This window comes from Alligator mississippiensis, chromosome 1 (genome assembly GCF_030867095.1).
Source record: "Alligator mississippiensis isolate rAllMis1 chromosome 1, rAllMis1, whole genome shotgun sequence".
NCBI lineage: Eukaryota > Metazoa > Chordata > Crocodylia > Alligatoridae > Alligator > Alligator mississippiensis.
Window position 1 is genome coordinate 181,042,184 of NC_081824.1, and position 204,174 is coordinate 181,246,357.

General features: G+C 45.5%; 1 protein-coding gene across 2 annotated transcripts; it reads right to left on the reverse strand.

The window, feature by feature from the left end:
* Nucleotides 1-517: 517 nt before the first annotated feature.
* On the reverse strand, nt 518-143,206 carry CNIH3 (cornichon family AMPA receptor auxiliary protein 3). 2 transcript variants are annotated; one of them, XM_019483127.2, is made up of 7 exons: nt 143,048-143,113; nt 122,261-122,408; nt 89,239-89,307; nt 86,256-86,303; nt 27,033-27,145; nt 10,297-10,440; nt 518-7,235 (listed from the first exon to the last, which is right to left on the reverse strand). In XM_019483127.2, exons 2-7 carry the CDS (start codon nt 122,309-122,311, stop codon nt 7,208-7,210), a joined length of 453 nt encoding a protein of 150 aa, XP_019338672.1. In that variant the 5' UTR covers nt 122,312-122,408; nt 143,048-143,113; the 3' UTR covers nt 518-7,207. The 2 variants fall into 2 exon arrangements, with proteins under 2 accessions (XP_019338672.1, XP_014453508.1); XM_014598022.3 differs by lacking the exon at nt 122,261-122,408 and having other exon boundaries at nt 143,048-143,206.
* Between the last annotated feature and the right edge of the window lie 60,968 nt (nt 143,207-204,174).

Sequence of the window (204,174 nt, forward strand, 5' to 3'; positions counted from 1 at the left end):
TGCCTTGCTACATGCCTACTCAGGGGACTAAAAGGGCATAAGGGGCCCTTTGTGGTATACATGCATCACCACTCCTGTACAAGGGGAGAAAAATTGCTGCCAAGCTGTTTTTCTCCTCCCCACACACATGGGCAAAGAATGGGTGAGCAGAGATAGGGAGTAGCTGAAGTCTTGGTTTTGCCCATCTTATGCACCAGCAAGTGCCGAGAGAGTAGTAAGCAGCACCAGCAAAAGGGCTAGCACAGGTTTCTTCCTCCTTAGTGCAAGGGGGAAGCAGGGACTGGATTCTGACTCTGGATCATAATCTGTTTCCTGCCCTGCTCCTGGGGCAATGCAATTCAGTACTTCTTGTGCTCAGTGACTTCTCTAGCTAGCAGTTTGATCAAGACTAGACAGCAAGCCTGTTGCAAAGTTAAAGGCAAATCCCATCCCATATCTCTCATCTTCTTGACCCTCACTCCAACTATATTGCTCCTGTACAAGTAAACCTGAAAAATGTAGACATTGAAAATGATCATTTAGGTCTTGGAAGTATTTTTATTTTTTGTGCTTGGACCTTTGTAGCACATACCTCTGACCTCTGGTTACACTGGTTCAGATGCTAGGCCACTCTGTCACAATACAAAGGAATCCAGATTAGGTTTCTGGATTGTTTACAGCAATTAGATACTTTCTATTATACAACAAAGTAACTTTACTTTTAAAAAAACAAGCACACTGTTTTACCTTCTGTATTGTTTGACAAAACTGCAGGGAAACAACCCTACCCTACAAGAAAACTGCAAAAAGCTGGTATAGATGTTTGAAAATATGGATACAGTATTCCAACACACCTGCCACTGTGTCAGCATCTCCATTTAGTGGATGCAGCTGCTCTACAGTGATGTGGTGCTTGCTTTTTGGAGAGATCCTGAAAGAGGCTGAATATCTTTTCCGAGTCATTTGCCATCCCTCAGATCCCTTTTATTTTATATGCCATCACCTAGCACAGACCTTCTGCTTAGGGCTGCAAGCAGGGTGGGGTTTGGCTTATGTAGCTTGCTCTATGGTCCATAAGACTTCCCCTTTCACTCATGAATTCACTGACTGGTTACTTACACAAGCATTTGTTCTGCTTGGCACCTCCTGAGCAGCTCAAATTAAATTCAGTGAAGGGCAAGATCTGGTTTCATAGTCAAACAGTTTTATCTTTGACTTCACTAAAGGTGTTGCTTGGATATTAATGGCCCAATCCTGCACCCTAGATTAAGTCAGCAGTGCTACTCCTGTAAGGAAGGATTATGAAAACTGAGAGATCTGACCTACTTACGAACTGTAGGATTTAGCTCAATATTAACATTTATGTCAATGTTTTTCTTTGTAGGCACTGTTAAGGGTAAGGCATCATCTGGAATGCGGTCTACAATTCTGGTCATCCCTGTTCAAGGGAAATAGATTCAAACTGGAAGAAGCGAAGGAAAGGGCTTCTAGGATGATTGAGGGAATATGGTGTCTGTTTTCTTACAAAAGGAGGTTTTAAAAGTTTGGCCTATTGAACCCAGCAAAATGGAGACTGGGAGAGGAAACAACTCTCTGTGAATACATCTGGAGCAAACACCAAAGAGAAAAAGGTGTTTTCTAACCTAAAAGACAATGTTGACACAAGAGTAGCTGTTGATGGTTTAATGTCTAACAGGGAGGAGGTATCAAGTATGATTCCCCAAGAGGTCTGTCCTGGGTCCAGTTACTGTTTAATATTTTCAGCAATGATTTAGGCAATGGAACTGATCTGCAGAATTAGCAAATGTGCAGATGACAGCAAGCTGAATAGAATTGCACACACCCTTGAGCAGGGGTTTTCAATGTTTTTTAACAAGTGTACCTCTTCTACCTCAAGGTTTCACCTCATGTACCCCTTTATATTTTTCTCTCATTTTTAAGGGGTGGGGGGGCAGATTGAGGCCCCCATGGTGAGGGTGGGAGTGGGGCTGGGGCAGGTGCTGTACAGCCGGAGTGGAGTGTGGGATGGAGCGCAAGAGCAGTTCATCTCAGTGGGGCAGGGGGTGCAATTACTGCTGCTGCTGCTACTGCCACTGCATGTACTCCAGTGGAGGCCTGGGGGGGCAGGTGCCCCACAGATCTGTGTGTGGGGCAGAAGCAGCTGCTGTTGCAGGCTGGACTCTGCACCCTGCTGCCACTGCACCAAGAGCTGCGTGATGCAATGTGCCTGCTACCACCAGGCGGGCAGGGGAAAGACACATAGATGCACACAAAGACATAGACACAAACACACACACACACACACACACACACACACACACACACACACAGATACCACCCCCCACAGCAGGTGTGTGTGGGGGGAAGGGGTGGGGTGGGGCCAGATCGAGAATGGCAGGGTAGGTGGGGGGTAGTGTGTCTCTGTGCCTGCTCCTAGGAGCAGGGCTGGGTGGGAGGTGGGAGGCGAGGGCAGTGGTGCCCCTCTGCAGGCTGCACACGCGCTGCCCAGATGGCTGGACAGGGGGGACGCGGACGTAGTGGGCAAAGCCAGTGACTGCTCTGCACCACTGCACCCTGTGCCGCTTTCTCAAAACTGATTGCACATGCAGCTCTGCAGGCTGGTGATGGGCCTCGTGCCCAGTCAATCATGCACCGCCCGCAAAACTGCACGTGTGACTGGCTGTGAGAAGGCGATGCAGGGCAGTGACAGTGGCGGTGGTGGTGTGTGAGCCTCCCTCCACCTCCTGCCAGCCAGGCAGCATGTGTGTGGCCTGCAGAGGGGCACCGCTGCCCTTGCCCCCTTGGCTCTGCTCCTGGGAGCGGGCACAGAGTGCAAGCTGAGGTGGGAGGCAGGGAGGCGCTGCGGTGTGCTGCATGGGGCCAGCAGCATCCAGTATGCCCCACCCTTCCCCTGGGTGAGAAGCAAAGTATGGGAATGTGCAGGGGAGATGCTGCCGCTGCGCCCCAGGGTGCATTCTGTCCCCATCCATCCACCCGCACATACCCCCTACAGCCTTCCTAAGTACCCCTAGGGGTACGTGTATTCCCAGCTGACAACCCCTGCCCTTGAGGGTAGGTTTAGGATTCAAAATGACCCTGATAAACTGGAACAATCATCTGAAATTAATCAAATGAAATTCAATAAGGATGAGTGCAAAGTCCTGCACTTAGGATGGAACAATCACATGCATAAATACAGACAGGTGAACACCTGGCTAGCCTGCAGTATTACAGGAAAGGACCTGGAGGTTATAGTGGACCATAAGGGGCATTTTTATACATGCAAGTGCTGCAGGACTGGGCGCTTTGAAAAGTGCCTGGTGCTGTGACACTTGCAGTCATATAAGTGGTGAAATGTGTGTCAGCGCTAAGAAAATGGTGGCAGTGTGCTTTTAAACTAAAACACATCGGAGGTGCTTTAGTTCAAAAGTGCACCGCCTCCATTTTCTGTGTGTTCACACATATTTCACCACTTATACAACTGCATGTGGTTCAGTGCAGTTTGCTTTAGTTCACGTGAGGAACAGACTCAACTAATCAAGTCTGCTCCGAAGCGGCAGATATCTGCCACGTTGTGGGACAGAAAAGTATGTGTATAAGTGCCCAAGATATCCAGGAGCCAACAATATTTTACTGTTGCAGAAAAGGCCATTTGAATACTAGGAGTGCCATATGTAAGTCATGGGAAGTGATTCTTCCACTCTATGCAGCACTGAAGTACCATGTCATGTAGTGAGCTGTTATTCCTTTAGCCAGGCCCAAGAGCCACCCTTCTCCCTTTCCTACCTCAAACTAAACAAAATACCAATGAAATCCACCACCCTGGGTAAGGGCTTTACCACAATGCTTCAGTGTTGCCTTTCTTTTCAGCTTCCTTTCTCTCCAGCATCAGCTCTCAGGGAGCTTTTAACTTCCTTCCTGGGCAACCAATCACCCCTGTCAGTTGCCCTAGTGCTCCTAGGTAGGTAGGCTATTACCCTTTAATCCACTGAAGCTGAGCTTCAGCCCCTGAGCCATGTACCTTGTTACAGTCCCATTTTGGGCACCACACTTCAAAGAAGTTCATGTCTTAGAAAGACATGAACAAATTAGGAGGTCCAGGAGAGAGCAACAAAACTGACTGGAGACCTAGGAAACATGACTTGCAAGAGAAGGTGGAAAGAACAGGGATTACCATATTTTCTTGCATACCACGTACCCCCAAATAAAGCACACACATTGTTGAAAAAAAAATTCCAAGAGTCGCAACTGATTCTATGATAGAGACAGCACAAGCTTGCCAGTATGGCAGGACTTCAACGAAGTTAGGCCCTAGAGCCTTGCAAAGGCAGTAGCAAGATTGTTACTTCTTTACTGTAAATAGCTTTTATATATATTCCTGTAAATAATTAAGTATTGTTTCCACATCACAAGCCTCATCAAGATATTACAGATTGCATGCAGCAACTCATTTGCCCTGAGCCAGCTCAGTTGCTGCTTTAAGCACAAGCTACAGTGCTCTGGAAACAGTGGCTAAAAAAGTGGCAGCCATTAGAACACAGCACCTCCCACCTTCTAGTCCAATTAAATAAATCAGTTTCCTCACTTAAGTCATGCACCCCAATCTTGGAGGGCTGATTCTGTGGGGAGAGGTGTGTGTGGTATGTAAGTAAATATAGCATAACTCTGGAGAAAAGAATTCTGAAGAGGGATTTGATAACGATCTTCAAATGACCTGAAGAGTGGTTATAAAGAGGACTGTGACAAGTTATTTTTTGTGACTATAGGGTGCAGGTAAAAAAATAATGATCTTAAATGTCATCACATGAAATTTATATTGGGTATGAGGAAGAACCTTGCTAATTAAGAGGGTAGTTAAACAGTGGAATAGATTACCTAGAAAAACTGTAGAATCCTCATCCCTGGAAGTTTTTAAGAGCATGATAGATAAATATTTGACTAGAATGGTTTAAACAGGGACGATTCCACTATGCGCAAGAGTTTGGATTAGATTGCCTCCCAAGATCCCTTCCAGTACTATTTTTCTACGATTTCTAAGAATAAATCGCTATAAATTGGCCATGAGTAAATTCATGCCAAAAATCAGAAGGTTGCTAATCATCAGGAGAGTGTGAATCTAGAACAGCCTTCCATTAGGAGTGGCGTGGTCAAACAAACCAGTTTTAAGAGGGAACTTGATAAGTTTATGAACAGAATTATAAAATGTTCACAATAGCAGGGGGCTGAACTTAGTGATCCAAGAGGTCCCTTTCAGTACTAACTCCCTGTAGTGAATTGGAGCTACATTGACAAGGGAGACTCGGATGCCAAATGCCTTTTTAGATGCCTCACTCCAGCCTTCAGGCATTACTGAATTCATAAAACCCTTGCTCAGCTGCTGCCTAACACTGTAGGTCCCAAAATATATACTGCTGACTATTAATACTGTGACACCACTGAGCAATTAGGTGCCTAGCTCATAATTAAACCTTGACACGATTTACAAATTAGGCATCCCCCTTCCTACTTTACATGGGGCGCTCAATCCAGTAGGAATAGCTCTACTCAACTCTAGTCAAAATAAAAGAGTGCCAGGAGGTGGTAGTAACAGTATCCTGTTTATATGCTGTAGCCCAGGGTTTGGAGCACTTATCAGGGGTGTAGGAGACCTGGGTTCAACTCCCTCTTCTGTGTGGGAATCCCGGTGGAAAAGGATGCCTAATTCTCTTTGAGCAGTGGGACTTTAGCCCCTGCCCCCTCCCTGGGCCTGTCTTGCTGGCTAGCTTATCAGCACCTGCTCAGTTTGCTGGCCTCTGTGAATCTCACTTTACAGCATATACTTCTCTCCATGCATTGTGTAGGGGAGCTTAATCACATAACCTGGGTTTATGAATTACACTGGACAGAAGGGCTCCTAAAAACACAGAATCTAGGCTTGCTATCTATTTCTTTGGAAATAGATATTACCATTAGAATAGCATTATTTTTCACTGCAAAGATGAAAAGTTAAAAATAAAAACAAACATAAACACACACAACTATGTAAAGTACTCTGCAGAAGTCCACCCCCAAATTGACAGCTTTGGAATGAAACAGGTTAATTTAATATATATATATATATAGCTGGATTGTGCAAGTCTACATGTATGGACATATGAAACATGCACAGTTCATCTATATCAACCTATGTAATTGTAAGATAAAGTCAAAACCTTTGCAATTAAATTCTATGAGGACAGACACCCACCTGGTATGTAAGACAAGAAACACAAGCTGTTAATTTCAGATGAAATTGGACAACCAAAGGAAGCAGCATGACAAAAATCACAGACTAAAATCATTTAGTCCTTCAGAGGTACAACATTTTGTATACACCATTTTGGTGTCCAAAATGTTCATATTACACCATTCCCTAATATATGGGTTTTTCACCAGTTTTATCCCCAGTAGGAGGAATACCATGCTACTAAAATCTTGACGTAATTGGGTCAAGCCATATGTATTCAGAGATGTAATTCAGTCATACATAAATTGGTGTGTAACAGATAGAATATTAAAAATATACTACTGGATATTCAATTACAGGAATGGCATATCATTCAAAAATACTGCATTACAGTGGCAAATTCTTGTTTTTTTCTTTAGCCATGTCTGGAAAAAAACATTAAAGTCACTTAACTAGCAAGATACAATGTCCCTTTTTCCTTAGTCACATGACCATCCGTGGACTATTGTCATGAATTCCAACTAGTGTTCATAATGTGTATTAAACACATCTTTTAGCAGCATCCTTAGCCACCATTTCTGTGGAATGTGCCCTCCGGCCCCCCATTCTCTCAGAACAGAATGGTTATTGAGCAAGAAAGTCCTTGTGAAACAGCAGAGCTTGGAGTCTGCAGTAAACCAAATTTACTGTGCAGTATCCCCCCATCAGATGAAGACAGTTTTTTACTTCATCCCCTTAAATTTCATCATTGTTTTGCATGGGTTTTTGAAACCACAGACCATAAAATACCAAGAAAGACAAGATAAACACAGTTTGCTCAGCTCACTCTCCAAAATATTCCAGTTCTTCAGCTGGTCATTGTTCTTGCTGTGTATGTCTTTCACATACAGTACTACTGATTGGGTTAAAAGCCTTCTTTTCCTGCTGGTTTTTTTTTTTTTTTTTTACCAAGCATCATTGAAAGTTGACTTGTCTTTGCTCTGTGTCCTTTGTTGTTCTCAGTCTTTAATGATGGTCTTTGAGTTAAGAGCTCACCAAAGCATAGATCATGCTGAATGTAAAAGAGAAAGAGACAATATGAAAGTATCTTTTTTAAGCCTGCAGAGCACTTTAATTTTTATAACCCTTTACCCTCCATTTCTCAAGTCTGACTCTAATGGCCTAAGCCTTCTTTTGTTATTGTGGCTCTCAGTCCTTCCATTCTCTATAGCAATTGAATTATGATGCATTCAAGATGATTATCAGAAAGCACTTGAGATTTAACAAATTCATTAGCCATTTACCATCATGCCACAAGCTGTGTATGAGTTTAATAAAATGTGTTCTGCTGTCATTGTTTGAAAAGAACAGGAACAAAATTATTCTACATTTGCTTGGCTGATCTTTAAAACTACTCTCTGAGGCAAAGACAAGAGTTTCTACTAAAACTATGTAAATTTTCTTTCCATAGGAATAAACATTTTTATGCAATGATAAAGAGATAAGTTGGAAATAATCCATACATACTAAGTTTAACTCTTTATAATTATGAAATCATATTATATTGCCAGGGTCCTGTTTTATGGTTTGCCTATTTCTGATAGCGCAAAAGGGTTGGTATGCAGAATTCTGCAGTTCTTACTAGATCACTTAGGGCAGACTGTGGCTTTGAGTTTCTAGGATGAGAGGAGTAGAGGGAATGATGGAATTGACCATCAAGATGGCCTCAGGAGGGCTTTTGAACTCTTGTATCTAAGTGACTCTGTCAGGGTCTGCTGGCCAAAGAGATGGGGATAGAAAAAATATTGTCCCCCCTTCACTGGCCTTTGACTCATCTTGCTTTTCTCAGGATAGTTAGCACTGCCAGAAGCACTAGTTTAATATTATCCCTGCTCTTCACACTGCCTGACCCACAGAGGTAGGTGCCTGTCTGACTCCTATTGACTTCTATGGGAATGAGGTACGTATGGTATGCCTTACCATACGTAAGGTAGTTTGGAACCAGTAGCATAACTGAGGGGGAAGAGGAAGGGGCTTGAGGCAGCAGTCCTTGGCACTGCTTTTATCAGGGGACACAAAAAGAGGTGCCACCATAATCAGCACCATGATGGCCAATGCTGCCCGGTGCATCATAGTTGCCCTGGGTATAGACTAGTGCCCTGCTATGCTTCTGTTTGGCACCAAAATACTCCTGTGGGTCTGAGCTATTGTACCTTCCTATACTTTCATACTCTCCCCATACTTCCCACACTTCCTATACCTAGTCAGCCACAATTTTACTCGTAATAATCATACCCAAATTGAATCTCCACAGACATTACATTATCATCATTGCCAGCTGAGGGGACCTTCATTCCTCCACTGCAGTGTACAAGCCACACTTTACAAAGCACTACACCATACCACAGTGTTTGGATAAGAAATATTCAATACAATTGCAATTATGGGAAGACATCTGGGGGAATGCTAACATGAAACAACACTTTTGTTTAAAGTTAAAAGCCTGAGTTTGAGTTAGTGAACTGCTTTATAATGTAATGATATGGTCCATACCAGCAAAAATGCAAAGATGCAAGAGTCTTTTTAATTAGATGTGATCCCTGCCTAGTCCTTGCAGCAATTTACTTAGTGCACATGACAATAAAGAAAGTATTGGATAAAGTGAGTGCATCTGTCAACTTGGAGTCTTTCCACTGACCTAGAGCAGGCTTTGGACCAGACCTGTATGTCTGGCACTAGAAACACTGTGCCAGGTGTGTCTGGCACTGGTTAAGCTCTGAAATAGATTCCTTAGAATCACTAGTGTAACTAGGAATTGGGGGGGGGGGGGGCATGAGCCCCAAGCATTTATTAAGGGGGAGCACTGGAACAGAGGCAGGAGACTGCCAGAATAACTATGATGCTACTCAGGCAGTCACAGACAAGAAGCAGTGGGTGAAGACAGAAAAGCACCAAATTAGGGGTTTTATTTCTTTGCTCAGAATAGCATTTTGCAGCACCTATGGGAGAGGCAGGGCAAGTGGCTTAACACCTTGGCTCAGGGATACCTTCTCCTGTAGTTGCTAGGATGCTAGCGCTGCCCTAGCTCTATCCTTTATGTCCTTCTCTCTCTCTGCACAGCTGAAGCCTGCAGCTGCCAGAATGTGAGAGTCCTCTCACCTTCACCTTCTGGGTCCTGGACATCACCTGGGGTCCACAGCTGCCCAAGGCACAAACCCTAGTGGGTATGCCTCTGGCCCCATCCCAGCTCTGCCCAGTACACTAAAAGAGCTTGCTATACCTCTGCCTAGAAGGATTGTGGAGTCTCCCACATTGAATATTTTTAAGAGCAGGTGAAACCAGTGAATGGGTGAAATGGTTAAGGCAGGAATGATCCAGCTGTGAGTGAGGGGGTTGGATAGGTAATCTCCTATGTTCCTTTCAAACTCTTTTTTCTATATTTCTGTATCATGGTGGAAGGGTAGTCCATGTACTGAAATGTACTGCCAAGTGTACCTTGGTGCTGCAGACCATAGCCTGAAGGCAACTTTGCCAACTGTTCTAGGGCAATGAAAGCAACTGGGCCCATTTCCAGTGTTGTTTTGAGTGTCACATATGAATCAATTTACACATCACAGGGCAGAATTTGATCCTCAATTGGACATTACTAGCAGTGGAACTATTTTTTGTTTCCTATAGCATAGTTGTCATTTTATATCATCTGAAGAAAAGTATCCAAATGACTAGAAAAAGTTAGTTTCTTGGTGGAGATAAGTCTTTAATTGGAGGCTAAATAAAACTGAATTGGAAATCTTGGGGCTGCATTGAGATACTGATTCATAAAAGCACTTTAAGTACATGCTTAGCATTCAAGTCAGACAATTTCCCTGGAACTTAAGCAGATACATTAGGACTGGTTTCTTCCTATGCAAAATTATATTCCAGGAAGACAACAACATTATTATAAACCCTTAATCAGATTTTCCTTAGCTGTTCTGATTTTGAATAGACATGTTTTCCTGAAGCAGAGCTTAAAAGTGGTTACTTGAGATGAAGGGTACAGGTCTGCCAGTTCTGTTTGATCCTTAGGGCATGTTTTAACTTTTTACATGAAAAATAACTCTCTCCTTCCTCATGGGAATGATCAAACTTACCAGTAAAGATAGTAGAAGAATGAAAGGAGATAGAAAGCTAGTTTACACCAGGCCTCTTTCTGACAATAACTCAAGGTGTCTGCATTCATGACTGCAGGGGGATCGTATGCTAGCTCTGAACTGTCCGCCGGGCAATGGAAATACCTGAAAGAGCAGGAGAAGACATCTGAAGTGACATTATAACATTCTAGATAAACGTATACAGGTTACAAGCCCTCAGACCTTTGATCACCAGCTGGAATCAAGAAGAAATCTTTTGTCGTGACATAACAGTATACACATGAAGGTTCTCAATATCTCTTTGAAGCACCAGGGGGGTATCGTTCATATCAGGATACCAATCTTAGATAGCAGTGGCATAACTAGGGCAGTGTGACCAGGGCAGCTACCCTGGGAAACCGCTGTGCAATTGTGCTGACAGTGGGGCAGCAGGCAGAAGTCACCGCATCCTCCATGTGTGCCAGGGGCCCAGCCATGTTGTTATCCCCCTGTTATAAAGACGGGTTCCAGCATGGCGCAGTGGCAGGCCCAGCAATTGAGGAGGTAGGGCAACAATAGTGGCAATGGCCAGAAAGCAACCAGGCCTACATTAGTCCTCACTCACCCTCCTGCCACCTATTGCTATATCCACCATAGCCCTAGGGCCCCGTATTCTGCAGCAGGCCACTTGCCCTTGGCCATGCCCCCAACTCCACCCTGGCCATGCCCCCAACTTCTGTTTGCCCATTGGTACCCCAGCAAGCCATGCAGCATGGCTCCACAGGTCAGAGGTGGCCCATGTGCCTGATGTTTGACACCCCTGTTCTAATACATGTAACGCCTGTATATTGTGAGTGAAAATGTTACATAGTGGTATGATCACGGAGTCAAGATTTCGGAATTTTAACTGCAATTATGTCATTGACTGACTGTATGACAACAGGTAATTGAATCAATTAATAGGTTCATTTATCCATCAGTACAGAGGAAATAATACTGCCATAGTCCAAATGGAGGCTATACAGCTTAATTAATTGTCAGTTAAATACAGAGGTATCAAAATTATTGTCAAAACATTTTTTTTAAATGGAAAAGGCTGTTCTGAAAAAAGAAAATTGGCAATGTTTGGTGAAGATATTTTGTGTTCCAGAGAATCTTTAAAAAACCTGAAGACAATCTTGACAAAAATAAGTTTTTATCTGAATTATTTCATAGGAAAAAAATCTGATCAGTCTTAGTTAAATGATTTATGATCTTTAGGTGAAGTATTATTACCATATTTACTTGATTCCAAGACAAGATTTTTTTCCCCATTTAACATGCGGGTGGGGGGAGCCCCTTGTCTTGGAACTGAGTATGAGGAGATGGCGGGGACGGGTAGCTGCAGTGGCTCTGGCCTTAACCCAGTGTTGGGGCTGGAGCCACAGCTGCTGTATGCCCTCCCTCCCCCAGCCACCTCTCTCCTGCACAGAGGTGAAATTCTGGATGAAGCAACTTCACTGGAAACATGGTTTCACCCCAAACCTTCCTATGCGTTTTGTCTAGTAATGCAATTACAGGTGGATGACCAGGGCACCAGCCCCAGGCACCCACTTTGAGAAGACTAAAAAACCAGCAGCTGCTGCCAATGCCTGTTCAGCTGCTGCAATTACTACAACCAGCCCAACCCAGCCTCTGCTGCTGCTGCTACCCAGGTCAAAGACCCTGGCAGTTATGCCTCAGATTTTGTCATGATATCTAGAGGTGTCGCCCTGGAGGCTCCAGGTTCTCTCCTCAACATTCTGGCTGGCTGGCTGTCCTCTGGTGCAGACTAGATCCTGCTCCCCAGACTCCTCTGCTGGACAAAATCTCAACCTAAAATAGCATGTCTTGCAGCTGAGTTGGGAGGAGCACCTGCTCGGACTTTCCAGGAGTTTCCCCGCAGAAATTATGCTAAGAAATAAAGTCTGTCATCCCTATAAAGTCAGTATGCCTATAATTACCAATTCCTCTGGAACACTCTCTCCACGAACAATCTGTAATGTATGGAACACCATGTAATATACAGTGGGCGCGTCTATATGTGCATTTGATCTGGCCTAAAATTCCACTGGTGTAACCTACTGTGGAGTAAGCGCTTTTGGGTAAGTGTCTACACATGCAGCGATTAGGGTGCAGATTTGCTGTTCTTTGTACTAAGTTTCCTGCAGCTCTGTAATGGGCACTTGCTGCCACCAGGGGCAGCTCTAGGCTCCAGCTACAGCTGCTAGCACCCGGCAGCTATCTTTAAAAGCCAGCCCTGCTCTACTCTATGGCCAGCCACTTTCCTCCCCAGGATCAGCATACCCAGCACAGAGGCAGCACACGTCAGCTCTCTCCTTGCCCACTCTGCCTCCCCCTGCTATGGTTGCTCCAGCCCCTGCCCCTAATAGCAATGACCAGCACCCTGAGCTCCTGCTGGCTGCCATGCTAGCCCTGCTGGCCCACTGCACCAACTGCTGCTTGGCGCACAGCCATTTGGGCCTACCCAGTTCACTGCAGCACAGCATCCCAGGGTTGCCACCACACAGCTCTTGCCAGCAGGGATGCTGACAAGAGGCTTAGGGATGCCACCACTGGGGCCACTGTCACCCTCCTAGGCCTCCAACCCTGCTACCTCTGGGGCCACCAGGCCAGCCAGGTCAATGAGCAGTGTAGGCACCTGGGATGATGAGCAATGGCTGGAGACTATCCTCATGATCTGGCCCACCTTCTGCAATCTCGTGGAGCAGCTCTGGCCACACCTGGAGTGGCAGGACACCAGCATGAGGCCGCCCCTCTGCATGGACACCCAGATGGCCCTCTCTCTGCTCAAACTGGCCATGCCTGCCAGCCTGTGGTACGTCGGACACCTTTTTGGCATAGGCAAGACCACCATCAAGGAGGCCATCCTGGAGGTGTGCAGCACCCTCCACAATGTGCTAGGGCAGTGGTTCCCAATCTGTGGTATGGGTATCACCAGTAGTACACAGACCACTTGTCAGTGGTACACATTAACAGATTTATTATAATTACTTTATATGTCAAAAATTTGCTTGTGATTCTTAAGGTTGTATCATTTTAAATTGGTGGTGCACAATCTGTCGGAGTTTGGGAACCACTGTGCCAGCGGATACCATGCTCCGTGTGCATGACCTCCTGACAGTGGTAGTGGGACCCACATCCCCGTTATCTGCCCTCCCCATGGGGACTGACCCTACTACAGCCACAGGAGCTTACACTCGGTGGTGCTCCAGGCTGTCATGGACCACCATGGGGCTTTCACACATGTGAGCACTGGTTGGGTGGGCAGTGCCCACAATGCACACGTGTTCTGGAACTCCACCCTGCCAGCCCTGTTTCAGATCAGACACTTTGCACAGGGGGTGTCAGACCTGCAGCTGGGTGCTGTGGCCATCCCGCCCCTCCTCACTGGGGACCCCACCTACCTGCTCCTGCCCTGGCTCATGTGGCACTACACCAGCCACCTGGACCCCTGCAAGGCTCACTTCAACCATTGCCTGGGCCAGGCCTGCACCCTGGGGGAGTGAGCCTTCAGACACCTCAAAGGATGATGGTGCACCCTCACCCCCATCTCGAGTTTGACAACCTCCCCAGGGTCATCATTGCAGCCTGTGTGCTGCATAACATCTGCAAGATCTGGGAGGAGCTCTTCCAAGAGGCCTGGCTAGAGAAGGCATGGTGCACAGAGGGACTACCACCTGAGGCAGCAGTGGTGGGCCCGCCCGGCAAGGCCTCAGGAGAGCTGCACATTCACCAGAAGGAGTGACAGTGAACAACACTTTCCTGGTGCAGGCAGCTCCTGCTCTGGCAGGTGCAATACAGGCCCAACAGGGCCAGAGTGTGGTCTTGGCACCACTGCAGGCAGCTCCGGTTCCATGCCTGCATGGAACTGGGATGAGAGGTGAGGCCGGGCCTAGGTGGGCACACTGGATGGTGCCAGACCTGGGGCAGGAGTCAGGCCTGGGACCCCTGGTGGCTGAAGGCAGCAAAGGACCTCCTTCCAGGCCTAGGTTGGAACCTGCTGCAGGGCAGTGGGAAGCTGTCAGGGGGCAGGTAGGGCTGGGGTCAGGGGCTGGGCAGCAAGTGGCATGAACATGACTGCCAGGGCTAGAACAGTGTCCAGCACCTTATGGTCATCATCCATGGCCTGCATTGCCTGGCCCAGAATGGCATTCTACTCCTGCAGCACCTGGAGCTGCTTGCACGCCAGGGCCAGGAGCTCAGCCCAGAACTCCCAGTCTGCCCAGTCCTGCACGTCCTCATGCCAGTCCCTCGCCTCCTCGTGGGTGACACCCTCTGCCTGCCAGGCCCATGGGTCCTCCAGCTGGTCCCATAATGTCACCACCAGCTGCTCCAAGTGGAGAGTCCTGTCCTGAGTTTTCCTTCGGTGAAGCTGGTGCATCCGCAGGGCCCCAGCTGTGGGCAGCGGCAACCCTGAGGCTGCATCCTGACTGCCAGGGGCAGCCTCTCCTCATCATGCAACTGCAGGGAGGACATCACCGCTGGCTTCAACATGTTCCTTGGTGAGAGGCCTGTGGCCACCTAGCTGCGGGAACATGGGGTGCTCAATAAAGTTCTGTGCTGTCTTATATCTCCCTGTGCTCTGTGGGGAGGAACCTGGGGCCAGGGAAGTGTGGGTGGGCTGGGCAGAGAAAGGGGGCAAGGGTGGGAGAAGGGCCCTCCCTCCAGCTCAGTCCTGACCACATGGCCTTGGCTGGCTGCTCCACTTGGACCTGGCTGCCTGCAACAGTATTTGGCTCCAGGCAGTGTCCTTGGATGGAGGGGCATGGTGTGCAGGTGCCTGGCCAGGGCCCCACCCTGGGAAGAAGCAGGCACTGGTGGCAGCCAGCGAAGTCGTGGCCAGCTGCACCTCATAGCTGGGCCTGGGGCTGCGGACCTGCAAGGTAGCTACTGACCAGGGCTCCCTGAGTTGCTGGTGGAAACTGTAGCTGGGGAACTCAGCAGGATGGGATGCTGGGCACCCAAGGGGCCCTCCTCTAGTGATATGTCACTGGAGGTACCAGGCTGGGGCAGGGCTGGGAGAGCACAGTGGGCACAGGGGCTTGGACATGCTGCCCATGCTGCTAAAAATAACACCTGAAGCCTGGGTCCTGGGGTGCAAGAATGGTGTCCAGTTGCCACATCAAAGGCATGGACTTATAGGCATGGCTGGACCAATGATTGTGGTTGGTCATGGAGACCCACTGTGTCCACAAGGCCTTGATCTTTATGCAGCACTGCTGTGCTGATCGGTCGTGGCCACGCACCCACATCCAACCTGACAGCGCCCCATATATGTGAGTGCTGGAGCACCCACCCCACTCAAACTAGTGCTGCACTTCTGCCCTGCCCCACAGAGCCATAAGGTCACCAGTTTCTTCCTTGGTCCAGTTGGGGCCCCGGGTGGAGGGCACAGGCATGCGCAAGGACATATGGGCCTGGGTGAGGAGGATGAGGCCATTATGGGTCCCATGCTGGCTTTCTGGGCCCCTGTGCACCTGTCCTGGTGCTGCCAGGCCTGGGCAGCTGACTGAAGTACCCAACACAGGGCCACAGCACAGGACTAGCAGCCGCACAGCAGAGGCAATGCCCCACAGAACCTGCAAGCATAGGGCAAGCTGCTGGGGGTGTCCTGCAGGCAGGGGGCACTGGCCCTCTGGGCCAGAAACTGCCTGCAGGTAGCCCTGGGGGCTGACAGGCATGGCCAGAGGCTGCAGCAACCTGTGTCACCCTGCTGGCCTGCACAGCACTGTCCTGGCAGCTGCGTGGCAGTGCAGTGCCAGGTAGCAATGCTGGGGTGCTGACAGGAAGGCACAGCTAGACTGTGGCCTGCCCAAGGGGACACAGGGGCCTGGAGTGCTTTCAGGCTCCCTGTCTGTGTGCCCCAGGTCTCAAAATATTTGCAGGCTTTAAAAGCCTGTAGACAGGGGCTGACATAGAGGCAGCCTAGCCTTGGGGCAGGAGAGGCTCCTAGTCTGCAGCCCTGAGGCCAGCCCCCTAATGGCTGGGCAGACCCAGGAGCAAACTTGCTCCTGGGTTGCATCTACACATGCATTACTGCACAGTAACTAATCCCACTTAAATTTGCTACTTGCATTTGCAAGTAGCAAATTTAAGAGGGATTAGGGCTTGTTACTGCGCAGTAAACTACACTGATGTGCAGTAACGTGTCTCATGTGGATGCACTCTGTGTAACCTGAATGTAATGCACTGTAATGTAAATGTGTGAGCAGGCCTGCTGACTGGATTTGGATAACAACTCCCAGGAGTCCATGGGGGAACAATCATGCAGAGCTGTGCTGAATGCATGTAGACTTCAACCCCCAGAGACACTGGGGGCAGGGAGACAGAGAGAGAGCCACCTTGGTCTCTCTCCAAAGTCTCTGCTCTGTGACATTTTGATAAGGATGGGTCCAGCAGAGAGACACATCCTTACCCTATCTCTTTTAGTAACCTGAGCTGGATACATTCCTGAGGGAGGGGGGAAACCTGCTCTTTCTGCCTATGTGACTGGCATCACATATCTGGGTGAGGGGCTTCCTTCCTGGTGGGCTAGAGTCTGCCCGGCAACTAGTGATGTATTTCAAACTGGTTGGCTCACAGCCAACAGGTTCTGGCCTCCATTGGACCAGGTAAATGAGGTCACAAGGGCTATAGAAGTTAAGGGCTGCCCAGGAGGAGGGGGCAGCAGCCATGAGGGATACTCAGGAACAAAGAAGAGCTGTACCATCTGAAAGTTGCTCTATCTCCCAAAACTCATGATCAAGGAACTGCTTGCCTCCAGAAGGAATCTCCAACAGCCTCTGGATGACACTTGTGAGTAAGCTAACTGAGATCCAACTAGATATATAGCTTGCAGTAACTCAGATGCGAGATCAAAGGCTACCCCAGACACAGTAGTTTGTTCTATAGGATTTCTCTGATATTGCTCTACTCTGTACCCTATTCTAACCCTACCCTCTGTAACCAATAAAGTTCTCCTTTGTGACTGGTGTAGGAGACTTATTGAGGGGTAGGTTTAATTATGCCTAGGAGGCCCCTTGGGTCTGCGGACTAAGGGAGACTATCCTTTTTGGCCCTTGACTTGGGGAAGTGCCCCAAGTTCTTGTATTGGGTCGAGTACCCATAGGACTATTAGACCTGTGTTTCCCCAAGGACACAAGACCCAGACAGTCCCTTCTCGGGGTGGTGGTAGTACACATTACCCCCAGACTCTGTGGTGGGGCTCGAAAGGGGGATCTACCAGGGTTTAGGCGCCCCTGGAGGGACACGTGGAGTCTGGAAGGTGGACAGGCATAGTGAGGTGGGAGGCTTAACGCAGGAGCTCCCCCTACCGGCCCGCCACATGTGGTGGTAGTGGTGGGATCCGAATACCCTGCTGTATTAGAGGCATAATTTGGGAAAAGGAATAGAGTCACTGAAAACCCTTGAGCAAACAATTATCAATACAGTATCGGGTCGACTGGACAGTGTAAATAGCTAGGATGGCTGATAAGTATGACCACATGACGGTGGCCGACTTGAAAGAGCTGGCAAAAGAGAGGCCTTCATGTGAAGAAAGGGCTAAAGAAGGAAGAGCTGATTAAGCTCCTGTGTGACAATGACTCAGCCACAGAGCCACCTTCATGCACGCCAACTCCTGAGTCCTCCCCAAAATCACATCCTCGCACGCCAGCCACAGGCAGAGGAAAATGTGCGGCCAGAGATCTCAGAGGAGTGGCAGAGCTGGGACTACAGATTGTAGCAGCAAGATTTAGACATGGAAGCATGTGCAGATGGCAACTGAGCACTCTCAGGATCAAAAGCTGGTTTGGAGCACCTTCAGAGGTATGGGAGAGTTTAGGGTCTCTTGAGTATATGTGCCACAATGGAGTGCTCACTACCTGTTACTTGTTCTTGCATGAATTCACCATAGTGTTACTTAGGGTTACTATATTTCCAATTTAAAAAAAGAGGACACTTGTGAGGGGGAAGGGGAAAAGAGGGTGAGGGGGGCAGGAGAAGGGGTATATGTCTGTGCCCTACCCCTGCCCCTCACTCCCAAGCCACAGTCTCTCTAGCCGTGCTGCTAACTCTCACTCCTGACCCACTGTACCCTGCCCCCCCCTGACTATGCTGGTGCCCCTCACTTCTTACCTGCAGCCCCCTCCCCTCCCAGCCCTGCTGCCCACACAGCACATGCACACACAAACACTCCCTCTCTCTATCTCTTTTACCTGTCTGTAGCTGCCAGGGGCTACACACAGAGTACATGATGCCCCAGCCTCCAATCATCTTTCCTTGCTGCCCCCAGCCCCAAGCAGCTCCTTGCTTGGGCAAGCTGGAAATGCAGGGAAAAAAGCAGAGGCAGAACAAAATCCTGGACATTTGCTTGCATTTAAAAAACCCATCCGGATAGAGGGCAGAGGACCAAAAAAGAGGCCTGTCCGGAAAAACTAGGACATATGGTAACCCTAGTGTTACTGCTTATTACCTGATATGTAATTCCTAAGTGTATGCACCTTAACATTAATTCAACACAAAAAGCAGTGGCAGGGGGGCATGCAGTGAAGAGGCAGGTGGTTGGTTGGGACATGCAGCCCCCTTGCCCCCTATCCCTCCCACTCGCCCCCACTAGTCTGCCCCCCATGGCACCTGTGCCCCCTGCTGCCTGCTCCCCACAGCTTCTGCCACCTACAGTCTCTGCCCCCACCTCCCCCGCTGCAGCCTCTGCCCCCTATGGCTTCTACCTCCCTACAGCTTCTGTCCCCCCAGGCCCTGTTTCCCCACCCCATGCTGCTTGCTATCAGACACAGCTCCATCTCCATTCCCCCTAGGCACAGAGCAAAACGAAGCTCCAGCCTCTGCCTAGCCATGAACCAGAGCCCTGGAGTGGTGGGGATGGGGGAGAGGGTTGGCAGGCTGATGCTGGGGTTCTGACTCTGGCCCCAACCCAGGAGCTACAGCAGCCATGTGACCCTCCCTTCCACCTTATACTCAAATCCAAGATGAGGAGCTTTTTGCCCCTGTACTGAATGGAGGGGAAAACCTTGTCTTGGATTCAAGTAAATGCAATATTAAGTATGAATATAGAAATTATGCAAAATTAAAACAGGACAATCTTGCCCTGTTACTCTAATTAGAAGCAATTTTTGAGTCAGCCTCTGTATCCAGCACTTACCAGTTCCCTCCACTAGTTCTTCCAGATTACTAGCCCTTACAGCTGGGGATAGGAATTTCCCCGCATGGGGATTTCCTAGACATTCTTTTTCCTCAAAAGCCATTCTTAAATACTTTAGCATTATCTCCCTGTCTTTATTTCTCTATTCAATTATCCAGGAGCATATTCATTATGCAGATGTTTACTTTCCATGGATAAGCATCTGTCTGAAAACTTAGATTTCTTCCTACTCAAAATTATATTCCAGGAAGACAGCACAATTATTATAAACCCTTAATCAGATTTCCCTTAGCTGTCTGTATTCAAGAGGGTGAGATGACCCCTCTCAGTATAAGATTTCCTTTTGGAAAGCACTTTAGTCTTTGTCTGAGGAAACTGAGGCATACCCCTCTGACATCTATTAAAGCCATTGTTTGATGTGAATACTTATTTCAGAGACTGGCTTCTTCCCTGCAAGCCAGGGTGTCTCTGAGGTGCAAATAGCTCCTGTTTGGTGAGGAATATTTCATAGACATTTGGTTTCATAGGTGTTAGGGCTGGAAGGGACCTTGTAAGATCATCAGGCCCAGCCAATTTCTGACACTTGGTTTATCAATTAACTCACTGCCTGTCTTAAGTCAAAATATTCAAATACAAAAATGCATTCATTAAAACATGGTTCATATAAACAAAAATGTTAATACTGGACACAGCTTAACATTAGCCGTAAATGGAGAAGCAACACAACAGGAATAAATCCAATTCAGGGAAATATCTGTGTGTGGTAAATAATGCCCCCTAAAAATATTGGCTGCATATAGGGGTACCCATGACACATTTTTAAAGCACTTCTTGTAATTGGTCCCATCCTAATTAGATTTGTAGTCACATGCATACACAGTCATCTCCACAAAAACAAAAAAGATCAACCGTACTTTCCTCCAGGTGTGACCGTAAACATTCAGCATGTTAGAGTAACATTTTGTCTTGTGCACTAAACATAATTTTGTGCTTGTCAGGCACCTGTTATTGTCACACTCTGGGTATTACCCTCTGCCTAAATGGTGTTGAAAATACTAATGGCTTTTGCTTTTTTAGAATCACCAGAAAGAAAACACATTCACAGCTCCACTTCATTAAGCTTTTGAGAATTACACTGTCACTCTAAACTCTGGATAATACCGTGTTCTGTTTCACTCTTCATTGCTACTGAGCTTTTGCAGAAAATATGGAAATAACTAATACTCTTGTTCCTATCTAAGGCTTTCCTAATTACCTCCCTCATTACAATACTATTCTTCACAATATTATAAGGCATTGATTCTCTACAGTTATATGTAACCTCTGGTGACAAGAAGATCCTGACAGACAAAAGTCACATCTATCTTTTTAAAATGTTACGTGGATATAGTGCTATTGGAAGTGCCAGACTGACAGCTATGGAAACCAAAGACCACTGCCCATCTTCATAACAGATAGGGGCAGTGGCATAACTAGGGAGTGGTGACCAATTATGGTGCCAACTTTGGTGGGTGGGGGAACATGGGGAAAGAATGGCTGGCTCCAGCAGTCATACCATCACACCAGGAGCGCAGCAGCAACCAAGAGTTGCTGTTGCTCCTTTGCCCTGGATACCCAGCTGTTTTGCTACTCCACTGAATAAGGGGTTGATTTTTCTCTAGGGAGAGATGTAAGCCAAGCTCTCAGGGAGAAAGTTTCAGTTCTCTGAGCCTGCACTGTGCAACTCCAGGATCAATCAGAACTGCTGAAGAGAAACTCTAATTAATATGACTGATTCTTGAGGTCCCTCTGTGACCTTAAGTAGTGAGGCAATGGGATTAGAGGAGATGCACTGCAAAGCATCCCATTCCTACCATGTTGGGATAGAGGAGACAGCTCTGCCTCCCCTACCAGCTTTACACTAAAGAGAACTCCCTTCCAAAAGGTAAATTTTCCCCTGGACAGGTACAGTCAGAATCTGGACCTCCTGTGCTGGCAAAAAAGCATAAAGTGGCTACAGGTGATCAGAGAATCTTGCCATTCACACAGATAAAAGAAATATGAACTTCCTTCATATTGAACCCTATCAATATGTAACAAATCCAACCAAAGGGCTATTTTCCTGGGCAGGGATGGTGGTTGCATGCCCAGCACCACTAAGCTCTTTGGGACAGGTACTGTCCAAAAATTCAAAATGAAAGAAGTGCCTAGCACCACGCTTGGTTTCATTTTCAGATTCTAGCCTGTCTCTTTTCCTAGTTCTCTTTGTGCTGTAGCATTTGTGCTCCAACATTTAATAGAAATGTTTCACTAACTTAGAAAGTAGACTTCTATTGAAAATACCAAATATATTCCTTTTCCCCCTAAAATTTAATGAAAATATATCTTTTAATGCTGGATGTTATTTAAAAAAATTAAACTACAAACTGAGAGGTGTCAGAACCCAGTAGCTGTATGCCTATGGCACAGTGGAAAATTCCATTGGTTTGATACATGTGCCATAGTGGAACATCCCGCTGTCAATCATTCTGCTGTCAATCATTCTGAATGTTATGGAACAGTGGAAAATTCCGCTGGTGGCAGTCTAGGTCACGGTGGAAAATTCCGCTACGTCAGAACCCAATAACTATATGCCACAGTAATGGAAAATTACAGCTTAGAAAAAGTTCCCGCCAACTTTATGCAAACACGCACACCACCATTGGTCAGTTCTAAATTATTCATATTTGGTGACTCGCAATTGGCTTGTTAGTCATATAAAAGTTAAAGCAGTTTCCGCCCAAGTTGGAGAACTCCGCATATTTCTCCACATTGGAGACCTCTGCACATCTCGGAGTAAACCTGGCGGACTGATCACCCACCAGTGATTCCCCATCACCGACCTATTGATGTATCCCCTGCTCTGCATGCTCGTTAAGCCGTTCACGGACATCTCATTTCGTTCTCAGAAAGCTTTCGTCTTGTTCGGTTTGCAACTGTAATCTAAGTCAGTTCTTCTTCCTGCGCTGTGTACACCGACGGCGTAAGTAAATAATCTCTTTGTTCAACCAATACACTTCAGTGCCTAATTCCGCTCCATCGGTCAAAAGTACCCGCCTGCCATTTCGGGGCTACTGGCCATAGCCTTGGCCTGCCACTCGACCGCCACATGGCGTCATGAACAGGATCAGGGGAAGACGCGATGGAGTCGGAACTAGTTAAGAACTGCCCATGGTGCAGTGGGGAGCGCCTGACATCCGACTCGGATGAGCTATGGGCGCACATTGCCTATCATCAGGCAGGCGGGAGGAGTTCAAATGTGATCACCGGTTACTTCTCCCTCAGAGAAGAAGAGGGAGTCGGAAAGGAGTGGGCCGCCCAACTGGGCCCAAGCTCTTTCGGGTGTGTTATGAGCAGAAAAGGGGTTGTGTACCGACCGCGGGACGAATTAGAAACGCTGTCCCTGGCCCGAGTAAAAGCGGTGGGCACAACGAATCTGCACCCCGCACAAGAGTTTGCATGCTGCATTCGACACGTACGAGAGGGTGGGGAAGGGATACCCCCCCACAAGTTCAACTGTCCGGCCCTGACACCCCAGTCGCGCAGCCAAGAACTGCTCGCCCAGCTTTGTAAAAGCTTAGAAGCGGAGGGCCACACCACAACTGAGTGGATAGGCTCCGAGTGGGACAAAGGGAAGATGATTAACGTGCCGTTCCGCGCAGTGTCACTCCTGCTGTGTGAAAATGCTAACTTAGAGACCCAGTTAGCTACAGTCAGCAAAGCTGCTATGGAAATGGCGGCGCACCAAAACCCTCCGCTGCCACCAGAAAATGGCGCCGAGAAAAAAATGAGCCACCCGGAGGACCCGGGTGTTTCGGACGGCTAAAGCCGACTCGAGGTGATTCAATAATTACTCGTTTGTTGGGGCAGGCTGGTGAATAGAGAGGCCGAGAAAGCTTTATGGTTGTAAAACTTTACTTACGTCGCTTGCTGTTGCGACGAAAACGGTCCGGTCATCTGAACAACCACATTAGTTGTTCCAGCTGGCAGGGCTCAGGCCAGCACGTCTGTCTACAAATCGGGCCAGCAGGGAAAGGGATACGTCTGGGATTGCGCTCGGCGACAGGGAGACGAATTGATAGGTGATCAGGCTATCAATTAGCTCAGCCACGAGTCAGATCTCTTCAGAAGCACTCTGCAGCGTGCTCAAAGTTCTCCGACTTGGGAGGAAGTCGTGCTAATTTTTAAACGGCCAGCAAGCCAATTACTAGCCGCCACGTGTGCATAATTTAGAACTGGCCAATAGCGGCACACAAATTTACATCCGAATGGCGGGAACTCTCTTGCACTGGGGGTTTTCTGCAGCAACAGAAAGCCTTTACCTTTGCAAGAGGCTCTCATGTGGTGGGAAAATTCCACCGTGCCGAGGCACCAAAACCACTGGGTTGTGACAACAGGAAAGAAGGGCGGAGCCACAGAAGAACAGGTGGGACTTCACCCAGCAAGCCCGTCCCCTGAGGTGACGTCACTCCCAACAGCCCCACCTCCGTACCACGGGGAGGGGGCAACGAGCGGGAGATTGTATCCGACCCTCACACCAGATACAGTAACTATTTCAGCAGCCGCTCACCCTGTAGCAATAACCAAGCAAGTAACCAACCCGCAGGGTGCAGCAACCACCACCACCTATCGCACTCGCAACAGGGCTGAGCTACAAGAATTATGTAAAGAATCAAAAGTAAAACCCACCAAGACATTAGTCATTTGACTGGGTCGTCTCGTAGTGGAGTATGGATCCGAACTATTGGATTTGGAGGCCAGCTTCCTAACTCGTCAGGCCTCGTGGAGTGGAGGACATGCTACTGACTTAGAACTGGTAGTGAATAACAACAACTGGAACATTCCACTCCCGTCCCTAGTTGCGGGACAGATCAAGAATAAATCTCACGCGTGGCACGACGACAGGTCGGGAAAAGCCACAGCAGAACTCCTACTAGCCATAATAGGGGTATCCTATTGTTCTTGGAACCCGGAGTTACATCAGTTGGGGTTGATGCAAGCCCAGCAAAAAGGCAACTGGCCTCACCGGTTCCTAAGAAACCCTGGGACAGTCCCAGCCACCCTTGATGCCATCGAAGCATGCGTGGAGGTTTACGGAGGAGAAAACGCCATCACCCTCCGTCTCCTCCTCAACCCACTAGCTACTCAACCAGCTGGGAATATCTTAAGTCAACTTCCACGACTGCAAACCCTTATGAAGTCAGTAGCTGCAAACCCAGCCGGCCTATCAAGCCACCTTGCTGCATACCCGGTCGAGTACCACAGGCCAAGACATCCCCAATTCGACCCACGGAAGGAATCGAGACTGCCACCCCAGAGGACGCCGGAGGAAAGAGCTATGTTCGGTTTCCTCCTAAACCACTCAACGCTTACCAAGCAACAGCTACGCGTCCTAAGAGATGCAGGACGATGACAACTGACACATAAACTAGGCTTCCAATATAATAAGAAACCTCGACCGGTCCTGCCAACCTGTCTGGGCCCCGGAGGCACCCACGCCTAGCGACGCACTCCGGATAACACCGCAACCTGCCCCAACGAGCACCTTTTACTACCCCATTCTCAGAGCAGCATTAATGAGTTCTGCTTGCCACGGCGCAAGCCTCAAGGTTGTTAAGCCCAAACGGGCCTGGCAAACCTCTTATTTCTCGGGCAACTGCACACAGTTGTCTATTCCCGCTCCCTTGGGAATGTTATGGGCTTGTTCAGATGGACACCTATATACAGCACTCCCAGCCACACTTTCTGGAATACAATGTTTCCTAACTACTGTATCGCTTTGTCCTCCCTTATATGCCAACACCTCCAGACCCCCTAGCCCAATGTTACTTCATTGCCATACACGATGCACTCCGGTGTGGAGCGAGTTAACAGACAAAGAAAAATTCAACCAAAAATTTGTGTGGGCGCTTGAAGGTTATTTTGCACGGGGAATAGGGATAGGCAAGGCGAGAGTCGCTATTGCCAAGTTAGCTGAACAAGTTGAGCTTCTAGCCAATAGTACCGAAACATCCCTATGGTTATTAAACCAGCAATTACAGGCTACATCACACATGATCATACACTGTTGTATGTATGGATTGTTGTATTTTATAGTTTGTTGAAAGGTGATTCACTAAGCTATCTGCTTATGTATACACTCACTTACCATCTGAGTTCTGTGGTAACGACGAGTTCCTGGATGAAAATTATCTATAACTTGAGCTCTTAATCTATTGTGTCATGACTAAGGAGGCACAAAAATCGCCTTGCCTTAGACGCAATGCTCCTACAGCAGGGAGGTCCATGTCAGAATCTTAATTTATCCCGTGATCTCTGTTGTATTAGTATCCCTGGTGTTTCAATACCCTTAAGTGATCAATCGAGGTAATCCGGAAAATCGCCACCGACACAAACAAAATCTCAGGTTTTAGAGAGGGATGGCTATCGAACCTCTTTAATTGGTTTGGATGGGACACATTGTCATGGCTCTTAACCCTTCTAACCCCCATTATTACCTTGATAATGCCTTTTGTTTGCATTGGTATTTGCATATGTGTTGGTTGTTGTTTTATGCAATACCTTAAGAACAGACTTGTTTTGTTATCAGTTTTTGTATATATACTCGTTTACCTTATGAGTCTCCCGAACGAGACGACGACAACGTGACCGGCTTATACGTAGAATAGTTCCAACTGTGCCATCGGCAAGGGGGCATGTCAGAACCCAGTAGTTGTATGCCTATAGCACAGTGGAAAATTCCATTGGTTTGATACATGTGCCATAGTGGAACATCCCGCTGTCAATCATTCTGAATGTTATGGCACAGTGGAAAATTCCGCTGGTGGCAGTCTAGGTCACGGTGGAAAATTCCGCTATGTCAGAACCCAATAACTATATGCCACAGTAATGGAAAATTACAGCTTAGAAAAAGTTCCTGCCAACTTTATGCAAACACGCACACCACCATTGGCCAGTTCTAAATTATTCATATTTGGTGACTCGCAATTGGCTTGTTAGTCATATAAAAGTTAAAGCAGTTTCCGCCCAAGTTGGAGAACTCCGCATATTTCTCCACGTTGGAGACCTCTGCACATCTCGGAGTAAACCTGGCGGACTGATCACCCACCAGTGACTCCCCATTACCAACCTACCGACGTATCCCCTGCTCTGCATGCTCGTTAAGCCGTTCACGGACATCTCATTTCGTTCTCAGAAAGCTTTCATCTTGTTCGGTTTGCAACTGTAATCTAAGTCAGTTCTTCTTCCTGCGCTGTGTACACCGACGGCGTAAGTAAATAATCTCTTTGTTCAGCCAATACGCTTCAGTGCCTAATTCCGCTCCATCGGTCAAAAGTACCCGCCTGCCGTTTTGGGGCTACTGGCCATAGCCTCGGCCTGCCACTCGACCGCCACAAGAGGAAAAGTCGTGTCTCATCAACTCATGTAAATAATCTCCTGAGTGAAAGAAAGCTGCTCTTCCTTCTACTGCTGTGTTTTCATTGTCTGATGCCTATGTATGCATGTTGACTCAGCAAATGAAGATGACCATGGACCAAAACTTAAAAGACAGACTTACCTCCAAAAGTGATAGAAAACCAGTGGGACATTCAGCCCCAAGGTGAGCCATTCCTGTGCGCACAAAAACATTATACAGAAAAGGCTGTGGATGGAATATTCAGGTAGCACCAGCTGCAGAAACAGAAAGAACAACTTGTCAGAAAAAACATTTCAGTAATTTTAATTGTTTAAAACAGTTTTTCAGTAAGCAAACTGTATCTGCAAGTCTGCTGTGTGTATAAGACTCCCTTGGGTCCAACTTGGTTGACAGAGAAAACAGTCAAGAGTAACGAGTACAGGGTGGAGTGCCAGGCTCTCCTGAGTTTTAATCCTGGCTCTATTCCAGTGACTTACTGAGATGCCATGGGAATGTGATGGGAACATCATTTATCCTATTAGTGCACTAGTTTCTTCTGTCTAAAATGGAATTATAATACTTACCTACCTCACAGGGCATTTTGAGAGAAGTTATTCAAGTCCCAAGTATGGTTACAGAGATGTTTAAAAAGGGAAAATAGAGATCTAGTATCATATGTGGAAGAGCATCTTTGAAAAGCCAGAAGGTTGTTTTCCACAATTTTAAGTTGTTACATATGCCCCAAAAAGAAGGGAGCTTCAGGCAATTTGAGCCAAAATTTGATCGAAAGGGATCCTTGAAAACCCTCCTCTTTGGCAAGGAACATCTCCCAGTACATCATGGACCTAAAAAGTGGGTAATTCTTAAGAAAAGAAAAGGAGAAGGTGGAAAAAGGAAAGGAAATGATGTGACATCATTGAGAGTACTTTTATTTACCAAAGCCCCTGTGTTTTTACAGTATTTGCACTTGCCTTGCGTACATGAGCACTCTCATCATCAGCGATGGTACTGCATTAATGACAACAGCAACAGAAGATTTTAGTGAAAACAGGCTAGTGTAGACAACACTTACCTTTGCTGACTTCTCCATTTCTCATCTGTAATCTAACTAGTATTTGTTTCTGGTGGTCTTTCTGGAATTCTATATTTGTAATCCCCACTTGAGCCATGACAGCTCATTTGTCAACATCAGTCATTTCTTAAAATCTAGACAAATCTACAGGCAAGTGAGCTTTGCCCTCTGTTGTGTGTCTGAGCCCCCTCAGCTAAGGTCAGGCTCCACCACAAGAAGCACTTGGAGTTCTTCTAGTATAAATTCACTAGTGCCTGTCAAACACCCAATCTTCAAATTGCTTTTTCTGAATATAATAGAGAACTTGTTACATTTCCCACTAAATAGCTATATTGCAGGATTATCATGAATCCCATTTTTAATTCCTTTATAAATCTTTCTATCTTATACAGAACTTATTTATTTGTAACTTTTATTTGCCATTGTTACTTCTTTCCCAGTAATTAACACATTTAGAGGCATCTTATTCTGAACCTGTATTTTCAGTTTTAGCTCCTTCAAAGCAATGTATCTTATGTGGATGACACATCATGGCACAATTATATGGTTTGGATTCCAGACTCAGGTTATTTATCACTGCTTGGGGGGAAGGGGGTTCTTTTTCTGAATGTGATTTATAGTATAGCTGCAACCTTTCCAGCCAGAATGATTCATCACTGTCACAAATTGCAGATAAAAAGTTCTTAATCCATCTAGCTAAGCACCCCAGAATTTAAAGTGTGTTACATTAGCAATCCAGTACAATAAACCTGATCTCTATAGCCTTTTGTGGTGGTTATATATGAATGGAATCCTGGTAAAATATATGCAACTGAGGTCAGTTGACCTCACTGACATCACTGGGGACATATAGGCATAAATGGAAGCTAAGTGGCTTTTTACTTAGCAGGAGATTGTGATTGCCAGGGCTGGTAACAGTGCAAGCTTTTACCACGACTCAGAGAATGTGAAGAATGTGGGAGTTACCTGTATTACTTTTATGAACATTTTGTGTACCTCTACATATTCAGTTGCTGTTATACTGTTTGCTACTTGAGTTGAAAGAGCTCACTCCTACTCTAAAGAAAAATAGGTAATGGATTTAGATAAGCAAAGAAGTCAGCGAAGGAAATAACAATTGCTAGGCAACACATGGACCACTGAGTCCTAGAGTTTGCTGTCTCTGGGATACCCAAGATTTCAGACAGAAAACATGTAGAGGCTATCTGCTGTTTAGCCCCTCTCTCTAAATATTCATATTTCTATAGTCTTCAAAACAAATAATTGCTTTGAAAAACCTGGTCAGAGTCACTGAATTGTGTACTGGTCACAGCTTCTAAAGGGAAACTATGCAAGCAGCCAAACACAGTCAGGCCCATGAACTCATAAGATTGGTATATAGTGTGGAGACGCAAGCTAAAAGTGCCATGAACTGTAGGATTCCACCTGGAGAGAAGTAGAGGCATGAGGTCAATGATTTGAAAGTATTTTCACAGACAGACTTCAGAAAGAAAACTAAAGTACCACTAGTCACAAACCATAGCTACCACAGCCCTAGTCCTCCTAGGACTTGAGTCAAGGTGCACTGAAGTCAGCAGACATTGAAACTTTCAAATGACTTTAGTGATCATTGGATTAGACTCCTGCAAGAAGAAAGTTGGTTCAACTTTTAGTCCCATCCAGTGTTTGCCATTTCTGCCAAGACCTTCATGGTGGTGATAGTTTCTGTGATCTGGACATCTAATTTGTTACATACATACTACACAAAGCTGGCAAATGACAAGCACTTTACGATACTGCTGATCTACTGCTAATCCGAGGGCATGTCTACATGAGACATTTAATGCCTAGTGTGCTGGGCAAAAGCCATGCTAATACGCTACTGTGCAGTAGTATTAGGCTACTGCGCAGTAAGCAACACTAAAAACACGTGTGCTGGTGCTACTGCACAAAGTTACTGCACATTTGCTTATACTTCATTAAGCAAGTACTAAATTAAATGTGCAGAAACTACTGTGCATTAATGAATGTGTAGATGCACCCTGAATTAGTGACCTGGAAAAAGAAGGTTCCATACCCCCTTATCAACTTCCAGTCCTTAAGTATATGGTATTTAAGTTTCTTTTTCAAATCATAGCAGTGGTTACATAAATCAGAATCTACACTGCAAAACTAGGGGACAAGAGAACAGAGTTAGGAACAGCAGTCCTGGAACCTTCTAACAGCCAAATCCTGCTCTCCATCACATTATGCAAGCCCACTTGTCCAACATGTTTCACTAAATACAGAATATGTTCCAAATGATGACCTCTGGTTAATAAGGTGGCAGCACTGATATCTTCTGAGATAAGTTCAAACATAAGGAGTTGAGGAGAAAATTGTCACAGTAAAAGCAATTGGTAGGAACAGCTAGTGCTGGGTCAGCCTGTGGTATACTGTGTGGTAACCAGGAGATGTAGCGGTCCATGAATCCTGCCTGCTTATATTTATCCAGAGAAAGAATCTGAAAGAATGTCTGAAAAAAATGTTACAACTTATAGAACTAGTGCCAAAGGTGAAGAACAGTTTCTACAGAAGAGAGGGGAGGAAAATGTATTACCATATTACTTCAAATTTAAGAGAGACAATTTAAAACCAAATATTTCTTCTAAAAATGGCCTGCATCTAAAATTCAAGTAAAACAAGTAAAAGAGGCAAAGCAACTCAACATTCAGGTAGCAAAAGAAAAAAAGAGAATAAATAATAAGTGAAATATAATAATATTAAATAAAATATTAGACTAATTTAATAATGATAACATATATTTGATGCTTGAATTACAAACACCAACAAAGTTTGTGAATGCCAGAAGGTATATAAACAGGGGTGACCGCTGGGTCTCAAATCAACCATGACATACAGTCAGCCATTTTAAAACAAATAGGAATCACAGGTCCTTGACAATAATGTAGAGCTTCTTTTAAACTAAAAGTTGTGGAATTTGCAGAAACAAATGAAGATAAAGTAGATGGAAGGAAGGATCATATTAGTGAAACTCGTGTCAGGAAATAGTAACTATTTGCTTTCAAAATGCAAAAAAAACAAATGAAGGATTCAGCAAACCCAAATATGAATGATTCCCAGAAATCCAGAAAAGTGCCAGTGATTTTCTAATTAAACAACATAGTGCAGGGTGACACCTTAGAGACTGATTGACTAAGAGGCATGAGCTTTTGTACTGACTGACAAAGTAGGCTGCTGCCCAGAAAAGCTCATGCCTCTCTGAACTAGTTAGTCTCTAAGGTGCCACTCTAGCCTGCCTTCCTCATGACTTGACCAGTGGGGGTCAACCTTTTTGGCAGGTATGTCACAAATTAACCCTGCCTTCACCTGGGATGCCACTCCAATCCCCTTCCACTGCCCGATCTGCTGGTTTGCTTTCTGCTCCCTGTTCTGTGCTCCCAGTCCAATCTGCTGCTCTGCTTTCTGCTGCTGTGCTGCTTCTCCCCTCCCCAACCTGCTATGTGCCACACACACAGACTGCCTCTGTCACTAGTGGCATGTGTGCCACAGGTCGACCACCCCTGCTTTAGACTAACATGGTTAACTACTTTCTAGCTAAATGATAACATTCTGGCCTTCCTGTCCGTTAAGAAGTGATTTGTGCCAAAACCTGTGAAGTGGCACCTGTAGCTGGCATGCCACATTCACAGTGTAAAGCAAGTTTGGGTCGGATGGAGAATCTCATGAAGCAGCAAAGCTTTTTGTTATGCTGGTGAATCTTTGGGTGTCAGAAGCTTCTTGAAGAATGTGGAAAAAAACTTTTACAGGTTCAGCATTTCCTGATGTTCTGCCTTACCAAACAGCACCAGCTTAGACAAATCGGAAATACTGAGCAGACCCCACATTTTTTGACATTCTGAACAACTTGTTGGGACCCAGACGTTTTCAGGCCTGGGTCTGACCTCTGTGCTTAGCTTAAGCTGCATGCTTAGCTTGAATTGTAGTTGAGACTTGCACTGGGATAAAAGGAGCAGATGGAAAAATACTGTTCCTGACTTAAAATTAGTTGGGAAGTTGGCTAACTAAATTGAATAAACATAGCCTGCGCAAAAGAGGAACTGTCAGAGCAAAACCTACCCCCACCTAAGAATGAAAAGATTATTTCAGAATGGAAAATTCCAGTTAAAGGTAACCATGTTTGGCAAACAGAAGCAACATTATTAATATGCATTAGGAAAAAGGCTTAAACTAATTTTATGTATTAAGAAATGCCAGCTATATGATATATAAAGAAAGGCGAGAGAACTCTTTGGAACCTACTCCTGAAAGATCGGGTCACTGATCCAAGATTCAGAACTCGGACAAAGGAGTCAGAAACTCCGGACAAGACCTCATGGACTGGCCATCCAATGATGTCGTGTTCGTTAAATCTTGGGGTGGTGAGCATGTTGTATTGCTTTTGAGTAACTACAGTAATAGAATTCTAACTGCTAAGGGCTTCATAAATTTGTTATTGGTTTAGGAGTAAACAGACACATCTACATGTTGATTAATACAGAGTAGTTACTGAGCACTTAGTTTAGTACTTGCTTAATGAAGTACTAACTACAGTTACTGCTCAGTAGTGCCAGTGCACTTTTTTGTGACACTTACTGCACAGCAGCCTAATACTACTGCACAGTAGTGTATTAGCACAGGTTTTGCCCAGCACACTACTGCACAGTGTTATTAGGCTACTGTGCATTAAGGCTAGGGACAAGTTTCACATAAACCAATTTCAGTGATCTGAAACTGGTTTAAACCTGTAACAAAGCAGAAGCTCAGTGAACATAAACGGCTGAAACAGGTTTAAGATAAACCTAGTTGAATATAGTATCAGACTTAACTGATTTGGATCAAACCGGTTTGTGAAACTTCTGTCTCAGACCTAAGCATCTCATGTAGACAAACCCACTGTGTCCCAGTCTTGGAATTAATACCTGATACAAGGCCCAAAATAATGTTACTGGACGTAATAAACTCCATAGTTCTAAAAAACAGAAAAACCAGTGTAAATGATCATGGCTGGAAATGAAAAGCAGGTAAGTGTAATGCTCTCTGTGACACTTAACAGCTGTGAACAGCCTTTCTACGCTGTTTGTTTTTTAAAAGTAAAAGTCCACCAAAGGATTTTTTCTTCAAGTGCAGGAGAATAAATGGATTACAAATGAGTTTACAGTGGATTGGCTGCAGAAAGCATGGGTTGGAAAGCCTGGTGGCCTGTTAAAACTTTATTCAGTGCTTGTGATCTCATAGATTTCTTAGATTTCATAGACATTAGGGCTGGAAGGGACCTCGAAGATCATTGACTCCAGCCCTCTGCCCCACGGGCAGGAAGTCAGCTGAGGTCAAAGGATCCCAGCAAAATAAGCATCCAAACACTTCTTGAATGAGTCCAGAGTAGGTGCCTGCACCACTTCTGGAGGGAGTCTATTCCAGGTGAAATTTTTCCTTATGTTCACCCTAAAACGGTCTTGGAGGAGTTTATGACCATTGGTCCTCATCTTTCCTTGGGGTGCTCTGGTGAACAGATGTTCTCCCAGATCCTGATGTACACCCCTGTAACAGGGGGGCCTCTTCGGGGTCCATCTACTTCGGTGACCCCGCCCACCTGTTATGGGCCAACCGCCCACCTTCTTTCCTGCCATGCCTTGTTGGTAATCAGTTATTTGATGTAATTAAGCGGGAGGCTGCCCATTTCCTGCTCTGATGCCGGGGGCACTATCTGTGGCTCCATTCCTCCCCTACACTGCAGCCCAAGCCTCACAGATGGTATTTGTAAATTCTTCTTTATGTTGGGTTCTAGGCCACTGTGGGCCTACCCCTTTTTCTTCTCTCTAGCTAGGCCTGTTAGCCAAAAAAAAGGCCACTAATCAGGGTTTGACTTCCAGGCTCTAGCTCTCAAAAAAAACCCCTCACTCAGGCTCCTGCCCCTCTGTGACACTGGGGTCTACTCACCCCTGAATACTGTGCCCTCTCTGGCGCTGGGGTCAGCTCACCCCCAAATTCTGCGCCCGCTCTTGCGCTGGGGTCGATGCACCCAAAATGTTGTGCCCTCTCCGGTGCTGGGGTCGGTACACCCCAAATGCTGCACCCTCTCTGGCACCGGGGTCGGTGCACCCCAAAATGCTGTGCCCTCTCTGGCACTGGGGTCAGCTCACCCCCAAATGCTGCGCCCTCTCTGGCGCCGGGGTTGGTGCACCCCAAAATGCTGTGCCCTCTCTGGCACTGGGGTCAGCTCACCCCCAAATGCTGCGTCCTCTCTGGCACTGGGGTCAGCTCACCCCCAAATGCTGCGTCCTCTCTGGCACCGGGGTCGGTGCACCCCCAAATGCTGCGCCCTCTCGGGCACTGGGGTCCCCACACTGTAGTGGGCCCCCAATGAGGCCTCCTCCTTCCCCAAATAGCTGCACCCAAACCACCAGTTCATAGATTCATAGATTCATAGATGTTAGGGTCGGAAGGGACCTCAATAGATCATCAAGTCCGACCCCCTGCATAAGCAGGAAAGAGTGTTGGGTCTAAATGACCCCAGCTAGATACTCGTCTAACCTCCTCTTGAAGACCCCCAGGGTAGGGGAGAGCACCACCTCCCTTGGGAGCCCGTTCCAGACCTTGGCCACAGTTGTTAAACATTAAACAAGGGAGGCAACATGCCTGCTTACTTTAGATGATTGTGAGGCTGGCTCCAAGCATGGTGTAGTCTTCCAACAGAGACTGCAGCCGCAGCACCGTAGTCATTGGGAGTCCGCCTCCCTGCTGCCCCTCTGGCCTTCTCCACTCACCATTTGTAGGGTCCTGGCCTTCCTCTTCCTGTCACCTGACCAGCTGCCAGGGCTTGAGCCTTAATCCTTACTTGACCGGCCGGCTCTGACTGGAAGGTTCTGGACTTAAAGGGGCCACCCTGTCTCTTAGTAACAGGGTTAGGGTTCCCTGTTACAACCCCTTATATACTTATAAGCAGACACCAGGTCCCCCCTGAGCCTGTGTTTTTCCAGGCTGAAGAGTCCCATGGCTCTCAGCCTCTCATCATAAGGCCTGTTCTTTTGCCCTCTGATCATGCATGTGGCTCTCCTCTGTACTCTCTCAAGCTTCTCAACATCTTTCTTGAATTGCAGAGCCCAGAAATGGATGCAGTACTCCAGCTGCAGCCTCACCAAGGCTGAGTACAGTGGTAGGATGACATCCTGAGATTTACTTGAGAAGCATTTATGGATACAAGCCAGAGTATTGTTTGCTTTGCCAGCTGCAACATCACTTTGGTGGCTCATGTTCATCTTGTGGTCAGTCATGCCCTGGCTGGACAGTACAGGAGATTCCCCAAGTCCTCCCTTGTCCTGGAAGGTGACCTTGGTCTACCCTCCGGCTCCAGGGAGTGAAGGGCCTGGCAGTAGGAGTCTATCTCCTGCTCGCCATCCAGCGAAGATAGCATGCAGTCTGGACTGTGGCCTGGAGCTCCTTGATCTGATGCCCCAGAGACTACAAAGTGGAGCAAGCCCCGCAAGGGGAGGTGGCCATGCTCTCAGTCCCAGAAGCCTGGAAACGTGCCAGGCAGCCCCCACAGCCGAGAGCCAGAGGCTCCGTCTGCATGGAGCCTGGAACCATGGGCTCCATCTGGGTGGAGGCCTCTGAGGTGCCAGAGAGGGAGGCCTCAGTCTCCAAGGGGACCCTCAGGGTGTGGCGTGTGCACATCCACATCATACCACTGGGAGGCCAGCTGCTGATGGGACTAGCTTCCCTAGGGCACAATGGCAGGGCCTCAGGCCCTCTCACTCACCCTCCTGACCAAACTCCTGCACAAACTCGCACACCAGGCAGACAAGCACACCTGTTTGCATGTCCTATTCGCAAGGCTCTGGTCACGTGGCTCCCTGGGGGGCTGGGCCAATTAGGAGCCAGGGCGGGGCGAGACTCTCCTTGGCTCCTCTCAGCTGCCCCCCACAGCTGAGCTGGGCTAGTCTCCTCCCACCATGGGCCTGCTAACCTCTGGCTGTGCTGGGGGTCAGCAGAGGCGCTCCGCAGCTGTTGGGGATCACTGGGAGGCTTTGGGTGTGCAGGGGTGTGACAGGCTTGTACCCGTGTGTCTCGCACCACTCCCTGAGCCTGACTGATGGATGCTTATAATGGACACACAACTGATGCCGGTAAAAGAAAAAAAATGTGTGACCACAAAACAAACCTGGTTATCATTCCAGGTGGGAAGATATTGCAACTTCACTCAGTTCATCCAGATCCACTAGACACCCATAACAAGATAAACTAAAATATCCTTATCAGAAATGGCTTGTGAATAGCAAGAAATGGCTCATAGTAACTGGGATATACACCACACTTCTTCCTCTCCTGTATGAAGAGGTGATTAAAGTATGAATGTGTATAAAGACAAAGACAGTAGTGTGCTTCGTCAACAAATTTTGCTTTTCTAAGCAGTCTGATGGACTAAAGATGACTTTGGCTGGGCACTGTCAAATGATAAAGAGAACTCCTGAGTCTCAGAGGATGACTAGGAGAGATTTATAATGTTACATCTGTAGTGATGCATTGCAAGAAGTTGAGTATCAGGGGTCTTTTTTATAAACATAGTAGCTTTTATATGTACCACAGAGGTTGTATTTTTGTAAAAGTGTCTTTGTTTAATGTTTTGTTTTTTATATAAAGTGAGAGTTAGAAGATTTGAATAAGTCTTGAATTTGAGAGCATTGAGTCAGAAGGAATATTATATAGCCTGCTATTATCTAAGTAGTTGAACAGAAGAATTTATTTGTGTTTTGATCTACTGGATAATTATCTCTCTCATAAAAGATGCTAATCACTTACCATATTTACCTGAATACAAGATAACCCTGAATATAAGGCCACCCCCACTAATTAGATTCTATATATGGAAAATGTATACATTTGTTATACTTTTCCAGGTGTAGAATCTAAATATCAGAGTGTTGCCTTGAATTCATCCCCCTCCCACTGCCACAGCAGGGAAAATAGCGTCTGTGGGGTCAGGTGGCTCTCTCACCCTCTGCCCCGCCAACGTCTTCCTCCTGCAGACTTCCTGCCCCACCTTACTATCAGAACCTGCTCAGGCTCTGTTTCCTCCCCAAGCACAATATAGAAGTGAGCTGAATGTGACAATAAAGAGGGAAAAGGAGGAAGGCAGAAACTGCAGAGAGGAACAGGAGACTGTTGCAGTTCTTACTCTGGCCCTAACCCTGACTGCTGCAATTCAGCACAGGTACGCCATAAACACATTTCCAAGCACCATTTCTTTGTACCTACTTAGACATAGTACAAACTGTGCATGGTATTAGTTCAGAGCCAAAGAACTCATGACTCATCATATAGTTCATTGGGCTGGGCCCCAGCAGAATCAACAGCATTTGATTCTGTTAACATTCTGTTGTTAGGGTGAGCATTATGTTGTTAGCATTTGATTCTGGGTTAAGGTCAGAAGGCAGAGTAACCAAGGTCATGTCATGGTGGGTGTTTGTTATAGACCACCAGCCTAGGAGAATGAGGTAAATGAGGCTTTCTTCAAACAACTAACAAAAGTTTCCTGATCACAGGGCCTGCTTCTCATGGGGGACTTCAATCACCCTGACATCCTCTAGGAGGGCAATACAGCAGTACACAGGCAATCCAAAAAGTTTTTGGAGAGTGTTGGGGACAACTTCCTGGTGCAAGTGTTAGAGAGGTCAACTAGGGGCTGTGCTCTTCTTGACCTGCTGTTCACAAAGAGGGAGGAATGGGTAGGTAATGTAGTATAGTGGATGGCAACTTGGGCAGCAGTGACCACAAGATGATTGAATTCAACATCCTGAGGAAAAGAAGGAAGGAGAGCAGCAGAGTAAGGACCCTGAACTTCAGAAAAGCAGACTTTGACTAACTCAGGGAACTGATGGGCAGGATCCCCTGGGAGGCCACCCTGTGGGAGAAAGGAATGCAGGAGAGCTGGCTGTACTTTAAAGAAACCTTACTGAGGATACAGGAACCAACCATCCCAATGTTCAGGAAGAGGATGCAGAAAAAGCTGAAGTACTCAATGTCTTTTTCACTTCAGTCTTCACAGGCAAGTTCAGCTCCCAAACTACTGAACCTGACAGCACAGTTTGGGGAGGAGGTAAGCAGCGTCGACAGCAGTAACAATGGCTGCAGCGGCGGAGATTAAGAGAGTGGCAAGAGAGGGATAACAGGAGGAGGAATGCAGGAGAGAAAACACATGCAGCAGGTGAAGGCACTTACTTCTCAGTGAGAGACAGAGAAGGGCAAGGGACAATGGAGTGCTGGCCCACTGGGCGTAGCACAGTAAGACGACACAGAAAATGAAACAAGGAACTTCCGTAGTGATCAAAGGCTATGGTAGCAGTCAGCAACAAGATGAAAACAAAACCAGAAATGATCAGATATGACTTTTTGGAAAAGACACTGTTTGGGATTTGTTGGTGCAGGTGAAGCACCTAAACACCCTAATTGCATAGCAAAACCAGAAGGAGTAGGCTTTCACGTTTTGGAGCAGAGACGGGTATGAGAACTTTTGGAAGAAATACACAGAGGAAAATGGAGGAGAAGAATTAAGAGGGATCAAATTCATAGATTCATAGATTCATAGATTGTAGAGTCAGAAGGGACCACAATGGATCATCGTGTCCAACCCCCTGGCCCAGGCAGGAAAGAGGACTGAGGTCAGATGACCCCAGCCAGGTGACTATCTAGCCTCCTCTTGAAGATCTCCAAGCTAGATGATAGCACCACCTCTCTTGGAAGCCCATTCCAGATCCTGGCCACCCTTACTGTGAAAAATTTCTTCCTAATATCTAACCTAAATCCACTCTCAACTAGTTTACACCCGTTATTCCTAGTCACTCCCTGAGGCACCTTAGTAAACAGTGCTTCCCTATTCCTCGTTGACCTCCCCTAATAAATTTATAGGCGGCCACAAGATCTCCCCTCAGCTGTCTCTTGTGAAGGCTGAAGAGATTCAGCTCTCAACCTCCCCCCGTAGGGTCTATCACGAAGGCCACTAATCATGCAAGTGGCCTTCCTCTGGACCCTCTCAAGATTCCCCGCGTCCCTCTTGAAGTGCGGCACCCAGAATTCATAGCAGACAGACTATCAAGAGAAAGGGTGATTATAGTTAGAATGTATTTGGATTTAATATATGAGGACAACATAAGAAGGTGGATAGAAAGGTCTGCCAAAGGGTAATGTGGGTGGACAAAATACAAGACAAATATGGTATTTGGATGGGGGCATGAAGGTTATGTGTAGTGTTAAAAGTGGACACAAGGAGCCTGGGTGCAGTGACACACTTCCCATCTGTGATCTAGGTGGAAGCACACTGGGGGTTCATAAATTATTTCGGACAAACAAAAAATGCAACACAAATGACTTTGTGTTTATCTCAAAAGAAATAGAGATATGGAAAAAAGAAACCATAAGTGTGGCATTTAGTGATCACTGGATGCTAAAGGCAAAACTGAGTCTTGGTAAGAGCCCTGTAAAAGGAAGGGAGGTGTGGAAATTAATGTGCAACTTACAAGATGAGGAGATATGTCAAATGTACATGAGACAGTATGAGGCATGGAGAATACTAAAGAAATATTTTAAGAGTACCAGAGAATGATGGATGATGGTGAAGAAGAGGATGGGAGATTTCTTCAGGAAGGAAGGCCGAAGAACTGTGGGGAAAAGAACGAAAGAGCTGGGAGAGCTGCAAAGCAAGACGCAGGAGCTAATAAAGGAGCCTGCATGAGGAAGACAGGTATGAGAAGAACTAGAAGAAACAAGGCAAGAGATAGAAAGCTGGTTTAAAAGAAACACAAGAGAGAAAATGTTTTTAGCACAAACACCCGGCATGGGAGAAAACAAAGAGTGGTCCTGATACTTCTTGGCCAGAGTGAAGGCAGCAAAAGGAGAGCTAAAAACAGAGTGAGAAGAAGGTAGTACCTGGGTGGAAAAGCAGGATGTGGTGTTGGAGGCAATGAGAAGATTTCATTCAGAGCTCTATCAGAAGAAGAAATAAACAGGGAAAAGATGAAGGATTTGCTGGAAGAGACTGAGGAGAAAGTGGAAGATGAAAAAGCAAAGAAGATGGAAGAAAAATAAGGTTAAAGGAAGTAGAGGAGTGCTTAAAAACCTTTAAAAGAAGGAAATCATCAGGAACAAATGGACCACCAATAGAATTTTACAAGAAATTTTGGATATGGTTAGGGAGGGACATAATGGAAGTTTTTAAGGAAATAGTGGAAACAGGAGAGGCTGGGAAAGATTTTACCAGAGGCATTGTGATCTTACTCTTCAAGAAAGAGGAAAAGGAGCTCCTGAAAAACTGGAGACCAATTACACTCCTTAATATGGACTATAAATTAATGGCCAAGATGCTGGCTTTGAGGATGAGGAAAAACCTCCAGAAGATAATATATGAAGACCAAGTATGCGCAGTACTAGGTAGAAGGATCTCCAAAGCAATCAGAGTGATCAGATATACTGCGTCCCATATCCAAGAGAGGAAAACAGACACAGTGATAGCAAACCTAGATTTAGAAAAAAAACATATGACAGAGTGGATCTGTATGTTGTATAACGTTATTGTATAGAGAAGTAGAGTCAAGCTGAAATTAATAGGCACCTAAGCAGAGCCGTTAAAATCCTTACAGGGATGAGACAAGGATGCCCCATATTGACACCACTATTTGTGTGGGGCATGGAACCATTAGCACAAAGAATAAGAAAAGACAAGGTCATAAGTTCAAAAGGAGACTCTTCACACACCTTGCTAGGGTTATTTGATCCCAGCAGTCTTTCCTGCCCAGAGCAGGGGGCTGGACCCAATGATCTCACAAGGCCCCTTCCAGCCCTAAACTTCTGTGAATCTGTGTAAAGGTACCAGGAAGAGGAGAGGTAAAATGTGTATTATGCATGGATGATATAAATGTAGTTGTTAGAGACAGACTTTTAATGGAAAGGATGCTAAAACATACATCAGAATATGGAGAAGTGACGGGGGCTAAACTAAATAGACTGAAAAGCCCTATAATGGGAGTAGAGAACTGGCGGGACTTGGATAAGCTGGGCCTTCAAATAAGAGAGAGAGAAATCAGAGCGCTAGGGATCCCAATGGACACTGAGAGGAAAGTTAATACAGCATGGGAAAAGGTGATGGCAAGAATACAGCTAATACTTGGTTATGGTCCAGAAGGATGCTGTCCTTTCCTGGAAAAGTGGCAGTGGTTAAGGCTGTGCTACTCCCAAATATTCTATATACAGGAATTGTATTCCCATCAATGTGGCAGCACGTAGCAAAACTGCAGAGGGTAGACTCATCCCCACCTCCTTGTAATTTCTTAATATATGGAGTTGTATGTTTTTGGATATGTAGTTGTTTTTGTGATATGAAGTTTTGGTAAAACAAGGATGCTCAGTATATGAAGCTTTATCTGTGCAGAGTGATAAATAAAATTTGTAAATAAAAAAAGGTTCCCATCAGTGTTTGCCCAATATGGACCATGTGTTTTATGAATATGGTCAGCATGGGCTGCATTTAATCAACTTCATAGTTGGTTTCCATGACTGAGAACCTGCTGCTTCTAAGGGCAGTTTAATGATAGCCAATATATTTAATGGGAGTGGTTTGCGGTTATGCAAATGTAAAACAAGGGGCTTTCCCCCCTTGATGAGGTTTTTCCCCTCCCCCCAACCTACTTGGGGGGGAACCTCATCTTATATTTGAGTAAATTTGGTAATAAGGCCCCATCGTTCATATTGTGTGCCCTTACAACAAATACAATGTACAATTTCATTTAGGTGGCATTTGATAAATAAAAAACTGTTAACTTCTTCATAAATATGAAAGTTGTCCTTATACTAGGTAGCACACACTGATACACACAAAGCCCCTCGCTTTACTTCTCAGCTTTCTAAGAAAAAATTTGGGCTTTTCAGCATGTCCTGAAGGTTAGCAGATATGGGCTCTGGTAAACTAAGGCAAGGAAATCAAGGGAGATTCAATAACCCAACCACCAGCTCCCTCATATTTATAGCAATTTGAACTCACGATTGATGCAGTGATGCATGAAGGGAGAATGAATCTCTTAGGCAGCTCAATCCCAAACTATTATTCAGTTTTTCATTTCCTCTACATAAGGTGTTTCTTTTTGGTTGGCAAAACACTCTTGGGGTTTTGTATGTCATTACTTTATTCATTTGTAACAGAATGAGGACAAAATAGAGATTTCTTTCTTTTGTGAGTTCACTCTTATAGCACATTTGAATGGGGAATAAATATTTTCACTTGGGCCACCCTTGAAATATGCCATGTTGTTTGAACAGGCACACAAGATAGATGACAGAAGTTGCAACTGCAAAAGTGTGATACAAGCAACATTAATATTACAAAACCTCCCTGGTTACTAATACATTCTACATCTTTGGGAAAGCAGCTGTGACAACCAACTCAAATTGTTCACTCAGTCATCGCTAAATCACTCAACTGTTAAGAGTCTGAAGTTTCTTAAAAGTCCTCAGCTCAGCACTAATGTGTCTGACTGCCACACAGATATGAGAAATCTCATGGTTTCTCCACTGCTTAAGATGGACCCACTGCATCCATGCCAAAAAATCTTTCTCCTCCCTCCACCCACAATATTATTACCTCTTGTAATAAGCAATATAACTCCAGGGATGGCTGTGGTACCCCCTGGTGATCACCCTGCTCCTATATGTCCTTGGTCCCTTAAGCTTTCTCCCTTTCTTTTTACCTGCCATGCCTTGATATAAATAGGTACGTAGAACAGGGAAGCTACCCTTGGGATCCCTGAGTGAGATCTCATCCACTCTTGAGCTTAGGTTGCATTACTCAGAACCCGTAAGGACTTATTATGTGGCTCCAACCATCCCTTACACCATATGCATGTCTCACAGATGTTGCTATTTGCTATCGAGCTGTCTCTCTGCCCACACCTGGGCACTTTGCCCATCTTGGCTACTCCCAGATGTGACCCTTTCTGCTCACACCCAGGTATTTCACCCATCTTGGCTACTCCCAGATGCAGCCATGGGTCCCTGACCCTGATCTCACCTTTCCTGAGGCACTGGGCCACTGACTCTGATTCCACCTTTCTCTGAGCTATGGGTCCCTGACCCTGTCTGTCTCTGACTGTGGCTTCTCATTGACATTTGGCTCCTCCTGGGCCCAGGCCCTGCTCCTAGGCCAGTTAAGATCTCTGGGCTCCCTGGCTCTGGCAGTCTGCAGCTGTGGTCCCTCCTCAAACTTTGGCCCCTCCTGGGCCCTAGTCCCATTCCTAGACCAGTTGAGACTTCTGGGCTCCCTGGCCCTGTTCACCCCTCCTAGGCTATGAGTCACTGATGCTGCCTCTTGCCCCATGCGGGCTATGGGTCCTTGACCCTCCTTGCTCTCATGACCACTTAGCTGTGGTCCTGCTCTTCAGTCTTGGCCCCTACCTTCTGGGCCCTGGCCCCATTCCCAGGCCAGCGAGACTACCTTACCTCCCCTTGTCTCAATCCATAAACCACTGGCTTGCTTACCCCAATGTAAGTGTTTGCCAGAAGCCTAGCTGCAGCCCTGCTACTCAGGAGTTCTTCACATCTTGGCTGCCAGGATAAGACTACCAGCCCAACTCATGCTCTGGCTTGATATCCTGTAAGCCCAGCCCCCTGTTGGATCCATGACTCCTGATTGCCTCCTGCAATCATCTACAGTCTGCCTTCTCTTAAAGTATTGGGCGCACCAAGCCTCCTGCTATACTTGTTTTTATACCTCACATCTTAAAAACCCTAAATATGAAGCACTGTTCCTATATTAAAGGATGACTGAATTTCCTTCCAAGCCCATCATGCCATTTTTATTTAGCTGTTAAATGAGATGAACTCTCCAGCTGTCTTTAGAAATGAAGACTACTCCCTCCTCAACACTCCTGTAACAATCCGGGGAACTGGAAGCTGGGTCTCTTACATGTAATAAAAGTATTCTGGTGACTACCCTAGTGGAAACAAGTTGTTTACATTAAAACCACATCAGCGTACTTCCATCCACAAGCAAACAGTAACAAAAATGGCAAGGGATAGGTATATGTAAAATCACTCGAGCAACCCCCATCACACCTAATGTAAGGGTGCAGTTCTGTCAGTAGCTTGTGGCATTAACCTTGCTTACAAAACATTTGTTTCTACCCCAACAACTACAAAGTACAAAGCACCCCTCGTAATTTCAATTTGAGTTAAACTTCTCCCTATCTTCCACATTTTAAGAGCAGTCAGAGAATAGATAATAGCCAGATCTCTCCCATCTAGATTCTTTGAATGTCCAGGGTGTCTGCAGCTCATCTTAATGAGGTCTACGGTGATCATCTTGCCATTTTTTCCATATTACCACTTACTAAAGCTGACTACTGAAATTTGTCTTCATTCATGCTAGCAGGAAGGCAGGAGTGGGAGAGGAATCTTTACTTTGCAAGAGAACAGAGTTAATTTAATTACACATTAGAGTCCATTTTAATGGATCACACCCAGAGCTAGCCTGGATTTATTGAGAAATATGAGCTGGTGAATTAAAGCCTTTGTAAGGATAACAACAACTGATTACTCTATTTAACAGCTCTTAAATTGTACTAATTTCAAATTACAGACCACAAACTGAACAAATTTAGTGGAGGAAAGTCAACAGGATTATAGAGAAAACTTGTAGCAGTTTGCAAGTGTGTGCATTGACCTGGAATGGGTATGCATCTGGAGCCTATACACAACAATCAGAATGCATGTGCTGTATGCTCTCTCTGTTACATATTGTATAGAGTAAACATATTACATATTATATCTTAGCATTTGCAACACTTTCAAACCTATTGTTCATGTGCAAGTTCCACCCCACCCACCAGTGTGGCGTACCAGGCCACTCAAAATGGTGAAAACAGCACAGTTTCCATACCATTTTCTTTGAGAAACTAATCCATAGCAGAGATGTGACAAGCAGTTTCTGAGTCCATTCTACCCTCTGGTAGCTGTAAACTGTCTCCCAGAAACTCAGCCACAAAGTTAATCCTGCTGAGTCACAAGTCTATATCCCAAAGTGATTTAGGTTATTCAGAACTGCTTTGCTTCCAATGCTAGAAATAATTTACTGTATTTATATTTATATATGCAGACATCAATAGTCATCAACTAAAATGTGGCATGAAAAATGGATTACTGGCTCCCAAAAGAATAGCCATCTGTCTGGTGAACTCCATTATGTAGCGAGGCATATATATTTAGATCTATATCTAGATATGTGCCACACACATCCAGTAGAGGACAAACCAGCACACCAGTGCAGCATTGTTATAGACTATAAGCCGGGTACATGTATAAATAAAGTACTGAACATGCATTTTCTCACACTTGGCTGTCGCTAGTAATGAGTGTGAGAAGCACAGATCTATTTCAGTGAACCACCTGCACTGTCATACAAAGGACACTGACCTCATCCAGTGTAAGGAGAATTTCACAGCACTAATGCACAATAGCAGGTCACTCCAGCAGCTTTAGTAGTACATATGCCATTCTATGGCACAAACAGAAAGCAATGAAATGAATATGAAGAATGTAATGTTCTCACAAACTATTTTTCGCCTATATATAGCAAAGTACCAGATCTAATGTCTAGGTTCACTCTCCAGCTTGGCTACTGGGCAACTGATTATACTTATACAAGTCATTTAACTACTCCCTGGCTCAGTATTCCTACCTGTAAAATGGGAATAATAATATTTAAATGTCATTGACTTTAATGGAATGGTTAGTAAGCACTTCAGGGCATAGCCTGTCTTTAGTCTTGTTAATGCAGTGTACCTGTAGACATGCAGGGAGGCAGCTCCAATGTACTGTAATTATAGCGCGTCAGAGCAAACTCGATTAACTGAGTCTGCTCCTGCATCTTGTGCATCAGTGTCTCCTCACTTCAAAATAGCAGCAGGGGCACTTGAACTAAATCTCATTGAATGAGCTTTAGGTCTCACATTTCAGCGTTTCCGTGCTTCAAAATGGCGGTGGGGGCAACCCCACTGCCATTTTGAAGCAAGAGGACACTAATACATGAGACACTGTGGTGCTTTAATTAAAGCAGCTCTCGGAGTCGCTTTAATTAAACTGTCCCCAGAGCATGTATAAAAGTGCCCACAGTGACTAGCACAATGAGGTGTTAGTCTGGAGTCTTTAGGCACTATTACTATCAAACTACTGTATTTTTCTCACATATAACATGCCCCTGAATATAATATGCACCTTGTTTTTGAAAGACAGAATAAAGAAAAAAGACTTTTTCCAGAGTTATAGCTCCAGAGAGTAGGGGCAGAGCTTAATTTTTAGATGACTTACCCTCCCTTTCCTGCTTAATTAAAACCCTAGCTGCTGGTGAAGACTGCTCTCCATGGGTGGACCTATGTTTTCAAAAAGAACTAAAAAGCTGTGAAACAAACTGACAGCCAAATTGCCCTGAGAAAGGTTAGCCTGATTAGTGGAACATAAAGAGTATTTTAAAAGGAGAGAGAGTAGTTAACACCCCTGAAGCAAAGCTGTTAAATCAACTGACTCCTTCAGCTGTCTGAATAAGTAATACCAAAGCTCAGGGGTGACACGTAAGGGGTGCACGTGGGTGCATATGCACCCCCTGAGCATGGCAGTACACCCCCTACAAAAAGGCACTTGCGGGTGGTTGCTGCTCACCACCAACACCACCGGTGGCATCTGCAGGTGGTCCATGATTGCTGCTGGCCACCACCGCCACTGCTGGCAGCACCTGAGGGTGGTCACCAACCCCTTGTCAGCGCTTCCCCCCCCCCCCCCCCCCGCTGGCAGTGCCGGCAGTGTCTGCAGGAGTGCCACACTTACCGCTACTGCGCTCCCGCCCACCAGCGCAGCTGTGCCCCCCCCAGCCGCCGAGGGCATGCGCCGTTCATGCTTAAGCTGCTGCAGTATGGAGCAGGAATCAAAGCACAGTGCTTCTATGGGTGAAGTTAGAGGTTACACTAAGACCATACTAAATCTGTGGAATGTTATATGGAGGTTAAATTAAATAAATGTGAGCAGCTGCATAGTAAGAGTTAATACCAGTTCTTGCCTGCACAGCTCTAATTTGCCACTAGAGGGCTAGTGAACAGGGGCATGACTAGGAGCTAGAGCACCTGAGTTCTATCCCTGCTCTGGGTGGGAGTAGAGTGGGCACTGGGAGTGGTGCATCCTGGGATGCTGGAGAACTGCAAATTATGTGTGTTATCTCCATGAAGTTTCCCTATCACAAGTTAGGTAGCTTAGCCCAGAGTTAACCCGTGCTTGAAGTGGCATAACTTTGAGCTGCTCACAGGGCACTTAGTATGAGTTAATGAGCTTTAACATACTGATGCCCATGTTTTAAGAGACCTTAGTCAGCTCTAAATGTAATGTGTAACTTCTAGCAAAAAACATGAGTAGAAAATCAGCTTTTCCACTTAATACAGATACCCTAACTTTGTGGGGATGATTTGGGGAAAAGGATGTGTGTGGTATGCAAAAAATACAGTGGTAACTAATATACAGCACAAGTGATAGGGCCAAATCAGGGCCTTATGGGCTTATTTTCTCCTTTTGCAAAGTCTTCTGGGTGGTCCTGTGAGGTTGCACAGTCCATTAGAAAAGAAGGAGGTACAAATGCCCTTTACTTGAAGAGAACCCAAACCATGGATGGAACTAAGAGAAGAGACTATAGGAGCTGCATTAAATGCTTATTACAGCCATCTTGTGAACCCCTGACAAGATTTAGATTTGCACTGATCTAGCAGATACTCCAAAGACAGGATTCTGTTTTACTTTGTGCACCCAAATGGTAGTTTTCCAGACACTTAAGAGGACATTTTGGGTGTGCACACAGGTTAGGATTCTATTACCCCTACATGGGAACAGAGGAAGAGCCTCCTGTGCATTAGCCCCAACAGCTGAGTGCTTAGAAAACTTGCCCAGGAAGCAGGAGACCCTTGTTCTAGGTCACCCTTGGTCATACAAAGAATAAAACTGTGTTATTCTGACTTCCTAGTACAGTGCTCCTACCACAGACTTGCCATTATCCACTCCCCTCTCCAGCCTTCCTTTTGAAGCTGAGCAATTGCACTTTGTACTTCGTAGTTGTTGGATAAAATGGATGGAGAGCAGCTGTGCCACCATTTGGTGAGGAAGATTCTGCTTCACTGCAAGTCAAGGATCAGGCTAAAACACAGAGCAGCCACCCTTCAGGAACAGTAGCCCTCTCACTGAGCCACACACCATCTATCTCAGTAGGTCCCAAACTTTTTAGAGTTCAGGCACCCCTCAGAAAATGCCAGGTTTTAGCTTTCACTCATTTTATGAGTATGGAAAAATAATAGAACAATTCTTCTGTTGCGAAGAACTCCGGAAAAAACACAGCAAGTCAGAAAGTTTTTCACACCCTGGATTCCTATTTGAAAAATCTGTGGTTATCTTGTGAATTGTGTGGAGGTGTTTGCACACCTGACTGAGCTAATATTTTTGTAGCACCCTTAAAAGAACCTCATAGTCCCTGTAGGACCCTGCAGCACCCTTGTCAAGAAGCACTACTTTAGCTTGCTCTATTACCCCTGACGCCCTGCATTTTAGTCCCCCAGGGGACCAACTTCAAGGAAAACAGAGAAATAACAGGGTAATGTCTGCCCTGGGGCCTGCTAGTTAGAGACCATTACTGGAAAACACAAGCTCAAGCCCTGCTCTGGGACAAGGGGGTGTAGAACCAGGGTCTCCTGCTTCCTGTAGCAGGATTGACTCAGTTACTGGAATTAAAACATGAGTCGGATGCTTTCCTCCTCCATCTAACACAAGCTAGCTGTGGGTTTTTCTCCAGCTATATTTCTTGATTTACATGTCCACAATAGGTGAGCATGCACAGTCATGTACCTGCCTGGGCAGTGTCGTAGCCTAGTCTACATGTGCATGCTCGTGTGTCCATACTGCAGGAGTAACAGAATTTCAACTTGTGCCTAAATTCCAAAATTACCATCAGCATGGCTGAAGAACTTCCATGTAAATGCACAAAGAATAACAGAATTCCACCCCAAGACAGTGTAGGTGACATCAGCACAGCTTTGTTTTCGAGTGAATTAATTCCAACAAACTTGCCTCACTATGGAGATGGACAGACAAGAGAGACAAAGGGAAAAAGCTGTGACTCAACATCACCAGGATCTACTCCTTCCTCCCAGAACTATTCATCACATCTGCAGTCAAACATGCAGATACCAGATTGGCCTTCTCAGTCATCTACAGATTCACTGATGACTTCTCTATTTACTAGAAGACTGTCATCTTCATGTCAAAGGCAAAGACTAGACTGGCATCCCTAGAAAAAGAATTATCTAATTATCCACAGTGTTGCTACAAACCTAGGTTACAGCTTGCTTGGACTACCTCACCCATCTACCTCAATCATAATCAAGCAGGACTGCCACTGGGGAAAAAGAGTGGCTCAGGCCCCAAACCCATTCAGTTTCTGGACACTCTCCTGAGACTGGCAGTGAGAAAGACAAGTAGAACCACAGCTGTTCTTTAAGAATTGGGATCCATTGTCTCATTTTACAGACATGCAGTAGTGATGGAGAGGCCTCAGGGATCATTAAATGAGATTTAGACAACTGCACGTTTCTGAAAGGACCCTCAGGCCTCATCCCTGGGATCTCTCTTAGAGATTGCAATTTTGTGGACACTGAATAAAATGTGCTCATTGAAGAATCATTTCCATATCTGAAATATAATGCATGTCAATCCAAGGAAGTAGAAACCCATAGGGAGGCCTTAAAGAGGAGTTAGAACAGCTTTCCTTCCTTCTGTCAGTTAAGAAGGGGAGTTTACTTGCTCTAATTTAGACTGCTGGGATTAGTTGCCTCATTGTATAGAATCTCTGCATTGAAAGATTAAGGGTAAGATCCTAATTCTATTTAAAGCAGTGCCTCTCAACCGCCTTAGATTTGAGGCACCTCTTGTTAGACTTAAGGTACCCTTGGAAAATACAAGCTCTTTATTTTCACTCATTTTTTACTTTGGACAAATCATAGAGCAATTCTTCAGTTGCAAAGAACCCAGAAAGACCACAACAGGTTTCTGACACTAAGGAATCCAATTTGAAATTCCTTAGTTTATCTTATGTATCATGTGTAGTTGTCTGCACATCTAATAGAGCTTATATTACTTTCAGATCTTTTTAAGGGTGCCATGCATCCCAAGATGCCATGGCCCCCTGGTTGAAAATTGCTGCTCTAAACCATATGTGTGAGCTGCCCCTTATTTGTGGCTGGTGGTAACTACACAGCCTTAAGCATCATGATCCATTCTATCTTTGTAACACTTGTGCAGGCAGGAGCAGGATGCTGCTAACTGTTATATTTTGTTAAGTGTCCAGACACTCATAGTTAATTGTGTCTAAAAATAAAAATTATGTTATAAACCTCTAGAAAATGCAAAACTCAGCAACTTGCAATATTTCCAGAAACAGGTTGATTTTTACTGGGAAGGTGCAGATATAAACCACTCTCAATGACAAATGATTTGCCTGCAAACAACGACTGGTCCTTCTATTCTCCATGCCAGGTCCTTCTGTTCTTCTGCACTTTTGAACTCTGTGGCCACATCTACACATGCACTTTACTGCTAAATAGGCTAGTTACCTGCAAGTAAATCATCATCATCTACACATGCAATAGTATGGGCTGCAGCAAACTAATTTACACCGTTGGGAACAGTACTATCTTAGGCTGGGGTAACTTACTGTGATTAAACACGTGTGTAGATGCTGACCATGGGTGTAAATTTGCTCCCATCAGCCCAACCAACAGGGGGCCAGACTCCTGCCTGCTGTCTAGTCACACAGCTTCACACTTTCAGCACCCTTGTGCCGCAGCCAGTCTCTCTGATGCCCAACACTGCCATCCAGAGCCTGGGGCTGAGCGGCCCTGGAGTAAACTGCTCTGCCCTGGTTCAAATTGCTACAGTCCTGAGCGCACATGTAGATGCTGTGCCCAGGAGTAGTTTACTCCAGCTCAAACTGCTGTGGAGTTTATTGCTTCAAATAAATTGCATGTGTAGACACACCCTGTCATATAAGACAGTCACTTGCCTAGATAAGCAGGAGTACATTCAATGTATTGATTTAAATATCTGGCAATAATTGCAATACTTTCCCCTGAGCTTACAATAGGTAACACTGGATAATGTATTACTATCATGGTTCAGTTTTTTATTTGTTTCTATAGGGAGGGAGATAATTTTACTGTAGTATTATTTAAAAACTTCAGAGATGCTTTCAAAGCCACCTTTCTGCAAAGTGTGTGACACTTCTGCTTTAAATAAATCTTGTCACTGGCTTTAGTTTCTTTCTGGCTTACCAGGAACAAATGCTATAATATACAAATATTTATTTGCCCTCTCTTTATGAAGTGTTTTCCTGCATTCTTCAGAAGGATTACAGTGAAACCTGCTTGCAGTAACTCAGGTACAGGGAACTTCTATGTACAGAACTATAGCATGACATTCCTGGTTTCAGTGCCTTGCAATATATATAAACTCCTTACAGAGATAAATTTTCATTTAAGGGACCACATATTAACCATTAGTGCAAAGCCTGCGTGAATGAGCTTCAAATGGGGATGTCCACAGGGAAGGGGAAATCTCCCCAACCCATGGAGTTCTCATGCAACTGTTCCTCCATGTCTTCTGTAGCACCACCTAAGCTTTAGTAGTAGCCATGGCCTACTAGGTTCCCCCTTCTTATCATACACTCATCCCTTTGCCTCTCTTTCCCTGCAACTGTCTGAATTTCTCTCTACATGCCAGAAAAAAAAACCCTACAGGAAGGCATGGAGGTCCTACAAGACATATTTTGTGCATAAGTGGACTTGGGCACCTAGGTGCATTCCACCCCGAGTCTTTGAAAAACTGTCAGTACAAAAGATAAGTGGGCCTTCTTTCCCCTCGCTGCTTTTTTGTGACTTCATTTTAAGGCTAAGATCACAGCATGTTACAAAAATAGATGCATTAATGGATTTTCAAGGACTTGAGAGGGTGGAGTAGGATCACAGGTAGGTACCTAATAAGTGGAATAGGATCAAGTGTCAACATATAATAGACTTGCATGGGTGTGCCTTTCAGCTAGGGGCAAAACATCATGAGGAAATCCTCACTTTATTTAAGTGAATGGAAGTTTTGACTTAAATGAAGCATGGACACATATAACACACAGATCGGCTTAAATACAGTTTAAACCTAGTGCAGACAGATATACGTGCCTGTTATATTGGTTTAAAGCTTCCTGATACAGTTGACAAGCATACTTGGAAAATTTAAGTACTCTTCTGAACCAGTTAAACTGGGGTACCAAGCATTCTGTGATATGTGTCTGGTCTGTCCTGCAGGTATCCCATCCCAAGTTCCCACTCCACTATTCCAGCTGACTGCTCTACTACATAGCCAAAACTCAACTGCCCCTTTCTTCCCCTCCATTGTTGGCATTTTTTATCAATGAGCTTGTTTGCAATGATTTTTTAATAAAAGCTAGCTATCTAACAACCAGCTGTGCCCTCACTCTTTACTCGACTGTAGCCTCTCGTCATACCTCCCCAGTCTCTAGGACACTTCCCCACCATACCCCAGGTCAAGTAAGCATACTCCAGACTTCAGTCAATTGTAGAATACTGAAGTTTACTCAAGTCATGTTTAGGAGAGAAGGAAAAGCAGAGAAGTGAAAACATCCTCAGCTACTCCCCTAGCACCTGCTAATAACGGGTGCAATCATTCTACCCACCACAATCTCCCACTGCAAGGTGTACTGGACTGGGTACTCACTCCAGTCCCTGGTTTCAGAGCCACAGCACCACATTCAGTCTTGGGATCCTGAAAGAATATTAACTGAAGATAAAAGGCTTGTGGAAAAGGTGAAGACACTGGAAAGAAGGGTGCGTGTGTGTGTGCATGCCTTGATCATCTTTGTCAGTGTGTAAAGAATATTTGGTTTAGAAGTTTATGTCCCAAATACATGCCTGTATTTGTTTCAATAATCATTACGCCTTTGAAGAGAACATACTTAAGCTTTTGGGTGACCTGGGGGATCAGCAAAAGTCCTAAGCTCCATGATAAATGGACTGAGCTGTCCCATATCCAAAACAGGGGACTTGATCCATACAAGTATGCCAAAGAGACTGACTAAACAACAGTGTCCGGATGTTGCTCAGATCTAATAAATGTATAAGCACTTGCATTCAGATAGCTGGATCCAGTATAAGAGCTTGGAGCCAAGATCCTAATTACCTGTTGGATGTTTAAGTGGACTCAAGTGCCTGACTCCAATTCTGTTCCACCCTGTTTAAGTCCCTGAAATCCATGAATGCATCTACTTTTGTATAACATCTCCATCTTACTTTTAACACTGAGTCACAAAAACAGAGAGGAGGAGGAAAACCCACCCATCCACCTTTTGTGCAGTATGGAATGGACTGGAATAGGATCACACTTTGATATATAAGACTTTTATGCACCTAATAGGTGGAACAGAATCTGGCCCCTGGTGTTCAACCCTCAGAGAGAGCTCAGGCAGGGCTATATCTCTAACTATTTTAAGAGATTAACATGAGATGTTCCTGGACAACAGATTCTGTCTGCTGTGAGTTTGTTGTACCTGCCTCTGAAGCATGTGGTACTAGCGATTATAGTGGCCTATAGCAGGAAGCTTGGTGCTCCTGCTATTTTAAGAGAAGGCAGATTGCATGAGAAGCCACCGCTAGGTCTCAACCAGCCTAGAAGCAAGGCCAGGGCCCATGGATAGGGCCCAAAGGCTGAGGAGGGCTATAGCCAGAGACTGATGGGGACAGTGAGCCTGGGAATACAGCGAGAGACCGGGACGGTCAAAGGCACCAGGACTGGGAGCTCCAGCAGTGGCAGAGACTGTTCCTGGTGCGTAGGTTCACAGAGAAGAGAGGCCTGAGCCCAGGAGGGGGCAGGTAATGCAGGCCTGGCAGAGACAGAAGCCTGAGTCCATGAGGGGGCTGAGAATGCAGGCCTGAGCTTGAGGTTATAACGCCCCATGGTGATGAGTAATGGTAACACCTGTGAGGTTGGCCTGGCTAAAAGGGGCGATGAGGAAGCCACATAATGAGCCCTTATGGTGATGAGCCATGACACCTGAGTTGTCATTGTGAGATCTTGCTTGGGGAGCCCTGAGATAGGAGGATTTTGGGGGCATGACAGCCACCCTTGAGGTGGGACTCTGTTACAGGGCCAAACTGACAAAGAATCTGAACAAATATTGCAGTCCCTACGCCCCTGTACGTTTCAGTTCCCCAGTCTGTAAATGGGGAAAACACAGTACTTTCCTACCTCACAATGATGCTATTGCAGAGACACCTCATAATGATGCTATTGCAATATTTTGTAGACCCACTGTTTTTTCCAACTCCCACTTCTCTGTTGTATTCTTTTTTTTTTTTCTACAGTGGTTGGAAGTAAGAAAGAAGCCTCTTCCACATCAAATAGGACACTGGATAGGATGCATCTCATCTCTGATTTATAATGCAGACAACTCCTTTTATATTTAACCCTTTTATATTTTTTTAAAATTCTTGCTTATGTCTCTTATATCTTCCTTGATTCCAACATGGATCAGAGCAAAGTAAACAGCACAAAGGTCATGAATAGTTGACAACAGAGATCACAATTTCAGCTTATTTTGACTTGATATTTACATGAAGATTTAGCATTTTTCTGCACCAAACAATGCAGATGCCTGCTTTGATAAATTTTGGAACTTATCTAGCCATTGGGGACTGGAGACCCTAAAGCCTGCCTCCAGTAGTCAGTTCCAGCTTTAGGCACTTTTAAAGCTAAAAGTGCCTAAAAGACTGAATTAAGTGAAGAGCAGAGTTGCAACTTGAAATAGAAAAGAAAATGCATAAATATGCTCGCATCAAACTCAGAATAGAATGGGTCAAATCAAGACAGGATCCATGTACACACAATTCCACTGACTTCAGCAGAATTGCACCAGAGGACAGCAGTTCTAAAGTTGGCCCATGTGTACTATAAATGTCCCTGAACCAAATCTTCCCACCCTTTCCAAACTCTCATAAAGTTAATTCTGAAATATTGCAACTGGCCCCTCTCTCAGTATAAAGTTGAAACACAAACTTATATCTGAAAACAATCCTTTCATGATCCATGAATTATAGGGAGGTTTGGACCTGGATCTGATCATAGCTTGGATCAATCTCAGATATGAATGTGGAGTAAAACACTATTTCTGACTCCATTCCAAAAGACCTGGCTAGCTAAAGTGTATTGCAGAGAGAACACTATGATGGCCATACAGCTCATGGAAATGCACCTGCAGAGCTCAAAATGCTTTCAAAATACCTCATTTACTTTTCCTATTCCTCTCTATTTCCCACAGGGGGATAACACTCCTTCCAAACTAAGAAACCTTTTTGCCTGAACTGACAGACCTGCTGTTTACATAAACAGCAAATTGGTTCCATTTTTCCTCTGACTAACAAGAGATATTCTACAGAAATAGTCTAAAAATAAATTATGCATAAACCATGATTTCCATGAACTAGCTGGAAATGTTATACTAATGTATTTTTAGCTTACTTTAAATTTTATTTTCAATGGTGTAAGACTAACAATTATAAATATTTTAAGCATCTTGTCCGAAATATACTTAAGGCCAGGAGAAAGTCAGATCAGTTTTACCATGTTGGAAAAGTTTGAGGTGGGAAAGGACACCCTGAATAATTAAAAATATACATTTTCACAGCACTGAAACACATGCACACACACACACAATTATCATCATCTCCTTACAAAGCTCCCATGGCACTTTGCAATGAGAATATAACTAAAAGCAGCAAGCATTTAAAAATTATTTAAGTTGTGTTAGTGTTCATAAAAGTAGTCACACTGACAGTGCTGAAAACAAAGCTCCATGATTGCCAAAACAGGCACAGCATAGACTGCTTTGTAAGATCCTTCACATACCTCTGTCATACTTGTGCACATCTTATCAACACATGTAGGACAAGAGGGTATTTCAGTTACCATGTTCATCCTTAGTTTCTGCTGAAACAGTCAGCAGCAAAGTAAACTGGAATCACCATGGTTTTATGGACTCCTGCTTCCTAGAATGTGACCTTAGACCTGTCTCCTCATAGGGCGCTTGTACACGTCATGGTGGGGTCATATACACATGACAGAAAGCGACAAGAAATTATCATTGTTTAACATAATGGCGTGACTGTGTACATGTGCATGATCTTCTTTCGTGTTAAAATTTATTTGAGCGTGGCAACTTAAACCACCTCGGATGTATTTTAGTTAATTTGGGGCAAATTGTCCCATTGTGGATAAAAAAATTGTGCCCGTATTCATGTCTGGCGGCTGGAGAAGGTGGTGGGGATAGTGTACAGGGCAGGCTTGCAGAAGCTTGGGCTTCCAGCCCCCTGTGCACCATCACTGCCACCTTCTCCAGCCATAAGCACACCCAGCCACCCTCCTGCCGCCTTCCCGCACTGCCCCAGGGACAAGCCAGCCCATTCCCAGGCAGTCCCAGGTGGCAGGAAGGCGGTGAGGATAGCGTACGGGGCACTGGGAGCCTGTCAAGCCGAAGCTTCTCCGAGCACACCCAGGGTTTCAGTGCCTTGTGCAATGTTGGATAGGGCCTGCAAGCTGGGGCAGCACCCATGCAGCTAGCACCCTGCCCAGGTGACTCCAGGGGGCACCACTGCTGTGGAGAAAAGTACTGGGGCCCCCCACAAGCCCAAGGGGCTGCATGACCCGGCAGCATCTTGCGCAGGCAGGCTCTGCCAGGTAAAAAAAACAACAGAGATCCTGATCCTTTTTTTCCTCATGGAGCCTGCCTGAATCTCCTGCAGCTGGGGGACTAGCTGCCGGCAGCCCCTGAGCTGTGGCGAGCCCAAACCTTCCCTCCATGGGGGCACTGCCCACTGGGGCTGCCCAGGCTGGATGCTAGCAGGCAGGTGCTACCCAGGGGGAACTGACACTGCAGAGAGAAGGCCCTGGGCCCCCCACAGCTCAGAGGCCACTGCAGCTTGCCCCCCAGTCACATGAGAGGCAGGCAGGCTCTGTGAGGCGGGAAAAAAAAAGGATCGGGCCCTTTGTTGCTTTTTTTTCTCCCCAGGCGGAGCCTGCCTATGGTGGTGGGAGGAGGGGAGGTGGCCCTCATTGTTCCATCACAGCGACAGAAGCCCCTAAATTGAAACAGTGGGTTGTAATTAAAAACACTCAAATTAAAAATTCACAATTTCAATTTAGGGAAACTAAACCCCCTGTCACAAGAGAGAATGGGAAGGCAGAAGTGTAATAAGAAAAAAAAAACACTTACCCACAGCAGGAGCTGTAACGAGGCAGGAGCAGGAGGAGAAACCCGCACGGCTCATCAGCCACGTCTTTATTCAATTGAGACCGGCTGGTGACGTCAGCAGTAATCGCCGGCCGGCGAAAATAAAAATGGTGAACAGCGGCGAGAGAAGAGGGGGAAACGAATCAGAGGAGCATGCTGGTGGGCAACGCATGCCGGAAATCCCCCAGGAGGCACGGAGCCTCAGGCAAGGAGCCAGCGGAGGCTCCTAAGGAGGAGTGTGTTGGCAGCAGTGGGGAACGTGCCGGTAACAATATAAACGAATTATAAATAGTCTCTGCAGGCTGCAGAGACAGCAACAGTGAAAGAGAGAGTGACGAGCCGACGAAGAGCCACGACTTAACAGGTGGGAGCCGAGGGGGCAACGGGGAGGAGGAGGAAGGAACCCCATGGGGAGAGCGTCAAAAGGAGGAATGGGAAGGGTGACGGAAGAACAGGGCGCTCGCCCTGAACCCGGAAGGTAAACAGCCATATTGGGCAAGACCACGGGACACCTGGATGGGACCACTCCAGGAAGGGGAGAAGTGGGGTAGCGCCAGGCTGGCAGAGGGAGCCGCAAAGGATAAAGGATTCACCGAAGAGGAGGCTACAGGTGTGCGACCCACGCAGGGGTCATACCCGAGGTAGACTCCAAGGGAGTGGGTCCCTGGAATCTGCAGGCAAAGGGGCTACGTAGATTCTTGGCCTGACGACATGCGAGTTAGCTTAGAGTTTCACTGGTGATTTTTGGTTTATGTTTCCCCGAGTGAAGGGGTTGAGAAGGAGAGAGGACGGGATTAGCCTAACCAAGTGCCCAAGGGGAAGAAAAAAAGGACCCCAGGGCCCAACGGTGTGATTTTATCTTTTTATGTTTTCCCAGGTGAAGGGACTGAGAGAGAAAGGGAATGGGCCCAGGTAACCGGGTGCTGGGAGCTGAGACTTTAGGACTCTGCATTATGATTTAATCCATGAAGCCGGGATAAGTGATAACCCTGCACAGGTTCTTCGGTAGGGTGCAAAAGAGTCTGGGACAGGAAACAACTGCAAAGCCCTCGGTAGCAACGCAGAAGAGGGACTTGGACGATTCAACCGGCTAGGTGGTATAAAGACGGGGTGTAGGGGTGGCGGAGCCCTGTAAGTGACAGTCGGACAGCCTGTACATCGCTGAGAAACCCCCAAGGAGGTGGCCCCCATTAGGAACATTCAAAGTCATGGCAGGTGAGATAAGGGCAAACCACCTCAGGAGTGAACAACTACTCTGTCAGCAACGGGAGTCTATGAGGCGAACACCACTCACCGCACGAAGCAAAGTGGCATGTGACCGGGTGTTCGAGTCCCAACGGTCACACCCTCTTCACATGTACAAGCACCCGCATTGTCTATATGAGGTTTTTGTACAGCACACACTGTCAAAGTGTCTCAGCACTAAAACACCATTTACTAAATTCACACTCAACAGCCAACAGTCACACTGTAATAATTTTTAGTCACTACTGAACTGAACTGGATCTAAAAGGCTGTCCTAGAAACAAAAGGGTCCACAATCTGTTACCAAATCCACAATCCATCTTGTTCCCAAAAAGCAGGAAACAAATATTTTCAGTTACAATTTAAAACCCAAAACATATGTAACTTTCTGAAACTTAATGGAACTGATTTCCATAATTATAACGCACAGAAAGCTCTTGTTCCAAATTCTTCCAGATTATAGGTCTTCCAGGTCAGACCAATAAACGAGTAGACTGACTAATCAAAGAACAGCTAAAAATTTTAAAAGAATGCAAACTGGAAAGTCATTCTGGATCATCATTAAAACATTTATGACCAAAAACACATTAGAATCAACACCAAATTCACTGGTGCCTAATGATGAGATTTTCAAGCAAGAGCAGTATGATCTAATTACCTACTACCACCAGCAGCTCCAGTTGCAGTGTCCTGCAGAGACAGCCACTTTATAGCATATATAGGCAGTCCAGGAACTCATCAGGCAGCATCTGAGACTCCGAAAGGTCAACAGCAGCAGCAGCCCCTTGATACAAGAATAACTAACAGTCTTCCAGTAAACAGGGAAGTCATCAGTGAGTCTGCAGATGACTGAGGAGGCCAATCTGAGATTTACATGTTCAACTGCAGATGTGATAAATAGTTCCAGGAGGAAGGATTAGATCCTAGTGATGTTGGGTCAAAGCTCTTTCCCTCTGTCTCACTCGTCTAGCCATCTCCATTGTGAAGCAAGTTTACTCACAATTATCAAGGCTTTTGTCGCAGAGCACGGAGGTGCCCTGGTCCTAAAGATGGGAAACTGCTAGGGAAAGAGTCCTAGCAGTGAGTAAAGAGCACAGCTGTTGGTTACCAGGGGCAACTGGAGCTAGCTAGCAATCACACTTGCCAGCGGTCAGCTGATTGAAAGGGGCTGGGTCTGGCTCTCTCATAAACCATAGGGACTGAGGCCAGGGCAGTTCCCTGCCAGCAGCCAAAGAGGAAGGAGCTCTTGCTCATGGAAGAGAGGAGAAGCCTGAATGCAGGAGCAGCGTCAGATACTGCGGCGAGATGAAGTATCCCCGGTAGGCTTGAACGTGGTTATAGCCGGGCGGCGTTCGTTTATGTTATAGCCAAGGGGCTTGCGTTTGTGTTGCTATGTGTCACCAGTGGTTTGGGTGAGGCTACTAGGGGTTGGAGAAGGCCTCATAGGGGACCCACAGCAGTGTGGGAACCCCAGCACCAGCAAGAGCGCAGCATTCGGGATGCACCGACCGCAGCCCCAGAGAGGGGCAGTTGAGAAGCCCCAGAAAGGGGGCATTGCTGAGATGCCCCAGTGCAGGCATGGTGAGCCCCGGAGAGGGGGCAGCGTTTTTGAGGAGCCCCGGAGAGAGGGCAGCATTACTGAGAAGGCCCCGGAGAGAGGGCAGCATTACTGAGAAGCCCCAGAGAAGGGGGCAGCACTTTGAGAAGTGCCAGAGAGAGGGCGCGGAGAGAGACAGGGCCGCGGAGAGCCTGAGCGCCAGAGAGAGGGTGTAGACCTGGACTGAACAACGTCTATTCCAGCTGCGAGGCTTGGGGCATGGTAAAGAGGTGGTTGGAGCCACACATAGCCCATAAAGCTAGGGTGCCCCTGAAGCACCCATTGCAGAGCGGGACCCACAAGGGGTCCGGGAGTGCACGGGGCAGATATTACAGCAACCCATGTCCAAGAGGACATAAGGCAGCCTCCCATACATTTAATCTCCATCAAAGATGTGGCGGGTGAGAAGTGAGGGTGCCCTTTGGGCCAACTTGGCATGGGAAGGGGGCCTTGAGGAGATCACAGCCCTCCTGCAGGACCCCCCGCCGTGACAGCTTTGTTGTGCATCACAGCACCACTAGGGACAATTCAATGCTTGAGTCTCCCAGATGTTGATGTTAATACTGCATTTCTTCAGATTGCCCTTCAAGGTGTCCTTGAATCTCTTCTGCCCACCTCTAGGGCAGTGACCATCAGTGAGTTGGGAATATAGGATCTGTTTTGGGAAACAGTTTTCAGGTATCATTGTAAAATGTCCTTTCCAAAGGAACTTGTGTCATATAAACATGGCTCCAATGCTGGTGGTGTTTGCTTGAGCCAGAACACTAGCATTTATTCTTCTTTCCTTCCAATTGATATGGAGGCTTTTCCAAAGACATCACTAATGGTAACATTCCAAAGATTTCAGTTGTTTCCGATACATTGTCCAAGTTTCACACCCATAAACAGAATAGGGATGACAACAGCCTACTAGACAAGAAGTTTGGTTGGTGTCCTGATATCGTCATCACTGAAGACCCATTTTCAGAGATGTCCAAAGACAGCACTGGCAGATTTTATCTGGTGTTGAATACTGTCATCTATGTTGACTTTTTTAGGAAACGTGGCTACCGAGGTAAGGGAAGTGCTCAACTTTGTCCAAGGATTGCCCTCTAATTGTAATATGTGGAGGAGTAGCCAATTGGTTTAGGGTGAGTTGGTAAAGTATCTTGGTTTTTGTGATGTTGACCAAGCATTTCATATGCTTCACAGAAGCTATCAAGGGTGAGCTGGAACTCTTTACTGGGGTGGGCACACACAATACAATCATCAGTATACTGAAGATCAATAATGCATATCTGGGTTATCTTGGATTTGGAATGTAAACGGCTGATGTTAAAGAGATTTTCTTCCATGTGACACTGGATAACAACTCCAGATGGAAGTTTATCAACAATAAGATGTGGAATAGTTACAATACAGATGAAAGAGAGTGTCAGTACAATTTATACATCCTTGCTTGACTCTGTTTCTAATAGTGTAAGTATCCATTTCTGAGCCACTGCTTAGGAAATTTCCTGAATTTCCTGTCATGTCATTGTGAAGAAGTCTGATAATGGTCATAATTTTTGGCGGGCATCCAAATCTCATCATGATCTTCTATGGAGCCTCTCTGTTGTTTGAATCAAAGACCAGGTCAGCGAAGGCCATGTAAAGATCTCAGCATTGCTCATGGCACTTCTCCTACAGCAGTCTAGCAACAAAAATCAGCTCTACTGTACCTCTGAATGGTTTGAAGCCACATTGTGACTTAGGTAGAATCTTCGCAGCAAGGAAGATGAGTCTATTGAGGAGAATGCAGGTGAGGATCTTCCCATTTTATAAACAGGAGTAAAATGCCATGATAATTGCTGCAATCTGATCTATTTCCTTTCCTGAATATGATAACAATTCTGGCATCTCTCAAGTCACTGGGAATTCATTCATGTTTTCAGATTTTCATAATAAAGATGAGTGGGTTTTTTTCCACCTTACTTATAAATTTCACATAGTATTACATCAGGACCACATGCTTTCTTGTTCTTCATCTGCTTACTGGCTTTCAAGGCCTCTTGATAAGTTGGTGGATCTACAAAGTAGTCCTTACTGAGGTATTGTGGAATGGCTTCAGTGGTATCTTCAACATCAGAATCTCAGTTTAGGAGGTCTAAGAAGTGCTTCTTTCACCATGTGTTTAAAGAGTGTTATTTCATCCTTGGACCTGAGAGGGATTTCTCCTTGTGTGCTTGGCTCATAGATAGCTTTGGTTGCACTGAAGAAACTACACATGTTGTGACTGTCAGCAAACTTCTGAATCTCTTTTTCTTTGTCCTCCCACCATTTGTTCTTTTACTCTCAAATTTTCCTCTGCATTTCAGCTTTAATGTGGTGATAACGGTCTTGATTCTGTTTGGAGCTAATGTCATTCTGCCAAATTTTGAAGGCTCTCCCTTTTTGTCAGTGAGAACTTGAACTTCCCTAACATTTTCATTTAACCTGTCTTGATGTTTCTTTGTGGAGAAGCTTAGAGAGTCTCTACATGCCTCGTGGACAGGATGACCATACATTCTGGATTGGCCAGGACAGACCCAGATTTCAGAGGCTATCTCAGCATCCTGGCCTTTGGAGAAAATTGAAGCTAAAGTCCCAGGTTGGCAGGAAACTACCCACACCTACCCGCACATGCTCAACTCCTAACTGACTCTAATGTGCAAGTGACTCCACCTGTACCCACCCTACCTGGATGTATGCCATCTTCACAGGGGCTCACAAGTGCATGCCATGCATGGTGCCACTCCACTCTGCCCCCAGACCCACACGCAGATGTAACTAGACTGTGTGATAAGTACTGCCCAGCAGCACCCTGGAGGGGCTGCAGCAGGGCCCTGAGGATCTTGGTGCACTCAGCCCAGCCCTAGCAACAGTCAGACAGGCAATCCTCTAGCTGTCTACAGTCAGACAGGCAGGTGGGGGTGGTGCTGACCACTGCTGGCTCACCTGGGCTTTTCCAAGGCAGGGGGACCACCAGCCCCACACCTCTGGAGGCACAGGGCAGTGGCACTGGCTCCCTGTGGCCATGGGTTTGAGTCTCCTTGCAGGCTTTCAGGGCTATGCTAAAGGCAACTGGGAAACAGGCTGTAGGATGGAGCTAGAGGGAAGAAGAAAGGTGGAGAGATAGGAATATGGCATGATGTGCAAGATAGGCAGAGATGTTGGGGTGGCAGGAGGCTCACACCTGTGTGTAGCAATGCCTAAGCTCAGGCCAGATGCTCCTTCTACTGAGGGGTCCGGCAGAGCTAGCAGGGAACTGCAGCTTCAGTTGGCTCTGTCCTGCCTAAGAGACCTGACAGAGTTGGGGGGAGGCAGTGTCCTGGATTTTCCATGATCCCATATGATCACCCTATTCACAGGTGCCTTTCTTGAGACTCTCCCAACAATCAATGGTGTTAAGATCAGCAGGGAGGTTGGAGATTTTCTCACTGAGGCAGTTGACTATGATTGCTTTTAGCAGGTTTAATATCTTTCAAGCACTTGATATTAAACCTCTTCTTTGATAACTTTGATTTTTCATTTATGTTATTTGGAGGCAACTTTAATGGTCCCAATGAACACGTGATGGTGGAGCCATCTAGCACTTGTCTGCACTATTCATAGCTTTGGCGATATAAGCATTTGGACAGTCCCAGACATGCACTGAAAGGTAGCCAATCAGGTGCCCATGTTTTGAGTAGGGGTGCACAATATCCATTTGTTGCTTTGGCAGAATAAGGAGTTCATATTGATGAGATCATGTTCCAAATGCTTGCTCAGAAAAATAATTTCTTTGAATTGACTTTCCCCACCCCTTCCTTTCTAAGTGTTTCTTTCCATTGCTCAGAATCCCTGCCCACTCTAGCACTGAAATCACCAAAAAAATTATATTATTTACTTTGGGGACAGATAACAGGACTTCACTGAGTTTATAATATAATTCTTGTTTTGTTTCATCACCTGCATCAAGGGTTGAGGTACATGTACTGATGACTGTTGCATGTTGTTTGTTGGTCAATGGAAGATGAGTGTCTCATGACCCTTTATTGATGACACCTGGACATTCCTGTATCTTAGTAACAGTCTTGGTCTTGACAGCAAAACCAACACCATCTATGAAATGTACGAAACCATGGAGGTGTGTATCTTATTCAGCTTTTCCTTCCAAAAGAATGAAACCACCCCAAGCTCACTGAATTGCTCCTCTCACTAAGTATGGCAATGTCAATATCAAATAGTGCAAGTTCTTTAGCCACAAGTGTTCTCCTTTGCTCCAGTGGATCACTGTAAGTGTTGTCCACCAGGGTGCAGATATTCCAAGGTGCAAACTCAATAAATAATTTGGACTACAGATAGAGTGAAGCCACTGCCTACCATTTTCCAGTCAAGTGAAATGAAAGGGCACCTTTTCTAGGCCCCTCCCCATATGGGGTGACCAGAATAGATCCTAAATAGGCCTATTTAGTCATGACTACAGCTGCTGAATTGTACACCCATTGTAGTTCCAAGTACAAAATGACCATCATAAAGTCATAGCCCCCATATAGGTCCGTGACTGGGGCTTCTGGTGATCACTAGCATCTATCCCATTGCCACTCAACCATCACTGTAGGACTTGCTATTGAAATGAAGATGTTTGCATGTGTTTTCTTTTAACATGGGGATGCTCTTACGCATCACAGCAACCACATGATGCTTCACAGGAAGGAAATCTTAATCCAGTAGCAAGGAAAATATAGATGACCAGAGATTTCTGTTTCGCTGCAGCCCACATTTACCTTTGCACCCATTGTGAAGTATTCTTCTTCATCCACCTGTTCTTCCACTGAAGATTTCATTTTTAATTTTTGGATTGTTGTTATTATTCTGGAAAATGTTAGTGTTATCCTGCTTTACAGTCTTTTCATCCACACCCTGACTGAAACAGAATGGTTCCTATAGTATATTTCCCCAGTATTTTTTCTAGGCTGCTAACTGTACAGAAGCGTTTTGATTACAGTAATAAAATGATCAGGTGAACATCTTGAGGAATTAAAACAAACTAAAAAAGAACCTTTAAATAAAATTTAATTAAGACATCAGGTGTTTGGGGAGGTGGGTAGTAATCAAAGACGTTAAGAAAGTCTCTTTTTAGTAGGACAAAAAAGCTATATTTAAGACCTCTAAGGAATCAAGATGGCTGAAAAGATTTTAAAGAACTGCAGTTTAAATGGTTTAGTTGGGCAGTCATTATAGGGCCCAACATTTAATGAAATTAGAGATGGACCTAAAATTAGATCAAACAGACCGGGTCTACATGAGACACTGACTGCACAGTCACTTGTTACTACCGCACAGTAGTTTCATATGGCAGAAAGCGTGACACAACACTACTGCGCAGTAGTAACAAGTAACTGCACAGTCAGCATCACCTAAAAGCTGTTTGGCGATGCTACTGCACAGTAACTCTGGGTACAAAGCAATTATTTAGTACTTGTACTAAATGACTGCACAGCAACGACTACAACTGGCGTCTCATGTAGACACGGTTACTTCGTGCCTCAAACTCCTTCATGTGGAGGAGTAGTGGCAAATATTTATAATATAGGAGCGTAGTTCTTCTAAGTCATGCACTGCAATATTTTGCTAAGACACTTCATTCACTGAACTTTCCTCCCATACCCCCCACCAAGTTTCATTCCAAATTTCCAAATTGCATATAGACAATGCATTGCAAAAAAATTGGCTCACATTCAAGAAGCTTTGGATAAAATTGGTCTAAGTGTCAGGTTAGTAACAAAACACAAGTCCAGGCGTGGTTTTGGTTTCAGAGCCAATATTTTTCTTGGGTCAGTACAGTAAAGAGGTGGGTCTGAGCTATCAAGCTCAGAGAAGTAGCCAAACTTCTCTGAAGTATTTACAACTAGTAATTCAGTTTCTCCCATTATGGGGAAAAAAAGGGTTGATCATGCAGTTCAGAGTTTGATCTGGACTTTCCCTAATGCTGGGGATAATCAAAACCATTTTTTCTTTATTTAGACCCATCTTTTGTTAGAACCATTATAATTTTGCAGCAAAGTTATAGTTTAAATAGCAAGTGCAAAATCTAGCACTGAGATGATAAAAGTAAATTACATGTTCAGTGTTGACTCCACGTACAGCTCTGTCTGCTAGGGCATGAGTTTCTATTCTATGCATTGTTTCATAGGGAAACAAACTATTAAAATGTGAATTGAGTGACTGCCCAAATAGCTGCAGTGCAGTTTATACAAGCATTGGTTGTTCCTCATAATTCATATACATTGCTTCTTGATGAGATTCCATACTACCAATCACACAGCAGGAGGGGTCTCCTGCAGGTTATTCTGCTGCCCAGATGGTGAGTCAGACTCAGCGGTGTCATGTTATTGATGAGATATGAAAGAAAAAATGCATTTGGTATGCCAAGAAATACAGCATGCATTGAGAAGCCATTAACAACAATGCAGTCTTAGGATTCTAATGAGAGTGGACAAAGTGTGCACACTCCATCTTTGTTACAACTGCTGTCAATGGAAGAGATTCATATGGTGTCCACATTGTAGTCTTTGTCACAGGAACAATTCATCAACACTCAGAATGCAGTTTATATTGTGCACTGTGAAATACTGCAGCATGTTCTCCTACTTCTACAGCTTCTAATTACTTGATTCTGACTGGCCAACAATTCCATATTTCTCTGTGATGACAGAAGTGTCCCTAAGATGCAGAGGAAATGCTGACTAATGGTTAGAGCAAGAGACAGTGAGTGCAGTGGGTCACAAATTTGGCAGATGTTTGCAATAGCGAAGACAATGCAAAATCTATTCTGTAAAGCATATTTCCCCTTACATTGTAAGAATGCTGTAATGTTTTACTTTCCCTTTTCAGTCTGTCTAATTAGAAACTGGCTCATTTTTATTCACTACTGAAAATGATTTATAGTGCTACTGAAGGCAGAATTATAGTTTCTATTCCCAGCTTTGCAACCGACTCCCTGACCCTGTTTAAGCTTAACTTTAGCTCTGCCTATATTTCCTTTTGTTGAACCCATCATTCCTAAGGGGTGCAATTCCACAATTTTGGTGGATACAATATAGACAGAGACAAGACCCAGAACAGTAGTAAAAATGCCTGAGATTACCTGCCCTGTCTACAATACCACATTTACTTGAATACAAGATAAGGGTTCCCCCCCCCCCCCCCCTTCCAATCAGCACGGTGAAAAAAGCCCCTCATCTTACATTTGCATGCAAGGAAACCTCACTAAATACACTGAATATCATTAAACTGCTGCCAAAAGCAGCATGTGCTCAATAATGAAAACCGACTATGAAGTTGATTAAATACAGCCAACACTGAGCCCGACTATAAAAGATATGGCCCACAGAGGCCAATTATGCTGATAGGACCATTTTTTTTTTTGTGGTCCTTAAAAAAATCCAAAAAAACCAAGCAGGTGGTCTCGTCAAAGGAAACAAGCCTGGGTATACAGCAACCCCAGGCCAGCACCAGTAGGGCCAGAACCAGACCTGACACCATCCCCTCAGTGCAAAAAATACTTGTTCTTAGCCAAAAAGCCAAGACTTTTTCCAAATATATACAGCTATCACATGCATATAAAAATATATATCTATAGATATATCACACATGCACACACACACCTCTATACCTCTACAAACCTGTCTCATGGCCAATATGGTTCACTTGACAGTCCAAAACACACCTTTATAATTAAACCATTCTCATACCCATTACAATAACCGCACTGTGCAGCCATGATCCATGCTCCCACATACCTGAAATGCTGATGGGAGCATGTGCATACATTAGTGCGTGCCAGTATGTTCCTTACAAAAAATTAAGGAGGCGTACCCTCCACAGGGAACTGACACCAAGCCTGGAAGTGCTGCAATCAATACCAAGCAAGTACAGGGACGGCCATAGCCAGCCCTAAACCCCTCCCCTTAGTACAAAAATGCTTGATCATAGCCAAAAGGCCAAGATGCTGATGGGAACCTATTACAAAGGTAAGTTATAGCAGCCTGTCACAGGGCACTAAAGTGCCTGCTCCTCTTAGAGCAGAGATTGCCCAGGGAGGGAACACAAAGAGCCAAGTAAGAGCCCAGGTGCAGGTTGCCATGACAGCTGGCTAATGAGGGAATTGACTGCACCTGGTTAGCTGGCCAGAAGAGGCAGGGCCCTGGGCCCATATAAACCCTAGGGCTGGGACCAGGCAGTTCAGTTCCCTGCCAGCAACCGAAGGGGAAGGAGCCTTCGGAAAGGAAGGGCTCAGAGACGCTATAGCCATCAGATATGCCACCCTTAGGGCTAATGGGGCACCAGGAACCCATAAGGTACCCTCACCTACAGGCACCCAGTATTAGAGAAGAGGTTTTACTCTTTTAAAGGGGCAGAGCATGCCCCAAACTTTGTGTTACGTTATAGCCCCGGGGCTCAGGTTTGATTGCTGTTTGTTTGCTGTCTGATAACACTAGTGGTTTGGGTGAGGCTATCTGGGGAAGGAGGAGGCCTCATTGGGGGCCCACTACAGTGTGCAGTGTGGGGACCTTGGTATCAGTGAGGGTGCAGCATTTGGGGTACACAGACCCTAGTGCAGAGAGCCCAATGAGGAAAAGGGGCCGAATTATAACGAGGCCTAGGAAAGACAACGCCAGTACCATCTGCAAGGCTTGGGGCATGATAAAGGGGTGGTTGGAGCCACACATATAGCCCATAAGGCTGAGAGACTCAGGAACCATCCACCATAGCGTGGGATGCCAAAGGGTCTATGAACCACAGGGTTCCGTGAGATCTAGCCAGACCACGTCTAAACCCAAAGATCAAGGGCACCCTCCCTATAACAATTATTCCAACAAGACATGGCGGGCAAGATAGAGGGTGCCTGTAGGGCAAGACTGGCATGGTTAAGGAGCCTACGGGTAACGCAGCCACCCCTAGGGACCCCACCCTGCTACACAGCCCTTCTGAACAAAATATATGGTAGCATCCAACATTCTCAGTGCCTCTCAGCTCTGACTCTTTTTTCACATCACGATAAGTCACCACACTGAATACATTTCAACTTCCTCTTCACACCCAAAGCTCAGTAGTGTCTTTCTTTCCCATTTCTAACGGGTCCTGTTTTTAAACCAGCCTTAAATGTCTGGCAAACATCATGAGCTTTTGGCTTTTGAACTAATATCATTGTGACAGGGGGCCATCTTGAAGCCAGTCATGACTTTGGCCTGCCTAGCTGTCTAGAGCAGTCCACCCTGCCTTGCCTGTCATGCCTTTGATATTTCCAAAAAATAGGTGTTTATATGCAGGAGGCGGCTTATCTGGTTGCCCTGATGCCACAGGTGAAATACACGGCTCTGAACCTCCCTTTATACTGTGTCCCATGCCTCACAGATGGTATCCAAAATCACTTCCAACTGCCCTGGCCCCTTAGCTGAGCTGCACTTGGCCTCTGGCCCACATTTGGCCTCAGGTGTCCTCAGACATGCCTTGGCCTCTCTGCCCACCTCACTGGGACCACTACTCTGTCCCCTCACTGCACTCTGGGGTCTTACGCCTCAGTGGGCCTTGGCCCCTGTCTCAGGTCTCACTCTATAGGCCTGGGCCCTGTGCCTTTCTGTTGGGGTGTGCTCCCCTAGCCTTTCCCCTCCATGGGGTACCCACAAGGCAGCGAGGGCTGAGGCTATACAGTGCCCCATCCTTGCCTTTCACTGGGAAAGAACAGGTGTGGCATTTCCTAGAGACTGCCCCACCACCAGCAGCCCCACTGCACCATCCAACTCCAGCAGGTGCAGTTTCAGGTCTTACCCAGGACTAGGAACCTCTTCCATCTCCATAGTTTATCACCTGACCTCCAGGTGTTCTGGGAGCTGCACTCCTCAGCCTGGGTGATGCTGCTCCACTGGCTCCTTATATGTAACTGCTGGCTCAGTTCCTAGAGCCTGGGCTTGTACCCTGGCTGCCCAGCCCTCATCCAACCCCTTGATGTCATGTGACTGCCTAATTGAGCCTAACCATACCTGCTGGCTGCTCCACAGCCTGCTCAAGCACCTTAGATTGATTCATAGATTGTAAGGGGCTGGAAGGGACCTCGCAAGATCATTGGGTCCAGCCCCCAGTTGAAAGACAACTGGGGCCAGGTGACCCCAACAAGGTCACTAGCCAGTCCCCTCTTGAAGATTTCCAGGGTAGGTGATTGTACCACCCCTGGAGGGAGTTTATTCCACAGTCTGGGCACCCTAACTGTGAAGAAGTTTTTCCTAGTATTAAGCCTGAAATGGTCTTCCAGGAGTTTGTGGCCAGTACTCCTGGTTTTCCCCAAAGGTACCCTGATGAACAGTTGTTCACCAAGCCCTTGATGTATTCCCCTGATGTAGCAGTAAGCTGCTACCAAGTCCCCTCTCAGCCTTCTTTTTTTTAGGCTGATGAGGCCCAAGTCCCTCAGCCTTTCCCCATACGGCTTGCCTTGCAAGTCTCTGATCATATGGATGACTCTTCTCTGGACTCTCTCAAGCTTTTCCACATCCTTGTTGAAGTGCAGAATGCAGTACTCCTGCTGCAGTCTCATCAATGCTAAGTGGAAGAATCACTTCCTTTGATTTGCTTGAGATGCATCGGTTGATGCATGCCAGGGTATTGTTTGCCTTGCTGTGTACAGCATCACAATGACGGCTCATGTTCATACTATCATCTATTATTATTACCCTTAAGTCCCTTTCAGTCATGGTGCTAGTCAGTTTAGCAACTTCAAGCCTGTAAATATGTTGGGGGTTGTTTGTCCCCAGACAAAGCACTTTACACTTGTCAATGTTGAACTTCATCTGGTTCCAACCCACTGAACTTGCCAGCTTGTCTAGGTCCACCTGTATCTGCAGCTTATCTTCAACCATGACCACGCTCCCCCATAACTTGATGTTGTCCGCGAACTTGGCTAATGAGCTCTTCCCACATCCAAATCATTGATAAAGATGTTGAAAAGCACTGGACCAAGCACGGACCCCTGAGGGATACCACTGGCCACTTCTCATGTAGTGGTGGCCACTTCTTGTGTAGTGGAATCTGTAAGTAGATTCAAGTGATACTTAAAACTGTGTTTATGGAATACCTGTGTTAAAGCTCACAGCAGTTTCAAAAGAGGTAAACTACATCAATTCCAGATGAACCAAGGCTATGGGTACATATAATAATTTCCCTATATGCAAGTTATTATAGGTATGTTTATTTCAAAGTCAGTGTTTTCAAATTTGTCCCACATTTCCATGTGCTCAGGAAGAGCAGGGTCTGATAGGAAGGGTCTGATGGGGGAGAGGAGGGTAGAAGAGGCAGCAGGGGAAAGGGGGGGCAGAGGGCAAAGGGTTACCTGACCCCCCCACCCCAATTTATCTTACCTGCTGTATCAGTGGGAGGTTGACAAATTAAAAACAAACTTATACATTTTCCATATACAGAATCTAATTATTGGGGGGTCATTTTCTGTTCAGGGTTGTTTTGTATTTGAGTAGATATGGTATATTTTCCACCAGTGCTGCTACTGAAGCATCTCCACTGATTGTAATCATGATGAGAACTGTAGAATATACAAAATGTTGGCTATCATTGGTGTCGCAGGGCACCTCAGTGCCTGCTCCTAGGGAGTAGAAACTGCCAGGGAGAGAGAGCCCTGGCAGAACATAACGAGCACAGCTGCGGTTGCCAGGGCAGCTAATGTGAGTCAGCTGGCCAGAAGGGGGCAGGGTCTGGCCCTCATAAAGCCCAGGGCTGAGGCCAGGCTGGCAGTTGCCTGCTAGCAGCTGGAGAGGCAGGAGCTCCCTCAGCCAGGATATAGGGAGAACCCAGATCACAAGTATAGCTCGCGAGAGCTCCAGAGGCTGGAGCAATGGGGTTGAATTATAGCCAGAAGGCTTATGTTGTTATGGCCCAGTGCCTTATGTTTTGGTTAGAGCCAGGAGGCTTGTGGTTGCTTTAATGTTGCAGTTTGTTTAACACCGGTGGCAAGGGTGAGGCTATAAGGGGTTGGAGGAGGCCTCATAGGGACCCCCAGAGGAGTGGGGGCCTCAGCACCTGAGGAGGGCGCAGCGTATTCACAAGGGCCCACAGGGTGTGGGGCCTTAGTGCCCGGGAAGGTGCAGTGTTCGCAGGGGCAACCCCAGTGACGTGGGGACCCCAGCGCCAGTAAAGGCACAACTTGCGGGGTGTATAGACCCCAGCCCCAGAGAGGGGGTCATATTTTTAGGAAGCCCAGTAAGGGTACAGCAAGCCCTGGAGAGGGGCAGCTTTGAGAAGCCCCAGCACAGGCACGACAAGCCCCAGAGAGGGGGCCATATTATTAGGAAGCCCAGTAGGGGCACAGCAAGCCCCAGAAGGGGGCACTACTAGGAAGCCCTAGCGTGGGCACGGCGAGCCCCAGAAAGGGGGAGCACACTTTAGAGGAGCCCAGCGTGGGCACCAGGAGTCCCAGAGAAGGGGGGGGACTATTGAGAAGCCCAAGGTGGGCACGGTGAGCCCTGAAGAAGGGGAGCGCCTTACTGAGAAGCCCGAGACGGGCGTAACGAGCCCAGTCATAGGCTAGTATGGCAGTAGACCTCAAACAGGGGTAGGGTACTGCGGTGCACCCCGACGGAAGGGGTTAGTGGTACAACACCCCAGGAGAAAGGCAAGGTGCTGCGGTTGTCCCTGAGGAGAGGGGATAGCAGTGCGGTGAGCCTGGGTCAGAGAGGGTAGCCGTGCGGTGGGCCTAAGGGACCGGAGGCTTGGCCGGAAGTCCCGTAGCAGGCCCAGTTGGTTTGAGAGAAGGCCCAGGGAATTTAGACCTGGGGAGAGAGTGACGAGGGCGTGGTGCTGCGGTTGTCCCTGAGGAGAGGGGATAGCAGTGCGGTGAGCCCGAGGAGAGAGCCCAAAGTGGGCTAGATCATAGAGGAGGCCTGGGGGAGCGGGCGTGTATTTTGACGAACCAACGTCCGGTACATCTGCGAGGCTTGGGGCGTGGTATTAGGGGTTGGTAGGAGCCACGCGTAGCCCATAAGGCTAGGGTGCCTGGGGAGCACCCGTCATACCGAGAGACCCATAGGGGGTCCGAGAACACATGGGGACAGAGGTCCCAGCTAACTGTGCCCAGTGAGTCGTAAGGCAGCCTCCCAAATTTACCTCAACATCAAAGACGTGGCGGGCGAGAATTTGAGGGTGCCCTTGGGCCGACTTGGCACGGTGAGGGGGCCGTTAGGAGATCACGGCCCTCCTATAGGACCCCGCCGTGACAATTGGCATTTAAAAGTCCATGTTAAAACTTTTTGTGAGCTGAATTACATGGCAAGGTGTTTAAAGCACCAGGAGTTGGTTTCTGTTAGTACTATTCATAGAATCATAGAAGTAGGGTGGGAAGGGACCTTGTAGATCTTCAAGTCTGACCCCCTGCCTGGGCAGGAGGAAAACTGGGTTCAATTGACCCCAGTCAGGTAGGCATCAAGCCACTTCTTAAAGAGCCCCAGGGTAGGAGCCAACACCACCTCCCTTGGAAGTTGGTTCCAGATCCTAGCTGCCCTTACTGTGAAGTAGTTCTTATAGATGTCTAATCTAAACCTACTCTCCAACAACTTGTGGCTGTTATTCCTTGTTATCCCAGGGGGCGCTAGGGGAAACAAGGTCTCCCCCAAACCCTTCTGGTCCCCCCTAGTAAGTTTATAGATGGTCACCAGGTCCCCCCTCAGCCTTCTTTTGTGAAGGCTGAACAGGTTCAGGTCCCGTAACCTCTCATTGTAGGGTCTGCCCTGCTGTCCCCAGATCATGCGGGTGGCCCGCCTCTGGACCCTCTCAATGTTGTCCACATCCCTCTTGAAGTGGGGTGCCCAGAACTGGACAGAGTACTCCAGCTGTGGCCTGACTAGTGTCGCATAGAGGGGGAGGATCACCTCCTTGGCCCTACTTGAGATGCACCTGTGGATGCACGATAGGGTCCGGTTAGCCCTGCTGACCGTGACCTTGCATTGTTGGCCCATGTTCATCTTGGAGTCAATGATGACTCCAAGATCCCTTTCTGCCTCCCTGCTCTCAAGAAGGGAGTTTCCCATCTTATAAGTGTGCTGCTGGTTACTACTGCCCAAGTGCAGCACCCTGCATTTGTCAGTATTGAAACACATCCTGTTTTTGTTAGCTCACCCCTGCAACCTATCCAGGTCTTTCTGCAGTCTTTCCCTCCCTACTAACGTGCCCACCTCACCCCAAATTTTGGTATCATCAGCGAATTTGAACAGGTTGCTTTTCACCCCATCATCCAAATCACTGATAAAGAAATTGAACAGTGCAGGCACAAGGGCCGAGCCCTGGGGCACTCTGCTGCCCATTTCCCCGCAGGCCGAATATGACCCATCCACCACCACCCTCTGAGTATGACCCTTCAGCCAATTGCTGCTTTTCATATTGGTAGAGACAGTTCTTGGTGTGAGAAACCAAAATAAATTTTAGGAGAAGGAAATATACCATAGTGTCCCTACTGGGTATCATTTAGTCCTAGAAACTTTAATTTAGTGTAGGCAAATTAGTTAGTTCTTCCTTTGCATTTTATTCTCTGCACTATCAACAAATTGCTAAGTGGCCTCCTTCTATGTCACTTAACATTAAGGCTAACCACACCTTGTCATGCATCCACAGATGCATCACAAGCAGGGCCAAGGAGGTGATCCTCCCCCTCTACGTGACATTGGTCAGGCCACAGTTGGAGTACTGTGTCCAGTTCTGGGCGCCGCACTTTAGGAGGGATGTGGCCAGCATTGAGAGGGTCCAGAGGAGGGCCACTCTCATGATCCAGGGACAGCAGGGCAAACCCTATGAGGAGAGGCTACGGGACCTGAACCTGTTTAGCCTTCACAAGAGAAGGCTAAGGGGGGACCTGGTGGCCATCTATAAACTTACCAGGGGGGACCAGTAGGGAATGGGAGAGACCCTGTTCCCCCGAACACCTCCCAGAGTAACAAGGAATAAGGGCCATAAGTTGTTAAGAGAGTAGGTTCAGGCTGGACACTAGAAGGCACTACTTCACAGTCAGGGCAGCTAGGATCTGGAACCAACTTCCAAGGGAAGTAGTGCTGGTTCCTACCTTGGGGGTCTTTAAGAGGAGGCTTGATAATTACCTAGCTAGGGTCATATGAGCCCAGTATTCTCTCCTGCCCAGGGCAGAGGATCAGATCTACTTAGGTCCCTACCAACCCTACATCTCTGAATCTATGAACCTTACTGTGACTTGTTTTGCCATTTGTAAAGTGGGATAATAATAATTACCTCACATGGCTGTTTTGAGCCTTGATAAAACTTAAGTTTACAAAGAATTTTGAGACCCTTTAGTGAAATGCACAGGACAAGTATGAAGTAATGTCATGATTGGTGCCTTAGCTCCGGAAGTGTCTTCTCCAGGTTACAACAGAGGCCACTGCTGGGCCAGTCTGGTAACCCTGGCATCACTGCTGTCCAGGAACTGTAGAAAATCAATGGCAATAAAGTACCAAAGGTAACTTTAGTCTCCAGAGGATTGTTAGCATAGCAGCAGTCTTACAAAAATATACAGATACACGCAAAAGAAACAAAAGGACAACAGTTGGATTTCAGTTTTTGAAAATAAGACCCCCAAAACCCTGTCTTTTTTTTAACAATTCAAGCTATTTTAGCTGGACCCTCCCCAAGAATGTCACTGTCAGAGTTACTTGTGGTTTCGGGTGCTTTGTCTCTAGTAATCTGTTCTTTCTGAGTTTACCAACAAAAAAAAAAAAGAAAGATAGAAATCTGATTCAGCATTTTCCTAGCCTCACAGCACCAGCAATATTATGTTTGCTATAGCTAAAATCCTTCCATTTCAGCTGTAGAAAATGCTGAAGATTACTTTTTTATCAATCTCAATTCCTTTCCAGACCGTATCCAGTTCCAGTTCTGCTTCTCATAACCCTATCTTGCCTTAACTAAACTAGGTTCAAAACCATATCTTCAGTGACCTGATGAGAGGTCATATTTATTGCTTATGAACATAATGGTGTCTGAAATGTATTTGTTGTGAGTAGGTGTTGTTGGGGTTTCCTTTTCAGTTACTGTTTTCTTTTAACCTTGAAAGAAAGGTTAACCTTGCAACTGCCACCTCTCGGGTGGCAGTTGCAAGGTTAACTCAGTCATCATGCTCTGGTAGTCTGTAGTCATCTTTTTTTTCTCAGGGGTAGTGTCATAATATTAACCTGTGTGATGCAGCAAGCAGCCCAATGTTTAAATGTAGGATATTCTTAACTGCTTTTAAAATTTGAAAAAAAATATTCCCAACAGCATGTCATAGAAGTTGTTTTCTCTAAAGAATGCTATGCAAATGACCAAAACATAATTTCAGTCATCATCATCATCAACTAGAAATAAAAAACAAAATAAAACAAACAGAAAGAAAAAAAATCAAAACAAAACCCATAAATCAAAGACATTAGAGAGACAAGTCCTATTACATCATCTGCGTGATGATGGTCCAGGAGACCTGGTCCAGAGGACCTGGGGATCAGATGGGAATCAGAAAAACTGACCCTTGTTCTCAATGCAGCCACAGATTTTTCCATGTGAGCTTAAAAAGCCACTTCCCCACTGTACCTCAATTTCTACGTCAGTAAAGTGGAAACAATAATACTTATTTATCTATGTGAAAACCTTTGCAGCCTACAGAGAGATGCTATTTATTATTAGTTACCTTTCATTCCCCACCTACAAGTTATATTGGATGGCAGGATGTAGTGTCTGCTGCCAACTTAATTCTTCCTTTCAGTGTTTTCCTAGGGTTGCTCCAGTCAAACACAGGCTTCGTGGTACTGTTCTGATTCTGATTGCTGAGAGGAGACAGCCAGCTCTTCTATCTGCCAACATGGTGCCTTTATCTACACTTGCCTTTATTCTCTAAAATTTCCCAATGTTGCTGCCACCATTCCAGTTCCAGCTGTGGTAGCAACAGCAAATGTGCTAAGGTAGGCCAGCTGCTACTATTTTCACCACTATATCTAACCCTGCTCAAAGCTGGTCCAAATGATATGCTAGTTAAAAAAACCCACCAGCAGCCCGCCTACTTGAGCATTCCCATGAGCAGGGCTTTTACACTGGTAGCTGAGAAACTGATGGAAAAAAGTTAGTGTAACTCTACTCTACTAAGCGATCTACCTCCTTACTGCTGTATTTCAGGTAGTATAAGTCAGGTTTTGAAACCCAGTTTTTGTGTCTTAAAAATTAGAGGTGCACTGATATATCAGTCTGATATTGGATCTGTACTGATATAAAGAAAACTGTCTATATCAGTGTGGCAGCAAGGGCTGTCCTCAGGGGCCAGAAGCGCCGGGGTCAGACCCCAACACTCCCAGCGTAGGGCTCAGGGACCCTGGCCCCACTTAAAGCTTACCAGAGAGACAGGACAGGGATGGGAAGGAGCTGCACGATAACATCAGCTATGAACGCCACCGTGGGAGATTTAAAAACCCTGGCAGAAGCCGGGTGCGGGGGGAAAGGCTGGAGGCAAGACACTCCAGAGAGTTACCCCGCAGAGCTGATTCCCTGCATGATGCTACCCCACCAAGAATGGACAGCAGCAGCAGTTGGGAGCCGGGCGAGGCGTCCATATCTCCAGTCCCCCGGGAGGGGGCTCGGGGTCGGCCATCACCCCTGGAGCCCAGGCCGGGCATATCCAGTCTTGAGCTGGCCATGGGTCCAGCAGATGGAGACCCAGCCCTGGGGCAGAGCAAGGAGAAAGGAAGCAGGAGTGAAGGGCTGGCTACAACTACAAGCCAGCACTTTGAGCGGAGGCTGGGGAGTCCAAGATCCACTGGCTGGATACAAGGAGCCAAGCCAGAAGCCAGCCCAGTGGGTCAACGCAGCTAGCAGTTTGTGAGTGGACAGGGTCCAGGACCAACCACGGTGAGTCTGTGAGTACCCCAGTCTCTGAGTCGTGGAGGAGAACACCACTGAACCCCTCCTTTTAGTTACAAATTCCATCAAGTCATGGCAGGCGAGTTGAGGGCCCGACCCAGGGAGCAGGGGGATGACCTCAGCTGGCGCTGTGGGTGCCACAATCAGATATCAAACCAATGGGCCAATAATTTGGCCGACAAATGCCCATGCTGCACACAGCTGCAATGCAGCACAGAGCACAGCTGGCAGCATGGAGAGCTGCCTCCAGCTGGTAAGTCAGAAGGGGAGGGGGGGAAAAGAGGTGTGTAGGGGCAGATCAACGCTACCCACAGTGAGGGAGGGGGCAGGGGCAGGTGCTGCCCAGCCAGGGTGGGGGGCCCCCCCGTGGGACAAAGGTGCGGATCATGGGGGGGGTGGCTCCTGCTGTTGCTTGTACCCCAGGAGGGTGGGGGCAAGGGGGGGTGTGCCCCTGGATCTGTGTGGCACGGGGCGGGCTGCTGCTGCGGTGTGGACCTGGAGCCAGCATTGTGTGGGGCTTTTCTTGCCAGGGGCTGGGCTCAGAGCGGGCTCTGGCAGTGATAGGAGGAGGCTGCAGCTGCCCCAAATTTCACTGCAGCCCCACTCCTGGCCCTGTGCCGCCACTCGCCACAGCCCCAGCTGAACGCCCCGCCTTCAGCCAAGCACTGGAAAAAGCCAGGGTTATGCCAGGTGGCGGTGCAGGGCTGGGAGTGGAGCTGCGGCAAAATTTGGGGTGGCTGCAGCCTCCTCCCAGCACTTCTGGAGCATGCTCCAAGCGCAGCCCCCAGCAAGAAAAGCCCTGCACAGTGTCGGCTCTGGCTCCACCCCACAGCTGCAGCCCACCCTGTGCCACACTGATCTGGGGGCACCCTGCCCCCTCCTTCCAGATGTGCAAACAGCAGCAGAAGCTGCCCCCACCCCACGAGCCACACCTCCATCCTGCACCTCCCCTGCCCTGGCTGGGCAGCACCTGCCCGTGCCCCCTCCCTCACCGTGGGGTGCATTGATCTGCCCCCCCCCATGCCCCTTCCCTCCCCCCTCCCCTTCCACCACAATGGACTTACCATCTGATGTCACCTGTATTGGATATCAGATCAGTATAGGCCAATATGCCTCCTTAAATATTGGCTACCAGTATCAGCCCCCAAAATCTCTATTGGTGCACCCCATTAAAAATCAATCTTGAGTTATATGCCATGCCGCATCAAAAAAATCAGGGAGGAGCTGGGCTCAGCACTTGGCTGGCACAGCCCCATTCCCTGAGAGCAGTGCCAGCAGCACCGTTCATAGGGGATGGGGTCGCAGCAGCTGAGCCTGGCCCTGACTTGTACATCATGCCTATGAAAATCCTTACCCTTCAGATCGGAAAGCCAGGGTTGACCTATACACTGTATCAATATATACATTGTTAAATACGTACTACTACAGTGCTCCCTGCCTCATATGCTGATTTGCTTTCACTTTATCTATTGCTGTGCTGCCTTTCACTTCCCTGATCTCCTGTGAGCCATACATAGAGACAGGCTGGCCACCCCTGGTACAATGTATCCATGTCCACAGAGAGGTGGTTGGCCATGTTAGTTTGAAGTTTGGCAGATAAGGCAGGGTGGCACGTTAGGCTGGGTCCAGATGAGCACAGCCATACAGTATGTGGTGCTGCAAACATGTGACACCACATGCTGCACTTTCAGCTGTTCTCTGTGCTGCAGGGGAGCAGTGCAGGGGCATTTTTTGACCCCTGGATATTATGGGGTCAAAAAAACCTGCAAAAAAAAAAAAAAAAGTGAGCAGTGCATACGGGGATAGCATGCGCCACTCAAAACCAGAGCCTGGCTACCCGGAGCCACACTCCAGCTTCTGGCTAGGCTCCAAGTGTCAGGATCGATGCAGCTGCAGCCCCTGGAAACTCCCAGAACCCCAGGTAAGGCTGCTGGGGCGAGCCCAATGCTGGCCCCAGCCTCCCCTACCCCACCCAGGGTAACCTGCCACATGCCAGAGAGCATAGCACAGGTGTTCCCCAGGGACAACTGGCAGCAGAACAAGGTGTCCCACTGCTAGTTGTTCCAGGGGAACCAAATATCCACACTCATGTGGGTGCAGCCTTAGAGATTAACTGGTTCAGAGAAGCATGAGCCTCTTTGGTAGACAAAAACCTACTTTGTCAGATGAAGTAAGTTGTCTATGAAACCACATTAGTCTCTAAGGTGTCACCCTGCTCTGTTTTCTGCTATCCATGGCCACATATATAAGCATAGGGCGGTTGTACACATGACAGTTGTCATGATGTACACATGATAAAAATGTTATTTGTGTGGTTTGATGGCGTTACACATGCACCAGTTTTGGAGGTTTTACATGAGTTTGCATTGTTGTAGTTTGCATCATTTATATCCGGATGTAGTTTGGTTTGGAATGATGCATTGTAGCTATCAGCTTGGCCCCCGGCCACGCAGAGGTGGCAGACTCTGCAGAGAAAAAGGATCAGACCCCTCACTGCTTCTGCTTTCAGCAAACACCTGCTGAAGGAAGAAGTAGCAAGGGGCCCAATCTTTTTTTTCCAGGGGAAGGAGGGGGCGGGGAGGTTGGCGGAGCCTACCTGCTTCTCCCATGGCTGGGGAGGCGAGCTGCTGGATGGCCAAGCAATGCCTGAGCTGTGTGGGGGCTCCAATCCCAACCTCTACAGTGGTAGTGCCCCCTGAGGCCACCCAGGTGGTCTACTGGCAGGCTGGGTGCTGCCCCAGCTAGGTGGCAGCACCTGGCCCAATCCAACTGTTCCCTGAGCCTGCCCGCTGGACGCCCACCAGGTGCTGCTCCTCAGGTGGGCTTGGGGAACAGCTGGATCAGGCTGCCCAGGTGGTCCCTGGGGGTGCCACCACCGTGGTGGAAAGGACTGAGGACCACCACAGCTCATGGGCTGCTTGACCCATGGGCAGGCTCCAGCTCTGACCAAAAAAAAAAAAGGGATAGGGCCCCTCACTGTAACATGATGGAAAAATTGAAATGGTGGGGTTCAATTAAAAACCCACCATTTTGATTTAGGGAGCATAGAATAAAACCCTGAGGACTAAACCACCATCACGTGTACAAGAGCCCATAGTGTAACTGCAATGTGGGAATGGGGTTGGGTGGGATGGAATTTCAAATTTGGGGATGTCATTTGGGGAGTCTACTGTTGTTTATTAACTGTGAGTTATAGAAAGTTAGTCCTTCATCCTTTGGGACTAGTTTTTTTTGTGTGCTATATAATTATATTATATGTAAGATTAATTACTTTTGAAAGATCTCTTATAAACCCTGTGAAAAGGAATACATTTTTACAGTCCCTTCCAAAATACATTTTTAAAAAAGAGAGGTTTATAGCAAAAATTTAGAATTCAGGCCTAAGAGCACTAATGTTAGTCTTATTGGGTGCATCTATGCATGCAATTAATTTGAAGCAATAAACTCTGGAGCAGTTTGAGCCAGAGTAAACTAATCCCGGAAGCAGCATCTACATGGGTGCCCAGAAAAGCAGCAATTTGAGCCAGGGTGGAGCAGTTTACACCAGGGTCTCTCCTGCCCTGCTCAGCCCAGGCTGGCAGGGGGCATAGAGGGTCAGCCCTAGGCTCCAGATGGCAGCGTTGAGCAGGGGAGGGGCTGGATGGTAGGCTGGTGAGAAGCAGCTAGTATTCGCTTCAGATTCTGCCGATTTGGGGGACAGTGAGTTGATTCGGTGATTCGAATCACTGTCCTGATTCAATTCAGCCGAATTGGCCAGGCCCATCCTCCGCCCCTCTCCCAGCCCGGCAATGGCTGCCTCGCCCGCCCCAGCTCCCAGCACTTGGGGAAAATAAAGCCCCAGATCAGCAGGTGCTGCCAGGCGGGAGGGAATCCCTGCTGCTCCCCACTGCCCCATGCTGCATAGGGGGCTCTGCATGAGTCCCCAACCCCCCCGCCTCCCCCAGCCCCCTCACGGGTGCCCCGCCTAGGCCAGCTCCGGCCCTTTAAGAGGAAAAAAAAAAAAAAACCTGAAGAAACCCCAGGACTCTCCGCTCCTGCAGGCAGGGGCGAGCCCCGCTGCCCCCCGCCACATGGGGGCTCTGCCGAGCCCCGAAGCCCTGAGGCTGCACCAGGAATGGAGAGCCTGGGGGCTTTTCTCAGCTTCTTTTTTTCTTAAAAGGCCAGAGCCCCGGCAGGCAGGGCAGCCATGTGGGGGCTGGGAGAGCAGGGTGCAGGGTTGAGGGGGCTCATTCACAGCCCCCCATGCAGCATAGGGCAGTGGGGATTCCCCCCACTGCCTGGCAGCACCTGGTGAGCTGGGGGCAAGCACCCGGTGAGCTGGGGGCAAGCAGAGGCAGCCATGAGGGGGGCTGAGGGGGGGCGGGGGGGGCTGGCAGGAGTTCCCCCATGGTCCCCTCCCCCAGCCCCCCCTCCCTGCCCCTAGTACTTACCAGCTCGGTATGAGCTATGTGGCTAGGCAGCAGGCAGAAGTCTGGCCCCCTACTGGCTGGTTTGACTAGGTGGAATTTATGCCCAAAGCCAGTATCTACATGTGTGTTTAATTGCAGTTAATTACTCCACTGTAAGACAGTACTGTCCTTGACTGTACTGTCTTACAGTGGACTGTCCTGTCCACTGTAAGAGAGTACTGTCCTTGACAGTACTATCTTATGTCAGCATTAATTAGTTTACTGCAGGCTAATAGTGTCACACTTGTAGACAGTGATGCTTTGCTCTGCAACTAATTAGTCTAGTGCACAGTTAAGCACGTGTGTAGATGCTGCTATTGTTTTTCAAAGTAATCTGCAATATTAGTCAATCCTAATACCTTGTGAAACAGGTATGTTAGCACTTCCCATTTTAGAGAAATAGACATGGTAAGGTTAATTACCCGAAAAATACAGTGAGAACAATATTATAATAAACAGGTCATCTTTAGGGTTCACTGAAAACTGCTTCATCCTTACATTTTCTTATGTCCATGCCATACATTCTCTGTATTTTAATTGCCTTCCCAAAGCTCCGCTCTACAAATGCTCCAGAACTGCTGTGGTAGACAAAAGCTACTATTTGTGATTGTTGGACTTGAAAAGTTTGCAAATCTCTGTAGTTATTCCATCTCTTCTTCCTGTATGGCATATCCCAATTAAAATAAATGTGTCCCCAAAGAACTCTGGAGGAAAGGCTGCATTAACAAACAATTTAAGTGAATCAGAAGTAACCCAATCCCTGGTGTATGCAGTATCAGTAATTGGCCTAAAGGCACCATAATGCTGCTAGCAATGAAGCTTAGGCTCAATAAAAATTAAACACTGATGTGAGTAAGGCATCCCAGAGGACTAACATATATTAATACATTTACCACTCACCTGTTGCTTTGTCATAGAAACTGGGACACAGCTTGAAATTAACTAGCTGTTGAGTCAGCAAAATGGTTACCTGAAACGCTACTAAATCTTTTTAGGTCTTTTCAATTACACAAATAAATATCTTCCCTGCTTTCCAGGTGTATAACACCAAGCCCTTGTTAAATAAGTGCTTAAAACACACTTCTTGACAGCCAGGAATTTTGCTTCCCATGTCTAATCTAAACAAATATGAATCGCGTTATGATTCATTTGACAAAAGCATTTTATAGAAAAGGATCCCCAACATGAATAGTATATAACACAGTTACACCCTATGATCAGAATGACCCAGTACACAGTGGGCACATCTACACGTTCATTAATGCGCTTTAGGTACTGCACATTTAGTTTAGTATTCACTTAATAAAGTACTAACTAAATGTGCAGTAACTAAATGTGCAGTAACTTTAGTTACTGCACAGTAGCACCAGAGCACAATTATTTTGTGATGCTTACTGTGCATTAGCCTAATAACACCGCACAGTTGGCTATTAGCATTGTTTTGAAGCACCATACTATTGCTCAGTGTTATTAGCCTAATGGGCATAAGCATCTCATGCAGATGCACTCAGTAATAATGAAAACATCAGCATTTCTCAAAAGGCCCCACGAGTTTCAGTTGAATCTGATCTATATACTTTTAATCACATTTCTTCTGTCTCAAGGCCATTCTGCACAAGACTGCATGCTATCACCAGTCAATATTGTTCACTATTTCGCTGTTGATCATTTTAGCAGAAATATCCTGTTACTCTGGGATTACAGGAGAAATTTAGGTGTGAAGATTCTATAGAGATTGACAATAGCACACAGGAACCTGACATTTTGGAGCAGATTACTTTGAGATTATAAGTGTAGGAAAGTCAAGCCCCATTACCATTTCCTCTACTCATCTGCTCCTGCTCAGCTCCTTGTGGCTGCCTATAAGTTTATCACGGGGGCACAGAAGGGAATTGGTGAGGTTTTATTCACCAAGGCGCCCCCGGGGGTTACAAGAAATAATGGCCACAAGCTAGCAGAGAGCAGATTTAGATTGGACATTAGGAAGAACTTCTTCACAGTTCGAGTGGCCAAGGTCTGGAATGGGCTCCCAAGGGAGGTGGTGCTCTCCCCTACCCTGGGGGTCTTCAAGAGGAGGTTAGATAAGCATCTAGCTGGGGTCATCTAGACCCAGCACTCTTTCCTGCCTTTGCAGGGGGTCGGACTTGATGATCTATTGAGGTCCCTTCTGACCCTAACATCTATGAATCTATGAATTAAGCATCCATCTACCGTACTTCAGTGAACTATGCAAGAAAGGCCTGGATCAAATTCTGTCCTCAAATACATGCCCATCTCATAGTTGATAGGGGTTGTATCAAGTTATTTTAGGACAAAAACTGACTGTTGAACCAAGTTCACCCTTCAACTACCTCTACAGATTTCTCTCAGTTACAATAGGGATGGACTTGGTTGATAACCTATTAAAGATGGTTACCATATTTTCCAGCCTGAATAGTTGAATGTAAACTACTAAGGACAGAATACTATGACGCTGCACTGAATTCTAGAATAATGTGCATAGATACATTTATTGAAACTATTTCTGGAAATCCAAGTTTTTTCTTCCGATCTGTACAGGAAGAATGATTTGAAAAGACATAAGATAAACAGCCAATATTATCTTGGCTATGTCTCCACTGACCGTTACAGTCAATCTTAAGGTCATTCCCATCCCCACTGACTACACGTTCTGTGAGCTCCTGCTATCACTTTTATCCAAGCCTGCCCCTCTCTGTGGCCTGTAGACATCTTAATGCTACACTTAACTAAAAAAAACCCACAACGTAGACTGCTTTTAAACAGGATACAGAGTGAGTAGAGGAAGGATGAACTGATTAAGGTTGATCCTAAATAACAGTATGGATATACCCAAACTTGTTAAAGGAATATGCCCAAATTGATCATGCCTGCATCTAGTGGTTAATAAGATGATGTCATTCTTCCTTTAGAATATGTGGTAGAATTGTGATTTTGGGTCCTGACAGTAACAAATCCTATTCCCAATACTGATCACAGTTTACACATGCTTCTTTATAGTGGGGTTTTCAAAAGATGTTCAGTGATGACCTAGCTTTGCATCCAGTAAAATCAAGGGGTTCGACTTTAATGGAAACAGGATCAGGCCACATTGAATGTTTTTGAAAATTCCCCTTTTAAATTACCCCATTAATGGTTCAGTTCTGCAAGATTCTTCCTTATTACCTGAGAGCACTTAGGATCATCACTGAGTCAGCCTCTGTAATCCCAACTTTCCAATTTATTCCATTAAAAAAAATCAAGATATTGAATTTGTAAAAATAAAATATTCCGTTTATCAAATAGTTAGTAAATGACAATCTAGAAGAGAACAGTTACAAGTCTTAGATCTCAGTGGCAGCATAGGGCGTATGGCTATAAGCATCATGCATTTACAGCTCCAAAACTATCCATCACCTTAAAAAATCAGGTAATTAACAGAAGATCACGTTTCAAAATTTTCATTTCTTGTCAAAAAGTCATGACTGATGGCAGACCCTTCTAATTAGCCTCAATTTGTTATTCAAAGATCCACTTAATTTTAGTTCATGCACTAGAGCCTCAAATTTTCATAGGTATTAGTGGACGATCACTGAGAAGGATAAATGGATTATACCCAGAGCATCCACAGAATAGCTTTAATTCCCATGAATATCACATGTTAATTAATGCTCACCTTTCTCAGAAGAAAGCAGATGCGCTCAATATTTCTCAGTCGTTCTCGCTGTCAAAAAATGCAGGATAAAAGGGATTGCGGGTTAGATTCTGTTATGAATGCAATAAAAGATATTGCTAATATAATGGGTCAAAAATCATCTCTACCTTAAATACAAGCCTCAATCATTGCATTCAGGTCAGAAATATATCTCTCTTGTCTACAGCTATAACTGTGATTTTTGTAATTATCTTAACATAGCCTGCCCCGTGGTGTAGACACTGGGATGCTGGAAGTTCAGGGGTCAAGAGTTCGAGGCTATACCAGAAGCTCCCAGGCTGCAGTCCTGCCAGATTCCAATGAATCTGCAAATTCTGCTAAACACCTTGTCACACAAGGATACAAGAAAGTAAAGGATCTCAACATCCTTTTGAGTTAAGTAATTATTACCCCAAATTTCAGATGAGAAAATCTTCCAGAGACCAAACTAAGCCATGAAGTTCACATTGCTAACGTTTTAAAGCCAATTTTCGTCCACACCTAAACTAGAACTGAATTGCTCCAGAAAAAGCAAGGACAAAACTTTCAGATTCACTTTGACTTCAGGAGTGCTTCCACATGAAGATCAAATGCAGATCTGTACAACATAGGTACTTCTATAACTAGCACATGTGTTAGCAATCAGGCTATAAGGAGGGCACGTCCAAACGAGCAAGTACAGGCATTTCCCCCGGGACACACAGTAGCGGCACATATTTTGTCACTGCTAGCTCTCCCTGGGGAATGCCCCTGCACAGGTGCTCTGGCCTGCAACAAGGTGTCCCAAGTGAGGTAGGGGAGGCTGGGGCCAGCACCTGGGCTGGGCCTGGTATCCTTACCTGGGGTCCTGGGGACCTACCGGGGCTCTAGCAGCAGTGATCCAGGTATGTGGACAGCAGCCGAAGCGTGGTTCTGGAAGGCCAGACTCCAGTTTCAGGCAGTGCATGCTGCTGCAACATGTGCTACCCCACTTTTTTTCCACTTTTTTTTTTTTTTTATGGTTCCCAGGATCTCCCAGTATCTAAATTTGGCTCCAGAACCAAATCATGAGCATGGAATGCGTTTTGTGGCACCACAGAAGTCTTTAAGTCACCACAAAATGCACATAAGCACTCATGTGGACATGGCCTTAGAGTGTAGTTGTAATGTCCTAAAATGTTCAATTAAATACATTACATTTTTCATTTATATATTTCACACCTATGAGTCTTTTAAAAGAAAACCTATTTAATTTTTTGCTTTATTTTCTTTCTGTATGCTGGATCTGCTGTATCCTACTGTAACACTCAAATGCACGATCTTTCAATATATTTCTGTATTTATAATGTCCTAGAATGTTCCCAGTTTAATACATATGCATATACATATACATATGGAAAGATCCTGCACTTGAGTGTTACAGCAGGATACTACAGACCCAGCATACAGAAAGAAAATAAAGCAAAAACTTACACAGGTTTCCTTTTAAAAGACTCATAGGTATAAAATTAATGAGCAAAACCACTTTTCGCAGTAACTAGATACAAGACTAAAATCACCAAGTTAGATTCTGATCTTGGCTACATCAGAACAGATCTGAAGTATCTTTACTGTACTCTTAGGAATTTCTCTTCATTTACCATGGTTCAGCACAGAATAAAATCTAGTGCACTGCACTCAGGAAGAAGGAGCCATCTGAAAGGAGAAGCAAATATACCTCCTCTTACAGTAAATTAGAACAGTGGCTCTCCTGAGGGACACTAATCTTTTCCTGTAGGCATGGCAAAAGGCACCTGTACAGCAATCTTTCTTAAGCAAATATTGAAATGAAACGATGTGTGAAGGCAACTCTCTCTCATCCTTCAGTGGTTAATCCACTGGTTTTAATTTGATTTTAGTTGGTAAAAATATTTCCCTGCACTTCCCCCCAAAAAACCCTTTTTCACCCCACACATCAAATGTAATCATTTTGTCAAAAAAAAAAGTTTCAACTTGGGGAGAGTAGTAGGTACAAGAAAAATATGTCCTTCTATGACACCTTTCTTCCAAAGAAAGTCATACAGCATGACAAGATTCATGCAGCTGGCTGTCAACCTGGACAAAACTTTACTGGCTTTAGTGGGAAGTGGATGTAAGGACTGCCAACATGGATCCTGTTCTCAGAACAAAGATGGAGTAGGGCTGATCTTCTGAAACAGGATACAGGATCTTTTGGTTTAGGCACTAGCATAAGAGTCAGATGAACTATGTCTACTGCTCACAGTTTTCTTGTCTAATCTCTCTGTCTCTCAGATCTCTGTTCCTGACTGCTGATTCTTCTGCACCCTAAATTCTCTCTCTACTGCCTGTTAAGCAGAGATAAGCCCAGACACAAAAACAAGGCTGATTCCTAGAACAGCTCTGCTTCACATAAAGCAACATGAATAGCTGTGGTGCATGATATAAGGTAAGATAGAAATAGGAAAAAGCATCTGAATGACTTGGGCTGGTGGAGAGCAAACCTCAACATCAGTATAGGTGTACCCTTGGACCTCTGCCTCTAGGCACAAGGTGTATGACAGAGTCTCTCATCACAGCTAGTCAGCAAAGCAATTTAGTACATAGGAAGTGAGTCAGTCTTGGATAAAGGGGTCATTCCACTGCTTGAGTACAAGAAAAGGATTTTAAAGGGAGAAATAGATGTCTCTGAATGGAGAGGTGCATGAAAACCCTACCTACCACATTACAGCTTCAGTTTCTAAGATTCTGAAGTGCCCTTGTGCCACCTTCAACAGGAAAAGAAATTCTTTCCATAAAGAAGCTGCATGTTACTTTATCAGACTACAATAAGATTCTAAATCAAGAGTAAGTAGTATTTTCTCTTAAAAACTACAACCACATTTATTATAGACTTGTATGTACATTTCCAAACTTATGTTTGTTGATTGCTAAGTATATCTTCTTCCATCCAGTAGCTAATGATTAGTTAACTTTAAGGTGTACTCACTGCATGAGCAGGGTTGCACTGATCTATGGGGCTTTTGAAGTCTGTCCTTAACTCATCAAAGGCGATTATCTGCAAGAAAATATTTTTCAAACATTTTAACAAAAGCAGTAATTTGATAAAACATCTATATTTTCCTTTATAACCGTTAATAAATCCCATTCTGACCTAATTGGGTCGCAATTCTTCTCAAGTTAACTAATGAATTTGCAAATTTATGTTTTGTATCATCTTTCTGAACACACAAACACATATATATGAATTCATATATATCTCCAAACATACATATATATATAATGTTCAGTAATAGTATACAAAATAGTGTGTATATCACATGTATATATGTATATCATCATATGTATGAGATATATGTATATCACGAAACAAATGTAATCTACAAGAACATTATACAAATAGCAAGTCATGCCACAATGGACAAATTTTTTGACCACTGCCTCACTGGAACAGTCCTTCAGTAAACACAGACAGTTATTGGAGGGATCAGACTGTAAAAATAAATTAATTTCTGTATAAGTAAATGCATCAAATAATAGTTCTAATATTGAGAGGAAATGCTAGTAAGATTTTAATTGGAGAAGTTGAATTTTTTTTCACTATTGGAACATCAAGGTGTTGACACAACTTGCTATTTATCAGAATCGTATAATTAGAAATAAGAAAATCCTGTTAGGCTACCTAGTCCATATACCTACAGTCAAAAAGAGGCCTTCCACAAGAGCAAAACTCTCAATTTTTCATATAACATTGGAGCTACTTTTCCTTTAGTTACAGGGAGAAAAAAGCTTTTTCAAACAAAACAAAAAAATCCACAAAAAATGTGTTCTCCTTCAGAATTTACCAATTGTTGAGTTTTTATTTTGAAATAAATTGTTTCATTTTGGATTTTGAAAATATTTGGGGTTTTAATTTTTCAGTTTTGTTTTTCTTTCTCTCCCCTCTATTCTTTATTGTTCATCTGAAAAACCTGGAATAAAGAGAAAGGGGATTAAATTTATAAAAAAACCCAAAAAATCCTAAAACTCAAGACTGCCAGCTGAGGCTGCTTCGCTGTGGCTCTATATGCTGTGGTCCTGGGTATACATACAAACGTGGCACCCAGGAGCAATAATTTCAATGCGAACTGTGCCAGAGTTTATTCAGCCGCATTCATTGTACATGTAGACATGCCTTGTAAATTCCAAAATTGTAGTCAGGCAAAAGCTAAGGAAAGGTGCTGTCCTTTGTTTTAGCCTAATAGCTGATTGGTTAGGGCAATTGTATTCCTCATCAAACCTCTTCATCAAAGCCAGTGAGTAGATGGGCAGTTGCTCAGGAAGTGAAAGATCCAGGTTCTAGGACTCCCTCGCTACAGCAAGTTTGAACCTACTTCCCAGTATAATATTATAGCCACCGGGCTACAGATCAGCTGTTATCCAGTCATTTCTCTAGCCCTCTCCCCTTTGGCAACTAGAAGAGGGAGATACATAGGGTAAGGAGGAAAACTACAAGAAAGGTTGGGTGTCTGGATACTGGCCTGGAATAGACCTGGAGCCTTGTTCCTGCTCAGGTAGAAACTTCCCCACTGTACTGTTCTTCATCTATTTTATCCAATGACTATTAAATGCAAGGGACAGTGGCTCAGGCTCATAAGGAGGGCTGGAGAAGGGCCTGGATTATGTCTGTGGCATGCCAGCTAGAGTACTGGAATGAGAAGTCAGAATTACAGGCTCTCCTGACCACAGAGGACCTAGAAAGCAGGTCTCTGGCTTTCTGGGTGAGTGTCTTAACCACTCAGATACTGGAGCTAAGATATGGGAGGTCCCTCCTTTCTCCCCATAGTCCTCCCCATGCTTTTTTGCCTGGTTTGTACTCTCCCAGGTACACAGGGGCAGAGCCATATACCTGCCCAGCCAGTGTGCAGCCTACTGTGCAGCCTCCATCACCTGGTAAATGCTCTCATGTCTACACTGGAGGGGTGTCTACACGTGCACTTTACTGCAGTTGACTAATTAGCTCTGCAGTAAAGCATCACCACCTACATGTGCACTGGTATTAAGGTGCAGTAAATTAATTAACTCCTCCATAAGATAGCACTGTCTGGGATAGTAAGGGACAGTACTGTCTTATGGCAGAGTGCTTAACTCTGCCAAAACGCACATGTAGATTGTGACACAGGCTGGCTGGGGCGTGAGGATGCTAAAGTACAGGGGCTGCCTGCCACCTAGCCCTGCACTTAAGCACCCTCATACCCCAGCCAGCCCCCCTGCAGCATGCCAAGCCAGGTCAGAGCAGCCCCAAACTGCATCGTGACACACATGACTCCCTATGCCATACCAACATTTCATCCAAAGTTTCTCACATGTTTCATTCACATTGCTTTTGATCTAAAGGAATTACTCTAGTTTAGTACCAGGCATTCATTCTATTGCTAGTCACAGCAGATTCAAAGGACACAAACTCCTTCACAGCTGTACATATCTACTATCCAGAAAATTAAAAAGTCACCAGATATACAATAGGCCAAACCACTACACTACTATCAACTGCCTATCCAGCCAACTACAGGCTGTTTGCACATTGTTTCTGCAGTGCAGTTTCTTTCCCTATTTTCAAGTTCTTAACAGAGTAATTGTTCTGTTTTGATGAAGAAATCGCTTGCTGTTTGTAGAAGCATAAACAATGATTTTTCAGAGTTCCTTCACAGCACTTTAAAATGCAGTCTCTTTTTCAGTCTTGTTTTCAGTTATGTTTTGGGAGGTTACTAATCAGTCACATAATTGCATGGGTGTTAGTCCAAATTTGTACGGCTGCTTGGTGTTCTACTATATTGGAATGCACCAGATGTGACATCCTGAAGTTTGATGCATGGGCAGCAGATCTTTTGTACAAGTTCATCAGCCTAATTCAGATAACAATCCAGTAAAAGAAGAATTTCATTTTCAAGTAAACTCCTCAAAAAATAAATTAGCCTAGAACAAAGATGTTCTTTGTAGACACCTACAGGACTTAAAATGACTAAATTAGATACTGTTAATAAAGGGATTTAGCTCTTGTTCTTTCATTCCTTTTCTGAAAGATCTAGACAAACAGAAGACCGTTTGTCTGCATGTAAAATACAGCTAATAAAAGTTTTAAGAAAAATTAATTTCTAAAAGTTTTCCGAAAATCATTATAAAACATTAGAAGAAACAGGAAGTGTGTTCCAGCAAAACCTGAAAATATATTATCATTTATTATATATTTGTCTTTTAGTAAGACCTACAGGCTCCATAGGGAATTGAAGTCTTGTTGTACAAATTTCCACATATGCTTATAATGGAAAGGCAGTCCCTTCCTTAGCTATGTAAAGACAAGAGGCAGAAGCAACCAGCAGACAGCAGAAGCATGACGTAAGGGTGAGGCAACTATTTTGTCGTTGTAATAAGCAGGCGTCACAGCATGTAAACTGCCTCGCTGGATGAAAAATAATTACATTAAGCCTCAAAATAGCCCAGATAAATAGTTATAATTGTCTCTGTTTTACAGTTGGGATAATGGAAACACAGAAAGATACTTGCTAAACAACAGAGCTCAGTAACAATCTAGTGGTAGAGACGAGAATAAAATCTAGGACTTCAAGTCCTCTGCAGTAACCACTAGACAAATATATATCTATCAAGTTATAGAATCTTTCAAATTGAACACCTTTGGCTTTTTCAATTGAAAATAAAAGGTTGCAGTTTACTCAAATGCTTGTCATTTATGTTACAGTATTATTATTAAAAAATATTAAATAATCCTCTATAATAAATTGCTTCATTTGTGTTTTTGTCATTCTGTCTGTCACACTCAAAAAAACATATTTGCACTCACTTTTCTGGACTTTTAGTGACTGATTTCAGTTAGTTATGGTGTACTCTCGGTATCTGAGCAAAAATTGTCCCTTAACATCCTTACTTTAACTTTATCCCACAACACCCTTACCAAGGTGAAGCAGAGAATAGACAGCAATTGAATGCAGAAAGAATGGCAAATGTAAGACAAAACCAAACGAATAAGGAAAAAGGACGTTGTAGAAGAGATGCAATGGAAAGGCAAAGGGTTCGCAGAGACAGCAGAAGACAGGCTAAAAGAGTAGGCAACAATAGATTTACTGAAGATGAGATTAAGGAATATAGCTGTAGATTGATGAACATGGTGTGCCAATTTTGTAACTCTTTAAACTTCCAAGATGAAAGACCATCAGATGGCCAATTCCGGACTTGTCGTTATAAGGGTAAATTGATTCTGCCTCCAAGAAGACCGTTTCCAGAGTATTTGCAGGATTTGATGACGAATCAGAACAAGAGCATTACCCAAACTTTAAAACAAACATTCAATCGTACAACAGTGCATTGTCTGTTAAGCAAAGATCATTGTGACCAGATGTATGCTTCACAGACTATGTGGAGGATTGAATCCAAATGCACTGTGCATGGAAAATCATGAATGTCTGAAGAAATATCCAAAGGAGTTTACAGAGGAGACGCTTGGAAATGTTGATGGATATCTGTTGTATAGAAGAAGACCACGCAGAACAGTTTAAGCTGGTAAGGACACAGTGGATAACAGAAACGTGGTACCCTATCGTAAGTAGCCTATTTTTGCCCATCATTTTTGATGAGCTTTTACACTAGTATTAAGTGTTTCTGTATAGTACCATAGATGTGTAGGTACAATACAGAAATAAAGGAAAGTTAGTTCCTTCCCAGAAGAGCATACAGTTTAGAAATCTATGACAGTTCACGATGCCAGAATACATGACACCCAGCAATTAACATGGGAGATTGTAAATGAACCTCTTCCCCTTAAGTGGAACTATATCTGTATAAGTAAGTAGTATTCTGCATAATTTGCACTCTGCAGCAATTAGATGATTAAAGGAGAGAGAGAAAAAAAAAGAGTATAAAGGCTCTGTGACAGTTGTCACTATCTGATTATCAAGAAAAGGCTCTGTATAGCAACTTTTAGTCCTTGTACCCATTTGAACACTTTTTCATTTTCTCCTGTTGAGGTAGCTGAAATCATAACACAGAGCAATGCAGTTCAGACAATACTGCTTATATATATTATTATTGGTGGAGGAAGAATAGTTATGTGGCTAAAGGATAAGAGTGGCAGGTTCTGTTCTCAGCTCTCCCACTGATTCACTGTGAGAGCTGGCACATCACTTAACCTCTCTGTGCCTCATTTTTTTCATATCTAAAGCTAGGATCCCCTGCTCATGGGACTTATTTGAAGATTAGCTCTGTAATATGGAAAAAGCACGCTAAGCACTTCTCTAGATAGAAGCTGCTATATAAGTGGCAACCCTATAAGCTGAGGGTAGAAGTATTTAGAGATATAACTTGAAGAAAGGAAATTGGTTAAAAGGTCTGAGTAACCAAATACATGTTTTTTTAATTAGGTAACAGAAAAACTGCTTCATTATGCTATTCTGCTTAAAGACAGAGCTCAGCTGAAATCTTCCCAAAATTACAAGTAGAATGAATTTGCTGGGTCATTCATCCTAGTCCCTTCTTTCTACCATATGCTAAGGCAGCACACAGCTGTGGAGTAAGAATGTCATCAGTGAGGGTCTCTGCTCCATACAGACCAGGCAGGAGAATAAAATTGTGCTGCAAATCTGGAGCAAGAACTGGAATCTTAGGGTCAGAAATGACTTGCACTGCAGAGCTCTACATTCAAAGTCAACTCCTACCTAACCCATTGCTCAAAGTTCCACTCCTTTGAGGCTCTACATACACTCAGGGTTTTTTTTTTAAACCTGCACTTAGCCCTGCAGTCCCCAAGTTGACAGGACATGTGAACACCATGGAGGTACTAGTCTAATCTCTGGATACTAAGTATGCACTGCATGCTATCATTTTAGCATATGTATCAATGATCTGAGTACAGAGAAATAGTAGTGCTCCTCAGGGGAAGCGGGTACATAGCGTTTCTGCTTTTAAATGAAAGATTTTATGATGATTCACGCTCAATAAAGTGATAGGGTGTGCCTGGTAGAATACCATCACTGTACCTAGTAAGGCTGGAGTAACTACAAATGTACAGAAACTTAGTTAAGGTCTTTCACACATCTTTGAAACCAAGATGCCGAGTTTCTTTGGACCATTAAGGGATCCCCTGAAACAGTAAGCCAAAGAAAGGAACAATTAGTGTGTCCAAATCTCATTATTTTATAAGTCTTATACAAATTGGTACTTTTTGTGAAGGAAATTAAATTATTAGGCTTACTACCATATTTACTTGAATATAAGATTACCATGATTATAAGGTTGTTATAATTTTCCAGGTATAAAATCTATAGACTTGCCTTGAAATTGTCACCCTTCCACTGCTACAGCAGGGAAAATAAATCTGGGGGATCAGGTAGCCCCTTCCCTCATCCTGCTCCCCCCCCCCCCCCCCCCCCCCCCCCCGTTACTGGCGCACACTGCTCTTCCTGAGTACATGGAAACAAGAATCAAATTTGAAAGCGCTAACCTTGAATTAAATATAGCTATAGAAATTTGCATATACTAAACATAAACTTAGTTTATCCAGAATTGATGCATGCTACCTTTTTTTAAATTGCTGCAATTTTTAACAATGGTACTTCATAAACACACTTTTAAGCAGCACTTTGGTACCGCTTTACATATAGTACAAATTGGGTATGTCTACACAAGATGCTTCACTGTGCAGTAGACTAATCTACTATGAAGTAGACTAATATACCGCACAGTAAAATGTTACCGCCTACACGTGTGCACCATTTACTGTGCAGCAAATTAGTCTACTGCACAATTAGCTACTACCTGTAAATACAGGTAGTAAAGTAACTGTGTACTAGATACTGTGCAGTAGCGCATGTATAGATGCTGGCCAGAAGCAAATTTCCTTCCAGTCAGTCCTAACAACAGGGGGCTAGAGGGAATTTCCCCAGTCTTAGAGCTGGTCAGCTCCCCCCAGGAGGTGGGGGCTGAGCAATGCCAGAACCAGGGAACTCTCTGCTTCCCTGCCCAGCCAGAGGCTGACCAGGAACTATCCCACTTCTGAGGCAGCTCCCAGCCAGCCCCTGGTTGTGTGGGGAAACCCCACTGGGCACAGAGCTTGTCCCATGTCCACAGGGCTGGGAGAACGCCTGATGCTCATGGGAGCAGGAAACAGCTGTCACAGCAGCTGAAAGAATTCTCCTGACCTTGTCTGCATTGGGACCAGCCACACGCTCCCAGCCAGCCCCCTGGGCTAGCACACTGGGGGAGGCTGAAGATCCCCCTGGCTGCTGCAGGGGCCCAGAGCAGGGCAGAAGCAAATTGCTCCCAACAGGGAGAACATGTAGATGTGCTCCCAAAGATGGTTTACTGTGCAGTATTTTACTATGCAGTAAGCCTTTATAGCATTAATAGCACATGTAGAGTCTAAAGCCATAAGGCTCACAATTTACCATGTAGTCCATTGGTCCAGGCCTCAGCAGAGTCAACAGGATTTCAAGCCAGGGGCGATGCATAGGGGGTGCAGGTGGGTGCATGTGCACCCCCTGAATGTGGCAGTGCACCCCCTACAAAAAGGCACTGCTGACACTGTCGGTGGCACCTGCAGGTGGTTGTTGCTCGCCACCCCACCCGCAGGCATCTGCAGGCAGTCCACAATCCCTGCTGGCTGCCGCCAATGCTGCCGGTGGTGGCTGTGGGTGGTCGCCGACCCTTGGTCAGCGATCACCACCCCTCTGCTTACTGCCACCGCACTTTCGCCATCGGCGTTCCTCCCACTCCTGCTGGGGGCACGAGTCATTCATGTTTCAAGCGATGGTGACCCCACAGCTCAGCACTGCTCAATGTGTGTGTGTGTACTCTAGATATCCCTCACAAAGGATACATGTGCTAATTAGCCCCCATCTCGTGACTGGAACCAGTTGTTCTTGTCACAAGACCTAGGATGCTCCAAAACCTTATATTCAGGTGAGGCACAGGGCAATCTGGTCCAGCTTCATCTCATAGAGGGTGGGGCCACACTAATCATATGTGACAGGGTGACAGAGGGGTTCTGGGTGAAGTATTTGGGGCCCCATTTGGTGATGTTTGCCAGGCATTTAAGGCTGGTGAAGAAACAGGACTTATTGGATATGAATGAAAGAAAGGCACAGCTCAGCTGTATGAATGAAGAGGAGGTCAAAACGTATGCAGTGTTGGCTGCTGACAGACCTGAAAAAAAAGAATCCTATGCTTTATTGGAAGAGGCAACACCTTATTTCAACCCAGCTCTGCTCTGTATAGATTGCATGCCTCAACAGAGCTTTTTGGCGCTTTTATCTCAAACCGATTCAATCAGCTATTAGATAAAAGAGCCAAAAAAGCCCCACTGAAGCACCTGATCTATACAGATGGGTAAGCCAGGTCAAACTAACACAATGCTTCTTCTGGGCATGCACTGGGCTTGGCGCAGGGGTGAACTGAGTTTTAAAGTGTCAGTTTGGAGGGCAATGTTCACATCTGTAAGCAGCTGAATCACCATGACTCGAAAAAGGAGTTGGAGCTGAGAGGGACTGTACTCAGTGGGCACTACCATGAATCTTATTTAGATAGGAAGCACTAACCTATCCTTGTGGTAAGTTGCCATCAGCATGTTTTGCCCAATATAGGCCATGTATTTTGGTCATGGTCGGTGTTGGCTGCATTTAATCAACTTCATAGTTGGTTTACATTGCTGAGCACACGCTGCTTTTGGCAGCAGTTTAGCGATATCGAATGTATTGAATTAGGTTTCCTTGCATGTGAATGTAAGATGAGGGGCTTTTTCCCCCCAAAACCTCATCTTATATTTGAGTAGATATAGTAGGTTCGAGGAAGAAATATAACACCAGTATATACTAAAGGCTCAAAACGCACAAAGCAAATAAAAAGATCTCCAAATATATTGTTTAAAAAAAAATCCAAACATTTTCTTATACTCGGAATGGAAAATCCTGGTAACAATTTTGTAGTTGCACTGATTGGAGGCCTCACATTATACCCTATAGAGATCTGCCATGAATTATATTATCTTACTGAGAATAATGAATGAGCTGTACTGTAGGAAGTGATGGAGGTAATTCATTACTTTGCCTTTCCTTTTGAATTACTACTAACTCAGTATCCCAGTTTGCTGTTCAAATGTTCTGTGCTGTGGGAATCTTTCCTGTAAGACATAAAACCAAGGCCCTGACCACAGGTCATTAATAACCTCAGAGTAGTTTCGTAAGAGGAAAGGCATTAACTAGATGCAGTCTGCAGGGATGGATCAAATGGAATGCAGTGATGCAGTTGCACCCTGTAACAAGGAGCCCCTGCTCTGTTACTGGAGGAAAGCGACAATGCCAGCAGGACTAGCAAGGAGCCTTTAAGAGAAGGGTCTTTATTTCCGAGAGATAATGAAATTCTAGGGAGGAAAAAGCAGTTGCAAGAGACTGAGCAGCTGTAAGGGGAAGGGGAAGCCACCCTGCAAAGGCTCTGCAAAATTAACCCCTTGTTTGTGAGGGGCCCATACACAGGGAGCAAGAGGGGATTTAACCCCTTCAAGGCTGGAGGGCTCAGAGTCCCATCCGTGGAGCCTAATTTCCAACCAGGCCACTGATACCAAGGAGCCAAGACCAGACTAAGTGGACCTAAGACTGAAGGTAACAGCTTGAGCTAATAGGCCTAGACCAAGAACCCTGGAGTGGGCTAATAGGCCCACTCCAAGGCTCAGGGCACCTCCCGCATAATTGGTTGTTCCATCAAGGTGGGCAAACGAGATACAGGACAGCAGTTGAAAAGAACTAGAGTGAGGGCAGGCTACAAGGGCACTAGGTATTACAACCTCCGGGCAGGGCTAGTCTTGCCACCCCCCCCCCACCACCACCACTTTGATTCCTGAGACACACTAATTTTAAAGTCAACTGCCTGGGAGAGGCACCAGCATTTCTATTCAGGCAGTGCTAAGAGTCAATTGACTTCATGCCTCATTATCATCTCCCTGCTTCCTGCTAATTTCTCCCCACTACACAAGTGTTAATCACTAGGAGTGTGTGAAATGGGATGTATTTGATTCAGATTTGGATTTGGCCTGAATCAGGAAGAGTGATTTGATTAATTGATTCAGATCACTGTCCCCAATTCGATTCAACTGAATCCAAATCTGAAGATTAGATGCCGATTTGGAAAATTAGCGATTCGTCCATAGACACAGCTTTAAATGTTTTTTCTACATACCTTGAGATACCAGGTGCAGCTCATGAACACTGTGTGAACACTGGGGCAGATGGAGAGTCCCACAGGAGTGCAGGGGGGGCTGGAAGTATTTCCAGTCCACTTCTGGGTCTGCCCAGGAGTATGCAGGGCCCTCCCCCTGCACCTCCTCACTCAGCAATCGGCCGCAGGGGGACCCTGGGTGCCCCCCCAGATTCAGGAGGCACCAGTCACTGAGCCAGGGGGGCGTGCTCTCCGGCGGACCTGGAAGTAGACCGGAAGTGCTTCTGGTCCACTTCTGGGTCTGCTGCCAAGTGCTCTGGGAACTCCCACCCCCAGCCCCACTCCCGCGTTCCTGTGGAACACTCCGTCCACCCCAGCACTGCAGCACTGAGGAGCTGCCTGGTACCTTGAGGTATGTAGAAAAAACATTTAAAATTGTATCTATGTCCAAATTGCCTTCCGAATCTCTCTCCAAATCAATTCGAGGGGTTCCGATTTGATTCAGAGAGATTAAAGTGTCTCCTAATTCAACTCGGATTTGGAGATTTGGCCACCAAATCGGGCCGAATCTCTGCCAAATCAAATCATGGACCAAAGCTTTGCACAGCCCTATTAATGACCCTCTATCCTTTTTAATGGTCTTAATATTCTACTATTCAAACTAACCTTTCTTCTGCAACTTTGCTGTCAGTTAACCTTTCTGTGCGGGCCGGGCCGGAACCCGGGCCCTTTCGTCGCTCTGCACGCGGGCTGTGGCCGGCAGCCCGGGCAGGCCGGGTTGGAGAGGGCGGGCGCTGAGCTAGAATTAGGCACAGACACGTAACGGTTGATTTTAAGATTGTTTACTTACACCGAGATGGTCGCGGTGCAGGCTGGAGACTTGCTTGAGTTGCAGTTACAACAGAAAACATGAACAATCACGTGGAGTTTGCTAGGCTCCACACAGACAGAACTCCGGATGTCCAGGACAAGCGCGCATCAAAATAGAAAACTCGTTGATACGTCTTATAGAAAGTTACCGCTCGAAGACGGGAAGAGGTGGGCAGTGGATCAGGCCGCCAAACTCCTCTGAATAACACACAGGGTATCTATGACCCTGCCGCGCACCCAGAGTCCCCACGAGATGGATGTGGAGTCCTCTTCAGCTTGGGCGGAAACTGCTCAAGCCTCTTATACGGCTAGCAGGCCAATCGCTAGCCGCCACGTGGGAATAATTTAGCACTAGCCAATAGCGGGACACGAATTTGCATACGAAGAGCGGGAACTCCTTTGCACCGTGCATTTCTGTGTTACAAAGGAAATGCACCCTGCAAAGACAGCTGCAAAGTGGCGGGAACTCTCTCCCTGTCACGCGGGTTCTCTGTGCAGCAGAACTCCTCCGTGCAATGAAGCTGTAAACCCACGGGGATAATTCTGGTGCCGAAGCACACACAAAAAATCAGACCTTTGGGTCATGACACTTTCCTGGTAATATCTTACTTCTGTTTCACAGCCCCGCAGACTGTTTTTAGATGTTGCTAAAAACCTTAACTCAGGTGTGGTAATATTAACTCAGGTGTAGAAATGACCGACAGTGAAGTACTGGAGGCACTATTAAGATACTGAAGAAGGCTAAAATTTGTTTCATGAAACTGAATAAGAGTTATACATTTAAATATAATGACTACAGGGCTATTGCCACAATATCCTTGGACTAGTTAACTATTTTTTAGTAGTTTGTTGTGTTTTTTAAACTTGATATATAATCTAGCAAATTAATGTACATTCAAATAGTAATATTTGCTTTTGCTTTCACTTTAAACTGAATAATACAGTAATAACCCCTAGCATATTACTAAAGCTTCTAGTTTCTTTTTAACTGGAAAAAAATAATTGAATCATAGAAAATTAGGGTTAGAAGGGCCTTCCAAAGGTCACCTAGTCCAAATACTTTGTCAAAGCAGGATCATCCCCAACTATATGATCCCAGAAAAGGCTTTGTCTAACCAGGTTTTAAAAATCTCTCACAATTAAAATTCTACACCCATTCTGAGTAGCCTGTTCCAGTGCTTTACTACCCTCCTAGTGAGAACATTTTCTTAATATGTAATCTTAACTTCCCTTGCTGCAGCTTGAGACCATTGCTCCTTGTTCTGCCATCTGTCACAACTAAAAACAGTCTAGTTCCATCCTCTTTGGAACCACCTTTCAGGTAGTTGAAGGCTGCTATTAAATTCCCGCTCAGGTTTCTCTTCTCCAGAATAAAGAAGCCCAGTTCCCTCAGCCTCTCCTCCTACGTCATGTGCCTCAGCCCCCTAACAATTTTCCTTTCCCACTTCAATTTGTCCACATCCTTTCTGCAGTGGGGGGCCCAACACTGAACATAATACACCAAATCTGATCTCACCAGTGCAGAATAGAGGGGAAGAATCACTTCCCTGGATCTGCTTGCAGCACTCCTATTAATGCACCCCAGTATGCTGTTAACTGCCTTTGCAACAAGGGCACACTGTTGGCTCATATTCAGCTTACTGTTCACTTTAACCCCTAGGTCATTTTCTGCAAAGCTGCTGCTTAGCTACTCAGCCCCCAGCCTGTCCTAGTGCATGGGACTGTTCTGTCCTAAATGCAGGACTTTGAAATTCTCCTTATTGAACCTCATGAGATATCTCTTGGCCCAATCCTCCAATTTGTTGAGGTTTCTCTCTGAATCCAAGCACTACCCTCCAGTGTATATACCACTCCCTCCAGCTTGGTGTCGTCCGAAACTTGCTGATGGTGCACTCCATCTCATCTTCCAGGTTGCTTATGAAGATATTGAACAAAACCAGCCCCAGGATTGACCCCTGGGGCACTCCACTTGATACCAGCTGCCAACTAGACATCAAGCCATTAATTAGTATCTTCTGAGCCCAACAACCTAGGCAGTTTTCTATCCACCTCAGGGCACTTGTACACTTGAGCGGGGGTTAGTTTCTCTAAATTGAAAATGGTGGGTTTTTTAATTGGTGGGTTTTTAAAAGTGAGGATTTAGGGGCTTCCATCACAGTTACAGACAGTGCAAGAAGGTGGCACGAGGGTGGCTGGATGTCCTGGTAGCCGAAGAAGGTGACACGGACCTTCCCTCCATAGCAGTAGTGCCCTCCAGGCGGCACCCACCTGCTAGCAACCTGCCCAGGTGGCCCTGGGGGTGCCACCACCACGAAGGGAAGGATTAGGGCCCCCGCAGCTCAGGAGCCACTGACAGCTCACCCCCTGGCAACAAGAAAGGTGGGCAGGCTCCATGAGGAAAAAAAAAAAAAGATCAGGCCCCTCACCACTTTTTTCCCCCTCAGAGAAGCCTGCCAGCACAGGCATCCACTGGGTTGCGCAGCCCCTGAGCTCCAGGGGGGCCCAGTCCTTCCCTCCATGTGGCAGTGCCCCCAGGGCTGCCCAGGCGGGGTGCTAGCTGTGCAGGTGCTGCCCCAGCTCGTAAGCAGCACCCGGCCTGATTCAATAGTGCACAAGCTGCTGGAAGTCCAGGTGTGCTCGGGGAAGCTCAGGCTTGGCGGGCTTCCCAGGCCCTGTGCACTGTCTCTGCTGCCTTCCAGGAATGGGCTGGCTTGCCCCTGGGGCAATGCAAGAAGGCAGCAGGAGGACAGGTGGGTGCACTGGTGGCCGGAGAAATTGGCAGGGACGGTGCATGGGGCACTGGAAGCCCACCAAGCCCCAGCTTCCACAAGCCCATCTGGGCTTCCTGTGCTCCATGCACCATCCCCGCCACCTTCTCTGGTTGCCAGCACACCCAGATGTCTTCCTGCCATCTTCCTTGGGGACCTGCTCCGTGATTTTCCAGGGACTGAGGTGAGGCTGACAAGTCTGTATTTCCCTGGATCCTCCTTATTCCCTTCCTAAAGATTGGTGTTAGATTTGCCCTTTTCCAATCATCCAGGAACTCTCCCATTTCAAAGATAATGGCCAGCAGCTCTGCAATCACATCAGCCAACTCCCTCACCAACCTTGGAGGCATCACATCCAGCCCCATGGGCTTGTACACGTCCAGTGTTTCTAAATGGCCCCTAACCTGTTCTCTCACCACTGTCAGCTGCTCACCTCCTCCCTAGACTGTGCTGCCAGGTGCAGTAGTCTGGGAGTTGACCTTGCCTGTGAAGACTGAGGTAAAAAAGCCATTGACTGCTTCAGCTTTTTCCACATCATCTGTCACTAGATTGTCTCCTCCATTCAGTAAGCAACCCACACCTTTCTCTGATCTCCCTCTTGTTCCTAACATACTTGTAGACACCCTTATTACCTTCCATGTCCCTTGCTAGTTGCAACCCCAATTACACTTTGGACTTCCTGATTTCATCCTTGCATGCCAGACCAATCCTCCCTAGTAGTTTGTCCAAGTTTCCACTTCTTGTAAGCTTCCCTTTTGTGTTTTAGCACACTGAAGAGTTTCGTACTAAGTCAAGCTGGTCTTCTAAAATACCTGCCAGTCTTCCTGTGCATTGGGATGGTTTGTTCTTGTGCCCTTTGTAAAGTTTCTTTAAAATGCAACCAGCTCTCCTGGACTCCTTTCTCCTTCAGACTGGTCTCTCAGGGGGGTCCCGCCCATCAGTTCTTTGAGTCAAATTCTGCTTTTCTGAAGTCCAGCGTCCTTACTTTGCTGCTCTTTCCTTCCTTTCCTCAGGATCCTGAACTCAATCAGCTCATGGTTGCTTCTGCCCAAGTTGCTATCCACTGCTATGTTTCCCACCAATTCTTCCCTGTTTGTGAGCAGCAGGTCAAGAAAATCACAGCCCCTAGTTGGCTTCTCCAACACTTGTACCAGGAAGTTGTCTCTAACATGCTCCAAAAACTTCCTAGGTTGCTTATGCACTGCTCTATTGTTTTCTCAGCAGACGTCAGGGTGATTGAAGTCCCCCATAAGAACCAGGGCCTGTGATTGGGAAATTTCCACTAGCTGCTTGAAGAAATCCTCATCCCCCACATCCTCCTGGTCTGGTGGTCTATAGCAGATCCCCACCACAACATCACCCTTGTTGCTCTCTTCTCTGATCCTAACCCAGAGACATTCGACAGGCCTGTCTCCAGTTTCATACTGGAGCTCTGAGCAATCATATGGCTCTTGTACATAAAGTACAGCTCCTCCTCCTCTTTTCCCCTGCCTGTCCTTCCTGAACAGTTTGTATCCACCCATGACAGTGCTCCAGTCATGTGAGCTATCCCACCAAGTCTCTGTTATTCCAATCACATCATAGTTCTGTGACTGTACAAGGACTTCCAAGTCTTCCTGCTTGTTTCCCAGGTTCCAGGTATTTGTGTACAGGCACCTTAGGTGACTAGTCAATTGCCCTACTTTCTCAGGAAGAACAAGAAGGCCTCCCTTGTTGCCCCCTCCTGCTTGTGCTTCTTCCAGGTCACCAACTTCCTCGCTTACCAAGGGGTTTGGTCTCACAATCTGTTGTGTTATATGTGAGGATGTGCCACATGACCTGCACCCTCCTGTTCAAAATCCTAGGTCAGGGGTGGGCAAAATACAGCCTGCGAGCTGGATCTGGCCCACGAGCCCATTCTATCTGGCCCGCGGGGCCTCTAAAAATTTTAGAAAATTAATATTTATCTGTCCCTGGCTGCCTATCAAAGATGAGAGGCAGCTAGCAGGAGCCTGTGGCAGCAAAGCCAGCCCAGCTCCACCCTGTCCCCAGCCCCCAACCAGAAGCCTCTGTGGCTTCTGACCTTGCAACCCTGGAGCGGTTCCCCCCTCTCCTTCCTTCCAAATGGAAAGTAAGGTAAGATTGGACTGGGGGTGGGAACTGCTGCAAACAGCCAAGTAGCCAGGAGCCCCCTGGTGCTTCCCAGGCCAGGCTGCAGCCAGAGTGGGAAGCAGCAGGCAGGAGGGTGGAGGGAAGTGACTGCAGCAGGGGGGCCACAGGGAGTGGCAGGGGCTGCAGGGAGTGGCACAGAGAGTGGCAGAGGCTACAGAGAGCAGCTCTGGAAGTGGTGAGCAGCAGGGGCTGCAGCAAGCAGTGGGGGCCTTGGGGAATGGCACAGGAAGTGGCAGCGAACAGCGCGGGCTGCCAGGAATGGCCTGGCAAGTGGTACAGGCTGTGGGGAGCGGTGGGCAAGCATGTGGGAGGGAATGCAGGGAAATGGCAGTGGCGGGGGGGTGCAGAGCCCGTGCAGGTGCCCTAGGACCAGCAGGGACCCAGGGTGGGGCAGCAGGAGCACACAGCCTGGGTGTGGGGTCTGCCTGGCTGCATCATATGAGGCTCACATGCAGTGTGCTAGAGCTGCACACAATGGAGACGGTAACCCGGCACCGTCTCTCTCTCTCTCCCACCCCACATGCCATAACCCCAGACTTTCCCACAGCCCCCACCCCAAGCACATACCCCACACCCACCCACCATACTCACACCCCACCACACACACACACACACACACACACACACACACACACACACACACACACACCCACCACTAACACCCCCTTACTGCCCACACACAACATACAGTAAGACTGTATTTTGAGCTATTATGCAGTCACCTCTAGATATACTTCATAAACACACAAATCAGTACAAAATTTTTTAAAATTAAAATAAGTTATAGTAGATGGGATTTTTTTAATATATAATTTGGGTTTTTTTCTGGTTTCAAGATTGCAGCACCCTTCCTCCCAAAAGAAGTACTTCTGGGGTAAGGGGAAGGACTTCTGGTGCCAAAGGTCAGAGGGTTGGGGGCGGGACTTCCAGTCCCAATATGGCAACTGGGGGCAAAACAGCTGTCAAGGGGCGGGGCTACCCATATAGCCTTCAACAACTTCAACAACGACCACAGCAGGGGGTCGGACTAGATGATCTCCTCAGGTGCCTTCCGACCCTACCAACTATGAAACTCCCCAAAACTCGGTAAGCAGCCCACCGCCCAAATAATTTCCCACCCCTGTTCTAGATCCACCCATGGCACTACGATTATTGTTTTCTACTCCTTGTAAACTGTTGATTAGGTTTGCCAAATGCTATGAAGCAGCTGCTGTATTCTACCTTAGAGCTGGCTGTATTTATCATCACAAATATAAATTTATAGTTACTTTAGGAACAAGTAAAATGACCAGCCTGTGCTTTGAGCAGTTTACCATGTAAATTAACATTATTTAGGCCATGGATGGTCAAGCATGCCTGCCATGAGTGGCACAAGCAGCCTGTTTATGTGACATGTGGCAAATCAGGGAAGGGGCAGGGAACACAGCAGCACATAAGGCAAGGAGCAGAGCACAGAGAAGGGAACAGAACTCAGGGCAGTAGACTGGGATGGGAACATGGGACAGGGATCAGAAAGCAGAGCAGTAGATCAGGCAGGGAGAGGGGACCAGAGTGGCACTCAAGGAGGGCACCAGGTAGGGTCCACTGATTTAAGCAGTGGATAGTCATTCATCTAATGACATTTATAAAATGCCTTATGATCCTTTAGGATTAAACATGTTTCATAAATGTTATCAGGTGGATACTTTTAAAACTCTCCATATACCTGGACCTCATCTTGCAAACTAGAGAAGAAAATAAGTGTAGTACCCAAGTCCCCTGGATCTCCCCCACTTCACCTACAGTCATACAAGAATCTTTCTGTTAAATCACTGGCTTACAGTCCCCTCACTAAGAGTCTGGAGACCATTTTGAAAATGCAAGATGAGGTGGTAATCATGCACTGATAAATATAAATTCTGTGCACAGCTTAATATAGAGCTTAATTTGACAGTGGTTAGGCGACCTCTCTGAAATTAGTGATTGGTCCAGTTGCTGTTAGACAAGTTCCATGTCATAAAGAAGTCATCATCATTGACAATAATGGATACTTCTATCAACTCTACGTGTAAATTTGTCCTGATTTATCCATTCTTACATAGCATAAATTAGAGATTCTGTGATGGCATAATGGCATCACCTGTTTCAGCAGAGCAACAACTATGAAGATATTTATAGATGTGCCTGATTTCCCCTTCTCTTTGTGCACGTTTCTCCAGACAATGACAGCTTTGAATAAAGAAGCATTCATGTGAGATTGAAACTGCTTCTCTCTTTCTATTCCTCTCAACATAGATCCAACTGAAAAATTTCATCTGGCATGAATCATAATCTAAGATTTATGGAAGATGTTCTTATTTTTTCCAACACTGAGCCTTGCAAGGATATATTTGACATGGATATGTGCTTGCCTTTCTGGTACTGAAGTGATAACTAATTTCTGAGTAGGAAACCTGCTGAGAATTCTTCTCACTCTCTCTTTTGGTGAATTCAATATTAATAAAAAGTGCTGGGTTCACAACCTTGAGACCTGAAGACTATAATTTATTGGCACCTTAGGAAAATTGAAAGATAAGATATTGAGATACTGAACCTATTCATCCACAGAATAAGGAGAGATGACAGCAGCAGTGTATGTTTCCCTGCCCTCACCATGCCACTGTATAATAGCTCTGACAGAAAATAACTATATTCAAGACCTATTCAGACTGTCTCTTCCCTGGCAGACTACTAACACATGAACCAATTAGTGCTGAATAACAGGATGAACATTTGTCCATTCTGAACTAGTTTGACAGTAACAAAGATGAGGATTACCCTTGTTTAGTTACCCCTTTGATGAACTAATCCTTAAACACCTCTCTGTAATGTGGGGAATTTATGTTGTTATGTGGGGCTTCAATTTGGAGTATATGCTACAGACATGGAACTACTAAGGAAACACAATTATCCCAAGTAAATACTATAGCCTTGTGTTAGAATATTATTATACATAGTTCTTAGAAATTCTAATGATATATTTTGGACATAGAGAAATGAACTAATCACTGGCAGTTGCCTAAGGACTACTTACTAGGCCCTGATTACATTCAATGTGCAAAGAGAAGACAGTTCCAACCTGTAATAGACATAGTTGGTGCTTCAATAAGAGTTTTTTCTGAAGCTAAGCAAAATAAGTTTGAGTGGTTGGGAAGAAATTTTTTTATAGAAAAATGTGGAAAAAAAACTAGTTTTTTAACAAGAATATATTAGGAAAAAGCAACAGTTCCACAACCAAGATAGAGAGCAACTTTGAACAAAAGTCCATCTTGGACCAGTGGTGAAATTAAGCCAGCAATTAGAAATTAAACTCTCTTCCAATATATAACAAATATAAAAATGAGGAAATAGACAATAATAAATGCAGATTAACCATTACATTGTAGAGAATAGATAAGGGAAACTAAAGATAACAGGAAATACCATAGTTGGTAGGACTGAAGATGATGAAAAGGGAGTCAAGTGCATTAAGACCAAAGAGATGCTAGCAAGAATATACGCCCATCACCAGATGGAGAAGATAAACATTAATAACAATGCAAGAAAACCAACATTTTTCAATTAATAGTTCTGTTCCTTCCAAATATAGAACATGCAATATGATGCATTCATATCATTTGAGGATAATAAAAAGTACAGTTCATTTATAACTAAGAAGTATGTTAAACACCATCTACAGAGATCTCTGGTCTCTCAATGCTTATTTCCAAAAAAAGTAAAAAATGCTACTATTTTTCCAACATTAAAAAAGGAGTAAGGGGGATAACCCAGCCAAAGACAGGCTGGCTGGCCCAACAATCCCCAATATCATAATTGGGAAAAATGGGTTAGTCAACTGATAAAGAATTAAATTATACAAATATAATTAATGCCAATCAACAATATTTTATGGAAAACAAACCTTGTCAAACAAACCTGATTTTTGTTTTTTTGTTTTGTTTTGTTGGGGGTTTTTTTTAGAGGGGGGTTGTTTTGCTGTTTTGTTTTTAAGAGAGATATTACAAGTTTTGTAGATAAAGGTAGCCACAGTATGCTTAGACCTTTTTAAAGTACACAGAATGTGGCACAGCATAACATGATTCCCATTTTTTTTAAATTAGCATAATATATCAATAGACTATATAATAAATGGATTAAAAACTGTATAACTGATGGATCACAAAAGTATTTGTCAATGGGGATTGATCATCATATTGGGGTGTTTCTATAGGGTTCTACAAGAAACAGTACTATGCCCTTCATTATTTAATATAATTTTTATCAATGACCTGAAAATAAAGATAAAATCAATGCTGATCAAATTTTCAGATGACATACATATTGCCAGAATGGTGGATAGGGTAGTCATACAAGCACTCTGGAGCACATGATAATCTAGGACCATTCAAATAAAATTACTATTTATACAGCCAAATGTAGTTATGCACTCAAGAACTCAGAATGCAGGCTATTAACTACAGAATGGTGGACCTTATCATGGCAGTCAAATACTCTGAACGGGATTTGAAGATCAATATGAGCTCCTAGTACAAAGTTCTGGCAAATACAATGGATGTATAAGTGCTGCTGTTTTAATTGCTGTTACCAAATGCCTAGGAGCCCTTGTCCTGGAGAAGAACCTCATTTTGCTAAGTGATGTACCAACACACAACAAAAAGACAGTCCCTGTCCCAAAGAGTCTACAATCCAAGTGTAAAACAAAAGATAACAGATAAATATGGAAAAGACAGGTGGAGCAGTACAAGGAGAGAGGAGACAATATGTCTTGGTACAATAGGCAGTAGTATCAGTATACCAGTTATCTAATAATTTTTGTAGGCATCAAAGCAAAAGAGAGCTTTAAGGTAGGATTTTAAGTAGAATGATGAGGTCACTTTGGAAACTCTTTGGGAACTTCTTCCAGGCATGAGAGGCAGCAACAGAGAAAATACAAGGGTTCATGTTTGAAATTTAATAAACGGGTGATACTGGCCAGCATCTGGGTCAATCAGAGGCAGCAGCAGGCATCTCAACAGTGATTAAAAGATCATGAGGGGCCTTAAAACGTAAGGTAACTCACTTATCTGCTGTGATGAAAAAGGAGAACCAACAGTGGGATGCAAGATCAGATCCTTCCTTTCCTCAAAAAGATGCAAAAGTTGAGGGGAGGGACCAAAAACATGATCAAAGCAATGGAATAAAGAATGCTCTTTGCATCAGTATTCTCCATGGATACGAGTGAGATGAGACTGGAATTGCTAAGGCCAGAAACAGGGATGATGTAATCAAGATCTGAAAGTCTGGAAAAGAGTTAAAGCCATGTGGATGGTTGACCTGGGTGTATATTGCACCTCACCATGGAGCCCAAAACCAACTTGACAAAGTCTATTAAAATTGTGTGATGCTGGCCTGAAATAGAATGAAAGCAGTGAAAAGTCAATGAGACAAAAATCTGTCCTGACCTGCAAGCAAGCAGCTCTCTTGGCTCGCATAACATTCACATCTATATTCTCAGCACAGGTTGGTCCACTGAGATTTGACAGCATATTACAAGTAAAGGCAAGAGCTGAGACAAACTAAAAAAATTTTTTTGCCTGTCAGTGCTTGAGTTTAACTCGTGGGTTCTTTTTCAAAAGCCTGGTGACATGACTAACGCTGTAAGGCAGTTAAACTACAAAATTCTGGTACAATAGGGTCCTGACCTCAGGGGTTTGCTGATAAACAGAGGAGTAACAAGTTTCAGCTCTTGCTTCAAACCATATTATAATACAAGGGTGTCAAAGGTACGGCCTGCAGACTGAATCTAGTATACAGAGCCCCCTTATCTAGCCCACAGTGCTGCTCCAGGCTCTATGTTGACCCACATGCCTCCAAGCCAGGACACCTGCTGCAGGCAGCACCCACTCAGGCCAGTTCAGGACTGTGCTACAGCACCCATCCTAGGACCTGGGCTGTACCCCGCACCCATCCATACCACATGGGGACTCTCTCCTCCCTCCCTGCTGATTAGGGAAAGGAAATCTCCAGAAAAAATTAGATACAGTACAGAAAACAAGATCATAACAGCTTCAAAACTGCAAAATTCAGTCCCTGGAATAATGCCAGGAGATAATAAAGGCTAAAGGATATCAGCTGGCTCACTGCTCCAGATACCCAAAGCTGGCTAGCTAGTCAAAGGAAAAGTGGCTCCTTAGAACAAACTCTCAAATCATCTGCTTTCTCAAGGAGATAGATTGAGGTGGGCTGTTTTTAGGATACATCAATCAAAAATTAACTATGCTAAAATCAGAGAGTGTTACTGGAGAGACACACAACACATGCTGAAAAGGAGACAAATAAGAAACTTTGGTTCCAAGTCTGGATCTGAACTTTCACCTTTTTGTGAAATCAGTGGACTAGTAAAAGTTTCCTAAAGTGGCAATTGTTTATGCTTTATCATCTCAGCTGCACATTAAGGAGGGGATTCATGGTAATCATCATTCACATTCTGATCAATGATGGTTAGGACCCAGCTTTGGATCTGTAGCTGATGCATTTTCAAAACTGTTCTGTTAGAAACAACAAAATAATTTTATTTTCAGCCACACATATCCAATTCTATGATCTAATGAAAAATCTAAAAACCATTTATAAAGGTTACAACCGTAAAAGCAGCAAACTTAGAATGCAAGTATCCACTTGTATAGGTACTAAAGGATACAAATTTTAAATCATGGGGGTTACAGGACAGTCCAGGGTTGCAGAAAACATTTTGAAGCTTCTCCCCTCCCTACAAGATATCTGTCTTTTTGGCATAAAGAGAGTAACCTACACTACAGTAAAGTAATGATTATGTAGGTGGTTACAGTTCATTGAGGTCCCAGAGTACTTTACAGTATGGCTCACTGATGTTCACTATCACTTGGTTGAAACACAGCAACTATTTAACAGTTAATAGCTATGTAAATAATTTAGAGCAGGAAGGAAAGAACAGCTTGTCCCACTGAAACTTCCTAAGATAGTTTTTATGCCTACAACTGGTCTGGGGATTCATTTAATGACTCACTGAGAAAGGTAATCTCCTTTACTATCAGTGTTCTCTGACACACATTCATAGAAAATGAGGGTTGGAAGGGACCTCAGGAGGTCTAGTCCAACCCCCTGCTCAAAGCAGGACCATCCCCAGCTAGATCATCCCAGCCAAGGCTTTGTCTAGTCAGGTCTTAAAAACCTCCAAGGACGGAGACTCCACAGCCTCTCTGGGTAACCTGTTCCAGTGCTTCACCACCTTCCTAGTGTGAAAATTCTTCCTAATATCTAACATAAACTTTGCTGCAACTTGAGACCATTGCTTCTTGTTCTGTCATCTGCCACCAATGAGAACAGTCTGGCTCCCCTTTTGAACTCCCCTTCAGGCAGTTGAAAGCTGCTTTAAATCCTGTCTCAGTCTTCTCTTCTCTATACTAAATAAGTGCAGTTTCCTCAGCTTATCTTCATAAGTCATGTGCCCCAGACCCCTCACCATTCTCCTTGCCCTCTGCTGGACTCTCTCCAATTTGTCCACATCCTTTCTGTAGTGGAGGGCCCAAAACTGGACACAGTACTCTAAATGTGTCCTCACCAGTGCTGAACAGAAGGGAATAATCACTTTCCTTGAACGGCTGGCAACAATCCTAGCAATGCAGCCCAGTATGCCATTAGCCTTCTTGGCAACAAGGGCACACTGTTGGCTCATATTCAACTTATTGTCCACTGTAAACCCCAGGTCCTTTTCTGTAGAGCTGCTGCCCTGCCAGGCAGCCCCCAGCCTGTAGCAGTGCATGGGATTGTTCTGTTTTAAGTGCAGGACTTTGCACTTGTCCTTGTTGAACTCATGAGGTTTCTTTTGGCCCAATCATCCAATTTGTCTAGGTCACTCTGAATCCTAGCTCTACCCCCTGGTGTATCTATTATTCCCCTCAGCTTGGTGTCATCTGCAAACTTGATGAGGGTTTACTCTATGCCAATGCCATCTTCCAGGTCATTGATGAAGATATTGAATAGAACCGGCCCCAGGACCAACCCCTGGGGCACTCCACTTGATACCGACTGCCAACTAGACATCAAGCCATTGATTAGTACCCTTTCAACCCAATGATTCAGCCAGTTTTCTATCCACTTTACAGTCCATTCATCCAGGCCTTAGCTTGCCCGTTGTGGGAGACCATATCAAGGTATACCACATCCACTGGTCTCCCCACATCCACAGAGCCAGTCATCTAATCATAGAAGACAATCAAGTTGGTCAGGCATGACTTGCCTTGGTGAATCCATGCTGACTGTTCCTAATCATCTTCTCCCAAGTGCTTAGAAATTAATTCCTTGAGGATCTGTTCTATAATTTTTCCAGCAACTGAGAGGAACTAAGAACAGAGAAATATTAATTTTCTAAAATTTTTAGGGGCCCCATGGGCCAGATAGAATGGCCATATTTTGCCCACCCCTGGATTGGGTGCTTTAGCAGGGCTTTTTGGTGGTTTTATCTAATAGCTGATTAAATCAACTATTAGACAAAAATATGAAAAAGCTCTGCTTGAAGTGCCCGCTCTATACAGATACTGCAGAGTAAAGTGCTGTTTTGGTTTTTTTCACATCTGTCAGCTCCTGTCTAAGTGCCACGTAACTGTCCAAGGCCACTGTGAAACATTAATTTAATGGCACAATGGGATCTGATTCCTAATCCCAACAACTGTGTGTTTTGCAATGCCCCATGTGCATGGCAGGACATGAGATTTTTTAAATCAGGGATAAAAATCAGTCAGATCAAAATCATGCAACTGCTGGCACAGGGAGCCTTGCAACTTGCCAGCAAGAATGGACCACAGTCATGAGCTACACATACACCAGCAAGTTGAAAACCACACATGATGCAGCAGAAGCGAATACACTTCCTCCACCCAGGAAGTCTGAACCCACACACTGGGTAGGCAGAGGGAGCCAGTAGGCTGCTTGGCATGAAGGCTTAATCTTGCCAGGTGGGGAAACTAATTAGTTCACCCCGTCTGGCACATATAACCCCACATGTAGGGCCTCTTGGCACATGGTTTTAAACATTTCAGGTGTCAGGTGGAGAGTCACTAGCTCCACAGTGCACATTCAGTTTAAAGCACCATACAAACCAGCCACAAATATGTTCCACATTAAAATGAAGTGTGGAACAGCTTTGTGGCTTTTGCCATTTTATGGTGTTATAAATTGGTTGAATGTGCAGCATATTACTATTAAGTGCGTGAAAAAATATAGCATCTGGCAGGGACCTAAAGGACAGACACATAAATGGTACTTACTGCAACTTACACATTTTCAATCCTACTTCTGTCTTGACAACTATGCTTGTACTTCTGAGCACACCCCTGTGAACTAGTCATAAATTCCAGATCATATCACTTACTGTTACCTAGCATCACACTCTTTTGTTTCATTAAAACATAAACATGAGATATTTGATCCAAGAAATAAGATGTTTCCATCTGTACAAAGTTGTCCTTGCCCTTAATGTATTTAAAACATAAATAAAATGTTGATTATTATCAACATGTCCTTAGAGACTAAATGTTATCTTGTTATCAACATGTCCTTAGAGACTAACTAGTTCAGAGAAGTGTGAGCTTTCATAGGCAACAATTTACTTCATCAGATATCATGAATGGCCCACTCAAGTAGGCCATTTTCCGTAGCTGGGGTTCAGGAGCTTTATCTTCTAATTTCTACCAGTAAAAACCAATAACTTTTTTTTTTTTAATTTTGAAACCTACTTCCCAGCAATCTAGAAAATTCTGCTGTGCTAATCTCATACATCCACAGCAGTAAAGCCCTGCTAGAGCTGGGGACAAGTAACAAGACCTATATAAGTAGTATCAAGAGCTTTAGTGATGGACTACTCTTAATACTACCGAAATAAAAAGAAAGAAAAATCAGGTTACTGCATTTTTTTATAAACAACATACACCTTTTCCCCAAAAATCATCCCCCCAAAATTAGGGTGCATATATTAAGCAGGGAAGGTTTTTTCATTTTCTGGAAAAGAAGCAAGCCTGGAGACACTGTGCACGCCATGGAGTTGCCAAGATGGCAGCCACTTGTCTGGCTCAGCAAGCTGAAGGGGCAGAGTCCTGTGTTAACATCATCACATGGCTATTGACTCAGCACTATAACATATGCCTGAAGCTGCAAATGAGCTGCTGGTAGTATCTTGATGAGGCTTGTCTTGTGGAAACCATATTTTATTTACAGGCACTTATCTAAAAATAAACCTCACGCTGAAGAGCTAACAGTCTTGGTACTGCCCTTGCAAGGGTCTGGGGTGTAACTTTGTGTGACAGAGTATCTAAGAAATGTGGCATCCAAGGAGACCCTCTGGATGAGGCAGCTAGAAGCAGGAACTTCCTCCCACATCATGAAGTTGATGAGAGGCCAGCCACAGGCCACAATGAGAGGCTACGGGACCTGAACCTGTTCAGCCTTCACAAGAGAAGGCTGAGGGGGGACCTGGTGACCATCTATAAACTCACTAGGGGGGACCAGAAGGGTTTGGGGGAGACCTTGTTTCCCCTAGCGCCCCCTGGGATAACAAGGAATAACGGCCACAAGTTGTTGGAGAGTAGGTTTAGATTAGACATCCGTAAGAACTACTTCACAGTCAGGGTGGCTAGGATGTGGAACCAACTTCCAAGGGAAATGGTGCAGGCTCCTACCCTGGAGGTCTTTAAGAAGCGGCTTGATGCCTACCTGGCTGGGGTCATTTGAGCCCAGTTTTCCTCCTGCCCAGGCAGGGGGTCGGACTTGAAGATCTACAAGGTCCCTTCCGACCCTACTTCTATGAGTCTATGAAGTTGCTGCTACCTGCTGCCTCACCTGGACTATCTCCTGGTATGTAACACTTCATATACTCTGTTTTTCCAGAAGGATTTTCTCTATGTCACACAATTGGTCATGATCCTGGAAAGAGCTCTTTTTCTACATTCTGCCTTCCAAAGACAAGGTCAGGTTTTATTTGGGGGCATACTGTATTCAAGAAAATACAGTAATATTTACTTTGGCTTCTCTCAGAAATCCAGTGGGGTCAGCTTCCTTTAGGGTATATGGGTATGGGAATGCACAGCACTGTTGTGGATTTAATCAGTGACCGACTCCAGAAAGAGAGTGCTCTACATTTGCTGCTGAGTCCTGAAAAATAACAAGTGTCCCTGGCAAGGAAACACAGCAGGAATTTCATCTGCAGCCTATTCAGTAAGCAGGGAAATCAGCTTTGCAAGCCAAGCTGTAGCCAAAGAGATAAGAAAAGCTGCTTGTAAGCAACCAACTTCACTGCATCTTAGAGGCTTCAGTTTGATTAGGGACTGTATGAGCTGGGAAGTTTGACACAGCTCTAATCTCTTTTCTTGCATCAGTCACACTGCTGGAATTTACATATGGCAGGTTAAGGCTTAATTCTCTGAATGGCAGGTGTGATTTTATAAATAGTTATGGAGTGATTGTTCATGTCTACAATTTTATTTATTATATAGGGATTGAATAAAGCTTTACAGTAATGAATAATTTTATAGAAACAACTTTGCATGATTCAGTACCTGCGATCTCTTATTTTCTGTTAAAAAAAGATGGGAAAAATACATGTCTATTATAATTCTACAGAATAAAGTTATAGGCACAAATTTGGACTATTCATTTTAAACCTTACCAAAGTTTGTAATAGGTTGTAATTTTTTATGTGCTTATTGTTCTGGTGGTTGAAGTACACAGCTCCAGTTGCAGTCTGTTGTCACCTCATCAGAGAATCAGCCATTAATTCTTAATGATCTTACCTTTTTGGGTTGCTTTTAGCCCAGCAGGTACCTTAATTTCTGTAACAGCATTTCCTCTTTAGTCAAATAAATGTATTAGCTAATACCTCAATATGTTTTTGGGTGTCTCGGGCCTTGCTTTTCTCCATGGAGTGTCAGCTATAAACTTGCTCTCAATGCTTCAAGTTATCATACCAGGGCATAGTTGTATCTCAATTATATTTAAAGTGAGTCTTAGATCCGTTTAGAAATCACACTTCCTGGATCATTGAAGCAAGTGCAAAACACAAAGCAAAATAATTTGCAGTAGTCTTTACAGTGTCAAATATAATTTCACTGGAAATCAGCCCTCCTGACATCCTGTTGTTATGAAGAGCTTTACTCTCCTCTCTTAGAAAATGACAGACAGCTGTTTCCCAAGCGTGATCATTCAGAATCCTCAAGAATGGATGAGGAGACAGCCTCACAAGCCACAGAATTTCATCCTTGAATATTTCTTCACCTTAATTCCTGACCAATATTTTTAGCTAAATATCTTCTGTAAAAACAACCCCCCCCTCCAAAAAAAAAAGACTGTTTCAGCAATATCCTCCTGTATAACTCAGAGGTTCCCTGAGTGGACATATTGAAAAGTTAGCTTCAGTGAATATCCACAGTACAACAACCAAAAGAAGTGTGTATGCATGCATGTATGTGTGTGTTTGTATACATGCGCCCATGTTTGAAGTGCGGGCAAGGTTGAAGGCATTCCTTCCCCCGATAAACTTTCTTGAATAATACTATATGTAAAATAATGAATTTATGCCCTTTATGAATAAATATTAAAAATAATGGCTTGTAGTTATAAATCTCTTTCAAGGATCTCACAGCATTTTACACAAGTAGCAAAAAAATATAGGCTCTATTTTACATACATGGAAAATGAGGCATGAAAATGAGGGACCCCTGGCATGGCTTTATGACCACTCATGGTGCTCTGGTGTGGTGCCAGAGGACTAGAAAAGAGCCAATGTGGTTCCCATTTTCAAAAAAGGGAGGAAGGAGAACCCAGGAAACTATAGGCCAGTTAGTCTTACCTCGATCCTGGGCAAGCTTTTTGAGAGCATTTTCCTGGCGCATGTCCATGAGGGGCCAGCAGGGGAGATTATGCTTAGGGGCAACCAACATGGGTTGATTAGCAGCAGATCCTGTCAGACCAACCTGGTGGCCTTCTATGACCAGGTCACAAAATCCTTAGACGCAGGTATAGCAGTGGACGTAGTATTTCTGGACTTTAGGAAGGCCTTCGACAATGTCTCTCACCCCATTATCACTAAAAAACTAGGGGACTGTGGCGTTGACACCTACACAGTCAATTGGGTTACTAACTGGCTGGAGGCCCTCACCCAGAGAGTGGTGGTGGACGAGTCATTTTCGACCTGGAGGGATATGGGCAGTGGGGTCCCCCAGGGCTTGGTCCTCGGGCCTGCGCTGTTCAACATCTTCATCAGCGACTTGGACGAGGGGGTGAAAAGCACCCTGTTCAAATTCGCAGATGACACTAAGATGTGGGGGGAAGTGGGCATGCTAGAAGGGAGGAATAGGCTGCAATAGGCTGCAATCAAACCTAGACAGGTTACAGGGGTGGGCGGATGAGAACAGGATGGGTTTCAACACTGACAAGTGCAGGATTCTGCACCTGGGGAGGAAGAACCAGCAGCACACCTACAGGCTGGGGAACTCCCTTCTCGTCAGAGCAGAGGCAGAAAAGGATCTCAGAGTCATTATTGATGCCAAAATGAACATGGGCTGACAGTGTGGGGACACAGTCAGGAAGGCCAACCGTAACTTGTCATGCATCCACAGATGCAGCTAAAGCAGGTCCAAGGAGGTGATCCTCCCCCTCTTTGCGACTCTGGTCAGGCCGCAGTAGAAGCACTGCATCCAGTTCTGGGCGCTGCACTTCAGGAGGGATGTGGACAACATGGAGAGGGTCCGGAGGAGAGCCACCCACATGATCAGGGGTCAGCAGGGCAGGCCCTACGAGGAGAGGCTAAGGGACCTGAACCTGTTCAGCCTCCACAAGAGAAGGCTGAGGGGGGATCTAGTGGCCATTTACAAACTAGTCAGAGGGGACCAGCAGGCATTGGGGGAGTCCCTGTTCCCCCGAGCACTACCGGGAGTGACTAGAAATAACAGCCACAAGCTGGCAGAGGGTAGATTCAGACTAGACATCAGGAGGCCCTACTTCACTGTCAGGGCGGCTAGGAACTGGAACCAACTTCCAAGCGAAGTGGTGCCGGCTCCTACCCTGGGGGTCTTTAAGAGGAGGCTAGACAAACACCTTGCCAGGGTCATTTGACACCAGTACTTTTCCTGCCATGGCAGGGGGTCGGACTTGATGATCTACTCAGGTCCCTTCCAACCCTACCAACTATGAAACTATGAAAAGTCAAGTGATTTGCCAACTGTCTCATTGAATCAATGGTAGAAAAGTCAATAGAGCTCATGTCTCCTGACTGACAGCTGCAAGAGCATTCTGCTCCATGTTCCTCTGCGTCAGAAGTGCTCTGGAGATCAGGACTCAGCTCAGCTCTCCAAATGACTACTGTATGTCTTTGTTGTGGCAGCAGAAAACTCAAATCACATGAGGAAACAACCCACACACTCACTCCCACTCAGCCTCTGTCAACCCTGGAAATGAGGTGGTGAGGTCACCCTCCCAGATGGCCCTAACACACTCAATACCTGGGTTTCTGAGTGCAAGAGCAGTGACAGGAGACACCTCCAGAGTGTCCTCACCTCCTCATTTTCTGGCACATGCAGAGGAGAAGGGAACAGGAAGGGTTTGTTTCCTGAGCAGAATGACTGAGCACTCTGTTGCCACAGTACTCTTAGACTTTGGGGCATATCCCTTGAGATTCGATTCTGACCCCTTCCACTTTGACCTCAGTGGAAGTTGAAGGTGAGATGTGATGAACATATGAAGTGCGTTGAAAATTTCATTAACGGAAGTACAAAGTATTCATTATATCTGACTCCAAAAAATGGAGGATTTTTCTTAACTGAAAACTAACGTGCTATTTCTTAAAATGAGCCACTGTTTACAGAGGTGTAAGATATAGATTCTGTGCTCTGGGGATCAGGTGGTAGTAGTAGCTACAGAGGCTGGTTTGGCAGCATCAGAAGCAGCTGCCAGTATTATGCCCCCTCTAAGTGGACACCAAGATGGGAGCCATAGTTACACTATGGACTGTCTAAACAGATATGCACAAAACAAAAGTGTTATTCCCCATTTTAAATTTTGATAGAACTGGAAGGATATAAAAAGGATGCAGAAAGCCGGTGCATCTTGCCTGCCTGAACAACATGGAAGACAAAACCAGAACAGATCCAAAAATGAGAAAAGAATAAAGAGGTGAGGAAGACAACTACATTTTTGGCTTTTTGTTATTTCATTTTTATTTTCCTGTTAGACAGTAATCACTGATGTCCTACACTGATGTCTTGCTGCTTCCTCATGTTTTCAAGGAATTAGTTATATCACTATAATTCCCCATGTGGACACTTATTCCAGAATCAGAGCGTCCATGCAGGACATTATACCAGTTTAGCAATAATTGCATAATTGTACTGGTTTACTTATGCTGCTGAATTTTACTTTGTAGACAAGATTATATGAATATACAAGACTTATGTGCAACCTCAGCTTTAGGAAGTCAGAATTCCAAGCATATGGACAAGGGCAGGACAAACTCCTAAGGGTAATTATGTGGCAGTCACCCATAACAACCCTTCTATTGGCCTGGAAAAGAAGAACTCTTGTTGGAAATGTATAAAAGATCTGTTTAAAATGAATGGATTGCAAGTAAAAGAATTAGGCATGTGCAATTAAAGGCTTTGAGATTAAAAGAATGCATTGCACAGGCTGGGGACTGACTGGCTAAGCAGCAGCTCTACAGAAAAGGACCTGGGGGCTGCAGTGGACCATAAGGTAAACATGAGCCAACAGTGCGCCCTCGTTGCCAAGAAAGCTAACAGCACACTGGGCTACATTAGTGGGAGTACTGCCAACAGATCAAGGGGAGTGATTATTCCCATCTATTCTGCACTGGTGAGGCCACATCTGGAGTACCCCCCTCCCAGGGCCCCCAATACAGAAAGGATGTAGGCAAAGTGGAGAAAGTCCAGCAAATGGCATTGAAAAAGGTTAGAGGGCTGGGGGACATGACTTAGGAGGAGAGGCTGAGGAAACTGGGCTTATTTAGTCTGGAGAAGAGAAGACTGAGGGGAGAATGGAATAGCTGCCTTCAACTACTTGAAGGGTGGTTCCAAAGAGGATGGAAATAGATTGTTCGTAGTAGTAGCAGATGACAGAACAAGGAGAAATGATCTCAAGTTGCAGTAAGGGAAGTTTAGGTTAGATATTAGGAACTTTTGCACTAGGAAAATAAAGCTAGGTAGGTAGGGTAGTAAAGCACTGCAACAGGTTACCCTGAGAGGCCGCGGAATCTCCTTCCTTACAGGTTTTTAAGAACAGGATAGAAAAAAGGCTTGGCTGGGATGATATAATTGAGGCTGGTCCTGCTTTTGAGCAGGAGTTTGGACTAGACGACTTCCTGGGATCCCTGCAAACCCTAATTTTCTATGATTCTATGGACATTTTTACACCTGCTCCGGGGGTGGGGAGGTGCTTTAATAAGACCAGCTCTGAGAGCTGCTCTAATTAAAGTGCCTGTAGCGTCTCGTGTATTCATCATCCTATGCTTGAAAATGGTGGTGGGGGCACTTTAACTAAAGCTTGTTTGATGAGTTTCAGTTAAAGTGCTCCCCTTCACTTTTTTGAATTGTGGGGATGCTGAATACATGAGATGCTGGAGTGTGCTAATTAATCAATCTACTCTGCCCCAACGCACCGTAATTACAGCACATCAGAGCAGTGTCTCTGCATGTGTACAGGCACCCTATTATTCTAAGTACTTTGAGGTTAAACTTACTATCTCAGTTTTGTTAGTTTATTTTTATTATTGTTATTTACATCATAGGCAATGCCTTAAAAAAGCAACCAGATTTCTGCAGTTAAAGGCTTCTGCATTCGTTTGTTGTTATTGGTTGTGACAAAGCCACTGAGAGCTTTCCAGCATCGTAAGATTTTGTTGAGAACATGATGTTCCCAGATGGCTTAGTTGACAAGCATCAATTGACAGATTTTTGCAACTGCTGTGAAAAGACCTTTTTAAAATCATCTCACCCAATGGCAATAAGAAGAGGTTTCACTGGCTGATACAGGACGTGAAGACATTCCACCTTCTCAGCCATGGACACTTTGGTTATCCAGACAGCCATCAAAACTGGTGCATTGCAATCTTCTCTTACAGAGCAGGACAAAGAAGATCCCACTAGACAACAAATCCATAAGGCAAGATTCAGAAATCTTCTGTGCTTGTACAATAGCTTTAAAACCACTTGTGGATTTTCAGACAGCACTACATGATATTCAGCTGGGAAAATCAATTGTGCACAGATAAACTGCTGTTAATGATGGAACTGAAAACAAATAAATGATGCAGAACAGTTGCTGCAAAGGTATCTGCATGGAGCCTGTCCCTAAATAGGTTTAATTACTGTAGCTGCAACCAAAGCATTTTGCAAAATATATTTCAGGTGGAAGATAAATTTCTGCACTCAGACCAGACTTTCGGGATTGTTTTTTTATTTTTATGTTTTAATTTTTTTACTGGAGGTGTTGCATCATTTTGTTGTCACAGTTCTTTCTTTCTTTCTTTTTAGACTGAGGGCAGGGCTTGCAGGTCAAAGCCCTACGCTCTGTGTGTTGTACCTGGGCCCGTGCGTGGGCAGTATTTTATTACTTCGTTGGGTTTTTACCCCCTTTTCCCCTTAATAAACCTTCATAAAAGTCTTTCTTTAGTCTAGAGTGTACAGGCAGGCCTTGCAGGCCATGAGCCCAGGCCATGTCCGTGAGGCCCAGGTGTTCGGGCCAACCTGTACATACTCTCTACTGGCCCCGATTTGTCACCCTCCCTGGAATAAATGCCTCTTAAAAGTCAAAAAAAAAAAAAGTCTTTCTTTCTTTCTTTCTTATTCTATTTTTAGAAACCTCCTATTTCTGCATACTACACAGGGAAGCCAACATTTTCTTGTAGAAAATGCCATTATACAATGAGTCAAACATATCCCTGGAGTATCAACTCTTCTTAATGGATCACAGGCAAGTTACTAACTACACACAGAAAAGCCAGTGCAATATATTATTAGCTGGTCAAGTGACAACCAAAGTGAGTGAATTCACCTATTAGTTTCAGATAGGGATAACATTTCTGGGGGTGAGTGGTAGGGGGGCTTTTGTCCAATAGTTCGGTGATGGAAGCATTCACCCAGGATGTCAGAGACCAAGGTTCAGTTTTGTCCTCTACCTGAAAGGATCTGAAGCCCATATCTCCCACTACCCAAACCATTTGCCTATAGGCTATTATGGGATGGGGAAAGCATTCTTATTTATTACAGTATTTGGCAAGATTAAAAAAAAAAAGAATGAATTTTATCAGAACCGTTTTTTTGCTCAATTTTTTGGTTTGGCAGCTGAATTATTCACACAACACTAGTGACAACACATTGCCATCCCACGCTGGGAAAGCCATGACTTGTTACTTATACTGATTTAATCTAACATTTGAATACCACAAATGACACCAGGGTTATCTTCCAAATAAACCCATCACAGGATGGATTCCCAGTGACAGCTTAATGATCAGTGAACTAGCAAAGAGTATCTCATCTTATTCACCACAAACAAACTCCTTCACCCAAGTTTTCTTCACTCCTGGCCTGGCAAGACCAGAACTAACGCTGGACCTGAACCATATCCCCAAACCTCTTGAATGAGGAGAAGTTTCAAATGCAGATCCAAACTTTTAAGTTGGTCCTGGTCTTCATAAAAAAACAAATTAGAAACTCACCTTCCAACAGCCCCATACTATGGGAAAGTTTGGATTTGAATTTCATTGCTCAGGCATCTAACAGACAGTTGATCCAAATGGACACTGAGCTCCATTACATGGGAGGGACTTCACCATTGATGAGGCTCCCCCAGGGAGGAAGTTTTCGCCACAGCCACATTGTTGAGGGGAACAGCTGTTTAGCCAAGCTAAGAGAGGGAGAGCTCTCCACTGCTTCTGCATAAGAGGGGGAGGTACACTACCCTGTGCTCCCTTTATTTTAAAACCCAGACCTAGATCAGGAGACTGCAACCACAAATAACTGAGATTTATCACCTGCATGTCTCTGTGTCACAGATTTGAGAGGATGACACTTGATTGCTCATGTAGGCTGAGTGGTATGTTATCCAACTTTTTACATGCAAAAGGAGTCCAGGCTAGGGTTCGGAGGGGCTGGGGAAGGAAAAGGTGGCCTGACTGGGGACAAAGGGCTGACTGCAAGGGAGTGGATGGCTTGCTATCATGGGTATGAGAGACCTAGCTGAGTTTAACTCAGTCTACCTCTACCTAAGCAAGAAAGCATGCAATTCCCCACTAAACTGGTGGCAGTGGTAAGTATAGAAAGCAGCTTGACATTCAAAATAATTTACACCTTATCCCTACACCTCCATGCAATGTGCTCCCAAATAATGTCTCCACTTTCTTTTTTTTTCTATCACTTACACAGTACTATATGCCAGTTACTCCTCAGGGAAGATGTGGGAGGAGGAAAAACAAGGTATAAAGTCTAATTGTTTTTTTTCTTTCTGAATTACTTTCTCAGAAGGCAAGTTAGCATTTTCTATACCAGTTAAAGGTTCAAAGCTAAGAGATAATAATCCCAATGCCAGAAGTGAAAGAGATGTTCCTGCAATGTAACTTCAAAGGTTAATAAACAGATGAAAAAAGTTATAGGCATATGTGCAACCAGATACAATATTTGCAGGAAGGGAGGGGAAGATAGCGGGAGAGCAAGGGAAGAACATTTGTTTATTAAAAGAAAGACATGTCATGGGAGAGTGCCACTCCAGCCAGCCAGTGCTGACTCTAATCACACCTCAATCCTACCTTCATAGCACATTGTTTCCCATCCCTTTTTTTAAAAAGCTCCCTACGTGTTCTTATTGACTGTATCATTCTGACATGTATATTATTTGATTAACTTTTTAAAACTGATTTTGTCTCCCTTGCATTCATCTTCTCCCTTCTCCTCCATTATTTCCTGTGCTATCTAATTATCTTCGCCTGTCTTCCCTGTCTATTATCCCCTCAATAGTATCTTTACGTTATGTAAAAGCTGTCCTCCTCCACAGATCCCCTTCCTCTCCTTTTCCTGTGCTGTTCTCTCCATCCTTCCCTCAAAGAGTTCTACCTCTCTCCCCACTCCTGCTCTGTCCCTTTTCCTCTACTTTGTGTGCCCCATTCCCACTCTCAGACTGGCAGTACTACCCTCCTCCAAAATCAAATAAATACACATACCCATGGAAGCTTCCTCACCTCAGTACAAAGAGAGGACTCATTGCACACTTACCCAAGAGAGACTATATGAATGCATATGCAACCTCACCATCTAGATCCATGTTGTCTTCTCTATTCCATGCTACTTTGCTTCCACTATGGCTCCCAAGATCTAGCATCTTTTGCTTTCCAGTTCCCCCTTCTTTCAGTCTCAATCACTCAAATACATGGACACATTCACTCACACCCTCTTATTACCCTTACTGTTCCTTCTGCTCAGCCTTGATCCCCACATTCCCTTTGGGCCAGACTCTTTGTCCTACCACCGTCTCTGCCTCCTGGTGCTTTTTAGTCCTCCCAGTGCTGTCTCAGAAAGACAGAAGAGAGTTTATCATGGGACAGCAGGAAGGACTGCTGTAGTACATGTGCTTCCTTTTCCCCGATCCCTCCTGCAGGTTCTGCAGCTGCAGCACCATAGGAACCAAGGGAAACCTGGTGGAACAGGGCTCAGAGAGACAGAATGGTTTAATCCATGTGGCATTAAGTAGAGAAGCATGATAGCTAACTGCTGTGTTTCCAGGGAAGGATCCAAGATCTTTCTATCTCCTTGCTCCTATCCACAGGGCAAGCAGAGTTGGGAGGAAACATCATGGGGAGGGAAAAACTAGAAGGGTCATGCTCTTTTTGTCAAGGAAAGTATAAAAAGGGATAGAAAAGCCATCTGGACAAGCAGGAGAGTGAGGTTAGCATAGGCATGGAAGTATGCTGGGCCAAAATGTATCACCCTGTTCTATTCCTTTACCCACATATGTTTTCATGATATGCATTACTGTAATTAAAGAGACATAGTGAAGGTTAAAGAATAAAGGGAACCTTGAAAATATCTCCAAAGTTAATGGAATGTAATGATTATCAACTCAATTCTCTGATATGTGTTTAAAATGTAAGTAATGTTAAGAGCAGGTCAAGTCTGAGTCACATCTGGCCAAGTGCTCTTGGTGTAGTTTTTACTATCGCTGCTTATCTGTACCCAACCTGTAGACTACAAAGCAGTTTAGGCTTAAGCAATGTCAATTTATGAGCAATACATTTGAAGGAAACTATTACATATAGCAACAATAAAGGAAGAACAGATGTATGGTGAAATTTGATACAAACTTACACTACGTAGACCAGGGAAAACCAACCTTTTTGGCCAAGATGCCACAAAATAAACCGCAACCCCTTCCTGAATGCCACCTCAACCCCCTTCTCCTGGTCTGATCCCTTACTCTGCTTTCTCCCCTCTTCCTGAACTATTACTCTGTAGGCCTATGCAAGTAGGCAACTATTTGATCTGGTTTCAGATCCAACCACTTTGGATGCCAGGGATCTGATGCGGAGCTGCAGGCCGGGTTTCTGCTTCAATCCAGCTGAAGCAGCTCCGAAGCTTCAGAGCCACCTCGGAGATCTGGCCATAGGGTATAACGGGGAATCAATGAAATATCTATAACTTTGTTGTTTTTTGTCTAATTTGGATGAAACTTGCAGGGGTGATAGCCTCTGCTGAAAACATGAAGCCTGCCAAGTTTCAAGAAGATCAGTGCAGGGATTCAGGGGGAACTGCAACCCAAATTCTTGAAAGCAAAACTTGTGTCACGTCTTTGTGTTACACCATAGTGGGGTGAAAATGGCAGGGGTGGTGGCCCCTGCTGAGGCCATGAAGCTTGACAAGTTTCAAGAAGATCAGTGCAGGGGTTTGGGGAAAACTGCACCTCAAGCTGCTGACAGGCAAAACTCATGACATAGATGGCCCTGTGTGTGTAAAGGCGCAGTGGGCTGAAAATGGCAGGGGTGGTGGCCCCTGCTCAGGCTAGGAAGCCTGCCAAGTTTCAAGGAGATAAGTGCAGGGGTTTGGAGGGAAACTGCACCTCAAGCTGCAAACAAGCAAAACTTGTGACATGGGTGACCCTGTGTGTGTTAAGGCGCAGCAGGATAAAAGCTGCAGGGATAGTAGCCCCTGCTGTGGCCACGAAGCCTGCCAGCTGTCGAGGAGATGGGTGCAGGGCTTCTGGGTTCTGGGGCCCTGCACCTCTAGCTGCTGATATGCAAAACTCATGACATGGGTGCTTGTGGGACTGACTGTCTCCATCTTGGGGCAGTTGTTTGTCTGTATTGATTCTTTCCTCTACTTAGTCTGTCATTTTGTAGGTGTTAATTGTTTCTAATTAACTGGTTACATTAGCTAGCAACTGTGTATTGAGCTGGTTCCTGAGTGAATCATGATTGATTGGTAACTGGTAACACAGTAGCTTAGCAGCCAGGCCTGCAGTGGTTCCCCTGCCCCACCCGCCCAAGACAGGCAGAGTTGCACAAGCACCCATGTCACGAGTTTTGCCTGTCAGCAGCCAGAGATGCAGGGCCCCAAAACCCTTAACTGCTGTACCTATCTCCTTGACAGCTGGCAGGCTTTGTGGTCACAGCAGGGACTAGCAGGCCTGCAGCTTTCACCCTGCTGCGCCTTAACACACACAGTGTCACCCATGGCATGAGTTTTCCTTGTCCACAGCTTGAGGTGCAGTTCCCCCCAAAACCCTGCACTTATCTCCTTGAAACTTGGCAGGCTTCATGGCCTCAGCAGGGGCCACCACCCCTGCAGTTTTTAGCCTGCTCTGCCTTAACACACACGGGGTCATCTGTGTCACGAGTTTTGCCTGTCATAGATTCATAGATGTTAGGGTCAGAAGGGACTTCAATAGATCATCGAGTCCGACCCCCTGCATAGGCAGGAAAGAGTGCTGGGTTTAGATGACCCCAGCTAGATGCCTATCTAACCTCCTCTTGAAGACCCCCAGGGTAGGGGAGAGCACCACCTCCCTTGGGAGCCCATTCCAGACCTTGGCCACTCTAACTGTGAAGAAATTATTTCTAATGTCCAGTCTAAATCTGCTCTCTGCTAGCTTATGGCCATTATTTCTTGTAACCCCCGGGGGCGCCTCGGTGAGTAAAGCCTCACCAATTCCCTTCTGTGCCCCCGTGATGAACTTATAGGCAGCCACAAGGTCGCCTCTCAACCTTTTCTTGCGGAGGCTGAAGAGGTCCAGGTGCCCTAGTCTCTCTGCATAGGGCTTGGCCTGCAAGCCCTTAACCATATGAGTGGCCCTTCTCTGGACTCTCTCCAGGTTATCCACATCCCTCTTGAAGTGCGGCACCCAAAATTGTACGCAGTATTCCAACTGTGGTCTGACCAGCGCCTGATAGAGGGGAAGTATCACCTCCTTGGTTCTGTTCATCATGCATCGGCTGACGCACGATAAAGTGCCATTAGCTTTTCTGATGACTTCGTCACGCTGATGACTCATGTTCATCTTGGAGTCCACTAGGACTCCAAGATCCCTTTCTGCTTCCGTGCCACCAAGCAGGTCATTTCCTAGGCAGTAGGTATGCTGGACATTTTTCCACCCTAGGTGCAGCACTTTGCATTTCTCCTTGTTGAACTGCATTCTGTTGTTTTCCGCCCATATGTCCAACCTGTCCAGGTCTGCTTGTTAGTTGTTGCCTGCCCTTCGGTGTGTCCACTTCTCCCCACAGTTTTGTGTCATCCACAAACTGGGACAGAGTACACTTCACTCCTTTGTCCAAGTCGCTGATGAAGACATTGAAGAGTATCGGTCCAAGGACCAAGCCCTGCGGGACCCCACTGCCCACACCCTTCCAAGTCAATACCTACCCACTGACTACGACTCTCTGGGTACAACCCTCTAGCCAATTCACCACCCACCAGACTGTGTAGCCATCCAAGTCACAGCCTCTTAACTTGTTCACCAGTATGGGGTGGGATACCGTATCAAAGACCTTCCTGAAGTCTAAGTAAACAACGTCAACCCCTACTCCTGCATCCAGGTGTTTTGTAACCTGGTCATAAAAAGAGACTAGATTAGTCAGGCATGATCTACCTGCTACGAACCTGTGCTGGTTTCCCCTCAGCATAATTTTTCCTGCCAGACTCTCGCAAATGTGAGCCTTGATAATTTTTTCAAAGACTTTGCCTAGGATGGAGGTGAGATTGACTGGCCTATAGTTGCCTGAGTCTTCCTTCCTCCCCTTCTTGAAAATGGGGACTACATTGGCCCTTTTCCAGTCCTCCGGGACCTGGCCCATGCACCACAAGTGTTCAAATATTCCCGCCAGTGGCTGCGCAATGACGTCAGCCACTGCCTTCAGTGTCAGCAGCTTGGGGTGCAGTTCCCCCCAAGTCCCTCCACTGATCCTCTTGAAACTTGGCAGGCTTCATGCACTCAGCAAAGATACCACCCCTGCAAATTTCATCCAAATCAGACAAAAACAACAAAGTTATAGATATTTCATTGATTCCCCATTATACTCTATGGGCGGATCTCCGAGGAGGCTCCAAAGCTTTTCCAAAGTGCTTTGGAAGCTCCAAACCGCTTTGGAAAGCCTAACAAAGCCAGCGCTTTGATCTGGACATGCTGCTTCAGATGCCAATGCGTCCAAAGCTTCTCCGGATCTGAAGCAGGGTCTGAAGCCTCACACAGCCCTATTGCTCTGCTGTCTTTTTCCTGGCCAATCCACTGCTCTATTCTCCTCTCTGCTGGATAAGCTATGTGCCAAAGCAGCTACTTGTACCACTTGTGGCACACATACCACAGGGGCCACTCCTGACTTAGACAGTACAATTCATTTGACAATATGGAGTAGAACACTGATTTTAAAATCATTAAAAACTTGTATGTGATTCATAGCACAAAGACAGTTGGCTTTTAAATGTATTGAAGATCAAACACTTGCGGGGGGGGCAACCTGGCCCATACAAGAACAGTTGGCACTTAAATATCATATGACATTGAAGAATCAAGAAGAACTTTAAAACTCTATGTTGACATCTCAACATGTTATTTCAGATTTCATAATATCTGGTATTTTTTCCTAAAGCTCCAGCTGCTGGAAGCAACTGACTAGGTGAAAATCTCAATTTTCATATACTTTTTGAAAATCAATAAATTTCTAGGCCCCATTGTTTCAGAAGAGTGCTTGGAATATGATCCAAGTGTATCTAAAAGATTAAAAAGGAGACAACGGTGACAAACAAAAAAAGAACTTGAAACCTATTATTTTTCATTCACAATTTTGAGGGCCTGACCTATTTCAGGGCCTGACAAGTCAGTACTTCAATTACACTATAGTACAAAAAGCATCACATTCCTTAGAAAGTAGGTTAATGTTATTATCCCGCTTTATAAAAGGGAAAAAAACCCAATGCAGAGAGATTAACTGGATGATTCAAGGTCACACAACGGGCTCCACTGAAGAATTGGAAACAGAATGCAATAATTCCGACTACCAAGCTAAGCACCAATAGTAGGCAGACAACACTGACACCTATTCTACCACCATTAAGTTCACAACAATGGTGCTGTGAAATTGTGTTCTGCTTGTGCCACCAATAGTAATTAGTCCTTAAGGAACGCCCAATCTGAGCTCAAAACGAAACTAATAAAAATGACAAGAAATTAAATGCAATGAAAGGAGATGCTACTTTGTTAGGCTTTGTGTTGCTCTACTTGAAGGAAGCAGCTTCCTTCTTACTCATTGTGCACAAAATCAGTGTGGAAGACCAAAACCCAGGTTAGAAAGAGGTTTGTGCTTGTTCATGCTAAGAGAATAAAATTAGCTTAACTGTATCAGAAAGCAGGAAGGTATTTTAAGAGTATAATTGCTCTAAGTTCTATTCAAGGATACAGTCAATCACAAAAGGATTAGAATGGAGTTAGAAATGTCTCAGTAACTATATTGCAGAAGTGCTGAACCTGCCACCACCTTTGTAATAATGTAAATACATGTGACAGAAAAGAAATTGCTCATAGCTTTTTGTATCTCTAAAACTGTGACATACTTGTTGAAATATCAGCTGGCAGCATTGGAGAGAGTGACTGTTTGGTGGGTCTTCCTAACAGTTCCTAAACTACTCCAAAGGACAACGAGGACAGCTTTGTGAACCATGACCCTTGTATTCTCACCTCTGCAGAGTCCCTAAATTTTGATTCTGTCACTTTTTCTGTGCAATATACTGGTCAACAAAAAAAATATTTAAATGTGGAGCTGTCATTGTCCTGATGACAATCAAATTTATATCCCCTTTTCCACAAACATGGACAGCAGATCTTCCTTGTTTTCCTAGCATCTGGCCAAGAGAGAGTTCTAGGTGAAAACAACATAGCTGAAGGCTGGTATGGAAGAGACAGAGACAATTCTGGTTATCAGTTGCAAGATCACTCATAAGTGAATGATGCTGTCAAGGAAACTGGGGGAACAAGAAAGATCAAGAAGCCGGTAATCACGGGGCTACCCATCTCCATGGCTAGGATTGGGATTTTCCACTGGTCTTCAGGCTTGTTTTAAGGGAAGTGATGTTTACCCATTTAACAACTACAGCAACAACAACACGAGTTTCTCCTTTTACAAGAAGGACATTTGTTAAAAATGTCTTTTATATTCAGAAGAAAACTCAATTGTAAAATGAGAGGTTACTTTTAGGACCGAATTAAAATACATAGGGATGGATTAATATACACCTTGGATAATGAAGAGACAAATTTAAACAAGAGCCTACTACCCTCACTCAAGCTCTCAATAAATGCACTAAGGCCTCAGAAACATAACTGTTGCATTGCCCTGCAATAGAATCACTGTAATAAGGTTATATTTCTAATGCTTTTTTAATTAACCAGCGGGGGGGGCAAAATTCCAGCAATAAACAAAATTTCCTGTGAACACCAATTTAAGTGCAGATACAGAGTTGGTCAGTGTCCAAATTACATTATAACAGTTCTCTGTGCTCTTCCAATAAAAAAAATGTACATGAAACTCTACAGCATAATTCATGGCCCACTGATGATGGAGTGCATGTGACTTCGGAAGCATCTGGAGCTACTTGTGAGCTGAAGATGGTAACCCACTCAGACAGTTTAGAATCCTTTCCTAGAGTAACCTCAGCACAGCAGAGTTCAAACATACATATTGCTTGTTTTCTGGACCAACTGAATCATTTTCTTTCTTTTAATTTAGCAAAGTCGAAAGGTGTCTATGTTCAGATTATTTAGTTAAACAGGAAAGGGTAAACAAATTGAAATGTCTTATTTTTTCCAGTAGACAAAATTCATGTGTCTATTACATTGATGCTACCTAGCTTGCTATCATTACTTGCCAGTTAGCATGAATATGACATATTTTTGCAAAGGTAGTTATGAGACAATTGTGAAAATACACAGAAGTCAGACCATCCTGGACTACCATTATGCAGTCATGTAAGGTGGATGGGAATCAGATTCTAATTTAAACTGTTGACAGAGAAGAGAAAAAAGATCATTCGCAAACAGATACGACACAGGCAGTAGCAGTGTAACATTCTTAATCAGGTTCAACAACTTTAACTTGCCCTTATCTTTACTCAGTATATTCATAAAGTATTGTGAGAAAACCTGGTTAATGAATTATTGAAGCAGAGAAGTGGAAGCTGTTATAAGTAGAGGTAAATTCAAGGCTAATTTCAAGCCCTTAAGGAAAATATTTTCATTTCAGTACAAGTTTTAACACTTTGCAAATAACTTAAAACAAGATGATTGTCAGCCTTTGGGCAGGAGTGATGTACACCTAGAGCTAGTTCACAAACCTCTTTCTTTACCTATCTCCACACAAAACGCTAGCCCTCCAGTTCAAGAGTCCAAGACAAAGAGCACAAGTGAGGCATTATTTATAAACATCAAACAAAACACTGATTAGTCACAGCCACATACAGACCAGAGTGCTTTGCTCACCTGCAGTAAATTACTGAATTTGCTGTTGATGCAAACTTAAAATATCTCCTCTTGTTTTTTTCATCCGTCTCTAAAATTAAATGTATGCAACTTAATAAAAATTAAAAGCTTATTTTTAAGGGAACCTAAGCAAGTTAGATGCCCAATAGCCATTGAATTCAATGAGAGTTGGGCATCTAATTCTGGCCACATACAGACATTCAGTTTCTCCTGAGAGAGTCCCTGCTCTCCCAGGAGAAACCATGAGCATACAAATGTTCTAGATTTTTCTCCCAAGGTAAAAATGACTGCTCCAGGAGAAAAATAAATTAGAAAACACCAGCGTTAAGTCACTACTAGAGCAGTTTCTCCTGGGAGAGGAAATGTGCATATACAGTCTTTTTTGAGAGAGGCCACAGCACAGTCCTCTGGCACCCCCCACTGCTTTTCTCCTGCCCCATGAGATAGTGTGTCACTTGCTGGACTCCGCTGTTCAGAAGCAGAACACCCCCTTCACAATCCCACATTGTGCTGCAGGGAGACAAAGGCAGATTGATCAGGCTGGGTCAGGGCTGCCTTCTGCATTGCTGGCATCTGTTACCATGCAGACTTGGGAGTCTGTTCAGCACCCTGACACGGTGCACAAGGACCCACTGTTTGCACAGCCTCAGCACTGCAAACTCTTTGTTGTTCAAAGGCTGGGCATTCAAATACCTGTTCAGGAGTCTCCAGGTGATATTTTTCTACCAGAAGAATAAACCTGGTAAAATCCTCCCAGATTATGTGAATGTATGTCCACAGCCTCTTGCCTTCAAAAGTCCTGCCCTGAACTACTAGATAAAGTTAAATAAAACTTCACAAAATAATAATAATAATAAATTTAAATCCATAACAACAACAAAAAAACACAGTGTAATTACAACAGCACTTAATATATCTACTGCCTCACTGGAAGATCTCAAAGCATTTTAGAAATGTAAGTTGACTAAAGTCACAAAGAGCACATCTGAGAGTTTAGCACCATGATCTGCACTGTACAGATGGGAAACTGGAGAACTGTACAAAGAGTCACTGGCAGAGCTAGGCACAGAATCCAGGATTCCTGAGTAGGGCCAGCCTAGGTGTTTTGTTTCTTTCAGCAAAATTAATTTGCTACCCCTCCTCTCCCATTCAGGTAACTGAGTTTATCAATTGGAAGCCACTAGAGCAGGGTGTTTGTAGGCCCCAACAGCCTGCTGGTAACACAAAAGAGCATTCTATATCTTCAGTCAAAACTGAAATGCCAGCTTTAGCCTACTTTATTCATTGATATGTTACACTATAAAAAAGAAATAGTTTGAAAAGCTATTAATCATTAACCTGGTCTTTCTTGATCCTTGAAGCAAAAGTGTGGACACTTTGTTAACTGTTTGAAAAGGGGGGGCTTACTTATGCATACAGGTAATCTGAAACAAGTGACAAATTTTTAGGACATTTTTTAAAATGATGAGTAATTTTTCAAGTGATGAGAAATAAGCAATAATTTAAATGTCTTGGGTCATATTCAACCCAGATATAACCTAACTAAATTCTATTCGATAGCCTGTTTTGTGCATGTCATTTTATAGCTTCTAATAAAGTGAACTCTGGCTTGCAAAATTTATGCATCTCTGATTCAGTTAGTCTGTACGATGCATCTCTACTCTGCCTTCCATCTAAAATCAATAGTTACAACAGGGATAAACAGGGTACCTCAAGTCTTGTTGGGAACTCAAAAAGATCCGATATAGGTCAGTTAAATGTTAACTAACAAATGGAACTGTAGTTCAGAGTAGGAGCAAAGACAAAAAGTAAACCCGCTATGAGTCATTTGAAAGTTGCTTTAAAGGCCTAGTGGTGAGAACTAAGATCAAAAGTCTGCTTTGGACTTTCATGAAGAATACAATCGTATTTGGTTCTTGAGTTAGCAGCATAATCAGTTAATTTTACAGAACTTTCTTAATGGACCAAATTCTGCTCCCATTTTCATAAAGCAGCCTGTCTCACCAAGTCATGGGCAAGCAGGTCTGGGACCACTTGGGGTTTAGGAACAAGCAGAGTCAGAAAGCCAAGAAACCAGGTACAGTGGAATCAGAGAGCAAGCCAGGAAATAAAGCAGAGAGCAGAGCCAGAAAGAACACAAGCCAGAAAAACCAGCAAAGCAGCCTAGAAGAGGGGTGGCCAAAATATGGTCTGGGTCTTTGTCCAGCCCACAGTGGGTCCCTTGGCCCCCTGGTCCAGGCACAGTCCAGCCATGATGCCATGGCCCCAACCCCACAGTACTGGCAGGGAATCACGCTGCACAACCCCAACCCTAAGTGCCCTGCTCCTGCTCCGGGCTTGCCCACCCAGGCTCAGCAGCAGCTGCGTGGGACAAAAGTTGCTGCTCAGCGTGGAGGGAAAGCAGCCCCTCCCCCTTCCCCTCCTGTTGCCAGCTGTTCCCTGCTGCAGTCACCCAGAGCCTACACAGGGATACCCTGCATCTCCACAATCAACACCACCACCTCTGGGCTGCTCCATGGGGCAGAGGTGGCAGTGCAAAGCAGATGCAGGGCAACTCAGCATGGGGTGTATGCAACTTCAGAAGGGAATGGCTGGCAGAGGGAGGGGGAAGAGCCGCTTCCTCCAGGCTGAGCAATAGCTTTTGCCCCATGCCACCACTGCTGAGCCTGGGTGGGCAAGCCCAGAGCAGGCATGGGGTACACAGGGTTGGAGTTGGGCAGCGCAGATCCCCACTGGTACTACAGGGCTGGAGCTGGCAGCAGTGGCACCCAGAAGGAGCTGCCACCACCTGGACTGTCTAGATAGGCAGTCCTGCCATGGAGCCGCTCCAGCCCTGCTGTGTGCCCAGGGGGTGGGAGGACACGCCATAGGCAGGCGGTGTGGAACAGGCACAGAGCAGGTGCAGGACAGGGCTGTGCATGGTTCCCAGCTGATCCGCTCTGGTGGGGGTGAGTCTAGAGCAGGGTGGGGCAAGGGCTGTGCGCTGCTGGCAGTGCCAGGGAGGTACCGCAGGGTACATGGACTCTGAGCTGCTGCAGGGTGACGGCAAGTGCTGACCAGCTCAGGGGGGCACATGCAGGGGGTAACATGCACACACCACCATACCCACAAACCCTCCCCTGAAAACCCCACAACCACACCCTCCCCCACATACAATCACACAACCCACAAACCCCATACCCTCGCTCCACACACCCCCTACAAACACACCCGTGTGCCTCTGGGGGGAGCCCCGCTCACTGCTACATGGACACACCCCACCACCCATGCACCCACAACCCATACCCACCCACTCCACACACTCCCCCAGCCACCCTCCCCCTCCATACACCCCACAAAACCCATACCCATCCACACATCCCCACAAACACACCCCCCCACAAAACCCCCACATCCACACATACCCACACACCACACACCACACATACACATACAGTCACACACATACCCCACATCCCCCACAAACCCCATACCCACCCCTCCATACCTCCCACCCCTTCACACTCCCCTACAATATACAAGAGTAAGACTTAATTTTGAGCTATTATGTAATCACATCTATATACCCCACACAAACACACACAAATCAAGACAAAGTATTTTTTAAATAAAATTAAATAAAATTGTGCTATTGTCAATGTTTTATTTGTAGTATATCATTTGTTAAACCCCCTTCCCAAAAGGAGTACTTCTGGGGGCAAGGTGAGGGACTTCCAGTGGCAAAGGTCAGGGATTAGGGGGTGGGCCTTCCAGTCCCAAGATGGCAACCAGGGGACAGGACACTGGTCAAGGTGCGGGGCTACCCTTGTGGCCATCAACAGCTGGCCAAAACTCATTAAGCAGCCCTCCATCCAAAATAATTGCCTGCCCCTGGCCTAGAACCAGGTTTGAATCTCTTGTCCAGGTGCTTCCCATTTTAAGTCAGAAGTTTATATGAGGGAAGTGGAGGGTCAGCTGACACCAACCGGCCACTCCAATGCCAGTGAGTGTCTAGAGGGCTAGGTAATTATGGAGATTTCAGTACAGCCTTGACTAGTCTAAGTGACTGGCTGTAAGGTGGTAGGCCAGAATGACCACAGGTTCAAGGCTGTAGCCTGCAACAATGCTAGTACAATCAACTGAGTTGTACTAGCTCACTACTGAGGGGAGAACCTGGGGAAATACCTATGTACAAGAATACCTGAGGATCCTACTGATCTACAACAGATATGACTTCAAAAGTAAGCAAGTATAGCAAAAATCTCTCTGAGTCTTAAATGAACCAAGTAGGCCAACACTCTAGAGGAACATCAAACTTTAAAAGGGTTACATCTAATGATATTGTGTGAAATGTACTCTAAACGCCATAAGAATTTGACAGAAAGTGTTAGCCTTTCTATAAATTTTTGAAGCAGCCTATAAAATTCTATAGCAGGAATAAGATTTTATATCAAATTTGAAGGGATATTTTAAAAAAACCTATAGAAAAGTCACCAGTCAAATTCTCTAACACTTTTCTACAAAAAAGTAGAGAATGTCCATATTACTAAACACTGTTAATATTATTTATGCTGTTTCTAATAAAACTAATTCTGAGATGTTTGATAACCTCATGCTTTGCCCTGTTCCATGACATGAAGATCTGGATTTGAGACATGGAATCATGAGCTGCATAAATACTGAGCATTTTTAGTACTCTTCCATCCCTGATCCTCTATCAATGAAATGCCAATAGTGAAACTACTTGTGGCTATAGTGTAAATTGTGAACAGAGTTATTTTAAATCAACATATTATCTAATTTTTACAGATCCTTCAAAAGCCAGTAGACATTGATATTGCTATGGAGACAGTTCCTCAGAATTTAGATAAGACAAACTGTACAGACTCTTCCACACAGTTGGAAGAGTTTCTGCATTCTATGTTCATTTCAATTTTGATTTACATGCACTTTAAATTATTTATCTCACATACAATGCAACTTTAAAATTTCTATCTCATTATGAAGTAGCAAGTAATAAGTTGCAAAGAACTTTTAGCTTCTCTGATGAAAAGCACTGAAGAAAAAAATCTTTAAACAATGCACTTTTTCAATCTTTGTTTTTGTTCTTTATTTTTTAGTCTTTCTTTCACAATTCCTAGACATTATAGCGATGAAGATGATGATGACAACAACAACAGTAATAATGATACAATCAGTTTGAGTTTTAGCACAGTTTTGATTGAAAACGGGAACTTTCATTTTATTTAAAACTATTATTAATTTGATTCAAAGACCCAAGATACAGAAGTCAGATCTAGGTCTGAATTTCACATGGTTTTAAGAAATTTTGTTATGACCATTTAAAATAGTTTGCATTCAGGTTCAGCTTTTGAAATTCCCAATAACCTTTCAAAAGTTATGGGAATTCAGGTCAATCTTTATGTTATTCATTGCCAAACCATGTGAAGAGACTTAAAATTAAGGCACTTTAAGAGAGAAATTCAGTTACTAAAACACCTTCCAATGTCAACTTGTGAGTCTATTTGGAAAATACCAGCTGTCATTTAGAAATATATGAGAATCAAAGTTAGGTCATGGAAAAGAGATATTCCTGTTTTGAAATTTTTTTTTAAAGAAAAAATTAATTATGCTTCATCACATAACCTGATCTTCCACTGAAATCTTATAAGAATGTTGGTATTACAGATAGAGTCATAGAATAGTAGGGACTGGAAGGGTCCTCAGGAGGTTATCTGGTACAAGCCCCTGCTCAAGGCAGGATCATGCCTAATTAAACTATTTCACACAAGCATTTGTCAATAATAAATAATATTATTTATTATTATTTTCATTTTTAATAACAGGCTAACTTCTACCATGTTACACGAATTGGAGTAATTTCACTGGTTTACAGAATAATTTCTGTAATAGCCAGGTTATAGCAGGTCCTATGTGTCTTAAGAGAGATGGTAACTTTAGTAAAGAGTAGACTGCAGTGAGGCATAATAAGTCTTATTATATGCTGTAAATTGTTATACCAAGGATAATGATCCACAACTGTTCACCGCAGGCATAGTTATATCATAGGGCACTCACGACTGCCCACCACAGCACTCACAAGAATGTCCAGATGTTTTCATGCCGTGCCCCATGTCTACTTAGAGGAATGAAGAAGTAATTAGCTTAAATTAGAGCAAAGGAGATTTAAGTTAGATCAAGGCTGTACAACTCCCACCAGGGGTTAAATTGCAGTCCCTGGGCTCCCACCCAGTCACTGTTCCCCCATTGCTCTGACTGCAGCAGCAGCTGGGACGTTCAGGCTCCCCCTCTCTCCAGTTCTCCATCCTGCCCCTGCCCCTGCAACAGGAGACATCTGAATGATGTGGTGCAGTGGGTGAGTGCATGGCCAGTGAGGTAAAAGTGAGTCTGAGCATCTTAGAGTATGATGCAGTGGGAGGAAGGAGCAGCAGGGGGCATGTGGTGCAGTGCAGGGATGCAGGTTGGAACAGAGTATGCTGTGCAGAGGCGGCCACCTGGGCACATGGTGCAGCATGGGACACTGAGGCACATGGTACAGTGAGTGGTAGTACAGTGCAGTGGCAGGTGGTGGGAGCAGCAGTGGGGGGGCATGAAGTGCAGTAGGGAGGGACAGGGAACAGCAGTGGGGGGCATGGTGCAGCAGGGAGGTGCAGGAAGCAGCAGTGGGGGGGGCAAGCAGTGCAACATGGGATACTCATGTGCTCATGCAAAGAGGAGTCACCAGGGGGCAGCAATGAGAGGGTTGCAGTACAACAGTGGGGAGAGGGTTATATGGTACCATGTTGCAGGGGCCAGTAGCATGGCTCAAGGGACATGTGGCCCCCTGCCTCTTAGAAGCTAGAAGTTGGCTCCGAGTTAGGTATTAGGGGAAATGTTCTAACTGCCTCAAGTCTCATGGACAGTCTTTTTGTGTGGCATACGGCAGACCGGGGAGGGGACGGGAGCACAGTGGCAGACAGGGGTGGGAGTAGAAAGCAGACTAGCAGATCAGGCTAGGGAAGGGGATCAGAGTGGCACTCCAGAAGGGAGCAGGGCTCAATTTGTGGCACACCTGCCAAAAAGGTTGTCCTCCACTGCCTGGGAATGATTACATTTCACAGCATCCTCTTGCTACATGGAAGAGTTAATCTTTTCACTTCATATTTCTGATATGATTAAGCAGAGCTAAATTAGCAGCTCTAGCCTTCCCATGTTTCATTCACAATAAATCCTACATCTCTTTTGCCTTTAACCAGTCAAGTTCCTAGATCCTGTTCCATAAACTATAAATGGCACTTGCTTTCTTTTCCAGGGTATCCTGATTTATCCTAGCTGGGGCCTGCCAAGGTAGTTTTTATATTAATAGGGAAGTTATTATTTACATAGTGAAAGTATAGTGCAAAGGATTCTAACACATTTTATAGCTTTAAATGGCTTTACAAATTATACTCAGGGATACATTTCCTGCACCTCTGAAATGTACCCCACTCTTTTTAACAACCTACAGCAACCTACACAGGTTAGTATGGGCGCATGGCGTAGGTTGTGATGGGAACTCCTTAATAACCTACATGGTTTAGGGTAGGAAATGAGTAATACCTTATACAATTGAAACCACAGGAGAATGAAGGTAAGTAGAATATAACTGAAAGGTACAACAACAGTTTAAAAACATGGTATTTTAAAACAAAAGACTCCTCATCTGTATAACTAGTGGCACTTCAGATTATTAGAATGAAATAAAGGAAACAATTGAGATTGCCACTCAGCATTTTTGCTGTCCCCTGTTCCCCTCTTTGCCTGTTCCCAAACAATTAAAATAACTAGATTTACTTCCAAATTTTCACGCATTTGTATGATAAAGAGCTGCTACAGAGAGGGGCTTGGTCCCATCAGCATTCGCAAAAGTCAGTGGGATTTGGAGGGTGCTCAGCACTTGGCAGGACTGGGCCCAGTTTTCAGGCTGTAAGTACTTCACAGGAGACTTTCTTTCCAAGACTCTTTCTACCATCAGTTTTAGGCAGTGGTGCTCAGCCTTTTTGACCAGCAGGCTGGATGGGCAGTGCCAGATCCCTGCATGAGCTGAATCCTGCTGGTGGACCCAATGTGGCTCCAGAACAAGTGCAGCAGAGACCCATCCAGCTGCATGGAGTCAGGCATGGGGCAGCCCAGCCCCAATCCAGTTATATGGGGGAAACGGGCTTGGTCCAGCCCCAGCCTGGCCTTGCAGGAGAGGAAGAGCCATCATCTGACCCCAAAGCAGCCATGCAGGGGGAAGGTCATGGCCCGGATCTGACCCTCCATGTAGGGCTTGGGATTTTGGCAGTGGGGAAGGGTGGCAGAATAAACTGCTATTGTTCCCCCACCACCACATTTCCCCTATCCTTCAGGACCCCCGTGGGCTAGATTCCAAGGCTCTGCAGGCTGCATTTAACCCGTGGATTGCAGGTTGAACACCACTGATTTAAGGCAATGGGGATGGATTTCTATGGGTCTTCAGTTTAGCAAAAGCTTGCTTAATAAATGGATAAAATTTGGCCTGAATTGTTCCTTCCAGCTGAGTACATACTTGAATAAGGTGTAAAGGTGCACCCCCCAACTCCAGCAGCAAGTACCACGGGGATCTGTTAAGCACTCGGAAGCAAGCCTCCAGCCCCTCCACTTTGAGTTCTGCTGAAACAAAGGGATCAGCTCAGCTCCCTGCTGTCTTCCCCAAGCCCCCTTGCTAGCCTTCAGCACCTGCAGCCGAAGCATCCCGCTTCTCTTTGGGACACTGACTGCTCAGGAGTCTGGACGAGCCCCCCCCCCCCCGCTTTTCACCAATACAGCGGAGAACAGAAACTTTCCTGATGTCAAGAGCAAACGTGCACTCCCTCCCCCTGCAACCCCACAGGGTCTGATGGCAAACTGATGCTGCCCTGAGCCAGTGTAGGGAAGACCAGAAGACACCCCCTCCCCAGCCCCACCACAGCATCCCGTAGCTGTTCCCCACTGCTTCCCCGCTGCCTTTCTCCCTCGTCTAGAATCGCTGCTCAGTACAGCCAGTGCGGACGCTGCCATTTCCCTGCGTGGGGTTGTTATAGTGACTTGAGTCACGGAGCGGGGGGATGTGGCCCTGGAGCTGCGTTCTCTGCTGTCTCTCGCCCTCAGGCGACCTGCCAGGGCAGAGGGATTTGGTGGGGGAGAGAGAAGGGAGCAGAAGCGCAGGGAGGGGAAGAGCTGAGGGAGTTTGGGGGCTGGGGAGTTTTGCTTGGGGTGGAGGAGAGAGGGGGTCTAAGGTGCTGAGAAGGCAAGAGCTGAGGGAGTTTTGGAGCTAAGTGGTCTTGCTTGGGGTGGAGGAGAGAGGGGGTAAAGCGCCGGGTGGGGAAGATCTGAGGGAGTTTGGGTCCTAGAGGGTCTTGCTTGGGGTGGAGGAGAAAGGGGTGTAAAGTGCTGGGCGGGGAAGATCTGAGGGAGGTTTAGGGCTGGGGAGGTCTTGCTGGGGGTGGGGGAGGGATGTAAAGCAGGGTGCAAATTAAGCAGGAGCTGGGGGAAGGGCTGAGCCCCCCCATAAGAGACAAGAGCCCCCCTGTAAGATTTGAAAGTCATAACTTAGGGGGGGATCTCCGATCGGATCGCTCCTTCACTTAGGTCCACTTGTTAATGAATGAATCGGTTAATTTTTTTTTTTTTTTTTTTTTTTTTTTTTTTTTTTTTTTGCAGACCCCCCCGCCCAAAAGTCCCGGTGTCATTCAGCGCCCGGTGCCGGCTGTGAGGGGCTGCGGGGCAGGGAAGGGCGTGCGGGATACTCACGTGCCAGATGGCGAAGAAGATGAGGGCAGCGCACAGCACCAGCGACAGCATGTAGCAGAAGGCGGCGAAAGTGAAGGCCATGCTGCGAGGCGCCCCGGGCGGAGGCGGCCCCCGGCGGGAGCCGAGAGCCCGGGGCCCCCGCGCCGCCGCTGCCCGGCCCCTCACGGCTCGGAGCGCCCCGCCGAGACGCCGCGGCAGCGCGGACTGGAGCGCGGGCGCCCGCGGGAGGAGGAGCGGAGGCGCGAGCGGGCCGGGATCCCCTCCCCGCCTCCTCCTGTCCCCCGCCCCCCGCCGCCCCCTCCCCTCCCCGCGCCGCGCCGCGCCGGAGTTGGCCGGAGTCCGAGGGGTCTGCCCGCCCGGCACTTCCGAGGGAGCCGGCACAGCCCCGCGCGCACCGCGCCACCCCTCAGCCTCCTTTGTAGCGGGACCCGCCTGTGGAGCCCGATGGTCCGGCCCGGCCCAGGGCCCCTCACTCCGGCCCCGCTGCCCAAACCCCCAGGCCGCAGCCCGCCCCAAGCAGTCCCGTGCGGGCTGGAGCCATGCCATCCTGCAAGGGGAAAGCCAGGGGTTTCTCTTTTGTAAAGGAATCCATTTTTCAAGACTGTTGATGCATTTTTTTTTTTTTTAAGTTTGTGCAGCCCTGTCATAGATTCATAAATGTTAGGGGCTGGAAGGGACCTTACAAGATCATCGGGTTCAGCCCCCACCCTGTGCTTGGGCAGGAAAAACCGCTGGGGTCAGAGTAATTGCTGCTCCTCAGCTGCCAAATCAAATTTCTGGCCCCATGGGGAGCCCTGCGGGTAGACAAGGTGGCCCTGCACACTAGGCACCATGGGGCCTGACCTGGCGCTTGCGGCCTGAGCCTGTATGAGATCTGGCCCATGAACGGGCCCCATTCCACTTATCCAGCCTTTCTTATATTCTTGCGGTCCACTTTTGGGTTGCAGTGCACAGGTTGAGAAACGCTGCCCTAGGGAAACAGCACTACCTCCAGGGGTCATCTAGTAGCCTGCCCAGCCATCCGAGGCAAGAAAGGTCTTGGCATGTCCAAGCACTACCTTGGTAGCTCGTGGGCTCTCCTTATACCTGGCCAGTCCCTTGTTATGGGGTGATCATTGCTCTGCACAGATGGCTAGTCTCCGTTTATTGTGCAGTTCATCGGTCAGTTGTGGGATTTTTTTCTTTGCAGGTGTAGCAGCTTGAAATTCATTGCCTGATTCACCAGCAAGCTCCGTAATAAATGTAATGTGTGGCAGAGGCCTTGGTAGGTAGTTGGCTCTTATAGCTGGAGGGTCCCTTGCTATGGTGTGATCATTACTTTGCCCATGCGGCTGGTCTCCATTTATTGTGGGATTCGCCAGTGAGTTGTGTCATTCTTGGTTTGCACGTGTGGCCATCATTCTTTGAGCATGAGGCGGGTCTAAATTTGTTGTGTGAATTGCCAGTGAATTCCGTAATAAATGTAATATGTTGCAGGGGCCTTGGTAGTGGGTTGGCTCTTCTTATAGCTGGAGAGTCCCTTGTTACAGTGTGATAAATATTTTGCCCGTGTGGCAGGTCTGCACTGATTGCTTGATTCACTGGTCAGTTTTGTAATAAATGCAATGTGTAGCAGGGGCCTTCAAATGACTTCCCCCAGAGGAGGATGTGCCTGCCCCACACAGCCACCCTCAGATGCAGAGGTGACACAGGGAAGATAAGGATGAGGAGGAAAACAGCAGGAATTTCAAAGGAGGGAAGGGCACCAGTGCATTTCCTCAACCAGTCCCTGTTTTCTGTCACCTCTGCCCAATCATGATGCACTTTCTGTGTAAGGCGTATACAATGATGCCACTAAAAATAAAAAGCAGCTTTGTGCTGGTCAAGAGCCTGCAAACATTCACCTACTGAAGCCTAGGCACCTGCTAACTCTGCTGCAGATTTAAGGTCCAAATCATGTTCTAAGAGAATCTGAAGAGATAATCCCCAGCACCACCCCACATCTTCTGTTTCTTTCTACTGGACATTATGGAGCATTTTGAAATCAAACCCAGGAGCTGAGCCAAAATGAGCAAATAATGGGAAGTACAATAGACTCTGGGATGCAGCCCATTATGGAGAGCGAGGGAAGCAAACAGAGAAGAGAAGTAGGGGAGTCAGGAAGGACAGAGTTAACATTAAGAAGATCACTTATAGTGATGCAGTTTGAGGTCTGCTTATGAATGACAGAGAGAGTGCCTTTATCCATGTGAGAGAGAATTAACATACTTCTTGAAGACAAGACAGTAGAAGTAGATTTTTTTGGAGCGATTTAAATGAGAGAGTGGTAGACCAGCACACAAGAATTCAAAGAGTGCCACCCCTAGCAGCATAGCTACGATCTACAGCTGAAGATTTTCTTCCAACATAAATCATTTAAGAAGCAAAACTTCCTATCTAAATGCTTGCTAACTTTCAGGCTGCCTTCTGAATTAAGCCATATGCTTGGTCTAGCTTGCCCAATCTTTGCTTCTCTCAGTGTATAAAAAAAAGCTAAGCCCGCATTCACAATGTAGAAGGAGATTTCTGCCTCTTATGCCATTTTTCCTCTTGTGTAGATGCTACTTATCCATTCTTGCCATGGCTATTTAACTGTCAAAAGTACTTCAAACATATTTTTTTTCTCTTTGGAATGTAGCAGTTGACATAAAATGGCAGGTATTTTTAAAAAATGTTCAAAAGAGTCCCTGGACCTGCTGACAAGTTTGAATCTAACATTATTTTGACATCCATGGATGAAGGCAATAGATAAATGCAAATACCCTTTACCAAAAATGAAGGAACTATAGCTCATAACACTCATTGTACTCATTTTCTAGAAAGAGAAAATAAGGGCCAGAGCTCTTTAATAATTTGCCCATGGGCATGTGACAGAAGCCAAATTCTGCCCATGATGTAAAAGGGGAAAAACCGTTACAGCCAAGTCCAGAACAGACTTCTGTCTCTGTCAAGCATTTACAGATAAATAGTTTCTTTTCTTCTTCAAAACATATAATTCCACCTCATAGGAACAGCGCTAACTTGAATCTTGTAGCAAGGATGGATATTAAAACTAGCCAGGAATGTCCTATGAGAAGCAATATTTTATAATACGTAGACTCAGTAAAATATTTGCGTTTTGATTTCCTTAAATAGGGCAAGATACTGCAAATGATAATGAGCTTTACAATTATGCTAGGATGCTTTTACTGCATTGCAATCCTTTAACCTTTTTATCCCTTTGTTTGAAAGCTATTTCTTCTATAATCTGGCAGAACCTTTAGAAATTAAGTGGTTTATTAATAACAGCACATTTTGAATAGAGGCTGTAAATAGATTGCAGAACAATAAGTCTCTGTTTAAAAAAAAAGGTACTTTATACTGTGTCACAGTTTCTCCAACACCTGAATATTTATCATCCACATTCACACTGATTAAAGAACTGCTGATGCCTCATGGAAAACTTGGGGAAAATATTTTGTTCTCAAATAATTCTGCATATACATATATAACTGTGATAAAGTATCCCAGAAGACAGAAGTGCAACTGGCCATTGCTTCTCAGTGCACGATTATTCCCTACAGTACACTTACTGCTATTTTGTCCAATCTGTTCTTATTACCATCATCATTTGTGTGTCATCTCTGTGCTTAAGGTTTTCACAATTTACACATTCAAAACAATGGGGTTTCCAGTCAAATTACAAAGTTTTTCTGATACTTCTCTCAAATGGATATGGCCTATTAGCTTAATTTTCTCTTCCTTCATCATCACTATTGATTGGCTAACCACAAAGGTTAAAAAAAAATATGAAGGTTCAAAAGTATGCTCATCAGCAGGAGGAAAACTTCCAAGAAATAACTGGGACTGTTTCACCTATCATGTTCTCTCAAAAGTAGACACTCCCATTCAAAGTCAGGTAAAACTTTGGGCTCCTGTTTGACTGACCCCCTAAGCTTGAGGACTAGGCATCGGTGACTAAAAATATCTTCCTTATTTCCATCTCACCAGTAAATGCTGCAACTTCCACTGGGATGGGGACCTGGCTACAGTAAGCCATGCATTTCTATCCTCCAAAAATGACCACTGTAATAATTGGAGCTGAAGCTGAATAGGAAAACAATGTACTTTTTCAAGTGAAGATGCCAGCCTCCTCATTGGCTCAGGCCACCATGACTACATCAGATCTGTGCTATGCGCACTGCATTGGCTCTTCAAATAAAGTGACAAACTAGGTAAAACTATTGCTATGAACTAACAGTCAATAGTAAACCCTTTTTGTCAACATTTTCAATCATAACCAAAATGACATTCACAACATAAAAACAGATTTCTGCTGCTCTCAAAAAAGGAAGGCTATCACTATTGCCCACTTATTTTAAGTGGAAGGTGCTCAAATGTAAAAGTCAGGGGTGAATCCAGGGGGGTGCAGTGAGACAGTAGCATCTCCCTCCCCTCTCCCACGTAGGACAGTGACACTCTGGGCAACAGGGAACATATGTGGGGAGACATAGAAGGCAGGGATCAGATGCAGGAACAGGGGACACTCGCTGCTGTCCTTGGTTGAGCCCAGAGCCCCATACAGCCTTTCCCTGCAGCTGGAGCTCTCTGGCTGGTGGACCCCAGAGGCCCAGCTGGGAGCAGGCACTGGAAGGGGAGACCTGCCCACCACCACTGCTGTCCCTGGCTGACCTGGGAAAAAGGAGAACCCCAGGGCTATTCCTGCCCCAGCTCCAGCCATGGGCTGCAGGAAGTAGCTGAATGGGGTGACTGCACAAGGCACTGAGCTCAGCCAGAGACAGGTCAACACATGTCCTCTTTCAGTACCTGCTCCCCAGCCGGCAGGGGACATTTGTGGGAGTCAGGCTGGGGGCAAGAAGAAGGAAACCTGCCTGTCTTCATGGTTCTTGGCAGAGCCTCGCAGCAGCTGGAGCCCCACAGACTGGTAGGGGAAATCCAGTGGGGGCAGAAAAGGAACAGAGACTGCTGCTGCTGCCCATAATGGAGCCTACCAACCACATAGCCTCTCCCTGCAGGCCCCAGCTGGAATGGGCAGAAGCAGCTCTGGGCAATCCCTCTGGGCCTGTGTGGCAGGGCACCTTTGATGCCTGCCACCCTAAGGGCTAGAACAAGCTGCAGAGCAGCCTGTAGGTGGTTGCACTCCCAAACAGGGGCCACGTGGCCATCAGGAGGCCACCCAATTGGGAAGAGGGCACAGCTGCTAGGAATAAGAACAGGCCTTGAGCAGGGGAGCCAACAGTTTGCTGGCTGCAGCTGTAGAGAGAACACCACCTGTCTGGAACTGCTGTTCACAACATCTTAGTGGTACAGGACGAGAACTACTGGGATGGCAGGAGGTTCCTGGTCCTGGGGCATGACCTAAAATTACACCCTACTAGGGTAGGATGGTGTGGTGGGGCTGCTTGTGGTGGGGTGGTCCCCAGGAAATGCCAAACCAGTTGCCTCAGTAGTGAAAGGTGAGTATGGGGTGCCTTACAGCCCCAGCTCTCACAACCTGGTGGGTAACCTGGCAATAGAGACAGGAAAGGGGCCAGGCATGTCTATGGAGCCCCATACGGTGTAAGACCCTGAGGCCCCAGTGAAGGGGGAACAAGTGGTGGTCCCAGTGAAGGGGGCATGCAGTGTATAAAAGGCCGTGCAGAGTAGGTTTGCAGGGGCAACCTGAAGGACTGCACATGTGGGTGCAGAGCAGGGTCTGTGTAGGTGGGCCTGAAGGGCTACACCAGGGTGCGCAGAGTAGGGTTGCAGGAGTGACCTGAAGGGCTGTGCACAGCCAGTCGCAAAGAGTTTGATGAGGAGTTGCAGGGCCCAGTAAGAGGGCATAAGGTCCCAGTGAGAGGGCAGGAGACCCAGGCAAGCATTACTATGCCTGTGGCAGTGTTTATTTTGGATGCCATCTGGAAGGCATGGGACACAGTACAGGGAAGGTCCATGTATAATGCATTAGGCATCAGGGCACTTAATTGGCAGCCTCCCGCAATTCCACATCTAGTTTAGTACATCAAATTGTGGCAGGTGAGATGGGGCAGACTGCCCTAGACAGGTGGGCTGGCTGACATCAGGACCAGCCTTGTGATGGCCCCCTGTCACAGCCTGGGTCAACCAAGATGGCAGCAGCAATGGGCATGTCCTGTATTCCCCCATTCCTGTGCTTGTTCCATGCCTGGCACCCAGTGTTCCCTGCCAGCCTAGGGTTCCTGCCACACTTTGCCCTCATCCCACCCATGGTCTGAGGGGCAGTGTGTCATGCCCCTCTTTATTAAGTTTTAGAACTGCCTATGATAAAAAGGGCACATGGGTACAAAAATCCTATAACAGATAAAATAAATCCTTTGAGCTGTCTCTAGTTTTAATTCTCCACATCCTACCATTCTACTTCTTTATTCTCCTTTTCACCACTCAACAGTTTTCACAACTGAGGCTCCCTGGTTATCGGTCCTTGTACAATAATTGTCTCCTGATACTCAGCAGCAATATCGAGATCAGATCTGGCACTTCATCTTCCACTCTACAACCTTGCCCTTTTCTAAAAAACATTTTAAAAACACCTGCTTCCCCAGGATAAATACTTCCCAGAATTGTTTTTTTTCCTCCCTCCCAGAAATACCTATAACATTTTAATATAACAGCAAGTGTCCAGCCCCATAAGTTCAAGAGATGTATTTAAAGAAAAGGTAAAAAGCCTGTTGAAAAGAAAGAGAAGGGGAGTACTTATTCAAAATTATACAAATAGAGAAACTGAACTATACTCCTTTCTCATCTTCAGCCAATGTGTAGGCTGTTGCTTTGAAATGTAACTGAAGATTAAATCATGTTAATTCATGGTTAACAGATGCTCCTTAATCAGCTGTTCATATAAAGTATTTCTTCTCTTTTCTACCCTACCCTAGAGCAAAGATTGTGAGAGAGTATCTGTAAAACCACTGGAGACAAGCAAACTGAAAACTATGGTTTGCCTGCCTTTGGCAAAGTATATTAAGGAATGTTATATTGATTGCAGAATTATCTTTGGTGTGTTTTTTTTTAAAACAGGAGGTGTCTGTAAATTACATGCTACTCAGTGGACAAAAATACTTATTCAGATTAGTAAAACATTTAGAAAGTTGGATGGACATTTTTACAGTATGATCACATATTGCACCTGACCACAACCTCATAATAATCATTACACGTGAACAGATACTGCTGTTGTTTTCTGTACAGGTAGCAATGAAGTGCTGATCTTGCAAGATACCTCTTTGCAAACATTTTTAGTTGAATTCATAAGCCAGGTCAGGAACAGAGAAAATTTTGTCTTACTTTGCAAAAATCTCTAGAAAGGCTACAATAACAAAGCAATATTATTTTAAAATAAAGCTTATAACAAAATTTTGGTCCATCTGATACATAACAGCAAACAAAGAATATCTGGTGAGTTAGCAAGAAGGCCTCAAAACCAGCTGGCATAAAGAAGCTGACAAGAATATTCAGTGTTGCAGTTGGGCTGGTTGTGGATTTCTTAATTGTATTGGTTTATTAGTAGAAAGGTTACTTGTGTGCCTACCTTCAGAGAAAATTGAAACACTGTCTTTTTATACCAAAATGATGATAGCTTTCCAAGATACTGAGAATGCTTCCTTATGACTGATCCAATTCTTTCCACTAGAGGAGAAACACTGTGACCACCTCAAAGAAGAGACTCAGGAGAGCAAGTAGTCCCTGAAATGAAGGGTTAAAGGCCATCCTAACATCAAATACTAACAGGTGGTACCAAGATGGTGCACTGTCTGGGGGTCTTTTTTATGGGACTCAGGTTGGAACAAAACGTGGGGTACAGCCAGAAGTGCAGCTCTCAGCTGTAAAGTGGTCTGCAAAGTGTTCTGAGTTACAACCTTACCCCAAACCAAACAGAAGTTCACTGCTGGTTCCAGGGGAGAGGAGAACCTAGCTGTGGGCTCATTGTTTTCAGAATTGGAGGAAAAAAAGGCAGCAGAGGAAGCTTGTTCCTGGGGCTCCCCAGGTGATACCGAAGGGTGGGGTGGGTGAATTGGAGCCCCCCACCTCAGGGGAGCTCCAATACACGTGCTCCACCCTCTGGGGGGAATGAAAACCCCCTAGACTGAACTCCCTCCACTCTCTTGCCACCCTCCCATTCTGAAAACAGCAATAGGCTGTGAGGCAGCACAGACACAAGTTACAAAAGATGCTACATTTAATATCTCATGCAATTAGGGATCAGATTTTCACGTAATCAGCCATTTTTTTAAGCTGTCTGCAGCCATGCACTTGTCTTTGGTCACAGCTACTGACTGCTTTCTGTGGTCAGATGAGGCAAAAATTGTCATTTCTGTCTGCACCCTTGGTGCTACTCTCCCAACTGTTCTGCTCAGAGAAACCAAAGTAAAATGTCACTCAGGTTAGGCTTAATAGATCTTCATTGTACAATTGTTCTCCCTTCCGTGAGTTTTAATTGATGTTGCTCATCAAAACTGTCACAATTATGCTTTAATTTGACCCTTGCTTCAGCTGCAAAACTGATCTATCCCACCCTCTGCCAAAGTGACTGTGCTCATCTTCTCTTATTCAGACCTAGCAACAGTAAATACATTTCCCTGATCTCCAGGCTCAATACTGCAATGCACTGGATCCTAGAACAAAAAAACCTATCCTGGAAAATATACTGGTTAGAGTAGAATACAGCAGTGTGCTAATCCAGCAATATAGGCCACTAAGGACACATCCCTACTTTAGTTTACTCCCTGTTTTCATTTGTCAACAAATGCCAAATCAAATGCAAAGTTTCAATCCTTGCCTTCAAAGCTCCCTACAGGACTAGTCTACATAGAACCCATGACATTTGTAGGGGAGGGAAATGGTTCATTTGTAGTGAGCTGCTGAATGAAGGGACAAGCTGCTCAGCTGTTTGCTGTGGCTTTTACTTCAAAGATCACCATTTCTCCACTCAGCTGGAATTCATCAGCAGTTCCCTGCAACTAATCAGAGAAGCAAATAAAAGCTGCAGCAAACAGCTGGAGCACCTCAAAGCTGTTTGCTGTAGCTTTGTATAAGCCCCCCCCTTCCCCAATTAATTTGCAAACCCTCCTCACCACAGGGGGTTCAGAACCCCAACCCTGTAAAGTATCCAGACTTCACTGTGTATGAGACTGCCTCACTCTGCACTCATTACTTTCCACAATAGCTACATTTCCCAAGAACAATAAGACACCCAACCACTGGAGTCAATACTATTAATTTCTTTGTGTGTTCCTCTATGGCCCTCACTCTAACAGTATAAGAATGCTTCCCCTGCATTAAATAATTGTGCTTTTGTGATAAGGGGTGGTATCCCTGCAAAGATGGGAGTTTAGGCATAAAGAGATTAAAGTCAAAGGTCAAAATTTTGGTTGCCCAATGAGCAAGACCTGATTTTTCAAAGTATAGCTTCTACTAATGTCAGTTAAACCTGATCATGCCCAACAGGTCAGTAAAACTGGCTAGAAGCTCAAGTGGAGCATCCAGAAAATGATGAACGCTATTAGTGAACACCTGGTTTAAGTCAGTGTCCCAGTATCACAGGAGAACTGTGGTAGAGGTGAGTTTGGATCCCATTACCCAGAGCAACATTCAGCTGCCTGACTCATGAGATGGTTATTTCTATTACTGTAATTCCTTGCTTCATTCATGATGCACCTGCTGAATATATACCAAATGAGGCATAGTCATACAGACAGCAGCCCCATTAACTATACAACCTTGCTTGCATCTCTACAGCACCATCCATCCTGTGCCCTGAATGAGGTAGGAATCCTATGGAAAGAAATAGCAGAGGCATTAGCAGGGCAGTTCTGTGCCATGGGCAGCAGCAGCACATGGAGTAACATGGCCAGCTGTGGAGGTGGCTATTTTTACACCCTCCTCCCCCACCAAAGGTGCTACCTAGGGTTGCCACTCAGGTCATTCCCCTCTCCCCCCTCAATTACACTACTGAGAAGCAGTATGTGATCAAGTAATTAAAGGCTACATTTTAATGTATGCCCGAAAGAGGGTAGACCTAACTTCCTACCTCATTCAGGGCACAGGGTGGATGGTTCTGTAGAGATGCAAGCAAGATTGTATAATTAATGAGGCTGCTGTCTGTATGACCATACCTCATTTGTTATATATTCTGTAGGTGCATCATGAATGAGGCAAGGAACTACAGTAATAGAAATAACTATCTCATGAGTCAGGCAGCTAAATGTTGCTCTGGGTAATTGGATCCAAATTTGGCCAGTTCACACATAGATTTGGGAGTCAGATGTGAACTGGCCAAGTTCATGGATGATACCAAATTATGGGGAGGACCATCACACTGCAGGACAGGCTGGGAATACAGGCCAACCTGGATACACTCTCAAGGTGGGCCAACCAAAACCGATGCAGAGAAGTGCAAGGTGCTGCACCTCAGTAGGAAGAACCCCCAGCATACTTACAGGCTTGGCAATGCTACGTTCACTAGCACCATGACCGAAAGGGACTTGGGGGGTCTTGAATGACCACAAGATGAATATGAGCCACCAATGTGATGCGGTGGTGGGCAAAGCTAACCAAAATCTGGTGTGCATCCACTGATAAATCTCAAGCAAAACCAGGGAAGTCATCCTCCTGCATTACTCAGCCCTAGTGAGACCACAGCTGGAGTACTGCATCCAGTTCTGGGCCCCCACTTCAGGAAGGATGTGGAGAAGCTTGAGAGAGTCCAGAGGACAGCCACTCGTATGATCCAAGGCCTAGAGGAAAGGTCGTACAAGGAGGGGCTGAGGGACTTTGGACTCTTCAGTCTGGGGAAGAGAAGGCTCAGGGGGACTTGGTTGCAGCCTACAACTTCATAAGAGGGGTACATCAGGACCTGGGAGAACAGCTGTTCACCAGAGCTCCCCAAGGAATAACAAGGTCTAATGGCCATAAACTCCAGGAAGGCCAATTTAGACTGGATATAAGAAAAAAGTTCTCTACGTTGTGTGTGCCCAAGGTCTGGAACAAACTCACCCCCAAAGGTGGTGCAAGCACCTACTCTGGACTCCTTCAAAAAACAGCTGGATTTATTTTTTGCTGGGGTAACTTGATCCCAGCTGACTTCCTGCTTATGGCAGGGGGGCTGGACCCGATGATCCCATGAGATCCCTTCCAGCCCCTAATGTCTATGAAATCTATGAAACTTTGTCTTGAGCAATTGACTTAGCAATCTTCCCATTCACTGAATATATCTGTATATCAGTTTCTGTATTTTTTTCAAAAAGCAAACAGAAAAAACATAATTTCTATTATGTAGAATCATATTGTTGCTCAGTTGGATAATCAACAAGGTTTGTCCCTTTAAATCTTTAGACAGATGTTATGTGGCATAACCAGGTTTCTGAGAGAGCAAGTAGGTTAACTTATCACCATCACACTTACTCAATAGGTTTCACAGATATTTAGCAGTGAAATTTTGAGTCTTAGGAGCATCTGGTTCATTCCAACCACAGGAGGCAGTGTTTTCTACTGGACATAGGTCCTTCCGCTTTGCTCATTTCAAGCCTGTTGCTCTCTGCTTCTGTCCCCTCCAGCCTGTCCCTCCTAACCTTCTGGCTCCAAGTCCCAGTTTCCTTATTTTTCTAATCCCAGTCTTTCTCTTCTCACCCACTTGCCAGTTTCTCAGTCCCAGTTTCCCCCTCTTCTGCCTTTTCCCAAATCCTAGCTTTCAGTCATATGCTGTATTTACTCAAATCTAAGATGAGGTTCCCGCCCATTCAACATGGGGGGGAAGCCCCTCATCTTGCATTGGGGGATGGGGTAGGTGGGGGAGGTAGCTACTGTGGCTCTAGTTCCGGTCCCAGCCCAGGTTTGGGGTTGAAACCACAGCTACAGCCACTGCCCTCCACAACCTCTTCCCCCCACTGCCTCTACCCTGTGTTGCCCTGCCCTCCCTCCCCCCCCCACTTTCTCTGCCTCCCACCTTTGCCACACACCACCCTAATCACCCGCCTCCCCCTGCTCCCAGCTGTCTCCACCAGAGCCTGTTTTTATTCTCTGATAAGTATCTCCTCTGCTTAGCACACTGCCACCCCTGTGCTCTCCAGGCATTGGCACCCTCCCCCTGCCCAAGGTGCTAAAATTCCCAGTTATGACTCTGCTAGCTTTTATCCCTTCTGGATTCAGTATGGACTCCTTCTTCCTCCACACTGCCCAGGCATCAGCCAGAAAGGGAAGTGAGCACAGGAGAGATGAGCTGTTTTTGCTCTCATTACTGGTATAAAGTTCTACAACACCCCCAATTCCTAGGAGTGTGTTAGCTACAAAGGACCAACTCACAGGATCATCATAAAATTCAAGTTTATTAGACGGATGCAAAAGTCAGATCATAAACCTTGGGGCTGATCCCCTCAAACACACGCACATTCACACACACACACTAGCTAACTAGCTATGAACACTAAGCTCCGATGTCAAGATATACCTATCCCCAAGCACTGGAGTCCACTGTCAATGGCCAGTCGAGGTTTCTTTTAATGCGATGTTGCTTCAGAAAGGGGTCCCCGGATGGTACTTCTGGCTGGGCAGGCAGGGTGCTGGTCAGGTCAGAGAGGGTGCCATTGGGGGTCATTCTTCACTGCCTTTTATCCCTCTCTGGCAAACTTTGGTGACTTCCCAATTTTGGGGCTTACCTAATCCAGGGGTCATTGACTTCATGGGACATCCCCCTTGGTGGTTGCTGAAGGACAGCTGTCAGCCCCAGAGGTCATGTCCACAGGTATGTGCAGTCTTGGGAGTCCGTTGATAAAGTCTGATTAATTCACTGCTGTGATTAGTTCAAACCAGGGCTTCTGTACCTTTAAAAGTGAAGTTTCAGGGAGTTCCTGGCTCTGTATTGATCCTTTCCTCTTAGTCTGTGGTTTCATAGGTGTTAATTGCCACTCATTAGCTTGTTATCCTGTGTAGCTACTGTATTACGCAATCAATCAAGATTCATTCAGGGACCCCTCCATACAGAGAAGCTGTGGTTTGATTCCAGCCCTTGCTAACATTGTTACATGGTACAACTTACTTTTAAACTTAAAGTATATTTGTTACAAAGTTAAAAAGCATAGAATATAAAGCATAAAAGGGTGAAATGCCATGGCACATACAACAAATAGATGAAATACAATGGGTGGGGGACGGGGATGGGGACATACTGATGCAGAATACTATTTTATACTCATAAAAGCATCTACACACTCTATTTTTATTACAAGTACACCTTATATTCTATAAAAAAAAGAATAATAATATAATAAAAGAAGAAGAGGGAGGAAGGAAGAAAAGGTAGAAAAGAGAAAGTGTCCCCAAAAGGGGGCAAATACAGCAAAAGGGGCTTCACATTGGGGTGGGGGGCAGGCAAAAAAAAGGTGTCTTGCTAGAGTAGCAAATGAATAGAAAAGCCCGTTCAGTCTCTGTACTCCTGGATTGGAGGATGTTCAATGTAGATGAAATCTTCAGAAAACTTAGATGCTAAGCTCTAATAAGTCTATTTCAAGCACATGTCAACTGAGATTTTCCAAAGGCTTACAACTTGGACAACTGTAAGTATTTTTCATGAAAATCGCAAAAGACACCTCCATCACACAAAGATAACCCGCAGCCAAATATGAAACTCTTAATCCAAAGTTCAGAGGGTGTTGAATTTCTCAACAAAAACTGATGCAGGAGCTTATCAACATGTTTTCCTAATCATGCAGTTGGAAACATTTGTCATTAAACTTTCAAAAAAATTCAGCTTGAGGCAGAAACCCAATATGGGAAATTTTAGTCCTATCAGTTAAAAAGTTTAGTAGAGTTATAAGCAAATGAAAACAGGGTTTCAAAATGGAAAGTATGACAGCTTTAATTATACTTGGCATTATGTGTTCTTGCTATAATCAATGAATGGGAACCTTACTGTCATGACACCTACTAATATTAATTAACTTTTATTAACATTAAATGGAGTTTTTCAATGTAAATTTCAGCATAGTAACATGAGCACTTATGAGTAGTTCAGTTCTGTATAACAGCTGAAAATAGAACAATGAACCCTCTGCAGGGAATGTCTGAATAAATAAGTAACACGAGATAAATCCTTCCCCAGACAGCCGTTAAAGATCTTCTTGTGTTATTCACACTAATAGATAACTTACTTCAGGAACTTATTTGTCTAAATATTGAAATGAAAATTTTGGGCCAAGCTCAGCATAAAAGACATTCAGAAGATTTCGTTGATGATGTTCTTGTTCATTTTTCTCCCCACTACTGAAGTGTCCTGCGTTTCTCCAAGCCTGAAAGATCACTCCCATATCAGAGGGTCTGAATGATAAACCATGACTAACTCATCTTATCATCATTCCAGCCAGAGAAGACTGAACAAAGACAAATATGATGTCTTTAATTAATTTTCCTGTTTAGATCAAGGCTGAGATTTGAAGTGAAAAGTGCTCCCCCTCTCTCTGGACTGGGAGAGCTCCCTCTATTGCACTCATGTCCCTTGCTGACCAGGAAACAACAAATTGGTCCAGTAAATCAAACATGGGTTATTTCTATAATAGTGCCTGGCTTAGGTATTGTAAAGAAATAAATTATTTGTTATTTGTTTTTAGAATTCATGAATGAGCAATTTAAAAATAGTGTGCATTTATAACAATGTTGAATAATTTATACGTAAAATTAAATTATAAATATATTTCTTTAGAAAGTTTTTTTCTTTTGCTCTTTTAGTGAACAAAGGTGTACTAGTCTTTGTTTTAGAATGAAAAGGTCAGGTTGCAAAAAACAGAATTTGTAGTAGCATATCACTCTGTATTTAATTAAAGATTGTCCACATTCATGCAAATAGTTTATAATCATGAAAAAAAATTCTTCTCTTATACCAAATAGACAAAACAAAAACCTCACACAGGAAACTTTTTTATTTTAGTACATTTGGAATAAAATTTACAGATCTAATTGCACTCCTTCAGTTTTGGTTCCAAGTCACACGCAGTCAAACATTCCTTGCAATAAACAGCACTTGACAGCAATAACTGCAGTACTACTATGGTAAACTGCAACATTCCTGTTTTTCCCCTTTTCTTTCTTAATAAGCAGTCTCATGAGAATAACCATGCCCATCAATAACTCCTACCTTGATCCTGCCTGGAGTAGAGGGCTGGACAAGATAACCTCATGGGGCATGTCTACATGAGCGCGCACGTGCCTCTTGCCCTGCCTCAAACCCCTTTGAGGCAGGGCAACAGGCATGTGCGGGAACAAAAAAATGTTCCCCACGCTGCAAACTTGAAGTGCAAGGAGAAAATTAGGCCCCTGGTGATCTAAAAAAAATTGAAGTTTAAAAAAGCGGAGCAGGGCTGCCAGAGCATCTTTATGGTTGGCCCCTTGCCCTGGTGCTGAAACATGCGGCCAGCCAGGCCACATGTTTCAGCACCAGGGCTCTGGTACCGGTAAGGGGTTGGGGGGCCTGGAGGAGGGGGGAGGGGACCATAAGGGGACCCCCGATGGCCCCACTTGCTCCCCCAGCCCCCCCGACCCCTGCCGCGGCCAGCCGCTCCCCCCACCAGCCCCCGAGGCCCCCGACCCCTGCTGCGGCCGGCCCTTCCTGCCGTCACCCCCCCCCCAAGGCCCCCTTGCCCCGCTGGGGTCAGCCCCCCCAAGGCCCAAGGACCCCTGCCCTGGCTTGCCTCATCCCTCCAAGCCCCACCGATCCCTGCCCCCCACCCCATAGTTTTAAAAAACAAAGCAAAAAACCCCCAGCACTTACCTGCCATCTGGCTGACTGGGGCCCCACCAGCACAGTGCGGGGCAGGGAGACAGCCCCAGTGGCCCCAGCCCAGGCCTGGCTGCCCCCCCGCTGCCCTGTGCTGCCTGGGGGGGGGGGCTCTGCCAGGAGGCCCTGGAGCCCCCCCACCCCTGCTTCCAAGGTAAGCAGAGGTGCTTTTTTTCATCTTTCTTTGTTTTTTTTCTGTTTTTTCTTTTTTTAAGTGATAGTGCCTGGAGTTGTGGGGGTAGCCATGGGGGCCTGGGGGTTCAAGTTGGGGGTGGGGCTGGGTGGGGCAGTCATTTGGGGGTGCTGCAGCAGCTGGAGGGGGATGGGGCCAGGTGGGACAGCAATCAGAAGGCTGGGGTGGGGCATGTGGGCCTTGCAGGGGGGGTGGTAGCCCCTGTGGGGGCCATTTGGTCCCCATTGGGGGCCGACTCCCTTGTGTGGGGGCCAAATCCCTGTGGGAGGGCAGCAAAATATGTATTCATGAATTCATGAAACATGTATTTAGAGTTCACTTTATTATGATGATGAGACAAGCTTTAACACTAAGATATATCAATAAAACTTTGTCCAACTGATCACAGTCTCTGTCTTGCTCTCTCTCTCTCTCTCTTTATAGTGGTCTTTTGTTTTACTTGTGGAGGAACATGGATTTGGGGGTATTTTACAGAATGACTTTGGGATTTTTTTTTATCACGGATTTTTCAGTTTTCCAATAGGAAACACCAGAATTCCTGCCAGGGTGGCCAGTGGCAGGACCCTGCCTGCTCAGAGCTGGCACCTTGGACCCAGCTGGCTATGGCTGACCTCCTGGCCAAATGGGGCCAGGAGAACATGCTTTGGCAGTTCAAAGCAGGCCACTACACCCAGAACATCTTCCAGGCAATAGCTACCCAGATGGCTGGGCAGGGGGCACACATGGCAGTAGTGCTGCACAGAGGCCAACCCTGCAACCACAGTCCACTGGCAGCTGGCCCAGAGGGGCAGATGCCTCTACTGGCTCTGCAGTTCCCATGCGGGTCTGGCAGGTGCACAGCAGGTTACAGACAGGCAGCAGCCCCCACTGCCAGACTGCTGCAGTGGGTAGAGGGTGCAGGGAACTCTCAGGGCTGCTTCAGCAGTCCAGCTTGGACAAGGGGTAGTGCCCCCAGGTACCAATTAGCTGGGCCCCAGAAGCTCCTGAGAGCTAGTAGCCCTGAGCTACTTGCCTGGGTAGCTTTTTATACTGCTGGGGCCAGGACAGGGTAGCTTTTTATATTGCTGGAGACAGCACAGGTGCTGGCCCCAGGCTCTAGCTTCCCCTGGCTGCAGATCCAGGAGAAGCCAGGCAGAGTTATTTTGCCCCAAGTGGCACAATTTGCTCCACACCAAAGTGCATGTCCGAGCACATGTGCTGAAGCAAAAAGCTCCGGCTCAAATTTGCACCACTTCTATTTGAGCTGCTGCAAGCGCACGTGCTTGCATGTGTGGATGTGCCCATGAGGTCTCTTCCAGCCCTGTTTTCCCATAATCCTATTTTAAACATAGAACTTGGACACACTAACCACTCTCTTTATAATGCCATACAAAATGTCTGGTCTGGTGCTGATTGACACATCTATAATGATTTCTTTGATTTGCTCTGTACTTTAGCACCTAGCACAAAGGGGCCTCAAACCAAACAGGACTTTGTAGGTAGTACTGAAATACAAATGCCTAATTTATATTCTTTCCTTTTGTTTCTTCTTTTGCTATTTCAGGCCTCAAAATACCCTCCACCAAAAAGATATATTTGGGATTGAACCTCAAAATAAGATTTAAACTACCACCACTTGATTGCTGGAAGGTTTGTATCTGATTTGTAATTAAACATTCAGATAGTACCCAAAAAGTCAAAATATAATACAGAGAAAGACAAAGAGAAACAGAGATTGCAATGCACTGAAGTAAAAAACTTTATGTTTGTATTTTTGGAAGGAAACACAGCTAAATCACACATGTTTAGTTGTTTTCTTTCCTTGTTCTGTATTGTTTTCAGACCTATTTTATGCCTGGTGATGCTCATCAGCAAGGATAAAGCCAAAGTTTAACTGCTTTTTAAAAATTGTTTCCCACTTTCATTTCTGAGACACATGAGGTTCAACAATAACAAGTGTCAGCTCAGCTCCTCCATTCTCTCCTAATGTACCCATATTACATTGTTTCCTGGAAGCATGCTACTTGTCACTCAGAGCTTTAAAGTAACTGTTGACTGGGTGATCAATGAAATATAATTCTAAGAGATTACTGGAGAAATGGAAGAGGTAAATACAATCTTAACTGATCATTACCTGGGATAAGAACAATGATGTGTGTCAACTTGAGACAGCTGAACAGTCAATAATAAAACACCATGACTCAGGAACATCAAATATATGTTTACACAAAGAACCGCGCAAAGAAAAACTGGTTTTCAATACAGTATTACTTCATTCTTTTAAAGAGAAGCTGAGCCTGATTCTTATCACACCTACAGAAGCTTTACACTAATGTCACTTCATGGCTTCAATGGAGTCATCTAATTTACACTGGCATAAGTGAGACCAGAATCCAACTCTGTATCTTTATTATAGGTATAATCTTATGAACTGCTAAGCTATCGCACAGATATGAACTGACATGAAGCAGCACATCATAGGGGTGGGCTTTTATTTTCATAACCTATGTTAAAGGAGAATAGTCTAAATTGAATTTTAATCCACTCTCACAATAAGATTAACTTTCAACTAATTTTCTACATGGGCTTCCAAATGGCAGTTCAGCCTGATTTCCATGCTGTAATACTATTTTACTGTGTATATTCAGAATTTTGTTAAAGAAGGCATGCCACTGACAACTTATACTACTATTTCTCTGGGAGGGTCATGGGTAGCCAGGATCGAACCTGTGACTTTTACAACTAAATGCATGAAACTTTACTGCCTGAGGAAAAAGAGTTGACTATGTTAGTCAAGCTTGCTGCAGGCTTACCAACCTCCTAATTTTGCCCAGCCACCACTAGAGGGGAACAGGGGATCATAACTGTTCCATCTACATGGTTACAGTTGCTCCTTTTTCATATGTCCTTTCTGCAGATATTCTAGCTCAATGGTTTTCAACCTGAGAAAACGGGGGGTCCACAGACTATGTCTTAGGGGTCCATGAAGGACAACTATAATAATCAAAAGTATGTGAATACCCACACTTACAATTCAAAGGGCTCTACACCTCCATTCAAAATTTTTTAGAGTTTGCAGATTAAAAAAGGTGAAAAACCACTGTTCTGGCATTCTAGGTTACAAACAAGATCATCTACCAAAACAGCATAGAGTAGCCAAATATTTCAGGGCATGTGAGGAAAGTAGTTTGCTAATTCATTTTTATGATGAGAGCTCACACTTGCCTCTTGGGCCACTTCTCTCCTGTAAACACACAGATCACTTGGGAATATGTCCCCAGTCCTGGAAATACTTATGTGAATTTACTCATCTGAATAGCCCCACTGACCACCAAAAAGGAGGCCTCATTCTTGATTTTGGCTCCCAGGGACTATGTTAATGCAAATAATGAAGAATAAAACAAACATCAGGAGAAGATCCATCCATCCATCATGGATCAACAGACAATAGTTTGGAAAAAGTCAAGTGCAGGGCAACAAAAGTGATTAGGGACCTCATGAGTAAGATTTATGAGGCAAGTCCAAAAGAACTAGAGTTATTTAGCCAGGAGAGAAGAAGACTGAGGGGGATTTGATAACAGTCTTCAAATAGCTGAAAAGTATTTATAGAGAGAATGGAGATTGGCTTTTCTCTGTGGCTGTAGGAGACAGGACTAGAAGCAACAGCCTTAAGATGCAGCAGGGGGAATTTAGGCTGGAGATTAGGAGGAATTTTCTGATGATGAGAGTGATCAGGCATTGGAACTGGCTACCTAGAGAAGTTGCAGAATCTCCATCTTCAGAAACTTTTAAACGCAGGTTTGACAGGCTGAGATGGTTTTGTCAGGGGTGATCCTGCCTTGAGCAGAGAACTGGACTAGATGACCTTGTGAGGTCCCTTCCAGCCCTACTTTCCTATGATTGTATGATCATAACAATGCATAACCATAATTCCTATTATAAACTACTCCAAAATACACACTCCTGGACCATTTGCGAGTAAGCTGATGTAGATTAATTTCACTAGCTCTAACATTTTGTTGTAAGGCTACAGACACGTACATAATTTACGCACTTCAAGAGGGATGTGGATAACCTGGAGAGGGTCTAGAGAAAGGCCACTCGTATGGTTAAGGGCCTGCAGGCCAAGCCCTATGAGGAGAAACTAGGGCACCTGGACCTCTTCAGCCTCCGCAAGAGAAGGTTGAGAGGCGACCTTGTGGCTACCTATAAGTTCATCATGGGGGCACAGAAGGGAATTGGTGAGGCTTTACTCACCAAGGCGCTTCTGGGGGTTACAAGAAATAATGGCCATAAGCTAGCAGAGAGCAGATTTAGACTGGACATTAGGAAGAACTTCTTCACAGTTAGAGTAGCCAAGGTCTGGAACGGGCTCCCAAGGGAGGTGGTGCTCTCCCCTACCCTGGGGGTCTTCAAGAGGAGGTTAGATGGGCATCTAGCTGGGGTCATCTAGACCCAGCACTCTTTCCTGCCTATGCAGGGGGTTGGACTCGATGATCTATTGAGGTCCCTTCCGACCCTAACATCTATGAATCTATGAATTTCTACTGTATTATACTTGTTGTATTTTACTTTCTTTCTTTATATTCTCTTCTGATTGTTGTTGACTGGGAGTCTATCGGTAATGGCCCAATCCTCAACAGCAAGAAAATCTTAGCAATTTTAGACTGGGTTTACTGAATTAGTTCCTGGAAAGTACAAATAGCAAAAGGGGAATAATGCTGCAATAAGGCTAATAGGCTGGATTGCCTCCTAGACATTTTTCATCTCTTCGCATTAGTCTACACAAGGAAAATAACATGCAGTAAATTAGGACGTGAACATTCAGCACACTGATATCTCCACACTAAGTCTCTGTAGGGACACACTTAGTCTGCACCAAGAGTGCCTTTGTGTGAAGAGGCTTATTTAAAAGTTGAATAAACTACATAGTACTTACTATGCACTAAAGCTCCTGCCAGACATTCAGGTAAAAACATGATAGGATCTGACAGGCAGTCCACACAATCAAGCCTCCTGCCATGCTATACATTCAGGGCAGGAAGCATGATTCTGGGATTCAGCATTGGATCCAATCACACTTCATTCCTGGTTCAGGGAGAGCCTGGGATTTCAATCCTGGACTCCCCCTGTACTGACAAGTAACAAGCTTCCATGGCTGTACCCGACTCCCACCCATGAGAGTGCATGGGACCCCTCCACAGCTGGGAGGCCCATCAACTGTGGGATCCTTGCCCTGGGAAGGCATAGTGTGCCCCCACAGCTGTGAGATCTATCAGCTGATGGGGCTCCCAGTAGGGCTGTGCAAAACTTCAGTTGCTGATTCATCTTGGAGGAGATTTGGCCCAATTCAACGGCCAAATCTCCGAATCCAAATCAAATCGGGAGACCCATTAAAGGGTCCAATCAACCCCGAAGCCTCCAAATAGGTTCAGAAAAGATTCAGAGAGATTTGGAGATTAAGACTGGCTGGGGAGAGGCAGGCACAGCTGGGCAGCTGCAGATTCTCCCGCACCACGCGCTGTCTGGGAGCTTGGGCTGTTGGGGCTGACCGGTGCCGGGCTCTGGCTGATTGCTGGAGTCGCCCCAGCTCCCAGAAAGCGTGTGGTGCCCTGCTGAGCTGCGCTGCACCCACATGATGTGACAGGTGCCATGTGGGTGCCAAGCAGGGGGGCAATCCCCTCTGCCCCGTGCTGCATGAGGGGGTGCTGCCATGAGCCCTGATCGTCGCTGCCAGAGCCAGTGAGTGTGGGGCTTTTTTTGGCTTTTTTTTGTTCAGTGCCAGGCAGGGCATGGGGCCAGGCAGGGAAGCCATAGGGGCTTCTTCTGTGACTCCCCCCACCCGGGGAGAGGCAGGCACAGCCAGAGGAGCCACAGGAGAACCTGCGGTCACCCAGGTGTGCCTGCCTCTCCTCAGCTGATCTGAATCTCCAAATCAGCGCCAAATCTCCGATTCTGATTCAACTGAATTGAGTGGGGACAGTGATTCAAATCACTGTCCTCCAAATCGGCTGAATCTGAATCGAATATTTCCCTATTTGCACAGGTCTAGCTCAAAGTCACAGAGGAACACCTGCCCACACATCAATTAATGGCATGATAGGAACTAGTCACCAAGTTATTACATATTTTTCATGTAATAACTGTGGATTATTCCTCGTTTTATCATGTCATTACTTGACTGAACGTGTGGGCTGGGTCACAACATAAGAGGAAGATCAGGGAAAGTGTGGGTCCTGAATGGGGAAGGCAACCTAGGGACAGAGGATGCAAAAAAAGCTGAAGTACTCAATGTCTTTTTCACTTCAGTATTCATAGCTCCCAGACTACTGCACCTGGCAGCACAGTCTGGGCAGGAGATGAGCAGTCAACGGTGGCAAAAGAACAGGTTAGGTACTATTTAGGAAAGCTGGACATACACAAGTCCATGGGACCAGAAGGGTGCTGAGGGAATTGGCAGATGTGATTGCAGAGCTGCTGGCATTCATGTTTGAAAACTCATGGTGATTGGGAGAGATCCCAGATGATTGGAAAAGGGCAAACAGTGCCCATATTTAAGAAAGGGGAAAAGGAGGATCCAGGGAACTATGGACGGGTCAGCCTCACCTCAGTTGCTGGAAAAATAATGGGCCAGATCCTCAAGGAATCCATTTGTATGCACTTGGAGGAGAAGAAGGTGATTAGGAACAGTCAACATAGATTCATCAAGGGCAAGTCATTCCTGACCAATGTGGTTGCCTTCTATGATGTGATGACTGGCTGTGGATGTGGAGAGACCAGTGGATGTGGTGTACCTTGATTTTAGCAAGGCTTTTGATAGTCTTCCACAACATTCTCACAGGCAAGCTAAGGAAGTATGGGCTGGATGAATGGACTGTAAGGTGGATAGAAAACTGGCTGGAGCATCAGGCTCAGAGGGTAGTAATCAATGACTCAATGTCCAGTTGGCAGCCAGTATCAAGTGGAGTGCCCCAGGGGGTCAGTCCTGGGGCTGGTTTTGTTCAATATCTTCATCAGTGACCTAGAAGCTGGCAAAGAGTAAACCCTCATCAAGTTTGCAGATGACAACAAGCTGAGGGGAATAATAGATACACCGGAGGGTAGGGCTAGGATTCAGAGTGACCTAAAAAAATTGGAGGATTGGGCCAAAAGGAATCTCATGAGGTTCAACAAGGACAAATGCAAAGTCCTGCACTTAAGACAGAACAATCCCATGCACCAGTACAGCCGGTGGGCTGACTGGCTAAGCAGAAAAGGACCTGGGGTTTACAGTGGACAATAAGTTGAATATGAGCCAACAGTGTGTCCTTGTTGCCAAGAAGGCTAATGGCATACTGGGCTGCATTAGTAGGAATGTTGCCAGCAGGTCAAGGGAGGTGATTATTCCCCTCTATTCAGCACTGGTGAGGCCACATCTAGAGTACTGTGTTCAGTTTTGGCCCCTACTACAGAAAGGATGTCAACAAATTGGAGAGAGTCCAGCAACAGAAATGGTAGGCAACAGAAATGGTGGGGGGCAGGAGGGCAACAGAAATGGTGACGGGGTTGGGGCACTTGACTTATGAGGACAGGCTGAGGGAACTGGTCTTATTTAGTATAGAGAAGAGAAGACTGAGATGGGATTTAATAGCAGCCTTCAATGACCTGAAGTGGGGTTCAAAAGAAGATGGAGCTAGACTGTTCTCACTGGTGACAAATAACAGAACAAGGAGCAACAGTCTCAAGTTGTAGCAAGGGAAGCTTAGGTTAGATATAAAGAAGAATTTTCTCACTAGGTTTGTGAAATACTGGAACAGGTTACCCAGAGAAGCTGTGAACTCTCCAGCCTTGGAGGTTTTTAAGACCTGACTAGACAAAGCCTTGGCTGGGACGATCTTGTTGGCGATGGTCCTGGTTGGAGCAGGGGGTTGGACTAGATGACCTATTGCGGTCCCTTCCAGCCCTCATTTTCTATGATTCTATGAGTGTGTGATTCTATGTAATTAACTAGTTAATCACTTTGTAACAGGACACTTAGTGCATTTGTCACTTTAAGAGGGGAAGCTGTCTGAGAGGCAGCTTCCGGATGGCAAAGGGGACTGATTGGAGACTCACCCTACCCAAAGAGGGCTGGGCTTGCATCATATACAGCCAGAGCCTGAGATGGCCAGGCATTCTAGCCCTGAGAGCCATAAGGAGGGGACCTCTTGGCAGCAGGGCTCCTGAATGACCATGGAAGTAGGATAAGCAACTCTGCAGGGCTGGAACGAAGCAATATTACCCGGGGCAGAGAGAGAAGTGTTTTATACAGGCCTTTATTTTATGTCAGTACTCTTGTCTGAGTTACAAGCCTTGAGCCCTGCTGGAAGAAGGCTCAAGGCATACTCAGGTACCTGGTAGCCCAAAGAGGGGCTGAGCGTGAGAAAAGGCCCAGCAAGGAGTGAAGGCGCCCAGAGTGAGTGTGGGGCCAGAGGGTCCACCAGCCCAGAGAGGGAGCTGAGTGATCCATAGGGTCCAAGAGCCCAGAGAGAGGGCTAAGTGTGGAAGGAACATCAGGAGTGATAATACCTGCAAGGCTTGGGGCATGGTGTAGAGGCAGGTGAAGCCCTGCTATTGGCTTTTAAGGTTATAGTGCCCTGGAGGGGCATGGACAGGCCGAAGGGGCCCATTTATCTTGAGAACTGAGTGGAAATTAGGGTAGTCTGGGAGGGACCAGTTGGCTATTCTAATAGACTAAGTCTCACTCTAAGGTCCGTGGGCAGCCTCCCTTCCCTCATCCTTTATTAAGAACAGGGCTTGGCAGGAAAGTAAGCAAGGGAGGGCTATCTTAAAGTTTGGGCCAGGCAGGAGCCATATGGCCACCAGGGGGTGTCACAGCCACTTCTGAGACACAAACCTGTCTCACACATCTTAAGTGTAACATATGGAGAGGGCCTAAGGCTGTCCACATGAGGAGGGCGTAGTGCAGAATGTACTGTAAATTCACACCATAGCCCAGTGCACATTAACTGCCATGTGCAGACAAGCCCTTCTGGGACGCAGCTTGGAAGCTGACTAAGGAAAAGCAAGATGTTCAAAAAACTATGCCACACAAGTAAAAGAAATAGATCCTGATGACTAATTTGCATCCAAAGCCAGCACTCATTTATTCACACTTGCTTTTTCTCAATTATATCACAAGGACAATTACAGTACTACAGAAATTTATTTAGACTTAAGCCCAGCTGCTTTAACTATTGCAAATGAGATAACTCTCTGCAATGGTGAGGGACAATTTTCTTTTAGGCTAGGGACAGAAATTACACATAAATCAACGCAAACGATCAGAAACCGGTTCAAATCTGTAACATAACAGAAGTTCAGTATACATAAACTGCTTTCAAAATGGCCAAAACCAGTTTAAAATAAACCTGGATAGATGTAGTATCAGACATAACTGATTTAGGTTAAATCGGTTTACAGAACTTCTGTCCCAGATCCCCTCCAAATTCAAGTTAACTCACAGTCCCCCAGCATCCTAGGATGCTTTGCACCCCTCCTGTAAACCCCTCTTCACAGGGTGGGCAGGCTAGCCTTGGCCCAAGATGCCTGCTCCAGCCAATCAGGAGGTGTATTCTAGTGCCCCCAAGCTTCTGGCCTGGGCCACTGCAGGCATGTGGCTGCATTTCCAGAATCAAAAGTTGATGGCTAGAAAATAATATTTATAGGTTTGCTTTTCATAGATTCATAGATGTTAGGGTCGGAAGGGACCTCAATAGATCATCAAGTCCGACCCCCTGCATAAGCAGGAAAGAGTGCTGGGTCTAGATGACCCCAGCTAGATACTCGTCTAACCTCCTCTTGAAGACCCCCAGGGTAGGGGAGAGCACCACCTCCCTTGGGAGCCCGTTCCAGACCTTGGCCACTCGAACTGTGAAGAAGTTCTTCCTAATGTCCAGTCTAAATCTGCTCTCTGCTAGCTTGTGGCCATTGTTTCTTGTAACCCCCGGGGGCGCCTTGGTGAATAAATCCTCACCAATTCCCTTCTGTGCCCCCGTGATGAACTTATAGGCAGCTACAAGGTCGCCTCTCAACCTTCTCTTGTGGAGGCTGAAAAGGTCCAGTTTCTCTAGTCTCTCCTCGTAGGGCTTGGTCTGCAGGCCCTTGACCATACGAGTTGCCCTTCGCTGTACCCTCTCCAGGTTATCCGCATCCTTCTTGAAGTGTGGCGCCCAGAATTGCACGCAGTACTCCAACTGCGGTCTGACCAACGCCCTATAGAGGGGAAGTATCACCTCCCTGGACCTATTTGTCATGCATCTGCTGATGCACGATAAAGTGCCATTGGCTTTTCTGATGGCTTCGTCACACTGCCGGCTCATGTTCAACTTGGAGTCCACTAGGACTCCAAGATCCCTTTCCACCTCTGTGCCACCCAGCAGGTCATTCCCTAGGCTGTAGGTGTGCTGGACATTTTTCCTCCCTAGGTGCAGCACTTTGCATTTCTCCTTGTTGAACTGCATCCTGTTGTTTTCTGCCCACTTGTCCAGCCTATCCAGGTCTGCCTGCAGCTGTTCCCTGCCCTCCGGCGTGTCCACTTCTCCCCATAGCTTTGTGTCATCTGCAAACTTGGACAGAGTACATTTCACTCCCACGTCCAAGTCGCTGATGAAGACATTAAAGAGTATCGGTCCAAGGACCGAACCCTGCGGGACCCCACTGCCCACACCCTTCCAGGTCGAGACCGACCCATCTACCACGACTCTTTGGGTGCGACCCTCTAGCCAATTCACCACCCACCGGACTGTGCAGTCATCCACATCACAGCCTCTTAACTTGTTCACCAGTATGGGGTGGGATACCATATCGAAGGCCTTCCTGAAGTCCAAGTATACGACATCCACCCCTCCTCCTGTGTCCAGGCGTTTCGTAACCTGGTCATAGAAAGAGACTAGGTTGGTCAGGCACGATCTGCCCACCACAAACCCATGCTGGTTTCCCCTCAGCATAATTTGTCCTGCCGGGCTGTCACAAATGTGAGCCTCGATAATTTTTTCAAATACTTTACCAAGGATGGAGGTGAGACTGACCGGCCTATAGTTGCCCGGGTCCTCCTTCCTCCCCTTTTTGAAAATGGGGACCACGTTAGCCCTTTTCCAGTCCTCCGGGACTTGGCCTGTGCGCCACGAGCATTCGAATATTCCCGCCAGTGGCTCTGCAATGACGTCGGCCAGTGCCTTCAGCACCCTCGGATGGAGCCCATCCGGGCCTGCCGACTTAAAGGCATCCAGTTCTTCCAAGTGACTCTGCACCACCTCAGGATCTACGCATGGAAGTCTGGCACCTTGCTGCTGCCTCTCTACAACCCCAGTGAGAGACTTGTCGTGCCCCTCGCTTAGGAACACTGAGGCAAAGAACTCGTTGAGGAGTTCAGCCTTGTCCCCCCTGTCTGTCACCAATTGCTTCTGCCCATTTAGCAGGGGTCCTATTCCTCCCTGGGCCTTCCTTTTACTCCCTATATATCTAAAAAACAATTTCTTGTTGTCCTTTACTTGGGTTGCCATCCTCAGCTCCATGGTAGCTTTGGCCCGCCTAACTGCCTCCCTACAAGCACGAGCAGAGGAGGTATATTCATCTTTAGTGATCTCACCCTGTTTCCACTTTTTATGTGCTCCCCTTTTGGCCCTTAGGCTGCCCTGGATTTCTCTGGTCAGCCATGGAAGCCTCCTGGCCCCTTTCCCTCTTTTGCCTCGCTCAGGGATCGTCTTGCTTTGTGCCCAAAGGATCGTTTCCTTTAGGCACAGACACCCTTCTTGGGCACCCATCCCATCAAAACTCCTACTCTGCAGTGCTTCCTTGACTAATCGCCTGAGTGCAATGAGATCAGCTTTCCTAAAGTCTAGCACTTTTACCCTACTAGTTACCTTACCCACTCGCCGTCTTATGTTGAATTCTATTATAAGGTGATCACTGTCTCCCAGATAGCTACCGATCTGGAGGTCCCCTATCATGTCATCTCCCATTGCCAATACCAGATCCAGTATGGCATTCCCCCTAGTGGGACCATGCACCTCCTGTGTCAGGTGGAGGTCCTGTACACAAGTTAGAAACCTGCGTGAGCGATGGGACCTTGCTGTCTGCGTCTCCCAGCAGATGTCCGGGTAGTTTAGGTCCCCCATGACTACCGCCTCTTTAGCTTTTATGGTCTCCGAGAGTTGCCTCAGGAGCCCCGCATCTATTTCTTCCCCTTGGTGTGGGGGTCTGTAACAGACCCCTACCACCAAATCCCTTTCTCCTTGCCCCCCATGTAGCCTAACCCACAATCCTTCTACTTCCTTAGCCTCGGATTCTGTCTTGATGAGGGTTGATGTGTATTGCTCACTGACATAAAGTGCAACCCCCCCCCCTTTCTTCCCCGACCTGTCCTTTCTATACAATCTATAGCCCTCAATATGTACCGCCCAGTCATGGGATGAATCCCACCAGGTCTCTGTTAGCCCCACTAAGTCATAGGTGTTTAGTGCAAGCAGGAGCGCTAGTTCATCCTGCTTGTTCCCCATGCTCCTAGCATTAGTATATAGGCACTTGAGCCCTGCGACTGGTGCCTTTGCTGCCCCCCCGCTCCCAGTCCCATGGGGCCCATTGTTTCTTACCTTCTTGTTCCTTACCTGTTCTGTAGTGCTGGCCTCCCCATGGCTTTCAGGTTCCCAATGTTCTCCTTCTTCAGGCTGGGCTGTCCTTGTGGGTGCCACATGGTTTGATGGTCCACAGCTTCCCCTGCCCTCGTACTCCCCTCCCCCCGACGAGCCTAGTTTAAAGCCCGCCGGAGGAGATCCGCCAACCTAGAAGAAAACACACGCTTACCTTTGGGGGACAGGTGAAGCCCATCCCAGCTGAGCATGTCCCTCGTCGTGATGTGCGGGTCATTGTCCAGGAAGCCAAAGCCTGCCTCGAGACACCACTGCCGAAGCCGCCAGTTGGTCTCTCCGATGCAGTTCTCCTGCCGTCTTCCTCGTCCGGTCACTGGTAGGATGGAAGAGAAAACCACCTGGGCACCGAACTCCTTCAGCACGCCGCCCAGAGCACAGTAGTCCGCCATCAAGTGATTTTGGGAATTGACATGCGGGTAAAGTAGATATGAATTAGAATAGGGGTCGGCAACCCCTGGCACGCATGCCAAGCATGGCACGCGAGGCCATTTTCCTTGGCACACATTGGAGCTGGGGCTGGGAGGCAGCAGCTGTTTGCAGCCTGTCGGCTGCAGCCGCCCTGGCTCTGGGTAGCTGCTACCAGCCAGGAGCCCAGGCTGCTCCCAGCAGGTGGCTGGGAGGCTGCAAGCCCTGCTGCAAGCAGCCTGGGCACCATGGCTGGCAGCAGCTACCCCAGAGTCTGAGCCAGCTGCAGCCAGGAGGCTACAAACAGCTGCTGCCTCCCTTCCCTGGCCCTGGCCCTGGCCCAGCCCCAACAGGCGCAGTGCTAGCACCTGCTGCCTTCCTGGAGCCTGGGGCTGGGAGACAGCTGGGGCCAGGAAGGGGAGGCAGCAGCTGTTTCTGGCCTCCTGGCTACAGCTGGCCCAGGTTCTGGGTAGATGCTGGTAGCCATGGAGCCTGGCAGCTCCCAGCAGGAAGCTGGGAGGATAGGAGGCCTGCTGCAAGCATCCCAGGCTCCAAGGCAGCAGCTGTTTGTAGCCTCCTGGCTTCAACCAGAAGGCTACAAACAGCTGCTGCCTCTCTGCCCTGGCCCCAGCCCCAGTCACCTCCCAGCCCCAGCCCCAGCCCTGGGCTCCAGGGAATCAGCAGATACTGGTGATGCTCCCCAGTATGCTGCCTTAATTGCCGTTTCTGCAGAGCAGCATGTGAAACCCAGTGTGGCAGGGCACAGCTGTCAGGCTCCTGCAGCCATGCTCCCACTGCTGCCGACACAGTGTGCCTCCCTAGCTGCTGGGGGCATGCGCTGTTCATGTTCCCTGTGTGGCCCCTCTGTGCCCTGCCACTCCGAGTCACACATGCTGTGCTCCAGAGGGCCCAGGGGAGGGCAGCAGAGCTGGGAGCACAGCGTGTGTGACCCAGAGCAGCAGTGCACAGAGGGATGCACAGAGAAGCTGCCTGCTGCTGCAAGCTCTGTGCTGCCTGGGTCACACTTCCGCTGTGTGAACGGGAACAGTGTGGGCACCATGCAGGGTTGTGCCCCTCACTGCTTCTCCCACCTGCAGGGGAAGTGTGGCCAGGGCAGTGGGAGGCTCGGAGCAGCAGGCAGCTTTCTGTGCCCCCCTGCTGTGCCCTGTCATGCTGGGTTCCACATGCTGCTTTGCAGAAGCGGAGGCAAGGGCAGCACAGTGGGGAGAGTTATCGGTATCTTCTGTGTCCCCGGAGCCCGGTGCCAGGTCTGGGGCTAGGAGGCAGCTGGGGCCGGGGCCAGGGCCGGGGCCGGGGAGGCAGCAGCTGTTTTTGGGTAGCTGCTGATAGCCATGGAGCTTGGGCTGGGGATCAGGGGCTTTGGTGGGGGAAAAGGTGCAACAGGGCTAGGGGGCAGGGGCTTTGGGTGGGGGGCAGGGGGCATGAGCAGGGCTGAGGGGCAGGAGCATATGGGGGACAAGGGGCAGCAGGGCTTGGGGGCAGGGGCTTTGGATGGTGTGCAAGGGGCACAAGCAGGGCTGCGGGGCAGGGGCTTTGGGTGGGGGGCAAGGGCACAAGCAGGGCATCCTGCCATGTGCCTCCTGCCCTCGTTTTGTTTTTCTGCCATGCTGGCACTCCGGCACCTTCCAAGGTAGGTGTGGCAAAGTGGGGATCCCCACTGGCCCCCCACTTGCCTTTGGGCATGCCTCCCGACTGTCTCACCCACCACACCTTGTTGAAATAATAAAAAGTTGTTACATAAGGTGGCAGGCTGGCCATTAGTGTAGCCCCAATGTTTGGCGAGGGGTGGGGGTTGTCTGCGGCTGCATACCTCCCCTACACTGCAGCCCAAGCCTCATAGATGGCAGACAGATGTTATCAGTCACACCAGCCCCACACTAGGCTCCAGAATCCTCCTAGCAGAACCATCCTTTAATCTCTCCACTCAGGCGGCCTACGCCGCCTTCATTCAGGCTGCCGAGCTCCTTGTAGCTGGCTCCCCTCTCAGGCGTGGTCCCCACTCAGGACCTTCAGCCACACACAGGCCCTGGCCTCACCTCCAAGGCCAGGCAGGGTCCCAGGCCCACAACTCTGGGTGCCCCTCGCAGTGGGCACCTGGTCCTTTTGATCTTCTTGGTCCTGGCCTCAGCATGGACCAGTCAAGGGGGCACTCTACCTCCGGCCTCACTAACCCCCGACTCTCTCCGGGTCACCCTTCCTGGTTATGGGGAGATGGGGTGACTCGCACCACGACTGGTGCTCCAGGGTCTCACGGGGTCTCTCACTCCCCCCCTGGAGCAGCTGGTCATGGTGCCACCCTGAGATCTTACACAACACCCCCTCTACTCAGGGTCTTGGGGCTTTCCTCTTTGAGTGGACTCAGGTGGCCGTAGCCGTGCCTGGCCCCCTCTTCCTCCAATGTCCTGACCCACCCAAAGGTGGGAGCTGGGGTTAAGGCACCCTGACCCACCTTTCACTAGGGTGGTAACTGGCCTGGCATTTCCTGGGGGCTCCTGCACCACTGACAGCCCCACCAGGCCACCCACTCCTGGTGGGGTGCAGTTTTAGGTCATGCCCAGGACCAGGAGCCTCCTGACCAACCCCTACAGCTCCTGCCCTTACCTCCAGTTGATACCTGCAGCCAGGCAATGTTGTTGCCTGGCCTTCCAGCAGCAACATGCCCTGTTTATATGGGCAGCCCTGGATCCAAAATGACTTCCCTAATCAGGCACCTGCTGGCTGCTGACTTCAGGCCCTTAAAGTGGTAGGCACAAACAGTGCCCTGTCACAGTAGGCATTGTGGGTTTTTTGGGCACTCCAGCCAAAAAAATGTTGCCTACCCATGTATTAGAACAATGGTTCAGGGAGACAGCAAGGGCTAATTGATTTCTAAAAACCTGATTGTGACACGTTCCTTCAAGGCCCCCTGTGTCTGACACAGGCAAGCAGCAAGCAGGCACACAGGCTGGGAAATTGAAGACATGTACCACACTGTTCCATAACAGAGATAAGGGGCTCTATCACATTGGCCAGGTCACAGTGCCCAGTTGCAGAGCCCTTGGGATTTCTGGCTTTGGAGAGCAGACCAAATTAGGAAACCCGGTAAAAGCCCATATTAGGATGTGTGAATGTGATGGGTTTGTGAAACAAAGGAATATGCTGACAGGACAGAAATGGACAATAGGACGACCACAGAGAAACCAATCATTGAGGCCCAGGAATGAAGAGTCATTAGAAGGGGGAAAAGAATATAAAAGAAGGGATTTCAGAGCAGCAAAGAGTCCCCAAGAGGGGAACCCAAGGCCACCATCGACAGAGGACACACCACCAGTCTGTCTTACCCACCCCACCCTGGGGTGGGCCTTGGCTTTCAACCTCCAGGTTGCTCTGTGAACCCTGGGTAGATATAGAATTGTTTGCATTATTCTTATCTGCTATCACTGTGTATCAATAAAATTTCCCTCATTGAATGGAGAGCTCATGGCTGATCTGAGGGTTTGGGTCCACCTGGAGCAAGGTATCTTCTGGGCCATAAATCCAGTTCCAACAAAGGGAATGTCTGTTCACTTGCTTATTGGTTCAATCTACACAGCTCAGACTAACCTGCAAAGATTGAATCAAATCAGCTTCATGCTTTTTGACTCTCTGTACTTAGTCCTAATGTTTCTCAATCACCAGTTCTAGCCAAGTCCAATATTTGAAAGATGTTACTGCTTGATGGCTGTTCATTGCTACTCGAATTAAGCAAATATAATTCCTACTAGACAAATGTCTGCCTCACAAAATACAGTGGGCACTAAATAAGATTTTCTAACTAACGCATTTTCTAACTATATACTGATGTATGTAAATTGTGCATGAGGCTAATAGTTTCTCTGCATCAAGTAAACCTACATATTTAGCATCATTTTCTCACTTGCATCATCCTTGATGCTAGATGAAGTGACATTAAAGAAATAAATGAAGTCTAACTGGTTGATATTATCAAAATAAAAAAAAAATGCTCCATCTATTAACATTTCAAATTAACCATTAAACTTCATGAACCTGAATGGCATCTCTAATTCTTTCAGTGCAAAATTCCTCTTTAATGAGACAACAATCTGCTCACAAACTCAAGAAAAAGAAAGATAAATTGCACCATGCTACAAAATGAAGATGTAGCCAGCTTGATTGAGCTGGAAGTCCTAACAAAGGTCTAAAACCAGACCATGAAAACCCAGAAGGTAAGTTGAGAACAGATACTTAGCTGCAGCTCAGCCTGTGTAATGCCATCCAGATTACTCTTACACAAAACAAGTTACTTGCATTCAGATACACAACCTTGTCAGTTAATCCTTGTTAATTAAAACTGGTTTGTTTTGCCCCTGAAAATCAGAAATGGCTGTCCGTACAAAGGATTCAGTTCATACAAAGTGTGTGGGCCTGGGATCCACAGTAGGCTAGGAATCTGAATTTTGCTGCCATCTTCTGTTGTGATAATAGTCCAAACCAAGACAGCAGATTTGAACGCCTGCTGATACAAAGTGACTGTGACTCATCCCAGCTTATAGCAGATACTACTTTGTAATACTCTTGTTAAATACCAAGCTTGTTTCAGTTTACAAATATTCAATATTTGTGTATGGGAGGGAATATATACATTATCCCTGAATAATATTTAATATTTTATCATCCTTTTCCAATATCATTGTGTTTTGACAGAAATGCTAATGTTTGGTAATACAACAGCATGCTACTCTAAGGTAGTGCAAGATGGCCAGAAATCTCTCCTTGAGACAAAGACAGCTTAAATTGGACTGGGCAGTGTATGCTCATTTAGACCTCATATATATTGCCTAAGTCTCTGTGATCTAGTCTTCTTAGCTGAAACATGTTTTTTCCAGAATAGAGTGTGTGCCCCACAAACATTTATGGTAAAGTATCTGTGTGTTTATAGACCTAATATAAGAACCCCATGTAAAGACTGACATAAGGTCAACATAGCTTTATGAACGTTAAACTAGAGGGTGCTTGGAACATGATGAAACTGGAGGGTAGGGGGTGAGAAAGAGAATGCAAACAGGTTCACTTCATTCTATGGACTTCCTAGCCTAAAACCCTCCCTACTCAAAATCCTTGAACCCCACAAAATAAAAGTCATTACTATTCTTTGAACATGACCATGTTGACAAGGAAGGTAATGGACTGATGCACAGAGTTTGTATGAGGCTTGGACTCTCCATCCTATAAAACTTCCAATTATGGGAGTTATTTCCATTACTTCTTTCCTATCCTCCTCATTTACTTTCTCATGTAAAATGATAGGCTTCATAAAAGACAGACCCTCCCACTGACTTCTATAGGCACAGGGTTAGTGCCTAAGAGGTAAGATAAATTCCAGGCTAGTTATCCATATTTTGGATATAAACTGTACAGCATAATTTTACCAGTACATAATAGGTAAAATTGGGTTTGCCCATCTTCTCCTTTGCCACTCTTTCCAAAAGATTTCTCAAGACGTTATAGAAGAACAGGAAGTGATACCAACAAATAGCCCCTGTTTGTTTTGTGCACTCCCAAAACAGAGAAAACTTGGAAATTCTTGATGTCATATTACTCATATTGCTGGCATTAGCATTGTGACATGCTCATTCATGTTCTAATTAAAATGCTCCAGCGTTGCCTCACCATTGCATATATGAAGCCTCTCTCGCCTTCCAAAATGGCCACAGGGGCTCTTAACTAAATCTCACCAAATGAGCTTTAGTTAAAGCACCCTCACAGCCACTTTGAAATGCGGGAGAGTTTAATTCACGTGTTGGTGAGCCATTTTAATTAGAGTGGCTGTCCGGGAACTGCTGTAATTAAAATGCCTCTCCCCCTCCCACCACGGGCATGCTGGAGTAAGTCAACCCCACAAAGGATTGCAATGCCCCATGCCCAGCCAAAACATACTAAGCTCCAGTAGTGTGATGGGATTGGATCAGTCAGCAGAAGGAAATGCTGATGATGCTCTTTTGCAACTAACACCTCATTTCTTGTAGTTGAGAAAGAGAATCAGACAGCAGGGAGAAGTGCAATATCAAAAGACAGTTTTGCATTAGCCAGACTGGCTGGATGGGAACTCTTGAGTTTGTAAATATACTGGCTTTTCTATTTGGGGGCTGTTAAACTATGCTCTGCTGGTGTTTTTGCCACAAAAAATTACCATATTGGATCCTTGCTTCAAGGGAATATCAGTTTCATTGGCTGATACCTCTCATTTATCTTAAGTTATAGATATGAGAGAACTTCAGGGCACTGATCAGGTAGGTTATGCCCAGAGTGGCAAACTTTTAAAGCCTTAAGAAAAAAACCTGTTAAATCTAAACCTTTTCTAACAATGAGCCTGTGCCAAAACTATGGATCTGGATTCTCTTACCCATAGATTTTTGATATCTCATCTATATGCTTTCTTTTCTGGGATTGTTTGACATTATGATAGGGCTGGGCTGGAAAGCAGAATGAAAAAGGGAGGAGTAAAGAAACACAGGAAAATGGGAGTCGAAAGATTGTTAGGGTGGAAGATGATTTGGGGCCTGTATTAGAGTTTTAGCTCTGTGGTCAAAGAGACTTAGAGACAAGTTTGAGGTAGGATATATGAATCCTAATTCAGGGCTAGTGGAAATTTTTCAAAAGTACATAAGTGATGCAAGGCCCAGGGAGCCTGTCACTCAAATTACTCTTAAAAAAATCACCTCTTGCTGCATAGAGGATTTGGCCCAGGTACATTCATCATTGTATAGGCTAGTGGTGTTTGCTGCTTCAGTGCCTGCCCACGTTGTACTAATCGAGCTTAACTGAATAAAATCACACCCCAGCAAATTGCTATTTTACCTGTCTACTCTTGCAGGTTGCACTGGTGCAGATACACTGGCTACCAACTGCTGTGACTGGGGCCAAACACCAGAGCAGACAAGGCCTAAAGCACCCAGCTGTTAAAATTAGGTTTGTTATGCACCTTCCAGGGAAGTGACCAAATGAGCTGGTCCAATTGTTTAGTGTTCTTGTGCAAAGGGAAGCTCAGATCTGATATGCAGTTTAAGGGCCAGACTCCACACAGGTCTATTCTAGTGTGCTGTTTCTGACGTCCATGGTGTCACTTACTGATGGGATCTCTGGCCTCTAGCAGATAGGGCTGGAAATACAATGGGAAAAGTACACTTGAAGGGTAAATGAGTGTCTCCTAGCTACTAGCAGCAACCCTTCATCTGATTGAAGAGTAGACTAAATGATATTCATTCATCCTCCTTTGCTAAGAAATGAGAAACTCAGCTTGCTGTGAAAGTGGAGTGAGGTCTTTGGGCAGGATGAGTGAGGCTGAAAATCAAGGACTTAATACTCCCAAATATAATCAATGAGAGTTTTGTCACTGACTTAGATGGAAATAGGGTATGGCTGTTCTACGCTAGGTACTTACGTATCTTCTATTACTGCTGTAGCTGAATACCTCACCCTCTTTAATGCATTTATCATAAGTACTGTAAAGTAGGGCAGTGCTACAATCCCTGTTTTACAAATGGGGAACCAAAGCACAGAGCCTAATGCTGCACAGGAGTGGAGAAGCCCAGGATAACAGTTTCTTTTCCTCTCCACCTCAGTGCCTTGATTTTCAGAGACCAAATGTCTGCAGTTCCCTCTGAAATCAATGGGAACTGCCAGTGCTCAGCACTTTTGAAATTCAGGCCACAAGCAATGTGCTGAGTGTCGCACACTGAGAAACTCAGGTAAGACTTGCATGCAGGATTATTCAGTTCCCAACCCTTGGCTCTAGGGCATAATACTCTATTCCCAGTCATCATTTTCCTTTACTAGCCTATTCAAATATAGAGTGTCTACCAAACAGCAGAGTCCTGCAGCACTTACTTATGCAAACAGCTCTCCTTCCACAGGTGCTCCCAATGGAAGTTGGAGAAGTCTGAGCTCACATGAAACAGGGCTTCAGGATCAGACCCAGAACCAGCCTTAGGGGTGGGTGACATAGGCAACTACCCAGGGCGCCATGGTCAGGGGGCGTTACACACACATGCAGTGCCACTCCTTTCCCCAGGGAGCCCTTGCCTCCCTTCCTCCCCCCCCAACCCCCCTCTCTACTGCCCCACCTCCCGTCTCTGTGGGCTGTGAGCCTCCTTCCCCCCAGAGCTGAGCAGCTTCCTCTTACCCTGCTGCCTCCAGCAGGAGCTGAACAGCTGCCATGAATAATTAGTCACCTCTCAGCAGTGGTAGTGAGTGGCAGTGGCAATAAGAGTGCCCAGGTAGGCAGCTAGGGAAGAGAAAGCAGCAGTGGTGCAGCAGAGCAGAAAGCAGAGGTAGGGAGCATGTGCATGGCAGCACCCAGCTCGGCTAACTGTGGGCAGCAGGTGCCTGCAGAGTGGCAGCACTTCCCAAGAGTTCCTGGCAGTCTTGCCACTGGGGATGGGCAGTGCAGAGCAACTACCTTGCCAGGAAGGGCCACTGCCAAGGAGGACACAGGAGGATGCAGAGAGCAGCGACAGTGGCAGCAGCAAGGCTGGCAGGGGGCAGCGGGTGGGGCAGGGGTGTGGTGGAGGATGAAGTGGGGTGGCTAGGGAGCCTGCACCACACTCTCCAGCTGCTTCCTGCTTGCCAGCGCGCTGAGTGCCACCGCCATGGGCCTCAAGTGCTTCTTGCTGGGCTCCAAGCTGAAGGGGGAGCTGTTCTGCCTCTGCCCCCCCATGAGTGCCTTCTACTTAGGGCTGCTGCTCTCCAGTGAGCCAGGGTGGGGGGTGCTGGGTTATGTGCCAAAATGTAAGTTTGCCCAGGATACCATTTTTCCTATGGCCGGCTCTGATCAGACCAATACTTTATAGCAAGGTTGGTAACCTATTGCCAACAGCCCAGATGCAGGCTGCTAAGATATTTTATCCAGCCCACCAAGCATATTTGAGCAGGAATGCACCATCTAGTAGTTTCTTCCGTCAACTGTGGCCTGAGGGGGACCAAAGTGTGGTACCTCCACCCACTGTTATGAAAGGTTACCTGTACACCCTCAATGTACACACTCTGCATGTGGTGTCAATTAGATAAGAGTCATACGGGAACTCTTTTCCATTCCAATTCAAAACTGTTTTATTTCCCCAGAAACCTTTGTTCAAAAATAAATAACACCCAGTAAAGGCCAGGATAAAGTATCTCACATATGCTAGGTCCTGCATTCCTTTCAGAGGCAAATCTCTCCGTGAAATCTGAATTTGAATTCACGGAAATATTTTGCCCTACGTTTTTCAATCTATTTCTCTATCCTGATACCTACGTTTTTGCAGACTATGAGGTCAGGTCAACAAAAAACCCAACCCACTTGTACACAGCTGTCATACTTCTCTTTCAGGAGCATAATTCCCCTTCAACCTCATTTAATTTCTGAAACCTACATCTCCCATCTAAGGAAGGGAGAATGGCCTAAAATGCAAGAAAGAGGTTCCTTCCAGTCCTATGGTCCTAAGTTTTGTGGAAGCCGCTTCACCTGTTTATGACAGTGTGTTCTCCCATCTTTTGTTTGTCTGTCTTTGTGCCTCTTGGTGCTATCATTAATGCAAATATCTAAGTAGTTGAACCCTAGTCTATAGAGGGTTCCAGCCACTGTGCAAGCTGGAAAATAAACAGTTTCTTTTATACTAACTATTATTTTGGAAGAAATTCCAAGAGTCAAATGAACAGAGTGGAAGGATCTATACAACAGTGCTGCAATTTTGTGTATGTGGTTCTGAATTCTTCAAAGAGCTCATTTTAGCAGAATTATGCAGATTTGGTGCCCCCTGCTGTCCCTGCTTTACCGTTAGATCTGTCAGCTAAAAATGTGTATAGACACTAGCAGAAGTGGAACTGCAGAAAAGGACAGCTTGAAAGCAGAGCTTGGTTGCACAATGTGTCTGAGTGGAGCTCTGGAGAAAAAATATGAAAGCTCTATCTTAACAAGGACCAAAAAGAACTAAAAACATAACCATTGCACTGCCAGGAAGTGCCACAAAGTGGTCTGAGCTTCAGGTTTGGTACTTCCCAGTTCTCTGGAACTGTTGTTTCATATTCCATGAGGATCTCACAGACACACATTCTCCTGACGTAGCACACCAAATATGCTTTGTATGCTGCCCTTTTTCCTCATTCAGTATCAGTTCAGCTTTAGGTAAAGGTCTTCATCTTCAAAGCCCTTTATAGACTAGGGTTTAACTACTTACAATGTTTGTATTATGATAGAACCAAGAAGCACAAAGACAGATAGACAAAGGATGGGAGAACAAACAGAGTCATAAATAGGTCAAGCAACTTGCCCAAAGTCATACAGCAAGCAAGTGGCATTTCCAGGAACAGAATCCTGGGTGAAATCCTGGCCTCATTATAGTCAGTTTTACTATTGACTTAACTGGAACTAGAGGATTTCACCCCTGATTTGTACATTCCCAATTCAGTGCCTTAATGATTAGACAGACAGTTCTTAACTTAGCGATAGCACTTTCTCACGCTCTCTTTTTTCTTCACTATACCAGTGTTTCTCAACCCATGGTATACATACCCCTGAGAGTGCATGAGACACAGGCAGGGGGTACGCGGGTGCTGCGTTTTGGCCTTTGCCTTCTCGAGCCAGAAGTTCCAGCCGCCACCCCTCTCGTCATGTCCGGTGCATCAGGGCTTTCATTCCCCAGCATCAGTGTGCTGGGGGATAGGGAGGGAGGCCCTGTGCAGGCTGCTTTGCCACCGGCCGCATTGAAAAAAGAGGGACTTGGCTCACGGCAGTGAAACCAGAAGTGCCATGATGGGACTTCCAGTTTCACTTTTGCCGCGTCAATCGACAGGGGGTACGTAAGGTACCAAAGGTTGAGAACCACTGCACTACGCCAAAGGATGAAGCTGATCAACAGTGCTCCAGGTGAACCATACATAGCTGCAGACAAGGTATTTTTGATAAGAAACGTCCATACATAGAGTTTTCTATTGCTGGAGATCAAGAAAATGCCATGTGCTTATTCTCTGACAGAGGCAAAATATTTCTTTGCACAGTTCTTTGCTTAAAAGAAGCAGCAATAAACCAATCAGTCATTTTTCTCCCTCCCTTTGAAATCTCTGTCTCACAATGACAAAAAGAATACAAAATTGCCTTGAAGAAGAAATGAGTCTATTCTTCTATTTGGATGACACAGAGTTATTTTAATTTCTGCATTTGGTATGTACATTCCATAGCAATTATCATCCTGGGACTATGCACTGGTAGATCAATATAGCATGATATTTTCTTAACTCACAGACAGCTTAAAAAATCCACTTCTTGATTTTCAGGCTTTCCCATAATTCTTTCAATAACATGTACTAGTGTTTCCAAGTACTGTCTGTAGACTCCTGCTCTCTCTGCTTATAGATTAGAAATTCCTCTGTCAGATGTTTCTATGAATCAAGCTGGATGTGTACAGCTATGGATTTTCATATGTTCCCATCTATGTCACAATGAGCAAGATTCTTTCAGTACAGAATTCTCTTTGTAGAATAGCTCAGCTGAAAATTGTTTCAGTGCTATTAAATGTTGGAGTGAACTTGTCAGTGGGTGGTTTTGCTGGGGTAGAATCCTGCATGAATTAATGTACAAATTCATATTTGAGAGAAGACTTCTGAGTCCTAGAAACAAAAATTCTGTTACTGACTCATATGGAAAGCTTTCCGGGTGAACACGATGCATAACATTTTAGTCATTTCTCCAGTCTGGGAAGAATTTTTTGACCTTTACTGACTGGTGACCTAAGAGGCTGCTCAAAGAAAGAATCCAGATATACTTTCTATTACAGCCAAGGGTCCTGACAGTTGTTAAAAACTCAAGTTATGCTTGCAGGTTGTAAAGCTCTCTGTTTTACTGAGTTGGTATGATTTATACTCCATCTATTGTGACAGCATTAAAGAACGTAGTACTTCCCATCCCATAAAGAAGTTGTTTTGTATGCCTAGGTTTCTCCTCAACACAAAGCATCATGTGGAAGGCGTCTGGTCTGTCCTTTATTAAATGTTGCATACAGCTATAACACCCACCTGCTTTTTGGTTCCAGTTACACTTGTTATTTTACCTCATTTAACACCAACCTCAGGCCACAGGGCTGGTTTTGGATTTCACTTCTATTGATGCTGACAGCTATGTGAGTTAATGGTTTGTCTCATTTTCATTTTTTCTTGTGGGAGGTTCTTCTTTATACACTTCCATATAAACCATGCCAAAGGTTGTGTGAGGAGATTAAGAGGGTGGAGCCATTATTTTGGTCTCCTTCCAGAGCACTCTGGTTCATCCATCTTGTTGCTGTGTTTTGGGTGGTGCTGCTGCTGTGTCTGGCCTTCCCTTGCTTCTTATATTTGCTCCTCTCTTTCACATTTATTTCTCCCCTTAGAATAAATTTATAAATTAATGTGCATCTTGAGTGGTCAGCAATGGCAAGTATAATAACTAATAATGGTGGGGGAATCGCATATTGGAAGGAAAAGAAGCTCTTAATCCATCTACTGAACATACCATAAGCCAAGGCAAAGGCTAATTTGTGCCTTCAAAGGGAGAAGGGGACAGTCTAGATAAAGTAAAGGACTATTAATCACTGGACCACAGAACAAAAGCTAATCACCAGAGATCTAGAATTAGAGAAACAGGTACACTACATTCAATTTAAGTCCTCAATTAAAACATCTGGCTTTGGCTACTCTCAGAGACTGCATGAACCATTAGTCTGTTCCATTATAGCAATAATTAAGTGAATAATGCAAGACGTTTCATCCCAGGCCCCAGCTTACAGTACTTTGCATATAATACTCTCTAACAGCATATTATACTCTCTAACATGTATTTCCTTCCTCCTCCTAATACAGTGATTCTTAATCGTAGTGCCACAGCACTCTGAGGCAGAGGCATAAGGACATGGCTGGATGCCCAGGGCAGATGAAGCACACAAGGGCAACAGCAACTTCTGGTTGCCACTGCACCATTGGTGCAATTATGTGAATGTGCTGGTAGCTGTTCCCCACCCCTACCAACAAGTCACTACCTGGGGCAACTGCCACTATTGCCCTGCCAAAGTTACACGACAGCTCTGGGGTGCTGCCAGATCCTTTGAAGGATGCCAACGGATAAATAAGTGTTAGGAGATAAGCATATGTGATAAGCTGGTGTAAGGAGATAAGCACAGGCTCAAGCTTTTCCCTGCCTGGCCTATCCCCTGCTAGGTTTCTCCACTACCCGCACTGCCCAGCCACTCTGTAAGGAGATAAGTACTGTAATAAATACATTTGTTGTTTTTAATGGTGTGTTGCTCATTTCACAAATGTTATGCAGTGGTGCCTTGAGTCTAAAAATGTTGAGAATCACAGTCCTAACATATGCACCCTCCCCTGGTACATATTGCATATATATACTTCAAACTCTCCCATATATTCCTTCACCTTCTCCCAATTTATAATACAGACATATTCTCCCCAACCCCCATACACACACATTAACACACATACACTGTGCAAGTCTTGTGAAAAATCTATTCTTTAGAAGGTTAGTTTTGTCCTGGAGGGCTGGGATATGCTCCCAGAATAGAGCAGGGAGGGGAGCAGCACAAACAACACAGTGCCTGACAAAAACAAAGCTATTAAACTTATTTTAGCAAGCCTGCCAATCTGGAGCTGGGTTGGGCATATTGCCTAAGGCCTTGGTCGTGCTGACTAAAGAACGCTGTTTATAAACACAGAAGCAGGCTCGTCCACTCATGTGACTTGTCCAGACTGTGCAGATAAAGGTTAAACTACTTTAAAACCCAAGTTTAACCCTAGAAACAAGCATAAGGTTTGGTTGAATATACTGTAGCTAACTGTAACAGGCATTAACAGATATGACCTTGTGCTAGAAATCAAGTTATGTTTTATTTCCATATGGAATAAGCACCATGGGTGTGTGTTAAACAGAAAGTACTATTTCTACACCAAATACCCATGCATTTTTACCTATGTAAAAATGCTACATTAATTACTTTTGAGCCCATCAATATAAAATAAGATTGCAAAATATTATCAATCATACATGAAGCACCTATACATCATATCATACCATATACCCATAAAAGTCTATTTGTAGAACAATATTGCACCAAGTGTCTGAGTATCTCTATTCTGATTAGTATTAAAATACACACACACACACACACCACCTTTGTTTTTATTTAAAAAGGCAAGAGTACTAAGTAACAGTGTACTTGTCCAGGCAATACATGCACATATTAATCTTAGTATTATCTCTTTGTTCCTGTTGTTCCTCTGCTTCTTTGAGTCCACGTGTTGTCTCATACTTACAGTGTAAGCTCTTTGGGGGCAAGGACTGATGTTTTGTTCTGTATTGGTACAGTACCTAGCCTAGCTTAGGAACACCTGCTGGAGCTACTAAGTACTACAGTAATAAAAACAAAAAATAACAATCTGATATAAGGAAACACAATCCATCACAACCACTTTAACACCTGGAAAATTTCTAACACATTTTTATCTTGATTTCAGGAGCTAGAATCTTAATTCCAGTATCTAAATATTTTCTTTGAAATGTTACTGTCAAATAGAAAATATTGTCATTCATTTATCAGCTAACAGAAGATTTTTTGGTGCATAATTCTTGATGGTGCCACTCCTGGGGGAATAATACTGAAAAAGTAGTTCAGCCATAAAGGTGTAAAATCTTATTGGTTTATGGTAATGTCATGTCCTTATAGGAAATTCTATTTCTGGCTGTTCAATATGTATCATTAATGTGTGAATTCATAATGTTTACCTTATCTTCTCAAAAAGATTTTCTGTGCTTTTTACATTTTTACATTTTTATGTAACTGATAAATCATTTGTATTTATTGTGAAGCAGAGTTAACATGTTGGGAGTATAATAAAATATATTATTATATGAGGTGATTATTATATGTTACATATTTCCTTTAACAATTATTATGTAGGCAGTGTACATTTTTCAATATATATTAAATTTCCTTGCTAAGAAGAAAATGAGTTTATAAGAACATAGATAGATTACTTCAGTCACTTGCAACTTTACCTTTTTATTTAGATCAAAGTTTTGGTTCTGGAATTCATGTTTTATATCAATTTAGATAAATCAGATGCAGAGGTGAAATCCTGATACCATAGAAATCAATGCAATTTATTATTTCAGTATGCTATTAGCTTCACTATGGGCAGTTTTTAAAATTAAACAGGATGTAAGGGCCACCAGTTAATAAAATTAAAAGATTGGACAATACTGGCCTAATGAATATTGAGTCCTACAGTGCTTGACAAAATACATGTACCTACTACCCCAGCTTACCCTCACTCAAAACATTAGCAAAAAGTGCTAAACATAACTATAGAAAATCAAGCATCTAGATTCAAGGAACATGTTGGTTACTGGTATTGGACAGAAATCCAAAACCAAAGTAAGCTCAATTCTACTGAGAGTTCATTATTTAATCTCAAAGTGCCCTGCTTCAAATGCCTTAGTATGTTATGAAACTGAATTGATCAGTATAACATGACCAGAAAGACTGCCTCTTACCTGCTCCATCTTTCTAGGCCTGATCCTGCACCACTGAAAAAGTAATTTGGGGGCATGTGTACATGTGCCATTAGGGCAGCTGAATGTACGCCCAGGACCGCAGCACGTTGAGCTGGGTCAGAGCAGCCCTGGGGATTAGCCTGCCAGTCTGGGGCTGCTCCAACCCAGCTCAACATGCTGTGGAAGATCTAGCTGGGGCACAAAAGTGCTACAGTGCAGGACTAACCAGCAGGCAGCCCTTGCACTGAAGTACCCTTGTGCCCCAGCCAGCCCTGGTCAGTGTCTAGACGTGCATTATGGCACACTAACTAAATAACACTGCCGTAGGATTTTTATTTTTTTTTTTTGCAAAATATATATATATACAGAAATATATATATGGACAGAAATCCAAAACCAAAGTAAGCTCAATTCTACTGAGAGTTCATTATTTAATCTCATATATATGTGTGTGTGTGTACTTCTACGCCCCTCCCTGCAACTGCGAGCACACCATGGGCTACTTGCCAGTTCACATCTCTGCTCTTTCTATAGGTCCTTGTGGAAGATCCTGTCCCACATGGCCTGGCAGCTGCTACCCGGAAGTAGGCCCCTGGGCAACACCACATCCCATTTTTTCTTGCCACTTCCTGCATTTTGCAGTAGTTCACCAGGGTCATCAGGCCTTCTTTCTGTAGTTTGTACGTGCTGCAGAACTGCTCCAGGGTTCTGTAGAACCACAGCGGTTCCCAAGCAGCTAGGCCCATGCGTCGTGGTATGTGTATGCCACAACATCATAGCATGTGACATGCAAAATACTTCACAAAGCAGGCTGTTGTAGACTCTGCCCCATTTGCCAGTCTGCAGATTTGGCTCATGTATTTGGCCCAGAGGAAAAGCAGGGCCAAATTCCTCAGCCCCTTGTCCATTTCATCCTGTACAAGGTTTTCCTCACCCCTTTCCTCATTTACTGTGGTGTTTATTAGTTTACTGCACCCTAACAGGGGCACATGTGTAGACACTGATGTCTTACTGCACAGCTAATATTGAGCTCCGCAGTAAATGTCTCTTGTAGACGCAGCCAGCGAGATCAGGTGAGAGACCCTGTGCAGCACCTGACCTCCACTGCTTTTTTGCTTCATTTGCTGTTTTTCAACTGCATGTCTCTTTTGTGTCATCCTTCACAGTGAGCACAACTTACCAGTAACATCCATCTTTCTATCTACCTCTTAAAACATTCCAAAAAATCTCCCTCTTCTACAGAAGTGTAATGGGGCAGCTCTACCCCTGGGCAGTTTTGATACAGGAGGCAGGGCCAGCTGCTGTGCTGCTGCTAGCAGTAGCATGGCCAGCCGCCAGCTGCAGCAGCAGATATTTTTGTGCCTCCTTCCTTCCCAAAAGGCAGTCCCTGGAGTTACTGCCCCAGTCTCCCCCTTCCCCCCCACCCCTCCCCTGCAGTTACACTACTGCTTTTCCATAAACCTTTCCAGGTAGTGTAGCCATACACCACTTAGTTCACTATAATTAGATTTTAAGGATATTAGGAAAGGATTCTTCTCTTTTCTGGCTCTATTTCCCCTATAGTAAGGTATTTTAAATATGAGTGGCAATACATGTAAATAATAAAGTTAGATTTGTATATTTACTGAGCACTGTCAGTATGTATGACACAACGGACAAACTTATGTCCAGTGCTCATAAATTATGTAGTATAATATTATATATATTATATATATAGAAACTATGCCATTAAATTAAATACGTTATCTGATTACCATACACACACACACATATCATGTTTACCTAGACCTACAATATATAATTTAGTAATTCTGGATGTATGAATGGTTGTAAATAAGTGCCTCTTAGACCATTCATGATCATTCTTCACACTTTTACAGGCTAATCTAAGCATTTACAAACATTAATTAAAACAACGCCCTTGTAAAGTAAATACCATCCCTCAACTGACAGAAGTCAAGGCAGAATGAAGTTAAGTGCTTTGGTCAGACCTACTAAGTGAGTCAAAAGCAAAACCAGGAATAGAACCTGTATCTTCTGGTCCTATCATGTGTCCCCCCCCCGGTCTTCAACCAATAGACTTTAGCCAATAGGAATGAACACCTATATAACATACCACAGTGGTAAAATCATCCTCAATAACTTTTCCTTTATATATTTATTTTGACTTGGGACCTTAGCATCACAAGATCACAAGATTCATAAAAACTGTAAAGGTAAGCCCATATAAAATGCAAAGGATTTTTTAAACATTAGTTCAAATATTGCTACTTAACAGTGATAAATTAAATTAATAATTAGATAAACATATCATATAAATTAATACATTAAAAACACATTCCTACACACATAATTTGCATTGAATATATACATCCTTCAGACAGCAAGTGCTATTAAAAATGTAAGTATGCAAAATTCAGTATTTTAAATAACCTCCCTAAATTTATTTTAAATGTATTATACTATAGTTTTCTTGTTCTGCAGATGACCACTGGGTGTCACAGTTATCAACAATATATTCTACATTTGGAAGAATTTCCAACACTACCACTTTGCAGTTGATTTTGAATTAGGATCATGGTAATCAGATATGGAACATTCCCACTGGATAGTAAATTCCATATGCCTGCAAATGTAGGCTGTAATTTCCCCAGTTAGGATCCAGTCAGTTATAGCCAAAACAATAGGTAGACTGTGGCCCTCCAGATTCATACCTCAACTGAAAGATGTCTAAGATTTTGCATACAAGTAAGAGCTTCTCTCTCAATAAATCATTTTCATTGCTGGGGTGAAACTGAGGGTTCACCCACAGTATATAATTTACACATATAAACTTCATTATTCAAAGATTAATTTCCAACAGATTAATATATCTAAAAATTCTTTGAAGGAATGTATTTTTTCTTTCAAATGTTGAAATAGCTAGTTTAAGTAAAAGAATCTTTGTTTTTTTAACTTTTTAAACCTTTATCATACAAATATTAAAAACAGATGATAAAAGTGCAAAGGTATGTGGCCCTCTCAGGGACAGAGCATAAAACACTAGCCAGCAACAAAAAATACCATTTCACCAGAAACTGAAACCCCTCTCCCATGGTCCTCTTGGGGTTACACATGTAGGACCTGCTGTCCGTCTTCGACCTTGAAGAATGCTCTTTCAACGGCCTAGCACAGGGGCAGGAAATTATTTTGGGTGGAGAGCCACTTAACAAGTTTGGCAAGCTGTTAAGGGCCACAAGGGTAGCCCTGCCCCTTGACAGGTGCACCTCCCCTGGTCACCATCTGGAAGTCCCGCCTCCTAACCCTTGACCTTTGCCACTGGAAGTCCCTCCCCTTGCTCCAGAAGTACTCCTTTTGGGAAGGGGGTTTGCTGTCTTGGACCTGAAAAAAACTAAATTATATACAAAAAAGCAAGCATCCACAATAACATATTTTAATTTTATTTTTAAAAAATACTTTTGTCTTGATTTGTGTGTGTTTGCATCATGCATATAGAGGTGATTGCTTAATAGCTCAAAATGAAGTCTTACTCCCGTATATTGTGGGGGTGTGGGGGGATGGGTGGGTGTGCAGTTTGTGGGGGGCTGTGGGTGTGTGTGGATGCAGGTGGGTGGGTATGGGGGCTTGTGGGAGGATGTTTGTGGGGATTTGTGGGGGGGGGTCCCCCCAGAGGGATATGTGTGTGGGGGGGGGATGCGTGTGGGAAGAAGTGTGGAGAGTATGAGTGAGTGCAGTGTTTGGGGGGGGTGATTGCGTGAGAGGAAGGTGTCGTTTTGGGGTTTGTGGGGGAAAAGTTTGTGGGTGTGGTGGAGTGTGTATGGGAGCCCCTGTGCGCCTCCAAGCTGGTCAGCACCTGCCCCACAACAGCCCAGAGTCTACGCTCCCTGCAGAGCCTCCCCGCCACCTCCAACAGCACTCAGCCCCAGTGCACCATGCACCCCCTCCAGACTGACCCTGGCAGGAGCAGATCAGCCAGATGCACACACAGCTCTAACCCGGCCCATCCCATGCCTGCTCTGCACCACCTGGGGCATACAGCAGTGTTGGGGCAGCTACATGCTGGATTGCCTTTCCAGGTAGCTCAGGCAGTAGTAGCTGCTGGCCCCAGTGTCACAGTACTGGTGGGGATCCTCATGCAGCCCTGACATACCATGCACCACCTGCAGGCTTGCCTGCTCACACTGAACAGCTGCAGCAGCAACTGTGCCGGCAGGGCAGAAATGTGCTCAGCATGGGGGGGGAAGTGACCCCTCCCCCTTGCTGCTGCCCAGTGCTTCCTGCAGCAGGCACCTGGAGCCCATGCTGGTCTGCCCTGCAGCTCCACCGCTGTCATCATAGCCTCCAAGCTGCCCTGCAGGGCAGCAGAGGCAGCACTGAGCAGGCGCAGGGCAGCTCAGCATGGGCTCTGGGCAACTGCTGCAGAAAGCACTGGGCAGCGGTGAGGGGAAGGGGCTGCTTTTCCCCCCGTGCCAAGCACACTTCTGCCCTGCCGGCACTGCTGCAGCTGTTCAGCTTGAGCAGGCAAGTCCGCAGGAGGTGTGGGTTGTGTCAGGGCTGTGACTCCACTAGTACCTTGGGGCTGGGACCAGCAGCGGCAGCAGCTGGAAGGAGCTGCCACCACCTGGGCTGCCTACAAAGGCATTCTAATTGCAGAGCCGCCCCAGCCCCACTGTGTGCCCAGGGGGAGGCAAGACACGTCACGGCAGGACAGTGCCTGGGACAGGCAGGGCCAAAGGACCTGCTTCAGGCCAGACAAAGCCCAGACAAAGCCCCTCTGCAGGCCAGATCTGGCCCACCGGCTATATTTTGCCCACCCCGGCCTAGCATGATACAAACTGGTCCACATTTTGTTGCAAGGTGAAGGATCCAAATTCAAATGTGACATGCTCCTGTACCAGGAAGTGCAGGAGTTGGAGGACATCATCATCAGAGCTGGCCCCTGCAAGCTGGTTTCTGTGGCTTTTCAGAGTTGCCACATTGGCTTGATCCAGCAGGAAATTGACCAGATAAATCATGCTCCCCTTGGCCACACAGCACAGGATAAAGAAGATGTACACAGTTTTGGAAAAGTCCAAGTCCAACAGGCCAAAGAGGGTGCTAAGGGCAGCAAAGAGCAGATGCAGTCAGAGGCAGTTTATGAAGGCACTGAAGAAAGTCTTCTCCAACTTCTCCTTGAAGAAAGGGCATGCCACTGCCATGGCCAGGTCTAAGTGGTCAACAAAGGTGCCTATGGCTAGGGCCCCATGCAGCAGCTACCACTGAATGTCAACAGTTCTCTTGGTGCTGGGTAGCTTGTAAAGGGTGCACCAGGGTGGGCAAACGTGCTCTGGTTTTTCTGCTACTAGGTACTGCCTCCAAGTCATGTAAGGGTGGGTGGTGAGGATACAGGCATGATGCACATTGACTGTCCACATGTACAGAGCCTTCCCAGACTGGATCTCAAGGCAGATCCCACCACTGTTCTCACTGGGGCATAGGAAGGGACAGTAGAGTGCCAGGCCTGCCACTTTCACTGCTGTCCATAGCCAGAAAAATAGATAGTGATAGAGGGGATCTGTCCAGTGATCTGTCATTAGGGAAACCTTGTGTGACGGGCTAGCTGGTAGTGACCTAGCCCAGGGGTTTTGAAAGGGCAAAAGATGATTGGAAGACTTGGGATTCCCTTTCCTCACCAATCAGGCCCAGAGATTCACCCCTCATGTCCCCTGATTGGCCCCTTGGGTCACCTGGAGGGGGATAAAAGGGGTAGCATGGCTGACTCAAGGAGAAGACTAGCAAGGGACTATGAGCAAGGAGCTTGGAAGAGCTGGCAAGAGCTGAGCCAGCGGGGTGGAAGCAGTTGCCCCAGAAGAGCCTGAAGGAGCAGGACCTGCAGGCAGCAGTTGGACCCTCAGCAGCATGGTATGTGGCCGGCAGGAGAGGCGTCCTGCTGGACTCCAGGATCCCCTACGAGAGGCTGTGGCCAGCAGGAGGATCTGAGCAGTGACCTGAGGGGTTCTCAGCTTGGCTTCCAGCTCCTCCAATCAGAGGCCAGGCAGCTTAACGTGAGGCTGGGGCTCCAGGAGGGTCAAGACCCCTAGCAGCTTGGAGCAGTACCAGCACTGGTAGCTGTGTAGCAGTGTTCTTGCCTACCACATGGGAGATCTGAGTTTAAGTCCTAGCTTTGGTGACTTGGGATAAGTGAGCTAACAAGGAGAAATTCCTCTTGCAGTAGACAGGAGCCATTGTGTTTTCCCCCCTTTCTCCCCCTCCAGGTGACCCAGGCCCTATATTTCTTTGTCCTTTGACATTTTGTATTTTGTGTCTTTTTATATTTCCCCAACAAGTATTGTTTGCTCTGTTGTTTGTGTTTTGTGTTTTATATTTTGTTAACACTGTCTTTTGCCAATGATTGTAAGTGTCTAACCTTTGTTGAATCCTGCCCCTTGGGGCATTGTGGTGTCCACTATACCCCCTCCTGATTATGCCTGTTATGGTCCCTCATTAAAAAGGTATATGGTTACGTCCCCAGTGGTGGTCTGGCTCTGCTCTATAGGGGGAGGAGAATCCCTACACCTTCCACAGTGCTTGTGCACCTGCTCTGATCCCTTCAATTGGAGAGGGGGTACCTTTTGGAGTACCGCCTGGGTTACACTTGTTTGCGAAGGTGGTCTTCTATGGCTGCCAGCACCTCCACAGGGAGAGCAGCTTTCACTTCAACCAGGAGATGTGAAGCAAAACAGAGTGCAGGCCCAGTTCCAAGCCTTAGTGCTGTGGAAGAACTTGCCAATACCCTCTAGCTGAGGCCACTTTGTGATAGGAAGAGAATGGACCTGGCCTGTCTCACTCATCCAACTGTACATCCACCCACTGCTCCAGGTATTGTGGAGGGGCTGCCTGCATAACAACACGGCTCCACATGTAATGTGTTATGCAAATTACTTTAGATATGCAAAACTGTTCATTATGTAATCCAAAAGCAATGACAGGCTTCAATTTAGTGTCTGTCCACCCTTTGGTGAATACTGGTAAGCATAGGGCCCAGAGCTGCACAAACGTAGCTGCAGAGGCTAGGATAGAAAGGAGTGAGTATCCAAGAGGCAGAAGTTCTGGTGGGTGCCTGCAGTTGTTGAAGTGCCTGTTTTCTCTCTCCAGGGTGAGCTGGGGTGGGGGTGCTGAGATCCCTCTGGAAGGGTGGGGAGAGGGGGTTGAGATGTGGCCTGGCTGTCTAACCAGGGTCTGATGAAAAGGCAGGGGTTTGAGGGTAAGCTGAAGAAGCCTCAATGTAATACTGAGCCCCTTCATCTTCTTCCCCTGTTAGGTAAACCACCTCCTCCTGCTGCTGTTCCCCCAGATTTCCCCCTGCTTTTCATTTCCAGCTGCTTCTTTCCAACTCAGATCCAGCAGGGAATCAGCTGAGAGAGTTTCACCCTGGCATCCACTGGCTGACAAGGGGAATGACAGATCCTAACCACAGTTCAGCCAGATGTGTGATGTTCAGGCTGAGCTGCAGACAGGTGACAGGCTGACAAATGTGTAAACCATGAAAGAAGCATGACACACAGCAGCCATAACAATTCTTTCTAATGTGAAGAACTTGCTGTCTATGAGGGTGGTCAGGCCTTGGAACAGGCTACCTAGAGAAGTTGTGGAATCTCCATACCTGGACATTTTCAAGAGCAGGTTAGATAGACAGTAGGCTGGGATGGTTTAGTCCTGGACCTTGAGCAGGGGGGCTGGACTAGATGACCTAGTGAGGTCTCTTCCAGCCCCATTTCCCTATGAATTTATAATCCTAAAGTTATAGGGACCCAAACTGCCATAATCCACCCCTTCTGTCCCTCCTGCCCCCTTTCCTGCTTATTTTTCCACCTCAGCCTCTCAGAAATGTATTACGACTGGCCTAAAGGTGATTGTCCCAACTGGAAATATGCCTCCAAACACAGAAACAAAATTATCAGTTTAGAAGACATTCGTTTCCAATCGTTCATATGGCAAGAAAGACTAACCTGAAGTAATGTTCCTCTGAACTAACTTGAGAAACTTAACTATTGGCATCAGACTTGGCCTACTACTGCCAAAGCAAGGTCTGTTCCCACTTGGGTCAATGAAAACCAAATACCTAAGGTCAGAATTTGATTCTGTGCTATTAAATAATCACTTAACTTGAGCAAGAGCTATGAATCCTAGTATCCTGTTCTTATATATTTTAACTATTCACAGATTTCCTTATTTCTTTCCATACATGTTAAGACAATTTTGTCTCTGGTGTTATGCCATTCACCTTGCAAAAAATCTATTCACAAGGATGAATTCATCCTGCTGTTCTTTCATGTTTCATTATAAATGAGGAACATGTATGTAGTGGGTGTGTTTTCAGTGGGATCCCAAATAAATTCTTGGCCTATGTTATAAGGACCTGGAAGAAAACAATATCTTTGCTAATAAAGTTTTAGGATGACATGAATATTGAAAGCGTGGTAAGTAATGAAAAGGGCAGACCACTGATACTGAGCAATCTGGACCACTTGATAAACTGAGCGCAAACAAACATTATTCATTTCAATACAGTCAAATACATCTAGGAAGAAAGAATGCAGGCAAGCCTGCGGGATAAAAACCAGCATCCCATAAACAGTGACCCTGAAAAGATTTAGTACTCACAGTAGAGAATCAGCTGAATATGACCTCCCAGTGTGACACGGGCCTAGAGGAATAATAAGATCCTTTGATGTATAAACAGGCGCTTCCTGAGTATGAGTAGGAGGTTATAATATCTCTGTATTTGGGACTGCTGCAACCACTATAGAAATACCAAGTCCAGTTATGGAGTCCATTATTCAAGGAGGATGTTGAAAAATTGGTGAGTTCAGAGAATAGCCACAGGACTGATAAGAGGATTAGAAAATAGTGGAAAACTCAAGGAGTGATTTAACTTAGCAAAGAAAAGAATACTTGATCAGAATCTGTAAGTACCTATATGGGAAACAGATAGCTGTTAATTGCTTTTTCAGCTAGCAGACAAAGGCATAACAAGGTCTAATGACTGGAAGTTTAAACTGTCATGTTCAGACTTAAAATACGGTGCAAATTGTTAACGTTTAGTGTAATTAGCTGTTGGAACAATTTACCAAGGGCTGTTGTAAATTCTCCATCACTGTTTGTTTTTTTTAAATCAGGATCGGATGTTTTTCTCAAGATATGCTCTAGTAAAATCAGAATTAATTGATGGAAGTGTTCTGACCTGTGTTGCGCAGGGGATCACATTAAATGGTCACAATAGTTCCTACTGGTTTTAGATCTGTGAATCTTCAAGTCTTGGAAGCTCAAACCACAGTTAGGAAATTAACAGGGATTATTATTTATCTATCTTTTAATGTAATGGTAATCCCCCCTCCCTAACACTCCCACACTTTAGCATATTCTACTGTGAGAGCCAGATGCTGGAAGCTGGTTAAATTCTGAAAGCTTAGTTCCAACAATATTCACAATATCTTAGCAAGAATATACCTCACAGTTTTAAATCTGTGTTCTCACTATGTTTCTGGACCTGCTTGTCCCTTATCTACACACAATGCCTCTCTAATTTTCCAAAGTAGACAGGCCATTATACACACTATAATCATTAACAAAGAAGGTGCAGTTACATAGGTGAGGTCCTTATCTGAATACACGTGCTCTAGTGACTCCAACTGAAATCCTTACTTAGTTAAAACATAAGGTTCAGGTATGGAAGGATGTGTATGTACAATACAATTAGAACTCTTCCTTTTTGCCTTAACCAGGAGGGGACCACATCTGAGCCCCCTATCCAGGGCACTGGATCTCATCAGCCACAAGAATTTAGCTGCTGGGAGCAGAGGAGCCCTTCTTCCAAAATGAGCTAAAAGCCATTCCAACAAGCAGCAGCAATTCCTCTGGAACTTTTGGACAGACTCTTTTATTTTGTCAAGGACACATTTTTCCCTGCTATTGGTTACCTTTTCCAACTCCCACCCACTCATGCACCATCAGTTTCTCTGCTGCGTGTTCACTTATTGTCCTCCACCTGTACTCAGTCCTGCCTCCCACACACTCTTGATTATAACACTTCCCACTACAGAATTATTAAACTGTTATAAATATTATGCTTATAAAAATGGGAGAAAGATTCAAAGAAATTAGCTTGACATCATCTTCATCATTTTTCTTACAATGAGAGCCTCCATGGCTCTATTTTGTCCTATGGATTTAGATTATAAACTTGGGGGGAGAGGGGGCAAGGATAGATGTTCATTGTACATTTGTACAGCATGTAGCAACATAGGGCTGCCTCTGATCCAGGCCTTTATGCACCAATAGAATACAAAAAAACCCCCAAGAGAATAGTATTCATAAACTCCACAGTACATTAGTGAAACTAACCTCCCACACATCTTTATGATAGATGATGTTCCTGAGAAACTAAAAAACTAACATATTAAAATAATATTAAGGCAGGACAAACATGGTTTATGCTGTTTAAAACCAGGTGTGTCAGATAGTACTGATTATTGTTCCTGGATTGTACTGCCAAGACCCCACTGTGCTAATATAAAGGTGAAACAGTAGTATAGAACTTGATTTAGGTGATTTATTGCACATTTAATTGTACAATGATATTTAAGGACTTTTCAGCATTTTCAGTATAATCCCTGTTTTGAGGAGACTGGAATTAAAAGTATAAAATACCCCTAACTTCCAAACCACCGAGGAATAACCTGGTCTTTCTGATAACTAAATAAAATACAAAGAAATGGGAACAAATCCACTTTCCCTAAAGTACAACTTCAACCAGAGAGACACAGTAGGCTCAATTAGTCTCTTCTCATTTACACTTGTGTGACTCTCATCACTACAGCAGAGTTACTCAGACTACATGGATGGAAGCAAAATAAAAAGCAAGTCCAGCCTTCTCTTGCTGTGGTTTCTCTAGCAGCAAGTACTTCATAGTATTTCCATCTTTTCACTGTATTGCCCCTTACTGTTTCATTGTATTCCCTCCTTCATGTTGTCTCACTTTTTTCTATTGTTCTAATGCTGATCAGAGAGGCATGTTGGGTAGGGTGACCATATGTCTCTGTTTGGCAGGGACAGTCCTGGATTTCATAGGCCAGTCCTGGCCGGTTAGTGAAAATTGAAACAAAAGTCCTGGAATCACACCTGCCCCCCACCTGCCTGCTGTGCTTTGCAACTCCACCTCCCTGCTATACTCTGCCCTGCACCGCTGACCACCTGCCTTTACTCCTGCCCACAGCAGTGCCGCTGACTTGGGTGAGGAGGGTGGGGACAGTTCCCCATATTTCCTTAAAAATAATATGCTCATCCTAATGTTAGGCTAAAGTCAAGCTGAAAGCGGGATAGATTTGTACCTTATAGACTAACTATAGTAGAGGTATAGAAAATTTAAGCTTTTGTGATCACTCCCTTCACTTCATACACTGTTCTGTGCATGTCCTTTCACAGCATCTGATGAAGTGAGTTCCAGCTCATGAAATATTATGCTATATATAGCTTTAATTTAGTTAGTCTATAAAGTGCCAATCTACCCTGCTGTCTAATTCTGATCTTACTCCAGTAACTGCTCCACAAGTAACCACACTGAAGTCAGTGGATTTATGCAAATATAAGCCTATGTGAAATTTGAATTGGGCTAGTTAAAACAGAATAAAGCCAGCATAAATAGGAGGTAAACTATGACTTCTCATAGCTAAAACTATTACAACAGAACTCTGTAACTGCATTCATTTTGGTTGTATGTGAACTTTATTGTTTTTTACTTTGTCATCCAGATTAGGCATATGATTCCATGAAACCAAGAACTTTACAAACTAGACACTTACATGAAATTAAAGCAAGTTGTGCAAGTTATTATAATACCAGGACAGGTCAGTCAGGTCGTAAGTGGCTCCAATTAGCACTCTTACAGGTTTCAGTGTTATTTACCTAACTGTATGTGTCACTGTGGGCATTCCATCCTGCCTTTGAAAACATCTAAGAAAATTGTGGAAATATTTCCAGTGCGCACTTTACAAACATACCAATACACAGTGGAACCAGCTCTAGAAAGAAGGATTTGATCTCTATGTAAACCCCAATGAAGAAAACTAAAGATCAGTAAATACCAAATGCCGCTTAACAAATAGTTTGTGGGCTCAATTTAGTTCCCACTTAGGTCAATGGAAAATTTGCATTGACCTAGATCAGTGGTCAGAAACCCACGGCCCGCAGAGCCATTTGATCCAGCCCACAGACATAAGGCTTCAGCAGCTGGATTGACCCAGTTCAGGTCAGAGGTGGGAGGGTGCATGAAGACCGGGTGCTAGGACACAGCTGCCACCACTGCCACTTTTCCCAGCAGCTGCATGGGGAAAGCCATGGAGACAATGGCTGGCTGCAGATACTCCCCCTGTGCTACAGTGGGTAAGAAGCAGTGATAGGGTAGGCTTTTCCTGTGCAGCTGCTAAGAAAAACAGCAGCAGCAGCAGCTAGGTCCTGGCACCCAGTCATCATGTTTTGGCCTGCCTCTGGTCCACACTGGCTCGCAGCCTGAAAAGTTGCTGACCCCTGACCTAGGTGATTTGCTCCCGGAAACGGTACCTTTTAAATCACCATGTTGTGCTGTGGTCTGTAGACTGCAAAGACCCAGATCTAAGATTCATCAGGCAGAGTCTGCCTGTCAGATGGGAGGCTCCACTAACAGATTTAGGGTATGAGCACACTGTATCGGGTCTGGCACTGGAGCAGCCAAGTCACCTGGGTCCCTCCTTGTTAAACCCCTCTGGCTTTGCAGGGTCCCACCCTGTTGTCTTACCTGCCATGCCTTGGTGTTAGGATTGGACAGGGAGGCTGCCCCTACAGAGCAAGGGGGAAGTTGTGTCAGGTCTTAGGCCCTTATCTGGGCTGAGGCCCCCTGGCCTTAGCTCACTTTACTCTAGCCAGGTCCCTCCACCCAAGGTCCACTGTATCAGCCCCCTCAGCCCCACCTTTCATGGGCTCCAGGCCCCTTGGCCCCACACTTTGCAGGCTCCAGGTCCCTCAGCCCCCTTGATCTCACCCTTGCAGGCTCTGGTCTTTGCTATCTGGCACCACAATCCTTCTTCTAACAGCAGCACCCTCCCACTTCAAAAAGTCAAGGACCTGTGGTGCCCCTGGCACCCTTTTCAGTGGCCTCCTCTGCCCTTACAGCCACAATTCAGTCCTCTAGTATTTAAACACAAACAACAAAATACAAGCATCTGCTTTCAAACAAAAGTTTTGCCCAACCCTGGGTCAATACCACACCATGGCAACACTTCGACACAGGGCCAAGATATTTATCTTCTGCTGCCCAGTGGTGCAGGGTTTCTTTCCAGCTTCCCTGTAGTCTGGAGATCTTCTTTGGGCAGTCAAGCCCTGCTCCTCCCCAGAGCCCTGCTCCCTTCAGCACCTAGGTTTATATGCCTCTCTCTGGATCACCTGACTTGCCACTTCTGCCCCAGGCCTGTCTATCACAGGCTGTACTGTGCTGGCCATGCCAAGAGCAGGTGGCTTCTGCCACTATTAGTTCCTCCAGGGGCCAGAGCCAGTCAGCTGCTCCCTGGCTCCCTTTTTCCTCCAGCAGTGGGGTAGAGGCCCTATTACACACACATACATACATATGGATCCATTTCAGAGGAGGAACATTTCAAAAGGGCAGCAGCTGTGGCATTCTAATTGTTACTTGTGGACAAGTAGGGAATGATACACATGTAGCAAATCCGCTCTAAGAAGCTTCCTATTTGGGCAGGCATTTAGCAAAGCTAGGCGGAGCTCTTGCTTATGGGTCTCTTGAGCTTTTGTTGGGGGAAGGAACATATAAAACACATAAACAGACAAATAAATTTTAATACTGGATGAAGCAGTGTTAAGGTTGGAGAAGTTTCACTACGTTTGCATCAAGACTAGCTTGTTCACAAACAACAATTAGAGCATAGCAGCTGCTGCCCTTTTGAAAAGCTCCCCTTTTAAAAATGGTCCAAATGTACATGTGTCCATACTCGAAGTCTTTCCTACGTATTTTGGCACCAGGTGGAAGATGCGACAATACCCACCTATGGAATGTGGGTGTGAAGCCTAATTGTAGAGCAGGAGATTACTTGTTTTGAAACCGGTCATGAGACCATATCCAGTAGCGATGAGGATCTTTTTTAACCTACTGTATATAAAGCAGCTGTACCAACGTAGTTCAAATTCAACATTCCTGGGGTTATTGGTGTCTTTCATGCTTCATATCCTTTGTATTTCCAGATCCAGTATTTGTTTCAATTTTAATTATAACCATAATACGGATTTCCTATTTTTTACACATTTGTATTGTAGAACTATATTTTATCATTTTTTCCCTTGCACATTGTTGACGTATGTTGTTGACTGATTCTCTACTCTGTTGATATCAACTTTGGGCCATTCTGACCCCACTGTAGTCAATCAGAATCACTGTATCAAACTGCTTAGCTTGTATGTATACCATGGCCCTTTGCAAAATGGAATCAGACCTGCTGAATTGTATATCTTTATACCTCTAACAGTTGATAGGATTGCAGAAACCCATACTTTCAGAAGAGGAAGCTTCAATTTATCCCAGCTGCTGCTATGGAGCTTTGCTTGTAGCAAGTCATTTAGCAACCATGACATTTCAGGTAATAGAGTGTTACCATATATATCATATACAATTACAATCCTGCAATTATTTCAATTATTTCTAACATGTACAGTCACTTGTATTACTTAACTATTTTCTGGATCAAGGTCTTAATTCTAATTTTCCAAATTCTCCCTCCCTGCTACAGTTTGGAATATTTTTTAGGCTGTTCTATGATCTAATAACTACCCCAATTGCTCTGTCACAGAAATGGTAATCCTAGTTGTTAAAACTCTATGGTAATATTATTTAAATAAAACCAGCAGTAGATTTAAATATTTCTAGAGAACAGTACTTTGAATATACTGAATGTTGTCTGCACATATATTGTATGAATATGTGTTGATAAAAATAGGAACAGCAATATATGGAATCTCCCTCTCTTATTATTCACACTGCTCATGAGTAACATAGCCATCCTGAATCAATGTCAGCAAGGCCTTCATCCCATGGCATATCAGCCTGTAACTTCCCCCCCTTATTTTTCTTTCAGAGTGAGACATCATAGTTCAAAGGTTTCATTTGCACATATTTTAAATAACCATGTTGCCCATGTGAAGCAAAGACTCAAGTGAATTATATAGATAACAACAAGTATGTGCCAGTCATATTTTAATGAAATACAATCTCCGCATGTATATGCCACCGCTTTGAAAAAATGTAAGAAAAAGTTGAGAACTCCTTTTTAAATTTTTCATTTGTAAATTTAGGTTTTTAATACAAACTAATTATGCTGGTGGAAGAAGAGGAAAATATAATTATTGGAAGTAGGAACCTTTAAAAAAAGAGCTAAATGATCCGTACTGGAAATACCATTGTCATGGTTTTAAGGACTGATATCTTAGAGCACACCTCCACATGCAGGGGGATGTGCTTGCAGCAGGGAAAAAAGCAGTGGCACAAATCTGTGCTGCTTTTTGCCGCTGTGCATCCCCCTGTACATAGGCTTTGGTGTGGGTCAAAATGCCTTGCTTCAGGGAAACTGTCATTAGACTATAAGTTGCAACCATATTCTGCCATCTGCCTTCTGTAATTCATGATTTTTTATTTCTGATGTAAATAATTGTAAATAAAAATATAAGGAAGGTAGGTAAATTCTTAACTAGGTGACATAGCTTAAAATGTATTCACAGGGCGTGTCCACATATGCAGACACGTACGCTTGCAGCAGCTCAAATAGGAGCAGCACAAATTTGAGCCAGAGATTTTTGCCTTAGCACATGTGCTCGGACACACACTTTGGTATGGGGCAAGTTGTGCCACTTGGGGCAAAATTACTGTACCCAGCTCCTCCCAGATCTTCAGTCAGGGGGAACTAGAGCCTGGGGCCAGCACCTGTGCTGACCCCAGCAGCAACTTAAAAACCTGCCTTGTGCTGGCCCCACCAGTATAAAAAGCTGCCCTGGCAAGCAGCTCAGGGCAGCTTCTGGGGCCTGGCCAATTGGTACCTGGGGACACTACCCCTTGTGCCAGCTGGACTGCTGAAGCAGCCCTGAGAGTCCCTGGCACCCTCTACCCACTGCAGCAGTCTGGCAGTGGGGGCTGCTGCCTGGCTGTGGCCTGCTGCTGCCTGCGACAGCACATGGCCCCAAGGCTGCATGCCTGCCAGACCTGGATGGGAACTGCATGACCACAGCAGAGGCATCTGCACCTCTGGGTCAGCTGCCAGTGGGCTGTGGCTGCACAGTTGGCCTTTGTGTGGCCCTACTGCCATGTGTGCCAACGCCCTGCCATGTGGGCAGCTATCACCTGGAAGATGTTCCAGGTGTGGTGGCTTGCTTTGAACTGTCAAAGCATATCCTCCTGGCCCCAAATGGCCAGGAAGTCAGCCACCTTCAGCTGGGTCCTGGGTGCCAGCC

Bases quoted from the DNA above. Each gene is read 5' to 3' on its own strand.
- CNIH3 (XM_014598022.3), bottom strand. From the start codon at position 143,128: ATGGCCTTCACTTTCGCCGCCTTCTGCTACATGCTGTCGCTGGTGCTG. The intron at 10,441-27,032 runs GTAAGTCTGTCT...CTGCTCTTTCAG, and splicing joins GTTTTCTATCACTTTTGGAG to GTATTTCCATTGCCCGGCGG. The intron at 7,236-10,296 runs GTAAGTTTGATC...TTTTACATTCAG, and splicing joins TTCTTCTACTATCTTTACTG to CATGATCTATGCTTTGGTGA.